Source organism: Oreochromis niloticus, linkage group LG3 (assembly GCF_001858045.2).
Source record: "Oreochromis niloticus isolate F11D_XX linkage group LG3, O_niloticus_UMD_NMBU, whole genome shotgun sequence".
NCBI lineage: Eukaryota > Metazoa > Chordata > Actinopteri > Cichliformes > Cichlidae > Oreochromis > Oreochromis niloticus.
The window spans coordinates 32,094,208-32,310,101 of record NC_031967.2 but is presented as its reverse complement, the minus strand read 5'-3'; the positions used below and the strand labels follow the sequence as shown (position 1 = coordinate 32,310,101).

At 40.8% G+C, this 215,894-nt stretch overlaps 1 protein-coding gene across 23 annotated transcripts; it reads right to left on the bottom strand.

The window, feature by feature from the left end:
- Positions 1–11,233: 11,233 nt before the first annotated feature.
- LOC102078007 (uncharacterized) lies at positions 11,234–141,437 on the bottom strand. Of its 23 annotated transcripts, XM_025899501.1 has the most exons (79): positions 141,379–141,437; positions 122,205–122,225; positions 121,499–121,822; positions 114,157–114,468; positions 105,552–105,866; positions 103,530–103,853; positions 103,098–103,409; positions 102,669–103,004; positions 102,233–102,544; positions 100,884–101,198; positions 95,821–96,135; positions 95,397–95,720; positions 94,965–95,276; positions 94,524–94,871; positions 94,088–94,399; positions 90,366–90,689; positions 89,935–90,246; positions 80,392–80,706; positions 79,968–80,291; positions 79,536–79,847; positions 79,092–79,439; positions 78,656–78,967; positions 77,226–77,540; positions 76,802–77,125; positions 76,370–76,681; positions 75,935–76,273; positions 75,499–75,810; positions 73,419–73,733; positions 73,003–73,326; positions 72,571–72,882; positions 72,166–72,477; positions 71,728–72,039; positions 62,350–62,379; positions 60,433–60,588; positions 60,166–60,333; positions 59,851–59,880; positions 59,434–59,472; positions 57,770–57,925; positions 57,507–57,674; positions 57,179–57,208; positions 54,506–54,544; positions 45,810–45,965; positions 45,546–45,713; positions 43,817–43,846; positions 43,318–43,356; positions 43,079–43,117; positions 40,902–41,057; positions 40,638–40,805; positions 38,897–38,926; positions 38,401–38,439; positions 36,011–36,166; positions 35,747–35,914; positions 34,006–34,035; positions 33,511–33,549; positions 31,117–31,272; positions 30,853–31,020; positions 29,112–29,141; positions 28,616–28,654; positions 26,440–26,595; positions 26,176–26,343; positions 25,401–25,430; positions 25,022–25,060; positions 24,783–24,821; positions 22,793–22,831; positions 22,339–22,488; positions 22,070–22,237; positions 21,684–21,919; positions 21,528–21,580; positions 19,978–20,099; positions 19,667–19,885; positions 17,909–18,112; positions 17,634–17,759; positions 17,329–17,522; positions 14,578–14,754; positions 13,120–14,493; positions 12,984–13,025; positions 12,419–12,469; positions 12,238–12,304; positions 11,234–11,970 (listed from the first exon to the last, which is right to left on the bottom strand). In XM_025899501.1, the coding sequence occupies exons 1-79, from the start codon at positions 141,434–141,436 to the stop codon at positions 11,912–11,914; spliced, it is 15,804 nt and encodes a 5,267-aa protein (XP_025755286.1). In that variant the 5' UTR covers position 141,437; the 3' UTR covers positions 11,234–11,911. The 23 variants fall into 23 exon arrangements, with proteins under 23 accessions (XP_025755286.1, XP_025755288.1, XP_025755313.1 ...); XM_025899503.1 differs by lacking the exon at positions 80,392–80,706; XM_025899528.1 differs by lacking the exons at positions 76,370–76,681; positions 76,802–77,125.
- Between the last annotated feature and the right edge of the window lie 74,457 nt (positions 141,438–215,894).

Sequence of the window (215,894 nt, the reverse complement as noted above, 5' to 3'; positions counted from 1 at the left end):
ATAACTAATTGTCTGTCCTGAATCAGTCTTATTAGGTAATGTTCAAATAATGTTATCATTCCAGTGTTTTCAGTGTGGGAGAAAGTACTCAGGGCCTTCAAGTTACACACTATGAAAGGCAGCAACAAGTTTAATGTCCAGAAACCTACAGTATGTATCAGCAGCAGAATGGAGCTAAAAATAAATGTTTGTTTCAGTTCTATGAAGCTTTGAGTATTTTGGATTAGTAGTACTGCTGTGTTTGTTGCATCATATTGCTGTAATTGTTTATATGCTTTATATATTCTGATATCTATTCTGTATGACTTAAAGCAGTTATGACATGGTCTGATTTTCTCACCCAATAAAGGAATATTTAATATATCAGTCTGATCTTCATTCTATCAGAAACAGTTATCACAGCTCGTACATTTCCTTTTTACACATATATATAAGCATTGAGCCAAATTTAGTAATGCCAACATATTAAACGAACAATGTTCGTCTCTTATATATAATACATCTGTATATACACTGTCAGAGATACTTGTCTTTGACTGAAGATTTAAGGTGATAGGAAATATAAATAACTGCTACTTGCATCTTTGACCCAGAGTTCAAGCTCATATATATATATATATATAATCTGACAATACATATAATATTGTCCATATTATATTAACATTACCACAGTGAGATGACTTTAGTCTCATGAACAACATTAGCTAATTATTATTTACTAACTAATCTTGAAATGACTGTTCAGTACAGGAATGAAGCCCAACTATCATGTTTTACAGTCCTGTGGTCTCAACTAATCAAAGTGATGTCATGACAAAAATGAATGAACAACAGAACATTTTTTTCTCCTTCATTTCTGTCAAACAATGCTGTGTGAAACATTTCTCTCGGTTAGTATCATGGTTGCTAGGCAACCTGAACAGCGCGACGAAGGCTAGACCGTCCCATTTCACAAGCCTCTCACTTCCGCACTTCCCGTACTTGTAGTACGCACCGTACGTATTACGCGTAGTGTGCGTACTTCAAGCGTGCAGACCCTGAATTGGGACACAGCCAATGAGTCTATGGTGAGACGTTGGAGGCGGCAGCGGTAAGAGCTCATGCAATGCCAAAAGTCGAGAAAAGCTTTCAGAGGACATAAAAGCAGGTGGCCTGAACTTGAAAATGTCCTGGAGGAATGGGTGAACACACAGAGAGCAGGTGGCCGAGGTGTATCCACTGTACAGATCCGACTGAAAGCCAAAACAATCGCCCGCGAAATGAATATTGAAGATTTCAAAGCTGGGCCGTCATGGTGTTTCAGATTTATGAAAACGTAAAAACCTGTCCATCAGGGCACGGACCACTCTCTGTCAGCAACTCCCCCCTGACTATCAGGAAAAAGTTGAAAACTTCCACAAATTCGTTGAAACAAAGATACAAGAAAACTCCATCGGACCAGACGACATAATCAATATGGATGAAGTACCTTTAACGTTTGATCTGCCTCTGACCAGGACCGTTAACAAGACAGGTGCATCATCAGTGTTGTTGAAAACAACAGGCCACGAGAGGACGCACTTCACCTGCGTTCTGGCATGCACGGCATCTGGACAAAAACTTCCACCAATGGTGATTTTTAAGCGCATAACTATGCCGAAAGAACAACTCCCGAAAGGCATAGTGGTCAAAGTTAACACCAAAGGGTGGATGATAGAAGGCCTAATGAAGGAATGGTTAACAGAGTGCTATAGGAAGCACACGGGAGGATTTTTTCACCGGAGGATGACAGTGACACGGAGAGCGAGACTGATGGAGACAGATGTGATGAAGCGCTTCTGAGCCTGTTCAACTCCGACACTGAAGAAGACGACTTCATGGGTTTCAGCGAAGATGATTAAAGTGACTTGTGGTTTCAAACACAGGAGAAATGAAGGTAAATAAATACCGGTTATTTTCTCTTGAAAATGAATTACAGTAGTCAGTGGCGGTCCTAGCGTGTTTGGCGCCCTGGGCGAACACTCCCTCTGGCGCCCCCCCCCCACCACCACCACCACACACACACACACACACACACACAAACACATACACACATATGAAGAGAGAGAGAGAGTATACATAGTCTGCAAACGGCTACTAAACATCATAATTCGTCATACAATGAGAACAGGACCAATCAACAATTGAGACTGACTAATTAATATTATATTATATTATTGTATATATTTTGGGGAGTTTAGTCTGTTACTGTTACTGGTTTTTTTTTTTTTTTTTACCATTTCTTCTTGGAGCAACTGTAACCCACATAATTTCCTTAGGGATTAATAAAGCATTCTGATTCTTAATGTTTTAGGATACATGACCTGCCATTATCCAATGACACATCTGCTTACCTGTGTCTTTTGCTCGCTTCTCCTTGTAGGAGCCATAATTAAATGTATTGAATTTTAATGATCACTGGGTTTACATTTGTTTGGTTGCTATGGTGATGTGTAACGGGAGTCACGTGGGTGCTAGCAGTGACATTAAGAGGGCATTGTCAGTCTGTCATTCACTGGTTTGATTTTGACAGAGAGGAGGGCTGGCAGCCGTAGTTTTTGTTGACCGCAGCACAACGAGTTTCCCCTTGTTGCATTAGAGCTGTGATGTTTTAAGAGTCTGAATTGCGAACCGATCACATTGCTCTGTAAACTTTTCAAGCACTTTAATAAACAAGCAAGCAATTCCACCTCTCGCATTATTGCGTAAAGTTGACAGCGTGTCAGGCAAATAGGCAGGCTCAATCCCCGGCCTCTCCTCTTCTTTTCTCTCTTTTTTTAAAAAAAAAAAACGGGTTGTGTGTGAGACTTTAAATCAACAAAATATAAAATATACATTTTAAATTGTTATTGATCCCTTTACCCCGAGTCCTAAAGTATATATTTATTTTCTTACTCTTCTTATATTTGTTGTTTGTTTACTTGCACTGCTGTAACTGGAGCCTCGTCGTCTCGTCTCTCTACATACTGGACTGCAGGGGCAATTTTAGCCCATTGAATCAAAGTGAATCAAAGCACCCCCAAATATTTCTTACTTTTTTTTGACAATAATTGCTGTTTTTTATACTAAACATATAAAAACCATACAGTACTTGGTTGAGACGTAACATTTTAACAACAAAAGTATAGATACTCCTCCCCCCAAAATGGTTTGTTCCAGCTCTCCGGCTCTCTAGTGCCGTTGCTGCCAGAGCGATGGTGGCTGAGACGCAGTGGAGCCGAGGTGTAAGTGCCCGGCTTAAAACAGGACATATTAGTTGCATTTAACTTTCAGTTACTCTTTATATAGTTAGGTAGGAGTCAGGCCATGTTTCGTTTTAGCTGAATAACATTACACCCAGGTAACCTGCTGTGTTGAAAACGTGTTTTCCGACGATGTTTGCTACCCTACAATCCGTCCTACACTGTAGTAAAATCAGCGACATTTGACTGTCCTGTTGCTCCCATTGAAATTTATACAGCCTATTTAAAATCTAAAACTTTAAATTGTCCGTAACCTACTGTTGTTACCACTGTCCTGTTTGAAATTGATACCAACTAGCTAACTGACTGAATGCCCATTGTCTCCACACCCAGCTCTTCCCATCTTCTCCTTTCGCCTCCCCCCTCTCCTGCCCCCTCAGACTGTCTCACCCTGTCCCTCTCAGCAGATGACATCAAAAAAGAATTGGGCAGACTCCACTCCGGCAAAGCTGCTGGTCCTGATGGTGTCAGTCCCAGGGCCCTCAGGTCTGTCTGGATTCTGTCTGGAGTTCTACAATGGATCTTCAACATGAGCCTGGAGATGCAGAGAGTCCCATCACTCTGGAAGACATCCTGCCTGGTTCCTGTCCCTAAAAAGATCAACCCATCGACCCCCAGTGACTACAGGCCAGTGGCTCTGACCTCACATGTCATGAAGACGCTGGAGAGACTCGTCCTAAAACATCTGCGGCTGCTGGTGGAGCCTTGGCTGGACCCCCTGCAGTTTGCTTATCAACCTCGTATCGGTGTGGAGGATGCCCTCATCTACCTGCTGGACCAGGCTTATTCTCATCTGGACATTGTTGGGAGCACTGTGAGGGTCATGTTCTTTGACTTCTCTAGTGCTTTTAACACGATCAGACCATCACTGCTGGGGAATAAGCTCACAGAAATGCAGGTGGACGCCCCACTGGTAGGTTGGATTACGGACTATTTAACAAGTCGACCACAGCATGTCCGACTGAAGAGCTGCCGCTCAGATAACATTCTGAGCAGCACAGGGGCGCCGCAGGGGACGGTGCTATCACCCTTCCTCTTCACCCTCTACACATCTGACTTCAGGTACAAGTCTCAGTCATGTCATCTGCAGAAATTCTCAGATGACTCTGCCATTGTGGGCTGTATCAGGGATGGACAGGAGGAGGAGTACAGGAGTGTGGTGGACAGCTTTGTCGAGTGGTGTGAGCTAAACCACCTACAACTTAATATCACAAAGACAAAGGAACTGATTATGGACTTTAGGAAGCAGGCTCCTCCTCCTACCCCTGTCACCATCAGAGGGGCTGACGTGGAGATCGTTGAGGACTACCGGTACCTGGGGGTACACTTGGACTGTAAACTGGACTGGACCAAGAACACCAATGCTATCTACAAAAAAGGGCAGAGTCGGCTTTTCCTACTGAGGTGGCTCAGGTCCTTCAATGTTGGTAGGAAAATGCTGACCATGTTCTATCACTCGGTGTTGGAGAGCGTTGTGTTCTTTGCAGCTGTGTGCTGGGAAAGTGGGGTGAAGACAGCTGATGCCAACAGGCTGAACAAACTGATTAGAAAGGCCGGTTCTGTCCTGGGTGTCAGACTTGAGAACCTGGAGGAGGTGTCTGAAAGGAGAATGCTAAAAAAGCTTCTTTCTATCATGGACAACCCCTCCCACCCCATGCACGCCCCCATGATGGACCATCGGAGCAAACGCAGCAAAAGACTCATTGCCCCGAAATGCAGAACTGACCGCCACAGGAAATCCTTTGTGCCGGTGGCAATAAGACTGTTTAACTCTTCCTCACTCTGTAGGTGATTCTCCTGAGACTATTACCTATGTTATTCTGTTCCCTCCAGACCGTGCAATATTACCCAAGAGTACTTATTGAATATTTGTTTTCATCCCCCCATCATACGCTGCTACTCCCTTCATTCTATTGCACAATACTTGTCACTTTCTAGAACCGCCTGCACTGATAGTTCAGTTATTTATTCACCAGGATATAGTTATGTATATTACTTTGTTAGAGTTATCCGATTATTTGTCTTGCACTACCCTACTGTATATTACTGTACACTATTCTTATTGTATATATTGTATATCCTATATCTATTTCATCTGTTCCTCGGTCTCTCCTGCTGCTTTGAGCATGTACATGACAAAAGAATTTCCCTCGGGATAAATAAAGTTGTTCTTATTCTTATTCTTAACCTTATAACTCCCGGTGTGTGTGTGTGTGTGTGTGTGTGTGTGAGTGTGTGTGTGTGTGTGTACAGAGAGACAGCCAGGTTCATAATGGATATGAAGAAGTTATTTCCAAAAAAATAAGGAGCCACATTCAGGTAAAAGTGTAAAATCAAATGGTCCGTCTCTCAAGAATAATGTTGGATCAGTGTTTCAATATTTATATCTTTTATTAGATGTTCATGTGGTTTGGTTATTTGCCTTTTGGTTGAAAGTAGACTGAGAGAGGACTTTTTGTTAGTGATCTTAATAGGATTTTTTTCATATTAATGTAATTTTTCATCTAATTGAATCTATTTGTGTATGATTGTCAGTCCAAAGAGGGAGAGAGGAAAGAGGGGAACATGAGGAGAAAGTACAAGGTCAGGAAGAACCAGGTAAGAAAACAGACAGGGAACAGTGACAGGCACAACAGAAACTGATAAACTGACAAAGAGAAAAAACCTGATTTTACTCATACAGTCTGGAAGTTGCGTTCTCCCTATATTAAAGCTGCTATACAGAATCTGCAAAACGAACTGGGTTGAAACATTTTTGACCCTCTTTAACAACATTCCAACATAACATTATAATGGATTGGGGAGATTAAAATTAATGATATTGTAGCGACCGTGGGTTAGTAGAGCTGAACTGGCTATACTGCTCACTAGCTAAAACGGCTAGCAGGGCGCTAGCAGCTATCGCTGAACTTCGCGGCAAATGGAGAGCGCTCGTGCCTCATACACCGCACGACCCCGAGCGTCTCAGCAGCAGGCTTGTAATCCCCCAACGATCCAGCAGGAAGCAGTAGTGGTTCACACCAGTCATTTATTCAACATTCTTACAACCACTGTAATGCTGCTGACACCGAACCCCTATCACGCTCCCACCACATAGGGTCGCGGTGTCAGCCAACCATACCAATTCAACCCGCTCCACAGAACACACATCAACTTCACTGTGGCTTACATTAACATAAAACTAACACAACATGCGAATCAAACACATAGGAACTAGCAGAACGATAGAAAACACAGACAACACAATACCCAGAATGCACCTGGCTAACAACCCCAGCCAGGTCATTACAATATATTTTTCTGTGGTTCAGCCACAACTCTACTAAAACCTCAGCCAGTAATAGGTAGGCCAACTTTCGGACCGTCCAGTTGTCTGGACGTGCACCACATTTGCGCACTATCAGAAAGAGCCAAACAGCCCTGCTGGAGTGAGGAGCTGTAAAGAGAAGCAGAGTGCTCTGTTTATATTCTAAAAATGTTTTAAACTGGCTTGTTTCAAAGATTCTGTACTGCAGCTTTAAATGTTTTCCAAAAGCACACATACACTTATCAGTGTTTCTCAAACGTTTTACTGTGTACCACCTGAAAAAATGTCAAGCTCTCCCAAGTACCACTATGAAAGCATGAAACTCACAAATCTTACAACACAAAATTAGTATTATTAAATTAGTCAAATTAGTATCTGCAGTAAAGATTTTTTCATACATTGTATACACTGTACCACAGGCAAAGTTGCCTCCATTTGTAGTTTTTTATTAATATTTTGTAATAATTTAGTCTGTTTTGGGAGTGTTTTTTATGTATCTGTATTATACTGTTGAATTTTTACTCACTATTGGCGTCATTCATTCCCCCCCCCAAGTTTTTTTTTTATTCCAATCCATTCTTCGTTTGCAGCATTTAAATAACCTTTATCAGATTTGATGGTTTTGTTACAGACTTCTCAAAAAAGTGTTTTCGTTTTCTTTCACGAATGTGGGTATTCAATTGTGTTAAAATGTACAAAACAGTGATGTCATGTTTTGTGACGAGGACCCAGGCACAGAGAGACTTGATGAATTTAAGAATCTTATGATTTAGTAAAGAAATTTGCAGATTTGCACAGAGATGTTAAAATTTTGATGACTGATAACAGAGACAAAGACAACATACGACAAGGACAGGGAGGAACAGGGGTTTAAATGCACCAAGGAGACAGTCATAGAGAACTCGGGACAACTGGAGAGATTTAAGGATGCAGGGACTGACAGAGACAGGGAAGAAGTCTCATCGTGACGTGTAACGTTTATCTTGCCTGGCTGGGCAGCTCTCTGGGTGCTCAGCACCCCCAAAGCTCTAATCCTAGAATCGCCCCTGCTGGACTGTATGTAGCGGAGATGACAATAAAGTTTACTTTGACTTCAGCAGCGAGCAGTCGCACCGAGAGCTCTCGCGCTCACTTTTCACGTATAGAATTTCGAAAAAACATCGGTGCAAATTATAAGTCTGTATCATAATGTCTGGTGTTTTCATGTTGTTGGTTTATTTTAATTTTGTTTTATTTTGCGAGTTGGTTATTAGACGCTGCTCCAGCCAGCCAGAGAATCCCCCGCCGCCCCGCCCTCTCCTCCCTGTGCTGCAAGCAGCAGGCGCACCTCGCAAACGGAGGGCGCCCTTACTCCCAGCAAATGGGCGATAGAAAACCGATTGGTGCCTACGACATTCCCAATATGCGCTGGCTGATGTCGGGGCAGCATGAGTATGAGCAATTTATTTATTTATTTATTTATTTTGCCGATGCCCGTGATCCCGCCCCCCACCACGATGCCGCCCCGGGCAACTGCCCATGTCGCCTGTATCTAAAACCGACAGTAGTCCAGCCTGGAAGTAATAAATGCATGAACTAGTTTTTCAGCGTCAAAACTAGTTCATGCATTTAACATTGAGACCTCAGAATTAGGGAGACATTCAAAAGTAGGGCTGGGTATCATCACTGATTTCTAGAATCGATTTGTTTCCGATTCACAAGGTCCCGAATCGATTTGATCCACGATTCAATTCAATTTGATTCGATTCAATTCAATTCAATTCAACTGGATTCAATTCGATTTGAATCTGGGAAATTTTGACAGTCAGAAATATTATAAGTCAGATCAGTACATTAACATATTTTTGTATCTATAAAAAGGAAGCTGACACACGAAAGTCTTTATCAAAGCGTCATGCCTTTGTGTCAAAGTAGCTGAAGATAAAACACAGAAAAACATGAAGGTGGTTTTCCTGGCCTGGGATTTTATAAAAAATATTCTGCAGTACATCAAAAACAAAAGAAAAACATTAATCAACATATGGACGTTACCTCTGACCTTACAGTGGTTTTATTAGAGACATGGCTAAGCGTTTTCCATTTTGCATAATTTTACAAAGTTAAATTTGTTCAGTATTGAAAGGCAGAAATTAGGTTTTCTTTTCGGAAGTATGTAAAACAAAACAACAAAAAAAAAAAGGCCGACAGCGCTGTAAACAGCAGTAGACTTGTGCGTAACAAGCAAGCGAACAATGCAGAAATCTGATTTTTAGACGGGAAACTGTTCTTGAAGTAGAGAGAGAGAGAGAGAGAGAGAGAGATGTGCATGAAGTGTGGTTTTATCCTGGTGGAAGCAAAACAGTAAAAGTCAGAGGGAATTCTCGACAATGTTTATGTGAAGCGTAGTTTGGATCTTCTTTTGCTGCTGGTTCGGTCAATATTGTTTGGAGAGAGATCAAACTAACAGCTTTAGAATCAGCGCAAAAAGGGCGTGAAGACAAAGCGCGGACCCGCCGACAGATCAGAATCAGCGAGCTGTCGGCTTTCAGCCCCGACCGTGTCCGTGCCGTCAGGTGAGAAAGGCGACATCTCACTGATTCTGATCCGCGGGTCTGCGCTTTGTTTTCACGTCCTTTTTGCGCTGATTCTAAAGCTTGTGTTTACGTCTTTGTGCAGAATCCGTGTACCTGCTCTCATTTACTGTCTTAGCTGTTTGGTGATTGTTGAAATTTTGTGAGATTTCACCTGAGATTCTGGCATTTCTGGCAAAATTAATTTATATTAAAAAAAATCGATTCAGGATTTCAATGAATCGATTTCAAGTTATCCAAGCCAGAATCGATTTTAATCGATAAATCGATTATAAAAACCCACCCCTATTCAAAAGGGCTGTTGGGGGGAGGAGTGGTATACATATACATATATATACAAAAAACTTGAATCTTACAGTGTTTATTTATCGGATAAAATAAGTTAAATGTCACTGTTATTATTGTCTGGGCGGAAACAGGCCAGGGGTGTCCAAATTCAGAGGCTGCGTCCACCTGAGGACCCAGCCTTCGCGATCTAAGTGGGCCAGGTCCTCCGAAAGCCGGGCAGACCAGAAATGAACGACTGTGAAATTGGACGGTCTAGCCTTTAGAATTACGTCACAAGCTCTCTCGGTGGAGTGAAACTCTGGTGTCTGCTCCTTGCTATCTAAAATATAACCGGACGCTGGTGTAAATTCTTGACCATCTCACACTTCTGTTTAATCAGTTTTCTGTTTGATGTTTATTCAGCTGTGTGAAAACCCCGGAGGAACCCTCCTGAGGGATTAATAAAGTTTTATTTAATCTAATCTAATCTAATCTAATAACTTTAATCTCAGCCAAACCGATTCACTCATGAACAAATAAAACACCGAAAAAGGCCAAACAATAACATGTTTAAGTTATTTAAGTGACTTGTATATCATGTTTAACCTGAGCAGCGAACAACCAAGAGGGGTTTGAAAACGATGTGCCGGGAGTTTGCTGTTCTCGTCGGCTCAGATATTTGAAGTTGACACAGCTACATTCTCGCCTGAAAATATGCTAAAAGTTTATTTTGCGACCCAGAAAGAGTAATAAGAGTAATATTAAAACTAAGTAGCTGCAGTAGTAGTAGCCATTGTTGGAAACTGGAATTGGCTGGGCCAATCTGGGATATGGTTTTTCAATTTTGTTGTCTGGGTGGAAAATCGGGAGAAATTGGGGAGAATGGTGGCTACAGGAGACTTTCGGGAGGGGCACTGAAATTCGGGATTCTCCTGGAAAAATCGGGAGGGTTGGCATGTATGGCCTAGCACAGCCTGTAACGTTATTATGACGGACACATTTTATGAGTGAACTTGACTTTAAGTGACTTACAGGTTTCTTTGAAAAATACTTTCTTATGTCCAGGTTCTTCCTTTTTGCTGCCATCCTCCTCTCCTCCTTGCAGGTCCTCGCAGCGCAGGCTTGCCGCTGCTAAAACTAAACAGAGCTCCCTGAAAGGCACAGCCAATCCCATTGGCCATATTTGTCACATGAGGCAGGACTCCAGTAGAGAACATAATTTAACTCTTTCTGCACCGCTGGGTGAATGAGACGCTGACAGGTCGTTTTTTTCTTTCTATCGGTTTTGTTTTTCTTTACTCGAAGAGATCAAATTATTGGTGGAGACAATTCAATAATTGCTGGATATTGGTGGGGACATGTCCCTTCCATCCATGCCAAATCTACGCCCTTGACTGGGAGGTATACAACAAATAGAGAAATGGCAAAAGGTGGCAAAGAGGTTTGAATTCAAACCTTCTCAGTTTGTATTGCACTTTTTGTCTGTTTTTAGTACCATTTGGCCAATAGGAATAAACTTTAAAGGACATCTTTCATCCAAACTAAAGGCAACCACAACTATGTGCATGTGCTGCTTCTTGTAATCACAAGGTTTTTGGTGCAGAACCCTCTTTAGAATTTGGTTTTCCAATCAGCTTAAAAACTTGTTGGGGATTATACATTTTTCCTCAGTAACTGGAGGTTGGGAAGGTTGTTAAGAACTAGGTCTGTGTGACTGAAACCTTTCCACGTGTCTTTTTTTTTTTGTTTTTTAGGAATTTGCACATTAGGACACAAATCTGCCAGATTAACAGGGTGTATAAAGCTGGAACTCTGACACAAGGTTAGGTTTTCAAAAGATTTTAATCATAATTCTGAGTGTAACAAATTCAGGACATAATTAGTAATGGAAAGGAAATTGTAGCTGTATACGTTATTAAACAGGATCAAAATTAACGCATATCAAAGCTATGCAAAAATATACCACAATAAATGCACAAAAGAAAAATAAAAGCATATTTAGTTAATTTTTCAGTAGCCAATCAGGCATAACATGATGACAGTCAAGTGAAGCAAATAACATTAATTTAATTTAATTTAATTTAATTTAATTTAATTAGTTTTTCTGATGCACTGATTGGTGTATGTTGCAAGTGCAATGTTTAACTCATGTTTACATGTTTTCTCACTCTTTAGAACAAGTAAACCAAGTAAACTCTTTTCTTCTAAAACAGTTTAAAAATAAATTAATAAAAATGTATTAGTAACTACAAACATGTACTCTGTGCTGTGTTGATAATCATACATTCAAATCAAAATCAAAGATGAATAACATTTTTTAAAAGTTATAATTACAATTTCAACATTTATTATGCCATTCAAAAACATATTGTAATTGCTGTAATAGCATATGTTTTATTCATTTATTTATTATATATAAAGATTAACTTATTAAAAATATGGAGAAAAAAAGTGTGTGTGTGTGACTTGTTGTTGATTATCTGAATACCCACTGTTTTCTGCATACATTATGTGTTGCTAGCCGAATGCAAATCACTGGATGCACTGGATGTCATGTTGTAGCCATCTAAAAAAAAAAGAAAAAACAGAATGGTAAAGTTATTACAACAGGAGATACATTACTAACCAGGAATCTGTAATTTTGTTGGAAGTTATAATATTAATTGTATAAATAGAAATATAAGCATGACATTGTGTATGTGCTGATGCACAACCCATTCAGTTAGTCCTGTTGGATTGCCTGATCAAAGTACAAGCACACCTACAAACAAACAGCTTTCACTTCATTTTTATATAGAACCTTAGTTGATTAATTTCCTTGATGGTTCTTTACCTCTTCCACGTCTCCAATTCCTTAAAAATCGAAATCCACTTGATGTTGAGTTTCCAGCACTTGTGCTCTAAAAAACAAATCATGCAATATTATTAACATGCAAGAAGCAAATTAGCTGTTATTCACAAGAAAGGAAATAAAAAAGGAACATGAAACGCATGACTTGGAAAACAGTTCTTACCCCTGTCCTACTTCTGGAGGGTTGTGACCATGATGCTATTGCTGACCGCACCTGATAAAATGCCAAATGTTAGAACACTATGGAAGTCAGACAAATTTGTTGTTAAAATTCATGTTGCCAAGCCAACATGTAGCTCAATGGTGATGTTCATCATGCTTTTTTGTGTACTTGTGTAGAATACGACCACATACACATAACTGTTATTTATTGAAGCATGGGCCCATCTGCTATTGGCTACTTTCATCCCCAAGTCTGAGTAGCCATTTAAATGGGCTTACAGAGGAAACCATGAAATGGGAATGAAAGGTGCAAGTTTGACTTGACAAAGGAGGAGTTTAGTGTAGTATTATTACAATTCACATTCATTTGTCAGTAAAGGTAAGGAGACAATTACTAAATTCCTTTTGTCCAGTACGCACTTTTTTGTTAAACTAAAATGATATCATTTACCTTTACTTTTTAAGTAATTCAAGAATAATCATCATTTATTCATTCGTACACCTCATTCAAATATCTATATTATTTTTCCTTGAATTAACCTGTATTAAAATTGAACTGTACGTACCTTACCGTCCAGCAGTGTTCCAAACACCAAAATAAAGAAGCCCTTTTTAAAAACAGAGTAACATGAGTTATCAAGGATTCAGTGATTAGATATGCTACTATCATAGCATACAGATAGGCAAAAAATGAATTTGTACCTGTAGCGAATTGAAGAAAGCGAATGCAATATGGATTCCTTCATTTGTTGGATCAGCCAGAATCCCAGCTCCCAAACCCCAAGTTATGCCAAAAAATGGTGTGAGCACAGCCAAACTCTTGGCAATAACCACTAAAACATGCTTTTCTTCTGCTTGTGCAGCAGTTGTTCCAACCCTTCTCCTTATGATTTTGTACAAAACCACAACCAGGATAATGAGGTTTATCACCACTATTGAAAGTGCAGGGATCACAAATGCCAGCAGAGCTTTGGACTTATCCCAGTTGAGCCAGCATATGGTATTTTCTCGGATGTATCCGTTGTCAGGTGCAGTTGCAGCTATAGTTACTGTTGCAATGATGAGAGGAGCTCCGTAGCCTAGAAAAAATCCGATGGCCAGCATAGATGCTTTAGACAAACCCCCACCAAAAACATTAGTTGTACGGTAGAGCAGCAGCATAGCTGAGGCCAGCATCCAGAAGAACAGGGCTAGGTAGAAAAAATGGATGAAAAAGGTAGCTGCAGTGCATGCTGGAGGGTTTTTAACTTCTGCATCTGAAATGGCCGCTCCAATTATAAACCAAATGTTTGCAATCAGGAGGGAAACAGCAATGTTAACAATGGCAACATGACGTAAGTAAGAGGTTTCATTCTTTCTTATTTTTCTCCAAATGAGGCCTTCAATGATGAGACATATGACCAAGGATCCCATAGAAATGCCAACTCCAATGTAGGTTATAATGTCCAAATAGAGTTTCTTCGGACTGTTCGGGGACATGAGGATGGAGAATGAGGTCAGGTGGTTGCAGTTGCAGGTGACAGTTCCTGTTTCATTTATGTTTAACACTAACTCGCAGCCCTTGCCGTCCCATCCTCCCAGGCCATCAAAAAGGCTGAAGTTCCAGAAGACACATTCAGGGTTTCGCAGTGTATCATTTAAAATATCAAATGTGAAAGAGATATTTTTGATTTTGCCACTGGACTGAACAAGTACAACCCTGCCGTTTATGGAGTTGAGCGATGAATTGGCCTCATCTCTTGCAGGTAGTACATTATCTAACGAGTTAAATACTATCATAGTGATTGTTTTGTTATCTCCATTAGACTCGGGTATTTCTATTGTGACTGAAGAATTAAATTCAGCATTGAAAGTGTCTGTGAATGTAGTTCTGTTTAACTGAATAAAGTCTGTCGTAATGTCAAAAGTTGCATTGACAAGTTGAGATGTTATTGTTTCAAGGGAGTCCAAAAATGATGAGCTAACACTTTCAGGATCAGTGTTGTTTAAGATGCTTCTGGTGTCATTGTTATTCAGAAAGTTCCATGTTTGCTTTGTTCCATTGATGGTGAGAACCCCTGCTGTTATCAAGACATTCTATAGTAAAGAGAAAAGAGTGATATTTGATTAAAAACATTAACTGTGTAGAATGTGAAAACGTCTGCAATTTAATCAACATACCTCCATTGAATCTCTGCTAATTGAGATATCGAGGGATAAAGATTTGTTGGCGACATTGATGAGTATTCTCACAATAGCTTTAATGTTGGGAGGAGATGTAATCACTTCATCAGTATAATTGACAGTGACGTTCTTGAGCTGTTCCAAAAATACTGGCAATGTAGTGGCAGTCAAGAACTGTGAGATTTGAACAGAGGAAAGAACAATGTTGCATGTTAACTCCACTTAATAATTTTTTGTATTCTACTTATTTTACTTTCTTCTACTTTTACTGCTGGTTTAATGCACTTGCTTTAAAATCTGTATCACATATGAGGCTTCTGATGCATTTTTATCATTCCCTTTTTAAGGAGAACACTGGACCACACACAGGACTATTGTGCATCAACAGCACAGATATTCAATCATAGATTAATATCAAGGTTTCTGTCACGGCGGGGTGCGCCGATAAGTTTAGTTTACAGGACCCAGAAGCAGACACTGAAAGGCGGAGTTGCTGGCTGAACAGAAGACGATCCTTTATTTGGATGTTGGCACATAAGAAAAACATGAAGCTATGAAAACTAAGAAAACTGTGAACACTCAGAAAACTAAAGGACTAAGAAACTCAGTGAAAACACTATAACAAAACTATGAACACTGAGTAAACTATGACGAAACACTGTGGGGATGCAAACAGACGACCTGACAATGAAACATAGAAAACAGAGGACTTAAATACACACATGAGGTGATCGGGGGAAGTCGAGACACATGAGGAAACAGCTGACAAGGATGAACATAACGATGCACAGGAAATGTAAACTCAAACACAATGACATGAAAACTGGACTTTCAAAATAAACAGGAAAACATGACAAGACACAGGCATGACAACATCAACCAGAAACATGACAACAACAATGGGAACATTAACACATGGGAACACCGCTGACACGCATGAACCTAATAACAAGGCAGGGGAAGGGAACCTAAATACAATGAACAAAGAACACACTGGACACTTACAACATAACACAGGAAACATGATGAGGCAGACCAAACAACATGGGCTTGACAAACGAGACATGACACACAAAGGGCAGGTGAGACCAAAGCCCAGGGGAAGGGGAAATGTGGGGATCAATAACAAAACTAAGGCTTAACCACTTAGGGGTCTTACGGGAGCTAGATTAGCTTAACCCAAACGATTAAATGACAAAACATGAAGCCTCAAGTTCTAACCAATAATACAAAACAAGAACTAACGTCTCCCCATACTAATAAAAGGCATAAACAATATATCATGAACTCAAAATGCTGGGTCACAGACCCCGCCCATGACAGTTTCAGTTGCAGCTGATAAAGTTTAACACATAAAAATTATGTTATATTTAGATTACATACAGCCAATATACTGATATATAATTATTATTACACATAATTATTTGCTAGTCTTGGTACCAGGAGATCAGTCTGCCAGGGCCTCTGTTCCCATTCGACGCCTAACACCCATTGCAGCCGACCCCTATGGCGCCTCCTACAGGACTGTGGGCCTACAGGAGGATGAGCCCATGTCCCTTTTGCAGGCTGTGCCTGGCCAGGCCTTGAAGACTAAGGTCCAGCCACCAGACCTTTGCCCTCAGGCACCCTCCCTAGGCCTGGCTCTGGGGCAGGGCCCCAGTAACCCTATCCCGGGCAGGGTAATCTTCTCTGGTTAGGTTGCTGCCCCCGCAATCCGGCCCCATATAAGCGGAAGAAGATCGATGGATGGATGGATGGACATAATTATTTGTTAATAATTATAATAAAAGCTAAGACAAGACCTAGAGATTGGTGATAGAAATTATATTTACTGCTTGCTTCCATGAAGCTCCTTATGCACTGTTCTTTAACTACTCTGGAGGCCTTATAAAGTTTGAAGGTCTGTAGTGATTTACTCTGCCAAAAATTAGTGACCTCTGCACACTATGTGCATTGGTGTCTGGTGACACTATGATTCTACCATTTCGTGGCCGAGTTTCTACCATACCCAGTCTCTTCCACAAAGTGAGAAAGATCAAAGAATAGACTGTGGACTTTAGGAGGACCAGGAAACCAGTGACCACTGGGGTTGATTGGGACATTGTGGAGGACTATAAGTACCTCAGAGTGAACACTGACAATAAATTGGAGTGGGTTAAAAACACAACTGCACTCTACAGGAAGGGCCAGAGTTTTCTCTATTTTCTGAGGCAGCTGAGGTCTTTTAACATCTGTTGGATAATACTCATAGTTTTCTATGAATCTGTTGTGGGCAGTACTGTCCTCTGTGATGTTGCATGCTGTACCCATTTTAGGTGCTGTCGGAGAGTAGGATGTTATCTAAGATAAGTTCAATACTGGACAATACCTCCCACCAACTCCATCACAGTTGCAGAATTAGGGTTTGACTCAGACCATTACTACATCTGACCTCTGTATATTCTATACATATGTATACACACACACACACCTACATATTTAATAATGTGCATACATTCTTATATTTGTACATATATTTATTCTTATAGTTCTCATATTCCTATTCTTATATTTCCCTTGTTTCTTGTATTTTGCACACCACTGTTGCTTGAAGCTTTGCACACAAGAATTTCACTCACATGTGCTGTACCAGTGTACCAGTAATTTGATGTAACAATAAAAGTAATTTGATTTGATTTGCATTGTGTTTCCTTAATCTAATCAATGATTCATGAACTGTTGTTGGAAACAACCAGAGAGCTAGGTTACCTGGGACTGGTCAAGCAGCTCCTGAACTGGCAACAGGATGCAGTTGTATTCAACATCGTCAAATTTCTTATTTTCCTTACACACTGCAGTTATTTCTCCCACCTTATTTGGTCCCACAAGTTTTGGATAACAGGGCACTGCAGCTTTGTAACCTATATCTCCTTGGCCAAATGTGTCATTTATACAGTAAGCGCCTATGAAGAGAGAGAAAAACTACATCAGCAGTTTTAATATGTATTTTTCATTTTGTATGTTTGACTCATGATCATACTTGTGAATATCTGAATGTACTAACTGATACTCACCCTGTGAGGATAACTGTAGTGTTATTGCTTTTGTAAATACGGGTTGGGTTATTGACTGGCAGGTGAATGTCTTTTCCTCCTGTTCACAACCTTGAGGTGCAATATAATTATAGGTAATCGAATTACCTATAGGAGAATTAGAGAGTAGGACAATATCAAGATTGAAAAGTTACAAAATATTAATCACATTAAATATGTTTTAGTGAAAGATGCTGTGATATAAAATGTTTCTCAATCACAGATTTGCATTTTGTTGATTTTTGTGTTTTGCTTACCTGCACCAGAAAAGCCCCGAAACTCAACCTCATACCCACCACTCACACTGCAATTCAGAGCCACACTTTCTCCGAGACATTGCACATACTGTCTGATTGGTGAGACTGTGATTGTGGGTTTTGTTTTCAGACTAAATGATTTTTCAGATTTCTGGCGAAAAAATGCTTTGTCGTTTGTGCGCATCAGCCTACATTCATAAACTCCTGTAATTAAAAGTGAAATGTTCAAATTAAACCAACAAAAGAGGTATAAAATATTTGTAATAACAATAACAACATTTTTGAATACTCCTGGTTTTCTGCTCTTGTACACTGAAACTTTACATTTTAGCAATCCAAGCCTAAAACAATAATGTCGATAAAATATTCATCCGTTAATTAAAGGACAGTTTGCAAGTTTCCTATCAAATTAGTTACTCCCCTCCAGTTACAATATTTCTCCATTTCTTTGCCACATTTCTCCACATATTTTTAAAATTCTTAGCTCTGAAGATGCATTTTCCAAAATAGCTCATACATTCAGTAAGAGACTGTTTAAGCTGTGAATGCAATAACTAACATTTTGTCAACTAAGCCACTAGTTCCTTTGACATTGTGTTAACTGGGGTGGTCAAAAGTTTTAGATACTAACTGATACTACACTACACCGTTTTAGAATGACAGCTGACTTTAAAAGTGAGTCCCTTATCTCATCTAACCCAAATTTTTCTGGGAATAACCAACTGCAATTGTGTATCAAAATATTGCTTAAATGCTGAATTCAAAAGCAAAACATATTACATATTACATTCCATGTATTGTGAGGAAAAAACCTGGACTGCAAAAAACTATAAAGAAGAATATCAGGCCATTCACAATAAAATATTACAGTAAAAACACATCCTAATACTCTATTTGGACACAAATTGTCATAATCTGCAACACCTACTATAATGTGCTTGGAAACCCAAGAGGGGAAACTGTTTGTCTGCCCCCGACCAATGGTGGTACTCTTTTGCATCACTAAACTATTATTTGAGAAGTGAGCCATAGAAACTGAGAAAAACTGTATATCAGAATATTAGTGTACCTATAAATGTCACATGCCTCTCTTTAGATGCTATTGTGGTCCTTAAATCACTGGTTCAAATGCATATACTGCTCACCTGAAGTGTAACAGCTCAGCAAAGGAAAGCATTTTTGGGGGTTTTGTATTACTTTTGTATGACCAGTGTTGTGGATTTTTTGGATGACATGTATATCTATATACACTATATATCTATCTGCACTGAACATATATACTGTATATAGAGTCTTATGCACCAGACATTTTGCTCTCATAATGGTTTATTGAGGTGGTTCAGTAGCAGGGCAAAAAATTGTTCTGCACTGTATTTAAATGGTATATTTTTTTGTAGGTTTTCTCTTAGAGACCTGGGCCAAACCATTGGATACCTCTTCAATACATAAAATAATTGTAGTGTTATACTTACTACACTAAGACAGACTGCACTATAATCATTTTTGGGTGAAACTTTCTCTGCAATTTGTTTTTTTTAAAAGCAGGTCAGACTGATTGATGCACTGACAATGCTTGTGTTGCACTGTAAGATGAATTTTACCCAGGTAATCAGAATTTTACTGTTGCTCTTGCCTGAGTACTAAGAGAAAACTGCAGAATGCAGAACTTACATTTTAATTTTATTAAAACTAAAATATTAAAATTAAATAAATGTTATTAAAATGTATTCCTATTAAATGCACCAATCCATTTCTTACCATCATCAGAGCTAATAAACCTTGACACAGTTAAGGTTGATATTCCATCCTTAACTGAAATTCTGTGTTCTCCATCTTCAGCTATGAGCACTGTATTACGTCTCCACTCTGCTGCTGAGACAGTGCCAAAATTGAGATTCACTGGTGGAGGGCCACATGTGACAGTCACTGTTTGCTCATAAAATCCATCATTTGGCACAAATGTCAGGGGACCCGATGCTTTAAGGACACAAATGTCACACAATTGTTAAACAACTATCTGGACCGATAGATATTCACAACATTTGAAGAAATGTAAAAGACTGCCTTACCCTCAAATACCACAGGGTATGATTCTGCCAGCTTGCCAGCTATTTTTAAATTTAGTGCTTGAAAGTCTGGTGTAACAGAAGAGTTAGCACTGACTTGATATTGGGCAATGGTACTTCCACTCCTGCAACAGAAAATAGAAGTCCCTTAAAAATGTAACCACAAAAGAGTTGCCAACTCTCATGTGCTCCCACGTGATGTGTTCACTTGCACAGGCCAAACAAGTCTCATCTCAAATAACACAAACATCAAATGCCCTTATATAGCAAAAAAAAAAGATTACAGTAAAAAGCAAATAATTGACAATTTTTTCCCCCTTAGATCCTGGTAGCTTGAGGGTCATGCACAGGATCTTTGCTGTTCCTAGGAGTGCGCAATTCTGGATATAGACCTCAGATGTTGTTCCTGGGATCTCCTGGACCCATTTGCCCAGTTTAGGAATCACTGCCTCGAGTGCTCTGATTACCACTGGGGCCCATGTTGCGTTTACACTCCACAACATTCTCATTTAAAGTAAGGCTCCATTTAAAAATAAAAGAAAATAATAAAATTTGAAAATTGTGCCCTTCAAATGAAGTGCTTAACCTCAGAAAAATTAAATGAATGGGGAAAAAACATGAATTTCCCCTTTTCTGTTTCACATCCTGACTAAACAGTCTCAATCAGTTTTGCAGATAATAAATCTCATCTTAAATCTTAATAACTGTAGAGTAGCAGGGGCTCACTTTCTCCCCCTCTTTTAATCAACTTCCCTACTTTGTTTCTTTGAGAAATAACTAAGCTCTAGCTTTTGCTGCAAGGATTTTAAACCTGGGTTTGAATGGAGTCAGGCCCATTCTCATTCGCCTTTTTCAAGCCTGGACCAATATTTAGTTTTGATTAAGTTCACTGTGCAGAAAACTCACATTTGTGTGACACACATGGTCAAGATGCATAGGGCAACTTTACTCATACTGGAGAAAGTTATCTCGGTGTGCATTTGGAATAAAAATTGGCAGTTTCTAAGGCCCCAGGTATGTAAAACTTGTTGTACTTCTTTCCTCTTTTGTGTACTTCTTTCTTCATCACACCTTTCTGTAATTTCTATAGCTGGCTAACTACCGTCTGCTCTGCCTTGATGTTAGCCTCTTCTTCTCCATGTTGGTTTCTGCTCATTGAAGCCAAGCATCTCAAAAATTGACTCAAGGATGTAGATCAGCTGGTTGGTTGTAAGTGATTGTCGCAGTGGGGGATTATACATAATGATGTAGTATATTTTTACTTCATAGTCTGAAAATTCAGCTACAGAAGGTCCAGGTTTCCAACTTAGTCACGATCCTCACGTCACCAGCTATTGCATTCAATGCCTTCAACACACCAGTTGTTCTTGGAGGTTGGTAAGTAATCTTGTAGGGTGGGGATGATGATATTCCCCCCTTAACACTAAAATAGCAGTTTTTATGAACGGACTTTGCAAAAACTAGTGGAATGTTTCAATAACCATACAATAAAAGGAGTGAAGAAAAAACCTTGTTTGGAATAGTGTAGTTAAAAAAAAGACATTGTGAGTTACCGGAATTTAATTAATTTTGCTTCTATTCCTTGCTTCTGTCCTTCAGCTCTGATCTGTTTGAGACATTGGCAAAAAACAGGGAATAAATATGCCATATAGCTAGTGGAATGAGAACAAGAGAAAACTAAAGGACAAAGAAAAAAGGCAAAGACTTACGGTGTTGCTAACAGTTATGTGAAAGTCATTGGTTACTTGATTGTATTCTTCCTTGAATTCAACATCCAAAGTTATTTCAAATGTCTGTGTCATTGGTGTAGTTGTCGATGTTGTGGTTGTCGGTGGTGGTGGTAGTGGTGTAAAGGGCATTGTTGGTGTTGTTGTTGTTATTGGCATTGTTGTAGTTGTCACTGATGGTAATGTAGTTGTAGTTGATGTTATACATGGATTGAAAGCTGTGGAGAATAAATTAAGATCAAAGAAAAAAGAAGGAAATTCACACCAGAGAATTCCAACAGAAATGAACGTATTAAAGACATATTTGAATATATTCAGTGAGCATATAATCACATTCAGGTCACAAAAATTATTTACTAAATTCTTACTTGAGATTGGTTGACAAATTTCTCCACCAGGAGGAAGCCTGTTGATGCACCCACAGGTTTGTGAGGTGACATTACTGCACGCACCGTATAGGCCACAGTTCTCACATGACCAAGCAAACTGGTCCTCACACTGACACTGCAGTCCTCCAGTGGAGTTTGGATAGCACCCTTTTCAAGACAGTTAAAAGAATGACAAAACAATGCTCATTATTCATACAGCACTATATAAAAATAGCACAAAAATCACATAAATAAGATCAAGTCCTTACATGTGGTGAAGTTCAAGTCTTTTACTGTTAAAGACTCGATTTGAGGAGAGATGACATTTTTCATTATGTCTCTGAGTACAACAGTGATATTTGGGGGCACACTGGCTGCTGAAATGTGCAATTCAACTGCTATATAGAAGACCACTGGTGCTGTGAAGGAGAAAATGAGTGAATGCATCACATGAACCTGTCTCAATGATGGGAAACAATATTTGCATGAAAATGTTAACAACAAGCTCCCATTTTAAAACCCAATTTCCACATGGTCAAAATCCTGTTGGCAGTAATCTACAACTATATTTACTTCAGCTCTCAGTTACATGAGTCACTTGGCAAACAGATTCATTTTTGGATAATTTAAATAGCTGTATTGTTACAACAAAAGAGATTCGATTTATTTAGATTTTACAGTGCAAGTGATAATCTGGAGCACTGTACATTTCAAATATCATACCATTTGTTGATGTAGGTGATGTTGTTGATGGTGTTGTGACTGTAAAAAAAAAAAAGAGAAAAAAGCAACAGTTCAGGTTTCAGCATACTTTTAAAAATTAATAATTTTTCTTTTCTCATGCAGCCAGAGAATCTAAAGTTCATGCTGCAACACTACATATTATATCTTAAACCCAAGTGTTTGCTTTAAGGACATGAAACAGAACACTTAAAATCTTTTCAATCAACATATGAGCAGACATGTTGACACACATATTTACTGACGGTTGAAGTGATTTGGTCTGATATTAACACTGTGTGAGCATTGACACAAAAGCACTTTAAATTGATAGAGTCCTGATCAAAATTTTAAGAACACTTGAAAAATGGCAAAAAAATCATATTTGGATCTTAACAAGGTTCCAAGTAAATCTTCAACATGCAACAAGAAGAAATGGAAATGAGACCATTCATTTTTTGAGCATTCAATTTATTGAAAACAACGCTTACACTGAAACAGACTGTTTAACAGCTGATCAAAAGAACAAAAATCAAAGTTCCAAACATGAACTCAGTAATGAGTAGCTCCACTGTTATTGTCGATCACTTCAAAAATTTGTTATGGGATCCTTGATGCAAGCATTTCCATGAGGTGAGTGGAAACATTTCTCCAAGTGGTGAAGACAGGCGCACGAAAGACATCTACTGTCTGGAATTGTTGTCCATTTTTTAAACTTCCCTTGCCGTCCATGCCCAAAGGTTCTCAATTGGATCTAGATCAGGGGATCACGTAGGATGGTCCAAAAAAGATTGATGTTATTCTCCCGAAAGAAGTCCCTTGCCCTTGTGTACTATAGTGTTGTCCTGTTGAAAAACCCAGTTGTTACTACACAGACGAGGGCCTCAGTCATCAGGGATGCTCTCTGCAACATCTGGACATAGCCAGGGGCTGTTTGACACCCCTGAACCTCCTGAGGCTCCATTTTTCCAGTGAAGAAAAAAGCACCCCAGACTATTATGGTGTGGTGCGTAGAAAACATCTCAAGTGGCATCTGCTTGCCAATAAAGTTATAACTATCAGGACCATCAAGGATACATTTTTTCCTCATCAGAGACTAAAACCTTTTTCCACCTTTCAATGTCCCATGTTTGGTGTTCTCTTGCAAAGTCCAAACAGTCAGTTCTGTGGCGTTCGAGGACATAAGGCCTTTGAAGACGTTTTTAATATTTGAAGCTCTTCAGTCTCAGATGCCGTCTGATGGTTATGGGTTTGCAGTTGGCACCAGTAACGGTCTTAATTTGGGTCGAGGATCGTCCAGTGTCTTGAGGGACAGCCAATTGGATCCTGTGGCTCAGTGCAGGTGAAATTTTTTGTTTCTTCCACTTGACTTTTTTGTTCCATAACCCTCAGAATCATTTAAGAAATTCCAAATGACTGTCCCACCTCAGCAGCGATGGTGCACTGCCAGAGACCCTGCTTATATTGTTCAACAACCCGACCATGTTCAAAAAGGGAAACATTTTTTGCCTTTCCCATCAGAACTTTATGACAGTGTGACTACCTGACAGAAAATGACAATGAATCCACATTTTTGCAAAGATTTGCCGTTTTAAAGGCAAGTGGTCCTAAACTTTTGTTCAGTTGTAAAACAGCCTGTTTCAGTTTAAGTGTTGTTTTCAATAAATTGCATGTTCAAAAACTGTTTTGTCTCACTCCCGTTTCTTCTTGTTTCATGTTGAAGATCTACTTGAAATCTTGTTAAGATCCAAACATGCAAAATATGATTTTTTGCCATTTTTCAAGTGGTCTTAAACTTTTGATTGGGACTGTACATGAATATATAAAGTATTAACAGAGAATTGATTAACAAAATCACATAAATAGGATGTAAGTCCACTTAAATAGCTGTGTAGTTACAACAACAGTGATGAAGTTTTTCAGATTTTAAAATGCAAGTGATCATCAGGAGCTCACAAAAAAACATTTATACTTTACATTTCATACGTCATACCATATATTGTAGTAGGTATTGTTGTTACTGGTGTTGTAACTGTGAAAACAGAAAAAAGCAGCAGTTCAGATTTCAGCACACTTTTCTTATATTTCAAATTTCTCTTTTCTAATGCAGCCATATAAATAGCTGTGTTGGTACAACAAAAGTGATTCATGTTTTAGATTTTACAGTGCAAGTGATAATCTGGAGCTCACACACAAACATTCATTCTTCACTTTACATTTCAAACGCCATACCATTTGTTGCTGTAGTTTCTGGTGTTGATGGTGTTATGACTATAAAACAGGAAAAAAGCAGCAGTTTTTTTTTTGCATACTTTTTTGTGTTTCAGATTAATATTTTTAAATGCAGCCACAGAATCTAATTTACATTATCCTTGCAACATAGATATTATGTCTTTAATATCAAGTGTTTGCTTTAAGGACAGGAAGCAGAACACAACAAGTGCTGTGCTTATATATGTGCTGATATATCATCACTATATAAGCCACTATATAAGTCTTGTTGAAAGACTTTAGGTTAGTAAATACAGTGACTACAAATTTTTTAATGATATTTACTGCAAAACAATACTTTAAAGAAGGAACAAGGAAAGCAAGAAGAATGTTCACATACCAGGAGTTATTGTTGGACATGGAGAAATATCTGTGGAGGAAATTTATGGTTTTAAAATGTTTATTTTCTAGTATATGTCAAAAATGATTAACAGCAAGGAAGACAACAAAACACAATTAAGAAAAGAGACAAAAAACAAAACAAGTACAAGAACACACCATTATTTCTAACAACAGAAAGTTTACACTGAAGTTTAATAGATGATTCTAAGTAACCGTAGCTATATGTTGATGAGCACATCCTGGTCAGATACATTCATTAAGGTCTTTGCTGAAAGTACTTTTCTATAGCAACAGCCAGATTTCAGTGCTTACTTGTGATTTGTTCACAAAACTCTCCATTAGAAGGAAGGAAATATGATCAAATTTCTATGTGAAGAATAACATAAAAATGTAATGAAGGGATTTTAGAGTTTAGACTGGGCGGGTAGGGATAGATATAGAAAGAATGACGTAGTGTGGCTTGACATTGGAAGATTTTATGTAAACAATATGAATGGATCTGTAGATCAGTATTGGTGTATTAGTATTGTGATCGTAATAAACAAGTCTATTTAAGAAATTGTATCTATTCTCTATGTTTCATGTTATCTGGGAGTGGTCTTATCAAAAAGTGGATGCATTTCACTTTGCGATAAGTGAAATTTATCACAGACCATGATGGACCTTTTGTGCATTTCCACAAAAGGTATTTAAGGTATTTATTTAATCAGCAACACTGCTCTTACCATCTTAATTCCCATAGAAGCAGTAAAAGTTTATTAACAGCAGCTTACTTGCGATTGGTTCACAGAACTCTCCACCAGGAGGAAGCCCTTGGATGCATTCACAGGTGTGGGAGGTGACATTACTGCATGCACCGTATAGGCCACAGTTCTCACATGACCAGGCAAACTGGTCCTCACATTGACACTGCAGTCCTCCAGTGGAGTTTGGATAGCACCCTGATAAAGACATTTAAGACAGTGACCAAACACACCTCATAAATCACACACCAGAGTATGAACACATTTAAATATGACTGAGTACAAAATTCTTACATGTGGTGAAGTTCAAGTCTTCTAGTATTAAAGACCCAGTGATGTTTTGGGGGAAGGACACATTTCTCACATAGCCTCTGAATAGATCAATGAAATTTGGGGGCAGACTGGATATTGGGAAGAGCAAGTTCAAGTCTATATTAAACTCCACTGGCACTGTAGAGGAGACAAGGAGAAAATCGTCACAAAACTCTTTCACAATTATGAGAAACAGCGTTTACATAAATTGTTTATGAACAAACACCCCATTTATCTAACATGTTTCTACTTCTTTTGAGACGTACAGGACCAGAAGTAGTACAGAAGTGAAGGGCCACACTTCTTACATTTTTGATTCAGATTTTTTCAGCTCCATTGTGACAGGTGTAAAAAAAAAAAAACAAAGACCACCTTGCTATGCAGTCCACCTTTTTCAAACATTTATGAAAAAACGGGTCATTCTAAAGAGTCCACTAACTCAATAACTACAGTGGTCCAAACCACCACTGGCATGAGCTTAAAGACATGACTGTCCTTGGCTGGGCAGCTTCAGCAGATCCAATCGAACATAAATTAGTTAATTTTGAAAAACAACATTGACTTTGATGCAAATTTTTATTATCATGATGAAAATAATTGTGAATGTTATTCAAGAAGAAATCTAATAGCATAAATTTGGATGGTATTTACATATTGCATTTATATAGTAGAAGCATTTATATAAATCTTGTTGAAAATGTAAATTATTTAAAAACATTAACTCATCGGCTTCAAGTGACTTAGTAAACCTAGTCAGATTACTAAACAAAGTACTACCCTTATTAACAAAATGGCTTTTCCAAATGCTCCTTTTTCAATAACAAGTGGATTGCTTTTGAGTGATGGAAGTTATCATCTTCCTGTTTTTTGGATTATACATAATTCAGATGTCAAGTGTTCATTTAATGTGAGTGAACCACCTTAAAAATGAGTAAGCCTAAGAACACAAGAAAGAATTATGGTATTGAAGACAGCTCAAATAAATGAAATTTAGGATGATGTATATATTGATGACCCACATCAAGCATACAATGTATAATTAGGAAATGCTGGTTGAAAGAAACATTTTTTTTTTAACTAATTTCCAAAATCCTCGCTATTTTGCTAAGAGAGAGACTCTACCGACACACTAAAATAATAAGCTTATTTCTGCTAATATCCACAATCTAATTTGTTCAGTCACTTCACAGAGTTCGTGACAACAAGTCATGGTTAAAACCTGGATCGAATGCTTAAAGGATCGAATGCTTTGACAACAGCAGGTAGCAATTCCTAAAAAAACATCAACTCTACAAGAACATCGGAGTTGATCCAGATCCACTTAAAATGATGGGCACAGCTGAAAACAAAAGACAGAAGATATGAAGGGAACAGAACATAGAATAGTTTTAGTGTCCGGCCAGAGACACTAAGGGATAGCAGAATGGTAAACTGAAGATGTAATGGTGACAGCCAAAACAGCTTTGACTTTTTTGTTCCATAACCCCTTAGGATCATTTAAGAAATTTCAAATTACTGTCTTACTGTGTCTCACCTCAGCAGCGATGGTGCGCTGTGAGAGATCCTGCTTGTGCAGTTAAACAACCTGACTACGTTCAAAAAAAAGAAAGCTTTTTTGTCTTTGGCCATCGAAATGACAGTGTGACTACCTGACAGAAAATGACAATGAATCCAGCAGTAAAACAGCCTGTTTCAGTTTTTTTCAATAAATTGCATGCTCAAAAAACTCCTGTAAAGGAGTTCGAGTCTCCGGAGGGGAAATCCTGGGGTTCGAGTCCCCAGGCCTCTGTTTGGTTCCTGTCCAGCTACCGCTCACTGTTTGTCTCCAGGCTTTATTAAATGAAAACTTCTCCCATTCTGTCTTGTTGCATTTTGAAGCTCCACTTGGAACCTTGTTAATATCCAACCATGCAAAATATGATTTTTTTGACATTTTCCAGGTGGTCTTAAACTTTTGATTGGGACTGTACATGAATATATAAAGTATTAACAGAGATTAAATTTATTAACAAAATCACATAAATAGGGTGTAATTGCAGATTATTTAAATACGCATGTAGTTACAACAACAGTGATGCAGTTTTTCAGAATTTAAAGTGCAAGTGATCATCAGGAGCTCACACAAAAACATTTATGCTTTACATTTCATACGTCATACCGTTTGTTGCTGTAGTTTCTGATGTTGATGGTGTTATGACTATAAAACAGGAAAAAAGCAGCAGTTTAGATTTCAGCATACTTTTTTGTGTTGTAGATTAATATTTTTAAATGCAGCCACAGAATCTAATTTAAATTATCCTTGCAATGTACATATAATGTCTTTAATATCAAGTGTTTGCTTTAAGGACAGGAAGCAGAACACAACAAGTGCTGTGGTTATATATTATCACCATATAAGCTTTGGTGATAAAAGGTAGTTCTATTTATATTTGACTATATAAATTATTAACAATTAGTGTTAATTAATTTATAATAATTTATAATTATAAGTAATTATTTATAATAAATAATTTGTGTTAATTAATTATTAACACAAATGAAATTGTTGAAAGACTTTAGCTTAGTAAATACAGTGACTACAAATTTTTTGATGATATTTACTGCAAAACAATACTTTAAAGAAGGAACAAGGAAAGCAAGAATTGTTCACAAACCAGGAGTTGTTGTTGGACATGGAGAAATATCTGTGGAGGAAATTCAGGGTTTTAAAATGTCTATTTTCTAGTATATGACAAAAATGATTAACAGCAAAGAAGGCTACAAAACAAAAATGAAAAACAGAGAAAAAAGGAAAAAGAGAACAAGAACACGCCCTTATTTCTAACAACAGAAAGTTTACACTGAAGCCTATGTTTGATAGATGATCCTTGGTAACCACAGCTATATGTTGATGAACACCTGCTGGTCATATACATTTGTGAAAGCACTTTTCTGTAGCAACAGCTAGATTTCAGTGCTTACTTGTGATTGGTTTACAAAACTCTCCATTAGAAGGACGGAAATATCATCGAATTTTATGTAAAGAATAACATAAAAATGTAATGAAGGGATTTTAGAGTTTAGACTGGGCGGGTAGGGATAGATATGAAAGAATGATATGGTGTGGCTTGACATTGAATGATTTTAAGTAAACAGTGTGAGTGGATCTGTACATCTGTATTGGTGTATTTGTAGGTGGTATTCCTGTGAGACCTACTTTTCGGCCACTAAAACTGACCCAGTTAATTAAACTAATGCACCAATCTCAGGGGGAGCTTCCATTAACAGGTGTGGCTGACAGGACCAGACCTGCAAGGCTACTCAGTTTAAAATGTTTGAATGGGTCATTCTGAAAAGCTCATGAATTCTCGAAAGGGTGGTATTGTGATCGTAATAAACAAGTCTACTTAAGAAATTGTATCTCTTCTCTATGTTTCATGATATCTGGGAGTGGTAATATCACAAAGTGGATGCATTCAGCTACAAGTAGTTTATTTGTGATCAGGTCACAGAACTCTCCAGTGAGAGGAAGCCCTTTTATGTACCTGCAGGTTTGTGAGGTGACATTATTGCAGAGTGCAGGATTTTTAAAAGGAGAATGGGAGGCAGGACCTTCAGTTTTCAGACTCCTCCTCAGTGGAAGCATAAAACCAGCTCCCAGTTTGGATTTGGGAGGCACTCTCTCTCTAACTTTAAAATATTCCTTTTTGACAGTTAGGAATGGTTGTTTTGAAATGGCCTTAGAATAGTTTAAATTGGTTGGGAATAATCAGGAATAGTATTAATTAAGTTTGGTTAAGAAGTTTATTAAATTAAATTTGTGCGAGATAAATTCATTAAACTGTTAGTTAATTCTTTCTTGTTGCCAGTCTGGAATTGTTTGTGGTGGAAGGTTTGGAGATACTCCTTAAAAACAAGAAAGTAAAGCCATCCCACAGGCCTGTGTACACCCTCAGAAACAACCCTTTTGTCCGTCCATCATGGCTATGCGGCCATGGTGAAAATTAAGTCAACACAAGGCATTTAGCAGTATTGTTGAAGAGAAATGGGAGTCAATGGAGTTATTTTGTTTAGGTGTCATGAAATTTTAAGTAAGCTCAACAAATATAAGCAAGCACAAATTTTGTCTGTGGAGTTTGGATCATAGGGTATCTTGCTATTGCAAATGTACCATTTCTCTATTTGCTATGGAGAGTAAACAGGAACCTTAATTTGCAATAAACAACATAGAGAAAAACACAAGATAGAGAGGACTGGAGAGAAGAAGTTGAAGCTGAAGTTTTGTTTTTTTTGCCATACTGTAAAAAGAGTTTAAAAAACAAACTAGTATAATAATTATTTTTGGTTGGTTTGCAATATTGGGGGTGTCTGTGCTGCAGAGCAAGGAGTTAGAAACTGGCCGTGACAGAGGCTTACTTGCGATTGGTTCACAGAACTCTCCACCAGGAGGAAGCCCTTGGATGCATTCACAGGTGTGGGAGGTGACATTACTGCATGCACCGTATAGGCCACACTTCTCACATGACCAGGCAAACTGGTCCTCACATTGACACTGCAGTCCTCCAGTGGAGTTTGGATAGCACCCTGATAAAGACATTTAAGACAATCACCAAACACACCTCATAAATCATGCACCAGAGTATGAACACATTTAAATATGACTGAGTACAAAATTCTTACATGTGGTGAAGTTCAAGTCTTCTAGTATTAAAGACCCAGTGATGTTTTGGGGAAAGGACACATTTCTCACATAGCCTCTGAATAGATCAATGAAATTTGGGGGAAGACTGGATATTGGGAAGAGCAAGTTCAAGTCTATATTAAACTCCACTGGCACTGTAGAGGAGACAAGGAGAAAATCGTCACAAAACTCTTTCACAATTATGAGAAACAACATTTACATAAATTGTTTATGAACAAACACCCCATTTATCTAACATGTTTCTACTTCTTTTGAGACGTACAGGACCAGAAGTAGTACAGAAGTGAAAGGCCACACCTCTTAATTTTTAATTCAGATTTTTTCAGTTCCATTGTGACAGGTGTAAAAAAAAAAAAAAAAAAAAAAGAGCACCTGGCTATGCAGTCCACCTTTTTCAAACATTTATGAAAGGATGGGTCATTCTAAAGAGTCCACTAACTCAATAACTACAGTGGTCCAAACCTCCTCTGACATGAGCTTAAAGACATGACTGTCCTTGGCTGGGCAGCTTCAGCAGATCCAATCGAACATAAATTAGTTAATTTTGAAAAACAACATTGACTTTGATGCAAATTTTTATTAATATGATGAAAATAATTGTGAATGTTATTCAAGAAGAAATCTAATAGCATAAATTTGGATAGTATTTACATATTGCATTTATATAGTAGAAGCATTTATATAAATCTTGTTGAAAATGTAAATTATTTAAAAACATTAACTCATCGGTTTCAAGTGACTTAGTAAACCTAGTCAGATTACTAAACAAAGTACTACCCTTATTAACAAAATGGCTTTTCCAAATGCTCCTTTTTCAATAACAAGTGGATTGCTTTTGAGTGATGGAAGTTATCATCTTCCTGTTTTTTGGATTATACATAATTCAGATGTTAAGTGTTCATTTAATGTGTGAGTGAACCACCTTAAAAATGAGTCAGCCTAAGAACACAAGAAAGAATTATGGTATTGAAGACAGCTCAAATAAATGAAATGTAGGATGATGTATATATTGATGACTCATGTCAAGCATACAATGTATAATTAGGAAATGCTGGTTGAAAGAAAACTTTTTTTTAACTATTTTTTAAAATAGTGAGAATGTCAGAGTACAGAATATTAAAAAGTCTTGAAGATATCAAAAAATCTTTTGTAAGAAGAAGTACAAAGTGGACAGCTCAGATTTACTTGTTTAATAATAATAATAATAAAAATAATAATAATAATAATATAGTCCTGCTGCAGTTGATTTAAGAACTTGGTGCAGCAGCTCTACACCAAGTAGAGCTTGGTGAGTAATTTCCAAAATCCTCACTATTTTGCTAAGAGAGAGACTCTACCGACACACTAAAATAATAAGCTTATTTCTGCTAATATCCACAATCTAATTTGTTCAGTCACTTCACAGAGTTCGTGACAACAAGTCATGGTTAAAACCTGGATCGAATGCTTAAAGGATCGAATGCTATGACCACAGCAGGTAGCAATTCCTAAAATACTTAAACTCTACAAGAACATCGGAGTTGATCCAGATCCACTTAAAATGATGGGCACAGCTGAAAACAAAAGACAGAAGATATGAAGGGAACAGAACATAGAATAGTTTTAGTGTCCGGTCATAGATACTAAGGGATAGCAGAATGGTAAACTGAAGATGTAATGGTGACAGCCAAAACAGCTTTGATTTTTTTGTTCCATAACCCCTTAGGATCATTTAAGAAATTTCAAATTACTGTCTTACTGTGTCTCACCTCAGCAGCGATGGTGCGCTGTGAGAGATCCTGCTTGTGCAGTTAAACAACCTGACTACGTTCAAAAAAAAGAAAGCTTTTTTGTCTTTGGCCATCGAAATGACAGTGTGACTACCTGACAGAAAATGACAATGAATCCAGCAGTAAAACAGCCTGTTTCAGTTTTTTTCAATAAATTGCATGCTCAAAAAACTCCTGTAAAGGAGTTCGAGTCTCCGGAGGGGAAATCCTGGGGTTCGAGTCCCCAGGCCTCTGTTTGGTTCCTGTCCAGCTACCGCTCACTGTTTGTCTCCAGGCTTTATTAAATGAAAACTTCTCCCATTCTGTCTTGTTGCATTTTGAAGCTCCACTTGGAACCTTGTTAATATCCAACCATGCAAAATATGATTTTTTTGACATTTTCCAGGTGGTCTTAAACTTTTGATTGGGACTGTACATGAATATATAAAGTATTAACAGAGATTAAATTTATTAACAAAATCACATAAATAGGGTGTAATTGCAGATTATTTAAATACGCATGTAGTTACAACAACAGTGATGCAGTTTTTCAGAATTTAAAGTGCAAGTGATGATCAGGAGCTCACACAAAAACATTTATGCTTTACATTTCATACGTCATACCGTTTGTTGCTGTAGTTTCTGATGTTGATGGTGTTATGACTATAAAACAGGAAAAAAGCAGCAGTTTAGATTTCAGCATACTTTTTTGTGTTGTAGATTAATATTTTTAAATGCAGCCACAGAATCTAATTTAAATTATCCTTGCAATGTACATATAATGTCTTTAATATCAAGTGTTTGTTTTAAGGACAGGAAGCAGAACACAACAAGTGCTGTGGTTATATATTATCACCATATAAGCTTTGGTGATAAAAGGTAGTTCTATTTATATTTGACTATATAAATTATTAACAATTAGTGTTAATTAATTTATAATAATTTATAATTATAAGTAATTATTTATAATAAATAATTTGTGTTAATTAATTATTAACACAAATGAAATTGTTGAAAGACTTTAGCTTAGTAAATACAGTGACTACAAATTTTTGATGATATTTACTGCAAAACAATACTTTAAAGAAGGAACAAGGAAAGCAAGAATTGTTCACAAACCAGGAGTTGTTGTTGGACATGGAGAAATATCTGTGGAGGAAATTCAGGGTTTTAAAATGTCTATTTTCTAGTATATGACAAAAATGATTAACAGCAAAGAAGGCTACAAAACAAAAATGAAAAACAGAGAAAAAAGGAAAAAGAGAACAAGAACACGCCATTATTTCTAACAACAGAAAGTTTACACTGAAGCCTATGTTTGATAGATGATCCTTGGTAACCACAGCTATATGTTGATGAACACCTGCTGGTCATATACATTTGTGAAAGCACTTTTCTGTAGCAACAGCTAGATTTCAGTGCTTACTTGTGATTGGTTTACAAAACTCTCCATTAGAAGGACGGAAATATCATCGAATTTTATGTAAAGAATAACATAAAATGTAATGAAGGGATTTTAGAGTTTAGACTGGGCGGGTAGGGATAGATATGAAAGAATGATATGGTGTGGCTTGACATTGAATGATTTTAAGTAAACAGTGTGAGTGGATCTGTACATCTGTATTGGTGTATTTGTAGGTGGTATTCCTGTGAGACCTACTTTTCGGCCACTAAAACTGACCCAGTTAATTAAACTAATGCACCAATCTCAGGGGGAGCTTCCATAAACAGGTGTGGCTGACAGGACCAGACCTGCAAGGCTACTCAGTTTAAAATGTTTGAATGGGTCATTCTGAAAAGCTCATGAATTCTCGAAAGGGTGGTATTGTGATCGTAATAAACAAGTCTACTTAAGAAATTGTATCTCTTCTCTATGTTTCATGATATCTGGGAGTGGTAATATCACAAAGTGGATGCATTCAGCTACAAGTAGTTTATTTGTGATCAGGTCACAGAACTCTCCAGTGAGAGGAAGCCCTTTTATGTACCTGCAGGTTTGTGAGGTGACATTATTGCAGAGTGCAGGATTTTTAAAAGGAGAATGGGAGGCAGGACCTTCAGTTTTCAGACTCCTCCTCAGTGGAAGCATAAAACCAGCTCCCAGTTTGGATTTGGGAGGCACTCTCTCTCTAACTTTAAAATATTCCTTTTTGACAGTTAGGAATGGTTGTTTTGAAATGGCCTTAGAATAGTTTAAATTGGTTGGGAATAATCAGGAACAGTATTAATTAAGTTTGGTTAAGAAGTTTATTAAATTAAATTTGTGCGAGATAAATTCATTAAACTGTTAGTTAATTCTTTCTTGTTGCCAGTCTGGAATTGTTTGTGGTGGAAGGTTTGGAGATACTCCTTAAAAACAAGAAAGTAAAGCCATCCCACAGGCCTGTGTACACCCTCAGAAACAACCCTTTTGTCCGTCCCATCATGGCTATGCGGCCATGGTGAAAATTAAGTCAACACAAGGCATTTAGCAGTATTGTTGAAGAGAAATGGGAGTCAATGGAGTTATTTTGTTTAGGTGTCATGAAATTTTAAGTAAGCTCAACAAATATAAGCAAGCACAAATTTTGTCTGTGGAGTTTGGATCATAGGGTATCTTGCTATTGCAAATGTACCATTTCTCTATTTGCTATGGAGAGTAAACAGGAACCTTAATTTGCAATAAACAACATAGAGAAAAACACAAGATAGAGAGGACTGGAGAGAAGAAGTTGAAGCTGAAGTTTTGTTTTTTTTGCCATACTGTAGAAAGAGTTTAAAAAACAAACTAGTATAATAATTATTTTTGGTTGGTTTGCAATATTGGGGGTGTCTGTGCTGCAGAGCAAGGAGTTAGAAACTGGCCGTGACAGAGGCTTACTTGCGATTGGTTCACAGAACTCTCCACCAGGAGGAAGCGCTTGGATGCATTCACAGGTGTGGGAGGTGACATTACTGCATGCACCGTATAGGCCACACTTCTCACATGACCAGGCAAACTGGTCCTCACATTGACACTGCAGTCCTCCAGTGGAGTTTGGATAGCACCCTGATAAAGACATTTAAGACAATCACCAAACACACCTCATAAATCATGCACCAGAGTATGAACACATTTAAATATGACTGAGTACAAGATTCTTACATGTGGTGAAGTTCAAGTCTTCTAGTATTAAAGACCCAGTGATGTTTTGGGGAAAGGACACATTTCTCACATAGCCTCTGAATAGATCAATGAAATTTGGGGGAAGACTGGATATTGGGAAGAGCAAGTTCAAGTCTATATTAAACTCCACTGGCACTGTAGAGGAGACAAGGAGAAAATCGTCACAAAACTCTTTCACAATTATGAGAAACAACATTTACATAAATTGTTTATGAACAAACACCCCATTTATCTAACATGTTTCTACTTCTTTTGAGACGTACAGGACCAGAAGTAGTACAGAAGTGAAAGGCCACACCTCTTAATTTTTAATTCAGATTTTTTCAGTTCCATTGTGACAGGTGTAAAAAAAAAAAAAAAAAAAAAGAGCACCTGGCTATGCAGTCCACCTTTTCAAACATTTATGAAAGGATGGGTCATTCTAAAGAGTCCACTAACTCAATAACTACAGTGGTCCAAACCTCCTCTGACATGAGCTTAAAGACATGACTGTCCTTGGCTGGGCAGCTTCAGCAGATCCAATCGAACATAAATTAGTTAATTTTGAAAAACAACATTGACTTTGATGCAAATTTTTATTAATATGATGAAAATAATTGTGAATGTTATTCAAGAAGAAATCTAATAGCATAAATTTGGATAGTATTTACATATTGCATTTATATAGTAGAAGCATTTATATAAATCTTGTTGAAAATGTAAATTATTTAAAAACATTAACTCATCGGTTTCAAGTGACTTAGTAAACCTAGTCAGATTACTAAACAAAGTACTACCCTTATTAACAAAATGGCTTTTCCAAATGCTCCTTTTTCAATAACAAGTGGATTGCTTTTGAGTGATGGAAGTTATCATCTTCCTGTTTTTTGGATTATACATAATTCAGATGTTAAGTGTTCATTTAATGTGTGAGTGAACCACCTTAAAAATGAGTCAGCCTAAGAACACAAGAAAGAATTATGGTATTGAAGACAGCTCAAATAAATGAAATGTAGGATGATGTATATATTGATGACTCATGTCAAGCATACAATGTATAATTAGGAAATGCTGGTTGAAAGAAAACTTTTTTTTAACTATTTTTTAAAATAGTGAGAATGTCAGAGTACAGAATATTAAAAAGTCTTGAAGATATCAAAAAATCTTTTGTAAGAAGAAGTACAAAGTGGACAGCTCAGATTTACTTGTTTAATAATAATAATAATAAAAATAATAATAATAATAATATAGTCCTGCTGCAGTTGATTTAAGAACTTGGTGCAGCAGCTCTACACCAAGTAGAGCTTGGTGAGTAATTTCCAAAATCCTCACTATTTTGCTAAGAGAGAGACTCTACCGACACACTAAAATAATAAGCTTATTTCTGCTAATATCCACAATCTAATTTGTTCAGTCACTTCACAGAGTTCGTGACAACAAGTCATGGTTAAAACCTGGATCGAATGCTTAAAGGATCGAATGCTATGACCACAGCAGGTAGCAATTCCTAAAATACTTAAACTCTACAAGAACATCGGAGTTGATCCAGATCCACTTAAAATGATGGGCACAGCTGAAAACAAAAGACAGAAGATATGAAGGGAACAGAACATAGAATAGTTTTAGTGTCCGGTCATAGATACTAAGGGATAGCAGAATGGTAAACTGAAGATGTAATGGTGACAGCCAAAACAGCTTTGATTTTTTTGTTCCATAACCCCTTAGGATCATTTAAGAAATTTCAAATTACTGTCTTACTGTGTCTCACCTCAGCAGCGATGGTGCGCTGTGAGAGATCCTGCTTGTGCAGTTAAACAACCTGACTACGTTCAAAAAAAAGAAAGCTTTTTTGTCTTTGGCCATCGAAATGACAGTGTGACTACCTGACAGAAAATGACAATGAATCCAGCAGTAAAACAGCCTGTTTCAGTTTTTTTCAATAAATTGCATGCTCAAAAAACTGCTGTAAAGGAGTTCGAGTCTCCGGAGGGGAAATCCTGGGGTTCGAGTCCCCAGGCCTCTGTTTGGTTCCTGTCCAGCTACCGCTCACTGTTTGTCTCCAGGCTTTATTAAATGAAAACTTCTCCCATTCTGTCTTGTTGCATTTTGAAGCTCCACTTGGAACCTTGTTAATATCCAACCATGCAAAATATGATTTTTTGACATTTTCCAGGTGGTCTTAAACTTTTGATTGGGACTGTACATGAATATATAAAGTATTAACAGAGATTAAATTTATTAACAAAATCACATAAATAGGGTGTAATTGCAGATTATTTAAATACGCATGTAGTTACAACAACAGTGATGCAGTTTTCAGAATTTAAAGTGCAAGTGATGATCAGGAGCTCACACAAAAACATTTATGCTTTACATTTCATACGTCATACCGTTTGTTGCTGTAGTTTCTGATGTTGATGGTGTTATGACTATAAAACAGGAAAAAAGCAGCAGTTTAGATTTCAGCATACTTTTTTGTGTTGTAGATTAATATTTTTAAATGCAGCCACAGAATCTAATTTAAATTATCCTTGCAATGTACATATAATGTCTTTAATATCAAGTGTTTGCTTTAAGGACAGGAAGCAGAACACAACAAGTGCTGTGGTTATATATTATCACCATATAAGCTTTGGTGATAAAAGGTAGTTCTATTTATATTTGACTATATAAATTATTAACAATTAGTGTTAATTAATTTATAATAATTTATAATTATAAGTAATTATTTATAATAAATAATTTGTGTTAATTAATTATTAACACAAATGAAATTGTTGAAAGACTTTAGCTTAGTAAATACAGTGACTACAAATTTTTTGATGATATTTACTGCAAAACAATACTTTAAAGAAGGAACAAGGAAAGCAAGAATTGTTCACAAACCAGGAGTTGTTGTTGGACATGGAGAAATATCTGTGGAGGAAATTCAGGGTTTTAAAATGTCTATTTTCTAGTATATGACAAAAATGATTAACAGCAAAGAAGGCTACAAAACAAAAATGAAAAACAGAGAAAAAAGGAAAAAGAGAACAAGAACACGCCCTTATTTCTAACAACAGAAAGTTTACACTGAAGCCTATGTTTGATAGATGATCCTTGGTAACCACAGCTATATGTTGATGAACACCTGCTGGTCATATACATTTGTGAAAGCACTTTTCTGTAGCAACAGCTAGATTTCAGTGCTTACTTGTGATTGGTTTACAAAACTCTCCATTAGAAGGACGGAAATATCATCGAATTTTATGTAAAGAATAACATAAAAATGTAATGAAGGGATTTTAGAGTTTAGACTGGGCGGGTAGGGATAGATATGAAAGAATGATATGGTGTGGCTTGACATTGAATGATTTTAAGTAAACAGTGTGAGTGGATCTGTACATCTGTATTGGTGTATTTGTAGGTGGTATTCCTGTGAGACCTACTTTTCGGCCACTAAAACTGACCCAGTTAATTAAACTAATGCACCAATCTCAGGGGGAGCTTCCATTAACAGGTGTGGCTGACAGGACCAGACCTGCAAGGCTACTCAGTTTAAAATGTTTGAATGGGTCATTCTGAAAAGCTCATGAATTCTCGAAAGGGTGGTATTGTGATCGTAATAAACAAGTCTACTTAAGAAATTGTATCTCTTCTCTATGTTTCATGATATCTGGGAGTGGTAATATCACAAAGTGGATGCATTCAGCTACAAGTAGTTTATTTGTGATCAGGTCACAGAACTCTCCAGTGAGAGGAAGCCCTTTTATGTACCTGCAGGTTTGTGAGGTGACATTATTGCAGAGTGCAGGATTTTTAAAAGGAGAATGGGAGGCAGGACCTTCAGTTTTCAGACTCCTCCTCAGTGGAAGCATAAAACCAGCTCCCAGTTTGGATTTGGGAGGCACTCTCTCTCTAACTTTAAAATATTCCTTTTTGACAGTTAGGAATGGTTGTTTTGAAATGGCCTTAGAATAGTTTAAATTGGTTGGGAATAATCAGGAACAGTATTAATTAAGTTTGGTTAGGAAGTTTATTAAATTAAATTTGTGCGAGATAAATTCATTAAACTGTTAGTTGATTCTTTCTTGTCGCCAGTCTGGAATTGTTTGTGGTGGAAGGTTTGGAGATACTCCTTAAAAACAAGAAAGTAAAGCCATCCCACAGGCCTGTGTACACCCTCAGAAACAACCCTTTTGTCCGTCCATCATGGCTATGCGGCCATGGTGAAAATTAAGTCAACACAAGGCATTTAGCAGTATTGTTGAAGAGAAATGGGAGTCAATGGAGTTATTTTGTTTAGGTGTCATGAAATTTTAAGTAAGCTCAACAAATATAATCAAGCACAAATTTTGTCTGTGGAGTTTGGATCATAGGGTATCTTGCTATTGCAAATGTACCATTTCTCTATTTGCTATGGAGAGTAAACAGGAACCTTAATTTGCAATAAACAACATAGAGAAAAACACAAGATAGAGAGGACTGGAGAGAAGAAGTTGAAGCTGAAGTTTTGTTTTTTTTGCCATACTGTAAAAAGAGTTTAAAAAACAAACTAGTATAATAATTATTTTTGGTTGGTTTGCAATATTGGGGGTGTCTGTGCTGCAGAGCAAGGAGTTAGAAACTGGCCGTGACAGAGGCTTACTTGCGATTGGTTCACAGAACTCTCCACCAGGAGGAAGCCCTTGGATGCATTCACAGGTGTGGGAGGTGACATTACTGCATGCACCGTATAGGCCACACTTCTCACATGACCAGGCAAACTGGTCCTCACATTGACACTGCAGTCCTCCAGTGGAGTTTGGATAGCACCCTGATAAAGACATTTAAGACAATCACCAAACACACCTCATAAATCATGCACCAGAGTATGAACACATTTAAATATGACTGAGTACAAAATTCTTACATGTGGTGAAGTTCAAGTCTTCTAGTATTAAAGACCCAGTGATGTTTTGGGGAAAGGACACATTTCTCACATAGCCTCTGAATAGATCAATGAAATTTGGGGGAAGACTGGATATTGGGAAGAGCAAGTTCAAGTCTATATTAAACTCCACTGGCACTGTAGAGGAGACAAGGAGAAAATCATCACAAAACTCTTTCACAATTATGAGAAACAACATTTACATAAATTGTTTATGAACAAACACCCCATTTATCTAACATGTTTCTACTTCTTTTGAGACGTACAGGACCAGAAGTAGTACAGAAGTGAAAGGCCACACCTCTTAATTTTTAATTCAGATTTTTTCAGTTCCATTGTGACAGGTGTAAAAAAAAAAAAAAAAAAAAAGAGCACCTGGCTATGCAGTCCACCTTTTTCAAACATTTATGAAAGGATGGGTCATTCTAAAGAGTCCACTAACTCAATAACTACAGTGGTCCAAACCTCCTCTGACATGAGCTTAAAGACATGAGTGTCCTTGGCTGGGCAGCTTCAGCAGATCCAATCGAACATAAATTAGTTAATTTTGAAAAACAACATTGACTTTGATGCAAATTTTTATTAATATGATGAAAATAATTGTGAATGTTATTCAAGAAGAAATCTAATAGCATAAATTTGGATAGTATTTACATATTGCATTTAAATAGTAGAAGCATTTATATAAATCTTGTTGAAAATGTAAATTATTTAAAAACATTAACTCATCGGCTTCAAGTGACTTAGTAAACCTAGTCAGATTACTAAACAAAGTACTACCCTTATTAACAAAATGGCTTTTCCAAATGCTCCCTTTTCAATAACAAGTGGATTGCTTTTGAGTGATGGAAGTTATCATCTGCCTGTTTTTTGGATTATACATAATTCAGATGTCAAGGGTTCATTTAATGTGAGTGAACCACCTTAAAAATGAGTAAGCCTAAGAACACAAGAAAGAATTATGGTATTGAAGACAGATCAAATGAATGAAATGTAGGATGATGTATATATTGATGACCCACGTCAAGCATACAATGTATAATTAGGAAATGCTGGTTGAAAGAAACATTTTTTTTAACTAATTTCCAAAATCCTCGCTATTTTGCTAAGAGAGAGACTCTACCGACAAACTAAATTAATAAGCTTATTTCTGCTAATATCCACAATCTAATTTGTTCAGTCACTTCACAGAGTTCATGACAACAAGTCACGGTTAAAACCTGGATCGAATGCTTAAAGGATCGAATGCTTTGACAACAGCAGGTAGCAATTCCTAAAAAAACGTCAACTCTACAAGAACATCGGAGTTGATCCAGATCCACTTAAAATGATGGGCACAGCTGAAAACAAAAGACAGAAGATATGAAGGGGACAGAACATAGAATAGTTTTAGTGTCCGGCCATAGATACTCAGGGATAGCAGAATGGTAAACTGAAGATGTAATGGTGACAGCCAAAACAGCTTTGATTTTTTTGTTCCATAACCCCTTAGGATCATTTAAGAAATTTCAAATTACTGTCTTACTGTGTCTCACCTCAGCAGCGATGGTGCACTGTGAGAGATCCTGCTTGTGCAGTTAAACAACCTGACTACGTTCAAAAAAAAGAAAGCTTTTTTGTCTTTGGCCATCGGAATGACAGTGTGACTACCTGACAGAAAATGACAATGAATCCAGCTGTAAAACAGCCTGTTTCAGTTGTTTTCAATAAATTGCATGCTCAAAAAACTCCTGTAAAGGAGTTCGAGTCTCCGGAGGGAAAATCCTGGGGTTCGAGTCCCCAGGCCTCTGTTTGGTTCCTGTCCAGCTATCGCTCACTGTTTGTGTCCAGGCTTTATTAAATGAAAACTTTTCCCACTCTGTCTTGTTGCATTTTGAAGCTCCACTTGGAACCTTGTTAATATCCAACCATGCAAAATATGATTTTTTTGACATTTTCCAGGTGGTCTTAAACTTTTGATTGGGACTGTACATGAATATATAAAGTATTAACAGAGATTAAATTTATTAACAAAATCACATAAATAGGGTGTAATTGCAGATTATTTAAATACACATGTAGTTACAACAACAGTGATGCAGTTTTTCAGAATTTAAAGTGCAAGTGATCATCAGGAGCTCACAAAAAAACATTTATACTTTACATTTCATACGTCATACCATATATTGTAGTAGGTATTGTTGTTACTGGTGTTGTGACTGTGAAAACAGAAAAAAGGAGCAGTTCAGATTTCAGCACACTTTTCTCATATTTCAAATTTCTCTTTTCTAATGCAGCCATATAAATAGCTGTGTTGGTACAACAAAAGTGATTCATGTTTTAGATTTTACAGTGCAAGTGATAATCTGGAGCTCACACACAAACATTCATTCTTCACTTTACATTTCAAACGCCATACCATTTGTTGCTGTAGTTTCTGGTGTTGATGGTGTTATGACTATAAAACAGGAAAAAAGCAGCAGTTTAGATTTCAGTATACTTTTTTGTGTTTCAGATTAATTTTTTTAAATGCAGCCATAGAATCTAATTTAAATTATCCTTGCAAAATTGCTTATAACGTCTTTAATATCAAGTGTTTGTTTTAAGGACAGGAAGCAGAACACAACAAGTGCTGTGGTTATATATTATCACCATATAAGCTTTGGTGATAAAAGGTAGTTCTATTTATATTTGACTATATAAATTATTAACAATTAGTGTTAATTAATTTATAATAATTTATAATTATAATTAATTATTTATAATAAATAATTTGTGTTAATTAATTATTAACACAAATGAAATTGTTGAAAGACTTTAGGTTAGCAAACACAGTGACTACACATTTTTTAATGATATTTACTGCAAAACAATACTTTAAAGAAGGAACAAGGAAAGCAAGAAGAATGTTCAAATACCAGGAGTTGTTGTTGGACATGGAGAAATATCTGTGGAGGAAATTTAGGGTTTTAAAATGTTTATTTTCTAGTATATGACAAAAATGATTAACAGCAAAGAAGACAACAAAACAAAAATGAAAAACAGAGAAAAAAGGAAAAAAGAACAAGAACATGCCCTTATTTCTAACAACAGAAAGTTTACACTGAAGTGTATGTTTAATAGATGATCCTAGGTAACCATAGCTATATGTTGATGAACAACTGCTAGTCAGATACATTCATCAAGGTCTTTGTTGAAAGAACTTTTCTATAGCAACAGCTAGATTTAAGTGCTCACTTGTGATTGGTTTACAAAACTCTCCATTAGAAGGACGGAAATATCGAATTTCTATGTAAAGAATAACATAAAAATGTAATGAAGGGATTTTAGAGTTTAGACTGGGCGGTTAGGGATGATTTTATGTAAACAATGTGACTGGATGTGTAGATCTGTATTGATGTATTTGTAGGTGGCATTCCTTTGAGACCTACTTTTCAGGCCACTAAAACTGAGTTAATTAAACTAATGCACCAATCTCAGGGGGAGTTTCTATTAACAGGTGTGGCTGACAAGACTCAATCTGCGAGGCTACTCAGTTTCAAATGTTTGAATGCGTCATTCTGAAAAGCTCATTAATTCTGGAAAGGGTGGTATTGTGATCGTAATAAACAAGTCTACTTAAGAAATTGTATCTCTTCTCTATGTTTCATGATATCTGGGAGTGGTAATATCACAAAGTGGATGCATTCAGCTACAAGTAGTTTATTTCTGATCAGATCACAGAACTCTCCAGTGAGAGGAAGCCCTTTTATGTACCTGCAGGTTTGTGAGGTGACATTATTGCAGAGTGCAGGATTTTTAAAAGGAGAACCGGAGGCAGGATCTTCAGTTTTCAGACGCCTCCTCTGTGGAAGCATAAAACCAGCTCCCAGTTTGGATTTGGGAGGCACACTCTCACTCTAACTTTAAAATATTCCTTTTTGACAGTTAGGAATGGTTGTTTTGAAATGGCCTTAGAATAGTTTAAATTGGATGGGAATAATCAGGAACAGTATTAATTAAGTTTGGTTAAGAAGTTTATTAAATTAAATTTGTGCGAGATCAATTCATTAAACTATTAGGTAATTCTTTGTTGTTGCCAGTCTGGAATTGTTTGTGGTGGAAGGTTTGGAGATACTCCTTAAAAACAAGAAAGTAAAGCCATCCCACAGGCCTGTGTACACCTTCAAAAACAACCCTTTTGTCCTTCCCATCATGGCTATGTGGTCATGGTGAATATTAATAATAAAGTTGGAGTCAACACAATGCATTTAGCAGTATTGTTGAAGAGAAGTGAGAGTCAGTGGAGTTATTTTGTTTAGGTGTCATGAAATTTTAAGTAAGCTCAACAACTATAAGCAAACACAAATTTTGTCTGTGCAGTTTGGATCATAGGGTATCTTGCTATGGTAAATGTACTGTTTCTCTATTTTCTATGGAGAGTAAACAGGAACCTTAATATGCAATAAACAATATAGAGAAAAACATAAGATAGAGAGGACTGGAGAGAAGAAGTTGAAGCTGATGTTTTTGGGTTTTTTTTTGCCATACTGTAAAAAGAGTTTAAAAAACAAAGCAGTATAATAATTATTTTTGGTTGGTTTGGAATATTGGGGGTGTCTGTGCTGCAGAGCAATGAGTTAGAAACTGGCCGTGACAGAGGCTTACTTGTGATTGGTTCACAGAACTCTCCACCAGGAGGAAGGCCTTTGATGCATTCACAGGTGTGGGAGGTGACATTACTGCATGCACCGTATAGGCCACACTTGTCACATGACCAGGCAAACTGGTCCTCACATTGACACTGCGGTCCTCCAGTGGAGTTTGGATAGCACCCTGATAAAGACATTTAAGACAGTGACCAAACACACCTCATAAATCATGCACCAGTGTATGAACACATTTAAATATGACTGAGTACAAGATTCTTACATGTGGTGAAGTTCAAGTCTTCTAGTATTAAAGACCCAGTGATGTTTTGGGGGAAGGACACATTTCTCACATAGCCTCTGAATAGATCAATGAAATTTGGGGGCAGACTGGATATTGGGAAGAGCAAGTTCAAGTCTATATTAAACTCCACTGGCGCTGTAGAGGAGACAAGGAGAAAATTGTCACAAAACTCTTTCACAATTACGAGAAACAACGTTTACATAAATTGTTTATGAACAAACACCCCATTTATCTAACATGTTTCTACTTCTTTTGTGATGTACAGGGCCAGAAGTAGTACAGAAGTGAAAGGCCACACCTCTTAATTTTTTATTTTAGATTTTTTCAGCTCCATTGTCAAAGGTGTAAAAAATAGCACGAAACTGCTGTATAATGCCCTCCGCTATCTTAGTTTAATTGGTCACTTGATTGCATCGCATGACTAAAATGTGTCATCATTTTCAAAAAGTCTGTTTTATCTGTCCACACTGCGACGTGAAAGCAGCGTTTTCAAATGCACGCGTTTTCGAGAGCGTTTTCAAAACGCTGTGTTTTACTGAAGCAAAAACGCCGTCTTAGTGTGGACGGGAGGCCAAAACGGAGAGAAAACTATGCGTTTTTAAATGAAAATGCATTAGTGTGGACGTAGTCTAACTCAATATCTACAGTGGTCCAAACCTCCTCTTGCATGAGCTTAAAGACATGAGTTTCCTCTGATTGGATCAGCTGCAGCTGATCCAATCAAACATTCACTTCCGCTTATCCTTTTCAGGGTCCAATCAAACATAAATTAGTTAATTTTGACAACAACAATGACTTTGATGCAAATTTTTATTATTATGATAAAAACAATTCTCAATGTGATTCAAGAAGAAATTTAGTAGTAGAAATTTGGATGGTATTTACATATTGCATTCATGTAGTAGAAGCATTTGTATAAATCTTGTTGAAACTGGAAATTTTTTAAAAACATTAAATCATCAGCCATTCCCCAACTCTGTGAATGGGACTCATGGCCATTGATCAGTGGTCTTTGATCAGTGGTCTTTGATCAGTGGTTGTTGATCAATGGTCATGAGAATTTGCATAATTATGATTAAGGAACTGACCTCTCAGCCCATTGTTCCTTCAGTGGGCTGGTTTCAGTCATTATGCAAATGTACTGTTTATAAGATTGGGGAAACCTGCAGTCAGCTGAGACTGAAGAAGTCACTTGGATGAGTGACGAAACGTTTCTCCCACAAAACGCTACGTCCAGATGAACAGAATCAACTTTTGGAGATTTACTTTCCTGGATGATTGAGAATGCATCAAGAGGCAATCCATTATTATTATTATTATTATTATTATTATTATTACTACAGACACAATAAAATAAGCAGCTTAATTCTGCTTATATCTACAATCTAATTTGTTCGGTCACAACACCTAGTTCACGATAACAGGTCATGGTTAAAACCTAGATATAATGCTTAATGTTCTTGTAGAGTTGATGTTTTTCAAGAATTGCTGCCCTCTGTGGTCAAAAAGAGCTAATCTTTGAGTTGATCCAGATCCATTTAAAATTAAAGCTGCAAGCAGCGTTAAGAGGACCCTCGCACCCCAGTGCATCGAGCCACACTCAACACCTACACCCAGCACTTCTGATGCCACATTGATGGAAGTCATGCGTAGTACCACGAGCTAAATATCATCTCATTCAATGATGATTATAGTCGTCCCACTAGGTGGCGCTCTAACCATTACTGACAAATGGCATATCAAACATTTCCGAGATTGACTCTCGACTCATGCCTGCGACGTTTGGGAAAGATTGGACATTGTGTTTTTGGGTGATAGCAGATTACTGCTTTTTGGTGATTTATTGAAACTCCACATTTCGCCATGACCACTCCATTTCGCCAAACATAAAAAGCTTCGCAATTTAACATCACAAAGGTCTTTATATTCCATGCACCGGAGATCATGTCGATCTGATGAAATCCCTAGGAGGAGTTTGTCAAAGTATGAGGCCTGAAAAGAGGGGAAAATGTCGCCAAAATTACACTTAAATTTTAAAATGGCTGACTTCTTGTTGGATTTGGGATATTGCTCCAAGATACTTTTTTGTACATCTTGATATCTTACGTAAGCTTACCAAGTTTCAGACTCATAGATGAAACTTAGGGCAGGGGCTGGTTGTTTGAAATTTTGTAGGGGGGGCTGTGGAGCCATTTTGCAATATTCCATGAAAATAATCACATAACAAGAAAGCCTACCTCACACTGGAGGATGGCCTCTTTGAGGTGTGTGCAAAATTTCGAGAGTTTGAGCTTTCCAAACTCCTCAAAAGCTACTTCTTGTTTCCAGGGTGCGCCGTTCAATTTAAACTCATAATTTTCTCACTGAAGCATCATGAGGGACTGATGTTTATTCTCCCTGCTTTTCAGGTTGATCTTGGGTATATCAATCTGTTCAGGATGGATACGTCATCATGTCTGTAAAGTTTGGTAGTGATCAGACTGGATTTCTTTGAGTTATAGCAATTTCGTTCTTCATAGCAAACATCAATGTTCGACATTCTGCTGGGCTCATGCCCTTCTGGTAAAACTCACAGTTTTCAATATATTGCCAAGACCAACTCCTTAAAGCTTTTCTGGAGAAATTTGAGGCTGCATGGGTCACCCACCTCTATACTGTACTCCAAAGTGTAAAATATGACATTTCCTGTTCCCACTAGGTGGCACTGTCACCGTTGTCAAATATGGCAGTTGAAATGTGTTCAGGGAAAGAGCCTTATCATATGTCAGAAGTTTGGTTCAGATCGGACGATTTATATGGGAAAGTAAGCAAATAACATTTTCATGGCGAATGATCAAAATACACCGTGGCGCCATGGCCACACCGTAGTGTGAAAACTCAGAAGCTCCGCAATTTAATATGGCCCAGGTGTGCAGTTGAGACTGACCAAATATGAAGCTGATCCGATCAAATTCCTATGAGGAGTTCGCAAAAGTACAAGGTCTGGAAATGACAAAATCGGAGCCAAAATGTCACCTTCAATCCAAAATGGTGGACTTCCTATTGGGTTTGCGTCGATGGACCCAGTGATTTTTTTCTTCGTCTCAGCATGATACACGTGTGGGCGAAATTTCATTAATGTAGCTCAAACTATGTATTCGTAGGACTTAATTTAACAACGCATAGGTGGCACTGCAGAGCCATTTTGCACGGCCCATGTGTGAAACCATTAAAATACAAAATCTTTCACCAGACGCCTGCACACATTCAGCATGTTTAGGCCCTCAAAAAGCCACTTGTTTTGAGGAGACTTCACTCAGGCAAGTCTGCTGGACCAGACGGAGTGAGTCCCCGCGTCCTCAAGGCCTTTGCCCCCCAGCTGTGTGGAGTCTTTCATACAGGGAGTGCAGAATTATTAGGCAAATGAGTATTTTGTCCACATCATCCTCTTCATGCATGTTGTCTTACTCCAAGCTGTATAGGCTCGAAAGCCTACTACCAATTAAGCATATTAGGTGATGTGCATCTCTGTAATGAGAAGGGGTGTGGTCTAATGACATCAACACCCTATATCGGGTGTGCATAATTATTAGGCAACTTCCTTTCCTTTGGCAAAATGGGTCAAAAGAAGGACTTGACAGGCTCAGAAAAGTCAAAAATAGTGAGATATCTTGCAGAGGGATGCAGCAGTCTTAAAATTGCAAAGCTTCTGAAGCGTGATCATCGAACAATCAAGCGTTTCATTCAAAATAGTCAACAGGGTCGCAAGAAGCGTGTGGAAAAACCAAGGCGCATGAACTGAGAAAAGTCAAGCGTGCAGCTGCCAAGATGCCACTTGCCACCAGTTTGGCCATATTTCAGAGCTGCAACATCACTTGAGTGCCCAAAAGCACAAGGTGTGCAATACTCAGAGACATGGCCAAGGTAAGAAAGGCTGAAAGACGACCACCACTGAACAAGACACACAAGCTGAAACGTCAAGACTGGGCCAAGAAATATCTCAAGACTGATTTTTCTAAGGTTTTATGGACTGATGAAATGAGAGTGAGTCTTGATGGGCCAGATGGATGAGCCCATGGCTGGATTGGTAAAGGGCAGAGAGCTCCAGTCCGACTCAGACGCCAGCAAGGCAGAGGTGGAGTACTGGTTTGGACTGGTATCATCAAAGATGAGCTTGTGGGGCCTTTTCGGGTTGAGGATGGAGTCAAGCTCAACTCCCAGTCCTACTGCCAGTTTCTGGAAGACACCTTCTTCAAGCAGTGGTACAGGAAGAAGTCTGCATCCTTCAAGAAAAACATGATTTTCATGCAGGACAATGCTCCATCACACGCGTCCAAGTACTCCACAGCGTGGCTGGCAAGAAAGGGTATAAAAGAAGAAAAACTAATGACATGGCCTCCTTGTTCACCTGATCTGAACCCCATTGAGAACCTGTGGTCCATCATCAAATGTGAGATTTACAAGGAGGGAAAACAGTACACCTCTCTGAACAGTGTCTGGGAGGCTGTGGTTGCTGCTGCACGCAATGTTGATGGTGAACAGATCAAAACACTGACAGAATCCATGGATGGCAGGCTTTTGAGTGTCCTTGCAAAGAAAGGTGGCTATATTGGTCGCTGATTTGTTTTTGTTTTGTTTTTGAATGTCAGAAATGTATATTTGTGAATGTGGAGATGTTATATTGGTTTCACTGGTAAAAATAAATAATTGAAATGGGTATATATTTGGTTTTTGTTAAGTTGCCTAATAATTATGCACAGTAATAGTCACCTGCACACACAGATATCCCCCTAAAATAGCTAAAACTAAAAACAAACTAAAAACTACTTCCAAAATCATTCAGCTTTGATATTAATGAGTTTTTTGGGTTCATTGAGAACATGGTTGTTGTTCAATAATAAAATTATTCCTCAAAAATACAACTTGCCTAATAATTCTGCACTCCCTGTAAACTATTTATGCTGAGTCTGAGTCTGCAGAGGGTACCAGTGATGTGGAAGACATCATGCCTCGTCCCTATTCCAAAGACACCACGTCCCAATGGCCCCCAGGATTGCAGGCCCGTGGCACTGACCTCCCACATCATGAAGACCCTGGAAAGGCTCATCCTGGACCAGCTGTGAACCATTGTCAGACCACATCTGGATCCACTTCAATTTGCTTATCAGCCTCGTCTCGGAACAGAGGACGCCATCATCTACCTGCTCAATCGTGTCTACACCCATCTGGACCAGCCGGCGAGCACTGTGAGGGTCATGTTTTTTGACTTTTCCAGTGCTTTCAACACCATTAGGCCAACCCTCCTGGGTGATAAGTTAACAGCGATGCAGGTGGATGCTTCTCTGGTGTCCTGGATTGTTGATTACCTGACAGGAAGACCACAATATGTACGTCTCCTACAGTGTGTGTCTGACAAGGTAATCAGCAACATAGGGGCACCACAAGGGACTGTCCTCTCCCCCTTCCTCTTCACCCTTCAGCCACTGCACTGAGTCCTGCCATCTTCAGAAGTTTTCTGATGACTCCGCGGTGGTTGGATGTATCAGCAGGGATGATGAGACAGAGTACCGGGCTGTGGTCGACTCCTTTGTCACGTGGTGTGAGCAGAATCATCTGCAGCTCAACGTGGCAAAGACCAAGGAATTGATCGTGGACTTCAGGAAGACCAGGAAACACTTGACCCCTGTTTCAATCCAGGGGGTCAATGTTGACATTGTGGAGGACTATAAATACCTTGGAGTACACATTGACAATAAACTGGACTGGGCTAAAAACACCACAGCACTTTACAGAAAGGGCCAGAGTCGTCTCTATTTTTTGAGGCGACTGAGATCTTTCAACATCTGCCAGAAAATGTTCAGGATTTTCTATGAGTCTGTTGTGGCCAGCGCGATCCTCTATGCTGTTGCATGCTGGGGGAGCAGGCTGAGGGTCGCAGATGCCAACAGACTCGATAAACTGATTCGTAAGGCCAGTAATGTTGTGGGGATGGAGCTGGACTCCCTCAAGGTGGTGTCGGAGAGGCGGATGCTGTCCAAGATAAAGACAATGTTGGATAACACCTCCCACCCACTCCATGACATGCTGGTCAGTCACAGGAGCACGTTCAGTGAAAGACTGAGATTACCGAAAAGCACCACTGAACGACACAGGAAATCATTCCTGCCTGTGGCCATCTCCCTGTACAACTCATCCACTTAACACACTGTTTACTGCAACAGCTACACCCTTCTTGCACATGTTCTTTTTCAGCTATTTATTAATAAGTGACTTTATGTATATATATGCCTGTATATATTGTGCTATTCTTAGTTAGTGTATTGTCTGTCTCTGTTCATGTTTGTTTATAATGGAGCACTGTAACGAAAAATAATTTCCCCTAGGGATCAATAAAGTATTCTGATTCTGATTCTGAAGCAGATACAATAGGGCCTTCACACTCTCAGTGCTAATGAAAGGCACTGCTAAAAAAGTTTTTTTGGCTTTGCCATCAGAACATCATGACAGCGTTGTTTTCAATAAATTGCTGCTCAAAAAATGTTTTGTCTCACTCCCATTTCTTCTTGTTGCATGCTGAAGCTCCACTTGGAATCTTGTGAAGATCCATCCGTGCAAAATATGATTTTTTGACATTTTTCAAGTGGTCTTAAACTGTTCATTAGGACTCTATATGAATATATAAAGTATTAACAGAGATAGCATTGATGAAATTGATTAACAAAATCACATAAATAGGATGTAATTCCAGATAATTTAAACAGGTGTTTAGTTACAAGAACAGTGATCTGGTTTTTCATATTTTAAAGTGTAAGTGATGATCAGGAGCTCACACAAAAACATTTATACATTACATTTCATACATCATACCATATGTTGTAGTAGGTATTGTTGTTACTGGTGTTGGGACCAGTGATGGGAATAATGGCGTTACTAGTAACGGCGTTACTTTTTTCAGTAACGAGTAATCTAACTAATTACTTTTTCTATCGTTACAAAGCAGTTACTGTAACTAACAAGAAAATGTGGTGCGATCGCGTTACTATTTTTCAACAAACAGACAGCTGAAGCTTTTCTTCAGCTTACCGCAACTTATATCAGTTGCATGGAAGTAGCTGTCTACGCAAGTAATCTGGACGCTACAGCTTTAAGAAGCTCCCGTGGACGGCAATCACTTTCTGGCAGACGATTGCTTTTTGGCACAACACCTGGAGCTATGGGGCAAAACAATTGCATGAGTGCTGCTGTTTGGCTGAGGAAGAATAAAGTAGTCGTGGTAAGCCAATCACATGACCACTTCAAGATGACGAAGCAAGAAGGTGATATATACCAGTTTTTAAATTGTGTTGATGGGCCACGTAAAACCAGAGTCATGATAAACAATATATACGCAGCGTTTTTTCCTGAATAGTTTCCTCACGTTTACTGTCTAAGGACAGCGCAAGCAAGCACTCTCTGCTTATGACCAAAAAATAAAGAAATAAAACGAAAAACAGCCCGTTCGTTTTGGTGGAAAAATGTACCATGTAGACCAATCACAAAATGATATGGCAACATGACATTTGATTGTTTAGGAAGAGGGGGAAGTTTTAGGAGTGACGGCAAGAGAGAGAGAGAGAGAGAGAGAGAGAGAGAAAGACAGCAGAAAGAGAGAGAGCGAGTTTTGAGATGTGAGAGATTCATGACGTTTAGCGTGTTTGGAGTGTGTAGTTAATGTGTTGTCTTGTGTAGTTAGTGTGTAGTGTTGTGGATAGTTTTTTGTTGTGTGTCAGAACAATGAGGCGACTGCTGTCTCCAGGTAGAAACAGGAGGAGTGATACACCTCCTGCTGTCAGACCTGCAGGTATCAGGCTGTGATGTTCTCCATTATAGTGGACAGAAATTATTTTTTTGGAGTGGCACAAATAATTTGTGTGGCATCTTATTGAATGCAGAACACCCGATTGTTATGTAAATAGTTTTAAATGGTTATTTTTTAAAAAGGGTGAAAGGTAAATGGCTGCAAACAACTTTGCTGTTTGCAAAACATGTGCATAGGATTTTAAAATTGACAATTTATATTTGCATTTAAAGTTATGAAATATGATTCAATAAACATGTTTGTGGTTATTACAGTAAAAAATTAACTTTTTCTACTCAGATGCTATGTTTTTTTCCGATTTTAGATCAATTGTGTTAATACAGTATGTCAAAATGAAAACATAACTGTAAATTCTGACACGTGAGGTTGTGCTGAAAAGGATGATACCAAACAAGGCAAAGTAAATAGTTTTTAAAAGTGAAATGTAGAGGTAAAATCAAAAGTAGTTAAAAATGGCCAATTATACCCTGGATCCCAGAGGGTTAAACATTTTTTTTTAAAGTAAAACAATAGTTACTTTTCAAGTAATTAATTTCTTTTAGAATCTTGTAACTCAGTTACTTTTTTGAAGAAGTAACTAGTAACTATGATTAATTACTTTTTCAAAGTAACTTGCCCAACACTGGTTGGGACTGTGAAAACAGAAAAAAGCAGTAGTTTTCAGCATACTTTCAGCATACTTTTCTTATATTTCACATTTCTCTTTTCTAATGCAGCCATATAAATAGCTGTGTTGGTACAACAAAAGTGATTCATGTTTTAGATTTTACAGTGCAAGTGATAATCTGGAGCTCACATACAAACATTCATTCTTCATTTTACATTTCAAACGCCATACCGTTTGTTGCTGTAGTTTCTGGTGTTGATGGTGTTATGACTATAAAAACAGGAAAAAAGCAGCAGTTTAGATTTCAGCATACTGTTTTACATTTCAAATTAGGAACACTGAAAGTGTTGTGATTATATAATAAGGAATCGTAGAGCTGCCACCCAGGCAAAAGAAAAGTAGAGGTATATCACATTATAATATGAAAAGTTTATTGTTCTAACAATATACTTTTCATGGTTGTACAATACACATCATACATCATTTTATTACAATATACATAATTATCATGTTATAACAAAAAACATTTATGTTCATACAATATAAATATTGTATTGTACGAAAATGATAATTATGTATATTGTACTTACATGATAGTATATTGTACAAACATGAAAAGTATATTGTTAGAACAATAAACTTTTCACGTCATAACGTGATATAGGCTCTATTTTTCTTTTGCCTGGGTGGCAAGGCAAGGCAAGTTTATTTATATAGCACAATTCAACAACAAGGTGATTCAAAGTGCTTTACAGAGATATTAAAAACAAAAACAAATAAAAAGCATGATTTAAAATTGATTAAAACAAACAAACAAACAAACAAAACAGTATATAAAATCAAAAATCAGAACAGTAGATAAAATCAGCAGTTAAAATGTAGATTTTGAAATTTAAGCTTAAGTGCGGATTTGGTGCTTTATTCAAATGCAGCTGAGAATAAGTGAGTCTTCAACCTGGATTTAAATAAACTGAGAGTTTCAGCTGATTTGAGGCTTTCTGGGAGTTTGTTCCAGATATATGGAGCATAAAAGCTGAATGCAGCTTCTCCGTGTCTGGTTCTGACTCTGGGAATTGATAAAAGACCGTGTCCAGATGACCTGAGGGATCTGGAAGGTTCATACTGGGTCAGGAGGTCACTGATGTATTTTGGTCCTAAACCATTCAGAGCTTTATAGACCAGCATCAGAACTTTAAAGTCTATCCTCTGATGGACAGGCAGCCAGTGTAAAGACCTCAGAGCTGGACTGATGTGGTCCACTTTTTTGGTCTTAGTGAGGACTCGAGCAGCAGAGTTCTGAATGAGCTGTAGTTGTCTGATTGATTTTTTAGGTAGACCTGTAAAGATGCTGTTACAGTAATCAAGCCTACTAAAGATGAATGCATGGACTAGTTTTTCCAGGTCCTGTTGAGACATCAGATCTTTTATCCTTCAAATATTCTTGAGGTGATAGTAAGCTGATTTTGTTATTGTTTTAATGTGTTTTTCTAAGTTTAGGTCTGCATCCATCACTACACCCAAATTTCTTGCCTGGTTTGTGGTTTTTAGGTGTATAGATTGAAGTTCTCTGGTGACCTGTAATCGTTTTTCTTTGGCACCAAAGACTATTACTTCAGTTTTGTTTTTGTTTAGCTGGAGAAAATTGTGGCACAACCAGTCATTAATTTCCTCAATGCATTTACCAAGAGCCTGTACAGGGCCTTGGTCTCCTGGTGACATTGTGATATATATTTGTGTGTCATCTGCATAGCTATGATAGTTTATTGTGTTGTTCTTTATAACCTGTGCCAGTGGGAGCATGTAAATGTTAAACAGAAGGGGTCCCAAGATGGAACCTTGGGGAACTCCACATGTGATACTTGTCTGCTCAGATGTGAAGTTACCTATTGATACAAAGTATTTCCTGTTTTCTAAGTATGTTTTGAACCACTTTAGTACAGTTCCTGAAAGACCTGCCCAGTTCTCCAGTCGTTTGAGTAATATGTTGTGGTCAACTGTATCAAATGCTGCACTGATATCCAGTAAAACTAAGACTGACATTTTTCCACTGTCTGTATTCAGACATATGTCATTAAACACTGGTCAGAGCGGTTTCAGTGCTGTGGTTCTGTCTAAAACCAGACTGGAAGGCATCATAGCAGTTATTCTGTTTTAAGAAGTAATTGAGCTGTTGAGAAACTGCTTTTTCAATGATCTTACTTAAAAATGGGAGATTTGAGATCGGCCTGTAGTTGTTCATTTGTGTCTTATCAAAATTGTCCTTTTTGAGTATAGGTTTAATTACAGCAGTTTTTAGTGGTTCTGGAAACACACCTGACATTAAAGAAAAGTTGACGATCTGTAACAGGTCTGACTCCAAAGTCTTTGAGACCTTTTTGAAAAAACTTGTTGGCAGGACATCTAAACAGCAAGAGGAGGAGTTCAGTTGACCTAAGATATCCTCCAGGTCTTTGCTGTTAATAGGGTGAAACTGTTTGATGGTGTTTAAACAGTTTTTTGGTGGACACAGTACATATCCTGAATCTGCTGTTGATGTACCAATTGCTTGTCTAATCTTTTGGATTTAGTCTGTGAAGAATTTGGCAAAGTCATTGCAGGCCATGGTCGAATGAAGTTCAGCTGCCACTGACACAGGAGGGTTTGTTATCCTGTCAACTGTAGAAAATAAGACCCGAGCATTATGACTGTTTTTGGTGATGATGTCAGAGAAGTAGGACCTCCTTGCACTCCTCAGTTGTAAATTATAATTGTGAAGTTTCTCTTTATAGATGTCATAATGAACCTGGAGGTTTCCAGCTCCACACTTCCGTAAACTACAGTGCCTACACTTTTTTTTGTAATGACATTTACTGCAAAACAATACTTTAAAGAAGGAACAATGAAGCAAGAAGAATGTTCACATACCAGGAGTTGATGATGGACACGGAGCAATATCTGTGGAGGAAAATTATAGTTTTAAACTGTACATTTTCTAGTCAATGACAAAAATGATTAACAGCAAAAAAGAAAACCAAAAACACAAATGAAAAAGAGACAAAAAAGGAAAGAAGAACAAGAACACAGCATTATTTCAAACAACGTAAAGTTTACAGTGAAGCATATGTTTAATACATGACCATAATGACCATAACCATAGCTATATGTTGATGAACACATGCTGGTCAGATACATTCATTAAGGTCTTTGGTGAAAGCACTTTTCTCTAGCAACAGCTGAAGATTTCAGTGCTTACCTGTGATTGGTTCACAAAACTCTCCATTAGAAGGAAGTCCTTTTATGCACCCACATGTTTGGGAGATGACATCACTACAGGCACCGTATACTTCACACTTGTCACATGACCAAGCAAACTGGTCCTCACACTGACACTGCAGTCCTCCAGTGGAGTTTGGATAGCACCCTTTTTAAGACAACACAGTTCATAAGTCATGCAGGATCACATGAACACTATTACATATGACTGAGTACAAAAGTCAAATAAGATCAAGTCCTTACATGTGGTGAAGGCCAGGTTTTTCAGTGTTAAAGACTCAGTGATAGTTTGGGTTAGGGAGACATTTCTCACAATGTGTCTGAGTACATCACTGAAATCTGGGGCCACACTGGATGATGGGATGTGTAATTCAAGGAAAATATCAAAGTCCATTGGTGCTGTGAAGGGGAAAAGGGCACACTCCATCACATATACATACCACAATGATGGAAGATGATATTTCCAAGAAAATGCTGACAAAAGCTGTCACTTTTATGCCCCCTGTTTCCACATGGTCACAATTTTGATGATGCATCTGCTCCCCACGTCTGCACTAGGGATGGGTTTCAATTATCGATTTTCCGATTAAAATTGAATTTAGTATAAAAAATAACGCGATATCGATTCATTAAATGCTGAATCGATTTTTAAATATAAATGTATTTTTCCAGAAAAAACAGAATTTCAGGTTACAGCTTTCATTTCAACAACCACCAAACAGCTACAAGAGCAAATGAGAGCAGATAAACAGATTCCACACAAAGATGTAAACACGAAGCACGGACGCGTCACATCAGAATCTGTGAGGTGTTGACTTTCTCACGCCGTTGGGGCTAAAAGTCCACATCTCAGAGATTCTGATGCTGCAGGGTTCATCACTCTCCAACCAAATTTCACTGAACCAACAGCAAAAGAAGATCAAAACTACGCTTCACATTTGATAAACATTGTCATGAATTCCCTCTTACTTTTGCTGTTTTGCTTCCACCACGATAAAAAAAAAAAGAAGAAAAAAAATCACACTTCCTGCACACCTCTCTCTCGGTGTACTTCAAGAACAGTTTCCCATCTCAGCTCTCTTTTTTTCTGCATTGTTCGCTTGCTTATTAGGCATCAGTTTACCGTTTGTGTTCAGTGCTGTCAGCTGCTGTTTTTTTTTTTTTCAAAAATGGAATCCGACAAGAAAACCTAATTTTTGTTGTTCAATACTGAAGAAATTTAAACTTTTTAAAATTTATGCAGAACTCCAAAACACTTAGCTGTGTATCTAGTAAAACCTCTGTAACTTTACTCTGCTTCACTTCAGCAGCATCAGGTAATGTTCATATGTTGATTCATGGTTTTCATCAGTTTTTGTTCGACTGCAGAATATTTGTAAGGTTATCTGCTATAAAAAGCCAGGCCAGGAAAATCTCCTTCATGTTTTTCTGTGTTTTATCCTCAGTTACTTTAACACAAAGGCATCTGCTGTGACACTTACACGTCTGATGAAGTCTCACAAGTGTCAGTACTGATACATTATCAGAATTATAAGTATTTCTGACTGAGGCAAAATTTCTCTGATTCAATTCTAATCGCATCAAATCAGGGATCGAATTGAATCAGGACCTTGTGAATCAGAATCGAATAGATTCTACAAATCAGTGACGATACCCGGCCCTAGTCCGCACTGTTCTAATCTGGTACTGTCAAACCTTATTTACTACCACTGCTTAAACTGAAAGTTTAAATACTCCCAGCTAATTGATTCACAAGCCAAACAGATGTCATCCCAGATCATTTAAAGAGCTGTATTGTTGCAACAAAAGTGATTCTTTTTTTTTTTTTTTAGATTTTTAAGTGCAAGTGATAATCTGGAGCTCACACAAAGACCCTCATTCTTCACTATACATTACAAACTTCTTACTGTATGTTGGTGTAGGTGATGTTGTTGATGGTGTTATGACTATGGAAACAGGAAAAAGCAGCAGTTATTTTATAGCATACTTTTTTATATTTCAAATTAATATTTTCAAATGCAGCCACAGAATCTAATATACATCATCCTTGCAACATTACATCTTTAATATCAAGTGTTTGCTTTAAGGACATGAAGCGGAACACTTAATGTGCTGTGGTTATATATTATCACTGTATAAGTTTTGGTCATAAAAGACAGTTTAAAATTATATTTGAACATATATAAATTATAAACGAAATTTGAATTGTTGAAAGATTTTTTTAGGTTTGTAAGTGCAGTGACTACACTTATTTTTGTAATGACATTTACTGCAAAACAATACTTTAAAGAAGGAACAATGAAGCAAGAAGAATGTTCACATACCAGGAGTTGATGGTGGACATGGAGCAATATCTGTGGAGGAAAATTATGGTTTTAAACTGTTCATTTTCTAGTCAATGACAAAAGTGATTAACAGCAAAAAAGATTAAAAAAAAGGCAAATGAAAAAGATACAAAGGAAACAAGAACACACAATTATTTCTAACTATAGAGAGTTCACAGTGAAGCATATGTTTAATAAATGATTCTAAGTAACCATAGCTATATGGTGATGAACACATGCTGGTCATATACATTCACTGACGTCTTTGGTGAAAGCATTTTTCTCTAGCAGCAGCTAGAAGATTTCAGTGCTTACCTGTGATTGGTGCACAAAACTCTCCATTAGAAGGAAGTCCTTTTATGCACCCACATATTGGGGAGATGACATCACTACAGGCACCGTACACTTCACACTTGTCACATGACCAAGCAAACTGGTCCTCACACCGGCACTGCAGTCCTCCAGTGGAGTTTGGATAGCACCCTTTTTAAGACAACACACACAGTTCATAAGTCATACAGGATCAAATGAACACTATTACATATGACTGAGTACAAAAGTCAAATAAGATCACGTCCTTACATGTGGTGAAGGTCAGGTTTTTCAGTGTTAAAGACTCAGTGATAGTTTGGGTTAGGGAGACATTTCTCACAATGTGTCTGAGTACATCACTGAAATCTGGGGCCACACTGGATGCTGGGATGTGTAATTCAAGCAAAATATCAAAGTCCATTGGTGCTGTGAAGGGGAAAAGGGGAAAATTCATCAGATCACATACACCTGTTACAATGATAGGAGATGTAATTTAATATAAGACATTGTGTTAAGCTGTGTATATGTCAGATTATAAAGGAGTTTAGATTTGTTTTCCAATAATTTACTCCAGCCAGCTCTCCTCATTCATTACATGAGACAACCTAATATACAAATAATCAAGCAAGTTCAAGTCTATAATATGAATGAAATTTGGGGGAAGACTGGATATTGGGAAGAGCAAGTTCAAGTCTATATTAAACTCCACTGGCTCTGTAGAGGATACAAGGAGAAAATCACAAGACTCTTTCACAATTACGAGAAACAACATTTACATAAATTGTTTATGAACAAACACCTCATTTATCTAACATGTTTCTACTTCTTTTGAGACGTACAGGGCCAGAAGTAGTACAGAAGTGAAAGGCTACACCTCTGAATTTTTTATTTTACATTTTTTCAGCTCCATTGTCAAAGGTGTAAAAAATAGCACCTAGCCATGCAGTCCACCTTTTTCCAAACACATATGAAAGAATGGATCATTCTAAAGAGCTCACCAAGGGTATGTCCACACTAGCCCGGACAGATTTGAAAATGGCTTTTTCATCTGAAAACGCTCCCCGTCCACACTAGCGTTTTCAGTCAAACAATTTTACATAAAAAAAATTTTTTTATATCCCATTTTTCTAACATGTCTCTACTTCTATTGAGACTTTACATGTTAAAGACTATTGAAAAAGCTGTCATGTTACAGTGCCAGTAATCTGTGGTAAACAGACATTCGTGCTTTAACCTCCTAAGACCCGAACTCTTTCATGGCATGCATTTTTAGTTTCTCTTTGCTATTTGGGCTGATTGGGACCTGATGAATGTAAAAACAAAGAACTACGTGATATTTTTTTTAACCTGATTTTTGTTTCTGAGAAAAATGAGAGCCACATATGAAGACATTCGTTTTAAATTTCGATAGAATAGTGGCAGTATAACGTCCTTGTAAGTGGATATCAGGCCCTTGTCGAGCAAAATTTAGTAATTTGGTCTAGACAACCCAAAATGTGATGTCCACATATGTGGACGCCAGGTCGTAGGAGGTTAAATTAAATGTGTTATAACATATGGTGATGTCTCTTGTACACAACATATTTGTCACTACAGCTATAGAATTTTTGAAAGATATTTCATAGCAAACTTCTGGATTTGGCAAATTAAAAGAGAAAAATCAAACGTGCACACACGTCTTGTTTTTTCTAAAGTAAATGAAAATTGGTGCCATACAAGTATTCCAACTTGTTAAATTTAAAGTAAAAGCAATAATTAGAGGTCTAAAATTATCACAACAGTCATGCCCATGACTGTTTGAAAACAGCTGAGAGCATCTGTTTACTTGCAGAGTATATATCCTAATACAAAATTATCATTCAGTAATCAGTCCACACCAACATTATTAAAATATGTTTTTCCCCTTAAATCTTGCATGTGTGTGTTAAATATTAGTTATTAAAAACAAAAAAAAAACAACTGAAAAGAGTCTTAACCATTTATATGCAAATGATGAACAATAGAAATGAGAGTTTCTGTTCTGTGATCACAACGAAAATTACTGTGATGAGCTCTCCTTTGAAACTTTGTCATATTGAAAATGCTACAGATGGTGCCAGTGACTTAAGATTCAATGTTTTAAGTGCAACAACTACAGAATGAGTTTAACTGTCAATGAAGAAAAAAGAAAATGGATTTTTCTCATACCAGGAGGTTTTGTTGGACTTGGAGAAATACCTGTAAACCAAGATAAAACATTTAATTATTTATTTTTAATACCCAGAAAAATGACACAATAATGGTTTACAGACATCATCTTAAATATTTGCTATTTGGACAGAAGTACAGGCCATACCTCTTGAATTTTTAATTTAGTTTTCAGTTTCATTGTCTCAGGTAAACTAAATAGTATAAAGCATCTTTTGTTAAAATTATTAAAAATAGCATCTATGAAAGAATGGATCTTTCTAAAGAGCTCACTAACTCACTAACTACAGAGGTCCAAACCTTCTCTGGCATGATCTTAAAGACATGAGTTTCCTTGGCTGGGCAGCTGCAGCTGATCCAATTGAACATAAATTATTTAATTTTGAAAACAACATTGATTTTTATGCAAATTTTTATTATAATGATAAAAACCATTCCAAACATTATTCCAACAATCAATTTAACAATATAAATTTGGATGCTATTTATATCTTGCATTTAAATAGTGGAAACATTATTAATATTGTTAAAACTGAAAATTATTTAAAAACATTAACTCATCAGTTTGAAGTGATAGCCATAAGTGAGACTTGAGTAACAAATAGAAAATGCTAATTTTTTGTTAGGAAGTTATGGTAAATGGTAAATGGCCTGTATTTGTATAGCGCTTTACTAGTCCCTAAGGACCCCAAAGCGCTTTACACAACCAGTCATCCACCCATTCACACACACATTCACACACTGGTGATGGCAAGCTACATCGTAGCCACAGCCCCCCTGGGGCGCACTGACAGAGGCGACTGACAGAGGTTATGACTCTTTTATAGAACAAAGAAAGTGGTGTGATGTTTTATGGTGGTGGTGTACAGAAAGATTTTCAGTGTAAGGAAATGTAGGTCTATCAGTACTGTAGACAATATTTTTGGGAAAATATATACTAAGAAATTATTATTTGTTTGTGGTGCCTTTAATGATCATTTATTGAAATGAAAGGAGCATAAATTAACAAAAAAGTTTTGTAATTTTATGTTTTGGTGTCTAATGCCCATTAAATGCCCATTAATTTCATTTAAAACATTTAATAAACTGTTTATTTATTTATTTGAAATTATATTTAATTAATCCCATCTTCATGAATTCATTTTATCTGTCAACCTAACTCATCAAACTCAGCGGGCGAGCTTAATGCTGCCACTGCAGTTTGTCTAATATCTGATTGGTTACCATCCAAAGTAAGAACAGACAGGTCGATCCTAGATAATCGATTGCTATGAACTGGTTGTAGTGTGGTCTTGGGGCAGCCAGGTATCCCAGAATGCATTTCAAATCACAAGCAGCAATGTAGGTAACGCTCTAAACAGTTTTAAACATTTTAAAATACCCCTTTTTTCTGTCACAAACTATACTTTTAATAATGTTTTAGCCGCGAATGTAGTGGCGTAGTCTTCACATATCAGGTCAGGTTGTCAGCATAGAACATCTTTGCTAAAGTGCTCCAATGTTCTTGCAGATTTCTGCCTGGTTTTATGTCTCTGTAACATAAATAACAAGCCGACATGTTCCTTACGACAACAGCGATCAGCTCGACAGACCCTCAGTTTACCTGCATACATCCTACTCGCCTGTCAGCTGTTAAGCACCTGCTGCTGATTCATGAAACAGGCCCATGTTATCTGGTAATAGTTAGTGATGTGAGGATCGATCCTGAAATATCGATTCCTCCGATACCAGTCATTTATGTTCTAGAATCGATTCTCACATTAAAATATCGATATTTTAGTAATTTAGGGTAAATTTGTAGTTTATCATTAACAAGAACACAGTGGAAAGAAACTATAACATTCGGATTGTCTAAATTCAAAGGAACTACTTCCTCTTCCGCCTTTCATAGTCATGTGCGAAATACGGCTGTATAAATGTCTCGCAGCCCCTTGGCGTGCGCACTCACAACAATGGCTGAGCGTAATTGGAGTCATGTGCGGACGTATTTTACCTCCACAAACAGCTGAGATGTGGTTTGCGATACATGTGGCAAAAAAGTGAGGTGTTGTGGCCACACTTGCCAACCTTGAGACCTCAAAATTAGGGAGACATTCAAAAAGGCTGTTGTGTGTGTGTGGGGGGTGATAAATACATTTTACAGTGTTTATTTATCGTATAAAATACGTTAAATGTCACCGTTATTATTGGCCGGCCCGGAAACAGCGGGGGTGTCCAAATTCAGAGGCTGCTTCCACCTGAAGACCCGGCCTTCGCGGTCTAAAGAAAGCCGGGTAGTACGTCACGAGCTCCCTCGGTGGAGTGAAACTCTGCCGTCTGCTCCTTGCTATCTAAAATATAACCGGACGCTGGCATAAACTCTCGACCGTCTCTCACTTCTGTTTAATCAGTTTTCTGTTTGACATTTATTCAGCTGTGTGAAAACCCCGGAGGAGCCCTCCCGAGAGATTAATAAAGTTAAATTTAATTTAATCTAATCGAATAACTTTAATCTCAGTCTAACCGATTTACTCACGAACAAATAAAACACTGAAAAAGCCAAACAATAACATTTTTAAGTTATCAAAGTGACGCTTCTTCTTCATGTCTTCTAATGTTGGATACGATGTATCATGCTTCCTTGAGGTTTATCACCAATTGTAGATATCTGACCCATCATTGTGACTTGTACTTAAGAGTAAATTGGCCTTCTTTGGCCATCAGAAGACAGGGGCATTGGTACACTTTTATTTACAAAGCTATGCTTGGATTGCTGCCTCCTTATATTTGTACTTTGGTCACAAGGACAAATAGTGGTTCTTACTCCTTGCGTTCAAATGATCAGCTGCTGCTGTCTGTTCCCCTTGTCCGCACAGAGTTGGGTAAGAAAGCCTTTGTCCACTCTGCGCCTTTTTCATGGAACCTGTTACAGAAAGACTGGAAACTGACTGAATTGTTGTCTTTAAATGTTTTTAAAACTAAACTCAAAGGCCTACAGACTGCCTCAATAATGTGTAATTGTTTTGTGTAATTTTTAATCTTGTTTGTTTGTATGTATTTGTTTGGAAATGTGCTGCCTCTTGGCCAGGACTCCCTTAAAAAAGAGGTTTTTAATCTCAATGGGACATTCCTGGTTAAATAAAGGTTAAATTAAAAAAAAAAAAATGTTTAACCCGAGTAGTGAAAGACCGCCGGGGTTTGAAAATGATGTGTCGGTCGGCTCAGATATTTGAAGTTTACACAGCTACATTCTCACCTGAAAATATGTTAAACGTTTTTTTGCGACCCAGAAAGAGAAATAAGAGTAATATTAAAACTAAGTCGCTGCCGCCATTGTTGGAAACTGGAATTGGCTGGGCCGCGCTATGAATTCTGCGTTATGGTTTTTCAATTTTGTTGGCGGGGTGGAAAATCGGGAGAAATTCGGGAGAATTGTGGCTCCGGGAGATTTTCGGGAGGGGCACTGAAATTCGGGATTCTCCCGGAAAAATCGGGAGGGTTGGCATGTATGGTGGTGGCAACATCACTAACCTTGTCAAACACCTCAGAGTAAATCATATCACAGAATATGACGAGCGTATGTTGAGACGAACTGAAGAGGAGGAGAGGGACAGGAGCTGCTAGGGCGAGACAGACGTCTCTCACTGAGTCCTTTATTGCTGCAGGCAGGCAAGGTGTTCAAATAGCGCACAACTTCAGTTTTTTTTATTTCTATATGATGAACTCTGCATTATTAAGTGATAAGAACAAGTAATCTGATGTCCTGTAATCATTATGACGCTATAATTTGAGATACAATAAATAAAATAAGTTTTTTTTATAAAGTATCGGTATCGGATCAGTATCGTCGATACCACCCTGAATATTACTTGGTATCGGATCGGAAAGGAAATCAGTGGTATCGCACATCACTAGTAATAGTCACACTTAATAGTCACATATTGCGCCAACATCACGTTGGCGCAATATTGTGCACAAGATAAGTAAATGTGGTTTGTTTCCTAAACCCAGAGCTGCTGGAGCTTGTGTTTCCCTCAGAGTGATTGACCTGGGTTAAAGATTACTGTTCACTAATACTTCCTCATTTTTCGTCCTGTGTTATATTGTGGGGATCAACCTTTAAAACAATAATATTCCAGTTGTCATTAATATAGGGTCATTAACAATGCTGGTTATTATGATAAGACTGAGCCACTGTTTCTAAGGTCCCATACAATGTAAGGATTTTGTGGGGTTTTTTAAATAATGCAAAAAAATGTTTAAAGCTAAATCCAAGTTGTGACACAAATGTTTTCACAGTACTGGAATGTTTTGGTCAAACAAATTGAAAATTCTTCTATTTTTTCAGCTACAAATTGCTTACTTGTGGTTTGTTTACAGAGCTCTCCACTAAGAAGAAGCCCTTTTTGATGTGACATTGCTGCATGCACCATATGCAAAGGATTTAAAAGTAGAATATGAGGAAGAGCCTTCAGCTTTCAGATCCCTTCCTCTGTGGAAGCAGCTCCCAGTATGAATTAATAGATCCTAAACCCTCCCTTAGTCAGGCTGTAGTGTCTAGGCTGCTGGGGGCTTCCCATGATTCCCTCACCTCTTGTCTCTCTGTATGTGTTTATACACACCTCTGCATTTAGTCACCTACCCTCACCCTAAACCAGTCAGTGGAAATGGCTGCCCCTGTCTCTCTTCCACAGCATGTCTTTATCCTGTCTTCCTTCTCTCACCCCAACCGGTTGCAGCAGATGGCCGCCCCTCCCTGAGCCTGGTTCTGCCGGAGGTTTCTTTCTATTAAAAGGGAGTTTTTCCTTCCCACTGTCGCCAAAGTGCTTGCTGATGAGGGGCCATATCTGTCATGGTTGGCCAGGGCAAGCCGTGTGGGGTGTGGAAATTAGAACCCAAGATACAGGCCCTGACTTTGATGAGATGAGTGAGCTCTTATTTATGAGTGGACAAACTACAGACAAAAGTAGAGGTGGTGAGGAAAGGAACTAAGAAATAACCTAAACTGGAAAACCTAACAAATGAAACTGAAGCCAAAACTCACGGGATGACATGCAAAGGAACAAAGGAAGGAACACAGGAAGGAACGCCGTGAAAATATGGGCTGTATCCCAATTCAGGGTCTGCAGCCTTAAAGGCCGCATTTTAAGGCCGATTACGTCACAGCGACGCGACGAAGGCTGTCCCAATTCAAAGGCTGCTCGAAATGCTGCCGTCAAATGCGTCCTTCATTTCCCTGAATTTTAAGGATGTGGCGGTGTAGACTTCGTGGCCCAACATATCCCAGACTTCATAGCGCAGCGGTGGGTGTGGATAATTTTGCCGAAAAAAACGGCAACAGCTGAAGCGGAGCGGCCAAAGAGTAAACTTTTAAAAGTAAGTACTGAATATTATGTCACTTATTTATGTGCAAATGTTTAATAATGAAGAACATTAAAACATTACTGTTGGCCACATGTCGGCAAAGTTATGTGACATTAGCGATGATTGTACGTTTACTTGGTTTTAAAGCCTTTGCTTTAAAATATACGCCATTCAATAGTTGACCTTAATCCTACAGAGAATGTGATGATTTTATGGATAATTAAAGTCAGTCATATATCCACAAACACAACAAGCTGAAAGTCAGTGATGCTGCTTGGTTTGCAGTCCTGAATATGACGGCACAAGCAGGATTCACTGCACTGTTAATGTTAGCTATGTTGTATTGCTGCCTCTGTCCGGTGGTGTCGAACCAAACGGACTTTAACGTGTGTTTGAATGAGCTGACGGTTCACTCGTTAAGCTGAAAGAAAGATGCTTTAATCACAGGAGTCACACATGTGTCCACTGGACCATCTGGGAACTGTTCTTGTTTAGCACTCGTAATAACACAAACACTAAATCCTCCTTCTCTTGTGCTGTTTTGTAGCAGTGTGTACACCTGAGACTGTCACCTGTCTGTCTGTCCTGCACTCTCTCTCTGTTTCTTTCTCTCTGATTGTGTAATAAAAGTATGAACATGTATTTATAAGTTACACTTGTGTTTGAATCCTGCAGCTTATCACACATTTGATTTCCATGTGTGACAACTGCAAGTGTCCAGAGTGAGGACAGACAGAGGGACCCACTGCTGCACATCATCTGTGAGGCTTTGCACCCCTGATGATCCACCAGGACAAACTCAGCAGTGTGTGAGGAAGAGGAGGAGGAAGAGCCAGCAGCAGCTGACAGATGGAGAGAATAGACAGACTGTTCCCTGTTTGGGGACTGCTAGGAAAGTTTAAAATAACTAATTGTCTGTCCTGAATCAGTCTTATTAGGTAATGTTCAAATAATGTTATCATCCCAGTGTTTTCAGTGTGGGAGAAAGTACTCAGGGCCTTCAAGTTACACACTATGAAAGGCAGCAACAAGTTTAATGTCCAGAAACCTAAAGTATGTATCAGCAGCAGAATGGAGCTAAAGATAAATGTTTGTTTCAGTTCTATGAAGCTTTGAGTATTTTGGATTAGTAGCACTGCTGTGTTTGTTGCATCATATTGCTGTAATTGTTTATATTACAGAAGTCAGCCTGTTTAAGGCTCTAATATCTATTCTGTATGACTTAAAGCAGTTATGACATGATATGATTTTCTCACCCAATAAAGGAACATGTAGAAACAAATGAACAAAATATGTTCTCCTTCATTTCTGTCAAACAAAGCTGTATGAAACGTTTCCAGCTGTTAGTATCATGGTTGCTAGGGAACCTGGGCAGCGCGACGGAGGCTAGACCATCCCATTTCACAAGCCTACAAGCGTCGCACTTCCGGCCTTAGCGGTCTTTGAGTACGTGGCCCTTGAGGACCGTTAAGGCTGCATACTTTAAGGCTGCAGACCCTGAATTGGGATACAGCCATGGGGAAACAACCCAAATGAACCAGCAACAAGCAGAAGGAAACACAGGGCTTATATACACACACAGGAGCAATCAGGAATGGAAGACAGGAGGGAAACACAGCTGACGAGACAGGGGGAAGAAAAACCTGACACACTAATATAAGACACGGACCTTCACAATAAAACAGGAACTTAACACACATGCAAAGACACAGACTCAGAGACGGGCTTTACACAGAGACCTGACTACACAGGAGCAGAGGGAACACGCAGGCAGGGTAGACTAGACACAGAACAGAGGGAGCACAGAGTAACATGAGGGGGCAAAAGGGAACAAAACCTAGGACCTAGAAATACAAAACCAAAACACAGACAGCAATAATGTAGGAAACATATAATAAACAATTCAACTCACTGGGTCACAGACCCAGGACCATGACAATATCATTGTTAGGTTTTTCTCTGTATGTATTATTGTAGGGTCTACCTTACAATATAAAGCGCATTGAGGTGACTGTTGTTGTGATTTGGCACTGTAGAAATAAAACAGAATTGAATTGAACTTGGGAGTCCCTCCCAGCTGACCAAAATCATTCCTATTTTGCTAAGGGAGAGATACTACAGACACACTAAAACAACAAGCTTATTTCTGCTTATATCTATGATCTAATTTGTTCAGTCACTACCCAAAGTTCAGGAGAATAGTTCAGGGTCAGAAGCCGCATGGATTGCTTAAAGATCAACTCATAGCAAACAGCACAACCTGATAAACCTCAGCTCTACCTGACCATCGAGTTAAAATGATGGGCACAGCTGAAAACAAAACAGAGAGATGATATGAAGGGGACAGAAAAAATAATACTTTTTGTGTCCAGCCATAGATACCCAATTATAGCAGAATGGTAAACTGAAAGACATAAAAGTGACAGTCAGAACAACTTCACCCTAAAGAAAAACCCTCAATAGGAAGTCCAAAGGATTTGCTCCTGATTTAGAAAGAAAACTCCCAAATCTGAATTATGATAGAAATTCGTGAGGACTGCAGAACATCTACATTAAGAAAGCTGAAGGATGAGACTGTGTTTGAATTACAAGACCTGGGAAAACTTCAAATTGCAGACGCTATCAAATGTTTAAGGAATGTAGTCTTCCTTAAAGACACATACATAGATGTCTGGCTGACTCCCCCCTCTTTGATGACATCTTCAGTGTCATGCTCATAAATGTGTATTTGAAAATATTAAACTTTCCTTTAGGGTGATTAAAATTATATCTGTAATCTTGTAAGTTCTTTAGCCCTTTAAGACCTACCATAGAACCAAATCCGCCAGAGCTTATATTTTTACATGCTGTAGTGCCATTTTTCGGAGCATTTCAAGTTGCTATACATCAATACAACCATTATAACCCAAATTTTAATAATATGTATGCATTAAGTGCATAGTAACTACATAAATTGCAAAAAAGTGCAATAAACTAAAAAAAATTGAAAATAGTTTTTGTTTTTTTAACATATATTTCTAGTTAGAGAAATTTAAGAGGCTTCATAGTTTTACTTTTGAAATACACCAATTTTTATATACAGCAGGAAAAAACGAAAATAAATATTATAATACAAATTTGCAAAAACAAAAACAGCATATGCATCAAAATAAACTATTTCCAGCAGTGTAATTTGAGTTCTAAGCATCCCAGAAATGATACAGAAAGTCATAAAGTCAAATAAAACTTTTAAAAACATCAGTATAGGCTTATAAGGTCCTTAAGGTAAAGAACTACATTTCCGCGAAAATGACGTCACTTCCGGTTTCGTGCACGTAATGGTGGACATGCGATAGTTCCAACGTAGGAAGTGTTATGAACAGCTGATCGGATCGGCAAAGCGTGTTTCTGGAATATTATTTTTTTGTTGCTGTAAGTGGTTTTTATGCAATTTTTGCAAAGCTACATGTGGAAGGAAACCGTGACCTAGGACAAGCTGATGGCATAAGATGTAAGTACAACTCCTCCGGTTTCATGTGCAAAAAAATTATTGCGCTAGATTACGTGGTTGCAGAGCTACCGGGATTTAAAAATAGTTACGCAAAACGGAGCGTGCACGCTCTGACCGGCTTTAAAGGGTTAAACTTTACTGTATTTCTCTTTAGATCAAAGCTGCATTTTTAGAGAAAGGTTCAACATTTCCCCACTCAAATATTCCTCAGTAGTGATGTGTCATTCTTTGTAGTGAATCAGAATAGCCAACTCCCATCGAGTGAGAGTCACCTCAACACTTTTTGTTTTTAAAAAGGTTTCTTGTGTTGCGACAGTATTTAACTGTCTTCCCACATACATCGCACACAAAGTAATTTGTGCTAAACGTAAGCGCAGATATGATCTGTGAAAAAAAGTCAAGATTGTGTGTTTTGTGGTCTAAGGTTTTGTGCTTAGGGTTTCTCATTGTCTCACACACTTGCAGAGAATTAGCAAGCACATGAATGAGAGAAAGAGGCAATTGAAGTTTATATTAACAGGGTATTAATCAAAAGAATATCTCACCTGAACAGATGACAGTAGCATCCTGACCATGTTCACATCTGTTTGATCCAAATCCACTATGCTGACATTCAGTTAGAGAACTTTCATTTCCTGAACAGGTCACATTGTCAAGCCAAATCTGTCCAGATCCTGCACCAAAGTGCGCTGATGGAGGAACTTCCAGTGCTGACCCACAGTTTAACTGTCTGCAAACCACCTCAGCATCATTTAAGTCCCAGCCATCATCACAGACTGTTCCCCAGCTGTTATTGTGGTAAACTTCAACTCTGCCAGAACATCGACTTGATCCAGATCCAGCTAATCTGATCTGATCTTTTAATGACAAACACATAAAAGAAAATTATATTTTATTATGCATGCCTTAAAGAAAACAAAGATACATATCACACAAAAACACATTAACATGCAGTATGTTCAATGTCAAAAAAGTGATGTCACCTGAACAAATGACACCAGCATCAGAATAATGTCCATTGTAGTAGTTTCCCCATCCAAAGTTTGGACACTCAGTTAGAGAACTCTCGTTTCCTGAACAGCTCACACCACTGAGCCAAATCTGTCCAGTTCCTGCACCAAAGTAAGCTGATCGAGGAGCTTGTAGTGCAGACCCACAGTTTAACTGTCTGCAAACCACCTCAGCATCATTTAAGTCCCAGTTATAATCAGAGACTGTTCCCCAGATGTTATTGTGAAAGATTTCAACTCTGCCAGAACATCGGCTCAATCCAGATCCAGCTAACCTGATCAGATCTAAAAGGCAAAGAACATGAAAAACATTTAAATACAGCCTTACCTCAAAAAAGACTATCTTGCAATATCATGTTGATCCAGCAGTTTTCTCACCGGAACAGATGACAGCAGCATCCTGACCATGTTCACATGTGTTTGATCCAAATCCACTGTGTTGACACTCAGTTAAAGAACTTTCACTTCCTGAACAGGTCACATGATCAAGCCAGATCTGTCCAGTTCCTGCACCAAAGTGAGCTGATTGAGGAACTTCCAGTGCCGACCCACAGTCTAGCTGTCTGCAAACCACCTCAGCATCATTTAAGTCCCAGCCATCATCACAGACTGTTCCCCAGCTGTTACTGTGATAAACTTCAACTCTGCCAGCACATCGAGTCGATCCAGATCCATTTAATCTGATCACACCTTTTATGTAAAAGACATAACACAAACTTTATTTCAATACATATCTTAAAGAAAATACAAATGCATAAAACTCAAAAATACATTAACATGCAGTTTTTTCATATCAAAAAGTGTTATCACCTGAACAGATGACACCAACATCATAAGAATGTAAACTGTAGTAGTAGTTGTAGTAGTTTCCCCATCCAGTGTGTTGACATTCAGTTAGAGAACTTTCATTTCCTGAACAGGTCACATCACTGAGCCAGACCTGTCCACTTCCTGCACCAAATTTAGATGATGGAGTAGCTACTAGTGCAGTCCCACAGTTTAACTGTCTGCAAACCACCTCAGCATCGTTTAAGTCCCAGTTATAATCAGAAACTGTTCCCCAGACATTATCATGATAAACTTCAACTCTGCCAGAACATTGGCTCGATCCAGAACCAGCTAATCTAATCAGATCTAAAAAGGAAAGAACATGAAAAACATTTTAATACACCCTTACATAAAAAAAACTACCTTGTAATATTACCTCTATCCAGCAGTTTTCACACCTGAACAGATGACAGCAGCATCCTGACCATGTTCACATGTGTTTGATCCAAATCCACTGTGTTGACACTCAGTTAGAGAACTTTCACTTCCTGAACAGGTCACATGATCAAGCCAGATCTGTCCAGTTCCTGCACCAAAGTGAGCTGATTGAGGAACTTCCAGTGCCGACCCACAGTTTAACTGTCTGCAAACCACCTCAGCATCATTTAAGCCCCAGCCATCATCACAGACTGTTCCCCAGCTGTTACTGTGATAAACTTCAACTCTTCCAGAACATCGAGTCGATCCAGATCCAGTTAAAATGATGGACACAGCTGAAAACAAAACACAGAGACGATATGAAGGGGACCAAACACAGAATACTTTCAGTTTCCAGCCACAGATTCCAAGGTATAGCAGAATGGTAAACTGAAAGGTGTAATACTGTGTCCAGAGGAGAAATATTTTACTGCTATTATTTGCTGCTATTAGGATAATCATCATTACCATTTCAGTATTAATAGTGATGTTGCATTCAGATGCATTCTGGTGTTCAAATATATGGGTATTATATCAGTCTTTATTACAGGTCCAAGAAGAACCACTTTAAACTGTTGAGTTGGATCTATGATTTTAACGGCTTTTGAATGTTTTTATATTCTTACACTGAAGTTCAGACCAGTGGGTGAGAGACTGAGTGCAGGCTGACAGGAAGTTACATGCTTTTGCAGAAGTGAAACTGAAAGCAGACGCTGAGTGCAACTACTGTGAGTAGGTTATGAAACTGTATTAAGCTTTTAGTAGAGGCTTTTGATTAAAACATTTATTCAGTAGATTACATATATAGTTCCAGTTAGGTTATTATATGTAAGGATGAGCCTCTGTTCTGGTGAAAGGTCAGAAGTGCAACGGGTGAGATGAGAGAGCATTTAAGGGCGAGACACACATACAGACACATATAGTAAGAGAGGTCATGACACGTACGCAGTACACAGCACGCACGCGCCCCCGCACGTGCACGCACACACACATATAAGTAGACTCATTTAGGTAAGAGTTTATAACTGCAAAGTTTGGGTGCGTATGTGGTAGTCTGTTCCAGGAAGTACACCAGATGTCCCAGAGATAAGCGACAGCGAAGGCGGGCTGAGAGGAAGCACCTGGCTTCGACCCGAAGAAGATGTTCTGTTTTAAACTATGTTAAAAGTCATTGTGGTTTTGGAGTGACGTATGCTTTGTTTAAGTCTGCCTGGTAACAGGAAGACTGCCAACCCTATAAAACCTTTGTCTAATTATTGTAAGTTTAGTTCGACGCTGAAATCTGCACAGCGTTCGGACTCACACATGTGTTCATTAAAATGCCGTCTAATTGCACCAGCCTGGATCTGTGGTTATTTCGGATTCCTCATCAATATTTTGAACCTTAACAACTGTCAGTCAAAACAGGTTGAACGCTAATAAAACAGTCTATAAAAAGTCCAATGGATTCACTCCTGAACTAGAAAAACATTCAGCTCCCAAATTTGTATTATGACAGAGTTTGTGAGGACTGCAGAACATCAACATTAAGAAAGTTGAAGCAGGAGACTTTGTTTGAATTGTTTCAATTACAAGACCTGAAAAGAACTAAGAAAACTTCAAGTTGCAGTCTTTATCAAATATTTCAGGGGTATTGTCTCCCTTAAAGACACACACTCACACACACACACACACACACACACACACACACACACACACACTCACATGAACACACAGATGTGTGGGTGATCTCCCCTTTCTGAAATTATCTTCCATGTCCCACTCATAAATGTTCATTTGAAGCTATCAAAATGTTCCTTTCAGGTATTTAAAATGAAATCTCTAATCTTTTAAGTTATTTAAAAAGTAATGTATAGCTCTCTGGATCTGAGCTGCGTTTAAAGAGAAAGATGCAAACATTTTACCACTCAAATATTCTACACTGTGGTTGTTGCACAGATGACTTTGACTGTTCACACTGAATTTCACTATAAAACACACTAATAAGTGGAAGATGGAAGTCTAAAAAAAGTTATTTTTACAGTGATTAACATTCATCAGATGATCAAAAGAATATCTCACCTGAACAGATGACAGCAGCATCCTGACCATGTTCACATCCGTTTGATCCAAATCCACTGTGCTGACACTCAGTTAGAGAACTTTCATTTCCTGAACAGGTCACATTGTCAAGCCAAATCTGTCCAGTTCCTGCACCAAAGTGAGCTGACTGAGGAACTTCCAGTGCCGACCCACAGTTTAACTGTCTGCAAACCACCCCAGCATCATTTAAGTCCCAGCCATCATCACAGACTGTTCCCCACCTGTTATTGTGAAAAACTTCAACTCTCCCAGAACATTGACTTGATCCAGATCCAGTTAATCTGATTGGACCTTTTAATGAAAAACACATGACACAAACGATGTTTTAATATATGTCCCTTAAAGAAAACAAAGATACATATCACACAAAAATACATTAACATGCAGTATGTTCCATGCCAAAAAGTGATGTCACCTGAACAGATGACACCAGCATCATAATAATGTCTATCGTAGTAGGAGTAGAAGTAGTAGTAGTAGTAGGAGTTTCCCCATCCAGAGTTTTGACATTCAGTTAGAGAACTTTCATTTCCTGAACAGCTCACACCACTGAGCCAAATCTGTCCAGTTCCTGCACCAAAGTAAGCTGTTCGAGGAGCTTGTAGTGCCGACCCACAGTTTAACTGTCGGCAAACCACCTCAGCATCATTTAAGTCCCATTTATAATCAGAGACTGTTCCCCAGACGTTATTGTGAAAGATTTCAACTCTGCCAGAACATCGGCTCGATCCAGAACCGGCTAACCTGATCAGATCTAAAAGACAAAGAACATGAAAAACATTTAAATACAGCCTTACCTCCTCAAAAATGACTATCTTGCAATATCATGTTGATCCAGTAGTTTTCACACCTGAACAGATGACAGCAGCATCCTGACCATGTTCACATCTGTTTGATCCAAATCCACTGTGTTGACACTCAGTTAGGGAACTTTCACTTCCTGAACAGGTCACATTGTCAAGCCAAATCTGTCCAGTTCCTGCACCAAAGTGAGCTGATTGAGGAACTTCCAGTGCCGACCCACAGTTTATCTGTCTGCAAACCACCTCAGCATCATTTAAGTCCCAGCCATCATCACAGACTGTTCCCCAGCTGTTACTGTGATAAACTTCAACTCTGCCAGAACATCGAGTCGATCCAGATCCAGTTAATCTGATCACACCTTTTTTGTAAAAGACATAACACAAACTATATTTCAATACATATCTTAACGAAAATACAAATGCATGAAACTCAAAAATACATTAACATGCAGTTTTTTCATATCAAAAAGAGTTATCACCTGAACACATGACACCAACATCATAAGAATGTAAACTGTAGTAGTAGTTGTAGTAGGTTCCCCATGCAGTGTGTTGACATTCAGTTAGAGAACTTTCATTTCCTGAACAGCTCACATCACTGAGCCAGACCTGTCCACTTCCTGCACCAAATTTAGATGATGGAGTAGCTTCTAGTGCAGACCCACAGTTTATCTCTCTGCAAACCACCTCAGCATCGTTTAAGACCCAGTTATTATCAGAAACTGTTCCCCAGACATTATCATGATAAACTTCAACTCTGCCAGAGCATCGAGATGATCCAGAACCAGCTAATCTAACCAGATCTAAAAGGGAAAGAACATGAAAAATATTATTATAAATCCCTACATCATAAAAGACTTAATGGAAGACACAAATGAACAGACTAACTAACAGTTTTCTCACCTGAACAGATGACAGCAGCATCCTGACCATGTTCACATGTGTTTGATCCAAATCCACTGTGTTGACACTCAGTTAGAGAACTTTCATTTCCTGAACAGGTCACATTGTCAAGCCAGATCTGTCCAGTTCCTGCACCAAAGTGAGCTGATTGAGGAACTTCCAGTGCCGACCCACAGTTTAACTGTCTGCAAACCACCTCAGCATCATTTAAGTCCCAGCCATCATCACAAACTGTTCCCCAGCTGTTATTGTGATAAACTTCAACTCTGCCAGAACATCGAGTCGATCCAGATCCAGTTAAAATGATGGACACAGCTGAAAACAAAACAGAGAGATGATATGAAGGGGACCAAACATAGAATACTTTCAGTTTCCAGTCATATATTCCAAGGAATAGCAGAATGGTAAACTGAAAGGTGTAATACTGCCAGTTAACACAGCTTGAACCCTAATGAAACAGTCTATAAAAAGTCCAATGGATTCACTCCTGACCTAGAAAAACATTCAGCTCCCAAATTTGTATTATGACAGAGTTTGTGAGGACTGCAGAACATCCACATTAAGAAAGTTGAAGCAGGAGACATTGTTTGAATTGTTTCAATTACAAGACCTGAAAAGAACTAAGAAAACTTCAAGTTGCAGTCTTTATCAAATCTTTCAGGGGTATGGTCTCCCTTAAACACACACAATCACACTCACGCACAGACACACTCACTCACACACTCACACACACACACACACACACACACATACACACACACACACACACACATACACACACACAAGCCCATTCAGCAATCTTAGCGAGGTCCTTCATTGACATAATGCTTTCCCTAGCCCTTTACCCTAAACCTAACCATAACCTAATTGTAACCCTGACACTAAAACCACATTCTGAGCATCAAGAACGCCTTTACAAGCCTTCAAATTTTTGAGGACCGGTTTGTGTGTCCTCACAAGTGACTGTTGGTTCTCACAAGTGTAGTAGAATGAAGATGTCGATCCTCACAAAGATAGCTAAACAGGAAGACACACACACACACACACACACACACACACACACACACACACACACACACACAGATGTCTGGCTGACTTTCCCTCTCTGAAAATATCTTCCATGTCCCGCTCATAAATGTTCATTTGAAACTATTAAAATGTTCCTTTAAGGTATTTAAAATGAAATCTCTAATCTTTTAAGTTATTTAAAAAGTAATGTATAGCTCTCTGGATCTGAGCTGTGTTTAAGGAGAAAGATGCAAACATTTTACCACTCAAATATTCTACACTGTGGTTGTTGCACAGATGACTTTGACTGTTCACACTGAATTTCATTATAAAAAAACACTAATAAGTGGAAGATGGAAGTCTAAAAAAAAGTTATTTTTACAGTGATTAACATTCATCAGATGATCAAAAGAATATCTCACCTGAACAGATGACAGCAGCATCCTGACCATGTTCACATCCATTTGATCCAAATCCACTGTGTTGACACTCAGTTAGAGAACTTTCATTTCCTGAACAGGTCACATTATCCAGCCAAATCTGTCCAGTTCCTGCACCAAAGTGAGCTGACTGAGGAACTTCCAGTGCCGACCCACAGTTTAACTGTCTGCAAACCACCCCAGCATCATTTAAGTCCCAGCCATCATCACAGACTGTTCCCCACCTGTTATTGTGAAAAACTTCAACTCTCCCAGAACATTGACTTGATCCAGATCCAGTTAATCTGATTGGACCTTTTAATGAAAAACACGTGACACAAACAATGCTTTAATATATGTCCCTTAAAGAAAACAAAGATACATATCACACAAAAATACATTAACATGCAGTATGTTCCATGCCAAAAAGTGATGTCACCTGAACAGATGACACCAGCATCATAATAATGTCTATCGTAGTAGTAGTAGTAGTAGTTGTAGTAGTAGGAGTTGTAGTAGTTTCCCCATCCAGTGTGTTGACATTCACTTAGAGAACTTTCATTTCCTGAACAGCTCACACCACTGAGCCAAATCTGTCCAGTTCCTGCACCAAAGTAAGCTGTTCGAGGAGCTTGTAGTGCAGAACCACAGTTTAACTGTCTGCATACCACCTCAGCATCATTTAAGTCCCATTTATAATCAGAGACTGTTCCCCAGACGTTATTGTGAAAGATTTCAACTCTGCCAGAACATCGGCTCGATCCAGAACCAGCTAACCTGATCAGATCTAAAAGACAAAGAACATGAAAAACATTTAAATACAGTCTTACCTCCTCAAAAATGACTATCTTGCAATATCATGTTTATCCAGTAGTTTTCACACCTGAACAGATGACAGCAGCATCCTGACCATGTTCACATGTATTTGATCCAAATCCACTGTGTTGACACTCAGTTAGAGAACTTTCATTTCCTGAACAGCTCACATCACCGAGCCAAATCTGTCCAGTTCCTGCACCAAAGTGAGCTGATTGAGGAACTTCCAGTGCCGACCCACAGTTTATCTGTCTGCAAACCACCTCAGCATCATTTAAGTCCCAGCCATCATCACAGACTGTTCCCCAGCTGTTACTGTGATAAACTTCAACTCTGCCAGAACATCGAGTCAATCCAGATCCAGTTAATCTGATCACACCTTTTTTGTAAAAGACATAACACAAACTATATTTCAATACATATCTTAAAGAAAATACAGATGCATAAAACTCAAAAATACATTAACATGCAGTTTTTTCATATCAAAAAGTGTTATCACCTGAACACATGACACCAACATCATAAGAATGTAAACTGTAGTAGTAGTTGTAGTAGTTTCCCCATCCAGTGTGTTGACATTCAGTTAGAGAACTTTCATTTCCTGAACAGCTCACATCACTGAGCCAGACCTGCCCAGTTCCTGCACCAAATTTAGATGATGGAGTAGCTTCTAGTGCAGACCCACAGTTTATCTCTCTGCAAACCACCTCAGCATCGTTTAAGACCCAGTTATTATCAGAAACTGTTCCCCAGACATTATCATGATAAACTTCAACTCTGCCAGAGCATCGAGATGATCCAGAACCAGCTAATCTAATCAGATCTAAAAGGGAAAGAACATGAAAAATATTATTATAAATCCTTACATCATAAAAGACTTAATGGAAGACACAAATGAACAGACTAACTAACAGTTTTCTCACCTGAACAGATGACAGCAGCATCCTGACCATGTTCACATCTGTTTGATCCAAATCCACTGTGTTGACACTCAGTTAGAGAACTTTCATTTCCTGAACAGGTCACATTGTCAAGCCAGATCTGTCCAGTTCCTGCACCAAAGTGAGCTGATTGAGGAACTTCCAGTGCCGACCCACAGTTTAACTGTCTGCAAACCACCTCAGCATCATTTAAGTCCCAGCCATCATCACAGACTGTTCCCCAGCTGTTATTGTGATAAACTTCAACTCTTCCAGAACATCGAGTCGATCCAGATCCAGTTAAAATGATGGACACAGCTGAAAACAAAACACAGAGATGATATGAAGGGGACCAAACATAGAATAACTTCAGTTTCCAGCCATATATTCCAAGGTATAGCAGAATGGTAAACTGAAAGGTATAATACTGACGGTCAAAACAGCTTGAACCCTAAAAGACAGTCTATAAAAAGTCCAATGGATTCACTCCTGACCTAGAAAAACATTCAGCTCCAAAATTTGTATTATGACAGAGTTTGTGAGGACTGCAGAACATCAACATTAAGAAAGTTGAAGCAGGAGACTTTGAATTGTTTCAATTACAAGACCTGAAAAGAACTAAGAAAACTTCAAGTTGCAGACATCATCAAATCTTTCAGGGGTATGGTCTCCCTTAAACACACTCACGCACAGACACACTCAAACACGCACACACACACACACACACACACACACACACACACACACACACACACACACACACAGACAAGCCCGTTCAGCACTATTAGTGAGGACCTTCATTGACATAATGCTTTCCCTAGCCCCTTACCCTAACCTAACCCTAACCCTTAAAAATGAATGCCTAATGTGATGGGATGTGGGATGGGAGGGATGGGATGTGGGATGGGAGGGATGGGAGGTGGGCAAATGAACTGAATCATTTCTTCAACAGATTTGATTCATCCATGAGGCAGTCTCCAACATCGGCTGCAGACTCACCCACCCCCACTGCTGCTGTTCCACCTCTGACACCTCAGACACTTCACACCTCCTCTATTCACCCTGCTCACTCCTCCCCACCCCCAACAACAGCATCCAATACACACTCAACACAAGGCTCCAGCCTGTCTCTCTCAACCACCCAGGTTAGGAGGGAACTGAGGAGGATTAATGACAAGAAGGCAGCGGGCCCAGATGGCATCAGCTCAAGGGTCGTCAGGTCCTGCGCGGACCAACTGTGTGGGGTGATGGAGCACCTCTTCAACCTGAGCCTGAGGCTGGGGAGAGTCCCACAGCTCTGGAAAACCTCCTGTGTTGTACCAGTGCCAAAGACTTCATGCCCCAAGGACCTCAACAGCTACAGGCCGGTGGCTCTGACATCCCACCTTATGAAGACCCTGGAGCGGTTGGTCCTGGCTCAGCTTCGGCGCCTGGTGAGCTCATCACTGGACCCACTTCAGTTTGCCTACCAACCTGGTATTGGAGCGGATGATGCCGTCATTCACCTCCTACATCATTCCCTTGCTCACCTGGAGACCGCTGGGACCACTGTGAGAATCACGTTCTTTGATTTCTCCAGTGCCTTTAACACTATTCTTCCCTCGGTTCTGAAGGACAAGCTGGAGAACTCTGGAGTGAACCATCACCTCACTACCTGGATTTTGGACTACCTCACCGACCGACCACAGTATGTGAGGACTCAGGGCTGTGTGTCGGACAGGGTCGTCTGCAGTACGGGGGCCCCACAGGGAACGGTTCTGGCTCCGTTCCTCTTCACCATCTACACTGCAGACTTCTCCCACAACTCCACCCAGTGCTTCCTGCAGAAGTTCTCTGATGACTCTGCAATAGTCGGCCTCATCACTGATGGGGACAACAAGGAGTACAGAGGACTGACTCAAGACTTTGTGGACTGGTGCCAGCTGAACTACCTCCAGATCAATGCCAGTAAAACCAAGGAGCTGGTGGTAGACTTCCGCAGGCACAAGCATCCTCCACTGCAACCACTGAACATCCAAGGTATGGACATTGAGGCTGTGGACAGCTACAGGTACCTTGGTGTTCATCTGAACAACAAACTGGACTGGACTCATAACTCAGACGCCCTCTACAGGAAAGGGCAGAGCAGGTTGTACCTGCTGCGGAGACTCAGGTCGTTTGGAGTGGAGGGCCCACTCCTGAAGACCTTCTATGACTCTGTGGTGGCCTCAGCCATCTTTTATGGAGTGGTCTGCTGGGGCGGCAGCATCTCTGCTGGGGACAGGAAGAGACTGAACAGGCTGATCTGAAAGGCCAGCTCTGTTCTAGGATGCCCTCTGGACCCAGTGGAGGTGGTGAGTGACAGAATGGCGGCTAAGCTGTCATCCCTGTTGGACAACATCTCCCACCCCATGCAAGAGAATCTGACAGCACTGAGCAGCTCCTTCAGTGGGAGACTGCGGCACCCACGGTGTGGGACGGAGAGATTTCGCAGGTCTTTCCTCCCCACTGCTGTCAGACTCCACAACAAAGACTTTTGCAGCTGATCAAACCCTCACACGTGCAATAAGACTGCTATATGTGCAATTCTTTTTCTGACAAAGTTGTGCTTTTGTATTTTCTTACTCAGTTGTATATAGTATTTGTATTCTATTCTTTTCTATTGTATATAGTATTTTATTTTATTGCATTCCAGTGTTTTCTAATTTCTGCTACATAACTTTGCACTTTTGCTGTAACAAAACAAATTTCCCACCTGTGGGACTAATAAAGGTCATCTTTATCTTTATCTTTATCTAACCCTAGCCCTTACCCTAAACCTAACCATAACCTAATTGTAACCCTGACACTAATACTTTGAGCATCAAGAACGCCTTTACAAGCCTTCAAATTTTTGAGGACCGGTTTGTGTGTCCTCACAAGTGACTGTTGGTTCTCACAAGTGTAGTAGAATGAAAATGTCGGTCTTCACAAAGATAGCTAGACAGGAACACACACACACACACACACAGATGTCTGGCTGACTTTCCCTCTCTGAAAATATCTTCCATGTCCCGCTCATAAATGTTCATTTGAAACTATTAAAATGTTCCTTTAAGGTATTTAAAATGAAATCTCTAATCTTATAAGTTATTTAAAAAGTAATGTATAGCTCTCTGGATCTGAGCTGCGTTTAACCCTTAGATGCACACGTGGGGTCAAAAATATATTCATATTCCGGTATTCCTCATAAAATATGTTTGTAACATGAGGCCATTTGCATTTTTATTTATTTTTTCATTAATTTAAAAAAAAATGCAGTTTTTGTATCACTACCCCACTCTTCCACAAGTGGGGTCAAAAATGACCCCAAGCAGTTCCTATGGAATCTTCTATGAAACTTTCATTCTTAGCAATTCTGACTGTCCCACTTACACTTCTGATGGATCAAGAATTAATTTTTACACTGTAACATACATGATTTATAGTCAGGGCTGCACATAAGTGGTCTGCAGGTGCGCATTCGGTGTCAAAATAAAAGTATTCCAAGAAATTCCGAGAATATGCGCTTTTTTTGCGGTGGAGGAACACCAAAGTAATTGCTTACGGAGTTTGCTTCTTCGACATCTTTAAGAGTTCTGAACAAATGTCTGTCCTCCTCCACAACATCTAATGTACGCAAATGAGCGTTCCAACTTCTTATCTGGTACGTGTCTTTTATTTTGACAGCAAATGCGCACCTGCGGACCATTTATGTGCAGCCCTGTTTATAGTTTCCTGTGCATTTCAAACATTGTCCTTTTCTGATTTTTTTTTTTTTTTTTTAAATATCTAAAGTAACATGGCTGCTATGAGGCCAGCTAGGATCCCCTGTGGACCTTGCCCTACAAATGATCCAGGACGGATGGGATGAAGAGCCCATCGGAGGCATTGACTCAGAATCTGACATCTAAGATATAGAGGACCCAGACTATTGTCCCCCACACTGAACAAGGCCAGTCAGCTACAGAGGAGTCCTCTGTTGAGTCCTCTGAAGAGGAAATGGATATTGAGTCTAACAGAATGAGCCCCTCTTACTGCTCTAGCCACAATATTCTGAATTAGTCAGCCAGGGCTTGCACCTGGGTTTAGTATTGTCTCCCCAATAGATGCATGGAAGATGTTCATGTCTGATAATATAATAGAAGAGGTGCTGACATGCACAAACATGGAGGCACGAAGAATAGCCACAGACAGGAGGTTTGAGGGGCGATTGTGTTTGTATTGTGGCCAGTCGGGCCATTTCGTGTCCACCTGCCCGTTGCGGTCAAAAGGTGGTGCCCACCAGTAACAGTGGGGGTACTGGTGGGTGGCACTTCCTCTCTTTCCCGAGTTCCCCGCATGCAGCTTCCTGCTGTCGTGAACAACGCGTCTGGTACTTTTTCCACTAATGCTCTTTTGGATTCTGGCGCTGAACAGAACCTTATTGACAGCGGCCTCACGCGGCGTCTCGGTATTAAGACGCGGCCCCTGCAGGTACCCGTCTCTGTTATGGCTCTCAACGGACAGTTACTGCCCTCTGTCACTCACGAGACTGAACCTGTTTCATTGGTTCTTTCTGGTAATCATCGCGAGTTTCTTCGGTTTTTGGTTTTTTCCTCCCCTGAGTCTCCCATTGTTTTAGGTTACCCATGGTTTGAGCGTCATAATCCTCATGTTAATTGGTCCACTGGTCGTATTGAGAGTTGGAGTAGCCACTGCTTGTCTCACTGTTTACAGTCTGCTCTTCCGCCCTCGCCTTTCTGCTCGTCAAAGCTGGCACCGGAGGAGTTGGATCTTTCGTCCGTACCTGAACAGTATCATGATCTGGGGGCGGTTTTCAGTAAACGCTGTGCGCTTTCGCTTCCCCCCCATCGTCCTTATGATTGTAGCATTGAACTGTTGCCTGGAGCTCCATTGCCCACCAGCCGGCTGTATAACCTCTCTGGTGCGGAGAAGGCGGCCATGGAAAGGTATATTACGGAGTCGTTGGAGGCGGGCTTAATCCGTCCGTCATCTTCACCGTTGGCTGCGGGTTTTTTCTTTGTGGACAAGAAAGATGGATCTCTCCGACCCTGTATTGATTTCCGGGGTCTTAATGACATAACTGTGAAGAACAAATACCCTCTTCCTCTGATCTCTTCTGCTTTTGAACCTTGCCTTTCGGTCTGACGAATGCACTGGCGGTGTTTCAGGCATTGATTAATGATATGCTACGGGACTTTTTGAATCGGTGTGTGTTCGTTTACTTAGATGACATTCTTGTTTTTTCGTGGTCTTTTGAGGACCATGTTCAGCAGGTGCGCAGCGTTTTGCAGCGGCTTCTGGAAAACAAACTTTTTGTGAAAGCGGAAAAGTGTGAGTTTCATGCTAGTTCTGTGTCATTTCTGGGCTATGTCCTTGCTAAGGGGCAAGTTAGGCCCGATCCTGGTAAAATCAGAGCAATCGTTGAGTGGCCGATTCCTTCCACGCGCTAACACTTGCAGAGGTTTCTGGGGTTTGCTAATTTTTATCGCCGGTTTATTAAGAACTACAGTCAGATCACTCTTCTGCTTACCCGGCTGACGTCACCGGCTCGAGTTTTCAGTTGGTCGCCTGAGGCCGAGCAGGCGTTTGCCCGGTTGAAGGAGTTGTTTTGCTCCGCGCCCATTCTTGTCCACCTCGATGGTTCCAGGCAGTTTGTTGTGGAGGTGGATGCTTCTGATGTGGGTGCGGGAGCCGTGTTGTCGCAGTGCTCGCCCGATGATGGCCGTCTCCATCCGTGCGCGTTTTTTTTCGCGGCGGTTTTCTCCGGCTGAGCGAAACTATGATGTGGGTAATCGTGAGCTGCTGGCGGTTAAGCTGGCTTTGGAAGAGTGGCGTCATTGGTTAGAGGGGGCGGAACAGCCGTTTGTGATTTGGACGGACCATAAGAATCTCTCTTACATTCGGGGTGCGAAGCGGCTCAACTCCAGGCAGGCCAGGTGGCAGCTATTTTTTAGCCAGTTCCATTTTACTATCTCTTTCCGACCGGGTTCCCACAATGTTAAACCTGACGCTTTGTCCCGTCAATTTTCCCCCGCCTCTGAATCTACGGAAGTGGCCACTATCATCCCCTCGTCCTGCATGGTGGGGGCCGTGACGTGGGAGATCGAGGGCCTGGTGCGCCGAGCACAGCGGCAGGACCTAGACCCCGGTTCGGGCCCTCCTGGCAAGCTGTTTGTCCCGTCGGCTGTGCGCGCACGCGTTTTGCACTGGGTACACGCTTCTCGCTTCGCCTGTCATCCCGGCGTGCGTCGTACGGTTTCCCTGTTGAGGCGCTCTTTTTGGTGGCCCGCTTTGGAGAGTGATGCCCGCGAATATGTGTTAGCCTGCGACGTTTGTGCGCGCAATAAGAGCCGTCACCTGGCCCCTCCCGGGCTGCTACACCCCCTGCCTGTCCCGGGTCGGCCCTGGTCGCATATTGCAGTTGACTTTGTTACCGGGTTACCGCGTTCCGCTAATCACTCGGTTATTCTAACCATTGTTGACAGGTTCTCCAAGGCCGCGCATTTTGTCCCTCTATCTAAGCTCCCTTCTGCACTCCAAACTGCTCGCTTGCTCGTTGATCACGTTTTTCGGTTACATGGGATTCCTTTGGACATTGTGTCTGACAGGGGGCCTCAGTTTGTTTCTCGGGTGTGGAAGGCTTTTTGTGCTGCTTTGGGGGTGGGGGTGAGCCTTTCCTCGGGCTATCACCCGCAGTCTAATGGACAGACTGAAAGGGCTAATCGGCAGCTGGAGTCCGCCTTGCGCTGTGTGGCCTCCTCTGACCCCGCTTCCTGGAGTAGTCATCTTGCCTGGATTGAATATGCTTATAACTCCCTCACCTCGGCAGCTACTGGTTTTTCTCCGTTTGAGATATGTCTGGGATATCAGCCGCCACTGTTTCCTTCTCAGGAGGCGGAGATTGCGATTCCAGCGGTGCAAGACCATTTATGTCGCAGTCGGAGGATCTGGCGCCACACTAAGGCAGCGCTGTTTCGGACCGCGACGCGGACTTGCCGTGCTGCTGATCGGAGAAGAACGCCCGCGCCGCAATACACCATGGGCCAACAGGTTTGGCTGTCCTCTGCAAATGTTCCGCTGAAGTGCGTGTCCAGGAAGCTTGCTCCTCGCTTCCTGGGACCTTTCACCATCCAACGCATCATCAACCCTGTTTCTGTGAGGCTGCGACTGCCGGCCTCCATGAGGGTTCATCCCACGTTTCATGTGTCTCAACTCAAGCCGGTCCGGCGCAGCCCGCTGTGCCCCCCCCGTGGAACCTCCTCCGCCTGCCCGGGTTGTGGACGGCGGCCCTGTCTATTCGGTCCGGTGGCTGCTGGATGTGCGCCGTCGTGGCCGTGGTTTCCAGTTTCTGGTGGACTGGGAGGGGTATGGCCCAGAGGAGCGCTCCTGGATTCCTGGGGCTTTTATTGTGGACCCGAGTCTTATTGCGGATTTTTACAGAAGGAATCCTGGCAAGCCTGGAGGACCGCCGGGAGGTGTTCCTTGAGGGGGGGATACTATTAGGAGGTGGTGGGTAGATGTATTGTTGTTCTTGGGTTTTGTTTCCCTTCTTGGCATAGGTTGGCGGGGCGGGGTCTTGATGGCATTCCGACACACCTGCGGCGCATCGGACGTCGTCAGTGAGCGCATTTATGGAGCTGAGTCACGGACGTCTGGTGTCAGAGTATTGTCGCTTTCACTAGTGGTAACGTTTGTTGCAAGCTGAATCTATGGATTCCACGCTATTGAGCTGCATGTGTTAAGATCTATCCCCTGCCTGCTTTTTTCCTTTGTACTAGCCTGTCCCGCCTGCCTGCTCGCCTGCCTAGTTTTCTTTGTGATTGGCTTCCTTGGATCCGTGACAGGGAGTTACTTTGCACCTGTTTGTGACCACTGCTACAGCTGTATTTCTGTGTTTCAAGTAAGCTCTCCAACTCTCCCCGTCTACTTTAGTTTCCCTCTCGGTTATCGACGTTGCTCCTATCTTTGTTTGTCCCTCGTTCTCAGGTAGCTCCGGTGCGTCATCTGTCCACCCGCATACCTCGGCTCCGTTTCACCTCTTGAGCTCTGCTCATTTTGCACATTTTACTTGTTATTGTATATAGCCCTTTCCGTTGTAAATATTTTCCCACCGTCGTATATAAATCTGCATCACTACTATCCTGTGCCCGTGTGTTTCTGTCACTAAATCCATCCGTGCAAATTCACCTAACAGGCCCAGCTTCTGCAGTATATGCCGAGCAAGCATACAAAAGTGATACAAGTGATACAAAAACTGCAATTTCTTAAAATTAATCTAAAAATAAATAAAAATGCAAAGGGCCTCATGTCACAAACATGTTTTATGAGGAATACCTCAAATATGAAAATATTACAACTCTTCGTTTTAAAGATTTTGAAGAATAACAACCGAGTTTATAGCAAAATGCATTGTTTCTATTTGGGGTCATTTTTGACCCCACTCGTGGAAGAGTGTAGGTATTGGTAGGTTGTGCATCCAAGGGTTAAAGAGAAAGATGCAAACATTTTACCACTCAAATATTCTACAGTGTGGTTGTTGCACAGATGACTTTGACTGTTCACACTGAATTTCATTATAAAACACACTAATAAGTGGAAGATGGACGTCTAAAAAAGTTATTTTTACAGTGATTAACATTCATCAGATGATCAAAAGAATATCTCACCTGAACAGATGACAGCAGCATCCTGACCATGTTCACATCCATTTGATCCAAATCCACTGTGCTGACACTCAGTTAGAGAACTTTCATTTCCTGAACAGTTCACATTGTCAAGCCAAATCTGTCCAGTTCCTGCACCAAAGTGAGCTGACTGAGGAACTTCCAGTGCTGACCCACAGTTTAACTGTCTGCAAACCACCCCAGCATCATTTAAGTCCCAGCCATCATCACAGACTGTTCCCCAGCTGTTATTGTGGTAAACTTCAACTCTCCCAGAACATTGACTTGATCCAGATCCAGTTAATCTGATTGGACCTTTTAATGAAAAACACATGACACAAACGATGTTTTAATATATGTCCCTTAAAGAAAACAAAGATACATATCACACAAAAATACATTAACATGCAGTATGTTCCATGCCAAAAAGTGATGTCACCTGAACAGATGACACCAGCATCATAATAATGTCTATCGTAGTAGGAGTAGTAGTAGTAGTAGTAGTAGTAGTAGTAGGAGTTTCCCCATCCAGAGTTTTGACATTCAGTTAGAGAACTTTCATTTCCTGAACAGCTCACATCACTGAGCCAAATCTGTCCAGTTCCTGCACCAAGGTAAGCTGTTCGAGGAGCTTGTAGTGCTGACCCACAGTTTAACTGTCTGCAAACCACCTCAGCATCATTTAAGTCCCATTTATAATCAGAGACTGTTCCCCAGACGTTATTGTGAAAGATTTCAACTCTCCCAGAACATCGGCTCGATCCAGAACCAGCTAACCTGATCAGATCTAAAAGGCAAAGAACATGAAAAACATTTAAATACAGCATTACCTCAAAAATGACTATCTTGCAATATCATGTTGATCCAGTAGTTTTCACACCTGAACAGATGACAGCAGCATCCTGACCATGTTCACATGTGTTTGATCCAAATCCACTGTGTTGACACTCAGTTAGAGAACTTTCATTTCCTGAACAGCTCACATCACCGAGCCAAATCTGCCCAGTTCCTGCACCAAAGTGAGCTGATGGAGGAACTTCCAGTGCCGACCCACAGTTTATCTGTCTGCAAACCACCTCAGCATCATTTAAGTCCCAGCCATCATCACAGACTGTTCCCCAGCTGTTACTGTGATAAACTTCAACTCTGCCAGAACATCGAGTCGATCCAGATCCAGTTAATCTGATCACACCTTTTATGTAAAAGACATAACACAAACTAATTTCAATACATCCCTTAAAGAAAATACAGATGCATAACACTCAAAAATACATTAACATGCAGTTTTTTCACATCAAACAGTGTTATCACCTGAACAAATGACACCAACATCATAAGAATGTAAACTGTAGTAGTAGTTGTAGTAGTTTCCCCATCCAGTGTGTTGACATTCAGTTAGAGAACTTTCATTTCCTGAACAACTCACACCACTGAGCCAGACCTGTCCACTTCCTGCACCAAATTTAGATGATGGAGTAGCTTCTAGTGCAGACCCACAGTTTATCTGTTTGCAAACCACCTCAGCATCGTTTAAGACCCAGTTATTATCAGAAACTGTTCCCCAGACATTATCATGATAAACTTCAACTCTGCCAGAGCATCGAGATGATCCAGAACCAGCTAATCTAACCAGATCTAAAAGGGAAAGAACATGAAAAATATTATAATAAATCCTTACATCAAAAATAGTTAATTGAAGACACCATTGAACAGACTAACTAACAGTTTTCTCACCTGAACAGATGACAGCAGCATCCTGACCATGTTCACATCTGTTTGATCCAAATCCACTGTGTTGACACTCAGTTAGAGAACTTTCATTTCCTGAACAGGTCACATTGTCAAGCCAGATCTGTCCAGTTCCTGCACCAAAGTGAGCTGATTGAGGAACTTCCAGTGCCGACCCACAGTTTAACTGTCTGCAAACCACCTCAGCATCATTTAAGTCCCAGCCATCATCACAGACTGTTCCCCAGCTGTTATTGTGATAAACTTCAACTCTTCCAGAACATCGAGTCGATCTAGAACCAGTTAAAATGATGGACACAGCTGCAAACAAAACAGAGAGTTGATATGAAGGGGACCAAACATAGAATACTTTCAGTTTCCAGCCATAGATTCTAAGGTATAGCAGAATGGTAAACTGAAAGGTGTAATACTGATGGTCAAAACAGGTTGAACCCTAAAAGACAGTCTATAAAAAGTCCAGTGGATTCACTCCTGACCTAGAAAAACATTCAGCTCCCAAATTTGTATTATGACAGAGTTTGTGAGGACTGCAGAACATCCACATTAAGAAAGTTGAAGCAGGAGACTTTGTTTGAATTGTTTCAATTACAAGACCTGAAAAGAACTAAGAAAACTTCAAGTTGCAGACTTTATCAAATCTTTCAGCGGTATGGTCTCCCTTAAACACACTAACTCACACACACACACACACACACACAAGCCCGTTCAACAATATTAGTGAGGACCTTCATTGACATAATGCTTTCCCTAGCCCCTTACCCTAACCTAACCCTAACCCTTAAAAATGAATGCCTAATGTGATGGGAGGTGGGCAAATGAACTGAATCATTTCTTCAACAGATTTGATTCATCCATGAGGCAGTCTCCAACATCGGCTGCAGACTCACCCACCCCCACTGCTGCTGTTCCACCTCTGACACCTCAGACACTTCACACCTCCTCTATTCACACTGCTCACTCCTCCCCACCCCCAACAGCAGCATCCAATACACACTCAACACAAGGTTCCAGCCTGTCTCTCTCAACCACCCAGGTTAGGAGGGAACTGAGGAGGATTAATGACAAGAAGGCAGCGGGCCCAGATGGCATCAGCTCAAGGGTCGTCAGGTCCTGCGCGGACCAACTGTGTGGGGTGATGGAGCACCTCTTCAACCTGAGCCTGAGGCTGGGGAGAGACCCACAGCTCTGGAAAACCTCCTGTGTTGTACCAGTGCCAAAGACTTCACGCCCCAAGGACCTCAACAGCTACAGGCCGGTGGCTCTGACATCCCACCTTATGAAGACCCTGGAGCGGTTGGTCCTGGCTCAGCTTCGGCGCCTGGTGAGCTCATCACTGGACCCACTTCAGTTTGCCTACCAACCTGGTATTGGAGCGGATGATGCCGTCATTCACCTCCTACATCATTCCCTTGCTCACCTGGAGACCGCTGGGACCACTGTGAGAATCATGTTCTTTGATTTCTCCAGTGCCTTCAACACTATTCTTCCCTCGGTTCTGAAGGACAAGCTGGAGAACTCTGGAGTGGACCATCACCTCACTACCTGGATTTTGGACTACCTCACCGACCGACCACAGTATGTGAGGACTCAGGGCTGTGTGTCGGACAGGGTCGTCTGCAGTACGGGGGCCCCACAGGGAACGGTTCTGGCTCTGTTCCTCTTCACCATCTACACTGCAGACTTCTCCCACAACTCCACCCAGTGCTTCCTGCAGAAGTTCTCTGATGACTCTGCAATAGTCGGCCTCATCACTGATGGGGACAACAAGGAGTACAGAGGACTGACTCAAGACTTTGTGGACTGGTGCCAGCTGAACTACCTCCAGGTCAATGCCAGTAAAACCAAGGAGCTGGTGGTAGACTTCCGCAGGCACAAGCATCCTCCACTGCAACCACTGAACATCCAAGGTATGGACATTGAGGCTGTGGACAGCTACAGGTACCTTGGTGTTCATCTGAACAACAAACTGGACTGGACTCATAACTCAGACGCCCTCTACAGGAAAGGGCAGAGCAGGTTGTACCTGCTGCGGAGACTCAGGTCGTTTGGAGTGGAGGGCCCACTCCTGAAGACCTTCTATGACTCTGTGGTGGCCTCAGCCATCTTTTATGGAGTGGTCTGCTGGGGCGACAGCATCTCTGCTGGGGACAGGAAGAGACTGAACAGGCTGATCCGAAGGGCCAGCTCTGTTCTAGGATGCCCTCTGGACCCAGTGGAGGTGGTGATTGACAGGAGAATGGCGGCTAAGCTGTCATCCCTGTTGGACAACATCTCCCATCCCATGCAAGAGACTCTGACAGCACTGAGCAGCTCCTTCAGTGGGAGACTGCGGCACCCACGGTGTGGAACGGAGAGATTTCGCAGGTCTTTCCTCCCCACTGCTGTCAGACTCCACAACAAAGACTTTTGCAGCTGATCAAACCCTCAAACATGCAATAAGACTGTTATATGTGCAATTCTTTTTCTGACAAAGTTGTGCTTTTGTATTTTCTTACTCAGTTGTATATAGTATTTGTATTCTATTTTATTGTATTGTTTATATTATTCTATTTTTATTCTATTGTATATAGTATTTTATTTTATTGCATTCCAGTGTTTTCTAATTTCTGCTACATAACTTTGCACTTTTGCTGTAACAAAACAAATTTCCCACCTGTGGGACTAATAAAGGTCATCTTTATCTTTATCTAACCCTAGCCCTTACCCTAAACCTAACCATAACCTAATTGTAACCCTGACACTAATACTTTGAGCATCAAGAACGCCTTTACAAGCCTTCAAATTTTCGAGGACCGGTTTGTGTGTCCTCACAAGTGACTGTTGGTTCTCACAAGTGTAGTAGAATGAAGATGTCGGTCTTCACAAAGATAGCTAGACAGGAACACACACACACACACACACACACACACACACACACACACACACACACACACACACAGATGTCTGGCTGACTTTCCCTCTCTGAAAATATCTTCCATGTCCCGCTCATAAATGTTCATTTGAAACTATTAAAATGTTCCCTTAAGGTATTTAAGATGAAATTTCTAATCTTATAAGTTATTTAAAAAGTAATGTATAGCTCTCTGGATCTGAGCTGTGTTTAAGGAGAAAGATGCAAACATTGTACCACTCAAATATTCTACAGTGTGGTTGTTGCACAGATGACTTTGACTGTTCACACTGAATTTTATTATAAAACACACTAATAAGTGGAAGATGGAAGTCTAAAAAAAGTTATTTTTACAGTGATTAACATTCATCAGATGATCAAAAGAATATCTCACCTGAACAGATGACAGCAGCATCCTGACCATGTTCACATCTGTTTGATCCAAATCCACTGTGCTGACACTCAGTTAGAGAACTTTCATTTCCTGAACAGGTCACATTGTCAAGCCAAATCTGTCCAGTTCCTGCACCAAAGTGAGCTGACTGAGGAACTTCCAGTGCCGACCCACAGTTTAACTGTCTGCAAACCACCCCAGCATCATTTAAGTCCCAGCCATCATCACAGACTGTTCCCCAGCTGTTATTGTGGTAAACTTCAACTCTCCCAGAACATTGACTTGATCCAGATCCAGTTAATCTGATTGGACCTTTTAATGAAAAACACATGACACAAACGATGTTTTAATATATGTCCCTTAAAGAAAACAAAGATACATATCACACAAAAATACATTAACATGCAGTATGTTCCATGCCAAAAAGTGATGTCACCTGAACAGATGACACCAGCATCATAATAATGTCTATCGTAGTAGGAGTAGTAGTAGTAGTAGTAGTAGTAGTAGTAGGAGTTTCCCCATCCAGAGTTTTGACATTCAGTTAGAGAACTTTCATTTCCTGAACAGCTCACATCACTGAGCCAAATCTGTCCAGTTCCTGCACCAAGGTAAGCTGTTCGAGGAGCTTGTAGTGCAGACCCACAGTTTATCTGTCTGCAAACCACCTCAGCATCATTTAAGTCCCATTTATAATCAGAGACTGTTCCCCAGACGTTATTGTGAAAGATTTCAACTCTCCCAGAACATCGGCTCGATCCAGAACCGGCTAACCTGATCAGATCTAAAAGGCAAAGAACATTAAAAACATTTAAATACAGCATTACTTCAAAAATGACTATCTTGCAATATCATGTTTATCCAGTAGTTTTCACACCTGAACAGATGACAGCGGCATCCTGATCATGTTCACATCCATTTGATCCAAATCCACTGTGCTGACACTCAGTTAGAGAACTTTCATTTCCTGAACAGCTCACATCACCGAGCCAAATCTGTCCAGTTCCTGCACCAAAGTGAGATGATTTAGGAACTTCCAGTGCCGTCCCACAGTTTATCTGTCTGCAAACCACCTCGGCATCATTTAAGTCCCAGCCATCATCACAGACTGTTCCCCAGCTGTTACTGTGATAAACTTCAACTCTGCCAGAACATCGAGTCGATCCAGATCCAGTTAATCTGATCACACCTTTTATGTAAAAGACATAACACAAACTATATTTCAATACATATCTTAAAGAAAATACAGATGCATAACACACAAAAATACATTAACATGCAGTTTTTTCATATCAAAAAGTGTTATCACCTGAACAGATGACACCAACATCAGAAGAATGTAAATTGTAGTAGTAGTTGTAGTAGTTTCCCCATCCAGTGTGTTGACATTCAGTTAGAGAACTTTCATTTCCTGAACAGCTCACACCACTGAGCCAGACCTGTCCACTTCCTGCACCAAATTTAGATGATGGAGTAGCTTCTAGTGCAGACCCACAGTTTATCTCTCTGCAAACCACCTCAGCATCGTTTAAGACCCAGTTATTATCAGAAACTGTTCCCCAGACATTATCATGATAAACTTCAACTCTGCCAGAGCATCGAGATGATCCAGAACCAGCTAATCTAACCAGATCTAAAAGGGAAAGAACATGAAAAATATTATAATAAATCCTTACATCAAAAAAGACTTAATGGAAGACACAAATGAACAGACTAACTAACAGTTTTCTCACCTGAACAGATGACAGCAGCATCCTGACCATGTTCACATCTGTTTGATCCAAATCCACTGTGTTGACACTCAGTTAGAGAACTTTCATTTCCTGAACAGGTCACATTGTCAAGCCAAATCTGTCCAGTTCCTGCACCAAAGTGAGCTGATTGAGGAACTTCCAGTGCCGACCCACAGTTTAACTGTCTGCAAACCACCTCAGCATCATTTAAGTCCCAGCCATCATCACAGACTGTTCCCCAGCTGTTATTGTGATAAACTTCAACTCTTCCAGAACATCGAGTCGATCCAGATCCAGTTAAAATGATGGACACAGCTGCAAACAAAACAGAGAGATGATATGAAGGGGACCAAACATAGAATACTTTCAGTTTTCAGCCATAGATTCCAAGGTATAGCAGAATGGTAAACTGAAAGGTCTAATACTGTCAGTCAACACAGCTTGAACCTTAATGAAACAGTCTATAAAAAGTCCAATGGATTCACTCCTGACCTAGAAAAACATTCAGCTCCCAAATTTGTATTATGACAGAGTTTGTGAGGACTGCAGAACATCCACATTAAGAAAGTTGAAGCAGGAGACTTTGAATTGTTTCAATTACAAGACCTGAAAAGAACTAAGAAAACTTCAAGTTGCAGACATCATCAAATCTTTCAGGGGTATGGTCTCCCTTAAACACACTCACGCACAGACACACTCAAACACGCACACACACACACACACACACACACACACACACACACACACACACAAGCCCGTTCAGCACTATTAGTGAGGACCTTCATTGACATAATGCTTTCCCTAGCCCCTTACCCTAACCTAACCCTAACCCTTAAAAATGAATGCCTAATGTGATGGGATGTGGGATGGGAGGGATGGGAGGTGGGCAAATGAACTGAATCATTTCTTCAACAGATTTGATTCATCCATGAGGCAGTCTCCAACATCGGCTGCAGACTCACCCACCCCCACTGCTGCTGTTCCACCTCTGACACCTCAGACACTTCACACCTCCTCTATTCACCCTGCTCACTCCTCCCCACCCCAACAACAGCATCCAATACACACTCAACACAAGGCTCCAGCCTGTCTCTCTCAACCACCCAGGTTAGGAGGGAACTGAGGAGGATTAATGACAAGAAGGCAGCGGGCCCAGATGGCATCAGCTCAAGGGTCGTCAGGTCCTGCGCGGACCAACTGTGTGGGGTGATGGAGCACCTCTTCAACCTGAGCCTGAGGCTGGGGAGAGTCCCACAGCTCTGGAAAACCTCCTGTGTTGTACCAGTGCCAAAGACTTCATGCCCCAAGGACCTCAACAGCTACAGGCCGGTGGCTCTGACATCCCACCTTATGAAGACCCTGGAGCGGTTGGTCCTGGCTCAGCTTCGGCGCCTGGTGAGCTCATCACTGGACCCACTTCAGTTTGCCTACCAACCTGGCATTGGAGCGGGTGATGCCGTCATTCACCTCCTACATCATTCCCTTGCTCACCTGGAGACCGCTGGGAGCACTGTGAGAATCATGTTCTTTGATTTCTCCAGTGCCTTCAACACTATTCTTCCCTCGGTTCTGAAGGACAAGCTGGAGAACTCTGGAGTGAACCATCACCTCACTACCTGGATTTTGGACTACCTCACCGACCGACCACAGTATGTGAGGACTCAGGGCTGTGTGTCGGACAGGGTCGTCTGCAGTACGGGGGCCCCACAGAGGAACGGTTCTGGCTCCGTTCCTCTTCACCATCTACACTGCAGACTTCTCCCACAACTCCACCCAGTGCTTCCTGCAGAAGTTCTCTGATGACTCTGCAATAGTCGGCCTCATCACTGATGGGGACAACAAGGAGTACAGAGGACTGACTCAAGACTTTGTGGACTGGTGCCAGCTGAACTACCTCCAGATCAATGCCAGTAAAACCAAGGAGCTGGTGGTAGACTTCCGCAGGCACAAGCATCCTCCACTGCAACCACTGAACATCCAAGGTATGGACATTGAGGCTGTGGACAGCTACAGGTACCTTGGTGTTCATCTGAACAACAAACTGGACTGGACTCATAACTCAGACGCCCTCTACAGGAAAGGGCAGAGCAGGTTGTACCTGCTGCGGAGACTCAGGTCGTTTGGAGTGGAGGGCCCACTCCTGAAGACCTTCTATGACTCTGTGGTGGCCTCAGCCATCTTTTATGGAGTGGTCTGCTGGGGCGGCAGCATCTCTGCTGGGGACAGGAAGAGACTGAACAGGCTGATCTGAAAGGCCAGCTCTGTTCTAGGATGCCCTCTGGACCCAGTGGAGGTGGTGAGTGACAGGAGAATGGCGGCTAAGCTGTCATCCCTGTTGGACAACATCTCCCACCCCATGCAAGAGACTCTGACAGCACTGAGCAGCTCCTTCAGTGGGAGACTGCGGCACCCACGGTGTGGGACGGAGAGATTTCGCAGGTCTTTCCTCCCCACTGCTGTCAGACTCCACAACAAAGACTTTTGCAGCTGATCAAACCCTCACACGTGCAATAAGACTGCTATATGTGCAATTCTTTTTCTGACAAAGTTGTGCTTTTGTATTTTCTTACTCAGTTGTATATAGTATTTGTATTCTATTCTTTTCTATTGTATATAGTATTTTATTTTATTGCATTCCAGTGTTTTCTAATTTCTGCTACATAACTTTGCACTTTTGCTGTAACAAAACAAATTTCCCACCTGTGGGACTAATAAAGGTCATCTTTATCTTTATCTTTATCTAACCCTAGCCCTTACCCTAAACCTAACCATAACCTAATTGTAACCCTGACACTAATACTTTGAGCATCAAGAACGCCTTTACAAGCCTTCAAATTTTCGAGGACCGGTTTGTGTGTCCTCACAAGTGACGGTTGGTTCTCACAAGTGTAGTAGAATGAAGATGTCGGTCTTCACAAAGATAGCTAGACAGGAACACACACACACACACACACACACACACACACACACACACACACACACAGATGTCTGGCTGACTTTCCCTCTCTGAAAATATCTTCCATGTCCCGCTCATAAATGTTCATTTGAAACTATTAAAATGTTCCTTTAAGGTATTTAAAATCAAATCTCTAATCTTTTAATTTATTTAAAAAGTAATGTATAGCTCTCTGGATCTGAGCTGCGTTTAAAGAGAAAGATGCAAACATTTTACCACTCAAATATTCTACAATGTGGTTGTTGCACAGATGACTTTGACTGTTCACACTGAATTTCATTATAAAACACACTAATAAGTGGAAGATGGAAGTCTAAAAAAAAGTTATTTTTACAGTGATTAACATTCATCAGATGATCAAAAGAATATCTCACTTGAACAGATGACAGCAGCATCCTGACCATGTTCACATCCATTTGATCCAAATCCACTGTGTTGACACTCAGTTAGAGAACTTTCATTTCCTGAACAGGTCACATTGTCAAGCCAAATCTGTCCAGTTCCTGCACCAAAGTGAGCTGACTGAGGAACTTCCAGTGCCAACCCACAGTTTAACTGTCTGCAAAACACCTCAGCATCATTTAAGTCCCAGCCATCATCACAGACTGTTCCCCAGCTGTTATTGTGGTAAACTTCAACTCTCCCAGAACATTGACTTGATCCAGATCCAGTTAATCTGATTGGACCTTTTCATGAAAAACACATGACACAAACGATCTTTTAATATATGTCCCTTAAAGAAAACAAAGATACATATCACACAAAAATACATTAACATGCAGTATGTTCCATGCCAAAAAGTGATGTCACCTGAACAGATGACACCAGCATCATAATAATGTCTATCGTAGTAGGAGTAGTAGTAGTAGTAGTAGTAGTAGTAGTAGGAGTTTCCCCATCCAGAGTTTTGACATTCAGTTAGAGAACTTTCATTTCCTGAACAGCTCACATCACTGAGCCAAATCTGTCCAGTTCCTGCACCAAGGTAAGCTGTTCGAGGAGCTTGTAGTGCAGACCCACAGTTTATCTGTCTGCAAACCACCTCAGCATCATTTAAGTCCCATTTATAATCAGAGACTGTTCCCCAGACGTTATTGTGAAAGATTTCAACTCTCCCAGAACATCGGCTCGATCCAGAACCGGCTAACCTGATCAGATCTAAAAGGCAAAGAACATTAAAAACATTTAAATACAGCATTACTTCAAAAATGACTATCTTGCAATATCATGTTGATCCAGCAGGTTTCACACCTGAACAGATGACAGCAGCATCCTGACCATGTTCACATGTGTTTGATCCAAATCCACTGTGTTGACACTGAGTTAGAGAACTTTCATTTCCTGAACAGCTCACATCACCGAGCCAAATCTGTCCAGTTCCTGCACCAAAGTGAGATGATTTAGGAACTTCCAGTGCCGTCCCACAGTTTATCTGTCTGCAAACCACCTCAGCATCATTTAAGTCCCAGCTGTCATCACAGACTGTCCCCCAGCTGTTACTGTGATAAACTTCAACTCTGCCAGAACATCGAGTCGATCCAGATCCAGTTAATCTGATCACACCTTTTATGTAAAAGACATAACACAAACTATATTTCAATACATATCTTAAAGAAAATACAGATGCATAACACTCAAAAATACATTAACATGCAGTTTTTTCATATCAAAAAGTGTTATCACCTGAACAAATGACACCAACATCAGAAGAATGTAAATTGTAGTAGTAGTTGTAGTAGTTTCCCCATCCAGTGTGTTGACATTCAGTTAGAGAACTTTCATTTCCTGAACAGCTCACATCACTGAGCCAGACCTGTCCACTTCCTGCACCAAATTTAGATGATGGAGTAGCTTCTAGTGCAGACCCACAGTTTATTTCTCTGCAAACCACCTCAGCATCGTTTAAGACCCAGTTATTATCAGAAACTGTTCCCCAGACATTATCATGATAAACTTCAACTCTGCCAGAGCATCGAGATGATCCAGAACCAGCTAATCTAATCAGATCTAAAAGGGAAAGAACATGAAAAATATTATAATAAATCCTTACATCAAAAAAAACTCAATGGAAGACACAAATGAACAGACTAACTAACAGTTTTCTCACCTGAACAGATGACAGCAGCATCCTGACCATGTTCACATCTGTTTGATCCAAATCCACTGTGTTGACACTCAGTTAGAGAACTTTCATTTCCTGAACAGGTGACATTGTCAAGCCAGATCTGTCCCGTTCCTGCACCAAAGTGAGCTGATTTAGGAACTTCCAGTGCCGACCCACAGTTTAACTGTCTGCAAACCACCTCAGCATCACTTAAGTCCCAGCCATCATCACAGACTGTTCCCCAGCTGTTATTGTGATAAACTTCAACTCTTCCAGAACATCGAGTCGATCCAGATCCAGTTAAAATGATGGACACAGCTGAAAACAAAACAGAGAGATGGTATGAAAGGGACCAAACATAGAATACTTTCAGTTTCCAGCCATAGATTCCAAGGTATAGTACAATGGTAAACTGAAAGGTGTAATACTGTCAGTCAACACAGCTTGAACCCTAATGAAACAGTCTATAAAAAGTCCAATGGATTCACTCCTGACCTAGAAAAACATTCAGCTCCCAAATTTGTATTATGACAGAGTTTGTGAGGACTGCAGAACATCCACATTAAGAAAGGTGAAGCAGAAGACTTTGTTTGAATTGTTTCAATTACAAGACCTTAAAAGAACTAAGAAAACTTCAAATTGCAGACTTGATCAAATCTTTCAGCGGTATGGTCTCCCTTAAACACACTCACTCACACACACACACACACACACACACACACACACACACACACACACACACACACACACAAGCCCATTCAGCAATCTTAGCGAGGTCGTTCATTGACAAAATGCTTTCCCTAGCCCTCACCCTAAACCTAACCATAACCTAATTGTAACCCTGACACTAAAACCACATTTTGAGCATCAAGAACGCCTTTACAAGCCTTCAAACTTTTGAGGACCGGTTTGTGTGTCCACACAAGTGACTGTTGGTTCTCACAAGTGTAGTAGAATGAAGCTGTCGATCCTCACAAAGATAGCTAGACAGGAACACACAAACACAGATGTCTGGCTGACTTTCCCTCTCTGAAAATATCTTCCATGTCCCGCTCATAAATGTTCATTTGAAACTATTAAAATGTTCCTTTAACGTATTTAAAATGAAATCTCTAATCTTATAAGTTATTTAAAAAGTAATGTATAGCTCTCTGGATCTCTGCTGCCTTTAAAGAGAAAGATGCAAACAGTTTACCACTCAAATAGTCTACAGTGTGGTTGTTGCACAGATGACTTTAACTGTTCACGCTGAATTTCATTATAAAACACACTAATAAGTGGAAGATGGAAGTCTAAGAAAAGTTATTTTTACAGTGTTTAACATTCATCAGATGATCAAAAGAATATCTCACCTGAACAGATGACAGCAGCATCCTGACCATGTTCACATCCATTTGATCCAAATCCACTGTGCTGACACTCAGTTAGAGAACTTTCATTTCCTGAACAGGTCACATTGTCAAGCCAAATCTGTCCAGTTCCTGCACCAAAGTGAGCTGACTGAGGAACTTCCAGTGCCGACCCACAGTTTAACTGTCTGCAAACCACCCCAGCATCATTTAAGTCCCAGCCGTCATCACAGACTGTTCCCCAGCTGTTATTGTGGTAAACTTCAACCCTGCCAGAACATCGAGTTGATCCAGATCCAGTTAATCTGATTGGACCTTTTAATGAAAAACACGTGACACAAACGATGTTTTAATATATGTCCCTTAAAGAAAACAAAGATACATATCACACAAAAATACATTAACATGCAGTATGTTCCATGCCAAAAAGTGATGTCACCTGAACAGATGACACCAGCATCATAATAATGTCTATCGTAGTAGGAGTAGTAGTAGTAGTAGTAGGAGTTTCCCCATCCAGATTGTTGACATTCAGTTAGAGAACTTTCATTTCCTGAACAGCTCACACCACTGAGCCAAATCTGTCCAGTTCCTGCACCAAAGTAAGCTGTTCGAGGAGCTTGTAGTGCTGACCCACAGTTTAACTGTCTGCAAACCACCTCAGCATCATTTAAGTCCCATTTATAATCAGAGACTGTTCCCCAGACGTTATTGTGAAAGATTTCAACTCTCCCAGAACATCGGCTCGATCCAGATCCAGCTAACCTGATCAGATCTAAAAGACAAAGAACATGAAAAACATTTAAATACAGCATTACCTCAAAAAAGACTATCTAGCAATATCATGTTGATCCAGCAGTTTTCACACCTGAACAGATGACTGCAGCATCCTGACCATGTTCACATCTGTTTGATCCAAATCCACTGTGTTGACACTCAGTTAGAGAACTTTCATTTCCTGAACAGGTCAAATTATCCAGCCAAATATGTCCAGTTCCTGCACCAAAGTAAGTTGATTGAGGAGCTTGTAGTGCCGTCCCACAGTTTATCTGTCTGCAAACCACCTCAGCATCATTTAAGTCCCAGCCATCATCACAGACTGTTCCCCAGCTGTTACTGTGATAAACTTCAACCCTGCCAGAACATCGAGTCGATCCAGATCCAGTTAATCTGATCACACCTTGTATGTAAAAGACATAACGCAAACTATATTTCAATACATATCTTAAAGAAAATACAGATGCATAACACTCAAATACAAATTAACATGCAGTTTTTTCATATCAAAAAGTGATGTCACCTGAACATATGACACCAACATCATAAGAATGTAAACTGTAGTAGTAGTTGTAGTAGTTTCCCCATCCAGTGTGTTGACATTCAGTTAGAGAACTCTCATTTCCTGAACAGCTCACGTAACTGAGCCAGACCTGTCCACTTCCTGCACCAAATTTAGATGATGGAGTAGCTTCTAGTGCAGACCCACAGTTTATCTCTCTGCAAACCACCTCAGCATCGTTTAAGACCCAGTTATCATCAGAAACTGTTCCCCAGACATTATCATGATAAACTTCAACTCTGCCAGAGCATCGAGATGATCCAGAACCAGCCAATCTAATCAGATCTAAAAAAGAAAGAACATGAAAAATATTATAATAAATCCTTACATCAAAAAGATTTAATGGAAGACACAAATGAAGAGACAGTGGCTTGCAAAAGTATTCGGCCCCCTTGAACTTTTCTACATTTTGTCACATTACAGCCACAAACATGAATCAAGTTTATTGGAATTCCAGGTGAAAGACCAATACAAAGTGGTGTACACTTTTGAAGTGGAACGAAAATCATACATGATTCCAAACATTTTTTACAAATAAATAACTGAAAAGTGGGGTGTGCGCAATCATTCAGCCTCCTGAGTCAATACTTTGTAGAACCACCTTTTGCTGCAATTACAGCTGCCAGTCTTTTAGGGTATATCAGCTTTGCACATCTAAATAATGAAATTCTTGCCCATTCTTCTTTGCAAAACAGTTTCAGGTCAGTCAGATTAGATGGACAGCGTTTGTGAACAGCAGTTGTCAGATCTTGCCACAGATTCTCGATTGGATTTAGATCTGGACGTTCACTGGGCCATTCTAACACATGGATATGTTTTGTTTTAAACCATTCCATTGTTGCCCTGGCTTTATGTTTAGGGTCATTGTCCTGCTGGAAGGTCAACCTCTGCCCCAGTCTCAAGTCTTTTGCAGACTCCAAGAGGTTTTCTTCCAAGATTGCCCTGTATTTGGCTCCATCCATCTTCCCATCAACTCTGACCAGCTTCCCTGTCCCTGCTGAAGAGAAGCACCCCCAGAGCATGATGCTGCCACCACCATATTTGACAGTGGGGATGGTGTGTTCAGAGTGATGTGCAGTGTTAGTTTTTCGCCACACATAGCGTTTTGCATTTTGGCCAAAAAGTTCCATTTTGGTCTCATCTGACCAGAGCACCTTCTTCCACATGTTTGCTGTGTCCCCCACATGGCTTGTGGCAAACTGCAAACGGGACTTCTTATGGTTTTCTGTTAACAATGGCTTTCTTCTTGCGACTCTTCCATAAAGGCCAACTTTGTGCAGTGCACCACTAATAGTTGTCCTATGGACAGATTCCCCCACATGAGCTATAGATCTCTGCAGCTCATCCACAGTCACCATGGGCCTCTTGGCTGCATTTCTGATCAGCGCTCTCCTTGTTCGGCCTGTAAGTTTAGGTGGACGGCCTTTTCTTGGTAGGTTTACAGTTGTGCCATACTCCTTCCATTTCTGAATGATCGCTTGAACAGTGCTCCGTGGGATGTTCAAGGCTTGGGAAATCTTTTTGTACCCTAAGCCTGCTTTAAATTTCTCAATAACTTTATCCCTAACCTGTCTGGTGTGTTCTTTGGACTTGATGGTGTTGTTGCTCCCAATATTCTCTTAGACAACCTCTGAGGCCGTCACAGAACAGCTGTATTTCGACTGACATTAAATTACACACAGGTGCACTCTATTTAGTCATTAGGAGTGATCAGGCAATGTCTATGGACAACTGACTGCACTCAGACCAAATGGGGCTGAATAATTACGCACACCCCAGTTTGCAGTTATTTATTTGTAAAAAATGTTTGGAATCATGTATGATTTTCATTCCACTTCTAAAGTGTACACCACTTTGTATTGGTCTTTCACATGGAATTCCAATAAACTTGATTCATGTTTGAGGCTGTAATGTGACAAAATGTGGAAAAGTTCAAGGGGGCCGAATACTTTTGCAAGCCACTGTATCTAACAGTTTTCACACCTGAACAGATGATAGCAGCATCCTGACCATGTTCACATCTGTTTGATCCAAATCCACTGTGTTGACACTCAGTTAGAGAACTTTCATTTCCTGAACAGGTCACATTATCAAGCCAAATCTGTCCAGTTCCTGCACCAAAGTGAGCTGATTGAGGAACTTCCAGTGCCGGCCCACAGTTTAGCTGTCTGCAAACCACCTCGGCATCATTTAAGTCCCAGCCATCATCACAGACTGTTCCCCAGATGTTATTGTGATAAACCTCAACTCTGCCAGAACATCGAGTTGATCCAGAGCCAGTTAAAATGATGGGCACAGCTGCAAACAAAGCACAGAGAAGATGTGAAGCGGACCAAACATAGAATTCTTTTAGTGTCCAGCCATAGATTACAAGTTATAGTACAATGGTAAACTGAAAGGTGTAATACTGACGGTTAAAACAGCTTGAATCCTAAAAGACAGTCTATAAAAAGTCCAAAGGATTCACTCCTGACCTAGAAAGACACTCAGCTACCAAATTTGAATTGTGACAGAGTTTGTGACGACTGCAGAACATCCAGATCAAAAAAGTTGAAGCAGGAGACTTTGTTTGAATTGTTTCAATTACAAGAAAACAATTGTTTTGTTCTAAAAAGAACTAAGAAAACTTCAAGTTGCACACTTTAGCAAATCTTTCAGTGGCATGTTTTCCCTTAAAAACAAGCACCCCCCCCCCCCCCCCCCCCCACACACACACACACATACACAGATTTTAACTGCCATAGATGTAACTTATGTCAGTTTGTTTAATTTATTGTGTTCATGTATGTTATTTATTTCCTTTATTTATTGTTGTTCCTTTTGAGGTAGGAACTAAGTTTCATTCTGTGTTGCACACAGGCCCTTTTAAGTGACGTAAAGGGAAGCCAAAAGAGCATGTGCAAAGAAGCTAAGCTATAACTTACCTAAGTCACAAGAAGGAATAAATAAGCAGTTTTAAAGTAAAAGAAAGCTGTGAAGAAGAAGAAGAAGAAGAAGAAACTGGGAATTACTTTCGTTAAGTTTTTGTTCCTGAAGTGGACTCATTCCCTCACGGTTACGTGCAGCCAGCGAGGTATGTTAATTATGTTTGTTTATCGTGTATTTGTTAACTTGGGTTTAAATGTTTATTTGTAATATTTATGTTTGGTCATTCTGTACTTTTATGTAATGACAGTTTGACGGTGGATTTTATGGTGTTTCGGAGAAGTGTGACGGAGGAATAAATCCATCAGTGAATGAAGAACCGTGGTGTCGTGTATTAACTGGAGGGAGTGATAGTCAAACTCGGACCTGCCCAGACCTGCCCTATCAGCGCAAATTCGACAGCTCATCAAGACGGGAACACAGATAAGCCACTGTTTAGGACACACAGGTTCATAAGGTTTTCATGAAGAAGTCTATAAGTCAGACTCTAAAGTTTTTGGTCTGAAAAGTGACACAAGAGTTGGAAACTATAAGGAACTGTGTATAGCCTGGCAGCCACGGTGTTTCACGTATATGAATGTGCATTTATGTAAGAGATGTAAATTCATGTTCAGTTGAATAATTATAGTTGGCTCTTAAGGGGCAGAAGTAAACCTTGTACATTTTGATAGAAACTCACAGTTTGTATTTATGGTTCAGTGTCTTTTACAAGTTCAGTGTGTGACAAGGTTATAATAAGACCTCTGTTAAGTGTACTTACTCTGTAATATTTTACATCTATGGGCTAATTTGAAGGAGAGTGACTTCATTTAGTTAAGATCATTCTTTTAGTATTTGCAAATGTTGTTGCAGCTTGCTCTTGTATGCTGCCTGTGTATATCTGTGTCTAAGTAATCAAAATGTCACATACAAGTAAAGAAGCTCAGGGTGCAGCAGCTGCTCTGGAAGAAGAGACCGAGTTAGAGCAGACAGATGAATCAAATATCGGGCAAAATATAGCACCACCTGAAGAGCCTCGTAGAAGTGAAAGAGCCCGGACATTAACAGAAAAAGGAAAGGAGTTTCAGAAAGAGCAAATCAAGGGGCTATTGCTTCGCTTTGACAGCAAATATGAACGATGGAAAGCTCTGATTAAGATAGCTAAAAGATCTGTGTCAAAACAGGATCCCAGTGACATCCTACAAGAACACATCACCAGTATTCAAAGGGAATTATCTGAATTGAACATTGCTTATGATGATTACCGAAGAATTGATCAACCAGGCCATGACATGCGTCGCAAGATGGATAACAGCATCTCGATCACCAAGACTGTAGTGCAAAACGCTCAATCTGAAATGCAGGGTACAGCTGAGGAGTTGATTTGGCCAGATCATAGTTCTGTATTCTCATCCTCAGCTTCCAGTGTTTCACTTCCTGCCTCTAATGGTTCTAAAGCTTCTTCTACTCACTCAAATGTATCTTCACTTAGAAGACAAGAAGCTGCTGCCGAGTATGCAGCTACACAGGCTGTACTGCAGATTATGGCTGAACAAGAGGGCCACCAAGAGAAACTGCAAAACCTTGAAGCTGAAGAGAGGTTGATCATTGCAGACCAAGAAGCAGCCGCATTAGCTCGTCGTCTTGAAGGAGAAAGAGAAGAAACTGAACGTAGGCTAGAAAGAGAGAAAGAAGAGGCTGCGCTCTTAAAGAAACAGCAAGAAGAGAATTCTGCAAGAAGAAGGTCTGTAGAAAACCTAAAGAGAGAACTTGAACGTTTGGAGAATTTGAAAAGGTTGAATGCAGCCAAAGCAAGGCTTCAAGTGTATGATGAGAATGAGCTCAGTCCAGCCCAAGGGAATGCTCCACAGAGCTTGGATCTACATAAGGTTATGCAGCCACTCAGCCAGATGAAGCCTGAGGACCAGCACTCACAACCACCAAAGGATGCAGTGCCAACACATGTGCTTCAAGATAGCACAGGAGAGCTTGTGAAGGTCTTAGCTGAGGCTATATCAGCAAATAGGCTACCCATTCCAGAGCCCACAGTTTTTAGTGGTGATCCACTCAAGTTTAATCATTGGAAGTCATCCTTCCAAACTCTTATTGAAAAGAAAAACATTCCAAGCTCAGAGAAAATATTCTTCCTCCAGAAATATGTTGGAGGAGCAGCTAGAGAGGCATTAGAAGGTTATTTTCTGATTGGTTCAGATACTGCATATGTTGCTGCATGGGAACTTCTCAATGAGCGATACGGCCAGCCTTTTATGATTGCCAAAGCCTGCCGAGACAAATTACATGCCTGGCCAAAAATAGCGTCAAGAGAGAGCGCTGACTTAAGGAAATTCGTGGACTTTTTACGCAGTTGTGAATGTGCCATGGTTCACAATGAGAGTCTGCGTATTCTTGATGACGGCATTGAAAATCAAAAACTGACAGCCAAGTTGCCTGATTGGTTAAGCAGCAGATGGAACCGAAAAGCCACACAGTATCAGCTGGAGCATGGAAGGTTCCCAGATTTCAAGTACTTTGTAACTTTCCTGACATTGGAGGCTAGTATTGCTTGTAACCCTGTTACATCTTACTATGCTTTGCGGCAAGGGGAGCCGGAAAGGACAAGATCTAAACCTCAGAATGTAGTGACCTCTAAGAACCAAGCAGCAAGTGCAAGGATTTTTACAACTAACACCACTGAGAAGAACATAAGCACATGTATGTTTTGTAAGAAAACAGGGCATGCCTTACACAAGTGCCGTAGACTAACTGCAAAGCCAGTTGCTGACCGAGTGAAGTTCATTCAAGGTGAGAAACTGTGCTTCGGCTGTTTGAGTCCTGGCCATCAATCCAAGAATTGCAGCAACCGGATGGTCTGCGACACCTGCTCAAGGCGCCACCCCACATGCTTACATGAGGATCGCTCAAAACAACAAGAAAATGACGAGACAAGTTGCAGTAAGGAAAGAAAGCCACAATCACCGCAAGACACCACTCAAGAAACCACATCCAATAGAGTTGTGCATGATGGTAACAATGCTCAGACTTCAGCAATAGTTCCTGTTTATGCATCAGTGCCAGGTGATTCAAACAAAGAAGTCCTTGTCTATGCTCTGTTAGATTCACAAAGTGACTCTTCATTCATTCTTGAAGAAGTAGCGGATGCTCTTGATGTTAATGCAGAGCCAGTCAAGTTGAAGCTGTCCACAATGTCTTCCAAGGAGACAATTGTACCATGCAAAAGACTCAAAGGTCTGCAAATAAGAGGGTTATCTTCTTCTAAGAAGATCACAGTGCCAACGGTCTACACTCGTGAATTCATACCTGCCAATTGTACACAAGTTCATTTCCAACAGCAAGAAGGTATTGGAGTCAATACCGAAGGAAGAGTGTGCTGACAGTGTCAAAGAGCTGGACATAGATTTAGGGGAGCCACTCCTAGAAAGAGCACTGGGCGTGCAATGGTGTGTATCCTCTGATGACTTTCAGTTCAGAGTAACTGTCAAGAAACACCCAATGACGAGAAGGGGAGTGCTATCCACAGTAGCTTCCATCTACGATCCTTTGGGTTTCGTAGCACCATTTGTTTTACGTGGGAAGTTGATCTTGCAACAGTTGAGTCGAGAGAAAGCTAGTTGGGATGAACCACTTTCAGAGGAGTGCAGATCACAGTGGCAGTCATGGTTACAAGATCTCCATAACTTGTGTCAAGTAAAGATTAAGAGGTGCTACATGCCAGCAAGCTTCATAGATGTCAAGCAGTACGAATTACATCACTTCTCAGATGCTAGCTTCACAGGTTATGGGGAGTGCACTTATCTAAGAGCAGTCAACTCTAATGGCAGCGTACACTGCTCACTTGTCATGGGGAAAGCGCGTGTTGCCCCCACTAAGGTCACAACAGTTCCAAGGCTTGAGCTGTCTGCAGCAGTGGTTGCTGCGAAGATGGGTGCCGTGTTAAAACATGAGCTCGAAATGGACAACCTTAAGGAATATTACTGGACTGATTCAAAGGTTGTTCTCGGGTACATTAATAATGATGCCAGACGCTTTCATGTTTTCGTGGCAAATAGGATCCAGAGAATCAAGGCCACCACAGATGCCAACCAATGGTATCATGTGCAGTCCGAAGACAATCCGGCGGACCATGCTTCGAGAGGGTTATCGGCAGATCAGCTCGTTGCTTCAAATTGGTTCACTGGCCCAGACTTTCTGTGGGAGAAGGAGCTACCCACAAAAGATGCCAAGGTGGGAGAGGTTAGTGACAATGATCCAGAACTTCGAAGGGCTCAGGTGCTCAACACCAGTGCAAGGGCAAATAGAACATTGTTGGACCGCCTGACTAAGTTTTCTGACTGGAAAAGAGTTGTTAAGGCTATTGCTTGCCTTAAACGTCATGCTAAGCAAGTTAAGGGTCTTAGTCCCAAACTCAATGGAAGTACAAGTGTTGAGGAAAGACAACAAGCTGAACTTTTCATAATCAGATTGGTCCAAAGAGAAGTATTCAGCAGTGAAATCAAGAATTTACAGCAATGCAAGGACGTAAAATCCAAAGACAAAGCAAAAAGGCTATGCAAATTAAGTCCATTTTTGGATGAGCAGGGTGTGCTGAGAGTAGGCGGCCGCTTGACAAGAAGTGAGCTTCATCCACATGTTAAACATCCTGCTATTCTGCCAAAAACAAATCATGTGTCTTCTTTATTGATCAAGCATTATCATGAGAAGGTACAGCATCAGGGAAGAGGTATGACTGTAAATGAATTGCGATCTAATGGGATATGGGTCATTGGATGCAGCAGTGCAGTTGCCTCACAGGTCTTTAAGTGCGTCACATGCAGAAAGTATAGAAGAAACACACAAGATCCAAAAATGGCAGATTTGCCAAAGGACAGAATGGAAATGACCCCTCCATTCACATATTGTGGCATAGATTGCTTTGGACCATTCTATGTGAGGGATGCAAGAAAGGAACTGAAGAAGTATGGTCTTCTCTTCACTTGTATGTGTTGCAGAGCTGTACATATCGAAATGCTTGATGATCTTAGTTCAGATGCTTTCATCAATGCATTGCGCGTATTCATTGCAATACGTGGGAATGTAAGGCAGTTGAGATGTGATCAAGGTACCAACTTTGTGGGTGCAAAAAGAGAGTTCATGGACTCAATGAAGAATTTGGATCATGAGCAGGTGAAGAAATATGGCTGTGAGTTTGTAATGAATCCCCCAACATCAAGCCATATGGGAGGAATTTGGGAGAGGCAAATAAGGACAATCAGAAGTGTTCTAACAGCAATCCTTGATCAGTCTGCTAAAAGACTTGACACCGCCTCACTTAGGACATTTTTGTATGAAGCGATGGCTATTATAAATAGCAGAACGCTGACAACAGAGCACCTGAATGATCCAACAAGTCTTGAACCGCTCACACCAAATCACATTCTTCTGATGAAGTCTAACATCATATCGCCACCTCCGGGTCAGTTCGTGAGTCAAGATTTATACCTGCGTAAGAGATGGCGTCAGGTGCAGTTCTTGGCGAATGAGTTTTGGACAAGGTGGCGGAGGGAGTATCTTCTTAATCTCCAGCAAAGACAGATATGGCATGGGGATAAAAGAAACACCAAGGTCAATGACATTGTTATTCTACAAGAGGACAGTGCTCCGCGAAATCACTGGAGACTAGCAAGAGTCACAGAGGTGTACCCCAGCTCTGATGGAAGGGTCAGAAAGGTAAAGCTGTTGGTTAGTGACTCAACTTTGGACAAACGGGGAAAACGCACATCTAAGCCAGTTTATCTTGAAAGGCCAGTGCAAAAAATAGTTCTACTTGTTGACGCAGAATAAGCATGTGTTAAACTGTTGTAAATGCTTATAACTTGAAGATTCAAATCTGTAAGGAAATCTCAAGTTGAGATTTGGTGGGAGTTTAACTGCCATAGATGTAACTTATGTCAGTTTGTTTAATTTATTGTGTTCATGTATGTTATTTATTTCCTTTATTTATTGTTGTTCCTTTTGAGGTAGGAACTAAGTTTCATTCTGTGTTGCACACAGGCCCTTTTAAGTGACGTAAAGGGAAGCCAAAAGAGCATGTGCAAAGAAGCTAAGCTATAACTTACCTAAGTCACAAGAAGGAATAAATAAGCAGTTTTAAAGTAAAAGAAAGCTGTGAAGAAGAAGAAGAAGAAGAAGAAGAAACTGGGAATTACTTTCGTTAAGTTTTTGTTCCTGAAGTGGACTCATTCCCTCACGGTTACGTGCAGCCAGCGAGGTATGTTAATTATGTTTGTTTATCACGTATTTGTTAACTTGGGTTTAAATGTTTATTTGTAATATTTATGTTTGGTCATTCTGTACTTTTATGTAATGACAGTTTGACGGTGGATTTTATGGTGTTTCGGAGAAGTGTGACGGAGGAATAAATCCATCAGTGAATGAAGAACCGTGGTGTCGTGTATTAACTGGAGGGAGTGATACAGATGTCTATCTGGCTTTCCCTCTATGAAAACATCTTCCATGTCCCACTCATAAATAATCATTTGAAACTTTTAAAATGTTCCTTTAAGGTATTTAAAATGAAATCTCTAATCTTATAAGTTATTTAAAAAGTAATGTATAGCTCTCTGGATCTGAGCCGCGTTTATAGAGAAAGATGCAAACATTTTAGCACTCAAGTATTCTACAGTGTGTTTATTGCACAAATGACTTTGACTGTTCACACTGAATTTCATTATAAAAAACAGTAATAAGTTGAAGATGGAAGTCTAAAAAAAAGTTGATATTACAGTGATTAACATTCATCAGATGATCAAAAGAATATCTCACCTGAACAGATGACAGCAGCATCCTGACCATGTTCACATCTGTTTGATCCAAATCCACTGTGCTGACACTCAGTTAGAGAACTTTCATTTCCTGAGCAGGTCACATTGTCAAGCCAAATCTGTCCAGTTCCTGCACCAAAGTGAGCTGATTGAGAAACTTCCAGTGCCGACCCACAGTTTAACTGTCTGCAAACCACCTCAGCATTATTTAAGTCCCAGCCGTCATCACAGACTGTCCCCCAGCTGTTACTGTGATAAACTTCAACCCTGCCAGAACATCGAGTCGATCCAGATCCAGTTAATCTGATTGGACCTTTTAATGAAAAACACGTGACACAAACTATGTTTTAACATATGTCCGTTAAAGAAAACAAAGATACATATCACACAAAAATACATTAACATGCAGTATGTTCCATGTCAAAAAGTGATGTCACCTGAACAGATGACACCAGCATCAGAATAATGTCCATTGAAGTAGTTGTTGTTGTAGTAGTAGTATGAGTTTCCCCATCCAGAGTTTTGACATTCAGTTAGAGAACTTTCATTTCCTGAACAGGTCACACCACCAAGCCAAATCTGTCCAGTTCCTGCACCAAAGTAAGCTGTTCGAGGAGCTTGTAGTGCCGACCCACAGTTTATCTGTCTGCAAACCACCTCAGCATCATTTAAGTCCCATTTATAATCAGAGACTGTTCCCCAGACGTTGTTGTGAAAGATTTCAACTCTGCCAGAACATCTGCTCGATCCAGAACCAGCTAACCTGATGAGATCTAAAAGGCAAAGAAAATGAAAAACATTTAAATACAGCCTTACCTCAAAAAAGACTATCTTGCAATATCATGTTGATCCAGCAGTTTTCACACCTGAACAGATGACAGCAGCATCCTGACCATGTTCACATGTGTTTGATCCAAATCCACTGTGCTGACACTCAGTTAGAGAACTTTCATTTCCTGAACAGCTCACATGATCAAGCCAAATCTTTCCAGTTCCTGCACCAAAGTGAGCTGATGGAGGAACTTCCAGTGCCGACCCACAGCTTATCTGTCTGCAAACCACCTCAGCATCATTTAAGTCCCAGCCATCATCACAGACTGTTCCCCAGCTGTTGTTGTGATAAACTTCAACTCTGCCAGAACATCGAGTCGATCCAGATCCATTTAATCTCATCACACCTTTTATGTAAAAGACATAAAACAAACTTTATTTAGAGAAATAGGAAAATGCATTTTCTTATTGCATAACAGTCAAAAACACAGTGACGTGCAGTATTAGGGCTTGGTATCGCAATTGATTTCTATAATTAATTCAATACTGATTCGACTCAATTTTGACTCATACAATCAGAAATATTATAATTATCATGATCATTTATCAGTACATAACCATACTTTTTTATCTATGTATAAAAACAAAGCTGACACGTATGAAAATTCGTAAGTGTCATGATCCTGGGTCCTTTTGACCCAGCGTTTTGTGTTTTCTATTAGTGTGATGTTGGTTCTGTTCCTCCCCCTGTTTAGCGTTATTCTGTTCTGCCCATCTGTTCCTGTGCTAAGTCCGCATTCCCAGTTTGTGTCTTTGTGTGTATGTGTTTCCTGTTTTATTGTGAAGGTCTGCGTCTGATGTGTGTGTTTTCAGTTTGCCTCCCTTGTCTCGTCAGGTTAATCTCTCCCAGCTGTGTCCCCCACCTGTGTGTAATCTCCCTGTGTTCTCTGAGTGTATTTTAGTCGTGTCTGGTGTCTTTGTCGTTGCTGGTTCATCTGTGTTGTTTCCCTTCGGTCTCCATGCGTCTCTCCATGTGTTTTTCCCCGGATCTCCCTGCATCTTCATTTCTGGTTTGTTTTGTTAGTTTTACCCAGTTTAGGTTTTCCTGTTAGTGTCAGCCGCCTTCTCTGTTTGTTTATTCCACTGTTAATAAATTCTCACCTGCACTTGAGCTGCCGCTGCCTGGTCCTAATTTATTTCCACACGGCTTGCACCCGCAAACCGTGACAGTAAGAGATGTAAACATCACAGCAGATGTGTCACGGTACTGGGTCACGGACCCAGTCCTTTTTGTTTATTGGTGAACTGACAGTTCAGATTATTATTAGGAGTTATGGTTCTCTGGTTACGGTACATCCCTGGATTGTGGTTTCTGTTTTTTATCAACTCTGTGCTTCAGGTTCCTATGTTTCCTTTTTCTTTTCTTTTTTTTGTAGTGTGTAAAGTGTAAACAGCAGTAAATACTAAATATTGAATGTTGTTGTGCAGCTCGCAGGACGGACAGCGCACAATGTGCCTTGAAGTAGCAGTCAAGAAAGGTGTAGTTTATGTCTATGAACTGTGAACACCCGTGTGCACACCTGTGTGGATCAGCGCGCTCGTATTCAAAAGGTTTCCCCATGTAACGGTCTGCTAGATGGTGTAGAGAGCCATAGCCCCGTCCCCCAGGGCATGAAGCAGGCATGGAGGAGATCCAGGCTCCAGACATCCAGAGGCCCCAGAGTGCGAGAGCCCAAGGAGGACCACCAGAGGGGCATCCGTGCCACCCTCCTGGGAAGAGCTGAGGAGAGCCCAAGACAAGGGGTCACCCAGTAGCCACGGAGCAGAAACCAGAGGGGGCTGCACTGGCGTGCCCACCGGCTCTACCGGCAGCCAGCTGTGCCAGAGTGAACCAAGCAGCAGGCCCAGAGGCCGGAGGCCCGAGGGCCCCCTACGCCCCGGAAGAGGCCTGACCGAGCAACAGTTGCCAGGCCCTGCCAAGTAGCCACCGGGAGTGAGCTGGTACATACCTGAGCGCCCAGCCCCGGACACCAAGAACCACCAACCCACCGACCCCTGAGGGCATCAGTCACTGGTAGGGAGTGTGGTGAGGGGAGATAGGCCTCCACACTTTGGAGGGCCTGGGAATTCCCAGAGAGGTGGAGTCTAAGACCCGACCTGACATATAGACACAGACAAACAGGCACACACAGACACAAACATGCTTTCCCACCCTCATGCACACATATACAAATACTCAGCATTCACCCAACGTAAGGATAGACATAAATGGATATGTACACACAATCCCACTCCCCAAACATACTGTATACCCTGGGTCCAGGTATCCACGCCCCCAGAGGGAGAAACGGCACCTAGACCCAGGAGATGTTACCCTTTCCCCCGCAGTGGAGGCAAGCAGACCGCCCCAGGCTCCACAGCAGCAGGGAGGCCCCGCATCCCAGATCCCAAATGAACAGCCAACACCTCCTCACAGCCCCCCTGCCCAGGAGAGAACGGGGGTGTGTGAAGACCCCAAACCTCCCTCCTCTCACTCATGTGTAGTGTTCCTGAAGGTTGTTCTAAAGTGCATTTGAAACACAGGAGGGCATGGTGCTGCTGCCAGAGAACAGCAGGTGTTAGCACGGGCCCTCCCGAGAAACCCTCAAAGTCTACATGGATTTAAAATTGAGAGGTGGGCACCGGCGCCAGTAGTGGAGTTGAATACACAGACTGCCCTATATGTATGTGTTATGAAAGTGTGAGTAATGTGGATGCCTAAGTTGTAGAATAAAATTGAAGGGGACGGGGACGGGGGGGGGGTGACACACCCTGGTGACACACCCGCACCCCAAGGCCCTACCTGTGTGGGCTTACTGGGGCCAGCCCCCACGCCTGCCCTGGATCCACTCAGGGGCAGCCAGGCTACCAGGCCAGTAACCTACATCCGCCAGCATAGACCCTCCCCCAGCCCTGCTGCACACAGCCACGAGGAGAACACCCTCTAAGAGCAACCAGAGGTTGCTCTCAGAGGATGTACTTCCTGAGACAACTGGGGAAGTACAGTCTTCCACAGGAGCTGCTGATCCAGTTCTACACTGCAGTCATTGAGTCTGTCCTGTGCTTCTCCATCACAGTCTGGTATGGTGCAGCCACTAAACAGGACAGGTGGAGACTGCAGCGGACTGTACGGGCAGCAGAAAGGATCATCGGCGCCCCCCTGCCCTCCATCCACGATCTGTACCTTTCCTCTACTCCCTCTTCACCCACGACTGCAGATGGTTAATGATGGTTCCAACACCATCATTAAGTTTGCAGATGACACCACGGTGATTGGCCTCATCAGTGACAACGATGAGACCGCCTACAGAAAGGAGGTGGATCGTCTGGCTGAGTGGTGCGACACAAACAACCTGCTGCTTAACACCGAGAAGACTAAGGAGCTCATCGTGGACTACAGGAGGAATGCTGACCCACATCCACCCATCCACATTAAGGGGACGGCTGTGGAGCGTGTGAGCAGCTTCAAGTTCCTGGGAGTCCACATCTCCGAGGATCTCATCTGGACGACCAACTGCTCCAAGCTGGTCAAGAAGGCTCACCAGCGCCTCTTCTTCTTGAGGACTCTGAGGAAGAACCACCTGTCCTCAGACATCCTGGTGAACTTCTATCGTTGCACCATCGAGAGCATCCTGACCAACTGTATAACAGTCTGGTATGGGAACTGCTCTGCCTCGGACCGGAAGGCGTTGCAGAGGGTCGTGAAAACTGCCCAACGCATCGCCGGAGCACCACTTCCTGCCATAAAGGACATCTACAGGAAGCGGTGTCTGAAAAGGGCTGGGAAAATCATCAAAGACCCCAGTCACCCATCACATAGACTCTTCACCCTCCTGCCCTCTGGGAGGCGCTACAGGAGCCTCCGGACTAAGACCACCAGGTACCGGAACAGCTTCTTCCCCACAGCTGTCAGACTCCTGAACTCTGCCTCCTGACATCTGACCCACATTAAACTCATGGACTGAACATACACACACCCACAACCACCTACACACACACACAATGGACAACTGTACCCTCATACACACAGTAATAACATGGACTGAACCACCACTCACAACCACTAGCACTTTATATAGCGTCTGTAGAAATTATCCACATATCTCACTTATCTTAACTGCACTACTGTATAGTTCTGTGTAAATAATCATTCTGTACATATGATAATTTTTAATCCTACAACTGTTCATAACTTGCATAGTTCACATTTCTGTATAACTGTATATCTCATATTTCTGTATAGTTTTTTATTTCATATTTCTGTATAGTTTTTCATATTTATATCCTGTTCATAGCCTGTACATAACTTGTACTCACTACAGCCTGTACATACTTATAGTTATAGAATATTCATAACACACTTCACACCATGTACATTATAACATACCATAATAGACCCATTTCTGTAATATACTTACATATCAAGGAAGATGCTCCCAGGGGGTTCCCCAGGAGCATCTTCCTTGGGGGCTCAATCCGGGGTAGCGGTCATGGCCAATTAGGGGCTCTGTTGGCTCTTAGGTGACGGTTTCCTCGTGGCTGCGTGCAGCGGGGCTAGGGGAGGGTCTGTGCTGACGGACGTGGGTTACTGACCTGGTAGCCTGGCTGCCCCTGGGTGGGTCCGGGATGGGCGTGAGGTTCTGGGGCACTCTGTCTCTGGGCTGGGGCCCTGGCCAAGCCTCAGGGGCTTGGGTCCTGGTTGGTGTGTTGCCGGGTTGTGGGCGGGTGGGTGTATGGGGCCCAGTCCTGGCGCGGGGTGCCGCCTGTGCATCGAACCACCTGGGGGCTCTTCAACTGGTGGGGGAGGTTGTCAAATCCTGCAGGAGATTTCCTCTCTTCAGGAACTCTCTCTGCAGGAGGGGAGATACAGGAGAGTGGAGGAAGATCTCAGCCTGGGCGTCTATTGTCTTGTGTAGTCTGGAAGATGAGTGGATGATGGGGTGGGTGCAGTTTTCTCTGTGGTGGGGTCGGGTGGACTGTCCCGGGCTCTGTGGGGCTGGGCGGCGTTGCTGCACTGGGCCCCGGTCCGGATGGGCCTGGGCCCCCTTTCCCTGGCGGGTTGCAGAGTATGGGGTGCCTACTGGGGTCAGCGGGGGAGCTGGCCCCAGGGAGGGGTCACTTGCCCCTCCCTTCCTTCCCTCCCATCTCCAGCTGCCTCCCTCTTCCCGCTCCACCACAATCACCCACACATGCAGGGCCTTGGGGTAGGGGTGTGTCACCAGGGTGCAGAGGAGACATCCCCCCCCTCTGTCCCCTTCTGGCTGCCTCTGCCTCAATTTTATCCCACAACTTAGACATTCACATTACTCACACTCTCATTACACATACATATAGGATCTTGGGGGTGGGCACGCTACACGGATTCCAAATTACCATCAGGGTGTACACCTCACCCCTGGCGTCGTTGCCCACCTCTCAATTTTAAATACACGTAGACATTGAGGGCTAGCAGGAGGGGCTATACGCTTACCTGCTGCTTTGGCAGGTAGCTCCATGCCCTCCTGGGTTTTAAATGCACCTTAGAACACACATACATCAACACTACATATGAGCGGGTGGAGGGAGGTTTGGAGTCTTCCTACACCCCCGTTCTCTGCGGCCTGCTGGAGCGGGGGGGCTAGGAGGAGGAGTTGGCCGTCCGACTGGGGTCTGGAATGTGGGCCTCCCTGCTGCTGCGGAGTCGGGGCAGTCTGCTTCTCCCCACCGCAGGGAAAAGGGTAACATCACCTGGGTCTGGGCGCAGTTTCCCCCTCCAGGGGCAAGGGTACCTAGACCCGGGGCTTAGAGTACGCTTGGGGAGTGTGATTGTGTGTACAGCGTCTCTTTATGTCCGTCTCCACGTTGGGTGAGTGTTGAGTAATTGTATATGAGAGCATGAGGATGGGAATAGATGTTTGTATCTGTGTGTGCCTGTTTGTCTGTGTCTATATGTCAGGTTGGGTATCAGACGCCACCTCTCTGGGGACATCTCAGGCCCTCCAAGGTTTGGAGGCCCATCTCCCCCACCACTTCCCCTGCCGGTGGCAGACGCCCTCAGACATCGGTGCGTTGGTGGTTCTTTGTGTCCGGGGGTGGGCGCCCAGGTACCCACCGGCTCACTCCTTGGCGGCTGCTTATCGGGGCCTGGAGCCTGGGGCTCGCTCGGGCCACTTCGGGGATGGGTGCCCTCGGCCTCTCGGCCCGGGGCTCGGTCACTCAGGCACAGCTGGCTGCCGGCGGAGCTCACGGGCACGTCACTGCAACCCCCCCCCGGCTTCTGCTCCGCGGCTGCTGAGTGACCCCTCATCTGGGACTCTCCTCAGCTCTTTCTGGGATAGTGGCGCGGCTGCCCCTCTGTTGGTCTTCCTTGGTCTCTTGTGTTCTGGGGGCCTCTGGATGTCTGGAGTTTTGATCTCCTCCATACCTGCTTCATGCCCTGGAGGATGGGGCAGTGGCCCCCCACACCCTCTAGCAGATCATTACATGAAGGAACCTTTTAAAAACAAGCGCGTTCATGCTCACAGGTGCACACACGGGTGATCACACACACAAACTACACCCTTTTTGGCTCCTACCTCAAAGCACACTGTGCGCTGTCGATCTCACGTGCTGCACAATAATGTTTAATATTTAGTATTTACTGTCATATTCCCATATATCATTGTGATGTTGTTTATTACTCTCGTTTTCTTCTGCTTGCTTTCTTTTTTTCTTAACAGGTGATCCAGGTGATCGATATATGTATTTTTTGTCTGCTTATTCTGTTGGTTTTTGGTTTTTGCCCTTCTCCCCCGTCCCTCTTCTCAGCTGTTTTTCTTTCCCTCTTTCTTTCTCCCCTTTTCTTTCCACCAGTCAAGTCTGTCCCGTATTCAGCAAGTGAAAATAAAATAAACAATAAAAGGTGAATCAAATGGACCATTACGGCAAGGCTGGGATGGTCCATTTGGTAAAGTAAATCCGTTGGGCATCTTTCTTCGCCTTTAGACAATAATTCTGATGGCAAAAGAACCAAACGGGACAGGTTAAAAAAAAAAAAAAAAAAAATATACTTACATATCTATATTATTGCTAATATATATTGTAATATATCTATATCATGGCTAAAGCACTTCTGGATGGATGCAAACTGCATTTCGTTGCCCTGTACCTGTGACATGTGCAATGACAATAAAGTTGAATTCTATTCTATTCTATTCTATTCTAAATACTCTGCAGTAGGTCACAAACGGAAGAATATCACAAATAAACATATGAACATTACCTGATGCTGCTGAAGTGAAGCAGAGGAATTTTACAGAGGTTTATTAGAGACACAGTTGAACGTTTTGCACTTTGGCATAATTTTAAAAAGTTTACATTTCTTTGGTTTTTAACAACCCACTCCTATGCAGTATGTTCCATATAAAAAAGTGTTGTCACCTGAACAGATGACACCAACATCATAAGAATGTCCATAGTAGTTGTAGTAGTTTCCCCATCCAGTGTGTTGACATTCAGTCAGAGAACTTTCATTTCCTGAACAGCTCACACCACTGAGCCAGACCTGTCCAGTTCCTGCACCAAATTTAGATGATTGAGGAACTTCCAGTGCCGACCCACAGTCTAACTGTCTGCAAACCACCTCAGCATCGTTTAAGTCCCAGTTATAATCAGAAACTGTTCCCCAGGTGTTATTGTAAAAGATTTCAACTCTGCCAGAGCATCGAGTCGATCCAGATCCAGTTAATCTGATTGTGGATTCACCTGAAAAAGCAAACCATAAAAAACCTAAAAATTACATACAGTAGGCTATAGCAACTGTTTTCTTTTTTTTTTTTTTTTACTTTCTTAACCCATTTATTGCAGAAAAATCCTTTGTATACTTTTTTCTTTCTACTAAAAAGACATCCTTAGCCTTAAGTTCCACTGAATTATTTTTTAAGGAAACTAAAATTACACCGTAGCACCAAAAAATTACATGAAAATTGCAAGGTTAAATTTAGAAGATTGCACACTAAGTCACTGGCTGTATTAGAAAATGTAAGTGATGGTGGCATTTCTGTCTTGTTATCAAATATGTAAAAAAGACAATTAAACATGAAACTTGATGAATTTGTAAATTGTAACAATGTTTTTTTTTGCTCACCAGGCAGCTGTGAGTGACAACCTGAAAAGTGGAAAAAGACAAAACCAGTTTAGAGCAGAAGATGTGTTGCACTTGTGAGAAATCAAATATGTGAAACTTAACAGTAAAGTCTTTTTTCATAATTCTTAAATCAAAATATTTTTCACAAAAAATCAAAATCTGACAAACTCCATTTAATTTTAAACTGCTACCCTGGCATATCTGATAGGAATTTGGCACTCATAGTTTTTCTCACCACCCATTACAAAAAATTGCACTTAATAATATATTATTTAATAACTGAATACTGTTGAGATTAAATTATTTGAAGTACCTCAATTCTATGCTTTGGATTAACTAAAATACCATATAACCATATAGTGTAGTATTAAGTAGACACAGCCCTGAAAAATAAAGGCATTAGACTATGTGTCCTTGGGGGGTAGATTCTCACCCACGCTTGCCTGGGGGGAAAAAGTAGATAACAGGGCTCCATCTTCTAGTGGAAAGTTACTGAAGCACTGTTGTTTAGACTAGAATGAGAGAGCTAGTAATAACTGTTAGGGGCACACCACCATTTTGAGATCTGCTACACTGTCATGCAGGACGCATCTCCCTTCTAGAAGTAATTGTGTAAGAGAATAAAGTGTGAAATTGTCTACTGAGCAGTGTTTTGTCTTCCATCAGATGCCTATGATGAATCAACAGAACTTGGTGAAATGTTGATATTTAACAATTGGGAGCTCGTCCGGGATTCTAATACTAGGCTAAGGAAGACAGATTGGGCGGTTTGGGGGGTCAACCAGCAAAGCAAACAGAGACCCTCATTCTCATTTGAAAATAAAGGTAAGCGCCACCTGTTAAATCAAAGCTTGCTTGTTGGAGCTTATCTAAATTGTCTGTTCGCTAAGTTGATGGAATTATCGGTGTCAATTTGCTGCAGTAGACAAAGAGGCGATGTGTGATCTGTCCCAGTGTGTTAGAGCAACTAAATTGTGGGTGTAATAAGCCGAGTAAAACTAATTGGCTGTTGTGGATAGCGACTGAAAAGAGTAAGTGTAATTATCCTTAGGCGTGGTGGCTCCACTCGCTTTGGATGTGAGGCGAGACCCATGGAACGGGAACTAGGGTGGCAACCTGGGCAGGTGTGGACCCCCGAACATCTAAATCGAGGTGAGGGATCCTCGTCACAGTTGACGGCCTCCACAAGAGCAGTCCAAAGTTTCTCTGCTGGCCAGATTCCGTGCGGGGAGCGGGGAGCTTGTGCAGCGCCGTTAGATTGTGTGTGAATGTGAAAGAGCGAAAGGTCACGTCTGGATTGAAATTGAGTAGTTAAATTCGCCATGGTTGACAGCATGTATGAGAGTGGGCCCGAGTTCTTTCGCTGGTTGGATCCCAAGCTAAGATCGTTGGCCCAGTCTAGTGCCTCTAGACTGTGTGTGTGTGTATAAAAAAGAAAAGTTAAAATTTCCTACAGTTGGCAGTCTGCTTGACAGTGGGGCTAAGTTCTTTTGCCGGTTAGATTCCGAGCTGAGATAGCCCGTTTTCGTGCCTAGAGACTGTGCAGGTCAATTTTGGGTTAGGAAATTAGGCTTAAAGTTGAAACTTGCGTCTAAAACCGTGTGTTTGGGTGTGTGCAGAGTGAGACGCACTCTGCAATAGTGTGTGAGCACTACAATAGTGCGGAGCAAGAGAATTTTGTTAACAACTGCAGGTTGATGTCTGCTGGCCATAAAGTGTAAAATTGACTGTGGCTGTTTAAATTAAAAGGACTTTAAGAGTCTCATATGTTGTGACCTGTCTCACAGAAAAATGAGTTATTTTGTATCGTTAAATAGCAGCTTCACTGAGAAAAGAGGCGGGTTGAATTGGCATAGTAGATCTCCGCAGCTGTGTGTGTGTGTGTGTGTGTGTGTGGAATAGAATGTGACAGGTATCGTGTCACATTCTAGGAGAGGAGAAGTGTTTCTCAGAGTGGAGTGAGCCAGCCTGAGAGAAGGAGGAAGAGCAAACGGCCCAACTCAGAGGGGAGGAGCTGAGTGTAAGGTGGAACCAAGGAGGAGCTAGGAGAAGCAGTCTGTGTGACTGCACGGGGAAAAGTGCCTAAACCAGAGAGTCAAGAGCAAATTTGTGCATAATTCATAATTACTGATAGTGAACTTTATTTTATTCATAAGGTTAGTTAGTAGAGTTGCCAACCGTCCCGTAAAAAACTGAATCGTCCCGCTTTCAGAGAAAATATTATGCATTTCGTACTGAGCTGAAAAGGAACAAAGTTTGTCCCGGACTTCAGCTAGAATGTAAAAAGACACAAAGCTGGAGTTATTCTGTGTCTTTACACTGTCAGCTGCGTCTTCTTCTCTCATTCTCCCCCCCTCCCTCTCCTGTTGCTACTTCAATCATGAAACTGATCAATGATCAGCTGATCGGCTTTTCTGACACAAGTTCCGTCTCTCGTTTGTTTATTGCCCACTTTGCGCCAGAAAGAAGAAACCAGCGGATGTCGCGCTAAACAACAGCAGCACGTTTAAGCTTGATCAGCTGTTGTTAGAATTTATTTAATATTAATTTCTAGTATCAGCTGATGTTTGCTGGAGCCACAGCTGCAAAAGCTGCTGGTCATGATGTCGGTTTGGATATGTGGTGAGAGGGAAACATAAAGATGAAACCAGGAGATGTTCTTACTGAATCATCAGGGCTGAACAGGTGATGGAGAAACAGGTTTACCTTTTAGGTGACATGAATGAGTTGAAGGGAAGTTATGAACTGTATCTGAGAGACAAATAACACCAGAATCCTTTTCTAAGTTGCTGACAGCTGGTAACTGTGGGCCAGGTAGGGCTAGAAGTCCCAGAGAGCAGCCATTTGGCTTTTCTACCTTTAAAACCCACAGTCGAGCCAAATGGCTGGTAGGCTTTTAGCTAATATCCTTAATCACCTGTGAACAGCTGCTTTTGTTATGTAAATAAGGTGGGGCCATGCTGAACCACTTGGAGTGGTTAGTTTCCTGAGCCACAAGGAAACTTGTGTTTCAGTTTGCCTTAGGGAGAAATCAACACACATGGGTGTATTTCCTTTGTTGCTGAGATTTATTGATAAAACAGTACAAAAAAAAACAGTACAAAAAAAACAACCATTTGCACACATATTTACAAATAACAATAAAAAGTGAGTGAGTGAGTACATTTCAACATTTTCAGCAATCACTCACAATCCTGGCACTGCCATGGTATCTGTAGTCTGCATTTACCCAGCCATATGAGAGTTAGCCAACTCTCTTGCAAGCTCCACCAGGAAGTCCACCCGTCTTTCCTGCATCCCGGTGCATGCTTGATACAGCACATGTGCATTCAGTGCTGCCATGTCAATCATGTTATAGAACACAGCAACTGGCCAGCGCCGTGTTCCTCTGCGGACCGTGTACTCCTGCACCATCTGGTCCATCACATCCACGCCACACTTTGTGGTGTTGTAAAGGGTGACAGTGTTTGGCTTCCTTTTGGTGGTGTTATCAGTCTGAACCACGCTGTGCATGCTGCTAAGAATATAGACTGTCTTCTTCCGTTTGGCCGCATACGCCGTCAGCGTGGCAGCAGAGGTTGAAAACACCTAAGAAATAAGATAAATTGTTATTTCCATAGCACTTTTACACACAATGAAACACATAAACATAGAACCACAAAAGACCTGCAGCCTACCTGAGTGGTGAATTCATTGCGATCTGTGTATCTAGCGGATTGAGGAATTTCCCGGCGAATCTTGTTGACTGTGCCAAGGATGGTGGTTTTCCGTCTAAGAAGTTTTTGCGCAAGTGAAAGCGATGTGAAGAAATTGTCCGTGGTAACATTTCTGCCCTTGTGTAGGAATGGTTCCATCAGCCTCATCACTACATTTTCGGACAGTCTCTGCCCACTGGGACGATTGGGGTCCTTGCCAAGATATGGGAGGACATTGCAAATGTACTTGGATTTTAGGTCGCAGGCCACCCAAAACTTGATCCCAAACTTGTCAGGTTTACTTGCAATATACTGCAGGAAACAGCACCGAGTCTTTGATGGGAAGAGCTGTTCATCAACGGTGATATGTAGACCAGGGTTGTAGCACGTGATGCAGTTGGTGACAAATGATCCCCACACACTGGAAATTGCAGCGAACTTATCAGTCTTTGCTCGATCACTGCGGGTGGACCTGTCATCAAAGCGTAGGTGTTGCATGATGTCTTGGAAGCAGTTACGCGGCATAGTTCCAATGATCTGTGGGTTTCCCAGGTTTGCTGACCAGCAGTCACGTAGTGATGGAACCCTAGTAACCTCCCGCAAGATGACAATTGAAATAAATGCCATTAGTTCAGGGAGGTCCATGAACCAATGAACATCCTCCGTTTGCCGTGCATGTTGAATAGTCCATTCTTGAATGCTATGAAGCATGTCAAGAGTGATGAAACACAGGAAGCTCTGAAGGCGACTCAAGATACTTTTCCTGGCCTTAGCCGTTGGCTCTCCATCTGCAGCATACGCTTCTATAGGGGTGAAAGGGAGACAGGTCCCCCCCCACCTGTTCTTCACGCCACACTGTGCCATCTTTCGCTGTCTCAGTCCCCAAACAAGCTCTGTTTTTAGGTTGAGAAGCAGTCTCCTCAACTGCAGTGTGAACAAATTCAAATTGTGAGCAATGGGAAGGTCAAACGAAATTGCAAATGCATGCATAGATACTAATTATAATTCCAGTATCTCCTCCTCTGTATCGGAATAATGTCTGAAATATCTTACTTACTACATCCACTTACTTGTTTGAAATGAAATAGGAAATGATATGAAATGAAATATCTTCCTAAATAAAAAGATACAACTAGAGTTAGGGTTACTAGCTAACCCTAATCCTGCTCTGCTTTTTTAGTATTTTTCACTTACTTGTTTGAAATGAAATAGGAAATAATATGAAATGAAACCTAACCTGAAGAGCTAGTAACCCTAACTCTAGTTAGATATTCTAGAGATACTGGAATTATAATTAGTATCTATGCATGCATTTGCAATTTCGTTTGACCTTCCCATTGCTCACAATTTGAATTTGTTCACACTGCAGTTGAGGAGACTGCTTCTCAACCTAAAAAGAGAGCTTGTTTGGGGACTGAGACAGCGAAAGATGGCACAGTGTGGCGTGAAGAACAGGTGGGGACCTGTCTCCCTTTCACCCCTATAGAAGCGTATGCTGCAGATGGAGAGCCAACGGCAAAGGCCAGGAAAAGTATCTTGAGTCACCTTCAGAGCTTCCTGTGTTTCATCACTCTTGACATGCTTCATAGCATTCAAGAATGGACTATTCAACATGCACGGCAAACGGAGGATGTTCATTGGTTCATGGACCTCCCTGAACTAATGGCATTTATTTCAATTGTCATCTTGCGGGGGGTTACTAGGGTTCCATCACTACGTGACTGCTGGTCAGCAAACCTGGGAAACCCACAGATCATTGGAACTATGCCGCGTAACCGCTTCCAAGACATCATGCAACACCTACGCTTTGATGACAGGTCCACCCGCAGTGATCGAGCAAAGACTGATAAGTTCGCTGCAATTTCCAGTGTGTGGGGATCATTTGTCACCAACTGCATCACGTGCTACAACCCTGGTCTACATATCACCGTTGATGAACAGCTCTTCCCATCAAAGACTCGGTGCTGTTTCCTGCAGTATATTGCAAGTAAACCTGACAAGTTTGGGATCAAGTTTTGGGTGGCCTGCGACCTAAAATCCAAGTACATTTGCAATGTCCTCCCATATCTTGGCAAGGACCCCAATCGTCCCAGTGGGCAGAGACTGTCCGAAAATGTAGTGATGAGGCTGATGGAACCATTCCTACACAAGGGCAGAAATGTTACCACGGACAATTTCTTCACATCGCTTTCACTTGCGCAAAAACTTCTTAGACGGAAAACCACCATCCTTGGCACAGTCAACAAGATTCGCCGGGAAATTCCTCAATCCGCTAGATACACAGATCGCAATGAATTCACCACTCAGGTAGGCTGCAGGTCTTTTGTGGTTCTATGTTTATGTGTTTCATTGTGTGTAAAAGTGCTATGGAAATAACAATTTATCTTATTTCTTAGGTGTTTTCAACCTCTGCTGCCACGCTGACAGCATATGCGGCCAAACGGAAGAAGACAGTCTATATTCTTAGCAGCATGCACAGCGTGGTTCAGACTGATAACACCACCAAAAGGAAGCCAAACACTGTCACCCTTTACAACACCACAAAGTGTGGCGTGGATGTGATGGACCAGATGGTGCAGGAGTACACGGTCTGCAGAGGAACACGGCGCTGGCCAGTTGCCATGTTCTATAACATGATTGACATGGCAGCACTGAATGCACATGTGCTGTATCAAGCATGCACCGGGACGCAGGAAAGACGGGTGGACTTCCTGGTGGAGCTTGCAAGAGAGTTGGCTAACTCTCATATGGCTGGGAAGAAGGCAAGAAAAGAACAGTTGCTTCGGACACAACCCTCCACACCTAGCCCTGGAAAAAGAGCCATGTGTCAGGTCAAACACAAATGCAAGAACAATCATGCCACTGTGCGATGTGTTCACTGCTACAGATACACATGTGGTAAATGCAGACTACAGATACCATGGCAGTGCCAGGATTGTGAGTGATTGAAATGTACTCACTCACTTTTTATTATTATCTGTAAATATGTGTACAAATGGTTGTTTTTGTAGAAATTTTTTTTGTTTTGTTTTTTTTGTACTGTTTTTATCAATAAATCTTTTGGAGATTTATTTTCCTGGATGAATGAGAATGCATCAAGACGAACACAAAATGAAGTTCACAGCTTTTAGCAGTTCCCCCTCCCCACACACAAACAAAGAGGCAGTTGGCAGTTAGAAATCAGCAATCATTCACACACCCCCACTCCCCTCCACAATTCTCAGGTAACGACCCAATTTACATATGAATTGATGCTAACAGACTAGCCAAGTTAGCTTCCACTTGGCTGACAGAGGGTTAGAAAAGCCTGGGACTTCTAGCCCTACCTGGCCCCCTGGCAAAACTTTGCTAGACCCGCCCCTGCACAGTTACCATACTATCAGGGAGAGGGGGGCACAAAGAAATACTTTTTTTTCTTATTCTCATTTAAAATGTCTAGCTTTAATAAATAATTATCTGAATCTTACCACTAGAGCTGGGCGATATAAGATTTTTTCATATCCCGATATGTTTTTTTCATTTCAGGCGATAATGATATATATCACGATATAAGCTAAATAACTATATTTGTCAGATTTAAATGTGCCGTTGCTCACAAGTAAAATGTGAAATAATTAGCAGCTTGTTTTGATTTAAATATTTATTTTCCATAATAAGTTCAACAGAGCAGATGTACTTAAGGAACATGAGACTTCAGTTTCAGATAAAGGCAAATATTGCAAACTACACAAAAGGTAGCCGCTAAAGCGTATCAGTTTCAAAATAGAACAAACAAAACAGACTACTAAATTGTCAATTCCACTTCGAAACAAAATATTAATTCTAAAAATAAATCTTAGTTTGTTTTACAGAAGAACAGACCAAATTGATGAACTTTTGTCAATATCAAATAAACTGAGAACTAAAAGGAAATTCTCAATCTCTCCTTGTTGTATAGCTTAGCTTTTCAAACAGTTTTAAACTAAAGATGCTAACAGAACATTCTTTAAATCGTAGGTGCACATCCAAGGTGCAACTACATATATGTATATATATGTATAAAACACCCAGCACGCCCCTGCGGGCGGTTTATCCTTCAAGCTCGGGTCCTCTACCAGAGGCCTGGGAGCTTGAGGGTCCTGCGCAGTATCTTAGCTGTTCCCAGGACTGCGCTCTTCTGGACAGAGATCTCCAATGTTGTTCCCGGGATCTGCTGGAGCCACTCGCCTAGCTTGGGAGTCACCGCACCTAGTGCTCCGATTACCACTGGGACCACCGTTACCTTCACCCTCCACATCCTCTCGAGCTCTTCTCTGAGCACTTGGTATTTCTCTAGCTTCTCGTGTTCCTCCTTTCTGATGTTGCTGTCATTCGGAACCGCTACATCGATCACTACGGCCGTCTTCTTCTGTTTGAACCAATCTGGTTCATCTCCAGCCTGTGTATAAACCTCTAGTACACAGAGAACCAGTAGTGAAACGCACAGTAAGGAAATGGTCGGCAGAGACTGAAGAGGCCCTGAGGGACTGTTTCCGTTCTACTGTGTGGGACAACTTCTGCAGCCCCCTGGAGGATGACCTCAACAGCATCACAGACTGCATTACAGATTACATGAACTTCTGTGTGGACAACACCGTACGCATCAAAAAGGTACGGTGTTTTTCTAACAACAAGCCATGGATAAATCCTGAAATTAAGGCTCTCCTCAAGGAGAAGAAGAGAGTCTTTAGATCTGGGGACAAACAGGAGCTGAGAGTTGTCCAGAAGAAGCTGAAATGGAAGATAAGGCAAGGAAAGGAAAACTACAGGAGGAAGATGGAAGAGCAGCTTCAACAGGACAACATCAGAGGGGTTTGAAACAGCCTGAAGACAATCTCAGGACAAAAACCAACCCCCCAGGCTGCAGGAGATTTGAGGTGGGTGAATGACCTAAATAAATATTTTAATAGGTTTGATCAACCACCCACCCCTCCCACAGCATCGTCCCCCTGCTGCAATCTCCTTCATCTTCAGGGACTGCCTGTCCTTCATCTCAGGACTTCACACCTCTCAGCTTCACACCTCCCAGCTCCCAGTCATTACACCCACCCCCGGCTTCTGTGGACTCACACCCCTCCCCCAAAATCCACTCTTTCTATCTCAGCACTTCAAGTGAGGAATGAGCTTCGCAAGATCAAGGTGCGGAAGGCTGCAGGTCCGGATGGCGTCAGCTCCAGGCTCCTGAGATGCTGCGCAGATGAACTGTGTGGCATCCTAGGTTATCTGTTCAACTTGAGCCTGTCACTGGGGAAAGTACCACAGCTGTGGAAGACCTCCTGTGTGGTACCGGTACCAAAGACCTCCCATCCCAAGGACCTCAGCAGCTACAGGACGGTAGCCCTGACATCGCATCTGATGAAGACCCTCGAGAGGTTGGTTCTAAACCATCTGCTCCCCCTGGTGAGGTCTTCATTGGATCCACTGCAGTTTGCTTACCAGCCTGGCATTGGAGGACGCCATCATCTACCTCCTGCATTGAGCTCTGACTCACCTGGAGAAGCCTGGAAGCACTGTGAGGATCATGTTCTTTGATTTCTCCAGTGCTTTTAACACCATCCAGCCACGACTTCTGAGAGACAAGCTGGAGCTATCGGGAGTGGACCACCACATGTCCCAGTGGATACTGGACTTCCTCGCAGAATGTCCACAGTATGTGAGGTCACAGGGCTGTGTCTCTGACACGCTGGTCTGCAGTACGGGGGCCCCACAGGGAACTGTGCTGGCACCGTTCCTCTTCACCCTCTACACTGCAGACTTCTCCATCAACTCCCCACGCTGCCACCTACAGAAGTTCTCTGACGACTCTGCCATAGTCGGCCTCATCACAGGTGAGGATGACTCAGAGTACAGACAGTGGACTCTGGACTTTGTTGACTGGTGTCAGCAGAACCACCTGCTGATCAACACCGGGAAAACAAAGGAGTTGGTGGTGGACTTCCGGAGACGCAGACCCACCACACTGACACCGGTGAACATCCAGGGAGTGGACATTGAGATAGTGGACTCTTATAGGTACCTGGGTGTTCACCTGAATAATAAACTGGACTGGAGCCACAACACTGATGCTCTTTACAGGAAGGGTCAGAGCAGACTCTACCTGCTGAGGCGGCTGAGGTCATTTGGAGTACAGGGAGCGCTTTTAAAGACCTTCTATGACTCTGTGGTGGCATCTGTCATTTTTTACAGTGTTGTATGTTGGAGCAGCAGTTTATCGGCAGCTGAGAGGAAGAGGTTGGATAAACTCATCAGGAAGGCCAGCTCTGTTCTGGGATGCACCCTGGACCCAGTGCAGGTGGTGGGAGACAGAAGGACTCTGGCCAAAATAACATCTCTGATGGACAGAGTCTCCCACCCCATGCATGTAACTGCAATAAGTTAATCAACCGATTCGCACTACAACCTGGTTTGCCTCTTACTTGTAGTTATTTTTATTTAATTTAATAACTGTACAGTACTCTGTATATAGTAACCATTGTCCTTAATGTAAATATTTAAGAAAAATTGTGTATGTTTTTGTTCTGTGTCCTGTTTGTTTGTATATGTGTCTTTTTGCCTGCTGTTACAACCAATGTTCCCTCTAATTTTTCATGTGTCTGAGCGAACACACAAACTCCCTGAGCGGTCCCTTGGACCACTGTGAGCGACATCAGACGTGTGCACTGTGGTCACACCAGCATCAAATCCATCCAAGTTACATGGTTTATTAAAATAATCAAATTACAGCATTTACATTTATAGAATAGAATAGAATTCAACTTTATTGTCATTGCACATGTCACAGGTACAGGGCAACGAAATGCAGTTTGCATCCATCCAGAAAGTGCTTTAGTCGTGATATAGATATATTACAATATAAATTAGCAATAATAGAGATGTGTAAGTATATTACAGAAATGGGTCTATTATGGTATGTTATAATGTACACAGTGTGAAGTATGTTATGAATATTCTATAACTATAAGTATGTACAGGCTGTAGTGAGTACAAGCTATGTACAGGCTATGAACAGGATATAAATATGAAATAAAAACTATACAGAAATCTGAGATATACAGTTATACAGAATGTGAACTATGTAAGTTATAAACAGTTGTGGGATTAAAAATTATCGTATGTACAGAATGATTATCTACACAGCACTATACAGTAGTGGTAAAGTGCTAGTGGTTGTGGGTGTGTGTATGTTCAGTCCATGAGTTTAACGTGGGTCAGATGTCAGGAGGCAGAGTTCAGGAGTCTGACAGCTGTGGGGAAGAAGCTGTTCCGGTACCTGGTGGTCTTAGTCCGGAGGCTCCTGTAGCGCCTCCCAGAGGGCAGGAGGGTGAAGAGTCTATGTGATGGGTGACTGGGGTCTCTGATGATTTTCCCAGCCCTTTTCAGACACCGCTTCCTGTAGATGTCCTTTATGGCAGGAAGTGGTGCTCCGGCGATGCGCTGGGCAGTTTTCACGACCCTCTGCAACGCCTTCCGGTCCGAGGCAGAGCAGTTCCCGTACCAGACTTTTATACAGTTGGTCAGGATGCTCTCGATGGTGCAACGATAGAAGTTCACCAGGATGTCTGAGGACAGGTGGTTCTTCCTCAGAGTCCTCAAGAAGAAGAGGCGCTGGTGAGCCTTCTTGACCAGCTTGGAGCAGTTGGTCGTCCAGGTGAGATCCTCGGAGATGTGGACTCCCAGGAACTTGAAGCTGCTCACACGCTCCACAGCCGTCCCCTTAATGTGGATGGGTGGATGTGGGTCAGCATTCCTCCTGTAGTCCACGATGAGCTCCTTAGTCTTCTCGGTGTTAAGCAGCAGGTTGTTTGTGTCGCACCACTCAGCCAGACGATCCACCTCCTCCCTGTAGGCGGCCTCGTCGTTGTCACTGATGAGGCCAATCACCGTGGTGTCATCTGCAAACTTAATGATGGTGTTGGAACCATCAGCAGGTCTGCAGTCGTGGGTGAAGAGGGAGTAGAGGAAAGGGCTCATCACACAGCCCTGTGGTACACCGGTGTTCATTGTGATTGTTGATGAGCAGCGGTTATCCAGTCGGACATGTTGGGGGCGGTTGGTCAGGAAGTCCAGTAACCATTTGCAGATGAGGGAACTGATGCCCAGGTCTGTCAGTTTCCTGATGAGTTGTGAGGGGTGGATTGTGTTGAATGCTGAACTGAAGTCTATAAACAGCATTCTGGCGTAGGTGTTGTTGTTGTCCAGGTGTGAGAGGACAGAGTGCAGTGCGATGGAGACTGCATCCTCTGTGCTCCTGTTCTGGCAGTATGCAAATTGGTGGGGTCCAGGGTGGGGGGAGACAGGATTTGAAGTGTGCTAAGACCAGCTGCTCTAAGCACTTAGTGATGATGGGGGTGAGGGCTACTGGGCGGTAGTCATTGAGGCTAGATGGGTTGAAGTTTTTGGGTATCGGGACGATACCCAAAAACCCCAAAAACTTAGACTACTTTTAATTAACTGCTTTAGCCCACTTACAATGAAAATTTAAAAAATCTTGTTCATGACCTGTGTAGTATGTTAACACTATTGGAAGTAAAAATAACTTGAATTCCAATTTTGAAAACACAACTTTCTTTTTTTTTTTTCATAAAGCTCTGACTTGTATTATGAGTCTGTGGTCTGGGAGAGAGTCCTGTAACTCTGTCTGCAAAATATAGTATATAATGACCAATGTTGGGCAATTAATTATATAGTTACTTCTTCAAAAAAGTAACTGAGTTATGCAAACAACAAAGTGTTTTGCAGCTGTTTACCTAAAAATGCAGCCAAGGCGTTTTTATAAATAAACATTTCAAACTATTTACAGAACAATCAGATGTTCTGCATCAAATCTGATGCCACACAAATTATTTGTGCCACTCCAAAAAATCATTTCTGTCCACTATGAGATAAAGGAGAACAACAGCCTGATACCTGCAGGCCTGACAACAGGAGATGTATCACTCCTGTAACACCTGTAACATTCAGCAGCCGCCTCATTGTTTTGACACACACAACAAAACTATTGACTACACTACACACTAACTACACAAGATTTGTGGTAAACATCTCAAATCTCTCACATCTCACAACCGCCGTCACTCCTAAAACTTCCCCCGGTTTCTTAACAACTAGATGCCATATCATTTTTTGATTGGTCGACATGGTACTTTTTCGGACAAATAAGAAAGTGAGAGGGGGTGGGGTTTGTTTTTGCTCAAAGGCTTTCGGGCGTTTTCCTTATAAAACGCCGTTTTTACCGTTTCTTCCCGCAGTAAATATAAACAATGATAGTATTCAGGAAGAAAACCAAACATTGCAGATATTTTTATCATAACTCTGGCCTATCAACACAATTTAAAAACTGGTATAAAGTCCACACTTGTTCCATCAATTGTTCCGTCAGTCCTGCTCACATCTCCAATGGTTCTACACGTTGTCATTAACGTGGCTTCACTCCACATCAGCCACGCCGCTTTGCTAGCTAAAACACCGGTGTCGGCACATCAGGACGCTGTCATAGCCTGTCAACGACGTTGATTAGCTGAATATATACGAATGTGAATCGCATCATTGGCTGGACTATGGGATAAGGTGGCATCGTTCTAATCCCATACGGGAGCAGCCAGTCACTTACTGACTAACACTGCAAAACAGAATTGTTAAAGTATTAATTTTAATTTCAATTCAGGTTAGATTTTTTTTGTGCGCAACGCAGATTTTCTGTGCGCAGAGACCGTGCCAGCAGTGCGCAATTGCGCACGTGCGCAGCTTAGAGGGAACATTGGTTACAACCAAATTTCCCCTTGTGGGACAATTAAAGGATTATTCTATTCTATTCTATTCTATTCTATTCTATTCTATTCTATTGTCTACTACCACTATGTCCGGTTGGTTAGCCACCACCATTTTGTCCGTCTGTATCTGGAAGTCCCACAGGATCTTAGCTCGGTCATTCTCCACCACCCTTGGGGGCATCTCCCATTTTGACCTCGGAACTTCCTGGCCATATTCGGCACAGATGTTTCTGTATACTATGCCGGCCACTTGGTTATGGCATTCCATATATGCCCTGCCTGCTAGCATCTTGCACCCTGCTGTTATGTGCTGGATTGTCTCAGGGGCATCTTTACACAGCCTGCACCTGGGGTCTTGCCTGGTGTGATAGACCCCAGCCTCTATGGATCTTGTGCTCAGAGCTTGTTCTTGTGCTGCCATGATTAGCGCCTCTGTGCTGTCTTTCAGTCCAGCTTTGTCCAGCCACTGGTAGGATTTCTGGATATCAGCCACCTCCTCTATCTGCCGGTGGTACATACCGTGCAGGGGCCTGTCCTTCCATGATGGTTCCTCGTTTCCCTCCTCTTTCTTGGGTTTCTGCTGCCTGAGGTATTCACTGAGCACTCGGTCAGTTGGGGCCATCTTCCCAATGTATTCTTGGATGTTCGTTGTCTCATCCTGGACTGTGGTGCTGACACTCACCAGTCCCTGGCCCCCTTCCTTGTGCTTAGCGTACAGCCTCAGGGTGCTGGACTTGGGGTGAAACCCTCCATGCATAGTAAGGAGCTTTCTTGTCTTTATGTCAGTGGCTTCTATCTCTTCCTTTGGCCAACTTATTATACCAGCTGGGTACCTGATCACGGGCAGGGCAAAGGTGTTGATAGCCCGGATCTTGTTCTTACCGTTCAGCTGACTCCTCAGGACTTGCCTGACCCTCTGCAGGTACTTGGTGGTTGCAGCTTTCCTAGCGGCCTCTTCACGGTTCCGATTCGCCTGCGCGATCCCCAGGTACTTGTAGCTGTTTTCTATGTCTGCAATGTTGCCTTCTGGTAGCTCGATCCCCTCAGTTCTGACTACCTTCCTTCTCTTTGTTATCATCCGACTACACTTCTCCAGCCCGAATGACATCCCGATGTCATTGCTGTATATCCTGGTAGTGTGGATCAGTGAATCGATGTCTCGTTCACTCTTGGCATACAGCTTGATGTCATCCATGTACAGGAGGTGGCTGAAAACTGCTCCATTCCATAGTCGGTATCCGTAGCCAGTCTTGTTAATGATCTCGCTGAGGGGGTTCAGGCCTATGCAGAACAGCAGTGGGGACAGAGCATCTCCTTGGTAGATCCCGCACTTGATGGTGACTTGTGCTATGGGCTTGGAGTTGGCCTCTAGTGTTGTATGCCACATCCCCATTGAGTTCCTGATGAAGGCTCTTAGGGTCCTGTTGATCTTGTACAATTCTAGGCATTCCAGTATCCATCTGTGGCGCATCGAGTCATAGGCCTTGTTGTAATCAATCCAGGCAGTGCACAGGTTGGTCAGCCTGGTCGTGCAGTCTCGGCTGACTGTTCTGTCTACCAGTAGCTAGTGTTTTGCACCTCTGGTATTCTTGCCAATCCCTTTCTGTGCCCCGCTCATGTGTTGACCCATGTGCCTGTTCATCTTAGCCGATATGATGCCTGACAGGAGCTTCCATGTAGTACTGAGGCAGGTTATTGGTTGGTAGTTGGATGGGACCGGTCCCTTCTTGGGGTCCTTGGGGATCAGGACCATCCGACCTTCGGTTAGCCATTCCGGGTGTCTCTCGTCAACTAGCAGCTGGTTCATTTGTGCTGCCAGATGCTCGTGGAGTGCAGTCAGCTTCTTCAGCCAGTAGGCGTGAACCATGTCGGGGCCTGGTGCTGTCCAACTCTTCATACTAGAGACCCTTTCTTGGATATCTGCCACTGTGATGGTTACTGGACCCTGTTCAGGGAGGTTGCTATGGTCTGCCCTCAGATCCACTAGCCACTGAGCATTGCCGTTATGGGTTGCGTCCTTCTCCCATATGCTCTTCCAGTATTGCTCCGTCTCCAGCCTTGGTGGTGCTGTTCTGTTATTGTTCCCTTGCCCCTGAGAGTACACCTTTGCTGGTTCTGTGGAGAACAGCTGGTTTATTCTCCTGCCTTCTATCTCTCTGGTGTACCTCCTCAAGCGGCTGGCCAAGGCTGTGAGTCATTGCTTGGCAGTTTCCAAGGCCGCAGGTATGGACAGCTTGCTGTACTTCTTAGGCATCTTCTTCATTGTCCCTTTCTGCAACTCCGATAGTTGGCTGACCTCCCTCCGTGCTGCCTTGATTTTAGCCTCTGGCCTCCTTCTCCATGGAGGGTACTGCCCCTTGTGGCTGTTCAACTTGTATCGTCCGTAGTGCTGCATTAACGTCATCTAGCAGACCTTCTGTATATATATATATATATATATATATATATATATATATATATATATAGATAGATAGATAGATAGATAGATAGATAGATAGATAAATATAGATATATATAACTTTAGTCTGACAAAAGCCTACAGGTTGCGGGACAGGAAGACAAGTCTATCCACTGCTTCAGGCTTTAAAGCGGCCCTGTGGCAAGTCACAATATTACCCCCTGTACTAAATACCCTCTCAGAGGGGCTGCTGATTGTGGGGATGCACAGGTAGCGCTTTGCCTTTGCTTTGAACATTCTTTTGCGCGCTACTCTGTTTTTTGTCAGACTTCAAATAGCCGAAATACCTCCACACTACGGAACTTCTCTGGCCCTTCCTTTCGACAATCTCTCTGGCAATCTCCAGTGTGGAACCGTCATCTGTGTTCTCTTCGGTAACCTGGTCACCCAAGCTCTCAGTTGATTTTTCTCTAGTCGCAACACTCATTTCTTCATTACACGGCCCGGCGGCTGGCTGCTTCCCAAACAAATAAACATGTGCGGCTTGGCACTTGTGCTGTACGTAACAAGTCACATGACGTGACGCTGCGGCTGTGATTGGTTCGGCTCTGCGCTCCTTAATTTGGATTGGCTGTTTTTTTTGGGTTTTTTTAATAGAGGAAGGCTACATCCACACGTACACGGGTATTTTTGAAAACTGAGATTTTCCGTTTTTGTTTTTAAAAGAAAATCCCGTCCACACCTATAAGCCAAAAAAAAGGAAAACGCTGCTAGTAACATGCCAAAGCAGCATGTGGCGATATATATTGCTAACCGTGTAGAAATGTTGGCCAATCAGAAGTCTATAAGCCTGGGTGGGAAAGAGCAAACAAAGATAGCGCATAGAAGCAGAACTGCGTCCTCTGTGTGGAGGGACAGAAACCGTGTGTGTATATGTAAGCATCTAAACACTGCAGAGAGTAAAATTAACAGTAATGGTATTTTGTCTTAGTCCGCCATTGTAGAAATTTATTTCACCGAAAAAATAACCTGGCGCACAGTGTGACGTCAAAAAAGGCGCACACCTTTGACGCTGCGTTTTCTCCGTTTTCCTCGTCCATGGATAAATGCAAAAACTGAGTTTTCAAAAATCTCCACCATGGCAGGAGTTTTTAAAAATCTCAGTTTTCAGTGACTGAAAACGCCGTTTACGTGTGGACGGAAGGTGCAAACGCATAGAAAAATCTGCGTTTTCAAAAATAAGCTACGGTTGTAGCCACAGCTGCCCTGGGGCAGACTGACAGAAGCGAGGCTGCCATATCGTGCCATCGGCCCCTCTGGCCAGCACTGCCTGTTATGGTAGCGAGAGTTCTAGACCCTACATCATATTGTCTTATTAGGAGTGGAAGCTTTTATGGTTCATTTGGTGAGAGGAAAATAGTTTATGTTTGGGCGTGTCCTGAAATAGGCTTAATAGTTTATATATAACAGTGCACTTAGAAGGACCTGTCAGGCATCAGTCCTCCGGTGGTGATGTCTTGTTGATGATTGAATAATCATCTCTATTTCTCTCTATCGCTCTCTTTCTCTTTTAAGCAGGCCTGCAAGATTGGAATTAACAGCGCTGTAAAACATTTTCTTGAGAGCAAATATAAGGTGAGCTTCTCCAAATTACAGTGGGCTTTGGAGAAAGTTATCTATGTGGGACACGATTAGATGGTAAGTCCCAGCCTAAAAGGATTGCAGTCAGTCCAGTCTAAAATCATAAAGAATTGTTTTTTTCTTTTAAAAATTATGACGTCATCTTGCTATTAATGGATACTCAAATATGTTGCGCGTGAGACTCCAATATCAGCAATATCTGGTATGGGTGCGTGTGAATGAATGCGTGTGACTGGACTGTGATGGACTGACAATGTGGACTAAAGTTTTGACAGACTTGAAAATTGAGATTAAAGACTGGACTTATTTTAGGATTAGTCATTTCCAATGCCTAATTCACCCCTAGTGGTAAAATGAATATGTGTAGGTGTGTTTTCAGTAGGAGCTTAAGTATTACTTAAGTAATAATTTATAGTAAAAAATGGTAAATGGCCTGTATTTGTATAGCGCTTTACTTAGTCCCTAAGGACTCCAAAGCACTTTACACGTTTAGTCATCCACCCATTCACACACCCATTCACACACTGGTGATGGCAAGCTACATTGTAGCCACAGCTGCCGTGGGGCGCACTGACAGAGGCGAGGCTGCCAGACACTGGCGCCACCGGGCCCTCTGACCACCACCAGTAGGCAGAGGGCTCGGTGGCCTGACTGTTTTAGGTCAGTCTATCCAGTATTGTATTAATAATTATCTTAATAATATTCTGATGGCCTCAGGTCAACAATTATTTTATTTTATATATATTATGCATTTGTTAATAAAAACTTGTAATTGTGACAGATTTACAGTGAGCTCATTCTCACTCTCTTGTCAAACTGTTTCACAGACAAAGTGTGCTTTGTCCTTGGTTCTGTGACACTCCAAAGGTGAGACTTGTCTGATCACTAACATGTCTCATGGAGATAATTACAGCAGCATTTACAAAGAGAAAAAGTTATTTCGATTTTTGAATTGTAAGCTCAAAAGAATTTGTACCACCTCCAGGTTTACTGTTGGATCATACACCAGCGCCAGCACCATAAATCATTTGTGTTAACAACAGTATTACAAACTTCAGTTTCATTATTGTGATAGCTATCCAAAAAATGTAGAGATGCACATCATCATTAACCATATTACAAATACCATTTCCAACTACACAATAACACAACAGATCATGTTAATAGTTAATCAACAAATTGTTAACAGGATGACAAAATAAAATAATCTTCCCATGTTTAATTAGGAATTAATTAAGCTAGGAAATGTCAATTAAGTATTTATTAAATCTGCACTGCTAGTGATCACTTGTCAGTATGAACACTGCAAAATATAACCTGCAATACTAACCTGAAATCCTAAACTCCACAAATACAACCTTCTTTAAGTAAAGAAGAAACTGGCTAAATGGAGTCAAACAAATATCATATTCTCAGGTGTCTTCTCAGTGTGAACATTTGCGTATCGTTTCAGATTTTAAACAGTCAATAAGTTTAACTAATTTACTTTTATAATATTATAATATTAGAAGATGATTATGATGATGATGATGATGATTATTATTATGACTGTATTTAAAGAAAAACCTTTTAGAATAGTTAACATTTATACTTTTAATTAATCCTAATTAAACTAGTTAATGAGAAAAAAATAAGTGAAGAAAAATCCTCACCTTTGCAAAAGAGTATGATCAACAAATTAAACCAGCACACGAGCTGTTGTAGAGCCATTGCCGACTACACCTCTTTCACATTGTCTCAAACTTTAAATCCCCAGAAAACTTGCTCCACCCATGGGGACATTCTTTACTCCTAAACCATTATTAGCGTCATGAGAAAAAGGTCAAACACAATGGTCTTCGTACCTGTATAGTATGGTGAAAGAATGCATTCACTGTGATGTTGTGTAGCCAGTTGGACCACATTTCTACACAAAGCTCCTCAACAGATTGTAGTCTTTAAAACGATTGTTAAAATGATTGTTTTTACTATTGTTGATGTTGTTTTGTTTTTTAAAGCAGGTTTGCTTTTGTTTTATTGTCAGTAGTATTGCCAACTTGTATTTGATAGTCATGGTCCCAGCACTTCCTGGGGTCCACTCCCCAATCTTAGTTTAGTGTATTGCTCTTTCTCTTCTGGGGTAGTTATGGGCTGGCTGTTCTCGCTGCATGGACCCGTCTGCTAGAGCTTCTAGTTTTTCCAGCCTATAGCTGTTATACCTGTTTCTTGCCTCCTTAGGACTGGATGATAAAACAATAAAGAGAATATTCCAGAAAGAACTTTTCTCAATAAAAATATGAGACATGGTTTAAAAAGTCCATATAACACAGTCTATACATATTTTGACAGAAACCAAGACAGACCAACAACAGCAGGTGTTGTGCCAAAAGATGATTTCCGGTATTTAAAACTATTGTGACTTGTTGGACTATGATCTGTGAAACATATACCGAACATATGTCTCATTATATGATTAAAATGTCTTTTAAGAGCACTCTGGTCTTGAGAGCAGCAGAAATAAGCAACAATTATAACAGTTTTGCAAAGATATTTTCAGTGGCCGAAAACGACTGGGTGGAGTCATACAAAAGGCAGAAGCAAAAAAACACTTGCAAATGCATCATTCCTTTATTTTATATATAAACTCTTCAAAAATCATGTTCACTACAGTCTACTTACCAGTATAAGGACAGATATGACACATAAGGAAATTATAGTAACTTATCGGGCAAAGTTTGATACGCCAGAAAACCCTGCATGTAAAAAAAACAAATAAAAAAGAGAAACATTACAAGCCCCCATTTTATGTTATGCCCCAGTCTAGGGGGACAGGAGAGCAACATAAGAGTTTAATATAGTGCCTCCACCTCAGTCCCCAACGCCAGAAAATTAATACCCCATTCACAAATAGTGTACTAATCAACATCACCTCTATTTATACCAAAACTGAAAGCATAATCTCCAGGGTGAACCAAGGTCAAAACAACAAACAAAAGAAGCTATTCAAAAGAAGTGCTACCTAAACCCTATGTGAAAACAAAAGACAAGCAAAAGACAAGCACTATCCCCATACACATGAAATCATTCCCGCCTGTGGCCATCTCTCTGTACAACTCATCCATCTAATACATTGTAAACATTGCAATAGTTACATCCTTGTGCACACGCTCCTTTCTTACTTGGTAGTAAGTAAGTAAGTGCTCAGTATCCAAGCAAGATGGCGGCGTGCACAGTGTTTTTTACTTTTTCTACGTGCATATGTGTGGATGTATGGTTTTTTTTTTATTATTATACATTGAGTAGAGTCCACTTACGTCAGGACCTTCTGAGTTTGGGATTATGCTGTGTAAGGAACATTACGTTGGACTACCACCATTTTTACAGCATTCCAAAGGACATAATAATGAACTCCAGTGTCTCCGTGGTTGTTTTTTCACAGCGGCAAGCCAAAGAGGAAACATAATCAAAGGAGGCAAAAGCGTGGCTGCAGGGCGGGCAGCCACACTAGATTAAAACCAACAATGGTCTTACGAAATTATTTATTTTAAAATAAAATAATTAAACATACTAACCGAAAATGGATCTGTTTTGTTTCCAATAAAAATGCTTTATCACAAATTTGACAGCTGAGCGGTGCGGAGCTGCAGGAGAACCACAAATTAACTGGTAGACGCAGACTGATGCAACAAAAATCAGTAAGTAGGTGTGCCATGGTGAGTGCTGTGTAGCAGGCAGGATGTAGGCCCCAATAGCAAGACTCGGAGACACAAAGGAACTAACTTAAAGAGGCATCTTTATTACGCTGTTAAAACCTTGAGTACAGAAAACAAGAATTACTAGAGCTAAACAAACTGAGGTCTCAGGGCACTGGAAAACAGGAAACCAAAAAACTAGAAACTAAAAGCAACAGAGACTAGCAACACGGAGGAGCCATACGGCACTGAGGAGGTAGGTTAATGACGCGACACAGAGAGAAACACAGGGATTAAATACCCTGAGGGATAACAAGGGAAATGAGGCAGAGAAGGAGAGCACAGCTGGGAGTAACTGGGCAGGAGAAGCAAAACTGATTACACTGATCTGATGACACGGACGTTCAAAGTAAGACAGGAAACACACCAACTGAACTTACAGACACAGACTCAGAGACACGGGCTTCACACAGATACATGGCTGACTTGGAAGCAGGGAAGATAGAGACAAGAGTGACACAGGAAAAGTACAGAGTACAAATGGGAACAGAGACTAAACACAGGCTAAGATAAATACAAAGGGAGGAAGAATTACAATCACCAAGAACTAATGAAAACCAAAAACTATGGACAACAATAGTCAAGAAATATAATTACAAGGGCTGAAACACATATACTGGTTTGGAGACCCAGTACCGTGACAAGGTATGTATAAACGTATACTGTAGTCTATAGCACAAAGGAGTGTTACGTCATTATGTACACGTTGGTGAGTTGTCCTGTGGCAACTGTTGAAATGAAGGAAATTAGCATTCTGTGTGTGCAACAGCACGACAAAACATTACCTGTTCTTTTATTAACTGCTGCTGGGTCATAGCTACTAACTAACTGGGTAAGGGTGCCTCTGCCTCATGCCTCTGTAGCTCTGTCCACTTTTTTAGGGAACCTATTTCATTTGAAAGTAAGTTACAGGGCTTTTCCTACCTTTTGGGGGGCTTTGGTGTGGTGGAGGTGTGGTCTTTGGCCTGCTGCAGAGGAGGGGTGGTGCAGTGAGCTCACAGGGCAGAGCTGTACCTTAATAGCTAGCACGCTAATCATAAATATATTGAAGATATATTGAAAATTTGGTTACTTTTGACCAAGAGGCTGCTTCCAGTGCTGAAAAACTAAGCAGACACTGAACAGTCTCAATTGAGACATACTTTTAAAGCCTCTTTATCTGATTGATATGTTGAACTAAGGAGCTCATTTTTCCTGGAGGTTATTGGAAGGTATTTCATATGCTACAGATGTATCCAGCTTTGCTGAAACTCAAATGAATGAGTAATAAATCATCAGTGAAACTGAAACAATAACACCCCCCCCCCCCCCCCCCCCCCAACAATTCAGTGGGAAAGTAATACATAAAGTAATGCAAAATTCTCACCTTTTCACATGATGTTTGGGAACGAACCATTACCTAATTGTAAAAAAAAAAAAATAGACAACAGCTTTAAAAAATCCTGTAAGTTCCTATTAAAAAAAAATTATATTTTGTAAGTTAAAAGTTTCACCAAAATCAGTGACCCAAATGCTTGTCCCACTGTGGAAAGTGCTGCTTTCTGAGGCTAAGCAGATTGGCTGATTGTAGTCTGTGAAAGTCACAGGAGCTGACAGCTTCACAAGACAAATGTCATTCTCGTACGTGCTGTTGTTGAATGCAGGATGCGAGATTAAATCTTCCACTGCCTGAGACACTTTGTTAGAGCTTATATTTGACCCACTGTAGCAGCCCAGGTCAGGTTACTAAATAAGAAAAAAAAAATGTTGGTTAATATCATAGTTCAAAGCAGATACTCATAAACGTTCATGTGATATTGATAATGAACACTTCATAATTGAATAATTTTGTGTAAATATGTGAAATATTTCCAAGGCATTTTCTTCTGTGTGTGTGTTGGGCTTATGTAGCATTTGGACAACAATTACACTTGAGCTTCAACTGATTACAATAGAGAAAATATAACGCACCGCTTAACACTGAGGGGTGTATGATTCTTGAAGTCTGATTTTGTATGTTAAACTCTGCAAGACCTTAAAAATTTCCTGCTTTCAGGAAATAAACAAAACTATAACCTGCAATGGAAAAAATCTTAAGGTAAATGTAAACTGAGTCACGTGTAACATCATCCTCATCACTAAAACTGTAAACAGCCAACATTGACTCAATGTGATATACAGGAAGCAGTTGTTAGCACCCACTGGTTGGTGATTAGAGACCCTCCACACCAAAAACTGTCCATTGTGGTCTATAGTGACCTGTCAGGGCCAACTTTCTGAGTTTTCCACAGCCCTGCCGTACGCTGAATCACTCAAACTGTAAATGTTACAAGGCAATGGAGTTTTATCTCAGATACCCCTCCTGATGCAAACAGCTACCTGTAATGGGGTCATTATAGTCACTACATTGATCTTATTTGACCCAACCACTGATGTCATCACAGGTCTCTACTATTTATACCAGCACTGAGGGTGTGGCTTCTTGCTGCAGTATTCTTGTAAATGACAGCAGCTGCCACTCAGAAAAGAACTTCATATTACATACTTTAAAACCAGAAGAAAAGAAATAGCTTTTTTTCTTTTTCTTTTAACAGTCTCATGTTTTCAGTTGCAAAGTCTTTCTCTGTATAATCTGCGACTCTCTCAGCTTCTGCACTGATATAAAAAAATAAAAAAATAAAATCGTAATAAAACCAACATGACCGTACATTCAACACAGTGCTGTGGCAGAAAGATACAAAAAATTTAGAAGTACAATTCACAACGGGCAAGAGCAGACAATATGATGAGCCCATAAGTGCACTGTTGACACACAACTTTAAAACCATTCAAGTTTAGTGAATACCATTCATCATCTTGTTGTAATACAATAAAATATTCCTTTCAGACGTCTTCGCTTCTGCTATTTGTGTGGTAATATGTCTGACCCACCTAAACAATATTTCAGACAAAGCACTGCCAACCATAAGCAACCGGATGTCAGTGGCCTGTCCCAGCATGTCGTTGTGTTTTATTCTAGTTTCATATTATGACTGGTAACACCTTTCTCCACCTCAATTGTACATCAGATTTATGCTGCTTACGTTTCTTCTGCTTCCTGATGTATTATTTTTAATTATGAATGATTAAAAAGAAAATACTAGTAGACAATAAGGTGATAGTGTTTTACGTGTAACATTAGACTGATTCATCTTCCAAGTAGTTTTTAAAAGGACCACCTGTGACTATCTTTTGTGAAGAAATTAGCCTGTGCAAGATGTCAAGAATCTTAAAAAAAACATCTTATATATGTATTTCTTTCTGATTTAAAAAAATAAATAAAAATATGGTACATTTTCTCCACTCAAACACAAACATTTAAACACAGTGTGGTTACTGCAAATCCCAATTTGACTGCTCACACTGAATGTCAGTAAAAAACACACCAATGAGTGAATGATAAAGATGTAAAAACAGAAAGTTGTAGTGCAGAATTTGATAGTTACTGGATGATCCAAAATCCGTTAAAGAAAACAAAAATACACAACATGCAACACACTGACATACAGTATGTTCCATATCAAAAAGTGATGTCACCTGAACCGATGACACACCAGCATCAGAATAATGTCCATTGTAGTAGTAGTAGTAGCACTTGTAGTAGTTTCCCCATCCACAGTGTTGACATTAAGAAAGAGAAGTTCCATTTCCTGAACAGGTCACATCACTGAGCAAACCCACACTTTAACTGTCTGCAAACCACCTCAGCATCATTTAAGTCCCAGTTATAATCGGAGATTGTTCCCCAGATGTTATTGTGATAAACTCTAACTCTGCCAGAACATCGAGTCGGTCCAGCTAATCTGATCATACCTTTTGGAAAAAAGGCATGAAATAAATATATACTTTAATATTCAACCGTTAAGGAAAATAAAGAAAAATAAAGGAGGCACACACACAAAAACACTTTTACATGCAGTTTGCAAATACCATTTTCAACGGTACAATAACACACCAGATAATGTTAATAGTTAATTAAGAAATTAAAAAGAAAAGGATAAAAAGAAAGGATAATAAAATAAAATACTCTTCCTAAGTTTAATTAGGAATTACTTAAACTAGGAATTTTATTAAATCTGCACTGCTAGTGATCACTTGTGAGTATGAACAGTGCAAAATATAACCTACACAGCTAACAAAAAGATAGTAACCTGAAATTTCTATACTCCACAAATACAACCTTCTTTAACGAAAGAAGAAACTTGCTAAACAGTCAAACAAATTAATATTCTCAAATGTCTTCCCAGTGTGAACATTTGCGTATGGTTTCAGATTTTAAACAGTCAATGAGTTTAACTAATTTACTTTTATAACATTATAATATTAGATTATTATTATTAGTAGTAGTATTATTAGTATTAAGATAAACTTTAAGAATAGTTTACATTTATACCTCAAATTAATCCTAATTAAACTAGTTAATGAGAAAAAAAATCCTTTTGTAAAGGTTTCTCACCTTTACAAAAGGGTATGATCATCAAATTGAAACTCTTCATTGAATTTCTTCATTGTGACCAGCTGTCATCAGTGTCTTATGCACTCCATGTGGTTGACTCCTAATCCATTATTAGCTTCATGAGATAAAGATCAAACATAATGGTCTTCATACTTTCGCTTAGTCTGGTGAAAGAATGCATTCACTGTGATGTTGTGTAGCCAGTTGGACCACATTTCTACACAAAGCTCCTAAACTGACTGTAGTCTTTAAAGCTACGATTCAGCAATGTTTGTTTTTACTATTGTTGCTGTTGTTTTGTTTTTTTATGCAGGTTTGTTTTTGTTTTATTGTCAGTAGTATTGGCAACTTGTATTTAATAGTCATGGTCCCAGCACTTCCTGGGATCCACTCCCCAATCTTAGTTTCGTGTATTGCTCTCTCTCTTCTCAGGTACTTGTGAGCTGGCTGTTCTTGCTGCATGGACCCGCCTGCTGCTAGAGCTTCTAGTTTTTCCAGCCACTTAAGGACTGGATGATGAAAAGAGGATGAAAGAGCGTCACTGACATTAAAACATGACATTAAAATATTTTAAGAGCACTCTGGTCATGAGGGCAGCAGAAATATAAGCAACAAATATAACAGTTTTGCAAAGATACTTTAAGTGGCCAAAAATGACTGGGTGGAGTCATAAAAGATCCCTGCAAATGCAGAATTGCTTTATTTTTTATATGAGCTCTTCATAAATCCTGTTCACTGCAGTTTAATTACCACTATAAGGAAAGATAATACACATAAGGAAATTATAGTAATCCATTGGCCAATGGTTGATACGCCATGTTATGTGCGTGTGTTGTTGGTTTGTTTTGTTTCTTAATGTGTGTATGCTAATTCACCTGTGCAGGGGCTTGGCTGTGATTGGTGGACGGAAGGCACAGCCTGATGTAACGGGCTCCGGTCTGGACGTAATCCATAAAGGATGATTGAAGAGTCGCGAAAGGGGGGTGTGTGTGAAAACTTCCCATGCACTTGCCGCAGGTCCAGATGGAGCGGCCACAGTTATAGCTACCTAGTTAAATTCGGCCGTGTGTGTGAAGTGCAGAGCAAGTAAGGGTGAGCTGCCGATTATTTTGTGAAGCCTCGTTTTCTCCTGTGTTGTTAGACCAGGGAGGTCAGACTGTGTCATTTCTTTGTTTATTTTCTGGAAGAGGTAAAAGGGAAACCGAAGTCTAGGTTGGGTTTTGTTTGTTGTGTTGGTCTTTGCTCACCCTGAAATCATACACTCCCACTACCGTTGTATTGAGCACCATTGCTGTGAATAAATTATTCTTAAAGGTCCGATGGTGTGGCTGTGTCTGTTTGGGCATGGAAAGTCGCGGGACACCCCGCTCTTGTTACGGTCATTCCGAGCCGGGTCGTAACAGCCAGAAAACCCTGCATGGCATAACCCCCTAAAAAATGCATACAAGCCCCCACCTCATGTTGCACCGTAGACTGGGGGTACAGGAGACCAAGGGTTAAAAAAGGGTGATAGGGTTGAAGGTTGAGTACACTAATCATACCAAAACTGAAAGCATAATCTCCAGGGTGAAACAAGGTCAAAACAACAAGCAAAACAAGTTATTCCACAGAAGTGCTACCTAAACCCTACGAGAAACAAAAGCCAAACAAAAGCCAAGCACTACCCTCATACTGAAATGAATAGGCAGTTTACCCCTTGTGCGTCAGACACACACACCTACACACACACACACACACACACACACACACACACACACACAGGGTTAAACAATAAAGGGTTTGCTGCTGCTGCCAGTTGCTGCAAGAGGAATGCTGCTGGAAGCAGTTTTTTTTTTTATTTAAAATCAACAGCTGTCATATCAAAACAAGTCCAAAACAGCTCACCCAGTCTGACCAGGGACCAGCAGAGACTCTTAATGCTGGGCATACACTGTGCGATGTTTGGCCCATTTTGAGCCGCTTTTGCAGTCATGCGACCGTTTTGGGGATTGGCCCGAGTTTCGCCTCAATCGTGTGTCATGCATGGTGTTGTATACATGAGGTAACAAGAAGCGATTAACACCTCACGACCAGCTCCTGATCATAAGAAAATCTAACTTGAACTGAAATCCTGTCGGCCGTCGTGAGAGTGTCAATGCAGCCTCTCACACGCGCATGCGCAAACACAGAAATGAAAGTGAAAAGATGGAGCAGCGTGGCAGTGCAGCGTGTGATCTGGACACAAGCGATGGAGGCACAACTTGTAAAACTTTGAATAGCTCATCTGAGCCTTTTCTATGTGGCCTCACAAAATGATCACAACTGCAACAACCACGAAAAGAGTTGGATGGACATTGCTGCTCAGTCACAGCTGATCAGTGTTTTTCATGTGCAATAAGACTAAGTGCAATATTCTTTTTCTGACAAAGTTGTATTTTTACTCAGCTGTATATAGCATTGTTATTCTATTTTTATCTGATTGTACATATTTTATTCTATTGTATATAGTATTTTATTTTATTCTATTCTATTTTGTACAGTTGTGTACAGTATCTTATTCTATTCCAGTGTTCTCTAATTTTTGCTATATAACTTTGCACTGTCCACTTTCTGCTGTAACAAAACAAATGTCCCACGTGTCTTATCTTATTAGCAATTTAGCAAAGTTGATGGTGGTGTTGTGCGCGTCTGTGTCAGTGAAAGACCGAGAGGGAGAGACAGATTTTGTGTTATAATCTTCATGTTATGGACGCACAGTGTAAGCACTCAGGTCGCATCAGAGCATCGAACCAAAAATACTAGACACAACACAAGGGAGGCACAGAAAGCACTAAAACACTGGATATTAATAAACACAAAACATGTGATGCCTCAAGAGCATTTATGTCATTCATCTTTAATGTTTGCTTTAAAATAATTCATTTGTATGTATTTAAGTTAGAAAGAACAGTAAAAAGTTAAGTTTCATGATGAAGGTGTTAAGAAAGCATAAACAGCGGTATTTGTTAAAAACTATATTTTCTTCGTAGTTCATGAAGGTCGATTTGTACGTGTTAAAAAAGGCATTCGTTTGATGATCATTACTGTTGCTCAAGCTAATACGAAGATGTAAAATCATATTTTGAGTTATTTCGTGATGCAATATTTGTGTAAACCTGATCATTTTTTCTATTCTGTATTTCTTTTCGACTACAGTTTTCACCGCTTGTCAAATGAAGATTCTGAGAGTAAAAGGTCAACTCTACTAGGACTCCTGTATTCATTGACAAAGGTTTAGCTTGGTGTTTGGAATGATGTATGATTTTCGTTCCACTTCTCACGTGTACACAACTTTGTTTTGCTCTTTCACGTGGAATTCCAGTAAAATTGATTCATGTTTGTGGCTGTAATGTGACAAAATGTGGAAAAGTTCAAGGGGGCCAAATACTTTTGCAAGCCACTGTATGTAAGGCTTTTTCTTTCTTTAAAAAAAAGAAGCTAATAAATGTTATATTTCAAAGTTAATGATGATTCTGTTCTCTTTGTGATTACAGGAGCTCCCCTCAGACCTCGTCAGTACCCAGTGACAGCAGAGAAGTCATCATCACTCTTTGTAGTAACTCCAAAATTAACTGATGTGCTGTCAGTTAACGTTGCAGCTGTTTTATTTATAAAATAAAGACAAAAAGTCAAAGGAATTAATCATCCATGTAACTGTGTCACTATATATCAGCATTAATAGTACCTCAGTTTGATGTTTCAGAAAGCTGCTGATCTCAGACCTGCATAACTTCTGTTTTAAACACTGAATGTAGTCAGCTGCATGAAGAGGACATGATGTTTTCTCTGACACAATTAAATAAAATCTGATGAAGGTCAAAGGTCATCACTTTTATGTTGAATTAATAGCTTCTGATCTGGAATTCTTTCAGTTTTTGCCAATACTGTGTTATTTACCATAAAGTCATAGTCATTCATATCAGAGCAACCAGGGAGGATAATATATATTTAAATATATATCTTTCTACAGGACTTAATATAATATCTTTATGTAAAAGTCCAGAGCTTCTGAGGATTATCTGAGTACTGTTAACATTACACAAAGCAAAGGCCTCTATCACACTGTTCATGAAATGCTGGTTTTATCCACCTTCTGAAAATCATGCACTGAAAAAAATGCAATAGGGTGGTTGTTGAATTTGCATATAAGGACTTCATATAGAGCAGGGCGATATGACCAAAAATATTTATCACGATAAACATTTGAAAATTTGTGATAACGATATAATTGACACTAGACAAAATACTTTACAACTCCACAACTTTATTAGTGCAAAAACAAAACAAAACATAAATGTATTTTCACTTGAACAAGCAGCTGTTTTTATGTGCATTAAAGTTATATAAAAATTTTACAGTGCAAATGCAAATTCCTTGCTGACAGTTTAACCAAAAGACATTTCCAGTGGAAATTGGCCGACATATCCTGAGCATAACCATGTATAATATCCACAAAACTTAAAAAGAGGTTATACACACACAATACGATAATATTATGTTAAATCACAGTACGTATCACTCCGCGAGGCTCCTGCCTACGATACCCATAACGCTCCTACAATCCATCAAGCAGTGCGGCTTCGTAGCTTAGCAAAGTCGTATTAAAACATTTGACAGATTTTCGAGCGCCGTGTACTACATAAATTCATTTCGAGGTCAGTAAACACAACCAGAATTCATACATAAGGCACACCGCATTATAAGGGGCACTGTTGATTTTCAGAAAAATCAAAGGATTGATTTTAAGTGCGCTGTATTTTCCAAAAAAACACAGTAATAACGACGGCCCGCTAGCATGATCTACCAAAAATAGTGCTTTGTTGTGTATCTGCCGGATGAAAGCTAAACCAGTTCCACACCAATGAGGTTGCAGCACTTTTACAAACCAATTCTGGTTCATCCGTTTCATTCAACGATCCGCTTTCGCCCTTCTCATTCTTCGTCACCGCCATGCTTTTTCCGCCATGTGCGTATGAAAACAAAGGCACTGCGCATGCGCGTGCCCATACTCTATCTGATATTTCATTTTCTTATCGTTGCCCAACATTATACCGGTATTACCGTGAACGGTATGATATGGCCCAGCCCGAGCTTCATATATCCAGCATGACTAATTTAAATTTCACATCTAAAAATAATTTAGTCTTTTAATTTTCACACATTTTTTAAGAATGTTCAGTCTATTAGAATAAATCATGTTGAAAAGAAACAAAGTAGTCATGCTTTCTTCTGAAGTTCCGCCCCCTGGAAAGGTTCTAGAGGAAAAATCGGCTGCACCGTCCGCCATTTTTGCCTCTTGCTTTGGAAACTCCATTACTGTCTGGAGTTCTGCGCTTAAAGGTAAATAAAAATTTAAACCTAAATCACCAGTGAGAAAGAGTGTAGACCCTTCATACCCACATAGCAACAGGTCTGGCCCGGATCTGGTGTCAAGCCGGCACTGCTGGCTGACTTCTGGCATGGTAAGTAGTATGTCATCCAGATATGGGCCAGGCTTTGTCTGGATGGTACTGTTTATGTGATGGCATACCACATCTGGCCCGATTGTGGTTTGGTGTATGTGGCCCAGGCTCAGAGAAAACAGGTATGGCCCGGATACGGCATCAAGCTGGCACTTCTGACTGACTGGTGTTTGTCAACCAGACACACACCCTACCCTACCAGTGGGCCAGGTCTGGCAATGATGGCACTATTTATATTCCTATTTTAGTTAGAAGACTCAAATGGCATTTTGCAATACTATACTGCTATGGTAGCCAACATTTCAAACGCAGGTTTGACAGGTTTGTGAGTGTGCACTTTATCGAAAAACTAGTGAAGGTTTACTCATGTTTACCACTATGTGGCTGTAGAGCAGGTCACCTACTGATCAGACGGTTAGTGGTTCAATCCCTGGCTCCTCCAGTCTGCATGTCAAGAGTGTTAATGTCTATAAATGCAGTTAGGAAGCACTCAGTTTAGAAGAACCGTGTGTTTGGGTGAATGTGGCATGTTTAGAGCACTTTCAGTAATCTGGGAGATTAGACCCACATAGCAAGCAGGTCTGGCCCAGATCTGGTATCAAGCCGGCACTGCTGGCTGACTTCTGGCATGACAAGATATATGTCATCTAGATATGGGCCAGGCCTGGTATAGATGGCACTGTCTATGTGATGGCATGCCATATCTGGCTCGGTTGTGTGTTTTGGTCATGTGGTCCAGACTCATAGAAAACAGATCTGACCTGGATCTGGCATCAAACTGGCACTTATGACTGATTGGTGTCATGGCAGAGAGTATGTCAGCCAGATGTGGGCAAGGCCTGGCAATGATGCCACTGTTCATGCAATGGCATGCCATATCTGGCCTAATTGTAGTTTGGTGTATGTGGCCCAGGCTCATAGAAAACAGGTCTTCCTTGGATCCGGCATGAAGCTGGCACTTCTGACTGACCAGTGTCATGGCAGAGTGTATGTCAACCACATGTGGGCCACGTCTGGCAATGAAGGCACTATTTATGTTCCTATTTTCCTATTTTAGTTGGAAGACCCAAATGCCATGTTGATATACTATACTGCTATGGTAGCCAATGTTTCAAATTCAGATTTGACAGGTTTGTGAGTGTACACTTTATATAAAACCTAGTGAGGGTTTACTCATGTTTACCACCGGGTGGCTGTAGCTCAGGTTGTAGAGCTGGTCACCTGCTGATCGGAAGGTTAGTGGTTCGATTCCTGGCTTCTCCAGTCTGCATGTCAAGAGTGTGAGTATGAATGTAATTAGGAAACACAGAATGTGTGTGATTGGGTGAATAAGGCATGTTGTACAGAGCACTTTGAGTAATAAGGGTAAAAGGAAATGCACTGTAAAAGAATAATTCACTATCTGAACAGAGGTTCGTCATGTTACTTTTGCACTATTTATGTTCCCGGGATGCATAGCTAATAAATAGTAATATGAGAAAAAATAATAACTGATTGAATGTGACCTTGTGAGATTTGAGTTTTTGACAGTATTATGTGACAACTTCTCTTTTCAGATAAAAGCAGAGTTTATTTATTAGGTAAATTACTGTATGACCTTGAAGGGTGTATAAAAAATATTCATGAAACAACTGGATCCAGATTAGATCTAGGATTTGAATCAGAATTTGGCAGTTTAGCACAGTCCAGATGCCAGTGTCTTCAGGATTATTACATTTAAAAAAAAAAAAAAGGATAATAAACAAAAACCTGACTAAATTGACAAGCTTGTTTTGTTTTAGTTATTACTTTGTGCAAATACTGTTTTAATTAACCCTTTAAGACCTACCATAGAACCAAGACCGCCAGAGCTTATATTATATTTTTACATGCTGTAGTGCCATTTTTGGGAGCATTTCAAGTTGCTATACATCAATACAACCATTATAGCCCAAATTTTAATAATATGTATGCATTAAGTGCATAGTAATTACATAAATTGCAAAAAAGTGCAATAAACTACAAAAAAATCATTTTTGTTTTTTAACATATATTTCTAGTTCTCTTTCAAACATTCGTTTCGGTGTCTCACTATGGGGAACGCTCTCTCAGCGTTGTCCTCAGAAGCCTCTATATCATTACTCCAGCCAGCATTGGCTGGCAGTCATGATGCTTGCGTCAGGGGACGGGCCACCCTCCGCCCTATAAATGGGTGTGTCACCCGTCATTCAACTTCCTCTTCTCGCTTCTTAGAAACCTCATCTCTCCTGACTGTGAACGTGAGTGCTAGCTTAACTGTCCACGCGAGCAAGCTAACACCTTGGTCACTGGGCGCTAGCACGGTTCGCGTTTTGAGTTGCCAGCTCTTCACCACAGAGCCAGGTCGGAGAGTGTGTTAGCTGCCACCACGCACCTAGCACAACAGCTAGCTGACCAAGCTAACTGTCTTTGCTACACACGGTCACCAAGCCAAGTAGCAGAAGTGCTAGCCACCACACTAGCTAGGTCATACTAGCTCACCATAGCTGCCCAACTGAGAGAAGAAAAAAAAAAAGATCAGCGTTAACCGTCCAGCCATTCCAAGCTAGCTACACCAAGTTTGCTTAATATGGCAGACTGCAAACCGCTGCCCAAAATTTGCCCCTGCGGTTGCAAAATCTCAGTTTCAGATACACATGACGCGTGTGTGATGTGCCTCGGGCTGCAACACGCCCAAGCGGCTATTTCCACACCCAGTTCATGCGAACACTGCGCTCGCTTCACCCTAAAAAGCCTTCGCCGAAGGCTAGCCCACCAGGCTAGCCTGTCGAAGAAGGACCCAATGCTGTCTCCAATCGGCCCACTGATGGAGCACACTGAGTCAGCCACACCAGGCACCAGCTGGGGCGACAAGATGGATATTGTCCTCCCGCTGGTGGATGATGCCGAGGTCAGCTGCGAAGCTATGTTGTCTGATTCCCTCGAGGCTAATGACGAGCTACTCAGCGAATCCTCTGATGGAGCGTCAGAACATCTCGTCTCAGACGAGGATGACGACGTTTTCTTTGCCCCCTCTGGTCGGAATTCTGCGACACAAGGGGACGATTGTGATAGCTTCGGCACACAGTCCCGCGGCATGGAGCTATTTGACGTTGCAAAATGGGCAGCTTTAAAGCTGGCAATCCCGTGGCCCGTGGTGACAACGGAGACCTCCACCTCATAATACGAGGGTAAAAGGCTCTCCAAAACAAAGCGCACTACTAAGCAGGTACTGCCGCTTTTCCCCGAATGCTCGGACGAGGTCACGCGCTGCTGGGCAAAGCCATTTTCGTCACCCAACCCCGTGCAGGGAGCGGCGGCGTTTGACTGCGCTGGAATGAAGGAGAAGGGCATCTACCAAATTCCCACAGTGGAGAATCTGGTGGCTTCTCATCTCCACCCAAACCAGAAACTTTCCATGTCACCTGGCTCGTCCCTGCCCTCCAAGGCCGAACGCCTGCAGTCCTCCCTGGCTGACAAGGTGTATAAATCAGTTGCCACCACCGTGAGGGCATTGAACGCCTCATCGCTCCTGCTAGCCTACTCGGCGGAGCTCCAGGACCAGACTGCTGCGAACCCGGATGCTAGCGAGTTGTGGGAAGAGCTGGGCGTTGTTACGGACCAGTGTCTCCACCTCACTAGAACAGCAGTACAAGCGGCAGGCAGAGCGCTCAGCATCATCGTCCTACAGGAGAAGTCAAGATGGCTGAACTTGTCGGGGCTTTCAGACAGAGAAAAACGTAATATTCTGGATGCAAGCATTGACCCCGCTGCCCTTTTCAGGACCGCCGTTGCCACCATGCAAAGGCGGTGCGAAGAGAAAAAGAAAGAGGGAGAGGCCCTGCAGCTGTGTCTCCCTAGGAAGACACAGGTTGTGCCCCCGCCTCCCCCCAGTCGCCGCACTTTCAGTCAGGTCACCAGCCGTCTATCCGGCGTGCCGACGTTTATAAACCCTCGCCGCCCAGCCCCGCAGGTCGTGGCCCAGGGTCCCCTAGGATCGCAAAACCCTAAGACCCACTGGCCCAGGAAACATGTCCCGCCTGCTGCCGCTCAGGGTGCCCCACCACCAGCTAAGCAGTCGGACCGCAAGTAGAAGCGGACTGCCTAACATCCCCCATGGGGAGATCGGAGCCGGACCAGCCCGGGCTCCAAGTTCACTCCAGGGCTCAGTTCCGGAGCCCGTTCGGAGAAGTGTGTTCTGCCTCAACCTTTCAGCGCCTGGGACTCGAGTTGGATCCCACAGAGCGCATTTAAACAAAGAGACGATGAGACACTGTTCAGCTGAATCAAGCATGTCACAGTCTCACAAAAACACACTGTTTATTAAAAACTCACCCGTTGCATCCAGGCATGTTGCCAAGGGCATGGGAAAAATGTGTGAAAAACACAGAAAGTATGTTGAAAAACATAATGCCCCCACTCACCCAGACACCACTGGGGCCGATTCCCTCAGTGGTGTCCAGCCCCATGAGCGCTGGTCAAGCGTGGGCCGCCCGCGCATGCGCAGCCGGGTCTGGCCCGCAGGACCAGTTTCCGCCACAAGAAGGAGCCAAAGCTCCGTCTACTGTGGAGTGCCTGTCTTTGGGGCCGCTGTCAGCAAGGATAGAGAGATGGCGAGCTCTCGCTGCGCCAGAATGGGTTGTGAGGACACTAGAGCGAGGCTATCGTTAGCAATTCACAACCACCCCTCCCAGATTTCACAGAGTGATTCTCTCTCTTGCAAAAGAGGAATCAGCCAGGATTCTGCAAGAAGAAATAACTACCTTAATATCAAAGGGAGCAGTACGAGAAATACCCCAGGAGCAGAGCCAATGCGGCTTTTACTCAAAGTATTTTCTCGTGCCCAAGAAGGGAGGGGGACTGCGTCCGATACTGGACCTACGGGCTCTGAATCAGCATGTGAGGTCATACAAATTCAGGATGTTGATGACCAGTGCTCTGCTGCATGTAGTGTGTCCAGGCGATTGGTTTACGTCAATAGACCTGAAGGACGCATATTTTCACATCCCTATTTACCCGCCTCACAGAAAATTCCTGCGCTTTGCGTTTCAGGGCAGAATGTACGAGTACCAGGTCCTGCTGTTTGGTCTCTCACTGAGCCCTCGGGTATTTGTGAAATGCACAGAGGCAGCCATAGCCCCACTGAAGAAGCGGGGCATCCGCATAGCAACATACATAGATGATTGGCTGCTGCTATCAGAGTCAGAAATAATGGGAAGAGAGCACACCAGGTTGACAGTGGATCATCTGATGGCTCTGGGTTTCACCATAAACTATGAAAAGAGTGTCCTGCAGCCAGCTCAGGCCAGCTCTTTCATAGGAATAGCTCTAAACTCCACCTCGTACAGAGCGTGTCTCTCTGTGGACAGAGTAAAAAAAATGCTATCACATGCCGGCATTTTTCAGGTGGGAAGATATCTCCCATTCAAAAGATGCCTGCAGATGCTGGGATTAATGGCGTCTTCACTGGCGGTCATTCCACTAGGCAGACTGCATATGAGTTTCAGCGATGGGTTGCATCACTGAGACTGAATTGAAAGCGCCATACCCACCGCCATATCAGAGTGACAGCAGACTGCGCTGCCGCACTCCACTGTTGGAGAAATCCCACATTTCTCACTCAGGGGGTGTCACTGGGGGCTGTCACAGCCAGAAAGGTGGTGACCACGGACGCGAGTCTCACGGGCTGGGGTGCCACTCAGGAGGGCAGAGCAGGACAGAGGGGTGCTCACATAAACTGGCTAGAATTGCTAGCAGCATTTCTTATTTTCTTTTTTTTATACTTTATTTTTATTGAAAGTTTTATAATTTTGACAATCATCCACATAAGAAAACAAAAAACAAAAACAACAAAAAACAAACAAACAAAAAAACATAACACACACTGGCAATAACATATTGGCACAGTGAAACCCTCAGATCTGCCCGGTCTAGGGGAGCTCCCCTCCACCTCTTTTCAGGTCCCATGTCGTCAGGTTTTTGCTACTGTCCACGCAGCACTTTACGGTCCACCCCTGGTGATATTCGGAAGGGTATTTCCAGTCTATTTTATGAGCTGCCTTCTAAAAACAGTGGCCACGGCCTTAGCAGGCTTTCCTTCTTCCAGTGGTTGCGTGAAAATACTTAGCTAAGCTCTGGTTATATAACCCACCACCCATCATCCCACATTACCACCTTCAACAAATCTCTCCCACTTCCTCCAGTTTTTATGAAATTGGTCCATTTTGAGGTTCAAAAAAGATGTAAGTTTTTCCATTCTATATATTTCCTCCATTATTCCTATCCAATCTTTCTTTGTTGGGGGCTCTTTCTCCAGCCACTTCCTGGTAAGCGCTTTTTTGCCTGCTCCCAACAGGATGTTATCAAATATTTGTCCTTTACGGAGACTGCTGATGAGATATCGCCCAAATACACAGTACAGAAATCCAAATTTAATTTGAGACCAGTCACCAAGTAAATTGATTCGACCATTTCACTCCAGTATGGTTGGACTATATGGAACGCCAGGACTGCCATAATGAATTAATTAAATACACCATTAAATAATTAATTAAATGTGTCAATAATTAATTAAAATCGGAAATAATGAATTACATAAATATTTACGACACACGTAATTAATTAATTATTGACACATTAAATTAATTATTGACATATTTAATTAATTAATGACACATTTAATTAATTATTTATTTATTTCACATTTTAATTAATTATTGCCACATTTACATAATTATGTAATGGTGTATTTAATTAATTGATTTTGGCACAGTTGACTCCTTCAGGTCTCACCATGAAATAATTTTATCTGTCAACCTCACCCATCAAACTCAGGGGGCGGGGTTAACGCTGATCGAGTCAAAACCATTGCTTTGGCCTGGCGGCCATTGTTTTTAGCACACAACAACCGGCATGTGGAAACTAACAGAAATGAACTTTGAAAAACCCTGTTTGTGTGTCACCAAATACTGTTTTAATATTTTTTTTAGCCGAGAATGTAGTGGTTTAATCTTCATATGTCTGGTCGGTTTGTCAAGATACAGCCTCTTTGCAAAAGTGCTTCGATGATTTCGGAGATGTCTGCCCAGCCCAGTCTCACGGCAAAGCGTGGGATAGACCCGTTCGCCTCGCAAGCAATCGAGCTGTTATTACCACCGACAAAGCGCAGGCCCCGGTACACAGCTGTAATAAACCCCGCCGACACTGACTTCTTTAACTGAGGTTATATTTATCGCGGTGTTATTTCCTGATGTTCCTATGTGTCCTACGTGTTTCAGTCGCCAATTCTGAATTATAACTAACATTAAAAACATGTTTAAGGAGGAGAGAGAGCAAATAAATTCGATTAACAGCTGATCTTTGGGTTTTTGTTCAGTAATCAGCGTGACCTGCGTATAAACGCATAAAAGAGATAACGTTGGTGTCTCCGTCATGTAGTAACTGCTGGCTTTAACTGTACAAAGGTTGTTCGACACTATGAAACACATACAGACTTCATGATGTTCGGCTAATATTTTTATTGTGAATATTAATCATGAGGGTAAACGGCCCTGTACACCACGGAGCGAGGTCAGCATATCCACGATATCTTCAGCTCTCTGAGTTAACCCAGTTTCCCAGCTGACTAACTGTCATCTACGAATATGTCACGGGTCATATCAATATGATTTTACAGAAAATCATCCTTATTACTGCCAACTATTCCAGAGATGTGAAAATCTACAGCATAAAGAACACAAAAATATAGCAGTCTAACGCAACACTGTAACAGAGATGAACGCATCAGTTTGTCGCAGATCAAAGTGGAATGAAAGTGATTGGTTGAACAGGTGTTCGTGATCTGTGTTTTCTGCATTTTCATCAGCGTAAGAGACTCAGCAGCAGATTAGAATAACAGTTATACATTTAATAAATCACCAAATGAATACACGATCGAACCTGTTCCGACAATTTGAGTTTGTATTCCCTCAGCTGCAGACTCTCTGCTGTTTAAATGTTTGAGAGGAAGATTAGATATAAAGCAAACGTCAAACATAGACTCGGTCTGCGTTCACATTTGATACGAGGGCAGGACGGATAATGGCTGTGTCCTGTTTTAAGATCATATATGTAAAATTGTTGTCTGACCTGCGTCGATCCAGCCGCTCAGAGTCCGTGGTTACCATGGTTACTGCATAAGCAGCTGTAATGTTAAACAGCTGGCACAGCGGAAACCTATCGGCAGTATGTGTGTTTATGTTTTTCATTGCAAAAGAACTGTATGAATGGTTAACTGAAGTTAACTTGGATAAATTATAGTTAAGGAGTATCACAGATAACACCCACGTGAGCTGTGTGACTGTCAGGAGTTTTCCTGAATTGCAACCCAGGTCGGAATAAAAAGGCTCAGACAGGTTTACGTGTACACGGTCGAGGGAGACTCGCACCGCTGCAGTAAAAAGGAAGAGTCTTTATTCAGAGTGCACATACAGGAAGAGAGAAAATAGGACTGCAGGCTTCCTGTGTAACTTCCCCATTTAGGAGTCTGCACAGAGTTGCAGAGGTTAAGCTGAATAAGAAAGAGCAAACACATTTAGATAATGAAATGTACTTTTAAGCATAACATAATAAAAATCCTAAAATCCTAAGAAATCCCTTAACATTCCCTCCTGTTGTTTGATCTTTCCTTCTATATATGTACATAGCAACCACTAACAGTGCATCAGTCTATGGCCACTTGCAGACATCTTTAGCCAAGACATCATAAAATAGTGGGTTCTGTGAGTATGTTATATCCAAGTGTCTGTCTCATTATCATCTTCATCATTCTGTGATAGGGTGATGTAAGCATGAATTGAAGCAGTTACCGTTTTTGATACCATGTTCTTCAAACAAGGTATGACACATGAAGTGAAAAGACACAATAACAGTATTATAACACCAACAAAACAAGTCCTTTAATCAGCAGGGACTTCCAAGAGCCACGTAAGCCAGTCTTGTTGTTGTGCATCCTGAAGTTGTCTGAGTATTTTCAGAGCATCAGTCATGTTCGGTGAGTGCACATTATCTGGAATGTATGTGCAACATGTGTTGTTAAAGAGGACACCTTTCTCCTTTCTCGGCAAGAATTATGTCCAATGCTACCCTGTGTTGCATTACTGCAATGCACAGAGCGTCAATCTCTTGATCCCGTTCGTCGTTGAATTTACATGAAGCATTCAGAACCTTTTGTCTTTCAGTCCAAAGTTTGAATTCCTCTGGGACATCGGAACCCCATATGGAATCATGCTGCTTGAGGTCTGGGGTGCTTCGTCTTTTCCTTGTTGTTGACGTTGAAGTTGACGTGGCGTCCATGGTTATCTTGAAAGTGTGGTCAGATATGAAAATGGGAGCGCACTGACCTGTCCAATTCCCAGGAAGGATATCCCAGGCCATCCCTTGCACCCAGAAGGTGCCATTTGAGATGTAGCTGCTCTTCACGGGCCCTCCAGGAGCATGTGTCTGTACTGCTTTGCAGTTGGTGGTGTTTCCCATTAGCGTGGATCCGTTCTCTTGGCGGTAGCATAGGCTGTGGCTCAAATTCCCATTGTTTCCAAGAAAGACTGTGAATGATTTAGCCTCACTTCTGTGCTTCACTCTCAGGTCAACCCAGAACCATTCGTCACATGCGCCGTTTCATAGTTCTATCTGGAGAGGTTCCTCATGGTTGACCACGATTCCCTGGAATTGATGCCCACGGCTGGCGTAGCTTGCGGCACACTTTGCCTGAATTATGTCCATTGCCTTCGCGTACAAGGTGGCGTACCGTGTCGTTGGGGGCATATAGGAGCAAACATAGCAGTCTCGTCTGGGTGTGCTGTCATGTATATATCGATACCAGGCGTTGTTCATCCATGGGTGAATGTGGTCTTGTGTCATGTCACGAAGATGTGAGTTGTCATGTGTCCATCTTCTTTCTTTCGGGTGAGTGTTAATAAACTCACCAGGAGTGCAATATTAGCCACTAGGAGGACGAGCGTCTTCATGATGACCAGACGCACCAAGTCCTATAGGTGAGTAGACTAGGGGCGTGAAGAACAGGGCGGGATTCTACCCAAACAGCCCTCTCTCCACCTTCCTAGATCACCTACAGGCAGGGGCGTCGGCGTCTCTTAGTCTATGTCGTCACTCACTTTTTGCAGTGGCTTTGATGAATCCAGGACGGTCTTTCTGCTATTTTGCAGGCAGTAGGTGTGGTGAGTAGCACTTGATAAGGACCTTCCCACCTTGGTGAACTCCAATTTTTCCTTTGGAGTACTTTGATCAGGATCCAATCACCTGGTTTCAACCTGCAAGATACTGGAGAGTTGTTTAGAACAATCTCTTTATTTTCAAGTAATTTAGTCATCCAATCGGCTAGTGTAGTTTTTCTCATTGACTTAACTATAGGCTCACTTGTGATTGGTAGTGGAAATAGTCTACCGTGAATGACTTCAAAAGGTGTGAGTTTCTGAGAACTTTGTGTCAATCACATCCACATTTTTACCAGGCCTATACACTCAGGCCATGGTCTCCCTGTTTCTTCCATGCATTTTCTCAGTCTCTGTTTTATTTCCTAGTGCTTCAGAGACCTTACTGATTACTTCATTAACAATATGTGTCCCATTGTCTGATCTTATCAGAGTGGGGATGCCACATATTGAAATAAAATGGCTCGAAACATTTTGCAGTATGTGCATTATGTTTTTTGGCAAATCATGCATGTTCCGACAAATTTCTGAAATCTCATCTACCTACCCCCCCCTCCTGTTGACAATAATGCTGCTGATATGTGTAGGGACTTTGGTAGTAATTAGTAGCATTACAAGTCATCAAGCCACTTTCTGGCTGCGCTCCGCCTTTTAACCATTCCCTTTTGTTCTGTAGTTGGTGCAGCTTTCTGTTCGTTTATAAGCACATCAAGTGGTATTTGCATCGAGGAGTCAGACATTAATGTGTCTACAGTTTGTTGTGCCGCTGCTTTTGCGGCTTTGATCTGCAAGTTATTGCCTTCAGTGACCTCTGAACTGTTTTGGCAATATAAACACTCCCAACAGTGTCTTTAGAAGATCTCAAAGTGTTGAAAAAACATACTGTCTGTCAGTGTATATATTTATATCTTGGCCTGCGTGTGTGAGGATGTCAACGGTTTCGCTTCTACAACTCTATCTGCTGTGGTTACTGCAACACTACATTTTGACTTAAGGCATTTTAGGCAATTCCTATTTCTCAAAGAATTCATACATCTTACATATTTCAAACTTTTAAGTTAGGAAAAACTTTGCATTGCTTACAGCTCATAGCTCACAGCTCTAAAACTCGTCATTGTTAAATCATATGCCTAATCATGATATGTCACTGTGATCCACAAGTATGATCACAAATTTGTTTTCCAAACTTACAAAACAAACGAACAAAAACAAAAACAAATTGCCTATGGCATCAAGGCTTTGCATTCATATTAATTGAGTGTAAGCTGCTTTCTTCATTGCAAGTGTTTGAGTATGTGTTGTCTATTCATTCTATTCATAGAGTCTATTCATAGAGTTCTGTTTCTCTCTGCGAGCTGTCTTGACACACCACAGGCACACATATATATTTATATACCTATTTCCTGTTTCTGCAGACTAATCGAACTCTTTTGTTTCTCTTTGTATTCATAGTCTATAAACCCTCTTTAATTCTGCTAAATCTTGATCTAAAACCAATACACCTTTATGTCACGCTCACACTCCTGAATGGAGCCCTTTCAGACATCAGGTATCATCACACACACTCAAACTTCCACTTGTTCACTCACTCTACTATGAACCTTTGTAGTGTTATTATTACTCATGTTTTATTATTTTTGTACAAATCACACCCAATCACTCAAACCCTACTACTCACAGCATTTACACAGTTAGAATCACTCAAAATATGCTTTCATACGAGTATTTCAGACATGCTTTTCAAGATATATAGAGGTCACTCACTGTACATCCACAGTAATGTATTCAAACTCTAACTACAATTGTAGTGAGCAAAACCAGCATCTCCATGCGCATCACCGCTCCTCATTAGCTTGGTAGTGTCCACATATTTAATTCAGCTTCTCATTAGTTGTTAGTATAGGTCTTCATCTTAACAAAGTCTCATCTAAGATGACAGGTTTATGAGCAGGTCAAGTGTCTCTATGCACCTGATTAGTGTAGTTATTTCCTTATTTCCTTCATCTCATATATCATTGTACTGAGTTTGAGCAAACCTTAAGCTTGACTCAGACTACTTTTAACAATCTTCCACCTCACATCATAACTGACTGAGGTGCCCCTTCTTATTAATAGTATGTCATTGTTAATGTTATCATTGTATTGTTTTCCCTTTTTTATAACAGCAATAGTATATTACAATACACTACTTTACTACTAATATACAATAGTATATTAGTTTATATTTTATTATGTATCCATCACGGTTCTGTGCGAATCTGCAGCTTCACACCTTCCCAAGCTGGAGACATTTGCTTTTCCTTGGCTGAACAATGACACAGCCTTAGTATACCTTATGCATCTCTCTTTTTATTTGATATATTTTCGTGTGAATTATCTGGTTTCATGCATTCTATTCACTCTAGGCACGGTCGTCATGCCAACTATGTTTCATTGTTAATACCAGTTTACAGGTTGTTAACCTTCCTATGATCTCCTATTATCATGCTTATCACTAGATAAGCTCTACTTTAAGTTAAGTTAACCCTAATTTAACCTTTTGTTTATTCCACTTCATTCCACTTTCCATGCTTTAAAATATTACAGCTCTTGTGTACTCTTTGTTTTCTTTTTAGCTTCCTTTTCAGTATTTATTTCTGCTTGGAGGGTTTCTTATAATTTAGTCAATGCATTTTCCCTCCCACGTGGGACATTTAGGTTTTCTTTGGATTTCTCCATCTATATGCACTAATTTGTCCGGCACCTGGACATTTTTTTCTCTAACCACTGCTCGTCAGCAGTGCGTTTTGAAGCTTCATTACCCATTTTAATCCTTTTAATTTTAATACTTTACAACTACACAACTGCGGCACCTTCTCTGGCACGAGAATAGAGAGTGGTAGTTGACACGGCCTTCTACTTTCAAGCTATTCTTGAAAGCGGTGTCACCTTTACGTGATAAAACACGACCTGTTTCTCTCTTTTCACCAGTACTTGGGTGGCCAACAGCAAACAAAATAGTGGAATAGTTCAGCCTCCTTATTGTGCTGTAAAATCAACTTATTCCACCAACAAAAATAAAACAACGACAACACCTTTTCAACGCGTACTACGTCTTACGGACCAGGTTTATCTAAAATAGCTTCCAGCCCCTTCCAGGCGAGCGTTTACTTCTAGAAACCCTACTAAAATAGCTTCCAGCCACTTTTCAGGCGAGCGTTTACATTTAGAAATCCCCCTAAAATAGCTTCCAGCCCCTTTTTCAGGCGAGCGTTTACTTTTAGGAATGCTACCAACCCCTCTGGGCGAGCCTAGACATTTTACGCGAGGTGTCTGAGTGTTAATATTCACCTGGTTGCTGCCGGTCTCTCAGGTTTACCTCATCGACCCCCACCGCCGTGGACCACTTATAAGAACGCTGGCCAGAACCCGAATTCACGTCTCTGGACTTTATCCTGTACCTGGACAGGAGCTGTCGACAGACTTCAGCGCGGGCTTCTCACGACGGCAGGGCTCGATGAGGCTTTCCTGTGGGGTCACACAAAAGTGCTGTGTCCCATCCGGCTCGAAGGACCAAGAAATGTCAGGAGTTTTCCTGAATTGCAACCCAGGTCGGAATAAAAAGGCTCAGACAGGTTTACGTGTACACGGTCGAGGGAGACTCGCACCGCTGCAGTAAAAAGGAAGAGTCTTTATTCAGAGTGCACATACAGGAAGAGAGAAAATAGGACTGCAGGCTTCCTGTGTAACTTCCCCATTTAGGAGTCTGCACAGAGTTGCAGAGGTTAAGCTGAATAAGAAAGAGCAAACACATTTAGATAATGAAATGTACTTTTAAGCATAACATAATAAAAATCCTAAAATCCTAAGAAATCCCTTAACAGTGACTGTACACCACTACACTAAAATTAGTAGGCTATTACTGAAATACACGTGCTATATCATAAACTATGATATAAATAGGGAGGTCCTACTAACATGTTTAGTTATAAAGGACACCTTCCTGCCTTTAGTCTCATTCATGAGCAGTATTAGTTTTCTTCTATAAAACCTAATAAAATTTCTCCATGTAAATTCCCTCCAATAACCCGAACTAGTAGTTTCCATCTGTGTTCCACATATATTTAACCAACTGTCCTCTGATATGTTGATTTTAGCCTCCATCTCCCATTTAATTTTAATATAATCGGTTGATTAATCCTGTAGGTTCCGATAAAGTTTAGCAATCAATTTGTTTTTAATCTGACCTTTATAAGCGTCTTATATAAGGGGGACTAGGCCTTCACTATGTTCTTCTGTAGTTCTTATATTACTATTGAAATAGGACCTGACTTGGAGATATCTGAAAAAATCTTGGTTTTCCAAACCATAGGTGTCTCTTAATTTTTCAAACCTATGTAATCCTTCTTTTCCTAACAATGAACAAAATGGTCCAATCCCCCTTGTTAACCAAGTTGTATAACGTCTATCTATTTGTGCAGGGATAAATTCCTTATCATGTGTGACCCATCTGAGTTGTTTGATGCTAGCTCCTGATTTAAAGCTTTCACATTCATCAAACCATATCTTTAAAGGAGTTTTAGTCCATTCGTTTAAATTGTTTTTCTGTTCCAAATATAATTGTTTATCTCCTAATATTGTCTGTAGTGGTAATTTTAATTGTGTCACATCTAAATATTTCCATTTTGCTTCATACGACGGATCACACCAATAAATTAAGTATCTTAATTGTGCTGCTTTAAAATAGCTTTCTAAGTTTGGGAGGGAAAGTCCACTCCTTAGGTAGTTGCAAAGTTATATATCTAACTCTGGGTTTATGGCCCTTCCATATAAATCCCGAAATCATTCTGTTCCATAACGCAAACTGTTTGGCTGGTATGTGTACCGGTATAGATTGAAAAAGGAAAAGCAGTAGCGGAAGTATATTCATTTTGATCAGGTCAATCCTATTATACAGATCAAGTGGCAGTAGGCTCCACCTTTGAATGTTTTCTTTCAGTTCCCTTATAATTGGTGAGTAGTTTATTTCATAGATTTCTGTCACTGTTTTGGGAATCTTAATACCTAAATATTTTATTATTTTATTATTCCAATTGAATTTAGATATACTTTTGATCTTTGTTGTGGGTACATAATTGTATGTGATCACCTGTGTTTTTTGAATGTTTATTTTATATCCGGAAAGTTCTCCAAACATTTCCATCTTTGACCATAACTTGGGTAAGCTTCTTTCTGGGTCTGTGAGGGTCAGCAAAATATCATCTGCATATAAACCCGTTTTATATCCGTATTCCATATCCATATCCCTTTAATTTGTTCATCTTCCCTAATGGCTTGCACCAGCGGTTCAATAAATAAAGCAAACAGGGCTGGGCTAAGCGGACATCCCTGCCGACATCCTCTCTGCAAGTCCACTACTCCAGTTAAGCTCCCATTTATTTTTATTCTTGCTGAAGGTAAATAGTATAAGTTTTTAATTAGTTGAATGAAAGGATCTCTCAAACCCAACCGCTCCATAGCCAAAAATAAGTAATCCCACCGGACGGAGTCAAACGCCTTTTCTGCATCGAGACTTAATGCAATTGATTCCCTTTGGGTTTTATTCATATAATCTATTAAATGTAAGGCACGTCTTATACTGTCTTGAATCTGTCTGTTTTTGAGAAATCCTGTCTGATCTTCATCAATAATTTCTGGTATTGTATTTTTAAGGCTTTCTGCTATTATTGAGGTGAATAATCTATAACCCATATTCAGAATTGAAATTGGTCGATATGAACTGCATTCCCTTTTGTCCTTGCCCATCTTTGGAATTACTGAAATAATTGCCTGTCTCCAAGATGCTGGTGACTCCAATCCCTCCAACACATAGTTAAAACATTTTAATAATAGTGGTGATAATAAGTCTCTAAAGGTTTTATAATATTCTGATGTAAATCCGTCCATACCCGGCATCTTATTTGTTTTTGTTTTTGCGATGGCTTTATCCAGTTCTTGTTTAGTAATTTGTTGCATAAGTCTTTTGTTTTGTTCCTGTCCAATATTAGGTAGGTCCAGAGAATGCAAAAATTTCTGAATGTTTAGAGGGTCAGCCCCTTGTGTCTCTGAATATAATTTTTTATAATGGTTTTCAAATGAGTTTTGTATTTCTTTAGCAGTGTAACACATTTTTGGGGTCTCTTCATGTTTTATACTGTAAATTCCTCTTTCTTCTTCCTGTTTTTTAATTCTCCAAGCCAATAATTTCTTTGCCCTAGGGCCGTAATCATAGTACTTTTGCTTAACAAATCTAGCTTTTATTTCTTCTTGTCTGTCATATATATCATTTAATCTCCGTTTTGTTAAATTTATTTCTTCCAGTGTTTGAGAGTCTTTAACAGTGGCGTGTTTAGTCTCTAAGTTCTTTAATGTGAGTAGTAACTCCTTAATTTGCATTTGTTTCTCTTTCTTTTTGTACGAGGACCACATGATCAATTTTCCTCTCATTACTGCTTTATGCATCCCATGTAACACTTGGGGACACCTCTTGATTATCATTTAGTTCACAGTAGTTTTTATACTCATTTCTTACGAACTGTATACACTTGGTATCATTTAACAAGCTCGTATTCAAATTCCAGCTAGTCTGCTTTATTTCAGTCTCCAGATGTATAGACAAGTAAACACCTGCATGGTCTGATATATCTTTTACTCCTAGGTTACATCTGAGAATTCTATGTCAATCAGTGTTAAACATAAAAAAATAATCTAACCTGGAGTATACTTTATGGGGGTATGAGAAAAACGTATAGCCCCTTTCCTTGGGATGTAGCTCTCTCCAAACATCTATCATATTTCCTTCTACAAGAAGCTTTTTAACTGTTTTTGTCTCCCGAGTGGTCCTTTTAGTTTTGTTGTTAGAATCTAAGTGGGGCTGTAGTTGTATATTCCAATCCCCACCACAGATAAGGGTTCCCTTGGTGTGTCCCGCGATCAGATTAAATAATTTCTTAATAAATTCGTGATCATTGCCTGGCGGCCTGTAAACATTTAACAGAGTCACTGGTTTATGATCAATTTGACCCACTACCATAACGTATCGTCCTTTTCTATCCCCTATTTGTTGAATTACTTGAAAATTTATTTTATTTGCAGTCAGTATTGTAACCCCCCTTGCACACTTCTGTCTATATGATGAGTAGTATACGTGTTTGAACCCCAAACGTTTTAAATGCTCATGTTCCATATTGTTTAAATGGGTCTCCTGCCAAAATACTGTATCATGCCTTTACCTTCTCATTTTAGTTTTTCCTCTTAATGGGGTTTTGAAGACCATTAACATTCAATGATATTATCCTATATTCCTGGAATGACATGGTTTTCTCCTAAAATGCCATCTATAAGATAAACTCTCCCCGCCCTGAGCGATCAGTCCTGAAAAAAACTACATGTGCCTTGAAAACAAACAATTGAACTTACAAACTGAACATGACTTCCAAATAAGAAGTGAAAAACTAACTTCTAAATCAGCGAGGGGGATTCTCCGTGCAGAGGGCCCCTCGTGGGAGTATGGTGTCCATTCCGGTTCCATCACAGCTCCCAATAGGTGGCGACAGCGCGCTTCACTCATCTCAGTTCGGTGGTCCTTTGCTAAAACTCTATCAAACCACAGCTGTCTACTGATAAATTAACAGGATAACTATCTTAATATACTTGTTGAACTACAATAATAATAACATCTGTCTTAAATTCTTCATAAAGTTTTTCCTTGACTCTATTTAACAACCATAAACGGAGTGTTTACTCACAGGAACCTCTCAACTAGTTTAGTCTTTCAGATGAGATGAGTAATGAAATCTCTTGAGTTTTTCCCGCGCCCATTTGACATCCACAGCTCTTCTCCGTCCTCCATCCCATCCGCTGACCTTCCACGAGTTGTCCTCTAGCCTTGCTTGAGCCCCGTCGATCCCTTGAGCTAGATAGCAGCTGGGGGATTCCCCTGATCCACCATCTTCTCCTCTTTTCAGCAATCCTTTCTTCTGAAGATCTAGCTTTGCTGATGACGCGCTCTCGTAAGTAATCGGACCATTGTTGTAGAAGACCCGGAGCCTCGCTCCGGTGTCTGAAATTGGATGCCTTTTTCCTTTAACATTTTCCGCAGCGGGGCGTATTCCTTTCGTTTCTGGATGATTTCTGCCGGGTAGTCGTGATCCACATAAATCCGACGTCCGTCTATGCGTATATCCTTCTTCATCCATGCTTTTTTCAACACTTGCTCTTTGATGCTATATTCGAGGAAGCAGACAATCATGGATCTGGGAGGCGCGTGTGAGGGAGGCCTCTGATTGAGTGATCTATGGCAGCGTTGTCAAAGGAGTTTGCAAAGAAAAAAAAAGAAAGAAAAGCGTCTGGACTTCTTTAAGTTGCTTGAAGACGTTTCACCTCTCATCCGAGAAGCTTCTTCAGTTGGCAGCGTTGTATCCCCAACTCCAAGTCCTGCAAATCTAGTTCAGTTTTGAAGAGCTTTTCCACGTATTCTGTCGGGTTATCAGATTCCTGGCCCTCCGGTATTCCAAATATACAAAGGTTGTTCCTCCGAGACCGAGCTTCTAAGTCAGTTAACTTAGCCAGCATGCGTTGTTGTTCCTCTACGGTCTGAAGGAGCACCTCCCTAGCACTCGTGCTCCACTCCTCCACCTCCCCCAATCTTTGCTCTATTTCTTCTACTCTCGTCTCCATGTTTTTCAAGTTGGCCCCTACCTCATCCAACTTCTTATTCATCTCCTCTTTAAAGCTCCCAAATTCTTGCTTCATGTCGCCTCTCACCGTCTCCCAAGCATCGCTGAAGTGTTTTTTCATATCCATGTGACTTGTCATAATTTCTTCTCAGATAGCCTCCATGCTAGCTTGGATGGCAGCCATCGTGGTCTGGGTGACTTCACTCCTGTCTCCTGTCGCCATTTCCTCGCTCTCTTCGTCAGTTTTCCTTTCTGTGGTTTTTATCTTTTTAGTTTTATATTTCCCCATAAATATTTATCGGAACTTGATGTTATCTGTGTTGGAAAAATGGGGGAATACTGGACGGTCGCTAAGAGCTCCCAATTATGCTTCCACTCGCTCCGCCGCCATACCCGGAAGTGCCAGCAGCATTTCTAGCACTGAAACACTTCCTTCCCCTGTTGAGAAGCCACCATGTTCTGATCAGAACAGACAACACCACTGTTGTGGCATACATCAACAGACAGGGTGGGTTACGGTCCCGTCCTCTGCACATGTTGGCTCGCAGACTGATCATGTGGAGCAACATCAATCTGTTGTCACTGAGAGCTATTCACATTCCAGGAGCTTTGAACTTGGGAGCAGACTTAATGTCCAGGGGAAACCCGCAGTACAGGGACTGGACCGGGTACCCACATGTGGTGACCCAAATCTGGACCCAGCCATAGGTCGATCTATTTTCCTCGAGGGAGAACGCTCAGTGTCCACTGTATTTCTCCCTGAGGGACCAGGAGGCTCCGCTAGGGGTAGATGCATTAGCTCACAATTGGCCACATGCTCTGCTTTATGCGTTCCCTCCACTGGCCTTAATTTCTCCCACTCTAACCAGAGTGAGAGAGAGAGGGCTAACAATGATATTGATCGCCCCAATGTGGACGAGGTCCCATTGGTTAGCGGAGATTATGCCCCTCTTGTGGAGCGAACCTTGGCCTCTGCCTCTCCGATGAGACCTAAGATAAGATAAGATAAGATAAGATAAGATAACCTTTATTAGTCCCACACGTGGGAAATTTGTTTTGTCACAGCAGGAAGTGGACAGTGCAAAAGTTATGAAGGAAAAATTAGAATAAGATAAAATAAGAATAAATACAGTACACAACTGTACAGAATAGAATAAAATAAAATACTATATACAGTAGAATAAAATATAATAAAATATACAATAAGATAAAAATAGAATACAAATGCTATATACAACTGAGTAAAAATACAACGATGCCAGAAAGGATTATTGCACATTAGTGTTATTGCACATGTGTGGATGTGTGTGTTTGATCAGTTAAAGTCTTTGTTGTGGAGTCTGACAGCAGTGGGGAGGAAAGACCTGCGAAATCTCTCCGTCCCACACCGTGGGTGCCGCAGTCTCCCACTGAAGGAGCTGCTCAGTGCTGTCACAGTCTCATGCATGGGGTGGGAGATGTTGTCCAACAGGGATGACAGCTTTGCCACCATTCTCCTGTCACTCACCACCTCCACTGGGTCCAGAGGGCATCCTAGAACAGAGCTGGCCCTTCGGATCAGCCTGTTCAGTCTCTTCCTGTCCCCGGCAGAGATGCTGCCGCCCCAGCAGACCACACCAAGTCTCCCAAGCCAGGGGGGAGACTTTTCAACCTCACCCCGAGCACTTTGCCCTGTGGGGTTGGCCAGTGGGAGGTTGAATCTGAGTACGGCAGGACTCCCCCGGGTTGTTATAGCCACTATTCAGAGTGCTAGAGCCCCCTCCACAAGATCATTGTATGAAAACAAGTGGAGGGTATTTGAGGAATGGTGTGGAAAGTCTCACACTCTCTCCTTTCAGTGCTCTGTGACAACAATTCTCTCCTTTCTCCAAGAACTGTTAGATAAAGGAAAGGCCTTTTCCACAATTAAAGTATATCTAGCAGCCATTTCAGCCTGCCGAGTGGGCTTTGTGGATGGCCCAGTGAGCCATCACCCGCTAGTCTGCCGTTTCATGAAAGGGGCACGACGGCTCCACCCGGTGTCTAAACCTCTCGTTCCCACGTGGGATTTAGCCCTGGTGCTGGGGACAGTTTCACAGCCACCATTTGAACCACTAAACCAGGTGGAAATAAAAATCCTGTCTTTGAAGACTGCATTGCTCCTGGCTCTCGCATCTGCGAAGCGTGTCAGTGATATTCATGCGCTGTCAATACACAAAGAGTGCACCTGATTCACGCGGGATAACTCTAGAGTCACACTCAGGCCAAATTCGGCCTTTGTGCCCAAAAATCCTTATCTCCAATGCACCCCATTGGAGCTAGAAGCTTTTTGCCCTCCTCCTTTCTCCTCCCCTGAACAGGAGCCCCTACATGCTCTCTGTCCAGTTAGGGCTTTATGTACCTATATAGAGAGAACGAAGGCTTTCAGGAGGTCGGATCAGCTGTTTGTTTCCTGGGCTAAACCACATCTTGGCAAGCCCGTGAGCAAAGAACACATTTCCCACTGGATTGTTGAGGCTATCCAATTGGCTTATTCCATCACAGGCTGCTAGAGGGATGGCAACCTCTTGGTCCCTTTTTAGGGGTGTCTCTATAGAAGAGATATGTGCAGCGGCGAGCTGGGCTTCACCTTTGACTTTTGCAAGGTTTTACAGGTTGGATGTCACTGCACCATCTCTAGCCCACACTGTGTTAAGTGTGGGTCCCCATGAGACCTCCTAAGTTGGCAGTCAGTCGTTCAGATGGGCTTATCTGGCAATACGGGAGTCTGCATATCCCCATAGTGAGACACCGAAACGAATGTTTGAACGAGAACTTGAGGTTACTCTATTCCGTAACCCCCGTTCTCTGATAACATGAGTGAGGTGTCTCACCAGATCACCCTCCTTGCACGAAGCGAGGAAGAGATGAGCTTATCTTGAATGACGGGTGACGCTGCGTCACACCCTTTTATAGGGAGGAGGGTGGCCCCTCCCTGACGCAAGCGTCACGACTGCCAGCCAATGCTGGCTGGAGTAATGATATAGAGGCTTCTGAGGACAACGCTGAGAGAGCGTTCCCCATAGTGAGACACCTCACTCATGTTATCAGAGAACGGGGGTTATGGAATAGAGTAACCTCAAGTTATATTTTCTAGTTAGAGAAATTTAAGGGGCTTATCCCTCAAAACAAAAAGGTTGCACAAAATAGTTTCCCACCACAGGAAATTTATTTTGAGTGTCTTCATAGTTATTTTTGAAATACACCAATTTTTATATACTGCAGGAAAAACAAAAATAAATATTATAATGCGAATTTGCAAAAAAAACCAAACAAAAAAACCCCAGCATGTGCATCAAAAGAAACTTTTTCCAGCAGTGCAATTTGAGTTCTTAGCATCCCAGAAACGATACAGAAAGTCATAAAGTCAAACATAACACAAGCATAGCATTATGAGGCCCGGAAGGTAAAAAACTACATTTCCGCGAAAATTATGTCACTTCCGGTTTCGGGCAGGTAATGGCGGACATGCAATAGTTTGCGCTGATGATCTATTCCAATGTAGGAAGTGTTACAAACAGCTGATCGGATCGACAAAGCGTGTTTCTGGAATATTATATTTTTGTTGCTGCAGGTGGTTTTTATGCAATTTTTCCAAAGCTATATGTGGAAGGAAACCGTGACCTAGCACAAGCTGATGGCAGAAGATGTAAGTACAACTCCTCCGGTTTCATATGCAAAAAAAAAATATTGCGCTAGCTTGCGTGGTTGCAGTTTTACCGGGATTTAAAAATAATTACGCAAAACGGAACATGCACACTCCGACCGGCTTATATGATTCATAATATGAAGTAGGCCACATCTTATGCAAGTCTTTTATAAGTTTTTTTCTATTTCTTTTCCATACGGGTATATTTAGGTGTTTGAGTTTTTTTTTTCTTTTACATGTATTAGGACCATGTGTTGAGTTTCTAGTTGAACACCTCTCCATGCTCTGACAGTATTCTGCTTCTTTGCGCTGATAATTCACTTCAGAAATGCATTACCTTTTTGAGCATTCTGAGGACTCAGAGGATTAGCATTGATTACACATCTAATCACATGCTGTAATAAATTAATTTTTGTTCACCTAATTTGCTTCTCAGTAAATGATAACATTTTTTAGAATAGTTACAGAATTAGATGAATAAAAGAAAATTTGATACAATCACCTTTGACCAGTGTTCTGTTGAATTAAATTTTTAAAATCTGCTTTTTCCTGGCCACAGATGAAGCTACTATCCAACGATCTATTGACGAAACAACCATGGGAATCTACATCATAAAGTCAAGAGATGCCAGTGGCAGCCCTGAGGACATGGAGGTAGTCCTTGAAGGCCAGAGAGTCTTGCACTATGCTCCAGCAGCTGCTATGCTCTTTAGACTAATGTACACTATGAACTGAAGTATACTGTTGAGGTATTACAGAAACTGGTTATGGAGCTCGAAGGTAATAGCCTTTCAAAGAAGGCCCAAGTTCTCTGGAACAGACTGTGCAAGTGAACAGTTTTCCAGTTATGATGTGTGGACAATAATTTTACCTCTTCAAATATGTACCATTGTTTCTTTTTAGTCAACACTGATAAATTTACAATATATAGTGAAACTTATTTTTCTCCCAATGTTATTGATTTTTACTGGTAAGAGCAACTATCATTTTTCAACTTCGGGGCCTTTATTACTAAAAATCAGAATATTGATATATATATATTGATATATAGAATCAATGTTCACTTTTCAAGCCGTGGCTATTTTGAGAAACGTTTTTTTAGACTGAATATCCATTCTTCTCACTGAAAATGTTGTCTTCATTTGTGTGTTTGCAATTTTTTTTCCAAGGTGAACTACTAAAAACAGATTGCATGGTCTAATATTAGTTATTGTGATGTTTATTGATAGAAACAAGCCAATACTAATCAGTTAAGGTCTTTTGGTTTTGTGCCTGTGGGATAAAATGTTATTTTAAAACTCTTCTTTGTGACATTTTAATAATTACACTCCTGTTGCCACAGTGCAATGGAACTCCAAAGTTTTCAATTTTAAATAAATAAATAGGACATGATGAAATAAATAACTATTTGAATAAATAAGACACATATATGTAATATGAGAATGATATTGTAAAATAATGGAACACATTTTGGAAAAAAAAGGTTATTATTGCGAAATATATTGAATTCTGCTTTACAACTTTACTTATTATTGTGAAATATTATTTCATGGTCAGTATTTTTCCCAATAACAGAGATTATTGCTGAGGGATTTTATTTATTTCCAGCCGTTTTTATTCCAAATGTCCTTTTTTTCAAAGTCAGTCTTTATTTCAAAATCCAGTTTTTCCCGATTGCCTATTTATTTCATAATGCGACTTTTCAGCAGAATGATTTTGTCTGTCAGTCAGTGTGACCTTTGCGCCTATTGGCTGATCGTTTACCATCGACTACTTTTCCTGGATACCTTCTCCGCGGACGGCTGCTACAGGTAGCAACAACGTGCTTGGTCAAAAGTCACAGAGGATGGTGGACTGATCTGAATTTCAGTCAGTTCTGCTCATTTTAGCAGATCAGATAGAGAGGGATCGTTTACCAGTAGATACTGTTTTGAGTCGTTCAGATGATGTTTCTAAAATGCTTGGGATGATAATTGCTTTTCAAGATATTAACATCGATTGTTGAGTTTGTTTGGAATACGCTCTGTGTGTGTTTACCAGTGTTGGGCAGGTTACTTTGAAAAAGTAATTAATTATAGTTACTAGTTACTTCTTCAAAAAAGTAACTGAGTTAGTAACTGAGTTACAATATTCTAAAAGTAATTAATTACTTGAAAAGTAACTATTGCGTTACTTTAAAAAAAAGTTTAACCCTGTGGGTTCCAGGGTATAATTGGCCATTTTTAACCACTCTTGATTTTCCCTCCACATTTTAACTTTAAAAACTATTTACTTTGCCTTGTTTGGTATCATTCTTTTTAGCACAACCTCACGTGCCTGAATTTACAGTCATGTTTTCATTTTGACATACTGTATTAACACAATTGATCTAAAATCAGACAAAAAACATAAAATCAGAGTAGAAAAAGTTATATTTCTACTGTAACAACAACAAACATGTTTAATGAATCATATTTCATAACTTTAAATGCAAATATAAATTGTCAATTTTACAATCCTATGCACAAGTTTTGCAAACAACAAAGTTATTTGCATTCATTTACCTTTTACCTTGATTTTTTTAAATAACCATTTCAAACTATTTACATAACAATCAGCTGTTCTGCATCCAATAAGATGCCACACAAATTATTTGTGCCACTCCAAAAAAATCATTTCTGCCCACTATAAAGGAGAACATCACAGCCTGATACCTGCAGGTCTGACAGCAGCGGGTGTATCACTCCTTTTTTTACCTGGAGACAGCAGTCGCCTCATTGTTCTGACACACAACACAAAACTATCCACAACACTACACACTAACTACACAAGACAACACATTAACTAGACACCCTAAACACGCTAAACGTCACAAATCTCACATCTCAAAACTTGCTCTTTCTCTTTCCCTGCTGTCTTTCTCTCTCTCTCTCTCTCTCTCTCTCTCTCTCTCTCGCCGTCACTCCTAAAACTTCCCCTGTTTTGTTTGTTTTTTCATTTTTTGGTCATAAGCAGAGAGTGCTTGCAAGCGCTGTCTTTAGACAGTAAATGTGACGAAACTATTGAGGAAAAAACGCCGCGTATATATTGTTTATCATGACTCTGGTTTTATGTAACCTATCAACACAATTTAAAAACTGGCACCTTGTTGCTTTGTCTTTAAGTGGTCACGTGATTGGCTTACCACGACTACTTTATTCTTCCTCAGTCAAACAGCAGCACTCATGCGATTGTTTTGCCCCCTTAGCTCCAGGTGTTGTGCTAGACAGCGATCGTGATTGCCGTCCGCGGGAGTGCGCAGCTGCTTAAAGCTGTAGCGTCCATATTACTTACAGCTACTTCCGTGCAACTGATATAAGACGGTTGAAGCTGAACACAGCTTCAACCGTCTGTTTGTTGAAAAACAGTAACGGACCGCGTTTTCTTGTTAGTAACTGTAACGGCGTTGTAACGATAGGAATAGTAATTAGTTAGATTACTCGTTACTGAAAATAGTAACACCGTTACATGTAACGCCGTTATTCCCATCACTGGTGTTTACGCTGTAATTTAACACCTGTGTGATTCTGTACACAGCATTATTTATATGTTGACCTAATTACGATGTTTGACATTGAAATATTATCGCTTACTTCCTTTTCATTGTCACTGTCTAAACCAAGTGGGGCAGTTATGGCTAAAGCTATCGGCGCCATCTCGGCGTTGAGACACGTTTAGCTGGCGCAGTGTTAGCTGTTACAGTGTGTTAACTCAGAGACTGGGGGCAGTGGAGCCTCTAGGAACCTTTTACCTCCCGGAGTAGACCCACCAGCTTTCCACAGTCTACTTACTTATCACAGACAGCAGGGTTATTAGTGCTTTAATGTTTCATTGCCGTTTTCAGCTGATTGTTCTCTGATATCACATAACAAAGTTGATGTGAAATGGTTTTGTCTATTTGTCTATTTTTGTCTATTTCAGCAGCATTATAAGTATCATACTTTCTCTAGTGTCTTCAGTAAAGCTAAAACAAGAATACATTTACGTCCTTGGTTCTTTCAGTATTAATTGGAAAACTGTGTTGAGATTTGCTGTTATATGAAAAAATTGTGTTATGTGCAGAAAATCTGATAGGTATTCTTCTATTGGAGATAAGGATTTGGATGCAAAAGTGCTGCACATTCAGCGTCATCATCAATGTTCTCTCTAATTTTTAATGTGTCTGAGCGAACACACAAACTCCCTGAGCGGTCCCTTGGACCACTGTGAGCAACATTAGACGTATGCACTGTGGTCACGCCAGCATCGAATCCATCCAAGTTACATGGTTTATTAAAATAATCAAATTACAGCATTTACATTTATGTTAGACTACTTTTAATTAAGTGCTTTAGCCCACTTACAATGAAAATTTAAAAAATCTTGTTCATGACCTGTGTAGTATGTTAACACTATTGGAAGTAAAAATAACTTGAATTCCAATTTTGAAAACACAACTTTCTTCTTTTTTTTTTCATAAAGCTCTGACTTGTATTATGAGTCTGTGGTCTGGGAGAGAGTCCTGTAACTCTGTCTGCAAAATATAGTATATAATGACCAATGTTGGGCAATTAATTATATAGTTACTTCTTCAAAAAAGTAACTGAGTTATGCAAACAACAAAGTGTTTTGCAGCTGTTTACCTAAAAATGCAGCCAAGGCGTTTTTTTAAATAAACATTTCAAACTATTTACAGAACAATCAGATGTTATGCATCAAATCTGATGCCACACAAATTATTTGTGCCACTCCAAAAAATAATTTCTGTCCACTATGAGATAAAGGAGAACAAAATGTAATATTGTGTTTAATTAAAAACATTAAATAGGCTGAACTCAATTTTTATCAATTTGTTATTAGAACTCAATTTAAATAAGTTACCAGTACTTTTTATGCAAAAACGCTGATAAACTCCATTTATTTGAGTTGTCTTAACTTAGAAAAACTAAGTAAGCTGGAAGTTTTGCTTCTCAGTGCGGAAGGATGAAAGATGTGTTTTGAAAATGCTGCGTCACTACCGTCCTCCTCCCTCTCGGATCAGTCCGCATGTTCACGGTGCATTTTTTATGGAATATGTTGAGCTAACCTGGAGAAGCGTCAGCTCAAGATATTATTGTTGTCATTGCTGTGGATCTTTACCTGATACACTGACTTGGTGAGTAAATGTTTACTCTTATTCAAACTGATTTTGTGGCTTCTCTTAGTTTAGCACCAGGTTTAAAATCTTGCTAGCTAGTTAGTGTTAGCCTAGCATTGCTGCTGCCGCTGGGCTCATGTTACTTAAAAATTAACACCACAACCTTAAAAACCTTACATAAAACTATGTCGGTGAAATTTTCTGTTGATTGTTTGAAATAAATAAGTGAGATAAGAGCCCAGACAAAATTCTTCGGGAGGTGCAGCCGTTAGGGGTGGGGTAGGTGTGGGATGTGGGGGGTGGATAACAGAGCTCTCCGAAAACGTGGAAGCACTTTTGCAAATATGTGATATTTTGATAAATTAAGTAGATATTTGAGCATTACACAGCTACATTGTCGCCTGAAAATATCCAGGAAATACCCAGGAAGGGTAGTCTGGGGAAAAGGAGGATCGCATTTGTCGGCCACGGTTGTCGGAGCCTGTGCGTACTTGTAAGCGCGGCAATGGCGGAGGAGCGCCGCTGAAAAACTTAGTACTTTTTCTGGGTCACAAAATAAACTTTTAAGATATTTTCAGGCGAGAATGTAGCTGTGTAAATTTCAAATATCTGCTCGATTTATCAAGACATCACATATTTGCAAAAATGCTCCGACGTTTTCGGAGACATCTATTTTTTTTTCATGCTTTGTGGCAGCTTTAGAACATCTATGGCATCTATTAATGTCAAATCTAGCCTTTATTTAACAACATAAGCAAACTCTATGTTACAATGATTGCACAGCCATTAAGGATCAAATCAGTTTCTGAAAAATGTTCTGTTTTTTCTCCCTCTGCTTGCTTCTTACTGTCTTTGAGGCTCGGGACCAGCACTCCTGTTGTTGGACAGAAAGACATCAGTAAGTATTTTGGTTTTCCAATATATTAGCAACTGTCAGTGACATTTATATTAATCAGGCTGAACTTTAATCATACTTTAGATCAGCCTGTTTTACTTATTGTTTTATTTGTGCTTTGGTTTGGGGAAGTTGTTTCTTTACTGATCTTTTCCTGTCTTCTGTTATTAGACTTGAGATATGACTGCACTATGCTGTTGCTGTGACTCCAGTTAATTCTACAAGACATGCTGTGTAAGTAAACAAACAACAACAGTTTGGTCTGCATTTCTTGAAAGATCACATCCCCCAAACTTAGTTTAGAGGGTCTACACTGTATATAGTGAAGTCTGCAAGTTTTCTAACAGCAAAATCTGTTTTGTGCCCAAAATCATTTTCCACATCATTAGAATGAAAGTTATTGGCCATGTTTGCATAGCCCTTTTTAAAATGATGCTTTCATGACATCATTGTGTGTTACGTGGTGGTCAGGGCTATCCAGACTGACAATTGGGACATTGAATGTCACCTCTCCGGTGGGGAGGGAGCCTGAGATTGTCTAAATTGGAGTCTGTTTTATACCAAATGCAGAAAAAAATGTTTTAAGAAAGCAATTAAGTTCATGTTCCAAAAAATATGATTGTTTGCTTGCAGGACAACAGGAGAGATGAGTCCTCCGTCACAGATGGTGTGGTCAGTGAAGATGGTCGCCTGCAGGTTCAAGCTCATTGCATCTCCAACCCACATCCACTGCCACTGTACTTAAGGGAAGTTAAAGACTTTCTTCTGCACCTACATTTGGATCACCTCGATCCATGATAGTCATTCAGGCAGTAATGCCTGGACTGGAAACAAGCATCCTTAAAATAATACAACATTCCAGCTCATGTGTTGGAATGGAAAACAAATGTGTTGTTTAAATTAGAGACTGCACTTGTGACAGAACAATAAATATTTTATTTTGATTATATAAGTAATGTAAGTACAAAACAAACTGTGGTAGACCTAAACTTATTTTCAGAATAATTACATCTGAGACTTTGTTTCATTGTAAGATTATAACAGTGATGGCAATATAATTGTTTGTTGTTCAGCAGAACAGTGTCCAGTATGTTGGCTGTTATACTTTGTTGTGTTTGAAAATAAAAGTTGGGCTCATTTTAACATCATTACAAAAATTGTTGTTAATTATTTTTAATCATATTCATGGTACCACAAATTGTTTTTTTCATTTAGTTGAACTTAACATGTTTGTCAGTAGGTAAACAATTAGTATTGTACAGTCAGAAATATCAAGTTATTGTTAATACTGCAGACTTGCAATGTATAAGTTGTCCTAACAGTCATCTTAAGTAAGCTTTACTTAGTTTTTTTGAGGCAACGAGTTTCCATAATTTTTTTGAGTTCTGGGAACTAACACGGCTGTACAGTGTACTCAAAATGAGTAAGTTGCCCTAACTTGGTCATCTTACGTAAACTTGATCCAATTTTTTTGAGTTCTGGGAACAAATGAGCTTGTACAGAGTACTCAAAGTAAATAAGTTGTCCTAACTTAGTCATTTTTAGCTAAGCTTTACTCAATTTTTTTGAGGCAACGAGTTTCCATAATTTTTTTGAGTTCTGGGAACTAATTAGATTTTACAGTGCAGGCCTGACAACAGGAGATGTATCACTCCTGTAACACCTGTAACATTCAGCAGCCGCCTCGTTGTTCTGACACACACAACAAAACTATTGACTACACTACACACTAACTACACAAGATTTGTGGTAAACGTCTCAAATCTCTCACATCTCACAACCGCCGTCACTCCTAAAACTTCCCCCGGTTTCTTAACAACTAGATGCCATATCATTTTTTGATTGGTCGACATGGTACTTTTTCGGACGAATAAGAAAGTGAGAGGGGGTGGGGTTTGTTTTTGCTCAAAGGCTTTTGGGCGTTTTCCTTATAAAACGCCGTTTTTACCGTTTCTTCCCGCAGTAAATATAAACAATTCAGGAAGAAAACCAAACATTGCATATATTTTTATCATAACTCTGGTTTTACGTGGCCTATCAACACAATTTAAAAACTGGTATAAAGTCCACACTTGTTCCATCAATTGTTCCGTCAGTCCTGCTGACATCTCCAATGGTTCTACACGTTGTCATTAACGTGGCTTCACTCCACATCAGCCACGCCGCTTTGCTAGCTAAAACACCGGTGTCGGCACATAAGGATGCATCATTCTAATCCCATAAAGGAGCAGCCAGTCACTTACTGATTAACACTGCAAAACAGAATTGTTAAAGTTTTAATTTCAATTCAGGTTAGATTTTTTTTTTGTGCGCAATGCAGTTTTTCTGTGTGCAGAGACCGTGCCAGCAGTGCGCAATTGCGCACGTGCGCAGCTTAGAGGAAACATTGGTTATCACCCAAATGCCAGCTCCAGAATGATGATGGGACATCTACCATCCAGAGGCATACACATTCAAAGTAAGCTGATATTGTTTAAATATCCAAACACAAAGCAAATGTCCGTGTGGCCATGGTGAGATATTTTAATGTTGCCATCAAAAAATGACTAGCATGTTCCTATGACCGTTATGCAGTTGTTCCTGTTTGAACCAGTCTGTACACAATTCTCTCTTCTCAGTAAATCTGTACAGCACCTGGATGCTTACCTGAAGCAATGATGATCTGTCCCATATGCATTACAGTGTTTACAATACTGTCTTTTTTGTAGTTGGTAGTACTAAGACATGATCTGTTTGTTAATCAGGATTTCGACTGATGGATTCAATGAGACGAGTCAATCCAGAAGAGGTCATGATGCACGGTTATCTATTCAGACTGCAAGGCGTTGTCAGTACAGTGTACCAGCACCAAGTCACCTTTGGCATATAGATGGAAATCATAAACTAATTTGTTTAGTACTTGCATCCCTTTTTTCCTATTCCATGTAAGTAACAGGATGCATGTATAAATTGTAAAATGAAGCCTTGAGTTTGTAAATGTCATCTTAAATGTATTGTCTGTCACGGACCCTGCTCTGGAGGACTCGGGGGTCCATGAGCAGGATGGACCGTTATTATTATTATTATCGTTATTATCGTTATTATTTGGTGATGTGTGTGTGTTTCTGCACAATGCTGTGTTAGTCTGTGTCCCACTCATATGTATAGGCAGGGTGTGGGTGTGTACGTGTGTGTGTCTGCGGGTGTGGCTGGAGGATGGAGCAAAGCCACATGCAGGCCTGATGGGTGTGGCCCTGCAGGAGGACTGGCCACACCTGAAGTTCCTGCCACACACCTCTTGGTGATCAGGGCTCGTCGGGAGAGCTACTTAGGAGAGTGTTGGAGCTCCCACCGGCGCGGGATCATTGAGTTGTCTTCCCAAGTTAGTGTGTGTCAGCTTACGACGGTGCAGTTCGTGTATGCCTGCCGGGGCTGGTGTTGATGGCTGTTTCTTTGTGGGTTTCCCCCCAGGTGGAAGAGTGGACCTGAACGGCAGCACGCACGGGGTGTGCGAGAACACAACAGCGGGGAGCACGAGCACAGACGTCGGAGGGGAGCACACACACACACGGGAGTCAAGGGAGCAACGGGGATTTATTGTGTTTACAGCCTTCACTGTAAATAAAGTGCACTGTTTGCATCACAGAGTCTGCGTTTTGGGTCCTCATTCCCACATATCCTGACCGTGACAGAATGATCCCGCCAACCACCATGGACCCAGGAAACTCAGGAGTTGCCACGGAGGAGAGATCGCTCTCGCAGCTATGGGATTACTGCCGGAGCATAATCCAGGCTGTAGACCCACACAAGAGACATATACAGGTAGTGTTCTTTGACAATTATCTCTCATCCACTACCTTTATCATGAACTTTTTGGACATTAACAAACTTAAGACAGAGGGTCTCCCCAGGGCTTCCCCAGAGTCCGAATCGGAGGCCTCAGTTGCCTCTGGACCCCTGGGATTTGTTAAGCCAGCTGTAACATTCTCATCCTCTCCACCCTCCATGATAGCCATATCACCCTCAACTCAGTCAGCTGCCCAGCTAGTCGCTCAGTCGTCATCCGTTCCACCATCCGCATCCACTACTCTGCCACCACATCCGCTGCAGCCGCAGCTGCAGCAGAAGCTCGGCGAGCGGAAGGAGCGTGACGAGCCGGAGCAACCCGCGCCGCAGCTGGAGCTGGAGCTCAGCGAACCTGATCAGGAGCGCGGCGAGCCGGAGGGGCCCGCGCCGGAGCTGGAGCTCAGCGAGCCGCAGCAAGAGCTCGGCGAGCGGGAGGAGCCTGCAATGCCTGATGAAGAGCTCAGCGAGCCGCAGCAGGAGCTTGGCGAGCGGGAGGAGCGCGGCGAGCCGGAGGGCCCGCGCCAGAGCTGGAGCTCAGCGAGCCGCAGCAGGAGCTCGGCGAGCGGAAGGAGCGTGGCGAGCCGGAGCTGGAGCTCAGCGAGCCGCAGCAAGAGCTCGGCGAGCGGGAGGAGCCTGCGACGCCTGATGAGGAGCTCAGCGAGCCGCAGCAGGAGCTCGGCGAGCGGGAGGGGCCTGCGACGCCTGATGAGGAGCTCGGCGAGCCAGAGCATGAACCGCAGCAGGAGCTTTCTGTAAAGTGTTTAAGTCTCCTTTCTATTATTTGCTTTACATTCCTGTTATAACATATTGTCAGTTTATATGGAACTGAAATATTGGTCTTACATTTTCCTTTAAAGGTAATATTCTCCTGAAAAAATGTAACTGGGGACATGACAATGTTTTTTTGTTTTTTTTAAATATATTCCTGCCTTGTCAGATGGAGATTTGTTGTCCATGATGGGATAGATGGTTTTTCTAGGTTAATTGTCTACTTTAAAGCTGCCACCAACAACAAAGCTACAACAGTTTTTGATGGTTTCTTGTCAGCAATCAGACAATATGGCATACCATCACGAGTCCAGTAAGAGGAGTTTAACAAATAGAGTATGCCAAAAATTCTACAGTAGTTATATTCAGATTGTTACTCCCACTGACTCAGACCAAAACTTTTCAACTTTTTTTCCAGGTCACACAAAGGAAGGGGGGGATGTGAAGGCTGCACATTTTATGGTTCAGACAATGGAGGAGAACAGGAACTCTCACATTACGGCAGAAGTGTTCACAACCAGCAGTAAGGACAAGTAAGTGGATCTTACATTTTTTTCACTCATGCACTTGTAATAAAACAAATGGTTTATGAGCAGAATTGACTGGTTTCACAGCACATTAACACTGCACAAATAATTGATTTAGAAGGCTGTTGACGTAGAAATACCTGAAAAACCATAAATGAACAAATTCCCTCACTGTGTCTTACAGCATTGAGCGTGTTATGGAACAAACATATATTCTTAGTGCCTATTTTCTGACTATATTGTTTTATGTATTTTAATAACAAAGGCTTGTAAACCAAGGCCACTTTTGACTCACAAACTAAGTGCTCAGCCAGACTGAAAAACAGGAAGTTAGTGTAGAGCTGTACAAGCATATAAATAAATACAGGAAACCAGACACAAAAAAGAGGAACTAGCAACATATAAGGAGTTGTTTGTATCAAAACTATGTGTGACGTGTGAAGTACCAAAATAACACCTATATGAGACACATTTTTAGCTTCTAATGTTAGAGATTGTAAGATTTAAAGAAATTAGTTTACTGCTGAACTGTATATAACCATCATCCTTATCATTGCATTAATTATCATTCATTAGAGCATTGATTGAAGCTGCTGGCATTATGTTATAATTTGTATTACAGGGGTTATCATAATCAAATATTAACATGTTTATTATAGGTGCAGTTATAACCACTTTAAAATGATTGAGTTAAATATATGTATCAAAACTCATGTGCTGAGTATATTGTTACAGTAAAATAGTAGCTGAGCAAAGGCCTGAGATCATCACCATATTCGGAAGAGGATGCCAGAAAGAGGAACCTCTGTGTTTGCATTTAATTCTTAAAATACATGAATGTTCTGTACATGCAAATTATGTGCTTGTAAACGCAAGAAGGAGCGTTACAATACCCTGATGTTATAAAAGCAATCTGAAGTGTATTTTTGGGTGGGGATTTACAACTGATGTTTTGCAGTTTACATCTCCCCACACTGCGTGCATTCATTAAAATCAATTGTTTGATCGACCTCTTTTGGACCATCATTGTTTTACTCTCGTCCTCAATTTCGGACCCTTAACATTTGGTGCATTGGCCGAGGGTTGAGGGGAGAGACAGTTGGAGATTGAGACCGAGAGGGTCCGAGGCACTCGAACGGGCAGACACGAGTCAGTGGTCGAAGTGAGTGGACATAAGCCGGCTTATTCAAACGTAAGGCACTACCTGTTGAATTATTTCCAAAATGTGCCAATTGGATATCACAAAATTAAAAGTTTACTCACTGAAATTACTGGTAAAGGTCTGTTTTGATTTTGGTGAAAATCTCATGAGAATTGAAGTTGAAGTAATGATAATGAAATGTTGAAAGTGACAGTACTGAGTAAAGAGAATTTAAAGCAGTTGGACTGCTAAGTAAATAAAAGCAGTTGGACTGCTGAGTGAATTTAGAATAATAGGTAATTGGTCGTTTTGTGGGTTACACCCCCGATTGGTTATAAGGTTGGACCTGTGTCGGTCATACACTTGTTGTGAGTGTTGATTGTTGTTTCAAAGTATTACAAATTTCTGTAGAACGACAGCGGCGTCTGTTAAGAAGCGCATTGTCGGAAGGTGACGCTTCCAATTTGTCGGTGACGATCGACATCTGCCTCGGTGAGGGATAGTTCACTTGGCAAGTGTGGAGAACAACGACGCTCCAAAACAGCTACTGATTGGATCAGTTTACCGTTTGGAACGGTATTTGCGCTTTTTTTGGGTAGTAAAGCTTGGAGCTTGGGCGTTAGACGCTTTTAAATTGTGTTAGGGACCTTAGGGATTCGACCAGATACAGTTTAGAACTGATACTGTGTAATTGATAATAAAAAACTTGGAGTTTGTCCCTTGGAGGGTTAATTTAAATTTGTCAAAATTCTGTAGGTTGTGCAATCTCAGGCCTGATAATTGTTGTTATTGTAATTATAAGACGTCTGTGTATCTGTGTAATATAAAGTAAGAGGTTTGGTGTCAAAAGGAGTCTGACCCAGCACTGAGCTGAAGTGCTGAGGCCATTTTTAGACGGAGTGTGTGTGAAAATGCAAATGAGGCAGCTGCGAGGTCCCTAGAGTTTTAGGAAGTTCATAGAGAGTGTTACACATTGCTGAACGCCTGTATTTAAGACGCTGGTTTTGTTTATTACAATACTGTAAGTAAAGTTTTTATTTCTTGCCATGACTGTGTGACTTTTTGCTGGGTTTTGAGATAGGATACATACACTGTTGATACTTAGGACCGTTATTTGGGGTCTGAAAACTGAAATTGACTTTGAAATAATTTCATTAATAGAGATGTCTGTGAGTGATGTCTCTTTTGGTGTCTCCAAGTAAGATGTTTTAGGATTTTTAGATGGGTTTTGTTTCAGTTTGAGATAATATACACAGTTACATTTGGTGTTTCTCAGGTATTGTGGTTGACTTTGAGTGATACATATAGGTGTAAGTCGTTTGATGTTTGTTGGGCTAAGGAGGACTTTAGAAGATTGTAAGTGGTTTTTTAGTCCAATAACATATAAGTAGTTAGATTTGACAGACTTGTTTACATTTTGGCTTTATGTTAATATAGGTTGCAACGGGCACAGAGGAAGCACAGCACAACATCTTAAGGGTTTAAAATAATAATAAATAAATGAATGAAGTTTCTTATGGGTTTTTGTGTGTGTTTTTAGGGATAGTTTTTTGTGGGTTTTTAGGGGGAGTGTGTTTTGTGGTGTTTGTGTGTGTCAAACGGGAGATAACATGAAAACAGAGGAATTAGAGACTAGAATGTCCTAGAAGCCAATAAAATGCAAATTAAGAAGCTGTGAACTGCTTAAACCACAGTTGGTTTCACAAGTACTGCTGCAAACATTGTTGAATGCTTGTGTTTAAGACGCCATTTATGTTTATTAGAGGGTTATAAATAAAGTTTTGAGTTGCTGTAGTGGATGTATAGTCATTGACTGAGTGTTGACATATGTATATAGATTGAGTGTATTGTACAGTACCTAAGACCATTATATATTTTCATGTAGAAACCTCTCTTGAGCCATAAATGGTGGTGTGTTTTATTTTTTCAGTTATGTGTGTGTGGTGAGAAGCTGTGAGGATGATGAGAGGTTTCAGTTTTTCTTTTCTCTTTGACTTGCTCTTTCTGATTATGGAAGGCATGTCCAAAATACTCGTATGAAAGCGTATTTTGAGTGATTTTAACTGTGTGAATGCTGTAAGTAGTTGATTTGAGTGACTCTGTGTGATTTGTACCAAATAGTAAATAAGTCATAATAACACTAGGGAGGTTTATAGTAGAATGAGTGAAAAAGTAGAAGTTTGAGAGAAAAGGCAGTGTGTGTGAGACGATTATGAAAGTATTGGGTGAATGATGTCACAAAAGCTGACAAATGCAAAAACTTAGTATATTTAAAAGTGTGTGTGTGAAATAAGGGTGTATTGTTTTTAGACCAAGACTTAGTAAAACTAAAGAGGGTTTGTAGACTGTAAATATGAAAAAAAAACCAAGTGTTTGATTAATTTGTAGAAACAGGAAAGAGAAACAGGAAATACTGTGCTGCTGTGTGTGTGAGAGGAAGGTGTGTGTGTGTGACTGATGATGTCAGGGGAGCTCCCAGAGAAATAGACAGACGAGTTAAACTCGAGGGAGATGAAGCAAATCGAGGTTTTAAGAAGGAGAAAGGAAAAGGATACTAATTATATGCTTTAGTGTGCCAATACAGGAGGACTTCTCTCAACATGGGAACCTTGAGTACAGCGGCATAACAATAGATTAACAGAATTGGGAGAAAATAAGCCAGTCTTTGGCTCGAAATTGTGCGGCTTGATCTCTCACTTTGTCCCTGAAACTGAGAAGAAACTCAAAAGGACAGTCAAGGACAGTCAATCTCCTGATGAAGACCGACAGAACATCGTGGACTTGAAGAATTAACTGGAGCTAAAAGACAGTGCAAGTGAAAGCAGTAACACTGACGACGACTGATGAGTCCAGCAGTATGAAAGAAAGCACGTGAGGCAACATGCATGCTGGTGAAGAACAGTGTGATGTGTCTGCTTGAAGGCACTGACTCTCATATTCGCTATGCTTGGAGCAATCTTGGAAGAGAAGACTGAAAGGATGAATGGAGAAGAAAACAGAACAAATGGAAATAAGACTGAAGGCACTGAATGTGATATTTTGCCATGCTGGGACTTAACTAAAGAAAGACTGTAAAGAAACAGAGAAGAAGACAACAGCTGAGTTGAGACTGTGTTTGGTGGAGCTTTGAAGCCCGAACAGGACACTGTGAATGAAAAAGGGACCAGTGAGAGGTGAAGCTGGACGAGTTTGACTATATAGGATATGATTGGAATGAAAATTGAACCTTGAACTCATGATTGTTTAGGGATGTCCACCACATCACAACAAAGAGGTAAACATTAGAAAAGGTAAGAATAATGAAAGAAAATAACTGACAACTATATTAATGAATAGAAAACACACATACACAAGTTGGTACATGTGAAATTATTTTGAAACGAATCAGAAGTGAGATAGTTTGAATCTAGAACTCGGTGAAAAGATGCATAAATTAAATATGAATACATGAAAAATGCAATGAAAAGCACAAATAGGATGCAATGAAGATGCAGCTTACACTTAATTAGGATGATCACCTGGCATGCAACGAAGAAAACAGCTTACACAGCATTTACATGACCACATAACGCAAGGAAGAACACGCTTACATACATGACATAATTGGTATTTCTGACTAGAGAAAGAGAAATGGGTCGTTTAGGCACCCGTGATAATAATGAAAATGTCTTAGTTTTGTTATTTTTAGGGGCAAGCAGACCTGGACCAATTCTCCAGAAGCAGCAGTCGGAAGAAATTACAGCTTAACATCAATGGATATGTTAAGGCAAGTTTCTGGTTGAATTGTTCACAGCATGATGTGTCCAGGAACCTGAAAGCAAGCCCTAACTGCTGGCGGAAGACCAGGAGGGCTGTTATTTAAGGTGGGAAATTAAAGTTTGGGTTAGCAATTCGGGGACGGAGAAAACTGACTCTTTAACTGGAGAATGGGAAAGTGTCTGTGAGACTGTGAAGCCATATATGCAAAATAACACACACAAACATACGCAATGAAGATCAGCTTGCTACTTGTATGAGTGATAGAATGGTGTGAATGTTTAATAAAGTGATTAAAGTAGTTTAAAAGGGTGACTTAGGAGTGCTCTTGCACTGATTGATCAAAACAAGTGATTAGTATAGAAAGAAAATGAAAATAATTGAATAATGTGATAAAGTTTAAACATGTATTTCTTTTGCCAAGTTAAGTTGTTGAGATATGACTGAGTATGCAAAAAAGTTCGAGAACTCGTGTGAATGAGGACAGAGGAGCTTGCTGTGTGTGTGTGATTGAGGCCTTAAAGGAGAGGTAGACTGTTCAGAGGTGCAAATTTGATTAAGAGGTTTATAAATTAGTGTTGACACATTGTTATAACGTGTTAGGCTGAATCTGAGTATGGTAAAGTGCTTAAAGGGGGATATTGTTGTGTACGAAACGGTGCAGCTTTTGGCGAGGTTTTCAGTGTGTTGAACGGGTGAAATTTAAGATTGTTGAAGATCTTTGAGGTTGTTTTATTTTTAATAGAGGGGGTTTTAATAAACATGGACATGTTTAAGGGGGGTTTGTAGCAGTGCACTTAGAAAGAAAAAACCTGTCAGGTGATTTTGTTTTGTACTTTGATGAGCTACTACTCAGCTCTCTTTTTTCTCATTTTTGTTCTAAGCAGGCCTGCAAAAGAATGAATAACAGCACTGACAAAAGTCTCAGGAGAACAAAAAATAAGGTGACCTTTTCCAGATTACAATGGGCGAAGGAAAGAGGCCACGTGGGGGATCTGATCAGATTGTGAGTCCCTGTCTAAAAGGATTGCAGCGAGCCAATCCAGTCCAAAAGTATAAAGAACTATTTTCCTAGAGACAAGTAAAAAGAAAATAAATGATTATATAAATAAACTGAGTTTGCTGAAAGTGGAAAATCTGATTATTTGTGCGGAAGTCTACCAATACCCGATGTTAATGCGTGTGAGTGAATGTGTGGGAATGGACAGGTGAATGGACGGACCAGGCAGACCATAGGTTGGACCGACTGGACACTGACAAAAGACTGGACTAAGGTTGGACACATGACTGATAACTGTTCTGTTTTAAGTTTTGTTTTATAACACAGGTTGGATCATAAGTGGGGAAACTGAGTATGAAATGTGAAGTTCTGGTTAACGCACAGGTTTTTGTTTCTAGGACGTTTCAAGGATGCAGGCTGTGGATGGAGCCAAGAAAAGATTTGACATGATGATTAATTTGATTTCATTCCTTAAACACAGGGTTGAATGTCCGGAGCATGTACCTAATCTGATATGACTAACCTTTTCTTTTAATTCCCTAACCTGAGTGAAGGATTTTGAGTTTGTAACACATGAGATGTGTCACAAAAAAGGGGGAGTTACAGGATTTAAGGTTTCATTTGAAATGGGTTTTAGGATTACTTGATGACATTTGGTTTTTTTTTTTTGATAATTTAGGTATGGTAAAACTGAGGCAGAAAGTGTTATTTTCAGGTTATTTTTGATTTTTAGAATAAGAGGTTATAATTTAGGCGTGCACATACAGATATGTCAAAGGAAAATTGTATATATGTGATTAGCTACATGAAATGTGCTTTTAGGGTTACTAAGCAAATGTCTACGTGACTTTTTACCTAATAACTTTTGTGATGATAAACCTCTTTACCGACTAGCAGCTTGCTCTCTTATAGAGCATACAGACTTAGGAAAGGGGAACCTCAGCTCTGAGTTCTGAGAATAACTCTGGTATCTTTGTAAGTTGATAGGAAACGTCGAGACAGCCATATAGGGCAAATGTGTTAGAGCTTGTAATTAAATGTGGGCTTGAAAAGAGGAAGCAAATTTGGTACAGGACGTGCTTGAGATGATCAGATGAGAGAAGGGGAAGGTCAGGAATAGTTTAAATTAAGATTGAAAAATTAAATTGGGTGAAAAGGGGGTGTAGCAAGTAGATTCAGGGCAGCTCATAGCCCGGCGTAAACGCAAGGTGCTGTCACACAGCTTAAGTTATTTGTTTGATTTATTTTATGACAAAATAATAAGGAAACATTGAAAATATACAACACGTTGAGGAGACAGATAGGGTTGGCCAATCGAAAGGTTTTGTTTGTTTAGCATGATCTCTTCTGTTATATTTTAGCGTTTAACATGGAAAATGCCTCTCTGGAGCTTCTCTCCTGATGCTACCCCGCCAAAGACGCTTATCCATAGAGACTATGTCAGCTCCCAAACAGACAACAACAAACCAAGACTAGCAATAAACAATCTAAATATAAATAATAACAAATAAAGAACAATACAGAATCCAAATCTGAACCGAAGAATAAAATAGTGAAATGTGGATTATTAAATATTAGGTTTCTCTCTTCAAAGTGTCTGTTAGCTCACGCCAAGCGGTCGCAGCAGATGGCTGCCCGTACCTGAGCATGGTTCTGCCGGAGGTTTCTTCCTGTTAAAAGGGAGTTTTTCCTTCCCACTGTTGCCAAAGTGCTTGCTCAATAGGGTGTCACAAGATTGTTGGGTTTTTCTCTGTATCTATGAAGCGCCTTGAGGCAATTTTTGTTGTGGTTTGGCGCTATATAAATACTTCAATACAATCCAATTGAATTTTAAACTTAAATGTTATAAATTAGGAATTAGTTCATTTCTCAAGGGAGAAATGAAAAAGGGGGACTGGGGTTAGGAATAAGAGAAATATTTTAATGTGTATCTGTTCATTATCTTGTTTTATGTACTTTAATAATGAAGGCAGGCTTGTAGAGCAAGGCCACCTTTTACTCACAAACAAGTGCTCAGCCAGACGGAAAAACAGGAAGTTGTAGAGCACAAGGCATATTAATAGATATAGACACAAAAAGAGGAACTCCCCATATAAACAACGTTCAAAATTGTGTGACATGTAAAGTACCGAAATAACACCATATAAGTCACAGCTGATGATTCTAATGTTAGAGAACTCTTGCAACTGGCGTCTGAGCTGTGCAGAGGTCTCTCTTAAGACAGGTACTTATGTAGGTTAGCATAAGGTTGAGTCCAACAGAAGCAAGGCACCCTACATGCGCACAGCATGCAGCAGGGGTTGCCAAAATAATATAGAAAACAGCACATGTAGGGAGAGAACACTCACTAAAAGTTCGGACTACACATAGTGTGGTGGCTTATGTGAACTTGCAGGCGTTCACTATGATATCATTAGCACAACAGAGACTGAGTAAAGTTTTAGATGCTCCAAATCTGACATTTACACATGAAGGAATCAATATGGCAGATTTAATGGGATCAGGAGAACCTCAGGATTGTACTAAGAAAGCAGAACTTGAAGGGAAAGTCAGGGAAGATTTAAAAGCAGAACCTGTTGGGATTTGGGATTTAGAGATTCTTTTATTGCTATCATATTATCTGCCTTATGATGACTGCATTAATAACATGTTGTACAGTATTATTTTAATAGTATTGAATATGTTTGTCATAACAGTGACGTCTCTATTTACAGGTTGAGTTCATTTTATACACAATGCATAACTGCTTGTTTAGAGTTGATGTTCCGTCCAAAAGGGTTTTAAGCTTCACTGGTGAGAGTGTCCATGTCACGGTGGTTAAAGAGTGGACTCAGGCGCGGAGCTCAGGAATAAGGACAGTGCATTTATTTACAGTGCAGCAAGGTGACAACAACTCAAATGTGCAACAATGGTGATAGTGCGTCCCTCCTTCCGTGTAAGCCCGTGCGTGGTAGTGAGTGCCCGTCTCTCCTCCAAGTGCTTCCTTTGTGTCCGTAAATCCTCCGTCAATCCCTGGGTGAACACACACACGACACCAAAATGAGGACGTAGACCAGACAGTACTTCGATAACGTTTAGCGGCTCAAAAACACTACCAGGCTTAGTGCAATACTCCAGCGCTGTCTGTCGCTCAGCCACACCATTAAGTAGCCCTGCTGAAGATGGTAGTTGATTGGCAGCAGCTGGTGGATTGATTGCAGGTGCGGCAGCTCCGGGCGACAGCACTTCCGGGTCGGAGGTAGCTTGTTGCTAGGTTACCTCCTAACACATCACAGCGGGGCCGGAGGGGAAGACAGGGCGATAGGAGAGGCACACACACACACGCACACAATACATACTGGCAGGTCGACCGGTCAGGGCGCCGTCAGATCCTGACAGTCCAGGTGATACATGTTGAGGGAAGATGAGAACATAGCAGGTTAATTGCATGCACGCTTACAAACACACATGATTTAAATATAGGCCAGGCCAAAGGCCTGGACTTTATGTAGCTTTTAACTTTACAGCTCCTAACTTCCAGGAATGGCGTGGAGTGTAATGAATGAATGCAAAACATGCTTATAGACAGAACATGATATGGAGTTATGTTACAGGGTAAAGGTGGGACACATGTTGCTTTGTTTCTGCTTAGCAACTACTGAGACGGGTGAAACAAAATGTTGTAGATAATGGAAACCTGTCTAACTGGCATTAACAGTAACTTTTGCATGTTATGTATATGCTTGAAGCCAAAAGAGGCGTAAATCCTGATAGAAAATTTTGAAGTGTGCTTTCTAGCGGAGATTTAGGCTGACAGGGGGATGGTGTATATTTTACCCGGGGTGTGTTTAATAAAACTAAAAGCGCTGCTCACACACATAAAGAGTATTGAGATTAAATAAAGTTAATATAATGGATAGAGCCCAGAACATGATATTGTGAATCAACTTTGAATAATTAAAGGAACCTTAGATGAACACAGTAGGTTAGTGAGGTGTAGCAGAGAAAGGCTGTTTGTTTTCTATCCCTTACAGGAGAAAATTTCCACTAGAGAGGGACCCAGAAAAGGAGCAGAGACCACTTAAGCATGAAGTGTTTTCAAGCAGGAGCTGGTGCTTCATTACTGGACCACCTAGAGGACATGAGGTTATTGTCTGATTTGCTGAGTCAGGGGGCGGCTAGAGAGGGTAAGAGCGAAGACAGTGGACTTGGGAATGGTGGTTTCGGCGCCCATGGTGCCATTAATGGATCTAGAGGTGACAGAGTGGGTCGAGGAGTGACACAACACACAGTATGGTGACCTCTTGTGGTCAAGAGGTCAAGAGAGGGGATTGTAAGATTTAAAGAAATTAGTTTACTGCTGAACTGTATATAACCATCATCCTTATCATTGCATTAATTATCATTCATTAGAGCATTGATTGAAGCTGCTGGCATTATGTTATAATTTGTATTACAGGGGTTATCATAATCAAATATTAACATGTTTATTATAGGTGCAGTTATAACCACTTTAAAATGATTGAGTTAAATATATGTATCAAAACTCATATGCTGAGTATATTGTTACAGTAAAATAGTAGCTGAGCAAAGGCCTGAGATCATCACCATATTCGGAAGAGGATGCCAGAAAGAGGAACCTCTGTGTTTGCATTTAATTCTTAAAATACATGAATGTTCTGTACATGCAAATTATGTGCTTGTAAACGCAAGAAGGGGCGTTACAATACCCTGATGTTATAAAAGCAATCTGAAGTGTATTTTTGGGTGGGGATTTACAACTGATGTTTTGCAGTTTACATCTCCCCACGCTGCGTGCATTCATTAAAATCAATTGTTTGATCGACCTCTTTTGGACCATCATTGTTTTACTCTCGTCCTCAATTTCGGACCCTTAACAAGATTCTGCAACTGGCTTTGGGCTGTCCAGGGCTCTCTCTTCCGGAAGATGATTGAATAAAGAATTATAAATGTTTTGACCACTCCTGAGTCGGAATTCCTCTGTTCTATCATGGGGAACAAAGAACCGGGTTTAATATTTGGTGTTTCCGCCCGGTTCCTTTGCAACAGAGAGAACAAATGTGGCCGAAGGTTGGATCTGATATGAGGCGGACAGGAGACCGGTCTAAAAAGATTTAAAGGTAGGCACAGCCTGTTCAAAATAAGCAAATTGTGCATATTGGATTAATTCTAAATTATCTGTTCGCTGAGTTGACGATCTTAACTATTAAATTGGCTCAGTAGTGATAAAACTAAATTCTTTAGAATAAAGTAAAGCTTTGAAGTAATGATAATGAAACTTTGAGAATGACAGTATTGAGTTAAAGGTAATATGATATTTCATGGTAAAAGAGAAATGAAGAAGTAATGTATGTTTAAGAGAATATAGGACAATAGGTAATTGATCATTTGTTTGTGGGATTTAAGTCCCAATTGAGTATAAAGCCGGGCTTAGACATCAATAAAACTACTTGTGTGGGGTTTTGTGTGGTGTTTTCAGATTTTAAAATTACTTTAGAACGGAAGTAGGACTTCTAAGACTGCATAAGTTCAGGGGTGGGAACCCCCTCCCTTTTACAGACGTGTAAAAGGGCCCTGCGGCGTCAGGATTATCCCAGGTTGCACTGCCAAGACCTGGGACCTTGGTTAATAGCCAGAGGTAATGACCACTTTTTCGTCCGGGACGATTTCATGCAGTTTTTGGCCAGCAGAAACCGGGTTTCGGGCGTGAAGCCTTAATTTAAAACTTCGGGTAAAGCCTTGGGTGTGAAACGCCTTCAACAGAGGCTCGGTTAAGTTTGGGTTGGTTAATGCTTTTAAATTGACTTAGAGTTTTAGAAATCGGGCCACAGCCCGGGGCTGATAATGGTTAATTGGTCATAAAAAAGGTCAGACCTTAGTGGTGGACGCTATTAAATTTGTCAAAATTGTGTAGGAAAAGTCGAAAAGTCTGGTACCAGCAGATGTTTGTGTAAAAGTATGTCTTGACATTTGGTGTCTTTATAAATGTGTGAATGTATAAATAATTAAATAATTAAAACTTAGCAGAGTTACAGAGGGTCTAGAGACTGTAAATATAAAATAAGAGTTCGGTTAGGCTGTATATTGATGAAAATCTAGTGAAATAAAGAGTGTGTCGATGTATGAAAACTGCTGTGTGTGTGTGTGTGTGTCTGGCAGGAAGTGAACAAGTTTGCATGCCCATAAAAGGAAACTGCCTGATGTGTGTAGTGTGCAACCAGTGAGAGAGAGATGTGTTAAAAATCTAGATAGAGGAAGAGAATGAATGTGTTAAGAAATACTAATGAAAATGATATTAAATGTTTTAGTGTGTTAGTACAGGTGCCCATTGACTCTTCTCAACCTGAAAACATGAGTACAGCGGCAAAATGATAGATTAACAGAATTGGGACGAAAACAGGCCAGGCTTTGGCTTAAAAATTTGACAGTTTCACCTCTCATTCTGTCCTTATCCTGAGAAGAAGCTTAAAGGACAGTTAATCTCCTGATGAAGACAGAAGACAGACAGAGCAACACCGTGTACTTGAAGAATTAACAGCAGGCAAAAGACAGTGCAACTGACCTAAAACACTGAAGGGTCAAGCAGCATCTATAAATACAATTGTGGATGGAATATGCGCTTTAAATTACAAGCTGGGAAGCTGAACAGCGAGATGACTGTGTGGAAGCACTGGACAGCACTGGACACTGAGTTTCATATTTGCCATGCTGGGAGTTAACCTCCAAAAAAAGACTGAAAAGATCAAGAGAGAAGGAATGGAGAGAAGAAACAGCTGATTTGGGCCTGTGTTTGATTCAATTCAATTCAATTTTATTTACATAGCGCCAAATCACAACAAAAGTCGCCTCAAGGCACTTTATATTGTACAGTAGATCGCACAATAATAAATACAGAGAAAAACCCAACAATCATATGACCCCCTATGAGCAAGCACTTTGGCGACAGTGGGAAGGAAAAACTCCCTTTTAACAGGAAGAAACCTCCGGCAGAACCAGGCTCAGGGAGGGGCGGCCATCTGCTGCGACCGGTTGGGGTGAAAGAAGGAAAACAGGATGAAAGACATGCTGTGGAAGAGAGACAGAGATTAATAACAGATATGATTCGATGCAGAGAGGTCTATTAACACATAGTGAGTGAGAAAGGTGACTGGAAAGGAAAAACTCAATGCATCATGGGAATCCCCGGCAGCCTACGTCTATTGCAGCATAACTAAGGGAGGATTCAGGGTCACCTGGTCCAGCCCTAACTATATGCTTTAGCAAAAAGGAAAGTTTTAAGCCTAATCTTGAAAGTAGAGATAGTGTCTGTCTCCTGAATCCAAACTGGAAGCTGGTTCCACAGAAGAGGGGCCTGAAAACTGAAGGCTCTGCCTCCCGTTCTACTTTTAAATACTCTAGGAACAACAAGTAGGCCTGCAGAGCGAGAGCAAAGTGCTCTAATAGGGTGATATGGCACTACAAGGTCATTAAGATAAGATGGGGCCTGATTATTTAAGACCTTGTATGTGAGGAGCAGGATTTTGAATTCAATTCTGGATTTAACAGGAAGCCAATGAAGGGAAGCCAAAACAGGAGAAATATGCTCTCTCTTTCTAGTCCCTGTCAGTACTCTTGCTGCAGCATTTTGGATTAGCTGAAGACTTTTCAGTGAGTTTTTAGGACATCCTGATAATAGTGAATTACAGTAGTCCAGCCTGGAAGTAATAAATGCATGAACTAGTTTTTCACCATCACTCTGAGACAGGATATTTCTAACTTTAGAGATGTTGCGCAAATGGAAGAAAGCAGTCTTACATATTTGTTTAATATGTGCGTTGAAGGACATGTCCTGGTCAAAAATGACTCCAAGGTTCCTCACAGCATTACTGGAGGCCAAGGTAATGCCATCCAGAGTAAGAATCTGGTTAGATACCATATTTCTAAGATTTTCAGGGCCGAGTACAATAACCTCAGTTTGATCTGAATTAAGAAGCAGAAAGTTAGCGGCCATCCAGGTCTTTATGTCTTTAAGACATTCCTGCAGTTTAACTAATTGGTGTGTGTTACCTGGCTTCATGGATAGATAGAGCTGCGTGTCATCTGCATAGCAGTGAAAATTTATGCTGTCTTCTAATGATGCTGCCTAAGGGAAGCATGTATAATGTAAATAGAATTGGTCCTAGCACTGAACCCTGTGGAACACCATAATTGACCTTAGTGGGTGAAGAGGACTCTCCATTTACATGTACAAATTGGAGTCTGTTAGATAGATATGATACAAACCACTGCAGCACAGTACCTGTAATACCTACAGCATGTTCTAATCGCGCTAATAGGATATTATGGTCAACAGTATCGAACGCTGCACTAAGGTCTAGCAGGACAAGCACAGAGATGAGTCCACTGTCAGAGGCCATAAGAAGATCATTTGTAACCTTCACTAAAGCTGTTTCTGTGCTGTGATGAACACTGAAACCTGACTGAAACGCTTCAAATAAGCCATTCCTCTGCAGATGATCTGTTAGCTGTTTGACAATACTCTTTCAAGGATTTTTGATATGAAAGAAAGGTTGGAGATTGGCCTATAATTAGCTAAGACTGCTGGGTCTAGAGATGGCTTTTTAAGTAAAGGTTTAACTACAGCCAGCTTGAAGGCCTGTGGTACATAGCCGATTATTAGAGATAGTGTAGAATTATAGGAATTATTTTAGGGTTACTGTTCATAACCATCATCTTTATCATTGCATTAATTATCATTTCATCCAAGCATTTATTGAAGTGCTGGCATTAGGTTATAATTTGTATTACAGGGGTTATCATAATCAAATATTAACAGGTTTATTACAGGTTCAGTTATGATCAGTTGAATCTATAAGTTAAAGGTTTCTGAATGTTTTATATTCTTACACATAGTCTCCAGTGGGTGAGAAAGCCGATTGCAGGCTGACAGGAAACGGTGTGCTTTTGCAGAAGCGAAACCGAAAGCAGAGCGAGTGCAAGCCATAATAAAGAGTTTATTATGCATTTATCTTTGATTTAAGCTTTTAGTAGAGGCTTTTGATCAAAACATTAATTCAGTAGAGTACACATATAGGGATCACTGATAGGGGAAAGTTCAAGTTGCTTAAGTTGAGGTCAACTAAGGTTCAGAAAGCAGATGCAAACTCTGCACGCACAGACAGACAAATAGTGAGAGGTCATGCAGTACACAGCATGCACGCGCCCTCGCACGTGTACGCACAGACACACATACACACACACTGTTAGGGTGTAGGTGAGAGTTGACTGATGAAGCAGTAGATGCACGATGCGAGAGCTGAGCTGGCTTACGGGAAACCACCGGGGAGAAGATGGAAGCCAGTGTACTTTTAATTGTGCCTTAAGTTGTCAAATAGAACATTTGTGGTTTTGAAGCTGATGTATGTGATGACGCAATGAGGGGGCGTCACTAAATATACTCTGATGCATATAAAACTGTATTTTGATGTTAGGAGGATGAGATTGTGGGGCTGTCTGCTTACGGAGTCCGCTCATTCTCCCACGCGTGTCATTTCATTAAAATCATCGTCTTTACCCTTTGGACCAGTGTGGTTACTTGCATTCCTCCTGTGTTTCCTTCCCTATATTTTTGAACCTTAACATTTGGGGGCTCGTCCGAGGGGGGAAGTGAGACAGGATGGAGAAAGGTCCGAGGCGTCAGGCGCTCAGGCATTGGTCAGTGGTCAAAGTGAGTGACAAGCCGGCATATAACAAAAAGGTAGGCACCACCTGTTGATCTTATGAACCAAAGTGTGTCAAATTGGGCTGTGTAAATTGAAAGTCTACTCACTGAAACTACTGGTAGATGTCTGCTTTGATTTTGGTGAAAAGTTGAAGGTTGAAGTAATGATAATGATAAGGAAGTATAAGTGACAGTACTGAGTAATGAGAATAAAGGAATGAAAAGAGAATTAAAGCAGTTGGACTGCGAAGTGAACTTTTAGAAGGATAGGGAATTTGGTCATTTTGTGGGTTCAAGTCCCGTTGGTCATTTGGTCTACGTGTGATGGTCATTTTTGTGGGTTCAAGTCCCCTATGTCCACAACGGGAGATCTGCCTCAATCTTATCCGGCTCCGGGTGTAGATTGTTGTTTCAAATTATTGTAAATTTTTCTAGGACGACAGCGGCGTCTGTTAAGAAGCGCATTTTCTCGGAGGTAACGCTCCCTCCTGGATAAAGACGTTTATCCTTGACCTACCCTGAAGAGTAGGGTTAGTACGGCACGACGAGCCGGGAAGGACTGGGGAATCTTCAAAATTGCTAGGAGTTAGAGTCTCCTATTTTTGCGCTTATTGGGTATGCTGGCAAATTATGTTAGGTTTAGAAATCTGGACAGGACAGTCTGGGACCGCCCTGGTGAATTGAGCACAAAAAGTCTGGGACTGATCGGTTGGAGCCGTTATGTTCTATTATCGAAATTACATAGGAGTTGAAAAGGCCTAAAAAATCTGTGCAGTTGTAATTAATAAGACGTCTGTAATGTAAAATATGAGATCTATGAGTAAGATCAGTCTCTGTGTCAGTAATGCACAGCCGGATGTGCACGGATGGTGTGTAAATGCAAATGAGCAGCAGTGACGCGCAGAGAGGGTGGTTTCAGTTCTCGAGAGGACTGAGCGCTTTGCTAAATGCCTGTATATAAGAGGTTGGTTTTGCTTATTATGAGAGTGTAAATACAGTTTGAATATATTAGTGTGGATGCATAGTAAATGACTGAATTTTGATAGATGTATATTTCGTGAGCCATAAATGTTGGTGTGTTTTATTTTTCAGTTATGTGTGTGTGGGGAGAAGCTGCGAGACGATGAGAGGTTTCAGTTTTCTTTTTCTTTTTCTCTTTTGACTTGCTCTTTCTGATCATGGAAGGCATGTCCAAAATACTCGTATGAAAGCGTATTTTGTGTGATTTTAACTGTGTGAAGGCTGTCAGTATGTGATTTGAGTGACTCTGCATGATTTGTCTGAGTGAGTGGAAAATGGAAGTTTGAGAGAGAGAAGGCAGTGTGTGTGAGACGAGTCATGGCGTCTGAAAGAGGTTAGAATATTTAAAAGTGTGTGTGAGAGGAAGGTGTGTGTGACTGATGATGTCAGGGGAGCACCCAGAGAAATAGACAGAGTTAAATTCTAAGAAGATGAAGCGGATGCATGTTTTAAGAAAAGTAATAAGGTAATAAAATTATATTAATTACAGGTTTTAGAAAAGAGACAGACTGAGAGAAATAAATACAGGAACTAACAATTACATTAATGAATTGAAAACGCACGTACACAAACTGTTACATGTGAAATTATTGTTGGAAAGTTTAATAAAGAAAGCAGTTTACACTCCTTTAATTTCCAGAACCAGTGTGTCCCCTAGATCTGATAACACCCTTGCCCAGTTGGCTCCTGTAGTAGGCGGGCATGGAAGGCTGGACAGCCCATGACGGGTAAGATCCCACCTCGAAACCCTGGGACAACCTAAGGCAAGGCGCAGTCACGATTGCTCGAACCTAAGTCCCGGAGTGACCTTGGAGTCACTGGAGGAGACGGGATTTAACAGGTAAGGCCACTGGGCACAGACGAAGGGGAAATGTCATTCACAATGACCAGTGATGAGCCAAAGAGAGAAAACACACCCTGTCAAAAGGAGTTTGGAACACTGGAAAAGAAACATTTACAAGATCACAAAGATCATAAAGAAACATTTATAAGAATCACACATACAAACAGAAAATGCACTAACCTTACACAGACAAGCTCATGAAGATTAATGAACAGATAATGATTTAAAACCTGGCTAAGAACACAAACATACGTAATTAAATCAGCCTGCTAATTTCATGAGGGTTAAAATGGTGTGAATGTTGAAGAAAATACACTTAAAACACACTTGGATAAAATAGAGTTGTGGAATAACTCAAACGAAGCTGGATGACAAGGGAGTGAGTTATGGAAAAAAACAAAAACAAAAGAGGAGTAATTACTTAGGAGTGCTCTTGCACTGATTTATCAAAGTAAGTGAGTAGTATAGAAAGAAAATGAAAATAATTCAATAATGTGATAAAGTTTAAACATGTATTCCTCTTGTTAAGTTGGCTGTTGAGCTGTGGGTTTATGCAAATTAGCTGGAGTGAGTGAGTGACAAAGACACTTCCTGTGTGCGTGTGTGTCGGAGGCTTTCAGTTCAAGAGAGATCGGGGCTGATGAAGAGTATTTGGCGAAATATAATGGTAAAGTATCAGGATATTTGATTACGGTGGTCAGGCCTGTTCAGAGGGGCAGATTTGGACAGGAAATTTATAATTTAAGGATGATACGTTGTTGAAATTGGTTTTTATTTTGTGCTGAATGAACACATGGCAAAGTGAGGAAGGGTGACGTTGTGCAAACGGTCTTTGATCTTTTGACGAGGTTTTCGGTGTTGAACGGGTGAAATTTAAGATTGTTTCAGATTTTTGAGGCTGTTGTTTTATTTCCAGAGAGGGTGTTTAATTAAGACATGGATATGTCTGAGAGGGGCCCCAAAAATTTTTTGTAGTAGTGCACTCAGGAAAAAACCTGTCAGGTGATTTTGTTTTGTACTTTGATGAGCTAATAATCAGCTCTCTTTTTCATTTTTGTTTTAAGCAGGCCTGGAAGAGAGTGAACGGACGGCGCTGACAAAATTACCAAGTACGAAAATCAGGTGGGCTTTACAGAATTATAATTGATTACAATCAGAGACTGATGGGCGGCAAGTCTCTGTCTAAAAATGGGTTGTATCGATTCAATCCAGTCAAAAGTATAGAGAATTATTTTCCTAAAAAGGAAAACGAAATGAAACAAATGCAAATGATTGAGCTCATTTTGCTGATGTGGAGCATCTGATGACGTGCGCGGAGGGCTGCAGATCAGCAAAAATATCATGTGTGAATGCATGGGAGTGAATGTGAGTGATTAGACCAAGGGGGGAAATAAATAAAAGGTTGACAAACAGGAGAAGTGGAAGACTTAAATCTGGGGATGCTGATGTTCCTTTGAGTGAATTTCTGTTTTGTTGATTTGGGTTAGACCATGTTATTACATTATAAAATGCTAAAAGGGAAACATTGTTTGGTGTAACTTAAGTTACCATTAACGGAGGTGACACATGATTAATAACTGTTCTGTTTAAGTTTATTTTTTGTCATGACACAGACTGGATCATAAAGGGGGAGGGTTGAGTAAAGGTTTTGTTTCCAGGAAGTTCCAAGGATCCAGAGTTCAATGGAGCAACGAGTTGGAGAAGATTTGACATGATGATTAAATTGATTTTGTTCCTTAAACACAGGTTTTCAGGGCTGGAGCAAAATACCGGAGAGGACAATTGCTGAGCTGTTCTGAGAAATGAAATGACTAACCTTTTTTCCTTTTGATTTCCTAAGCTTGGGTGGAGCATTTTGAGTTTTTTGCCACATGAGATGTGTCAAAAAAGAGAGGGATGTAAGATTTAATTTGTTTAATTTGAAATGGGTTTTAGTATGATTTTATAATGATTGGGGTTGTTTGATAATCTAGATATAGTAAAACTGAGGACTTGTTAAAAGAAAGGAGTAAAATGAACTGAATTCTGTTTAGAAGATAAATTGCTGGTGTTAATAAGAAGTTGTACACCAAACTTAAAGGGGAAATTGTGGGAATAAAGGATATGCTTTGGGGAAAATAGTGAAGATTTTATGAGTAGAAAATGTGGGATTTCTTTTTCTTTTTCTCTTTCTTCTAGGGTAGAGGAGAGCTTTTTATGAGGATGTTAAAAGTCTCGCTGACTCAAATGAATAATATTGGAGATTATATATGTAGAAATGATTTTTTCTTACACATTGCAATCGTGCTCATTAACAGAGTTGATGGTTCGGTCCATTTGAAGGTCATAAGCTTCGATGAGCGTTATGTCTCAGTCGATATATTGTAGGGGACTTGGAGCAACAGAAGGATAAACAGCATTCACGCTTACAAACACATATGGTTTAAACATAGGGGAGGCCTAGGGCCTGAAATTCCTTTAGCTTTTAACTGAATTTGAGTTGGCCCGGTAACAAATGACAGAAAGAGGAACTGAATAGGAGTTTCGGTGGTAACTAAATGGGGTGACATGTAAAATATTGAGATAACACATGCAGCTCTAACTTAGTCCTCTTATATAAAATGCAGTTACAGAATAACAAATGCTTGTTGAAGTAAAAAAGTTGTTGTTTAAAACAGAAGCAAAGGGAGAAAGCTTATATATTTTGGTTAAGTCTGATAAAGTTTAAGTTAGAAGGAGTCATTACATTAAAAGCAGCAAAATGAAATAAAATGATAGATTCAAACAGGTTATCACCCAGGAAATGGGAGTTCAAAATACTGTTAGAGTTCAGCTTTTAGCTATGATGAAGTTTATCTAGGAGCAATTAACTATGTGCTTACACTGAGTGATTAAAGTGATTGTTTTTCTTTGATCCTTTTAGTAGAATAAGCCCTTATAATGATTTTATGATGATTTTGCTTGTGATAGGTGACTTTAGATGAGAGGCACTTGTAGCAGCAGGGACAGTTTTGTGCACAGGATGTTGATGATCAGATAAGGAAAAACAGGAAACGTATGACAGCAGTGCTGTAAGACTGTTAGAAAGCTGTAGATTGAGATGAGTGATGTTTAAGATTATATAGGAATAAAAGTCAAAAACCAAATACGAAATTAGGTTCATGTTTTGAGAACAATCGAGGAACAGAGTAACTTAGAGCATAGTAGGGAGAAAGTGTTTTCTATCCTTTGCAGGAGGCCCAGAAGAGAGGGACCCAGAAGAGGAGCAGAGACCACTTAAGCATGAAGTGTTCTCAAGTGGGAGCGGGCATTTTATAACTAAGACCACCTAGATGACATGAGGTTGTCTGATTTGTTAAGTCACAGGATGTCAAGAGAGGGTCAGAGCTAAGAACAGTGATCCTAATGTCCATGATGTCTGGGATGGACAGGGGAGCAGCTGAATGGGCCAAGGAGTGACCCAACACACAGTATGGTGACCTCTTGTGGTCAAGAGGTCAAGGGAGGGAAGTGTAGAATTATAGGAATTATTTTAGGGTTACTGTTCATAACCATCATCTTTATCATTGCATTAATTATCATTTCATCCAAGCATTTATTGAAGTGCTGGCATTAGGTTATAATTTGTATTACAGGGGTTATCATAATCAAATATTAACAGGTTTATTACAGGTTCAGTTATGATCAGTTGAATCTATAAGTTAAAGGTTTCTGAATGTTTTATATTCTTACACATAGTCTCCAGTGGGTGAGAAAGCCGATTGCAGGCTGACAGGAAACGGTGTGCTTTTGCAGAAGCGAAACCGAAAGCAGAGCGAGTGCAAGCCATAATAAAGAGTTTATTATGCATTTATCTTTGATTTAAGCTTTTAGTAGAGGCTTTTGATCAAAACATTAATTCAGTAGAGTACACATATAGGGATCACTGATAGGGGAAAGTTCAAGTTGCTTAAGTTGAGGTCAACTAAGGTTCAGAAAGCAGATGCAAACTCTGCACGCACAGACAGACAAATAGTGAGAGGTCATGCAGTACACAGCATGCACGCGCCCTCGCACGTGTACGCACAGACACACATACACACACACTGTTAGGGTGTAGGTGAGAGTTGACTGATGAAGCAGTAGATGCACGATGCGAGAGCTGAGCTGGCTTACGGGAAACCACCGGGGAGAAGATGGAAGCCAGTGTACTTTTAATTGTGCCTTAAGTTGTCAAATAGAACATTTGTGGTTTTGAAGCTGATGTATGTGATGACGCAATGAGGGGGCGTCACTAAATATACTCTGATGCATATAAAACTGTATTTTGATGTTAGGAGGATGAGATTGTGGGGCTGTCTGCTTACGGAGTCCGCTCATTCTCCCACGCGTGTCATTTCATTAAAATCATCGTCTTTACCCTTTGGACCAGTGTGGTTACTTGCATTCCTCCTGTGTTTCCTTCCCTATATTTTTGAACCTTAACAATAGGTTGATCATATTTAAGATTGAAGAATTAATTAATGGCAGGACTTCTTTGAGCAGTTTTGTAGGAATGGGGTCTAAAAGACACGTTGATGGTTTGGAGGAATTAATTATTGAAGTTTACTCAGAAAGATCAATTGGAGAAAAAGAGTCTAACTTAACATTGATGGTACTAAAAGTAGCTGTAGATAATATTACATCTGTGGGATGACTATTGGTAATTTTTTCTCTAATGATATAAATTTTATTTGTGAAGAAGTTCATGAAGTCATTACTAGTTAACATTAAAGGGATTGTTGGCTCAACAGTGCTCTCACTTTTTGTCAGCCTGGCTACAGTGCTGAAGAGAAACCTGGGGTTGTTCTTATTTTCTTCAATCAGTGATGAATAGTAAGATGTTCTGGCTTTGCGGAGGGCTTTCTTATAAAGCAGCAAACTATTTCTCCAGGCTAAATGATGATCCTCTAAATTTGTGACATGCCATTTCCTCTCCAGCTTACGAGTTATCTGCTTTAGGCTATGTTTTTGAGAATTATACCACGGAGTCAGGTACTTCGGATTTGAGGCCTTAGTTTTCACAGGAGCTACAGTATCCAGAGTCGTACGTAGTGAGGAGGTAAAATTATTAACAAGATAATCAACCTCTGTTGGAGTATAGCGTTCAGGTAGCTGCTCTGCTCTATGTTGGTACAGGGCATTGAAGATGATAACAATGGGTAGATTATATTCTTAAACTTAGTTACAGCACTTTCAGAAAGACATCTACTGTGATAAAGTCTACTCTCCACTGCTGTGTAATCAATTATTGTAAATGTAAATGTTATCAGGAAATGATCAGACAGCAGAGGGTTTTCAGGAAACACTGTTAAATGTTCAGTTTCTATGCCATATGTTAAAACAAGATCTAGAGTGTGATTAAAGTGGTGGGTGGGTTCTTTTACATTTTGAGAGAAGCCAATTGAGTCTAATAACAGATTAAATGCCATGTTGAGGCTGTCATTTTTAGCATCTACATGGATGTTAAAATCACCCACAATAATTATTTTTATCTGAGCTGAGCACTAAATCAGATAAAAAGTCTGAGAAATCAGAGAGAAACTCTGTGTAAGGCCCAGGTGGACAATAGATGATAACAAGTAAGACTGGTTTCTGAGTTTTACAGCTGGGGTGGACAAGGCTAAGCATCAGGCTTTCAAATGAATTAAAAGTCTGTCTTGGTCTTTCGTTAATTAATAGGCTGGTGTGAAAAATTGCTGCCACACCGCCCCCTCGGCCTGTGCTTCGAGGTTTCTGGTAGTTAGAATGACTCGGGGGTGTTGATTCATTTAAACTAACATAATCATCCTGCTGCAACCAGGTTTCTGTAAGGCAGAGTAAATCAATTTGTTGATCAATTATTAAGTCATATACTAACAGATACTTGGAGGAGAGAGACCTAGTATTTAATAATCCACATGTCATTGTTTTACTCTTTGGTTCAGATGTGGATACTGTATTGTTCTTTCTTTTTGATTTTTTATGTTTAAATTGTTTATTGCTGGTTTTTAGTTTGTTTTTTGTCTGTTTGGGAGCTGACACGGTCTCAATGGAGATGGGTTTTTGGGGGGGTAGCAGGAGGAGAGAAGCTGCAGAGAGGCATGTAAGACTGCAACTCTGCTTCCTGGTCCCAACTCTGGATAGTCATATTTTAGGGGGTTTAATAAATTGGTCCATATTTCTAGAAATGAGAGCTGCACCATCCAAAGTGGGATGGATGCCGTCTCTCCTAACAAGACCAGGTTTCCTCCAGAAGGTTTGCCAATTATCTATGAAGCCCACATCGTTTCTGGGACACCACTCAGACAGCCAGCAATTTAAGGAGAACATGCGGCTAAACATGTCACTCCTGGTCTGATTGGGGAGGGGACCAGAGAAAACTACAGAGTCCGACATTGTTTTGGCAAAGTTACACACCGATTCAATATTGATTTTAGTGACCTCCGATTGGCGTAACCGGGTGTCATTACTGCCAACGTGAATTATGATCTTTCTGTATTTACGTTTACCCTTAGCCAGCAGTTTTAAATTTCCTTCAATGTCACCTGCTCTGGCCCCTGGAAGACAATTGACTATGGTTGCCAGTGTCTCTAGCTTCACGTGTCTGAGAACAGAATCACCAATTACCAGAGTTTGACCCCCGGCGGGTGTGTCGCCGAGTGGGGAAAAACGGTTAGACACATGAACAGGTTGGTGGTGTACCTGGGGCTTCTGTTTAAGACTATGCTTCCTCCTCACCGTCACCCAGCCGCCCTCTTTCCCCAGCTGCTTGGGGTCTGCCAGGGAACAGCTAGCGGGGCCTGCGCTAGCTTCGGCTGCACCAGCTACAGGGGCCTGGCTAGCTACGGGTGAATGAAGGGTGCGAAGCAGAGTCTCCAATTCAGTAATCCTGGCCTCCAGAGCTGCAAATATGCTACATTTGTTACAGGTATCATTACTGCTAAAGGAGGCCGAGGAGTAACTAAACATCTGACACAATGAGCAGGAAAGTGCAGGAGGGACAGGTGAAGTAGCCATGGTGCTAACGAGTCGGCTACGAGCTAAGCTAGCGAAACAGTACAGAGACAGTGAGTGAATACTTTGGCTATAAATTAGGTAGTGAGTACACAGAAAGGGTGGTTCAGATGAAGCACGTGAAGATTATACTATGAAGAAGGAATGTATCTAAAACATTTTTAATTAAATTGCTAAGCAGAAAAGCTACTCAGAAACACCACTGTGTTTGAGCAGGAAAAGGAAGTGATACTCTACCACAAAGCGAGCGAACACCACGTGACAGCGCCACCAAGAGAAAAATGACACCTGGGAGGCCACATAGGAAACTGAGAGAACAGGGACGAGGACCAGTGAGAGGTCAACCTAGACGTGATACAGTGAAAGCATATGGGAAATTGGATTGAAGATTGAGACTGAACTCATGGAGGTTTAGAAATGTCCAGAGCATAACAACAGAAAGGTGAAAAAAAAAAGAAGAAGAACTGAAGTTTCCTGTCTGGCTGTGTGACTGAGGCTTCCACTGAAGGAAACATAGCACTTTGTACTCTTTGTACTCTTTAAAGTTATCTCATGTCTTCTGGCCTGCAAGGGGGTGACTTTCCCCTGCAGGCCCATCTTCTCCAGAATTGTCCTGATCACACACAACAAATAAGAGAAGAAAGGACACCATGGCAACTATGTTAATCCCTAAGCCCAAAGGTTTTCACAGCAGAACACCAGAGGAACACCGTCTGGACATCACAGGTTCTGTACAGCAGCGGTCCGTGAGTCGTTTGGTACCGGGCCACGAGAGTTAAGGCTCCGGTGTGAAATTTATGGTTTTCAGGGGTTTTATCGTTAACTCGGTTTCCCTGAGTCTTTTCCTTGTTGTAGTTGTGTGTCTTATTATGAAAGAAATGTTTACACGTTACCATAGCGACCAGAGAGCATTAAGCGGCAGAGAGGAGGATGTTACTGTCAATATTGGCGCATTTTCAGGAGGACGCTGCTAATAAAGTTACACAATTACACAGTACATTCACGTTTATTATTATATTTACAAAATACCACAGTTTTTGTCTTGGTTGGATCATTTTATGTGGTTGTATTTATCCGCGATACCTTAAAGGCCGCTCCGTGTCTGACATAAACCGGTCTGTGGCCCAAAAAAGGTTGGGGACCGCTGCTGTACAGCATGAGGGTTAATAGGACCGTACTCATATGAATATGATGTGTAAATTGATTTATTCTTGTACATCCACGCCGTAGCGGCCCAATTCTTCACCCCAGTGAAGAGGTGATCGTTTTCTCCTCGTTTTAATAAATTAAGCCGTTTGGTCTTTGTTCCCCACAACATATCACCAATTCAAAAAAATCTAAATTAGCTGTATGTAAGCGGCAATACATGAAAAATCGCGGGACCCCCGATACAAGCTGGTTTATGGTTATTTTAAAGAAAAGAAACATGTCTATGCAGATGCCCAAAGCTTAACAAAACGACCGCTATAACAATTTAACTTTTGTACAACCAGATTTTCATATACTTACATTTGAAAGTGTTTTCCTCTCCTGCTTCGACCACCATCGTTATCAGAAACAAATCTCATCTATGACCCGCAATGAATCCTGGGATATAGTAGGACATGAAGGATACATCGGACCATCCTTAGAATTCAGGGCAAAGTAGGACGCATTTGTCGCCACATTTTGAGTACTCTTTGAATTCGGACAGCCTTCGTCACGTCGCCGTGACGTCATTGCCTCCAAATATGGCATTGGCGCATCCTTCCCCTGAATTCGGACACGACTAACCCTCAAATTCGCGGAAAAGTAGGACACATTTGTCGCCACATTTTGAGTGCTCTTTGAATTCGGACAGTCCTCGTCGCATCGCTGTGACGTCATTGCCTCCAAATATGGCATTTTAAGCATCCTTCCCCTGAATTCGGACACAGCCCTACAGTCTCCCCTCCTCTGGTCTCCTTCATCCTTCTGCACCTGCAAAAACAAGCAGACATCCAGCCTTTTTTCACTGTTTGGGGTGGATTAGGCATTAGAAAGGGCTAATCCTAAAATAGTTACCGTCCTCTCAATTTCAACTCAGTCACACTTAGTCCATATCATAAGTCCAGCTACAGTCCAGTCTAGGGATGGGTATTGATAAGATTTTCACGATTACGATTCGATTCTTTATCGATTCTCTTATCGATTCTTATTTTTTAAAAAAGAGAACACTAAGGTCGATTAGCTTAGAACTTTGTTTTATATCTTCTCTTTGAACAAGATAGAAATTTAGGAGTAACATGGCCTTACAAACCCAACAGTGAGATCTTAAGAGATCCACAGCCTACGGCTCTTCAATGGGGCGTCACAGGGTCCCCAGGAAAAAAAAATTGTAAATGTAAAATAATAAAATAAATATTCTTCTGTAGCAATAACAAAGTATAACATAAATTCTTCTGTAGCAATTACACAAGAATATCCAGTAATGTCCCTGCCTACAATTAAACACATTCACTTACCGAAGATTGGGGGCATCTGCTGTGGCAAATGGGTGCAAGCCTTTGACCACAAACTTAGTCACTGCTCGGTGACATTTGTCTATCCTGGCCTGAAAGGAGACACTCTGCAGCGAGAACTGCCAGCGAGCGCCAGCCAGACTCTGTCTGTCTCTCTCATCATGGTCGCCTAAATGCAGCGCACAGTAATGGCAGGTTTTGTAATAAGGCAGATCGCACTAACATAATATGCACTGTTAGTTGATTATTTACCTGCCGTATTAACGGGAGAGGACGTGCAAACGTTTCCGCTGCTGCTGGGTTGAGATTCACGTGTCCGGAGCGGAATTAAAAACACGACATTCATTTAAGGTTATCGTGTGTTTTGTGAGCAAATGCTTTTGCATATTTGTAGTGTTTCCTCCCTTAAATGAAATATCTACTTTGAAAGTATTGAAAGTTGCCCCATTGTCATCTGTTCTCGTAAAGTATAACCAAACTTTTGAGCGTTTGAGCCGCTTAGGCGCCGTGTTTCCTGCCAGGTAAATGACGCTCCGCAACGTGGTGACGTCTTTCGGAGCGACTGGAATCGATAAGGGAATCATTTGCAAAAATGGCAAACAATTCCAAGGAATTGAAACAGTGGGAACCGGTTCTCAACAAGAACCGGGTTTCGATACCCATCCCTAGTCCAGTCACATGCATTCATACCAGTCATTGCTGATAGTGGAAAACCATGCACGAATGTAAGTATCTACTGGCAGCAATATTACAAAAATAAGAACAATTCTTATTGCTTTTGAAATGGATTGAATTGCTACAATCCTTTTAAACACAGGACTTACCATCTAATATGGTCAGCTTCCTAGGTAGGTGAATTTCCTCAGAAGCCCATTGTAATCTAGAGAAGCTCACCTTATATTTGCTCAGAATTAAAGTATTTTATAGCGCTTTTACTCCCAATCTTGCAGGCCTGCTTTTAAATCATCAACACACAAAATATCACCCCCAAAGGGATGATACCTGGCAGGTTTTTTCCTAAGTGCACCGTTACAAAAAAACATATTAGGCCCGGTTCCGGACATGTCTGAGTATAAAAAAAAAACAGTCTTTCTCTCAGAAATAGAAAACCCAAACCTAACTGGCAGAATCAGCCTGGTACTAAAACAAAACCCCTAAAATCTGCCAGAAAAATCACAGGAAAAGTTTTGCCTTCAGGTGAAACAACACGCAGTAGGGGTTAGAACCTGCCATGCCGTGCTGCAGTCACTGATTCTGGCTTTAATTAATAACTGATGCTTACATGGTCTCAAATCAGACTTAAGAGTCACTACCTTTGTTCATTTTCCCCACATAATATTTACTGGTTGCCCACAAGTGCTCCAGAATATCACACAATTCTGGAAAGTCTGGGGCCAACCAACATAGTTCCACCTGCTAAATACACAGAGAAATTTCCCCTCTTTTTTATTAGCAGCTGCACAGTTCACACAACACTAATGTTCACCATTAAATTCTTCCTAAACACTTCATATCAATGTTTTATCACTGGAATGTGAATTTCTTCCCCAGGTCTGTGCTTTTTTTTTTTTTTTTTACTTATTTTTCATTTTCACAGACCTAATCATTTTATTTAACTTTTTTTTTCCAAACATAAAAGATGTGACATGTTGTCATGTAGTTCACAAAACAAGTTTGTTCTCATGTAATCAGAGTGTATATCTGAATGCAAGCTTCACCCATACATCAGAAACAGGAAACTAATTTCAACCCTCTGCTACATCTTATTCACTTGTTTTATAATCCAGTCATCTTTCCCTGATCTAGTAACAATCAACTAATTTGCATATCAG

What these genes read in the sequence shown, in the direction of transcription:
- LOC102078007 (XM_025899501.1), bottom strand. Translation starts at nt 141,436, where the DNA reads ATGGCTCTACAACAGCTCGTGTGCTGGTTTAATTTGTTGATCATACTC. An exon ending in TGCTGCTGTCATCTGTTCAG is followed by an intron (nt 73,327 to 73,418) that starts GTGTGAAAACTG and finishes TTTCCTTTTTAG; the next exon opens with ATCTGATTAGATTAGCTGGT. An exon ending in ACATAACTGTTAGCAACACC is followed by an intron (nt 21,581 to 21,683) that starts GTAAGTCTTTGC and finishes TGTCTCAAACAG; the next exon opens with ATCAGAGCTGAAGGACAGAA.